The 243793-nt window shown below is 36.1% G+C and overlaps 1 protein-coding gene across 1 annotated transcript; it reads right to left on the bottom strand.

Moving 5' to 3' along the window:
- Window positions 1-378: 378 nt before the first annotated feature.
- Window positions 379-236032, bottom strand: LOC145669865 (sodium- and chloride-dependent glycine transporter 1-like). Its single transcript, XM_081738211.1, has 12 exons — window positions 235946-236032; window positions 233907-234108; window positions 71320-71598; window positions 58345-58498; window positions 52534-52666; window positions 46089-46223; window positions 38511-38614; window positions 26657-26894; window positions 20017-20145; window positions 11463-11672; window positions 8570-8740; window positions 379-1337 (listed from the first exon to the last, which is right to left on the bottom strand). The coding sequence occupies exons 1-12, from the start codon at window positions 236030-236032 to the stop codon at window positions 1170-1172; spliced, it is 2010 nt and encodes a 669-aa protein (XP_081594337.1). The 3' UTR covers window positions 379-1169.
- Window positions 236033-243793: the final 7761 nt, after the last annotated feature.

Here is a 243793-nt window from a genome sequence, read left to right as displayed (position 1 = left end):
CACATACAGAAAAGAATTTTCTACGATATGTCACAATTATTTAAAATTACATATACATTTTAGCTACTGAACTTTTCGACGTTACATTTTACGTTATAACTTGTCGATTTTTTTATTTGACCATGTTTGAATTATATGATCCTGCACAAAATATACCTAAACTTTCCAAGAAAATATATATTCTGCCCTAGCTCTATCTATTTCGGAATATGTTCATTCATTCATAAATATTTTCCCTATCATTTCTCTTATTTAACAATTTATTTACACAAAACTTAGTCTTCAAGTACCCAAGTTGCATTTTCATACCGATTTTACGCTGAAATGAATGCTTGAAATACATCATAATTTATTCTTTAGATTTCTTATCAGGCTGAAAGTTATATATATAGCATTATTTTCTTCTTAAGTATAATTTTTATGCATTCATATGTTACAGGTTGTACCTCAGGCTCTCAAACACTCAGATATATCATATTTCACTTGCTTGATGACACGTTGAGCATATAGTCTGGACGGTACGCAAAATGCTTTTGTCCGAGAAATTGGATCCTGTAAACTCTGATTTTTATAAAATAACTTTTCCCTGTTATTTCCATTCCAAAGCATAAATCAATATCCTTCTTATAAATTATTCAGTATGTTTTGCACATTATCATCATATTGGGTTATTTGTATGTTCTTAATTCATTTTACAATCGTAGAACGAAAGGAAATGTTTCAAGTTAACTTGAAAATAGTCTATCTGGAAGTTTTTAGTCTCATACAAAAAGTAATTGATAATACTGTTTACTGACTACACAGCCTAAAGGAAACACAATATTTTTTCTGTTTATCGTTTTGAAACCGAAACGTCATTTACTTCATTAAATATACTTGTTCATTAGTCACTGTGAATATATCTAGAATATGTCATTTTTCTTATTATATCTATTGCGTTTTATTCTCAGGAACCGTAGGAATGCCCTGAGTAATTATTTGAATAAAGACCTGTACGTATGTTATATGTATAGTTAATAGTTAAATGGAACGATACTGCTCTTTATAATTACCTTTACCTAATGGTTATAAAGAGAATCTTTTGTATTAATTCTCTTGCCACGGAAGATGAGCTAGTACCTAGAGCTGTTATGTCCTGGAGATATTTTCTTGGCTGGATTTACCCACTCTCAGAGAGTATTATCCTCTAATGACTCCGAATCAGCATGAGTTTCTTGAATTACAGGCAACCCGTTCATTAATACTATTGTATTTCGAATACTGTCATATGTTGGCAGAGTACTGCGTTTCATTACTGGTCCCCATTCAGGTGTTGGCTGCAGAAGATTTTGTATTCGCTGCAAGTAAACAATACATTATTAGCAATAATCGTTTATCAGGCTATAAACACTTCTTAACTAATTGACTTATTTTCATTGTCTTTCCCAAGACATACACAACTGTTGGAGGATTAAAATAACAGTAATTACGGTACGGGCAAGATGTGTTATGAGAAACGGTCATACACCCATATTGAAGGTGGTCCAACCTATTGATGTATACTACTGTCAGATGTTTTGATGAATGTTTGTAATGTAGGTTGCAAATGTTTTGATCGAAGTGGATCAATATTAGGATGTAACGTAGATTGGAAAATAGATACAGAGATATATTCATTATCCATGTCGGTCCCGACGTTCCCCACAATCGTCATATTTTATGTCCCCTGTGGGGAATGCCGGGACTGACATGGTTATATAGTGTTGTTGTGTAAATATAGTTCTTGCGTAAGCTATAATAAAGTAAGAAGGTGATGTATTATTGGTGTTATGCTTGTTAGAGTAGTTGCCCTTAAGTTATCTTATAGGTTAAAATTGTGTTTACACGTTTGTGTTGTCAGTACTCATATTAAGGCTACGATTACCAAACACCAGGAACCATTATTGAACAATTGTAGATTTTTTTACAGGAACTTCACAATACCTTTTCGATAGTTACCGCTGAATGCTTTGAATAAATTAGAGTACTGATTAAGAATAGTTCTTCATAAGAGTGGTAATTTTATGGTTAAAATGAGTAATACATATGAAAGAGGACTATATTAGATATTAATTTCCACCAGCGGAATATTTCTACACAGTGTAGTAAAGCTGTATTTTATGTGTATAAGAGTTGAGTTGATTTTGAGTTTATCGTCCCTTTCAGCAGCGAGGCTATATGAGACGTGGACCTACTGATTAACGTGGAATCCGAACCACATGAACTCCCGCCGGGTTTATGTGTATAAGAGTAACGTTACTAGTGTAGAACCATTAAAATCCTATAGAAACTCGATCACCATATTTGGTGCTTGTAAATACAATATAGAAGCACTAACTGAACCTAACCTACTCTTCTAACCTAACCTAATGTACTCTACTGACCTAAACTTACCTACTCTACTACTCTAACGTAATATAACTTTACTAATGTAAACGTACCTATCCAACTAAGCTAATCTAACCTTGCATAACCTACTCTACCAGTGGCGTCTCGTGACGTGGATGTTAGGGCGTTGGCAAGAAAGGAAAAATATATTAATCCTCACAACCATAGGCGAAAGTAGAGGGGACCCCCTCTCTCCAGGAGCAAACATGGACCCACCCACATTTTTTTACTGATCGAAAATAATGTGATAAGTTATCCTCAATTTACGCATAACTATTTTAGTAGCGTTTGCATTCGACATACGGTGACTATACTTTGTCCACACATCGATTTCTTGAATATAGTCTATACCTGGAACTTCTCGCAATTTTCGAAAGTAAAGGACCATGGCCATCCCCAGCAAAATGTTTTAATTACGCCAGTCTACAACCTATAAATAGCAATTTCCTTCTAACAGTTTACTCAGCAAATTATAAAGATGAATCAAGGAGGATGTCATTACGTAAGCAATACATTTAATGAGAATAATTATATAAGGAAAATATACCTTCAAAATATGAAACTGAAGATCAAAAACAAGCAAAATATGAATCTGAAAATCAAAATCAAAATCAGTTTACTTACAATTACTTGAATTCCAGCTCGAGTCGTCTTTTTTTACGTAGAAACCTTTGGATCACTGCATTATAGAATTTGGATTTATCTCCCTCTCGTAACTTGGATAACAGTTCTCTTTCGATGGAAATGAGGCTTAAATTCGTCATTCGGTGCTCGGTCTGAGTAGCGTGACAGAACGTGTGGATTATTTTCAATGACGAAAACGATCTCTCGACAGGTGATGTTGTGGAAGATACTGTTGCAACCAGCATAGCTAACTTATAAATCTCCGTGAATCCACTCACCAGATTCATATCCAGCAAATATTGAATGATCTCAATGGGCGTTTTATTTGATCCCTCATGGGAAGCGTACCACACATGTAGTTCATTTTGTAGTTTGGACAAATTAAAAACACCACCATCAACTACCTGCAGCTTTTTTAACAAATCGTGAGGAAAGTTTTCTCGTTTGTTGAAGAACTTCAGTTTAGATGGGTTTAGGAGATCAAAATACTGCAATTTTTGGAAAGACGCAAATTTAATTGTAACCTGATTACTGATGTTGTCAATGATTTCAAAGTACAGTCTCCGGCAATGATCCTTCTGTGGTTCATCATTTAATCTCCTTCTTTTTGTCTGAATCACTTCTTCGTCCCCTACATCTCTATCAACAGAAGACCAGACTATTTCAAAATTCTCTCTTTCCTTTTGAAGTTGGTTTTGAAATTCAATAATTTTTTACTGCAGTATAAAATATCAACATCCCTAGACTGGAGTATATTGAACAATATATCTGAGAAAGCAAGTAAATTGGGCAAAACCTTTATTTAAAATATATTTTCAAGATTCCTTAGGAAGCTAGCAAATCCTCTGCCTGTCATTGCAGTTAAATTGTCGAAGTCTCCACTTTCACTAACATGATCAAAAAACATAATCAATGATTCTCTGTTTTCACTGACCGTATGAATAAGTCTAGACGTAAAATTCCATCGAGTACAAGATAATGATGGTAGCTTTTTTGACATGAAAGCAGAAAGTTCGTGCAACCTCTTTGGCGAATGAGAAAAAAAGGCAGGCAGTGATTTAAGATCGCAAAAAAAATGTTTTAAGCTCTTTGTTGCATTCCAATGACTGTTGCAAAACTAAATTCATTACATGATCATAGCAATGCGTAAAGAGAGCTTTAGGATACTTTTCCAACACTTTGCTTTGAAGGCCATTGAGATGGCCGCTCATCACGGAAGACCCATCGTATGTCTGAGCAATTAATTTGTCCGCGCATTTATAGGTATTCATTATTTCATTAACATGACTGAAAAGCGCCGCTGCAGTTTTATCAGCACTGATATCAAGAAATCCAAAAAATCGCTCTACGATTTTTTTCTCTGTCGCCGAAAAATATCGTAAAACAGTTGATAATTGAGATTTATTGCTTACATCTGAAATTTCGTCAAGCATAATAGCTACAAACTTTGTGTTCTGAATTTCGCTGTAAATTTCGTCTCTCAGTACATCGGCAACAGAATTTATCAAATCATTCTGAATGCTTGCTGAAGTTCCACGGAAAACTATTCAAACTCTGCACTTGCAATAAGAAATTCCACATAATTTCCTTTGTTTAGAGACGTTGCTTGCTCGTTATGATACCTGAATGGTAGCTCCTGCTTTGCTAAATAGTAGACGGCATTAATCAACCTCTTTAATATTTCCCTATTCTTCTTTACTTTTTCATTGTGCAACTCAATGTCAGCCCTTCGTTGGGAATCCAAAAGAACGTCTATTCTTGTTGGAGTTGCAATGAAGGTATTAAATTTAAAAAAGCTAGAAAGATGCATTTCAGACTCACCATGTTTCTTCACTGCAGTATTAAGATGGTTCAAATCCTCGTACCCTTGATGATTCCACACATTTTTCTTAGTTGAAAATAGCAAACATGTCCAACAGTAAAATCTATTCATTACACTACACCCACAAAGCCAATCTGACATGTCGTACAACTCCATTCGAAAATGTCTCTCAAAACCAGCACCACTTTTGCCCTCCACAAAAGTTGACATCCTGAGATTAGGACACGGTCGACCACGGTCAATTATTTGTTTCTTCTCATTATAAGAAACTAATGAAAAAGGACTTTTTAATAGTTTTTGAATTACACTTTCACTAATCATCTTAAAAAGCTGAAACCACTACACTCGTAAACGCGAAAGACAAGGGGACAACCAGTATTGCCAAATTAGAAAATCAAAATATCTACAATCTACCGTACAATATATGTATAGCTCTGTAGTAAAAAAAAAATCTGTAATGATTCTCCTGAATCGAACTTTTCTCGGCTACCTACTAATTTCAATATAATAGGCCTATTTAATAAATAATCTCAAAATGTAGCAAGTGAGACAAATCCTTTTTGTAGCATTCAGAGACAATAGAAAAAGGGAAGAAACTTTTACCAAGCACTTGAAGACAGTAATAGGGGACCCGAAACCGTAAGTCTTGCGGATGAGTCACTAGCCAAAGTGAATGAAAATTAGGGATAGAAAAAGGCAGAATGGAAAACTGTTCTGTAGCTCAGCGTCCAGTTTTTTTTTTCATCAACTGACCCTTCGAACACAATTTTATTGGATCGAGAAAATAATGATGTTTCTTTTCACCGTGTTCCTTACACGTATTTTAGCAAGAAGTCGATTCTACCCTTAACTTATGAATTGAACGATATGTTTAACAATAAAAAAATAGTCCATAGATCACACACACAAAAAAAAAATAATTTCATTCTGTATTGCTATAAAAAAAAATCTGTACATCCACCGATAAATCTACAGACTTGGCAACGCTTTGAGACAAGCAGAAAACTCAAGGCGTTGAGTCCTTTAACAACGCCTTGGATCACAGAAGCATGATGTGGGAAACACGAAGTGCATGCGCAATATGAGTCTTCTTAAGCGGAGAAAATACAGACAAAGCGTGGCCAACGACTTACTCGCAGAGGTGCCTCCCCAAAAAATAACGGAGATCGTGTAGCTTTTCTCGGTTCTTTCGCACTTCAACAGTTGATTTTGTCCCGTTGAAAAATGAAAAAAAGTCCCGACTTCTCACGATCGTTTAATTAAATTAAAATACTCTTTTCTTAATTTTTGTTGGGCGTTAACACACGACTTGCACACTCAGAGAAGACGCTACTGTACTCTACTATCCTAAACTTATCTACGATACTAGCCTAATCTAACTTAACCCTATATTACTGACCTAACCTAATCTATCCTATTATTTTAACCTAACGTACTATATTAACCTAACCTAGTCTGCTGTTCCATACCATGGTGTGTGTTTTTTTGCATGAATAGTCATTTTCATGGCACATTCGTTTGCACGCATATTATTAATCTTACGCGAAACAGACCAGAATGTCTTAGGGAATCGTTTAAATTGAGAATAGTGGAAGATTCCTTAATTTACATACTATTCTTAATCTGCACCGAAATCAGAACATTATCCATCAATCACATACCGATTAAAGGTCTGAAAATGCCTGGTCATTGTTGGATGATAAGTATTTCAAGATTTGACACAAGCTCGTTTGGACTTATTAAAAAGAAAAAATAGAAATAATATGTATACAGTTTGTACTTTTAAAGTTTAGAGTAGATGAACATTCGATAGTATGTCTGTAGAAAATTAATGGAGAGTTCAACAGTGGCCGTTGCAGAGAGTGCATCGTGTTTTGTGGTTCTCTATGAGGAAGAGAGTTTAGTGGGCCTTTCTATACGCCTACGCTACACCGACACTTTTTTTTTTTACCATTACACGTACATACATTCCTTCTCTCTTCTATTTTATTTTCCTACATTTTACACTTCCTACTTTTCTCTTACTTTTGACCCGTCCACCTGGGCCTTCTAGCCTCACACTGTTTGAACTTCTCTCCCGATTTTGACCTATTCCTGACTTTGACATTCCTTTTCCTGATTTTGACTTTCTCTTTTGCCCGATTCTTACAAAAATCCTCCTTTGTGGGGTGTACACAAGACAATTTGATTATTACATTTATTCATTCGGAATCAGGCAATTCGGTTCGTCCGTGCCAACCTTTCGCAGTTTACTGCACATAATTAATCAATTTCTATTCGTAATCAACTTTTACACAAAACAATTTTAGTGATTTGGCCTACTTGATCCTATGTTGAGGCCTAAGTGTTTTTTTTTTTTATTCTTCGTGAGTCTTTTGTGAAGTGAAGTGAGTAGATGAAATATGGTTATGTTTCAAGTGATTTATGAGATTATTTACATCATTCAGATACCAAACAAAGTGTATATATGTATGTATACTAGTAAGCAAAGATAATATTTATGTATATGCAAATTCATTTATTATAATGGGACAGAGAGAGGGTAATTAAAAGTACAAGTGTTTCGTTCATCCAGGACAAACATCAAGTGATATTGGTGATATCACGTAAAAGAAAGCATGCCTCTTCATTGGGCCGGAATTGGTTGGATGCTATTGTATGTACCTTCGTGGAGGAACACAGTGACATTTCTGAAGGAGCATTCACTACGTAATGATTGTCAAGAGGTGTACGTTGCGAAAGACAGCGTGGAAACACAAATATATAATCGACAACAAGTTTGTTACAGCCTTGGTTAGGTATGCAGCCGTGTAAATACAAGCTTGTTCAAGCATACAGACTTGGCATTAAAGGTTTAGTAAGGCCATTAAAAGTCTGGAATTATATAAGGTAATAATACTAATATATCTCTTTTTGTTGTAACTTGTGACATTATGTAGCAGATAATTAAAGGATATGGGTTAAATTCCAAAATTGATCGTCCATTTCTAGCAAAATTTTGAAAATTTAAAGGTCAGAAGTGGATATTTTGCTCGTTTGTGTGCTTGGTAATATGTAAGGAGAGCGGAAGTTCTGTTTATTATTTTTATAAGAGTTATAAACCTGGAAGTATTTGGCAAGCGGAGGGAACTACTTTGCGCAAGATTGCCACATGTTTGAATTGTGGGAAAGTAACGAACATTTGTACTGTGAACATGGCTGCAGGTGTACAGAAACGCTCCAGTTGGTATCCTTACTCAGAGACGAGAAATTACACTTTACTAAGAAAATGAGTCCAAACTTCATTAATCCTAAGCTAGCTCAACCCTATCCTACCATACTTATCCCCACCTTACTCTATTCTACCCTAACCTTTTAAAGTGATCCTAAAAAGTTGGCGATTTTTAAATTTTCGTAGCTGATATTACGTTTTTTGTCGAAATCTAGGTGGACGACCAACTTCGGAATTCATGACTGGAAAACAATAGTAACTCTCATTTTATAAAAGAGTAACTTGAATACAGGAAACTCGTGTGGATTGATCTGTAGAAACAGTTTAAGTTACAAAAACAAAAGCATACTAGAGTATTTCAAACTCGAAATCTTTCGACAGTTCAGCTCAAACGAGTATTATCATGAGTGACAGTCCAGAAGTCACTTTTACTTAAAACAAGTGTCATCATTGTTTTCCTCATTTACTTCAACTATGCGAAAAGGTAAAAAGAAATCTTCACTTACCTCAGTTAGTGTTTCTTCTTCTGCTGTTGCTACTTTATAGATGGCAATAAGAATAATGACGCTAACAGGAAGCACTCCAATTACCCACCCTACGCCATCCGCCCATAGAGGATAGATGTATTCTCCATAAGAGGCTGGAGAATACTCTACCCAGTTGAAGAACAGGATAAACTATAACAAAAACATACATAATATTTAGTACATACAAATATTATGGAAGAAGTAATTTAAGTACATATTATTTTGCTTGGCAGAAGTTATCTTGCTTTTTACTACTGTTGCCCCGTACCTTCACAACGGGACGAAGACATACAAGTTTAGACCGTCACGTGCTACTTTTAAGCTAATGAGATCACTCTTGAAATAGGTTTCGTTTAAAATGAAACAAGTGCTTGTTTAATGTGTATTATTGTTACTGTTTTTAGTGTTGTTCAATTGTATTGTTGTCAGTATCATTACTTTGATTATTCATTAAACTCTACATGATTTTAATATTACGTAAAGGAGTTCTTCTTCATGTTTTACACAAATTTCTAGACTGAAATTGAGGAGACTTAATTGATTTGCGAAGTATTGAGAGCTCAGAGTAAAAAAAAGAAAAAAGAAAAACATTGGATATTTGTGTCAAAGCTGTCAATTGCAGCTTTAACTTAGAGTATATGTGCACTAGATATATTTTGTTGGCTTTACCGTTGTCACCAAGGATGTTATAAAACAGAGGATCTCTGCTCATATGTGTCTTGATCCTATTAACTCAATGAAGCCAAAAACAACTAAGCATCGGCACGTCTGATTGGCTACTCTCGTTTTCACCATCGTCTGATTGGCTACTTTCGTTTCTGTCATGAATTATGACCCAAAACATTGTGATCTTATTGGGCAGAGTGGGCAGAGTTGGGGGTGAGGAAATGTGACGTATGGCTTCAAGATTTTGTTGTATGGGCAGATCTTCTATTTTATAACATCCTTGATTATCACTGTAAATTTATTTTAAAATGCGTTTACGGGTAAATGGGTAATTGTTCAATATTTTAGTGGCAATGTTGTATATGTGAATAAAACACTTACAACTTGCTACTCGTCTAGCTTAAAGCGCTAAAAGAATGAAATCTCACAGTTCCATAATAGCATACGGTGGGGGACCCAAAAGAAACCGGATTGAAAGAGCGCTGCCGTTCCTAGGCGTAGTAGAGAGTTCTCCTGCTAGGTGGGTTTAGCAGAGACCTTCCCAGATCAGTTGGCCAAGCGGCGTCTGCGTAGCAGGTTAAAGTTTGATCGTATTATTGTTTTTCTCAACTGTTCTCGTTTCCCGCCTGCGAAATCGTTATGGCAGATTCAAAGGAACAAGGAGTGTGTTTGCTTCCTACTTGGAAATTCGGAAACGAAAACTTACCAAATGCTTCAACAGGCTTTCAAAAAGGATATTATGAACTGCACACAATTTTTTGAGTGGTTTGGATGCTTTAAGTGTGGTGAGATGAGTGTTGAAGATCATGCTCGTTCTGGGTGCTCTTCATCATTTCGAAATGACGAAAACATCGAACAAATCTGCCCCAAAATCAGTGAGGATCGTCGTTTCATGATCAATGATATTTCAAAACAGGCAGGAGTGAGTAGGAGCTCGTGCCAGCGTGAAGTTTTGCAAATGAGATATGTCGCTGCTAAGTTTGTTTCTCGCCTGCTCAGGATCAAACATTCGTCTGAATTTGAGCCAGGACTTGAAAAATCAGATTAAAAGTGATCCAAACTTTTTGACCAACATGATGACATTTTCTGAGAATTAAACAAAACCTAAAAGGAAAATGTTTTGATGGTGTAGAGGCTGTAAAAAGAACTTCGCAGAGCGCATTGGACGATATAAAAGTTCCAGAGTTCCAGAGGTGCTTCAGAAAGTGGGAAAGAAGATGGGAGAAATGAATCGCATTTAATGGAGAGTACTTTGAAGAAGACTGAAAGAATTTTGTAAAAAAAAAAAAAAGGAATAAATTATTGTTTTGGAACAAAAGTCCGGTTTCTTTTTGGTCCTCCCTCGTATGACCGTGTTCATATTATACATATAATGTTCGATATTTAAGTTGAAACTAGCAGAATATATCAATATATTATTACTTGATCATTATTGAAGAATATTGGTTACATCACCATCGGTATTCCAGTTGTAATCACAAGAACTCAATACAAAGGGCCTCATAAATAACCAAGCTATACCCATTACCACATTTCAAAAGGTTTCTTCCCCTTTTATCCAATTACTCTTGTGATTGCAACTGTGTCCATGCTCCTGCAACTGATTTTTTGAGAGGTTATGTAAAGATTTTAATGCGATACGAAATGTTAAATGAATATTCATGTAAAAAATAATAATAAAAGGTACGGATTACCACACTAAGCATTCTCACTTCAATTTCTTAAACTTAATCATGTTATGTTACAGTTATTAATGAACCATTTTCTTGTGAAATACGAACAAAATTCTAAAGAATTTTTAGAAAACTTCACCCAAAAGTAAACTACTTTTAAAGGATCAAAAGTAAATTTACTTTTAAGGGATCATCTTAAAGTTATCTTGTAATTACTGCAACTCCCTCTTTCCTTAAGACATAATATGAGCCAGAAATCCAAGACTGAACTCACACAAAAGTTGTGAGAAGGTAAGTTGTCTATGATATAAATGCAAAAACACTTATTGGAGACTCGAAAATAACTTTACAGAAAATCCATACATTTACTTTATGATAAATAGTGTAATCAAATATTACTAGACATGTAATTTGGGGAACAATTACCGGGTGTATACTCACTCTCGAATTTTCAATATGATATGTGATATTGCAACGATAAATATCAATATTAAGATACTCTGAACAGACGCTACTATAAAGTTTATACGTACCAGAAGAGCTGCCGGTGTAACGACTTTCCACATCCACCTCCAAAAGAACATCCAAGATCTTGATTGTGCGCCTATCATTTCTTGGATATCTGTGAGAAATCTGTCAGCTCCGTACACCCACGAAATGAGAATGCATTCGGATATGGCTATTAATAGCACCGACCAGTTGGCTGCATATTTGTCCACTAACTGAAGCCAGTACATTCCGCTCTGTCAAGAAATGAAGTGCATATTTACAACAAACTTCAGGAAAGAATTGTTTTCTAATTTTTACGATATACTTCCTCTCTGGAACAAGTAAAGGAACTAAAAGAAAAGTTAATCGTAAACAAATTCAATATTGACTGCTCATTAAACAAAACAGAAAATGTTTCTAATGCTTTTATTTTGTGTACTAGTATTTTTCGAGTTGCTACTTGTAAAGTAAATGTGAACCTTGTACACATACAATACATACTCGTATGATTTTTATCTCACTTTACAATGCATATCTACATTTCATATATCTTTGACACTTTAAAAGAGGGTTAAAAATAGCAATTTTAACAGAAAAAACAACACGTCATAAACCATGCAATATACTGTATTAACTTCCGTAGTTGTAAGGTTTCCATAAGGCTTTCTTTGATCACGCATACTTTATTTCCCTGATATCATGGAAACACATAGTTAAATATATTAGCTACAACAATGTTCGATTGTTTGTGGAGAAAAATTACAACATGATACACCACAACAATGAATATAGACATATTTCTCTTCTAGTAAGTAAAATGATTATTGTGATATTTAAATGCCATTATGGTACCTTGTACAGCCTCATTTAGAATAAAATAATTACCACTTAATTTTTGAATCCTATCTTTGCACAGTATAAGTGAGTTTATAAATCTATGAAAGTATTCTTATTTTCTCTGACACAAGTTTTAATACGTTCTCCTAAATGTACTTTATGTATTTTTATTTCATCTTACATTTTACAATGTAAACGTTCCCAAGCACGAGGCAATATATACATTATTAAAAAGAAAAACTAAAAAGAAATGAAAAGGCTGCATCAAGCCAATCGAGAGATTGCTCAGCGGAGGTGGAATGATTAAAAACAAAAATAATAATAAGAAAAATACAATCATACAACACTATTCTAAAGTTGATTCCCTTCCAGAAGACCTAATTATGATCTGTGTCCCTAATAATTAAATATACAGATGAATGGATCCTAAAATAAATTTCTACAATATTATTGGGGTGTAATAGAAGTTCGGTAATGTAAAATGAAATATAGTGTGAAGGACAAAAAAAATTTAATACACAACTATAAAGATAGATTAACTATAGAGAAAGCAACATGCAATCAGCACAGAAACAGGTAAACTTGACGTTTTGTATTGCTAGACAGAACAGGTAAGAGGGGAAAACGTGTATTGGTAAGCAAGCTTTTCCTTCATATCTATTCCTTCTATCAATACAAAACTTGGTACAGTCATTTCTTATCCCCTATAGTATTTTTCGAGATACATTTGGGTTGTATACTTTTATCCGGAGCCACTCCAGAGAGGTCCAAAGTTGATAGGAGGGATTCTTGGAGGGAATTTTCTCGGTATTCTCCCAATTTTCCCTGTTGAAGTACGTTATGTTTCCCACTACATAGCATCTCTGAAAAGCTTGTTTCATGCTGAAGAGAATGAATGATGAACCATGACTTTCCAATGACCAGTGCTGATGCAATAGCTATTTCACTCTGAGTCTACAATTTTCTTTATACTAACAGGGTTACTTGGCCCCGGGAACTTACTCCGTTGTCCATGGCACCTAATTTTTTTGTGCATTAATATATCTTTGATATGTTTATCGAATGGACTAGGATTGATTCGAACGTCCGGATGACAGGTTTATGTCCGTTCCTTCTCAGAACAGTAAGATTTTCAGATATCACGTTGATACAAAAGTTTAGAAGATTTTCAAGAATCATTATGAAAGTTGAGTATGGAACTGAATTAATATGAAACTTATAATAAAAAAGAGAAAAAAACAATCTTCAAATATGTCAGGGAGGAACTGAAGTAAGAAACTTTGTCGATGATAAGAAAATTCAATAAGTCGAAATATTAAATATTAGGAGAAAAACTGCTGGAATATCGTCAAATCTCTTTCCTTTCAAGGCATGGGAACAGGAAGAAGTCGGGAGGATTCGCATCTGGTGAGTATGGTCGATGGTCAAGTTTCACCACCCGCTTTTGGGCCAGGAATTGTCTGGCGATATTGGCTGTGTGAAGACGAGCATTGTCGTGAACCAGAAACCATAAACCTTGTTCTGAGTACTGGGTTCGTACCGTTTGTACACGTTTCATGAAACATGTCAAAATTTCAACGTACGTAGCAGCATTCAATGTTGTTCCCTCAGGTAGAAATTCCTTGTAGATTATGCCATTACTGTCAAAAAAGGTGATTAACATCGTTTGGATGCCTGATTTTAATGTTTTCATCTTTTTCTGACGAGGTGATGCAGGAGAACGCCATTCCATGCTTTGGCGTTTTGTTTCCGGATTGTACCTCACACACCAGGATTCATCCTCAGCAACAATATAGTTGAAGAAATTTGAATTTTCATCCGCCATAGCGATAAAATCCTGTGTGGCAAGAACACATGCGTGCTTCTGGTCATCAGTCAAGTAATGTGGCACGAGTCGACAATATGTTCAAGTTCTCAGAAACCATTTGCACAGTTAATCGGCGATCGTTCGTGATTAATGTCCTTACCTTTTCAATGTTTTCGTCTGTGCGAGAGCTGGACTGCTTTCCGCTACGGGGGTTATCAGAAACACTATCCCGCTCTTCTCGAAAACGGGCGAACCACTCGTAAACACACTTCAAAGACACTGCTTGATCTTCATAAACCTGTACCAGCATATCATGGGTTTCTTTCGGTGCCTTGCCAAGCTTAAAACAAAACTTCAATTGATCCTTTGTTCGTTCATTTTACTGTTATCAGTTTGGAACCGCACACACTAACACTCACTTAGTATAACGCGTCTCACACAGACAACAGTTGACTCACAACCAGTGTTGCCAGATCAATCAGTTGGAAAAGCAGGAGATTCGAAGATAAAAAACAGGAGAAAGCAGTAGACATATACAGTGGTGACGTTTGAATGTAAATCTGGGGAGGGCAATAAAATTTGCCATTCTTAAGGGGGCAGTAGTCAAAACAAGCAGTCCAGAATTCATTTCCGATAAACTACGTTGAGCAAATAAAAGGAAAAATCCCGATTTATATTAATATTATTTGATACACACGTGTGTGAAGTAAAACGTAGTGAAACAGCAAAGTGGAGTGGAAAAATGTCTTTTCATGCACGTAACGATAACGTAGCTATATGGTACAGTCAGACGTGATCGTGGCGTAAGACGATTTCTTGCTGACGATCGTGGAGAAATGATCTAAGCCACTCTTCCAACCCAAGTCCCAATCTAAACAACACTTACTTGTAAATCTTACAGAAAGTCAGAATATAGACGAATCTTATAGAAGATGACGTAGAGTTGTATTCTTTGCATTCATATATACAGTAAAGCTCTATAACTATATGCTCTACAGAGCTTTGTGTATTATAATAGAGAAATTTCATCTTTTTATGTGAGGAAACCTTGAAAATTCAATATTAATAATCTTCAACTTCTCGAAGTAAGGAAAAAAGGAGGAGATTGTTCACTTTTCGTTTTCTTTCGGAGTAGATCAGTAGAACGTAGAAAAAGCAGGAGATCTCCTGCAAAATCAGTAGATCTGGCAACACTGCTCACAACTGGACAACGATGGGTCCGCAATGGCAGCACCTGTCGCTATTCGTGTGCAGTGTTTCGTTGGGCCAATGTTGCCAGGTCGAATACAGCGACTTCATTCACCGAACTTTATTGTCAGAGTTTGTATAAAAAGTTAATCGTACCGTTAGTTTAGCTGTCTAATTACTAAACTAAGGAAAGAAATAGAAAAATTAAACGAACTTATAAGAAAAATAACCGACTTGAAGATCCCACTAAAAAGAGATAATATGTTTTTCTTAAGAAAACAATATTAAGCGACTTTAGCAAAAACATTAGAAAAACAGAAAATAATAATAATAAATTGCTTAAAAGCAGAAAGTACTCTAATTCATTATTATCTACGTTTTTTTAAAAATAAAATCTATTCGAAGTCAATCAAATGGGAGCCTAACATAAAATAAGTAATTTTATGAGGCATTAATTTGTTATTTTAACCCGAACTTTTAAATTTTTCATAGATAGTATTAATGAATTATATTCTGGTTTTAAACTTTTTATTATTGTGCTTTTGTTGAAATCGGTTAATCCATTTTAAGTACTTTATGTTCCTTCCAAGTGAAAGTTGGACATGGCATAGGATTTGTGACGTAAAGTTTCAATAAGGAAGGATTTTGGGAAATTCGACGGGAAGGGAAAATAATAGGGATGGCAATCATTATACAGGGTGAGGCATAAGTCGGTTAACACCAGTGTAGCACACGAATGGCTTGGTGTTTACACTTGGTTCATGGTATATGCTGTTCAGGTGGGTAATGGACCATATTGCACGACATGGTTGCCATGGTGGTCATCTTGGAAGCCGCTATCTTGGATCCAACTTTGGATTTTTAAATGGGAAGGCGGCATGTGCGGTATCATTTGACACGAATTCGATCTCAAGGAAACAGTGGTGCAGTTCATTTTCACCTACCGTTATTGGTTAAGTAGTTATTGCGTCACAAAGGGTAAAAATTTGGCATTAAACCATGTGTGCTATGTGCTGTTCTTCAAGAGCAAGACACACTGCAAAAAGTAAATATTAAAATGCCCTTATCTCTGAATTCCCGAAGGCTAGAGACGCCATTTGTTATATAAGTTTCCCATTTAAAATAATAAGAGAAAAAAATGTGCGTTTTTTGATATTTAACCTAGAAGGAGAGAACATGGATGACAAGTAAGAATGAGTGGGGATTACAATTACTATAATATGCCTATATCTCTGAATCTCATAAGGTTAGAGACATGGAATTTTGTATTTGGAATTTTCATTTAAAATAATAAATGAAAACATATTTTAGCGTTCTTAGAAACAGCATAGTCGGATAAGGGAGTAAGGGAGTAAGAAGTACTCTTATACCTACACGGATTGCTGTGATATTTATACCAAAGATACCTCATATCCAAAGTCAACTTTGCGCACAAAATCAACTTCAAATTCTTTCGAATTTCAAAGTTAGTGTTGCTTTTTTTTTTCATATCTCAGAAAGGACATGAGTTACGAAGGTGAAACAAAATACTGGCTCTACATGGCAATATAACTCTCATAATCGTACCCCTTCCAGAAACTGTATGAGAGGGCAAGTGCTACTCATTTTCAGGATACCAATATTTTAAATCGTGATTTAGAGAGAACAACATTCTGGACGAAGTACGGTTATGAGAGTTATATTGTCATGTAGAATCATTAATGACGAGTGAGAAACTCAAAATCAATCATCTTTGACTTGTGACAAACCTCAGCGTTCCCTTTTTAGACTTCCATAGTATGCTACGCATAAACTTCAGCTGTTTTATAGAATTGCTACGTCCCACTGTCGACAGAAATCAGGGGGAAAACAGTAAGAGATACCAGGACTTATTTTAATCGATTGAACGTCCCAAAAATAGGTTGTACTTCCTCCGTCAACGCTCGATTCAAACCTGAAGTGCCTGGCTTGAGTTCATATGGTTTGGATCTCATGTTAAACTGTAGCTTGACGTCTCAGATAGCCTCGCAGCTGAAACAGAACTTAAATTCAAATCAAATCGGATGTGGTGGAAATGAACAGTTTCCAGTTTCAACGTTCATAGCCGTAGAACAATAATAGTGATAGATAACGACAAGCGGTTAGTTTTGGAATCGATTTAATTTCAAGAAATGATTCCATCTTTATCCTTATCTATCTAATAAAACCGGAAGTAGTATCCATTGCCACTTCCGCTTACAATATATACTACTTCCGGTTGCCACTTCCGCTTCCGCCTACATATATAGAGCAAAAGCGATTAGATATGGAGACGGTTTTTTGCAATCGATTCAACGTCCTAAGAATAGCTTCCATTTTCTACCTTAACCCTATACGCGATAGATCATAAACGGTAATGAGTAGCGAGAAGCGGTTTTCTGCAATTGAAAAGTGCCCTAAAGGTATATACCATCATTACATTATGTCTACTAAAACGGGAAGTGGTAGAAATCAACAGTCTCGTTTTTAATATTAATTTTCATAGAGTGAAAACGATAAAAGCATTAATTAGCTTTTCGATGTAGCTTCAGTGTTTCAAGAATAAGTACTGTGCCCGATTGATTCCTCTATTACAACTTGAAATTATAAACCTATAGCTCCGGTTTCAATATAAAATTCGTGTAGTATGGAAATTTACTGTAGTTTCATAATCTGAAATGAAACACACTTATTCAATTATATACTTGTAAAATTTAATACATCCTTTAACTATTTCGTTATCATAAAGTTATCATATAGTAATTACCTCGTCGCGAACGTAGGCCAATGTGTGGTAAAATTAGTTACTGGCATAACGTGATTGTTTGTGGAGATGAATGAAGTTTGGTTTCTATCCAAACTACTTTGTCTTTTGAATATGTTTAATAGTGTTTCCTGAATTTATTCCTTTCGAATTTATTTCCTTCACACAAACAGGATTGTTGAGAACTACTAGTCTATAAGGTCATAAACGCCTTCAGATAAATCTTTCAGATATCAACTAAATTTAGATCGTTTTAAAATGATACTTGCGTTATCTTTTTACTGTCTCTTTCCTTTATATGGAACAACCGAAGAAAGAAATCACCATTTTAATCATTATATTCAGGGCCAGCGATTACGGGGGGCAAGAAGCTGCAGTTGGCCCCCACTTCTTTGGAGAGACTCCTTAATATATATAGTTTGATTTGGAAATGTAAAGTGTAAGGTTTTTGTATATATTACCATATAATACACAGTGCCATATAATATTTGCTGTCGCGAGAGTATATATTCGTTCTTTGTCTTCCTGTGGAGTTAAGAAAGTTACAGGAATTGCGTTTTAATTACAATTGCGTATTTCTTTAAACGTCGTAGTATATGCTTGTAGTATTTACTATCTTTTATTTTCTAAGAGTAATAAGATATATTTAATGGCATGTGTAAAATTAAAAAAAATATAAGTTGTTCATTAATCTCCAGTTTCAATATAATTTCTACAAAACAAGCCTCATTATTCATTAATATGATTAAGTAAGTTGACAAGAGCAACGCAAGTAGGTACTAGCCCTTTGTACTCTTAAACAACGAGAGTGTAAGAAGAGATTTGATTTGTTGCTCAGAACATTTTAATTATTCTATCTGGAAAATTGTGTGATCACATTATTAAATAACAAATTTTCAAAACAAATAAATAGAAAGGATAATATTAATAAAATACGAAATATAATATACGGTATTTAAACCGAAAGAGATAGTATCCCATTAGTTATACAACCTTTTGTCAAACAAAGTGTTAGAAACAACCAGAAAAACTAAGATTGACATACAAATATTCAGATCATATCCTGCATCCCACTTTTAACGTCCAATCGTCGCCATTGAGTATATTTATACTACTGTATTACTAGGTTTCGCCTAGCTGGAGTCTTCGCACCCAGTTCCTCGCATTTGCTGGACCTAAATCCTATCTCTACATATCATATCCCTAATATCTTAAGGGATTTCGAGGGATAACTATCTTATTTTAAGATTTTCTTCCGACCTTTCTTCTACTCTTTTAAGGGAACATCTGAAAACGCTGAAACAAGTCCTTAAATTAAAAGCCTAAATACAAACTTTCATGTTATTGTAACAACTGCAACTAGGATTCTATTTTTCTCCTCGTCTTTTTTCTTTCCTTGTAGAATATTTTCTTTTTAAAAAAGTTCAAGAACGTCTATAATTATTTTAAATGAAAAGACTACCAAAACAATTGCAACCCCCACTTTTTCTTCTACTTGCCTTTTTCTTTCGTCTTAGGGGAAGTATTAAGAAAACGCTGAAACCTGTCTATGATTATTTTAAATGAAAAATTTAAATACTAAGTTTCATGTCTCTATCGTTAAGAGATTACGAGATATGAACATGTGATTATAGTAAATGTAATTCCCACAACCTTTTTTTTTCCCTTCCAGACCAAATAAAAACAACGGAACATGTACCTAATTATTGTAAATGAGAAGTATATTAACAACATTTCATATCTATTAACATTCAGAGATTCCAAGATATGACCATTTTAAGACAATTTTCACGCCTCTTTCCGCACCTTTCCCGTAGAATATCCAATAATTCTCCCTTAGTGGGACTTTATTTCACAAATGCTATGCCCTGTCCAAATTTAAGGTTCTAGTTTAAGCGGTTTGGCCTCGGCGTTCACAATCTATCAGTTGGTCAGTGGTCTATTTTTTATATAAAGAGATAATAACTCACCAGTATTTTCAATTATTAGTACCTATAGTACTTACATCAGTTGTAAAAATTAATCCTCCAAAGTAACCAAAGATAGCAACAGAAAGAACAACTAGCATCTTGTTTTCTCGGAGGTTGGGAAATCTATCCAAAATGGCTGTCGTCACAGTTTCCATTAGAGCAAACTAGAAAAAAATATATAAAAAAGAAATAGTAAACAGAAATGATTACCTTTGGTAATACATGACCGCAAATTGATGATACCTACTTTTAGTGAATTGCTTACTAATTTTTTTGCGTTGTTATGTATACTACCTTAATTGTTATAGCATAAGCTATGGATTATAGTAGTTCAAAAGATATATCATTGTTGGTGAGTTTAGGTATGGAATTTTCCACCTAAACTCACCAACAATAAGATGAAACAAGAAATACCAATAAATTAATAAATAGATAAACTATTCTACTAGTAAATTTCACAATTAAGTTACAGTCTGTTTACATAAGCTAGTCTCCTGCAGTTTTAGAACATACCGTATATACTCGAATATAAGACACACTTTTTTCTGCCAAAATATTAGCTATAAAATGTGGGATGCGTCTTCGAATCGCATACAAAATCACTCTAGCAATGGATTGACTAAAGTGTGTGCCACAGCTGATTTCCCGGGATGTACACAGCATGCCTGTGTGGTCATGCATGTGACATTTACTTACTGACGTCACACTTGTAAGATAGTATGTTTGATTTCTTTTTAATTTTGACATTTAAATGTTTAAATGTGTACTGTCAAATTTTGAGTTGCTTCACTGAATATCCAAAATACGTCTTAGAATTGAATACAAGAAATTGGCACAATTTTTGAAGTTTAGATATGTGTGTGTTTGTCTTAAATTCAAGGACATCTTAGATTCGAGTATATACGGCGTCCAATGCGGCACTTTTAGATCGTCATTTGACCTAGATTAGCTAATTGTACACCACATTATAAAGTATTGAAAGCTAGATTGTTAATAAGAATTGAACCTAGACCATGCATCTCAAAGACGACTATCTAAGACATTTTCCTTGTATACCAACCCATAAACATTATTTAAAAATGCATATAGTATACGAGTTAGTTTTACTGCAGAAAGCGGAAGAAAGGTATGTTTGTATTACAATATATAAGTCTGGTCACTGGTGTGTAAAATTTAAGGATGAAAGTAAGATTCGCATAATGTATCACTTCCAAGCGGTATAGATTGGTGAAACTTGAACTACATATAGAACGTAGTTCCACAATATGATACAGGAAGCAACAGAAAGAGACACTTGATTAGAATAACAAAAATTACTTTTTTATACAGAGGCAATTTCTTACACTGAAAATGCTGAGACTCATGATAGCTCCTGATATTACAAAAGATGTTCTTAAAGATATGTGTGATCACTACGGACAGAGATGTATATTCTCCAATGTATTCTGATGTTGCTCACAAGTTGGTAACGAGTTGTTGTGATATATATATTTCCATTCCTGCATCAGTGTTGTTGACAACTGCTATACGGTCTTTGGTAAATTTCCCATAGCTTTCCAATTGTGCTCGATGGGATGGTAGGAGGAACAGGTAGGCCAATCCCATACGCCTTTCAAGAGCTCCGCTACCTGCGCTATTCGATGCGATCGTGCATTACCTACCTAATATAAATAAAATAAACTTTTTTTGTGTCTGTCTGTCCCTGTGTCTGTGTGTGGCTTGGGGACTAGACGAGTTGACCGAGAGTTACCAAATTTTGGTCACGAGTACCTTGGTCCAGGCCCCAGACCCAGACGAAGCGTTTTTTAAAAAAAATTCGAAACAAAGAGTCTGAGCGGAGTCGTTTACTGGGACATGTAAATGTAGTACAAAATGACCGATGTTAGTGTCAAATTCATAATTTTCGCGTTCGCTGATATCAATGGTGAAACTCTGATCGCATTAACTTCCAAATTCACCCCATTCGGCTGCGGGCCGGGGGCCACCGAGGTGGGATACGAGACATGTAAAAATAATCCAAAATGGCCGATGTTAGTGTCAAATCCATAGTTTTCGCGGTCGCTGAAATGAATGGTGATACAACCACAGGCATTGACTTCCAAATACAGCCTACATCCGCTGGTGTCCAGAGGCGTTTTTATATATATATATATAATTCGAGCCAGGGGGTCTCATCGGGCATTTGCCCGGATATGTAAAAGTAGTAGAAAATGACCGATATTTTTTCCTTTCGTTGTTGAGTTTGTTTGCATAGACATTTTATCTGACCCATGAGAAGAATGAGCATTTCAGCTAGTCATTCATTAAAAAAAAGAAAAGAAAAGAAATTCGGTCCAACTGCACCTCTGAAAAGATGCATATGGGAAAGGAGTACAGTATTACAATAACCGTGACCGATGAGTGTACCGCGTTTAAAATTGTGAGATCATCATACCCATGCGACTTATCCTTTGGACACAAGAACACCTGGAGCACCAAAGCGATAACGTTCGACAATGTTCCTGGGTTTACTGCTATTCCCAACCCTCACCAGATTAGTGTATTTCAGAATCACTATTCACACTGAATCTGTTTTCATCAGAGAAGAGAACGTTACTCGCTCCTTCTCGTTCAGTCCATATGTTCTTTGCATCACCACAATCAATGCCGCCGATGTGAATCAAATGATTAAAACTTACAAAAAGGTATGGTGTAAGACGTCCTTTAAACTACATTTCAGGTATTCGAATCTGAACTTCTTTCCAGAAGGTTGCAGTGATGTATCGAACAATCAATAGGAAGATTTCATAAAGACATAAGTAACATGGAGAAACGATATATGAAGGGAAGTTGATGCCCACAATATTAGTACAGTGTTGCTTGACTATAATTCGGAGTTGTCTATCCTTTGTAAATATTCCTTCAGAATAACTGCTAAAAACTGAATACGTATGTGATCACTATGTCAAATATTACCTTCCGTTACCCTCTAAATATTATCAACGTTTTCTTAAATTTCCGTCAGTATATCTATTACTATGAACAAAATGGCTTAAATTATATAAAAATGTTAAAAATAAATTAAAAATCTAATTATTAAAACTATCTCTGATGTTGAAAACCCAAACTCATATTTGCATTCAAATGTCTATAAGAATCACAACTTTCTTCTCCAGAAATAGGAAGTTTATTTTGTAGAACAATGTTACTTGTTCAGAAATAATCAAAACTCAAAAAAATTATAGGGGCGCTGTGGCGCTGTGGTAGATCGTTCACCTCCGGTGCTTGGGGTCCCTAATTCGACCCAGCTCGCGCCGTGTGAATTTTGTGGTGGACAAACACCGTGATCGTGGATTTTCTCGGGGTTCTCCCGTTTCCTCCCACTTTCTTCATTCCACCATTTCATTCATTTCTCATAATCACCGTCTCCTTTAACCTAACCGGCATAACTGTGGGACGTAAAACTTTCATTTATTTTTAAGATTTCTTAAAGATTTCATTTATTTTTGTCAAAAAGTTATATATACAAAATGCATTCCAAGAAAATTTTATATGGAGGGCAGAAAGTGTTGACGGAAGAAGCAATTTTATACAAATATAATGTCATTATCCCAGTCTGAGTGGCAAGGTTGACATCAATCTGAAAAGGCACAAATGCAGAGAAAATGGATCTTGCGCTTTAGACAGTGATTGGGAAATAATGATTTGTAGACAGTGTTTTTAATAAACTCGAGCAGTTATCCGATAAACTCGGAAGCAAGCACAGATAGCATGGCGTTGCTCGTAATCCGTCTAATCCGTGAATGTAAAAATCTTTCATTGTCATTGGCCTCTATCTGGTCGACGAAGTTGGGATTGTCATTTTCTGCTATAGTATGAGCACGTTGTCACCATATTCAGTAATGGTTTATCAGTTATAAAACTATCAGCAGAAAAGTACGGACCGTAAATTTTCACTTGAAACTATACACAAGATATTCGATTTCGGTTAAGCATGCACACTATCAACAACTTGGAAGGATTATCAGTTCCCCAAATATGAACAAGTTGCTTGTCTACTTTACCATTAGTTAAAAAAAAGTATAGTTTCATCATTGAATCGCAACTTTTGAAAAACACTATCTTCGCTGCACAACTCTACAAATGACTCACAAAACTGAAGACTGTGATATGGTCTTCTGACGAGTACACTCGATGTAAGTACCTTGTTTGATGGTTATGAACCACGCGCCACATACTTGTTTCGGAAAGTTGAAAATTTCCAGATAGTTGTTTGGGAAGATTGTAGTTTCCGAGTTGGTCTAACTGTCTACTAAGAAATATGCCTAAAAGATTCCCTAACTCTATCCGTTAATTAAGATGGTTAAGATGGTGTACACGAAACAGAGTGTAGTGATGAAATTTCTACTGAAGAAGGGCATAAAACCAACTGACATTTGCAGAAGATTTCAGCCACAATACACTGAAGAGGCACTCGTCTCAGTAAGACATTTGAATGGTGCAAGTATTTCAAGAGATATTATTAAACGCTTGCAGGGACATGGGTTTAGAAGTAAATGCAGAGAAAACTAAATACATGAAAGTACGTCGGGAACGTAATACGGCAAATTGTGGAGGCTTTAAAATATTAAATAATACTTTTGATAAAGTGGATACTTTCAAATATTTAGGATCAATATTAACAGACGAAAATCATATTCACGAAGAAATTAAATGTCGACTAAAAGCAGGGAATTCGTGTTACTATTCGGTTCAAAATCTCTTGTCGTCGCGAATTCTGTCGAGGAATTTGAAGCTTAAAATATATAAAACGATAATCATGCCTGTTGTTCTGTATGGTTGCGAAACATGGTCGCTTACTCTCAGGGAAGAACATAGACTGAAAGTATTTGAGAACAAGATTCTGAGAAGAATATTCGGACCCAAGAGGAACGAGAATGGGGAATGGCGGAAGCTTCATAACGAGGAACTACATAGTTTATACGGTTTACCCAACATTGTTAGGGTCGTCAAGTCTAGGAGGCTTAGGTGGGCAGGTCATGTAGCTAGAATGGAAGAAAGTAGAAACGCTTTCAAAGTCTTGACTGGTAGACCCATAGGAAAACGACCATTAGGAAGACCTAGGCGCAGATGGGAGGATAATATTAAGATGGATCTCGCAGAGATAGGAATACAAAGTAGAAACTGGATGCAATTAGCTAAGGATAGAAGTCAGTGGAGAGCTTTTGTGAACGCGGCACTGAACCTCCGGGTTCCATAGGCCATAGAGTTAGTTAGTTAGTTAAGTGTTTCAAGAATGGCTGTGCGTCTGTCACTGATGATTCTGGTCGTGGTGGATTCTAGTTCACAGCAGTTATTTAATTCCTGGGAACATTCAGCACCTTGAACAGCTTATCAATGACAATCGTCGCGTAATCTCCCGTGAAATTGTAAAAGTATCGTATGTAATCTTTCTTTAAGAATAGTAAATACGATAAACCATGACCATTTGCTCTTCAGAAAAGTAAATGAACACTAGGTTCCAAAACAGTTTCCCGCTTTTGTCGGGCGTAAAGTATTGGAAGTCTACACTGAATTGGGGGACCATTATGTCAAGGAAGGCCAGTGTTTCCCCCTGCTTGGATCTCTAAAAGAATTGCTCGAAAATGAACATATTCACGATTATGACAAAATGAAGTAGATTTTCCTAAAACGGTTCAGACTGTTCTAATAAATCTTTCGTAGTTGAAGCCTGCTAGCCTCGAAGCCTCGTAAAGACGCAAAGGCCCTAAGTTTACGTTAACTTGCTGAAACATTAAGGGCAGTATGTAGTATCAATAACTATGAGTATTGGAAATGCTGCTCCCTTCCTCCTGGACACACTGTGTGTGTGACCAATGCAGTGCGAGTTATTCTTTTTCGAAGTAACCTTAGTCATCCTCAACTGGAATTCAAATTCTCTTTATCTAACACATTAGTATTCAATTCTCTTTATCTAATATTAATATTCAATTCTCTTTATCTAACACATAAATGTGTATTCGTGACAGTGATATCTCTAACATTTAGGAATAGAGTTACTGTTTATAGAACTAAATATTTCCTCAAAATTAATTTTAACATACACTGACAACTTAGATTAAACTTAACATACATGTATATCATCTCAAATTCATTCGGTTCTCATATAAAATAAATAATTATTCCCTTTCTACTCAAGAAACGGGTGATGGTTTCGTAAAAACTACGCACTTTATTTTAGAGTAATGAATATTAAAAAGGTTCTAAAATATTTAAAATTTGAAACGAGATAACAGGCTGAGCAATTGAATTTAATGCATTTCTAAGCCTATTTTGAAAAGGGATGGATCCCGGCTTTCTTTTAGGTATATCAGTTGATTCTGAACTGAAATCGAAACTTTTCTGTAGAATGCTATAAGTATATTAGTTTTGTGTTGGTTTGGAAATTAGAAAATGTGTTTTGTTTAAATTAATTTTACTGTTTTTTTTTTTATCATAATCCCTTTGCTCTTCAATTACTTGTATTATTTTTCCATTAGCAAATGGTGTAGTGTTATCCAGAATTACGTATCAAAATGAAAATAAGTCCATCAAATCTTTTCCTTTACAAAATATCCTTCAGATGTATTGTAAATATTATGCCATTCGAATTGTCTTTCATTAAAAAATACCTTATTATTTAGTGCTAAAACTCACCTGTGAATCCAGACCTAGTGTAAGTAGCATAACGAAGAACAAAATGGCCCATAAAGGAGAAACGGGGAGACGAGTTACAACCTCTGGATAGACAATGAAAGCGAGTCCAGCGCCTTGGTCCACTACTTTCTTCACCTCCACCTGAAGCTCGTGGGCGAGGAAACCAATCACCGAGAAAATCACGAAGCCAGCGAAGAAGGAAGTCAGGATATTGGAGACTGCCACAATTAGAGAGTCTCTGTAAAGACAGAATCTCATTAATGTCACAAGAATAAAACCTTATACTTACTAAAGAAAGTTTGTGTTCTCAGGGGTTCTATCCAGAGTAGTGGTTGAGTTACAGTGTTTAAATATGTACTTTTTGTGTGTTGTTCATAACAAAGTAGAGCTATGAAAACTCAGCATACTTCATTACAGCACTGGAAGATCAAAATATTCTTATATTTTCATCGCTCGATCACCTGATTCATGTACACAACAATGTGTGCTTACTTTCATAGCAACGTGTTATTGTTAGAATATTCGATACTTCTGCACTACAAACTTTAGCAATATAGTACACGATATCTGGGACATACTCTGTTCAGTTGCATGAACTATACCAGACTCAATAATATTCGGAATGCATATTAATTCACAGTTACCACTAGAAAACGAGTAATTCTCTTATGGTGAATTATACTATAATTGAAATTTAGAATTAAATTTTCACTAAGTACATTTTAAAAACAAGTGGATAATCGCTTTTAACTCTGCCAGAAAGTTATTATAAGTAGTGTGCGCGTAAAGGAATGAATATACGTGTCAAAGTTAGCAAAACAATCTGGTAATAAATGTTATATTTTCCTAAATGTGCACTTTGCAAAAAAAAAAAAAAAAAAAAAAAAAATTATTCCAACAAAATAAAAAATGCCGATAATTATCGGCAACCAATGAGAGAACTTTTTTTTTAACTCAACGAGAGTTCATTTTCTGATTTTCTCGAAAACCAATCATGAGAATTTACGTAAGAGTACGGCATTTTGTTCAGCTTGATGTGATATATGATTTATATATATATATATATCTCTTTGGGCAATATTTTAGTCAGAAATTAACATTTAAGAGTTAATTATACTTTTAGCTATATCTCACTAACTATACTACTTGTTGTCGTCGTGTTAATCTCTTAATAAAGAGCTTAATTAGGATATATCTCAGCATCAGTTTTCTCTCAATAAGTGGCTTGGTTGCCATACAGCATCTTTTTTTTTTTTTTTTTTTTTTAGATTTAAAAGTAAATTATTTTCTCCATCTTCTCGACAACTTCACACGAGGTTTTATACTTATGCATATCAACTTGTTTATCTTAATAAGATATATCGATGACTTTTATCTAATCTTTCGATATTTTTTTTTCATTTTTGTTAAACGTCGATAGTATTATAGAATCATGGATGTCCCCAGAGGGGTCTGGACCTTCCGAAATCTTGACTTTTCTGTAAATTTAGTCGATCTTTAGTTTTTTTTTTTTTTTTTTTTTTTTTTTACAAATTTTAATATAATTTATTCTTACAGACAAATTGGATCACCGTGAACAATTTGGGACCTCCTTCGAAATAAATTCGTGCATTTATCCTTATGTAGAAATGTGCTCAATCTAAATAGGCGTTTGTTTGTGTGTGTTTTCGAGAAATGTCGAAAAATACTTGTATGTATTATTTTGATAATACAGACATTCAAATAATACAGGGTATCTGACTTAAACTTTTAACAATACGAAAGGGCATTAACAAACCTCGATATGAGCTCCCTCTAGTGGCATGGCAATTGTCCAACCAATATTACGATTCCGTCCAGGTATTTAGTAGCATTTGAGAGGTCAGATCATTTATCGCCTGACGAATTTTGTTACTCAGATCTTCCAAATTGCCGACAGGAGTATTGTAGACTTTGATAAATTCGCAGAAGAAAAATCTAGGGGAGAAAGATCTGACGAGCATGGAGATCAAACAATTGTTTCAGATCCTCTTCCTATCCATCTTCTATGAAAATGCTCTTTCAGAAATTCTCGTACAATGATAGCAAATGTAACGGGGACCCATTTTGTTTGCAAATGTTTTTTACACGCCCATGCGCGTGACATAAATTTGAAGTACTGTTGATTCTTGCAAGTGACCACAGTTGGCAATACCATACAAAGAATTTCACTTCAAATTGAACGCAACTAAACTTCTGTTTAATATTAAAGCTCTAAGCTTGACAGTATTCTCTGGCCTCTAATAACAGTTTCTTCCCTGAATTTTCTTTAAATTGGAGTGTTTTGATACTATATAATATCGCTGATTTGTCTCGCCTTCACAAAATATTTTGTTTTTTCTTATTTATCAAAGCTTTCAATTCTCTCTTCATCCAGAAGTGTTTGTACTTTGGTCTATTAACATACGACTTCTAGGTACAAAAGTAATACACTAATATTATTAATACACCAATATTATAATGAAGAAAGGTCCAAAGACGAGTCGATACCAATCGATAAATACTATTGAGCTGAACAAATGATGAAGTTGAATGTGAATCATCATGCGTAGTTTTCGAGGAAATCGATACAAACGAACGTTTTGAAGCTGAAGATTGATTGCGTGCGATAACCACGCCTCCTGTTAAGATGAAATTGTTACTGAAGTATATTGCCATAAAGCTTTATATTATAACACTAGCAAGATGACAATAGATAGTATGGTTAATGAATAACATGTAGCCTAAAATTATGATTACATCTACTCAGCAAGAAATGAGGTGTTGAAACAACACAAAATGACTACCACTTTAACGTGTTACTTGTGTGTCAATTCAACAAGTATTCTTTTTAAGGAGGGATTAGGTTTGTGAAATTTCTTTAATCATCTATACTGTTTATTCCATCATATTTGGTTTCATATTAAAACAAACTAACCCCAGCCATTAGAGGGTTACGCCCTCTCGTTGGCAAAGGTTTCCAAAACATGGTGGTGCTAATACATATACAATAGGTGGTCTAAGTGCAGTGCAAAAACAAGAAAAATTAAAAAAAAAACACGTAAAATTAGTCTGGATAAATAAACAATATATAATACAGTGCAAGGTATCATATTAATGGTGCAAATATACAAATATATATATAATTAAAGAACAAACGTAATTGGGTATATCATATATAAACAGGTATGATAATGATATGAAGTACATTGACGTCACAATCACATTTGGAACATTAGTTGAGACACATGAAAGTTATGTCTTCTGTCTCGGGGCGACTCGAGACTGATGTAAGACGTAATGATAGTCCAATGTTAGTGATGAGTGAAGAACATGTGCTAAAATGAAAGACTATGAGGTAGATGATCTCTGACGACGTAAATGCCAAATATTGCTCTCTCTGCGGCGTCCAAATTTGTTGTCTGAACATAAAGTGTGGTGAAAATGTTGAGCGGTGAGTGCTGATATCTAGATGGAGCATCTGTACGGGCATCAACTCTTAACGTATCAAGATAGAGCGGATGGGCATTTGTAACGCGGGATTGAATGTATCTTGTCCGGAGTGTAGCAAGATGCTCGAAAATAATTGGAAAGTCTATATGTTCGTAGGTCATGTAATTTGGATATGGTAGTCAAATCCGATATGCCAGGCGAATAACATGGTGTTCCATAATTGCTAACTTCTCGTAGAGTTTAGGTGAAGCATGAAACCAGGCAACGTGACCAAATGTAAGAAGAGGTCGAAGAAAAACTTTGCATGTCTTTAGTAAGACATCCGCACTTAGTCTCCAGGTCATGCCCGTAAGGCGGCGTAGATTTAATCAAGTTAATGCTTTTTGCTCCAGTTTTTTAAAGTGAGGTTTCCAGGTGAGTTTGGTATCGAATACCACACCAAGATATGTCGCAGAGGCGGTTGGTCGAAGAAAATGCCCGTCATCTGATACACAAAGATTAGTAGGATTTCGGCGTACTTTAGTTCTACGTTTAGGTGCAAGGAAAACAAGTGCTTGTGTTTTCTCCGAATTTACAGTTAATTTCCACTTCCTGCACCATATAAGAAAATTGTCGAGTGTCAATTGTAGGCTTCTGCTGATCTGAAGCATAGTTTTCCCAAGTGATAAAAATGCTGTGTCGTCAGCATATTGGAAAATATAGACATTAGGCGGTGGTCTAGGCATATCTGAGGCATATAAGATATATAATAATGGACTAAGTGCGGAGCCCTGAGGTACGCCTGTATGAGGAAAAATAGGTCTAGAGAGGGCACTTCCTACTGAAACATACGCTATTCGATTACATAGAAAGGAGTAAATGAGACGGATGTAACAAGTGGGTAGTTGGAGTGACTGTAGTTCGCGCAGAAAGCCATAGTGTCATACCTTATCAAAAGTTTTTTTCTAAATCCATAAGGACTAGACGTGATGGAAGAGCTTTATTGTACTGATTAGTAAGGACAGTAGTTAGGCGTAGTAATTGGCCATTAATAGAAAAGGTAGGCCTAAAATCTGCTTTATGTATTGGTAACAGATCGTGTTCATTAAGATAAACAAGTAGTCTGTTGACGAAAATCCTTTCAAATAATTTACTGAAGACAGAAGTTAACTGAATGGGCCTGTAGGAAGAAACATCATGAATAGGCTTGTTTGGTTTATGAAACATGCATACCTTTGAGACTTTCCAATGTAGTGGATAATAACCAGTGTTGAGTATGAAATTATAAATAGATACTAGCAAAGAAATAAATAGAGGTGGAGATTCTTTCAGCATCCTATACGAGACACTATCAATTCCTGGTGCTGTGTTACGTTTCCGTCGGAATTCGGGAGCAGTGATTGGTCTGATAAGAGGATGATTAATGTCTGTTTGATGTGATGTGGAAGATTGTAAAGAATGTATTCTTGAAATATCAATGCGTTCGCTCTGGCATGGAGACTCGGTTGGAGTGAAAACTGTTTGCAGTTGGTCTGCGAAAGCATTCGCTTTATCTGCATCTGAAAGAAGCGGAATATTATTGACATGGAGCGGATATGTTGTAACAGTGTTTTTTCCCGTTAATTGATGAAATTTCTTCCAGTAGCGGGTAGGATGTGCCTCGTCTCTCAGCTTATTGCACGCATTTATCCAGTGCCTCCGTTTATATGCAATGAGATAGTTTTTAACTGCCCATTGCCATTGTCTGTGACAATGAAGATGTACCTCGTTTCCAGTACGATGATACTCTCGGATATGCTGTCTTGCACGTTTTACAATGGCCAGATATTGAGGCGGTAACTTTGGTCTGTGTGGGTAGATTTTGTCCTCAGGAGTGGATATTTGAGCATTTGTAGTTAAGGTATCTGTAAGCCGTGAAATAGTGTGATACAATTCAGGTTCGGTAGTTGGTGTTGTGAGGGGTCTGATGTCTTTTTCAATGGTTGTTCTATATGTATTCCAATCAGCTTTATCATAACGTTTAACAGTTCGAAACACTGGAGTAGTGTGACAAAGATGGCCCTTGTTGAGTGTTAGTTTTATTGGGCAGTGATCACTACCGATTGTGTCAAGAACCTATATTGTACAGTCACCGACTAGATTAAGTGATGTAATTACAACATCAGGTGTTGTTTGACTACTTGGCCGAGTATGACTAGGTAAGTCATGGATATGCAAAAGTAAATGTTACGTAGTTCATAAATTGTTGTTTTTCCCGGTCGCTTCGACTATGGATATTGATATCAGCCATAATGACGACATTTCGAAAGTTTTGGGCAATATAATTGAAAAAATCTAATGGGATTGGATGTCTCGGCCGAATATAAATTGTAGCAACGTTTATGACGATGGAGGGAAAGTAAACGGAGAAAATAAGATGTTCTGGATGATTGATACAAGCCTGTAAGTGATATTGTCTGAATGGTAATTTTGGTGAGAAACCTATTGCAACTCCACCTCGAGCTCTGGCAGCAGGTTCTCTATAGTCATGTCGGTGAAGGAGATAACCTGTTAGGCGTGCTCTGATATCAGGTTTGAGTGAAGTTTCATTGAGAGCAAAAATATCAATTTGTTCCTCGAGTAAAAGATGCTCTAAGAGGAGTTTGTGTTGCTGGAAAGATCTTATATTAATTTAATTCATGACTACAAGCAATAACGACATAGATTTAAACAATAGTTTCAAGAGGCGCGATTTGAAAATGAGCATATTGTCTTGAATATGTACCATGAATATTGATGTTAAAGAACGATTTTGCAGTGGCAGTAATGGTGCGAAGTATATGATCGCGTTGAAATAGCATCACGTTCTGGAGCACTATGGTGAGATAGCGAAGAAAATCTTCGATACTGAACGGATGTAGAATAGATTGGGCTGGAGGTGTTTTATCGCTACTTCGAATAGGTGCAGTAAACTCCGGGCGAGTAGGTTCTGCTGAGGGCTTAGCCTTGCAACAGTAGCTGTAAGTGGGGTGCGCCTCTCCGCAAGTGAACACTTGGGAGGTTGTTGTTGATTTTGACACAACCTAGTTTCATGTTGGTTGCCACAATATCCGCATCGCGGTAGATTAGAACAGTTGTTGGTGAAATGAGAGTTGTAGGATTGACATCTCTCGCACCTAAGAGGTACTGGCCCAGGGCATCATGCGCCAGAAGGTAATCAATAGCCGGTTGGTTTTGTGATAAAACGCGAACCATATATGTCGGTCCGTTATTGTTTTTTATGCGTATGCATTTGTCAATGTTGATGCCCTCTTGAACAAGCTCTTCGCGCACTTCGTCGTCCGTGAACTCTGGGAGAACACCACGAATAACGACAGATAACATTGCCGATTTCTTAGGAGGTGGTGGTTGTTTCGGCCTAGAATCTGACATTTTTGTTAGTTTTGCGTTTTTTCCAAAGATTTCGTAAGATGCTTTATTAAGTAAATAGGTTCCGAAATTAGGATCTTTTGATTTTATAATGTATCCATTTCTAGTCTTGGACTATTTGTTCAACATTAGCGCGAGGTACGTATTTAATGATCTGGAGAAATATCATCTTAGGATGGGTGTATTTCGTGTCAAAATCGGTGAGGAGAAAATTGTAAACAGGTTCTGGAATTACAGAGGATGATTCTGAAGGTAGCGATCCAATGTCCATTGGTTGGACGTTAGAAGATTGAGATCCACCGATTGAGATCCAACCCAATCTTTGCAGATTGGGTTGAGTCAGTGGATGGACGTCTTTCTTTAGACGTACTCGCGACAGGTTGACTACCCCATGAAAAATGTCCAGTGCGACTAGTAGTACCAGTGGGTGCAGCTTGGGCACGCGAAGTGCCTATATTGGTCGGAAGAGAAACTGGTAGTCCTGTATGTCGACCGAGAACCGATTGTCCGTTAGCATTGCCAGAGTCCGCCATCACTATGGAATAGCCTGGGGCCGAAGCCCAAAAGAAGATGAAAATGAATGAAAAGATGATGATGATGAGGTTCAAAAAAGCAAGTTTACCCTTTGGAAGTGAAAATTTCCGTCCACCCTCTAAGTGCTGTATGTGTGCTTTGGCTCACAAATGCGTATTGCAACACTTGGTCTTAGCTAGCACACTAACTGACACAAGAGAAGTTAGGCTCCTTGATTTAGTATGCAACACCAAGTTTTTTTTATTTTTTTTATTAAGTGCTAGTCCTAGTGACTAGCTACCTATAAGAGGGTTACGCCCTCGTTGAGGTGCGTGGTGGGAAGGAAGAAAGGAGAGCTATGGGAAAGAGATTGGTGAGCTAAGAGATTTTATTTTATTGCATTATCTTATCGATTTCATAATCTTGTAATTGGTCGGACTTAAGGAACTTCGTTCCTTAACATGAGGTTTGGAAGGAAAGGAGAAGAAACATATATATATTTATGCATAGTGAACATATTACATAAAACATATTTATATTTATGAACAGTAAACAATGTAACACATTAATATAATAATACTCTCTAATAATAATAATAATAATAATAATAATAATAATAATAATAATAATAATAATAATAATAATAATATAACTTAATAACTAAAAAAACGAAATAACAAATGATGTTGGAACACGGAGAAAACGGCAGCCACTATGATGGGAGAGTTAAGGCATGGTAATTGTTAAAATGTAACATGTAAAATGGAGATGAGGTATGAAGCGAGGTGCATTACACAGGACAACACATAGGTTCTGTTAGTGAGACAAATGAAGTCATCTTCTGCCTAGGGGCAGCTCTAGGCGATAATGAGAGACGAAGGGAGCCCAAGTTAGACACAAAGGAAATTACTATGCAGGAAAAGATGGATGAATGAAAGGAAGATGTTCATGAACAATGTAATCTCCAATTACTAATAATAAGGGATCTCCGGGCGGTAAAGTATAATGGTATAGGGTGAACAGTAGCGATAATGGAGGATGAAGATGTCGGTGTGGTGTAGGGTGGAGTGCGAGATGATGCATTGCGTCTTGAAGTAAGGGATGCTGAGTGTGTAGGCGTTTATTGATATAGGTAAGGCGAAGTTTCTCGATGTGATATTGTAAAGTTGGGAATGAAATAAGGCGCTTTAAATTCTGGGTTGGGCTAGGTAATCGGATGCGGAAGGCTATGCGAAAAGCGTGGCGTTCAAGGATTAGCAGCTTACTATAGAATTTAGGTGAAGCGGCTACCCATGCGGTAAAGCCATATGTTAAGAGTGGACGGAGGAACACTTTATAAGTATTTAGAATGGTGTGCGGTCGAAGGCCCCAGGTAGTACCTGTCAAGCGCTTTAACAAATTCAGCCTATTGTATGCTTTAAGGGTGACATGTTCCAGGTGCTTAGTCCAAGTTAGGTGCCTGTCGTATGTTATACCTAGATAGGTAACTGTATGACGTGGTTGGATAGGAACGTGATCAACGTGTAAAGTGAGCAGTCGTTGATTTCGATGAACTCTAGAGTAGCGTCCACTTGGTAGAAACACTATGGCTTGGGTTTTGGCCGCATTAATTGTCTCCACCTAAAACACCAAGGTTTTTTTTTTTTTTTTTTTTTTTGAACTCAGACCAATGAATTGATGATTGATTCGGAATTCTGAGTGAGTATATTAACCTCAGTCTTTTTTTTATTATTTGCTAGCCGGAGGCTAGCACCCTGTTAGAGGGCTACACCCTCTTTGAGGGGGGAGAGTTAATGAAGAATACTGGATAAAGGATCAATAGGCAGATGGGCTAAGTGATTTTATTTATTTATTTATTTATCATCAAATATCTGGACATTATGACCTTGGCGATCATAATCATAAATTAAGGAGAGGCGAAACTACTTAACTATATAAGTATATATTGACGTTACACATTTTTATAAACACATAAACACAGAGAATAAGTGAAAAGTGAAATAACACTTATAATGAGTGAAAATATAAAGAAAGTGATCATAAACATATAAGGAAATTAATATGTAGGAAACATACGCATAAAGATTTAAACTCCAAACACAACTATATACCGGTATATGATTTGGTGATTGAGAAATTCTTATAGATTGAACTACTAACAATTTGAAGTTATATTACGGTGTAAAAGAGAATGAAGGTGAATAATGAGATGAGGTGCGATACACGGGACAAACACAAGGAAAATTAGTATGACAAATGAGGTTATCTTCTGCCTAGGGGCTGCTCTAGGCTGATGAAGACGTGGGGAGCCCTGTTAGAGACAGAAGGTCTTACTGTGCAGAAAATGATGGAAATATGTGCGGTAGATGGGCATGAATTTGATAGTCTTCGAGTAAGAGTAAATCCGGGTGATCAGGTGGCAGCGTATAGCAGTATAGAGTAAAGAGCAGACTATGTGGGGAATAGGCATAGCGGGGACGGACAGAATGAAGAGCATGATAGTGCATAGTATCAAGGAGTAATGACTGGTAAAAAAAAAAAAAGCACATCGCCTTCAGAGCATATAAAAACACCTCCTTACTGGCTGTGAGTATTTGCATTGTTTTTTGATTTGGTATGAGCAAAGCTTTGCAAAATATATTTCGCATTTATGGCAAGTAACTAATAACATTGTATGTTTTCTGTAATCTGGCACAATAATATTGCTGTAAACCTGTGAATAATCTTGCATCAATTACACAGATAGCAGTGCTTCCATCTATTTTGTTTATCTGTTATTCTTGTGTCTTAGCATGTATGAACAGAAGATAATAGAACTGTTGCCTATGTAACTGTTGTCAGACGATTCACAGGTTTACAACAATATTATTGTGATTGATTACAGAACATATAGAACATTATTCGTTACGTGGTATAAATGCCAAATATATTTCGCAAAGTTTTGGTCATATTAAACGATAAATACCAATGCAAATTCTCTCAGATAGAAACTAGTTATTTCTGATATGCTCGGAAGGCGATGTGCTTGGTGCTGAATTAACACACAAGTAAAACGCTAAAATGGTAGTCATTTTGTGTTGTTTCAACACCTCAATTTTTACAGTGTAAAACTTTATGTTTAAATTTAATATTGTGTTAAGAAAAAATACATATTAATCGATCAAGCCGAAAACGTGACATGCTTGAGGATAAATTCTCAGATGTAGTTTACAAGGAAATCAACAAAAACATCTACATACAGGATGTTTCAAAATGAAAATCCGGGTTTTAAGGTTTTACATCAAATGAAAAAGCAACTCAAATAGTTTTTGTTACAATTTTTCAATTCGACAAACGCCACGCATCGAGTCGATAGGCGAGAAAAGCCCATAAACTTTCCGCTGAGGCATTGCACAAAAGATATTCAATTTAGGGGAGTCTTGTTGCAACTCTAGCATGTCGTGGGGATTTACTGACTCCTAAATGCGAATAATATGAGTGTTCACATCGCCACTTATGTGAAATGTCGATTTATCACTGAAGACGACACGATCCAGAAAAATATTCATCGTCATGCAGTAACATTTCATTTGCAAAGTTGGCATATAAACCTTAGTCTGTAGGTTTATAGCATTGCAAACGATAAGGACATAGTTGTGTCTCCTTAAAATTCTCCACACAGATGGTTGCGCTGTAATTACAGATTCAGTCTTTGCAAAATGTAAAACACAAAAAAGCTTTCTGCTCACTATTCTCCATCTTTACTACTAGTGCTTTCTAATGGCAGGCAAAGGAATTAGCACACGCGCCTGCGTGGGAACAAAACTGTTTGAGTTTCTCTTTCATTTGATGTGTTGTTTATAATTGTAAGTTGATTGTAATAAATACTACAAAACCTTAAAAATCCCGATATTCATTTTGAAATACCCTGTATAATGCTAAAAGGCATGTTGTTAGTTGTCAATACTACTTGATAGTCTATTCTGCTACAACAATTATTATTTATTTATTAACGTAGGTGAAAAATACGCTGTTAACTAACAGCTTGTAACTATTGTTGAACTTGTTCTAAATGTGGCAAACATATAAGCGTACTTCCAGGGGTAAAAGTGAGGGGGAACGCGGGAGGACGCCATTACCCTACTTCCAAAAAATATCTCTGGCGTCCCTTCACTTCCTAAAAAGTTACAATGGGCAAAGATAGGCACAGGGGCGTCCTGCGTGACGTCATCCGTGCCTCTACCTTTTCAGATCCACTTTTGCCCCTCCCTACCTCTAACAGTGACGAACACACTCACTCACTAACACTGACGAACACCTGTCACTTGTAAAATCAAATATTAATTACATCAGTAACACTACTACTACGTATATAAGCTGTGTTGAGATTTTGAATTTTATAACATATACTTACTAATAATCATGTTAAGTTTCTGTAAACATTTATATATTTTCAGCCAATGGATTAAATAACCTATTATGTTAAGTTAGCACTTAATAAGTACGAGAACAACCGTTGACTTACTTGTAACAGTTGTTGGAGAACTTGTTATATGAAGCAAGAGTAATGAGACCACCCCAGGCAGGACTAAGAGCAAAGAATATTTGTACAGCAGCATCACCCCACACCTGAAATAAAACAGGAAGTAATACATTTTTAATTACTGTGACCTTGTCCCGTAGTAATCTGTTGAAACTAGTTTAGAGAAATCGGATCACTAACAGTATTTTCAATTGCCGTTTTAATGTCGATAACTATATTCCTTACAGGTATCTAGAGGTGATTAATTTTAGAAACAAACATCACCTTAATACATTTTTAATGTGAATTTTATATGCGTGTGTGCGCAGCGTAAACATTGATGAACAATAGTGTAATATTTTATAAGTAGGAATAACAATGATTTGTGCACACTTATTACAGATGAGAATCGTGTCATTTCGTTGTCAGTTCAATTCTTATATCTGATGGTTGTTGCACAGTTTCTTCAACAACAGTAGAGCGTTGATTTTACTAGTAGACTTCAGCATAGGCTAACTACTGGAGACTTGCAGGAAGCACTTTGAATGAACGACCAACTGGACAAATCATGTAAAATAAAGATAAATAAGAAGAAAACCAAAGTGATAAAGTGTAAAAGAGCAGGACAGGAAAGGGCAAACGTATGGCTAGATGGAAGACGTTAAGACTTTCTCCTATTTAGGAAGTTTAATATCCTCGGACAGAAGAAGTGAAAAAGACGAAAGTTCCAGAATAGCGCAGGCTAAACAAGCATTCAATAGGAAAAGAGAGCTGCTAACATCAAGAAATGTGTCCTTGGATGTTCGAAAATGGTTTACTAGGACCCTGATATGAAACATGGCGCTTTACGGATCAGAGACGTGAACTTTGAGAAAAGCTGAAATATCCAAGCTGGAAGCATTAGAAATACAGTGTTGGCGAAGAATGCTGCGTATATCATGGACTGAAAGGAAAAGGAATGAAGACGTACTAAAGGAAGCTAATGAAGAACGACAGATCATGAAGATAATAGGAAAAAGAAGAAGCAGCATGCTTGGCCCTCTTATTCGGCACTCCGATTGGATCACCGTGCTGATAGAGGGCAAGGCAGAAGGAAAACCAGGAAGAGGAAGATCAAGAATGGAATGTCTAGGTGAAGTTACGAAGAAGAGACCTTATCAAAGTATAAAACTGCTCTCCCAAGGGAAAGAAAAGTTTCAAAATTTCCATATTGCCCACCAATTTATGGTCGAGGTGAACAAGAAGAACTACTGGAGAACATTTGGAAAACTGACGTTTGTGAAACTTAAGTTTGGGGTCGAGTTTAAGTACTTTTAAGTCCAATTCTTTGTCGCTACACGTCTACTCTACTTCACTGTTTTCTCTTTGTTTTCGAATTTTGGCGAACAATTCAAAGCTCAGTTCTTAATCTCTGTTACAACTATTTAAACATAATTCTCACATGCAACATGATGCAAAAAAAATTTCAAGTTACGGAATCTTGATTTTTGAAAAGATTAAAAATGTCCACATGCACATTTATGTAAAGAAGTAATTTTAATACATAAAGTTGCAATATCTGCACCTGAAATCTCATCCACATACATTTATATAATTGTTGACATTTTACAGAACTAAATAACATTTGTTTTCCTGTTATACAAAAACAATAAATTGAAAATTGAATATAATCAAATATAAGGATCACATTACTTTGGACTATAATTAAACTAATAAGATTAATAGTTTTTCTTATGCATGTTCAGTTTGGTTCACTGAAAACTATTGTACAATTTGACTTATGCCTATATGTAGAGGTTACTGAAGAGGTACCGTAACACTCGGAAACTGTTACTTAGTAACACTGTCAAAGACCAGGGAATGGCAGAATGTATAGCACACTCATGATTATTCCATCTAATCACCGAATTAAGAGATAATCGAAAACATAGATAATACAAAACAATTTTTGTCGTAACGTGAGGTACGATTTGAATGGTGTAAAGACTTCCTAAATACGAAATATTTGTTATAAAATTACTAATAATTAATGACGAGTTAGCTACTTGCTTGTAGTTTTTTCTTAACAAAACGAAACTTGAGTGTTGTTGCGCGATATAATAACTGTATACACATTTAAAACATGTCTGTATGGATAAATCTGTCAGGACAGTCGTTTTGTCACTATCATCTATATGACGTACCTGTAGGATCTTATTTGATCAAGGATTACGGTGGCTCAGTAATAGATAGTTCACATCTACTGCGTGAAGTACCTGGTTTGTCCCCGGCTCGCGCCAAGTGGATTTTTGGAGATTCTTTTTCATTCAAACATTTTAATTCACTCTCATGATCACCCTCTCCTTTAGCCTACATGGCCTAATTGTGACACGTAAAAAACTGAAAAATTTAATTCCATTTAATTTGTATTTGACCAGTATTCAAACTGAAGAAAATAATAGGTTGTACATTTCTATAAAATTTTCTATAAGCATCCGTAATCGTATTAATTTTACATAGAATTGCCACCTTCCTTTGTAAAGAAAAAAGAATAAAACCATTTAAAAAAATATTCTAACCGACTTTACATACGTAGCTCACCTTTCTAAATATTACAAACAACAGAGACGGTATAATGTACTATAAAAGGGTTCCGAAACTTTGCAATACAGTACCTGTACTATTATGCAACCACAATCACAGCAAAGAATGTATGGTTGCCTATAAGCATGATATTGTGCCGTAATTAACCCAAGATCTGTTGAGGTGTTTCTTAGTCTAGCTTCAAAGATTACCATCACATCTTAAAGAAATTTATATGAGACCACCGGGAAGCTACGAATACTTTTTTCAAACAGAAAAATAAACATTAAAATTGGTGTACCTATATTGGTCGAAGTTATATTTATACCATGTTATGTATAAATGAGTTGAAATCAATCTTCTTCTTTTTCAAGTCAGTTAAAAACACGAAATACTTTGTTACAACCTTACGGCTATCATGAATGAATAAAAAAAACTGCTTACTCTTACAACATTTTATTTCTCAAAACAACTATAAAATGATAACAGAGTATAGTGGTTCTAATTTAAAACTTTATTTATTTGCATCTTTGGTAGCATCCGGAACTTTGCAATACACTTGCATTGACAGAACAAACAATGCAAAAGCAGCCAACCTCAACATTATTATACTGTATAACTGAATGCAAGAATTATGCAAACAATTTCTTTTAAAAATACACGGCAGATTTAAATAACACTTTGCTGTTATTGTATTAAAATACGGAGGATAAAAGTTCTCGGATTAAGTCAAATCTGAAGACGGGAGAAAGTTGTAAAATTGTGACAAATATGGCAAGTTCCCGTATAATACTTGAACATTCGCACTCCTTCCTTTACAGCGAGAGTATACATGTTCTAGCAAGACGAATACGATTTACCTTCGATCACTATCTTTTTTAGATCGACTTACATTCAAGAAGAAGGAGTGGTTCCAAAGTTTAACGTATTAGTTCTGCAAGCTAAGAGAAGAATTACTATTAGAGGAAGGTTAGTTGAGGGAAATTTTAAAAAAATCTAATAACAAAAGCAAGTAATGCACAATTATGGAACCTTGATAGAGTAGATGCACAAGCAGTGATCCGAGTCGGAACTGCAATAACGGCCCGAGTCGGAACGCTCTTAGTAAAGAAAGAAAGAAAGAAAAAGAAAAAAGAAAAGAAAAAAGTATAACTCATGCCAAATGTTCCTTCCGAAGAGATAAACACACTTTCAATACAACATTATGCCCATACACCATGCCTATAGGAAACACTATGCCTATAGGAAACTCTACAATGTATTCCCAAATATTACTATTTTAGTTTTGTACCCCTCTTTAAAGAATAAGTTCTTTATTACACAACTTGTGGGATGAGAAGGCATGTTAATTGGAAATCAATCGATCAGTCAATGAATATCAAGACGTATAATAAAATAATTATCCACAGACAAAGAAAAATATTTAAAATAAATTACACTGTCAGCTCAGTTCCCCTGTAACATATTGGGATCATAGAATATTTGGTTTTAACTCATTGCTTTTACATTCTATCGACTCAAAACAAACTACAATATTAATAAATTACCTCTGTTCGTAATAGAATAGATTTCGAAAATCAGTACTTGCGTCTTCGTATCGAATATTATTTAGAATATAAATTTATAATCTGCCAAAGACTTTCACTTGTAAATTCATTACAATTACATAACTAACGATACATATAATCCCATAGTGAGTTGCCATTTACCAGGCGCATGGAAACATGAATGAAATGGAATTTTCAAATATTGAACATCCTACATCAATCATACACCTAGAGAGTCCCAATGGGAGAACTTTTATACAGATCAAAGACAAGATTTATTGTAGCTTTGCCATATATCCTAAACACCTTAGAGGTTTCTACCGTCTTTGTTCATTTGGTACTCCAGCATTTGTAGTGCATCGTTATGTAATGCATCTTATTTTAGGATTATACCAAGTTGGATGATTCCAATATCATTTCCTAATCTTGTGGTTTAATCTACTGTACCAGTCTTCTTCCACATTTGGTGTTTATGGTGTTGTCTAGCAGTTTCACACATCTTTCACGATACCGTGTTCAGACCAACTGTCAAAATAAGCATTGCACTTCGACACTTGTTCTACAGTTAGTGGCGTTTCCATAATTTTCGGCCAACCGTCATCTAGAGCCAAGGCCGAAACCATCCGAATGTATTGCCAAACTATTTCATTGCCTTTATACAGAAACACAATGTTGAAGTCCTGTATTTTCACAGAGGAAAGTTTCTCTCTATGCATTCATTGATGTGAAAATCATGTAGAACACACAACAAAAAACGTCTGAAATTGCTGACTCGCCGATACTTCGAACTTCATTTTCATTATTTGTGATATTCACGTGGCAATAAGAGAAGAACAGCTGAACACATGAACCTCTACTTTTGTTGGTAAATGGACAATAAAGAGTTGGATTTAATAATTCCGTAACATCAGCATTGATTATATAAACTTGAGTGGTGTGTTTCAAATTTATCGTCGGGTGTGGTCAGATTAATGTTTATTAAACTCTCAATGCACACCTTGTTGGCAAATACGACAATTCTCTCGTGTGCAACGAAGGGTAGTTCTGGCACTTCGGACAAGTGAATTTGTCAAGAAGTAACATCTACTGTTTGTGAGGGAGTGGTTTAGCACGGAGCGTTATGGCATTTCAGCGATCCAGAGAGAGTGATTAAACCAAATGATGCTTTGCGTTTCATGGATTATAGATGGTCCATCCATTGAAAATTTGAATAATCGTATTATGGACTACCAATCCTATGCTGTTGTATGCCAACATCTTAAGCGCTGCTGGCTTTCTCTGACACCTGATAAAATCAATATAAATGGTTCTGCTTCAAGTGATTAATACACCGAGATGAGTGTCCACATGTCTACTAAAACAAATTCAAGAAACCAGTACCATTAGTAACAAATACCTGATCTTGCATTTGAATTACCAAATTTTATGATCTATAAACCAGTCGATGTTACCAGCTTTGTAAAAACAAATTTCTTGTTCGAAGTGCTGAGATTTTCCGATCACATACAGAATTGCCTGACAACTTAGATAGATATTTCTTCAGATTGTAACAGCAACGACACCTGTCCGCTTACCAAAACGCAAAAACATCACATGATGATTTTCTAATTTTATTTTCAAAAACTGCAATCCCATCCCATGTGTGAGAAAAGAAAGAGACAGCAGAACGAATAGATTTGTATTTACCCAGGGGTCATTTTGGAGCAGGGCTTTCTGGCATCAGTACTTCCCTCTTTCCTTTTGTCTTTTCCTATTTTGATTTAATTTATTTCTACCTTTGTGGTATTTAATGCCAATTGTTTAGATGGATGAAATTTTTTTAAACCTTTAGATGGCTTAGTGTGTATTCTTGTGTGCATGGAAAAGAGTGAGTGAAAGAACGAATGAAGAACGCGCTAGCAAAGTTGAGACTGTCAAAAACTCCCGTCTTCAGTCTATTTTAAGACTTTCAATCAGATAAGACTTTGTATCTTATAATACTAGTGGTCGGAACTCAAGTATAGGTCGTGTCTTACGTAAGCTATAAGTATCTCAGTTACCGCGTGTGAATAGTGTCAGGTTGTGTGGAAAACTTGTACGATCTTGCGCCCAGAAAAATAACATTATCTTCCTGATACTTAACGGTAAAATTGTCCACGTCTTGTAGGCTGGAATTCTATTTCGCACTCCACTGTACCCTCAAAAGAAAACTACCTATAAACGTTTTTAAACAGTCTTATTATTATTTCTCATACATTTACATGTAACTGAAAGAGTATTTGTTCGAAGCAATATTGTAACAATTCCGTCCAACAACACAAACAAATGTAGTACTCATCTTCATGTCACAGCCACACCTAAGCCAGAAGCGAAAGTACTAAAGAAAAAATTCCCGCATTTTCTTAGTGTTCAGAATTCCCTGTTTTCCGGAAACAGTGGTCGCAGTTCCTCAGCGGCAGGTAGTACAGTAACATGGATGTTTTGGAGGATATGGCTCGAGACTTCTGATGTCCACTACTGTTACCATAAACCTTAATGTATCAGTTTGAGTTAATGGGTATAGAACTACTGTATATTTATTATGAATTAATACAGGGTGATTCAAAGAAACGGGAAATTTTGAAAGTTGTGTTGATAAAACCGGACTTTTAGTAACACTGAATAACGTACGACAACCTGTCAACGACACCCTGCCATTTAGTTATCATGAATGCTTGAGTGGTGCGCAACATGCTTTCGCGATCAAAGCGTTTCAAACCAAATTTTAGATATTGGACACAAGACTATCCTATGGAGCTATACCAATGTCCATTGCATAGCAACAAAGTTACTGTGTGGTGTTCTATGTCATCATACGGTGTGATGGTCCCTTATTTTTTTTTTGAGAACGAGATGGCCATGCGACTTCAGTCACATTGAATTGTTACGTTGCCATGCTTAAACCTTTGTTGTGCAACAACCACTGAGATTTCCACATATTAACACAACCTTATTTCAACAAAATGGATCAACGTCGCACAGAGCACGAATATCGATGGCTACTGTACGCCTATTGTTTGGGAAACGCATAATTTCGAAAAATGGTGACATTCGATGGCCTCACAGATCCCCTGATTTGTAAGCTTGTGATTTCTTTTTGTGGGGTCATCTTAAAAGCAAAATGTTCTTTAGTCGACCTGCTACAATGGAAGAATTGAAAGCCAAAATTCGAGAAGCAATTGGCGAAATTCCAATTTAGATGTTACGTCAAGCCATGTACAATGTAGCGAAGAGACTGCAGGAATGTTTGTGTAGAGAAAGACCTTGTCTGCAAGATGTCATCTTCAAAAAATAAATTGTACAGTATGTATACTAAAATGGCATTATTTTTACTAGTAAATGAGATTAATATTTTCTTAAAAGAATTGTTTTCATGAAATTATTTAATTTTGAAATTACCGCTTTTTTAAAACCTCACCTTGTATTGATTCTTGTTGTATTGTAATTTATTTACCTGTGCGTTTCCTAGTCTCTTCCAGTCTGGAGTGAGGTAGAAGAGAATTCCTGTGGAAGCTCCAGGAAGAGTGACTCCACGGAAGAACAACATGATGAGCACCACATAAGGAAACAAAGCAGTAAAATACACAACCTGAAAAAGAAACATATCACTTACATGTAGTCAAATAAGTTAATTTCATACAAGTACTACAAAAGTTCCTTCTGGAAAACGAACATACGAAAATACAAATATTGCAATATATGTAATTTAAATGTAATTACCTTTCTAGATTTTTCTTGTTATAAGGAGGGGTATAAAGAAGTAAAAGAAGTCTTCACTAGATTTCTAAAAGGGGTTTCGCAATATTGTATATTTTGTTGTATATAGTTTTATAATATATAAATTATTAAAATGGTAGTAGATAAATCAAGTACCTGACATGGTGACTAGTAGTATGGAATCATTTTTGTATCACACCAATGATGATTATTTTCTGTACACTTACCAAACAACTACGTTCAGAAAAACGTTTTCTCTCTTTTTTGCCAGTTAGTCAAAAAAGTAGTGAGCCTTTTGCGCAAGATTGCATTAGTGTTCCAAATCTCAGGATATATGAATCGCAGCAGTACAGGCCTAACGCCAATCTACAGTAGACAATTGAAACTAGTAGGTATACAAAAATGTTACAATTCCTGTATCAGACTTACGGTATTGCACCGTTAGTTCAGTGAACTTTTCATAAAACTGTACTACACTGAGAAAAATTAGTTATCCGGACAGCGGTATATTGTACAAATATACGGAATCCTTATATTTACTAGAGAAATCAGTACGGAGCATACGTTATCCACATGGTACATTCATACTGTCACTTTTCACGCTTAGATGTTACACCATGCCGTTGCAGGATGTCTGACATATAACCATCTTCCATATATTACATATGTATACATATGTTATATACATCGGCTATATATTACATACGTCCATCTGTATGTGAGATCCTGACCGCCTATATATAGTTCTTTCATTCGAACGAAAAGTACGTTTATTTGTAACACTTATACGGAAAGTGTTCCGAATAAGTGTTCGGCCAATCATATCAAAAGCTGAATATACTCTTGTGTATTCTGCAAAAGCCGAGCAAACAGCGTGTAAGCAGTCATAACATCGTCATAACGGTCTCCTAAAGTTTCTCCTCATCTTTAGATTAGCAGCTCGACACTTACCAGTAGTAATGATGAAGGTACAAATATAGGAAAATATGAGTAGTAGATATATAATTTTGTTACTGCTTTAGTATGATATTACAGTTTAACTTGGCAAATGGTGATCAGTCTAATTGATGTTCAAATTTTCGGTGCCAAATTGGAACATTGTTGAAAATTTTTGAAAATAAACTAAAATAAAAGTAAATATTACTAACAAGGAACGGACATGAACCTATCATCCGGACATCCGAATCAAACCTACCATAGTCCATTTGATGTACATAACAAAGATATGTTCATGCAAAAAAAAAAAAAAAAAAAAAAAAATAGGTGCTATGGACAACAGAGTAAGTCCCTGGGGGCCATTAACCCTATTAGTATACAGAAAATTGTAGACTTGCAGTAAAATGCCTATTGTATCAATATTGTTCATTGGAAAGTCATGGTTTACATTCAATCTCTTCAACATGAAACAAGCTTTCCAGAGGTGCTATGTATTGTGGCCTATAGCGTACTTGAACAGGGAAATTGGGAGAATGCCGGGAAAATTCCTTCCAGAAATCCCTTCCATCAGCATCCCTATTCCTCTGGACTAGCCCCGGATAAAAGCATACAATCCAAATGCATCTCGAAAAAAATACTACAGGGGATAGCAAATGTGTGTACCAAGTTTTGTATTGATAGACGGAATAGATTTCATCGTAAAGTTGTATACCAATACACGCTTTCCTCTCATACTTATTCTGTCTAGCAGCACAAAACTTGGTAGGCCTACATACATTTCTGGTAAGGAGTAAGCATGGTAGTGCTGTGGAAAAAATATTATTCATACAAAACTTTGATTGTGTGTAAAGTTTTGAGCAGGGGTCCCTGACCTGCTTTCGATATTCTTCTTTTAAATTGCTTCTTGGTTTCTATTACATTATTTTCACTCTCTGGGAAATAATACTATTCGTACAGTTACCGCTGTCAAGGTAAACCTACACCCGACTCGGTTAGGCCAGAATTACTTTTAGTCGTCTTACTTCGTCCAATCGATACTCCTACCCATCCCAGTAACTCCTTAAACGATCCAGAGACACTCAAAGATTTCCTTCGCTTCATGACTATCAAGCTTCACTTCAAAACATAAATCCTTTCTACAAAGATTACATTCGTCGGTGCTATTCACGATAGTGACTCAGTGGTAGAGCGTTCACCCTGGTGCGTTGGGTCCCTGGCTCGGTCCCAGCTCGCGCCAAGTGAATTTTGTGGTGGACAAACGTCGTCTGCATGAGTTTTCTTCGTGTATCCAATATCCTCCCCTCTATTCATTCCACCATTTCATTCATTTCTCATCATCATCACTTCCTGTAGCCTAACTGGCATAAGCGTAGAACGTAAAACTGAAATATTTCATTTCATTTCATTCTTTCAAATTATCTTCTGCGCCAAAAGCATGTACAGCCTTAAGTTGCATGTACAACCTACAGTGACCCAAATGAATACTTTGAAGTCCATCCTATCCAGGCATTCTAAATGATGCAAAGACAGACGGCTCGTCAACTACAATCTCTCTCACCTTACAACTTCCTCTTCTTCAACATGAGACCTTTACCTACTCACCAAGTTATGTCTACACAGCTAATGTAGAAACACAACGTAACTGCCTTTACTAAATGAAACCTACTTGCTTCCTCAGATATCGTGCTACATACTAACATACAAAATAAATAGACGCGATGGTCCCCAGACGAGTAGAATCCATGTCGGAACAATTATTAGCATAAAAACTGAAGAGAAAGAAATAGTTTTTCACCAACATTAGAAGACAACATCGAAATATTATACATATATTAAACCACTGTGTTATTACAATAGGAGCTATTTATATTCGTGGTTGATTCCAGATTTGTACACTTTTCTTCACGCACATTAATAGGAAGAATCGACATAACATAATCCCGGCAGACATTAATTTTCACAGCAGAACCAGGCTATAAACAGGGCGGTCTTACCTTTATAAAACAACAAGTCAATGAAGAATTCCATGTACGAACAAAATCTACCAGACAAATAAGCAATACCAATGCTAACATAGGCCTAGTTACAAGTTCCTCAATGCTCTTCCAAGCTATAATCCTCGAGGTCCTGAATTCAATTCGCATGGACCAAGTTTCTAACAAACTTACCGTAGAATTCTCCAACCATCTTCCTCAGTAAATCTTAACAGAAAGATATACGCTTACCACCCCACTGGCTGGAATTCCTACCGCTAAAAAATAAATGCTTCCATAGACATCACAACACCTAGAAATTCCAAAGTACTTTCACAGATTGCCCACTCTATCACATAAATCCTACAAACAGAAATAGACCAACATATCCCAACCAAAAATATCACTCCGCCTAAACCTAAACAAATTCCAAAATTACTATCCCAAGCTACAGCCTTTCGACATATATGGAGAGAATATTTATTGACTCGAAATCTTGAAGCCCTTAGCCTTCACCGAACAGCCCTAGGAATACTCCACAACTACATCGTAGATTCCAAACGCAAACAACTTCACATGCAATCAATTCTCCGCAGAAGGTCACCCTACTTAATATTGAAAGCGCTTCAACCACCTTACAGTCATATGCGATCATTGTTAATAATCATGCTTTAACCACATATCAGAGAAGGCTAACCTATTCGCAGATCACCTACAAGAGATAATATATTGCGTTCCTTCCTGGATGCACATTACCTTTCCCGAATCATCAACCAAAGATAGGAACCAAACTCACATACACTAATACCGAACTCTCACGATATCGCAAATAAAAAAGATCCTCTCACAGCTCCTATATTATCAATTGAAACACATAGCATCATTACCCGAAAGAAAAACACCGCACCAGGACCTGACTCCATTATTTACCGACATATAAAAACTCACACCTTCCATGTACCTCTCGTATGAGCATTTTTCGTTGTATACTTTCGTGATGAAAACTGGCTAGTCTACAATCGAAAATCTCTAAAGTTATAGTAGTCATGAAACAAAAACTGCCTCTCCAAGACCCTAATTATATCAACCAACACAACTTGCATCAACCTCTGGCAAAACGCTGGAGTAGATTCTGATCCGACGCTTACATACCTATCTATTCATACACATTCTCTTTCCGTAGTCACTAACACTCTCGCTTTTAATGTGAGTGGTACCAGGTTCGATTCTTTCTTATACTCTTTCTCCACTGTGGAGTTCCACAAAGTTCTGCTCTATCTCCTCTCCTTTATCTACTGTATACTGTCGATCTTACAGAGTACCCAAATAATCTAAACTTTTCCCTTGAATTTGCGACTTTCTTGCCACAGCGAGTACAATTCAATACATAAACAAAGTACTACAGACTAACAGTGACACATTTGTCCGTTGGTGCTCCACTCGGTGCCTATGATAAGATAAATCATATAAAAAGACAAACCATAGTATTAATATTTCCTAGAAACGTAGTACGATCCGGAGAAATCTCTGATTCCTAGATGTCACCATCGACGATACACCAATCCCTCCAACGAACACGCTTACCTGTCTCGGAATCAAATACTACTCGAAATTAACTTGGGACCTTACAGCTAAAAACTATTACCTCAAAAGACCAAAACAGATAAACTTTAAAGACGATTATGTAGCACAACCTGGGAGCTCAATGCAAATATAGTCGCCAATATATGCAAAGCCTTTCTAAGATTTGTTCTTACCTCTGTCTACACTGCGTTGATCTCAGCAAACTATAAATCTACCAAAAACTGGCCATCATAATAAAGCTTGTGCTCCACCTCGCATACCGAAGAAACTTGCTCAGCCCAACGAGAGAGCTATAGATACGAATAGACTCCCCTCCCATCCTGCTACACCTAGAAGCCCTCTGCCAAAAGTACATCAACAATAGGAGAGAAACCGCCCGTCCCATAATCCAAACATTATCCAATATGATGTATACCACGGTGTGCCGCCAATTCATCATGAATCCCCATTCCAACATTACGTGACCCTATGCCATCTTCCTCAAGATACATCACCATTGATATTGAAATCACGAACATCTACAAACTCTAACAACTATCACCAAATATCTACCCGCCGTATACATGAATCAATACCAGTAAGCCAAGCACCCAAAAACACCACGCATCAAAAGGTCGAACAGGTTGATGCCTGCTTTAGTCGGCCAGCCAGACTAAAGTTTTCCAGTGTTTGCCTCAGTGAAACCAAGCAAATGCCTGGATGATACCAAACATAGATCATGGTCGAACAACCTTCTGTATACATTGCTCACAATCCGAAAATAAAAATTAAGAAAGATAACAATTGTTGAATAAAGAACTAATTGCTAAAGAAAACTACTCAAAACTCCTAAACTAATGAACGGTACCCCTCTTGATAATCCTATATTCCTCTAGCATTAAGAAAGAGTGTTAACCTTTAACTGCAACAACGACGAAAAATCCAGCTAAAATTACTGTATGGCTGTATCTACCTTATATACAAAATTTTGAGGCTGCTCTATAATGCATTTACCAAGTCATTGTTCTTAGCAAATTACAGCTTTATCCCAACATTAAGAATAATACAGTTATCAATGTAAGTACCTCAATATCTCGCTTTCACCAACTAAAAAGATAGAGAACTTATATATTGTAAGAACAACTTTGTAGTGCTCCCATTTGCGCGTTCCTATTTATCTATTTCTTTAACACCACTGCAGTCCTATTTTGAGCCCGCTCAACACGAGCTCTGTGTCAACCTGGTAACAATGGACCAGTGCTAACCATAATACTGGGGAGTGCGTATTGAAAATAACAAGGTAAAATGGTGATCATGATGGGACCATTGGCGTACGTTAAAATCTAGTTGTATTACCATAATCATTGTTTACAACTAAATATTTACTATACCTATTTAATCTTTAAAGATAAATTCCTCTGAAATATTATGTAACTTAATTATAAGTGTAGGAAGATGTTTCTCTTGAGGGTAGTGTCATCAGTAGAAGTCAAACGTTTACCACTACAAATTAAGAGAGGGAAACGGACATAATATTTTAACAAGAATTAAGACATTTAGGAAGCATTCTTCCCTTAATTTGCAGTGATAAAAGTTTTGTTTTTACCCATGTGGCGTCTCTCAAGAGCCCCCATTAAGCTCAGGTTTGGTTTATTGAAGTTTAGAATCAAAGGAACTGCAAGGAAGTTGCATTGGTAATAATTATATTACCTTTCCTGATGATTGGACACCTTTACTAAGACAAAGAAACACGATAATCCATGCAAGGAGTAGACACAGTGCCATTGAGAGTCGAATTTGACCAGTTTCTTCAATTCCTTTTGACAATCCCAAGACGTAATTTCTGCAAAGTAAGATAATTTTCTATTAGTACACATGTTATGTCATCATGCTTAAATATGGCATTTACGTGCGTATAGTATGAATAAGTATGGACTTCAACAAGCACAATCGTCTAGTTATAAAATTGCTATTAGGGTTCTCGTCATTATGTGGTTTTTGAAAGCATTTTTTTACTAAGCGTCGTTAATCAATGTTACCTATAATTCGTTCAACAGACCCAGCTTCGAACTCGTGGAAACGGTGTCCCTCAGATCTAACGATAAGGTGTAAGTGTATGTCTCATTTAGCTTGATGTTGAAAAACGACGTTAAATCAACGAACCAAGAAATGCGGATATATCTCTAACGTGTTGATAAAGGCAAAACCACACAAAATAGCAAAAAAGTGTAACCAAAGTGAATTCTGCAGGGATTGCTTGATATTTGAAAATTTAAGTGCAAAACCAGTGGATATCGTGATAATCCATGTATATATGACAACAACCGACATGAGGTAATGAAGTAGGAGAAATATATGACGAGATTACTGATATATTTCATCAGAAGGGAGAGAGTTAAAGTCAACGCCATAGTAACGGGAGACTTCAACAGCGTGCTGGGAAAAGAAGCTGTGACTAAGATGGTGGAATTATAGAACTAGGCACAAGTAAGGCACGGAGCCAGATACTTTGTCGATTTTCGTACGCGGTATGATATGATGGTGACGAATACATGGTTTGAAAAACGAAAATACAAACTGTACACGTGGAAAAGTCCAGGAGAATAAGAACGCTACCAAATCAATCATGTTCTTGTGAAACATTTCAGGAATACTGTGTGAGACCTAAAGACACTACCAGGAGCAGATATTGATTCATGCCACAACCTCTTAGGGTTAGTAGCGGAAGTCCAGCAAACCTAAGTGAATAAAGAAAAATAGGAGGAGAAATCGAAAATTGAATTGAGAGTGACTAAGAAGTATGGCCAGTGATGTGAAAGAAGAGATTGAAGAAATATTCTGTGCAATGGGCCATGTGGCAGGTAGTGTAGAAATAGTTGAGAAAAAGTTAAACAGTTTCTACTAGATTCAATCCACAACATCGAAAGGATGGAAAAAGCAGCAAGAAAACCATGGCTAAGTGCAGCTATGCTTAAGAAGGTTGAGGAACGCAGAAGGGCGAAAACCACGGATATCAAAGAATACAGAAGGCTGAGTAATTAATTGAGATGAGAGATTTACGAAGTCAAAGAAAGTACATGAAATAGATAAGTTAAGAATTAATGGACCTTCAACGACACGGCAGATATGATTTGACATAACACAAAGCAGAAGAATTAGGAGGGAAAGCTAACAAAGGTATGCGCACGTTTGTAATCGAAGTACAACCAGGTCATGTAGTCGCTGACCATCAAAGAATCCTTAGAATCTGGGTGGAATACATAAAGGAACTGTATGACCAGAAGATATTGTGATCGAAGCAGAGAAAGAGATGGATGATAGAGACAAAGGATCCACTGTATTGAAAAGTGAAATTGAACAAGGCATATGAAGTAAGAAGGCGACTGGAGACGACGACATAGACAATGCAGTGAAAGTACTGACTTTACATATTAACAAGATCTACCTGAGTCGAGAATGGCCAGAGGATTTTCTTGATATTACAATGGTTGCATTATCCAAGAAAAAGCAAGCAAAGAAGTGCAGCAATCACAGAACCATTAGCATTCTTTCCCACACTGGAAACATTATTGCTGCTATACTGAACAGGCAGTTGGAAAGTAAGATAGAATGTATGATGCAGGAAGATCAATTTGGATTCCAGAAAGGAAAAAGCACGAGAGATACTGTTGGGTTTGTAAGAATTGTACCAGAATGTGTTCTTGGTGTAAAGAAAGAGTAGTGTTTGCGCTTCATGGATTGACAAATAGCTTACGACCTAGTCAATTAGGCCAAACTTCTGAAAATATTTAAATAAATCAGTGTCAACTGGACAGATTGACGACTCATTCGTAACCTGTACGTAGGACAACAAGTGAAGTTGTCCTTGAATCAAGGAGAAATCAATAGTGTAGAGACTGGAAGAGGAGTCAGACAGGATACAGTTGTCATCCCAATTATTCAACATTTACAGTGAATGCTTAATGAAGGAAGCGTTAATGGGAAATGGAGATCTCGAGATTCGAGGGCAGATTATTTACAACCTCAGATATGCGGATCACACGGTTATTATAGCTAGAACAGAAGTATAGCTACAGAATATGATGGACAAAATAGTTAACACTGTGAAACAATATGGAATGGATATCAACGTTGAAAAATAGAAGGTCATGATAGTATCCCATGGAAACACGCTTTATGGGTCAGAGTGGAACAAAGAGATCTGGAGAAGGTCGATCATTTCAAATATCTGGGAAGTATTTTGACGAGAGACGCTTACTACACCAAAGAGATCAGATCAAGAATTGCTAGTCAAAGAGATACAGTATTCAATAAGAAAAGATCAGTCTTAAGTAGAAGCTTTAATATTGGACTATGAAAGAAAACTGGTCAAGTGCTACATATAGATTATTGAACTGTGTGGTTCAGAGACTAGACATTATGGAAGTTAGGGAAGAAATATTAAGATAGTTTTGAAATGTAAAAAAGTATTGTTGGAAGAAGAAGAAGAAGAAGAAGAAGAAGAAGAAGAAGATAAAATAGACTGAGAGAATAACAAACGAAGATGTTTTAAAACGTGTAGGAAAGAAGAGAATTCTTTCAGTCAGCATCTTTCTTAGGAAGGCCGATTGGATTGGACATATCTTGCGAAGAAATTGTCTTTTTCACACTACCATAGAGGGAAAGATGGAAGGGAAGCGAGAAGAGAAAGAAGAAGGAAAACACAACTGATTGATGATTTAAAAAATGAAGAAAATATTGAGAGTTAAAGAGAAAGCTGAAGGTTAAGAAGTGTGGAAGAAACATTTCCAGGTGTAAATATTAAAAGAAAATCATTAGTCCCAGGACCTCCCAACAGACAGGATACTTACTAAAAATAGTACGCCCTTGAAAGATGGTTGTAGGTTCGTCATTGAGGATCTCTATCACAGCGGTCCCAGTCCACAGCGGTCATTCCTGGGAACATTCAGCACGTTGAACAATGTATCATTGACAGTCACATACTTTTCATAAAATTGTAAATTTAATTTTTCATTAGGAACGTTAAACACAATAACTTCTGATCGTTTGCTGTTCGGAAAAGTTCGTGCACGCTGGGTTCCAAGACAATGTTTTGCCTTTGAGAGGTAATCGGAACAGTGTTATTACATTGCCATTATAGTCCGGATTTAGTTCCAACTGATTTCCATCTGATTGGAACCCTCGAAGATCGACATTTCCACAATGATGTCGAAGTTAAATAGGTTATACGAGAATAGTTTAGACGTAGCGATAAAATTTTGTATGTCGAAGTCTCCCAAGCATTAGTTAAATGCTGGGATAAATATGTAACTGTAGGGAAGGGGGGAGGGGGAGGGGTATGTGCAAATATAGATGCAGTTTTCACTCTTTAATTTTTTAAAACAAAATCTCAGATTGACTTGGACGCCTTTTGTATACTGTTAGAAAATTAAAAACAAAGAACGTCAGGAAAGAAATATCATAGCAACTTCGTATTTGTGTGGTATGCTGGTACAGAATAGAACATACGAGGATTAACATCTCAGCTGTATGGACTAAGTATGAAGTGAGTACTACCTGGAGGAAACTCCTATTTTTAGAAAGATCTTGTATTCTATCATTTTAATAGAAAGTAACTACATCAAACCAAGTTTCTTTTAAGTAAATAGTTATTTCGTTATATTTTGTTATTGGAGATTCTGTGCGTTTTTAAAATTCTTACTTATTTACCTATTCTCTTTCACTCTATTTAACAATTTTTGTAGGCTTATAACAATTACTTTGAATACCAACTAAAACTTTTTGATCGATCTCTTTTAAAATTTTGTTAACGAAATCTGAAACTTGTTACTTGATATTATTTATTAACCAATAATCAAAGACAACCTTTGGAAGGCATGTTAAAGACTACAACACCAATCATTTTTCGCCTAATTTAGCGTTTTTATTTATCATGATACATGCACATAATACACTATATAATTACATTTTCCAGATCATTTATTATACGTATTTATGTTAATACAGAGACCGCCAAGAACGGCATGCACATTATGAAATTTTATCTGTAGAGCTACACGAAAGAAACAAAAAATCTTCAAACAAAGCAAGTTCTAATTAATAATTGCGTAATAACTACAGAATAACTCAACTAAACTACAATTGACTTGATCAGACAGCACCTTCTGTACTGTTTCTAATGAAGCCAAGAGATGCAGTTATTTGAGTAAACTGTTACCAAATTGTTTTTAATTAAACTTGCTTTCTTCAGAGTTCTTTGTTTCTTTCTTGAATTTTCTAGACTAAACAAAGCTAACATGAACCAGAAAGTTATCTATAGCAGGGCGTGCCCCAATAAGATTCTTCCTCAGCTACAAAACGGGAATTTTCCTATCGGACTCAACCTGCGTTTCCCCTGGTGGGAGCAGATATGGTTCGGATTCCACGTTAATCAGTAGGTGTCGTCTCATATAGCCTCGCTGCTGAAAGGGACGTTAAACTTAAAATCAACTCAACTCAACTCAATTTGGGTTCCCAGTATTTTTACAGTACTAGTTTCACTCTCTATTTATTTAAAGTCCCCCTAAGGGAAAACTTTTGTAATCATCACTGATCTACAAAATTTTCTCAAAATTGGATCGCGGAGGTAGAGCGCTCTAGTGTGTGGGGTTCGTAGTTCGATCGAAACTTCCACTATGCGGGTTTTATGATTGACAAATATCGTGTGCGTGCGTATTCTCGGGGTTCTCCCGTTTTCTCCCACTTTCTTCATTCCACCATTTCATTCATTATAATCAGCACAATCTCCTCTAACCTCGGTGCATAATCGTGAGATGGATTCACTTTCCAAATTGAAGTGAAGGATTGTTGCAGTCATGCGCGCCGACTACGTGGGTGCTCCGGGTCACCAGCACCCACCCACAAGATTTTTTGTTTGGTCCCGTTTCTCATGTGTTTAACTCAGAAGTGTTAGAGACTGAGCTAGGGCAGACCCAACTTACTTATCCTTATATTACCGGTATATTTTACTTTATCACAGCATAGCCTTTATGCAGTGTTCATTTTAACTAAAATAAATCAATCAAACATTGAGACTTCCCTAAAAACATATAGGCTAACACGGCCACCATTGGTATGCACCCACATAAGTTTTGGAAATTCGGAGCCCTTGGTTGCAGTACGTAATATGGTTAACTCTCAAAAGATGTTATGTAAATGACTAAAATGAACATATGAGGTAAGACAGTGAATAAAAATGCCCAGCGCATGGTGGTTGTTTAAGAGCGTAAGGATAGATTGATGTGGTATTTCAAGTTTGAACGTTGCTTATATCATATGTTCATATTATAATTATGTAGCGGTAATTGTTGAATCATTATGTATTTCTACATTAATTCGATCTTATTTCCAGAAAAGTCGAGATATACTGTATAATGTCTGAAACTGTGTGTGTGTTCGTCGAAAACACACTTTTTGACGGTTTATATATATATATATATATATATATATATATATATAAAGTGTATAAAGTTGGTTACTTACGTGAAATACTCTTCAGCAGGAGGACGGCGTGTTGCGTTCTCTAAGAGATGGCTGATATTTTGGGCGCTTGCTTCACTTGCGTTATAACACGTGGAGTGGTAGAAGGTTCCGTTTTTCATTGCACATTCATCAGCTTCTTCGTACGAGTAACAATCTACGGAAGAGAAAGGCAAGTTTATATATAATACAATACATACTGTATGTATCTCAACTGGAAAGTAGCTACTTACTCCATTATTCAGAATGGAGTTACGTTCTCCATTATTAAGAATTTCCTTAATACTATTTAAACGACAAACGTCTCAGTGCATCATGCTAATTCCTAAGGCTGCCTTCACACTAGGAACTTGTGAGCAGCTCGCATGAGGCGCTCATGTGAACCTGTAGTGTGTAGACATCGAATACTTTTGAGCAACTCAAAAGATCGTGATATCAAAATGGCAGACATGCTAGAGCCAGAAGTAGCCGCAGCTTTAATCATAGCTATAAATTGAAAAAAAAAGAGTAAAAGAAAATATAGAACAATGTGGAGTTATCCTATAGATCGATCACGACTGGAATAATGTTCTTTTTACAGTCTGTGGCCTAAACTGAGAGAAGACGAAAGCCTACTCCAGGATGTCTATGTATTCATTCGACGAACTGTATAACAGCATAAAATGTGCATTTCATCAGAGTAACACCAAAATTAGAAAATTTTCAATATCAAATATCTGTATATTTTTCTCCTTTCCAACTGAGTTCATACTCACGCGAGAGTTCTATAAGACTGCGTGTTATTATCTTCCCCGCCAGCAGCCCGCTCGAGCCAACTACTGGCGGGCTGATGTTCATAACAGCTCAGAGCCGCGACTCATTTGCACCGAAGCGCATGTATGATAACGTATATTTAAGACAATGTAAAGATAGCAGCTGCAGCTCAAGCGAGCGGCTCCCAGGATCCAAGTGTGAAGGCTACCTAATAGTAAACAGTCATGCTAATAGATTTCGCTAGCTGCTCTATCACTTACTTCCATGTCGCTAATAGACGTGGCTAGCGTGAAGGCAATCTACCGACTTAAAACTATTGTAACGATTTAATTGCAACTTAAAAACCGTATTGTTTCAATTTAATTATTTCAAAATAGAACAAAAAGCAGTAACTCTATTTAGATTTGAGAATTAGTATTTGTGTAACGACGAGTTGATTGGTGAACAAACCCCAAACAACAATAACCCATCCCACTGGTCTGGTGGCTAGCGCGTACGGCTTTGGTGTACGGGGTTCCGGATTCATTTTCCAGTGGGAGAGCACGAACATTTAACTTCACAATGAGAAGGTGTTAGAAATTGTAGGGAAGAAAAGAACAAACTTAGATATTATTATAAGAGGAAGAGAAACTGGTTGGGATATTTACTAAAAAGGAACTATATCATGTGGGACGTGCTAGAGGGTATAGTGGCAGGAAAGCGAGGGAGGGGGTCGAAGGAGACTACAATTAATGGACGATATCGAAACAGAGAAATCATGCGTAAAGACGAAAAGGCTAGCGGAAGACCGTGGATCATGGAAGCTTCTCAGTTGCAACCAATAACGGCAGAATACCTATAATTATGATGATTCAATGGAATGTTGAAATTTTATGTGTATATTTATGTTCTTACGTAACAACGCAGTGAAGAGCACAATAGTACTGAAGCAAAGCATTTCCCTATAGTATGATGAGTTTTTCGTTCTACCTCAAGTCATGTGAACTAGTGGTGGATAACTCCGGGTTCTTTTATGTTACCTTGGGATTCTTCTAATTTGTTGTTCTTCCATTTCACCAATCATTTCATTATCATTCACTTTCATTTACACTATTCATCTATCGCCTACAATTTACAAAACATTGGAGACTTGTTTTCTTTGCCTATTTGGACTATTCGACCCCTTAGACTTCTAAATTAAGTTATGCATACGTATGGTAAACCTTATAGTACAGCAATGTCCGTCTGTCCGTTGGTCTGGCGGAAGACATCAGAACAAAAACGGTAAAAGATGGCGAAAATAGGATCTTTGGAATTGATTCAACCTTATAAGAATAAATTCCATCGATGTCTTTTCTTCTATACTAATTCCTCTATTCGTACCAATTCCAGTCCCATCTATACCAATTTCTCCCGAAAAGTCTACTTATTTCTCGAAATCATACATAATTTCAACCTGTCGTGATTGGAATGCTTTACCAACCTCGATGCATAAGTTAAGTTCTGTAGCGTCTTTGAAAAGAGTAGTTTACAATTTATTGTTATGGAAGCAGAATTGAATATACACAGAGAAAGAAAAGCCAATAGAGCAGCTCGTCAATTAGCTGTAAGAACATAGAGATATAACAACTTAAATTATATATTGCAATACATATGTATACATTATACTATGTAGATCATAGTGTAGCACTATAATATTTGTGTGTTTAATGTGTGTGTGTGTGAGAGAAAGTAAGTGAGTGTCTGTTTCTTTAAAACATATATATAATAATTTTACTTCCAATAATAATTTTATTTCTCACTTTCCAATTTTTCTTATTGTAAAATATTGTCTTAGAATTTTGTGTCATGTTTAGGAGGTAGATAAGGATTGTTATGGTCTTAACCTCGACGTGTAAAACAAGTCGCAATAAGTAAATAAATACTTTTATCAGGACACAAAATTTCAAAGTCAGACGCACTCGCCAATTCAAAAATGATAGTCGCCTGTATCTCTCTTGTACAAATCATGAGAGTTCTCCTTAAGCCCCTCCCCCCGGCCTTTGGTTTGACACATAAAAACTTCACATTCCTTGTTTTATCTCACTTAGTGACCATTAATTTCGTGAGAAACAGAAACTGCGCAGCCCTGTAAGTTTAGGCAGAAACCATTCCTACTGAACACTGTTCGCCAGCTCTAAATTTCTGGTCGCCAATGGCGACCTGGCGACCGGGAATTTTATATCTTTGCTCAAGCCAGATGTAGTAGAAATTTACTACTACTTACAATTTCAATAATAACCTTCATAGACCAAAAATGGTAACATAGGTAGATATGCATTTAGATATAGTACTCCAAGTACAAGTTCCATCTTGACTTTTACCTCTCTTTTCAAACCGGAAGTGACGGAAATCTACATTTTTCAGTTTCAACACTGATCACCGCGGTGGAAAAAAAAATGTGATGGACAGGGAGAAGTGTTTTAAAAATGGATTTAGTGCCTGGAGAATAGGTTTCGTTTTTCGCAGACGGAAATGATAGAAAATCTACTATCATTTTCAACTCCAACATTGGTTTCCATAGCGCTAAAACGATAAGAAATTGCAAAAAACTTTTTTTTAAAATAATCCAGTATCCCAAGAACATTTCAATATACCATCGTATTAACAAACAACACCATATGCTGAAGAACCAGCAAGCAGTCGACGATTGCTATCTCCGAGGAAACACGAAGAGATACGAAGAGGACCCCTTCAACCCTTCTACAGGCTCCGTCTCCGAAGACTGGCTATAAAAAAGGACGTATAGAGGTAGAAGATATCAGTCACCTAGTGATCACATCCTACCTAACTTCCCAAGTTAATCTGGCCGGAAAAGACTCCCTAACTTTACCAATCTTCGCGCTGCATTGGGCAGGAGATACTATACCACCTCTGCGCTGCATCGGGCAAGAGCTTCTTTCAGACCCAGCTGCATCGGGTAGGGTTCCTAACCAACTACCTTAAACCTCCGCGCGATTATGGACAAGAAGTTCAACTTATAGAGAAAAGATTATTAGAAACATTATTCATTTGTAATCCAGTTCATAAACTGTATAGAATCTTTTATCATGAAAAAGGTTAGGGAAAACCCGTGTACCGTCTCTCTGCCGTATATTACAGTCAGGGGCGGATCCAGGACGGACTTCTGGGAGGGCGGTGGGTTTTAATACTGCTACTAAGAGCTATTTTATGAGCTTTAAACTCTGGGATGGGTTTTATTTATTTATATATATATATATATATATATATATATATATATATATATATATATATATATATATATATATATAAAATAAGAAAGTTTCCTCTTCCCGGGGGGCGAAAGCCCCAATCACCCCCTCTGGATCCGCCACTGATTACTTATATTTCATTCCACATTTCATTCTGCTACTGAAACCGAGAGTAGTAATAACTATTACAACTTCTTGGTTTGTATATAGTAATACTTGTAACAAATAATGAAAAACTACATTATTGATATAGATTAATCATCCCATGAATAGGTTCCATCTGTGACCCTATCCCTGTAATGCAATCAGAAGTTATAGGTTTATTATGTCTGGTTTTAGTATTGAATTAGCATAGTTTGGGAATCTACTGCAGTTTCACAACTCACTTATATTGTTATAATCACCACTACATTTTTGGAACCTACAATTGATCTTCCTTAATCAAAGTTTTCTGTTAATATACACAGAATATTAAGTTTTTACAAAGTCATTTGGTTGACAATGATGGCGTGAGTTAAAGTGACATTTATCACGGGAATTAATCCATCTTTCACTATCTGTCAAATCGAGATTAATCTACAAAGTAATCAAGTGTTCAGTGATTGATGACAGACTCCGGCTTCATTGACAACTTAAAGTACGAACTGAGCGCAAGAAAAGCGAAAGAGATTGCTGGATACGTATATTTTGAACAAGACATGATAACAATTGAGATTTAAGAAATATATATTATAAAGTGTTCAACTAAGCAATAAAGATATTAGCGATACAAATTACCGGTGTATTTTTCCAATTATTGCAGATACCAATGCAATTCTTCAATGGAGTGAATATATTCATTTCTGAAAAACAATCGAATGAAAGATCTTATATATATATATATAATATTTAAAACATGGTGCGTCTGAACTATACACTCACGTTGCGACCTCAAACGTAGTAAAATTTTCAAAAACTGACCAACAAAAATGTATCAAAAATTGCATATTTTCTATATTATAATACTGGCTTGATAAATATTGAAAAAATCAAAAGCTGCTGAAGAAAATTCTTACAAACACATGTAATGTCTATGTAAATATGTGTTTCAAAGTGATGTCACGAATTTTATAAAGAAACTTTGAATACAGTAACACAGTTCAAAATGCTTATGAGGAAATAAAATGAAATCTTGAAGTTTTACGTCCCACGTTTATGCTGGCTAGGCTAAAGGAGACGGTGATGATGAAATAATGAATGAAATGATGAAACGAAGAAAGTGAGAGGAAACGGAAGAACCACGAGAAAATCCACGCACACGATGTTTGTCCATCACAAAGCTCACTTCGCGCAAGCTGGGATCGAACCAAGGACTCCATGCACTAGTCGTGAACGCTCTACCACTGAGCCATCGCAGCTGCAAAATACAGATGAGGAATATCTGTTTTATTTTCTGCATATTCTAGTCCACTCCTATTGAAGACGTAATAATGTGACTGAGAGTTGTTCGTACGGTAAGGGTTGATTTTATACTGCACTTCCGTCCTTTGCTCCGGATTCAGGTCTCTGTTGAGCTTTTCTAAACCCACGTTAATAAGAGATTATTTGCTTCATAAGCTTCGTATCGTATGAGGATGTAAAATAAAGACTCAAATACTAATTTTTATAGAAGGAAAAGCTGAATATCGTTTCATTGAGAAACTCTTGATTGCTGAATATACTAGAATCGTTTTTCACTTTCATATATTGGAAAGTATTTTCAAATGTTTTGCAGCCACATATAATATATTTTCTTTTACCTGAATAATATCTATCGATTGGTATTTATTTCTCTCATCTTTGGATATATTTTCATTATCCACAAATAACATTATAAAACTATTATTATTATTATTATTATTATTATTATTATTATTATTATTATTATTATTATTATTATTATTATTATTATTATTATTATTATTAATAATAATAATAATAATATTTCAAAAGCTTTCAATACTGTCAGTCACACGTGCCTCACTAGCAAGTTATCAAATATTGGTTTATTACCTTTGTACATTCGCCGGTATGAAAGCTATCTGTTAAACAGAACATACAAAGTTAAAATTAGACCTGTACATACAAAGTTAAAATTAGACCTGTAGGCTATGTAAGAAATGGAATACCACAAGGATCGCCCTTGGGGCTCCTCCTATTTTCATTATTTTTAAATGATCTCGAGAAAAGGTCAAATACTTCAACATTCTGCTATATGCTAACGATACTAAATTGTTCAGATTACTTAACAATGAGCTTGATAATTATTTACTACAAGACTTAAATGCAACAAGCACGTGGCGTACAATTTCCTAAAAATTAATAGTAAGAAAACAAAATGTATGACATACACCAATAAAACTCAATATTATGTCAGTAAATATGAGGTCAATGGTGTACAGAATAGAAAAAGTATGTATTATTAAAGATTTAGGAATTACATTTGACGGTCAGTTAAAGTTTTCTTAGCACATAAATTGTATTGTACAAAGTACCAGAAGGATAATAAGTTTTGTTTTTAAACAGTGGTCTGTATTTCAAAGAGATAAAACATATGTATATTTGTATAACCCTTAAAATGATAAGGTGAGTCCATTGGACACATCTCGGAAAATTAACAATTTTGTCTCTTATGTACATTTTTGTTTACTCTAATCGGAGAACTCAAGGTAATAAACACGAAGTCCTTGATGCATGTAGAAAGCTTATTTCGTAAAAATAGGCCTAAAACTCAAAATGGTACAGGAAAAATAAGTTGAGTCCAATGGACTCACCTCATCGTTTTGTGTTGCAAATTACTTGTAAGATCAAAATTAGAATTGGTAATTTGGAACAGCATTTCTAGAACTTTGACAAACAAGATAGACTCGGTGCAAAAATGTTTTATTCGACTGCTATGTTTTAAGATGAAAATGAGCTACTATTCACGTAGCCATGAATATTGGAATGATTATTGGGGTTTGGAGAGTTGTTGATTTAACATCTATCGACATTGTGTTTTATAGTAGTATTTATCATTATTACTGTTTTACTGTTTTCTGATTTATCATTATTATTATCACTAGTATTATTATTCCATCTCAATATAGTTTTCTGATATCATGTGCTGTTCGAGAAAAAGCCAAAAATCTGTTCGCGGCACTGAAATAAGGATTATTATTATTATTATTATTATTATTATTATTATTATTATTATTATTATTATTATTATTATTATTATTATTATTATTATTATTATTATTATACTGTACACTTTTCCTTTCTGTCGACATTCTTTCACTTTCCTTCATCCAATACATTACAACAGATAAATAAAAGAAACTTTTAAAACTTTTGCGTTGTAATTCATGTTTCGCTAACCCCGTCTCCCGCTGGTATAATGTGGCGTAAAGTTTGGAAGATAAATCCTGAACCCTTTATAATGGCTCGACGCTAATGAGCTACTCATCAACGCCATAAATAATCTGTTAATGACCATATGCATAATGCCTCTCTTTATCTTGATGCCTAAACGATGCGTCGTTGCGGATAATGGAATTGCTTTCCAATACTCTCCTTTCCTACTTGAAAAGCACTGAACACTCTCCTCACTACAAACCAAATGTTTTGCAGTACTTGACATCTTACAGCTTAATGGACAAGATAGGAGATTATATCGTATCACTTAACAATTTATGCGATTCACATTGTGAAATATGCATATATACGATAAGAACTGTATCTTATCTGGTCCCCACACGCCACTTCGTAGGTTAATCATTATTCAAATCTATAGTACTCGATATGAATGTGAACACTTTTAAAATTTATAGTGAATAATAAATTGTCCATAACAGAGTACAATATTCTATTCAACTATCTTGAACATCTGGAAACAGAAATGTGCTTCATTAAATATCAAATTCGCTAAAAGAGAGCAAAACTTCATTTATATTAATGATGAAGGTGATGCTACGGTTCATGCAACCTGTCGCAGCTATGAACTATGTCGTTGTGAAATTAGAGTTGATCTAAATTTTTGAATCAGATACTTGTATCTTTGATATTGAAAAGTTTAATACTAAGTCATGTATATGTAGTATGGATCAAATTATCCCAGATCTACCTTCAGCCTTATTGCGATCACTCATTGGAAAGAATATTAGTATACACAGTACATTATATAACATACACACACATCTACACCCCCCCACACATAAATATACGCTGGGACTGGGAACGAACCAAGGACCCCATGCACCAGAGGTGAACGCTCTACCACTGAGCCACCGCGCATCAATACTTTAATTTAAGCACGAAACAAAATGACTTTCAGGTAAGTTGTCATCTGCTATCGTGTTTTACACGCAAGTATATGTATTTGTAAAAATGAACTATACTGTACCCTGTATTCTCATTGTTATACATATAAGAATTGGTTTCATGAACTTTATATAACGTTCCAGACTGGTCTAGTGGCCCAGCGAGCGATATTGATGCATCCTGTCTCGCGTTCGATTCCCGGTGGAATATCTTTGAAATTTGAACGCATTACTATGATTCAGATTCCACCTTAAAAGTAGGTCCACGGCTTCATACAGCCTCGGCGTTGAAAGGGATGCTAAATTGAATCAAACCAACTAACCAACGATTTTTTATAATTTACTTTTTCGTGTTCGTTATTTATATGCAACCAAATGATGTTATTTTATATTTTTATATAGAGTTTAAAAGTACTTCACCAATATATTCGCTACATTGTCTCGGCTGCGCAATCCAGCAACTTTCCTGCGTAATCTAGTGCACTGATCACCCTGATGCACCCTTCCTTTTATACCCAACTGAAATTCAAATCGTTCTCACAATGCAACGAAAGTGATACCAGTAGTGCTGTAGTCCTAAAATGTTCAGAGGCTATACGCTGTTTTTCGAACATCTATGATTGTCATAAAAGAGATAGCAGGCATTTTTAATGAACAATGTAAAACGCATATATTAATTAATTCCATTAAAATATAAACGATAGATTACTGTTTTATAGTCTAAATGCATTTCATGCTATTTTCTTGATGACACTCTTTACCTAAAACACACCATTAATAACATAAATAGGTGTAGGCAGGCCCGTAGCCATCCCAAAAATGTAGGGGGCCCGTAGCCAGCCCAAAAATGTATCGGGGGGGGCCATCCAACCATACTATAGTTTATCATTATATTATAGTTCATTTGCAAGCCTACCGTGAAAATTTTAGGGGGCAAGCAAAAATTTAGGGGGGCGGCCCTCCTAGACCCCCCTGAATACGGGCCTGGGTGTAAGTATGGAGAAGGAACCAACTCACTCCGGGAAGGAACAGAAAAAAACCGCGCCCGATGTATCAAAAGTAAAAAAAAAAAATTGTGGCCAAATTTAACTCAATAAAATAATTGACATGAAAATGTTTTGTTTTTTTTAATTAATAGTTTCTGTATTGCTCAAATTACGTGTAAGATTAGCGTGATATTGAAAATATTCATACCTTAGTTTAAAAAGATTCCACAAGTTTGGTTCTCTTCACTAGAGAATAAAGTTTTAAGGAATTAAAATATCACATCCATCGACATTCAAAACGCTTGGATATCTTCTTACAAGGGAACCTTCCGAAAATGATAGTTGCAGTGAAAGATGGGACCTATGCCAATTGAAAGAGCTGTAACAGAGATGAGGATTAACAAAAAGTTAGCTGCCCATAGCAATAGGTTTAAGAAATATAAGGAGTGGAAGTTCGGGAAACAGCAAGGTTGGACAAGGGGGAAAAGTGCAAATTCCGCAAAAAAGAGGAGCACGGAAAAATACAATGCAGACAAGTGATGTATAGAAAGAGACTTGCCACAATAGGGAACAAATGAAGGACACCAGTGGAGTTAACAGTGTTGCCAATTGCAATGAAAAGTACATGTTTTGCAAAGAGCACTATATGAAGTGAGTGTAATATTCAGTGTCAACCTGTCATGTAGAACATAAGATATGACATGTATAATCAGTGGTACAATCTAACAAAAGGAAATAGAAAAAACAGAAGTACGAAAAATACGGAAAAGACGGAGTTGGCCATAATGCGCCACATTTGATCTCGAGCTGTACATATTAGAATGAACAAAACAAGATAGCACCAACTATGCAGGAAACAGACGTACCTAGAATCGAAAAGATAAACGAGTTCCAAAGTTGGCAACACTGGTTATGAAAAACCAGACAATTCTAATATAGTTAGGGCACTCGCTGCACAAAAAGAAAATTCCGGCAACATGCATTAGTCTTCGCATCATTTGTGCATGCTCGTCAACATTGTACGTGCAATTGTTCGATGAGACAATGGTCCAAACAGAAGATACATTTGCATTGAGCGCAGCGGAAAACTGCCAATCCGTCACACATGGTACAATGATCGCCTGTGAAAGTCCAAAGAAGTGTCGGAACCTTTGGTGGTCTTTCTATCACACATCCACACCTGCAGAAAGCAAACATAATCAAAGGCTTGAATAAACATGCCGTAAACTGGTAATGGGTTAAGGCTTGAAGTTTCAGAAAATTCTCGCGGGATCAAATGTTAAAGTGAGTATCTGATAACACAAGCTCTGTAACGTAGCTCACAAAGTTCTTGTATGATCTAAAAACATAAACATCAAGTGGTTATATCAGATCCGTACAACCAGGAGGGATCAGCTCAACTTTGAAATTCACTCCGGATGGTACATGCTCGTAGAGGAATTTGGTGTCTTTGTTCGCTGTCCAAGAATCAACAAGTAGCACAACATCAGTTAGGTTTCTTTCTGCCAAACTTGGCCAAAACACGTTGGCATAAAACTCGTTTAAATCACTCTTCCGCATGTTTGCGGTTGTATTTGGGAAGGCCTTAATATTCGGAAGAGTTGACAAAAAGTCAAAATGGCCGCCAAAATATCTGCTCGGTGACAAGAACATCGTGTATTTTGGCAGCCATTTGGAAACCCATGCTTCATATAGCAAATGTTTCTCATAGGCGGTGTTGCATCTATCCAAAGAAATATCATCCACCCCATGTTCCCATTTGAAATGTTGCGTTTGACCCCTCAAGCCTTATGATGGGGGCCCTTCGGGACTTGCTTCTTACAAAGTTTTCTTGGCCCTCGACATGAGTACATTCCTGTGCAATTGGATATGCAACATTTCTTTTCGCTTCGCAGCAATTTGAGATCACAATGTTCGATGCCATGTTAAGACACACCATATATTTGTGGCGGCCATTTTAAAAACCATGCTTCAATTTAGCAAATGTTTCTTATAGGTATTGTTGCACATTCCATGATCTATTGAAAGAGGTACCAGTCGGTCCCTGTTGCCATTTGAAAGTTTGAAGTTGGCTCCTGGGGCCTTATGATGGGGATCCTGTGGGCACTTGCTTCTTACAGACTTTTATCATCCCCTGACATTGGTACATCCCTGCACAACTGGACCCGTCAAATTTTTGTTCGTTTTGCAAATTTTTCAGGTCACAAAGTTTGGTGGGACACCCTGTATATTCCCACACACGACCCAACCATGACATAATGTTCACTACTTCTATTATCGGTTCTTGGCTCAACCCAACAATTTCATGTTCCCCGACTTGACATTGCCGCAACCACTTCAGCATTGATGCATTCCGAGTGAGGCCTGTTGTCGGAATTTTCTTTTTGTGAAGCGAGTGGCCTAACTATATTAGAATTGTCTGGATTTTCATGACCAGTGTTGCTAACTTTGAAACTCGTTTTTCTTTTCGATTCTGTGTACGTCGGTGTCCTGCATAGTTGGTGCTTTCTTGTTTTGTTCATTCTAATATGTACAGCTCGAGATCAAATGTGGCGCATTATGGCCAACTCTGTCGTTTCCGTATTTTTCGTACTTCTGTTTTTTCTATTTTCTTTTGTTAGATTGTACCACTGATTATACACGTCATATCTTATGTTCTACATGACAGGTTGACACTGAATATTACACTCACTTCATATAGTGCTCTTTACAAAACATGTACTTTTCCTTGCAGTTGGCAACACTTTTAACCCCACTGGTGGCCTTCATTTGTTCCCTATTGTGGCAAGTCTCTTTCTATACATCACTTGTCAGCATTGTATTTTTCCGTGCCCCTCTTTTTTGCGGAATTTACACTTTTCCCCCCTTGTCCAACCTTGCTGCTTCCCGAACTTCCACCCCTTATATTTCTTGAACCTATTGCTATGGGCAGCTAATTTTTTGTTAATGCTCATCTCTGTTACAGCTCTTTCAATTGTCATAGGTCCCATCTTTCACTGCAACTATCATTTTCGGAAGGTTCCCTTGTTAGAACAAAAATGCGCCATTTTACATCGATCTATCCCTTCATCCTAAAGTAATAATTTTGTGTTTGGTTCCTTAAATAAATATACACGGAACAAAAGTAAAGTACTATACGCTTTGAAGCAGAAGGTAAACTCTAATGTCCAAAATTAAGCAGAGGGTATACGGCGTGTACCGCCGTGTACCCTCGACTACAGCCCTGGATATCAGTGAACCTGCCGGCTAGAGTCATAACTAAGCGCATTGTCTGCTATTGGCAGTAGCTATTAATAGTTGTATCAAATCCACGAACTCTAAATGATTTCATTCGTTCTTGTTTTCAAAAAGTCCATGCTACTCGAACTGATTTGAGTGGTGGCGACACAATCTCAACTCACGTGATTTAGTTTCAGCGGGAAGAACAGCTGAAATCTCTTATACTACATCTCTACTGTATGATCTATTGATAGATTATAAGATTTCTGTTTCTTCTTTTCGGAATAGAAGATTCTGAATTACAATAAAAATCATTCAGTTTCTTACAGTACAACAAATAAGAGAAATTTCAAACATTTTGTTACATTTTCTAGTTTGGTAGCATATTTAAAGTATTTTTTTAAAACTTCACTTTCTTAATGACTTCTATCTGTTCTAACATGCATTTTAGATTGTAGTAAACCCACTTACATTGCGTGCTCCATTCAGGTTCACAGTTAGCCCATGGCAAATGTTTGTTGAAGGAGGCGAACATGTAGAAGAGGGTCCAAGCAATGATGAGGTTATAATACAGCATAACAATGGTTGAAACGAGGACCATTCCATAGCCGATGCCTTGGAACAAAGGACAGAATTTCTCGTAAATGGCGATAGGACCAAGGTTTGCGTACTGTCCGAACGAAAGCTCCATAAACATCAGAGGCAACCCCGCAATCACTAACATTATAGTAAAAGGAATTAGGAAGGCACCTGCAAAGAAAGAAAGCAGAAACAGGTTATACACTTTTAGCTTACCCCTAACACACATATCACGTTTAATTCAGCCTAGGTGTTTTAATCTAAATGAATAAAACAGTAATATATTGTTAAGTTCTGCTTAAACAGGTTTAAGATAGAGCAATTACTCCGGAATTGGTTTCTTCCAATACCAAGTTCTATTACAAAATCCTCTATAAACAATATGTTGCAAAATCACTATGACGTAAAGTCCTCTAATACTTGGGTAAAATATGGTATCTCAAGGCCCGAGCAGCCTAGAGAAGGATCTCCACAGAGTTCCGAGCAAACTAAGTGGATAGGATAGGAGACTTAGAGCTCCGCGAAAGCTAAAGGCTTTGGGTAAAGCTCCCAAAGCTCTAAGCAAGCTGAGTGAGTGGATTTAACCAACCAAAGACTGATGTCTGTCTCGGTTTTCTAGCTGCTCCAGTGAGGTGATGGCGCTGGTAGTTCGTCACGTGATTACTGTTGTGGCTGATGCTCCTGTCGTCTACCATTGTAGTACGTAGTTCGTAGTAGGACGCACATGATGTTGTTTGTAAATACAAGCATATGATGTTTGTTTGTAAACAGAGCCATATGCGGGTATTACAATATTGTCTCCTGAAGGATCGTCTTCATATGTTACACTGATGTTGCAGTTACTGAACATAGACGAATAATAAATGCTATGTTAAATTATTTAATTGTGTATGTCTCATTTGGATGATAGTATTCCAAAGTGGCTATATAGTTTGCGGACATGTTTTTAGGGCAGAAGACCTTAGTGTGATTCCCGATGGAAGTTTATGAGGTTCAGGTCCCATTTTAAGGTGTAGGTCCACGTCGTATATAACCTCGCTGCTGAAAGGAACGCTAAACTCTAATAATTTGAACAATACAGAATGAAAGCGAATTCACCTTATCTGGTCTCGAAAACGTTGATGTAACGGATGCTATCACATTCCATCAGTTCTCATCTCCCCGTTATACCAATATGATTCTATATGCATTCTTTAAAAGTGGATACCTAGCTGAACGTCCAGAACGGTTTGTAACTCCCAAGAAGTTCGCCTTTGATCTTGATGGTGCGAATGTTTGTGATCACTGTGGTGAGTCATTTTTCATTCGATGTCAATAGTGCAAGTTAATGGTTTGTTTTGAACATTTCGTGAATGTCGACGATGTCCATTTTGTGAAGTGTAATACATATATCCCATACAAGGTTGATCTCTGCACCTCTCGGACACGTATATTCTGTCTCCCTCCTGATGCACATGTTAAGTCATTGGCAGCTAATATTTTTGCTGTTATCATTGTTCACACTATACTTTCAAATGAGCCTTATTAGAGATTGCACTTGCGACCTCGCACTCAAGGGGTTCCTTGTCAGTGTTTTTACCCAGGAAAAAGTAATCACATTAAATTCGTATGGGTGGTTATGGTTCAAGTTCGATGCTATTCAATCACTTGGTTTCAAAAATGGATTCACCCACCATGCTACACATACTTTACTCCGATGATTACTACTACGTCCATAAGATAGAAGAAAAGATGTGTGATAAAAATTTTAAAAAAGCATTGATAATATCATCGATGCTTTGACAAGAAGGCTACAAGAAAATGAAAAAAAGGTAACTTTTATTCTGATGTAATTCGAAATGTTACAAAAGAGATCGTCTGTAATCCAGTTGTCTTTGACGGGAGAAAGTGTGCTAAGGCAGTGGTTCTCAACCGGTGTGTCGCGATACATTAATCTGTCACGCAGTCCCACAGAATGTGTCACGAAATATTAGAATTAAAAGTTATGATGCATTGAATAATTACTTACAATCAACTTTGAGACAGACTTATTAGTTAACGCCTCCAATCAACGCAGCAACAATTCTCATTGCATAGAGTCATCACTTAATAGAGAACTACAATCTTCAACTATTGTAATTTATATACTGTTAATAAAAAAAAATGAAGTAAGTGTGTCGTGATGTTGGGGCATTCAACATAGTGTCTCGTCAGTCACAAAAAGGTTGAGAACCACTGTGCTAAGGAATGGGTTACATTATGAGGGTTGACTGCTCCCGCCCGTGCTCTGAACCCACGATAATAGAAGGTCCAGTCCTTGAAAACCTCGGTGTTGTATAAGGACGCCAAAACAAAAGCTCAAAAGAGATCTTAGAGCTCTCTTATGGAAATATGATTAGGTACGCGTCTTCGGTGTGGGAGACCCGGGTTTAATTCCTGGCGGGATCTTATGTGGTTCGAATCGCAAGGAAAGCTGTAGGCTTACGTTTCACATAATCTCGCTGCTGAAAGGGGTGCTAAACTCTTAATTAGTCCCAGAAGCGACAGTCCTATTAGCGACAGGAACTGTTATCTGTCCTATGAGCGACCGATTCATTTACATTGAGATGATGGAAGATGATATGATTCCATCTCGTAAAATATGTTTGCCTCTGGCGTTATTAGCGCCCGAACAACCTTGGTATGAAATATGTACGTGCCAGTGATATTGTTCGTCAAATATATTTTCCTCTACTGTGAGTGCAAATAAAACTTATTTTAATTTTGAGTTAGATTTGACATAAAACATCAAATAACTTAATGAGACAACAGGAATATTTCCATGAAAAGTATTTTCGCCTATATAATTATTGAAAATCCAGTTGTAATACCCCCTTTCTTGAAAAGCTCTGTTTTCTGTACTTAATTTGATTCAAATCTAATTACTCACTAAGCTCAGTAATATATTTTAATTTGAAAAACTTAAACGTGAAACAATTTCGCCAACTATCTACTTTTTAGATTTCCAAAGACTCTATGAATAAAATGAAAAAAAAAATGTCAATAATAAAAGACAGCTTTCGAGATCCCTTAAATCTGATTGGCTATTCTCAACCAATTCCACCAATTACAATGCAGTTCACTCTAAACAATCCAAAAGGTAAACAAACTCTTTAAACTACCTTCCCCCTATTGTAAGCTACTAAAACGTAAACTAATTGCTTAATTTGCCTTCCTCCCTTGTTTTGACTCATACATAAAAGCTTGTCGTGTAGCAATCTGAAATAATCCCTTATAACTAGACGAACTGTTAAGTTCTGCGAGAGATTTGTAATTGTGTAATAATTTCTTCGAATACACTGTGTTTTTAGATTTTTTTGATATCCTCAAATGGTGAACACCTTTTTGCCATGGGCGCCCGATGAGAAGGCAGGGGTCACCCCCTGGCTCACAAAAGTGTATACGTAATATAGCAAGCCACGTATATTAAATACCAGATATACCAGACGTGATACAGCAACCATGGAGATGCCCCTCCCTAGAAAATTTTCTTCGGGCGCCCCTACCTCTTTCTGATTTCTTTCTTATGCCATAAACATATTCAATCTAAACTTATGCTCCGTGTCATTTTAACATGAAATTTTTAATTATATTAGAATCATAGACAAAGGCGGAGCTACCTAAATATTTAATTAGTTTTCCCCTTGATAAAGTCAATGTATTCATAGAAATTAATTCAAAAATATATTAGGAAAAACGTATAAAAGATTGTTAATGTAAGGAGAGCATTCTCACGTATTAAACTCAGGTAGAGCAAAATTTTTCATAGTACATTTTGTTAGGTTCTAAATCACATTAGCATAAAACAAGTTAAAGAAGAGAGAACCTTATCTTCTTCCATTATCTTAGTATGAACGAATCGGTGACTCACAGGACAATTAACAGATCGAATCAGTCGCTCATAGGACAGTTAACAGCTCCTGTCGCTAATAGGACTGTCGGAAGTGGGAAGATACCTAAACTCTAATCCAACCAATGAAAAGAGATCCAGAGTATAGCGTTCGGAGGGGACTATTCAAAGTGATGAACAAAAATACGAACCAATTTCTATAGCTTGAAATTTGTGAAGGCACAATCTTCTTTTACAGTTCATGTAAGGTGTACCAAAATGAAGAATCATCAAAGAAATCAAGGGATTATAAAACATGTATATTGTAACGTAAAGCTACAAAGTTATTTCAAAGTCCAGAACATTTTCCGTATCTATGATTCAATCATATTGATTATCATCTATAAATTGAAACTACTGTAGACTTCCAAACTATACGAATTCAATATTGAAACAATAATTTTTGGGCTGTAATAGAAGGATTGAAAGGGGCGAAATCTGTTAAGTAGTAAATAAGTACCACTTCCGGTCATAGTAAATAGGTATACGAGAAGATGGAATCCTTCTTTAAGACGCTGAGTTGATTGCAGAAAAGGATTTGTCAGTATCTGTTACCGTTCTTGATCTATACCGATGAAGGTTGAAACCGGAAGTGGGTGCTTTCTACCACTTCCTGTTTAAATAGAGGGCTAACGAAGGAGATAGAACATATCCTTTGGATGCTGAATCGATTGATAAAACGGTTGTCGATTAATTTTACTGTTTTTGATCTATATAAATCAATATTGAAACCGGAACTACTAGAAAATTTCAATCACATCTGGTTTTAGTAGAGTGTTATAGCTGAAGATGATATATTTTCTTGACACGCTGAATCGATTCCAGAATAACACTTGTCACTATCTTTTGAAATTTTTATTCTATAGCTATCAACGTTGAAACCGGACACGGTTCACTGCTACCCCAGAAACGGTTTGAATAGTGGGTTAAATAAGGAGATGAAACATATTCCTGAGATAGTACATCGATTTAAAAAAAACATTTCTTTATGCTGTTTTTGCTCTGCACTGAGAAAAATCCGTTATCCGGACAGCGGTATGTTGTACAAATATACGGAATCGGTAACTTTACTATGGAAATCTGTACGGAGCATACGTTATCCATATGCTACAAACGTACTGCCTTTTTCCCGTTTAGATGTTACATCACGCTGCTGTAAGATGTCCGACATTTAACAATCTTCCGTATATTACATACGTATACGTATGTTACATACGTCCATCTGAATGTGAGATCCTTATCGTCCTTATCGTCACAGTTCTTTTTTTGTACAGAAAGTACTTATAGATGGAACACTTATACTTAAAGTATTATAAAACATACATTTTCAGTTATACGTTTGCTGCAGGATATTCCTATAGTTGTGCATAAACTCCAAAAACTTCAGGATTTACGCATGTAACCTACGCTTTTACGCACGCCACATACGTTTTTCCCTATGTGTGATATCCATCGACAGACAGACAGACAGACGGATGGATATCACCACTCTATAAAACTTCTGACAAATATGATCTAATATTAACACTTTGGAAAAAATAAGACAACATTTTCACTTTTATCCCAACAACTTTGCTCCTACAAAAATTTTCACAGTACAAAGAGATAAATTGTTATATCTGCTTAATTTTAAAGCAGAAGATCTATGCTGAACGAATATTAAAATAATAAAAAGGCAAGCTGTTTACAAAATCAGCATCTAGACTAGATAGATTTTTTTTGTAAAAAAAAAAAAAAGAGAGAGAGAGAGAAAGGTAATTAATTTAGCTGCAAGACACAAAAAATAGTTTTCCACATAAATTAGCAAATGCCGTTCTCACTGTCACAAATAGTAATCATTTCAACGAAATTTCATTCAGACTAAAAATATGGTCGATTTTCCTCTTCCGGTTAATGTTTTCTCGATAACTCTACCCGTCGCGCAGCAGATCCTCGTGCGTGGGCGGAGAAAATCGAAACCCGAAACCTACACAGCAGTTTGGTTAGCTGAGCTGGAATATTAAGGGCTGGAGAGAAAAGATCTTTTCTTCTTTGTAAAATATTAATATTCATAGCCAATGGACGAGAGGACCAATAGAGGGCTCTGGTGTGTTTCCTAGATATGTTTATAACCGAAGTTGATACAAATTGAATTTTATCTCCTACACACCTCCTACAACGCATGAAGTTGGCTGAAGTTATTACACACATGACAAGATAAATCGTTTTTCTACTCCTATCGAACTTTAACCTTAATTAGGGATTGTTTTTGCATGAGGAAACGACTGATCGTGAATCTTTTAGTATAGCTTTTATTAATCTGGTACAGACAACAACAAAAATTCAGTCTAACTGTTGTGTAGTGGTACCCACGAGACGAGACGAAACTAGAAATAAGGTTTTCTTGTCTTGTCTCGCAATTCGTTGTCAAATTCTCGTCTAGTCTCGATTTTCAAATAATTAGTTCTCGTTTTGTCTCGATTCTCAGATATCTTTTTTCGCTTCTTCTCGCTCTATAAACCTAGGTACAAAATTTACAGGATCTGTATGAAAACTAATGATACTTTTTTTTTTTTTTGACGTAACTGTACGTCCCTGTTCGCTCACTTCAAGGCGGGTTCAATGGAGGGGAAAGTAAACTTTAAAATACCTAACGTCAGTCGCCTAGGAGTTTTTGTACGGTTCGTATTGTGGTTTACGTGTACCCCTGTCTATAAACTTGAATGAATCTTTAAGATACAACGTTCTATCGAGCAACACTACGCCATTAAATTCTGTGTGGGAGCCGGAAAATTCACTTTGGAGAAGTTGGCCATGATCCAGCAGGTGTTCAGGGGACAAAAACTACTAAAAGTTGTTTTCAGATGACACAAATGCTTCAAATACGGTCGAGAGATTGTGGACGACGAACAATGCGAAGAACGCCCGTTCACAAACCTAACCAAGGATAATGTGCAACGTGTACGTGATGTTGAATATAGACCGGCGGTTAGGTATTCGAACGATCGCAGTCCACATAGGAACTCATGAAATGATTGCACACACTATCATTACCGAGGATTTGCATATGAGAAAAATCTGTGTTAAGCTCGTTCCAAAAGTTTTAACAGACAACCAAAAGGTAAAACCGAGTGCTTGTTTACGCAGTAAATTCAAACAAACTTTGAGTTTTTGAGTAATGTGATAACCGACGACGAAACGTGGGTGTTTGAGTACTACCCAAAGACAAAACGATAAGTGCTCAATGGCACACACCAGCATCCCCATCGTTAAAAAGAGGGAAAATAAAGAAAGAAGACAGTTTCGAATGAGTAGTTCGAATGGCAAAGCCTTCCTCATTGTCCTCTCTGACGCCAAAGGTGTGGTCCACCAAGAATTTGTACCTGAGGGGACAGACGTTCACAGGTGCTTTCTACTTAAAAGTGCTTAAAAATTGAATAGAAGAGTCAATCGGGTGAGATCAGACATTGCCACCAATTGGAAACTGCATCATGACAACGCACGGAGCCACACTTGATTCATGGTCAACGACTACCTGGCCCAGAACGGCATTACAACGCTTCCTCAGCCCCTCGAGAGCCGCAATCTGGTCCCGACGGACTTTTTCGTGTTCCCCGAGTGAAGACGGCTTTCAAAGGACACCGCTATGGGACCGTAGCAAAGGTCAAAAAGCTTTTTTTTTAAAAAAAAAAAAACATTTAAATGCCCCGAGCTTCGTGAAAATTAAATTTTCTATCATATACTGCTAATATTGCTTACAAATTTAATTTAACTCTTATTGAATTTATTTACGTAGTACTAGCAGAACTACTCGGCTTCGTATGGGAAGTATAATGTTTATTCAAAATATTTGAAAATAATGAAATGAGAGAAATAAAAGAATAACAATCATCGAACAAGTTGACATATCAATTCTTCTTCTAACGTGAAAAATAGGGTTTATGTAAAACAATTTTTGAGCCCTCTCATTCCCCACATGTACTCCCATATTGAATTCGAATAACTTGGGCATACATTTTATCGAGACTATCACCAATCAATTTAGTGGCCCCTTTCATTATGGAAATTCTATTTTTCTCTTCTTTTCACTCCTATGCCAACGGGGCTAATCTTAGACATAAACTTCATAGGGATTATTATCGTTCATCTTAGTGGCCCCGAAAACTATGGGTTGAGCACTAATATCGGTCGTTTTCAAGTGTTTCTACATGTCACCAGTTGTCCCCTCCCCCTCTAGGCGTGTATGTAACCACAACTTTCTCAGCGCCAGCTAGGCTGCATACGCACTAGTGGTTGTTTTCTGTTTAAAATTATTGCTTTTGGCACGAAATTGGTTTCCGACTCTTCTTGGGATACAAAGTGTGTCTTACCCCTACAGTACTCTTTTTCAGGCTCTAAGTCATATGCTAGGAATTAGATTTCTGGACTGTCGGCATCTAGAACCATTTGACCCGTTACGTACACTCATGTAGAAAATTATTGTCGCATATCTATAACTGTCTTCTTATAAGAATATAATTTGATAATGATTTTCAGGGTACTTTTAATACTGATACTATGTGTAAACCTGAAAATGTATATTTGTGGTAAATTTCATAGAAAAAGAATTATAAATACGAAAATTATAATGAACTAACTAACTAATTAACTCTATGGTCTATGGAACCCGTAGGTTCAATGCCGCGTTCACAAAAGCTCTCCACTGACTTCTATCCTTAGCCAATTGGAGCCAGTTTCTACTTTGTATTCCTATCTCTGTGAGATTCATCTTAATATTGTCCTCTCATCTGCGCCTAGGTCTACCTAATGGTCGTTTTCCGATTGGTCTTCCAGTCAAGACTTTGAAAGCGTTTCTACTTTCTTCCATTCTAGCTACATGGCCTGCCCACTTAAGCCTCCTAGACCTGACAACCCTAACAGTGTTGGGTAAACCATATAAATTATGTAGTTCCTCGTTATGAAGTTTCCGCCATTTCCTATTCCCGTTCCTCTTGGGTCTGAATATTCGTCTTCGGATCTTCTTCTCAAATACTTTCAGTCTATGTTCTTCCCTCAGAGTAAGCGACCATGTTTCGCAGCCATATGGAACAATAGGCATGATTATCGTTTTATATATTTTAAGCTTCAAATTCCTCGACAGAATTCGCGACGACAAGAGATTTTGAACCGAATAGTAACACGAATTCCCTGCTTTTAGTCGACATTTAATTTCTTCGTGAATATGATTTTCGTCTGTTAATATTGATCCTAAATAGTTGAAAGTATCAACTTTATCAAAAGTATTATTTAATATTTTAACGCATCCATAATTTTCCGTATTAGGTCCCGACACACTGCCATGTATCTAGTTTCCTTTGCATTTACTTCTAAGCCCATGTCCCTGCAACCGTTTAATAAGATGTCTGCATTTCTTTCTATTGTTCTCCTATCATCCCCTATTAAATTTACATCATCAGCATATGCCATAACCTGGTGAATACCGTTCAACTCTAGGCCCTGGTTGCTATCTTTGATTTTTCTTATAGCGTATTCCAGCACAAAGTTAAATAATAATGGCGACAACGCATCTCCTTGTTTCAGGCCATTTTCGAAGTGAAAGCTAGTGTACAAAAATTTTCCTACCCGGACTTTACTTTGGGATTCATTTAAATATATCTTAATTAATCTAATTAGCTTTCTCGGTATTCCAAGTTCTGTAAGAACGTTGTATAATGTTTCTCTCCTAACCGAGTCGTACGCCTTTCTAAAATCAATAAATAGTTGATGTACCGGGGTATTATATTCCCACTTTTTTTCGGGTATTTGGCGAATGGTAAATATTTGGTCGATAGTTGATCGATTTCGTCTAAATCCGCACTGATAATCTCCAATAATTTCACCTGAGTATGGGGTCAATCTTGCTAATAGAATATTTGAAAGGATTTTATAGGATGTTGACACAAGAGAAATACCTCGATAATTATTACAGTCAGTTTTGTCGTCTTTCTTGTGAATTGGAACAATGATTGATTCTTTCCACTGTTGTGACAATTCTTCCTTGTTCCAGATAAGGAGAATGAGTTTGTCTATCTTGTTCCACAATTTTCTCAGCCGGAAAATTAACTCAGCCGGAAAATTAACTCAGCCGGAATTTCATCTACACCCGAAGATATGTGTTTCTTTAATTTCTTTATAGCGGTTTCAACTTCTATTTGGTTGGGTTCTGGAATATACGATTCTGCGGTGTGTTTCTCCTTTACTCCACGAAATTATAATGAGTAAAATAAAATATTGCTAAATTTACGAGAAAGTTTTATTTTCGTTTAATGGTTCTTATTTACTGTTCTTTTGACATGAAATTTGCCACATACACATAATAACATTATAAGAAATACCGGGTGAAAATTGCTATCAAATTATATGCCTAGAACAACATATTTATAGACATGCGACAATAATTTTGGCCATGAATGTACATGAGGGATGACCTCTCTCGGCGAGCACATTATCCGATGAAAGGGAAAGAAGAAACGATTGGGGAAGGAAGGTAGCGGCCTGCGATCATTATATTAGGTACCATTCCGGTATGATTTAGGGAAAACCAAGAAAAACCTCATTCAAGATGGCTGGCTTGAAAAAACTGTTAAACTCTTTCGACCGAGTGTCCCCACCTGGAATCGAACCAGGGACCCACCCAACACAAGTACATACTGGTCATGTGTAAAGAATGTTCCTCGAGGTACATTGGAATGTACATGATAGGTACGTGAATAGAGCAATCATGTGAAATACACATGTAAGGAATAAGGTTACTTCCGCCCAAAAATACGTGCATGACACATACCGAGGAATGTGTCTATTATGTGTATATCACGTACCGTGTATGTACTTGACGCATTTTCTTGGCATGTGCCAGGAATGTACTAGGAATGTCAGTAATGTTCCTTAGGGCAGTGCTATTCAACCGGGGGTACGCGTACCTCTGGGGATACGTAATCCGAAAATAAGCATATTTTGAAATTTCCCATGTTAATATTTTGGGAATGTGCACTTTATCCCCCTGTATATAGTATTTTGATTTGTATACTTATTGTCCGTTTGCAGGTTCTCTATTTGTCCCTCTTTTAATCAACACATGTCCTGCTTTGATTTCAAAATATGCTTATTTTCGGATTACGTATCCCCAGAGTTACGCGTACCTCCGAAGATTTAATAAGCACATTTCGATTTAATTTATCTACAGCTGGTACACAATTGGATGGTGAATTGTGTCCACGGGTACGTGAGAAAAAGAAGGTTGAACAGCACTGTCTTAGGGTAATGTGTGTGTGTGTGGTAAGAGTCAAACATAATATATACCAGGTAGGAAGTGGTGTACGAAAGGAAATGAAATCTTCCAGTTTTACGTCCCACGGTTATGCCGGTTAGGTTAAAGGAGACGGTGATGATGAGAAATTCTGGAATGAAGAGTGGGAGGAAACGGAAGAACTCCGAGAAAAACCAGAGCACAGTGTTTGTCCACCACAAAGCTTACACGGCGCAAGCTGGGATCGAACCAAGACCCCAAGCACCAAGGACGCTCTACCACTGAGCCGCCGCGCCCCCGTGGCTACGAAAGGGGATTTTGGAGGATCCGGACCTGCCGAAATTTCTACATTTATGTAAATTTAGTAAAATTTTAACTTTACATATTTTACGTATAGTTTAACTTCATATTGATCTACGCTTAAAACACTTCATACTCTTAATTTCAGTATCGATACACAACTTTAAAATAATTTTAGTTTTCATAAATGGGTAACTCTTTACTTTGAGCAGAGCAGTGCGAGGGTAAATCCTTTTCTAAAGTTCTCTTTAATAGATACTTCTAGAACACTGGTCCACATTATGAATGCAAGAACATAACTCTTTCTTTTTTCTTTTTTTTTTCTAATGTCTGGTCTTTATGCTTCTCTCTGATGTAACCGTCCCTATCCCCCTAGCCCAACTCGAATGAAACCAAATCGAAAAAATAAAATAAAATAAAATAAAAAATATTCTGTAGATTTAATCTCAAACAGCCAAGCCCGGGAGAGAAGATTTGTTTCGGAAAGCAACGTCACTCCAGCATATGGCTAAAAAAGCCACTATTGGCTCTTTGGAAATTTTGTGACTAACGACGTTCTCAAAATGGCCAGATCTACTCACAAAGTGGCTAAATTGGCAACCCTAGTCGCAATACGAAGCAACTTACGCGCAAACAGGCCATGGTACATGAGGTATGTGTCATTCACATTCCTCACATTCCAGTGAAGCATGTAAAAGTACCTTCTTTCAAGTGTCAGAAATTCCTCGAAAGGCACATACCTAGCGATACATGCTATGCATATGAAATGTACATTTCTCAAGTACCAGGTACGTAAACGATACATATGGAACTTAAATGGCACGTTCCTAGAATGTACCTGGTTGGGTGGGGACCGCTCGCACCAAAGGCGAGAGTGTTAGCGACTACGTGTAAGTTACATGTGTAGCAAGTTTGGTTGAAATTATTTCATGTGTTCCAGATTTATGCTTGAACATGCACACACACACACACACACACACATACATATATACATACATACATACATACACACACACACACAGAGAGAGAGAGAGAGAGAGAGAGAGAGAGAGAGAAAGAAAGATATTTTTTATAAACTGTAATATATACAGGGTTGTTATATTACTGATTTCATGTTGAAAACTGTGCCATACTATAAAACAGGAGATTCCACATTATTTGAATCACACTGAATTCTATCGTTTACAGCTGGAAACAGCACGCACGATGTAAACATGGCAGATGGCGGACCCTTATCTGTTTATGAGCGAGCTCAGATCGCAGCCCGAAAAAATTCAATACACCAGACAGCACATGCAAATGGATTATCAAAGTTGCATAAAGAATTCAAGTTTCGTCCATGTAGGAAGCACGGTTTCAAGAGGTTATTGCCAACATCACAACTGATTCCTTCAGGAAAAATATCTATTGTTTCTCTGGACATTTGAGAAGTTGTCTAGCAACACAGATAACTTTGTTGTTATTTAACATATCATTTGGTTTTCTTATCTAACAAAGGGCATGTATAGTTCTTCATAGAATTTATAATAGATTTTATATCTAGTTATTTTTCATTAACCCTGCAGACAATGCAAAAGGACTTTGACAAGCAACATACGTCTAGCTAGACTTGAAGATGAAACCAGTAAAATCAAACGATTAAATTTCACTTCATCTCAAAGAAAAGGGAGAATCTCTTCTCCATATAAATTAATAGGTTAATAGTAGAAGATGGACCAGTTACCCTTAAATTCTTCATCAGAGGAAGACGTCAATTGACCGGCTCCAGAAGGACTACATAAAATCTTGTAGTACCCTAATATTAAGGACCTCTTTACTTGCGTGCCACTGATCATCAGCTCTGTGCCAATCAGACGTTTTCGTAGCCATAGGTCGCTCCAAGGTCCTGGCTGTTGGCCATTATCTCCTGCTTCTTATTCTCGTATCTTCTTCTGAGCCAGATTCCACTTCCTTCACTTTACTACTCTCCTTACCTCTTTATTGATCTCAACCTTCGAGCGACCATCTCACACACATACTCAGTGTCTGCATAATATCTTTCTCTAGAAAGGTACCTTTGGGAAGTTACTCTAAAATTCTCATTTCGAAGGAAGTAGAAAAAAAGTAATCGAGCCATGGTGCTACTGGTTTTAAGTGTTGCTGAGACGAGATGAGACAAGAAATAAACTGTTCTTGTATCGTCTAGTAAAATTTCCAGAAGTTTTATCTTTAAAAGATATATTTATCTTTTATATATCTATATTAGTAGTAGTAGTAGTAGTAGTAGTAGATATCTATATCTATATTAGTTTTATCTTTAAAAGTTGATAAATGTACTTCATTGTATTAATTTTATCTTTAAACGTTGATAAATCTACTTCATTGTATTAGTTTTATCTTTGAACGTTGGTAAATGTTCTTCATTATATTTGTTTTATCTTTAAACGTTGATAAATGTTCTTCATTGTATTCGTTTTATCTTTAAACGTTGATAAAAGTACTTTATTGTATTAATTTTATCTTTAAAAGTTGATAAATATTCTTCATTATATCTGTTTTATCTTTTAAAATTGATAAATGTACTTCATTGTATTAATTTTATCTTTAAACGTTGATAAATGTTCTTCATTATATTCGTTTTATCTTAAAACGTTGATAAATATTCTTCATTATATTCGTTTTATCTTTAAACGTTGATAAATGTTTTTCATTATATTCGTTTTATCTTTAAACGTTGATAAATTTACTTCATTGTATTAATTTTATCTTTAAACGTTGATAAATGTTCTTCATTGTATTCGTTTTATCTTTAAACGTTGATAAATGTTCTTCATTATATTCGTTTTATCTTAAAACGTTGATAAATATTCTTCATTATATTCGTTTTATCTTTAAACGTTGATAAATGTACTTCATTGTTTTAGTTTTATCTTTAAATGTTGATAAATGTTTTCCATTATATTCGTTTTATCTTTAAACGTTGATAAATTTACTTCATTGTATTAATTTTATCTTTAAACGCTGATAAATGTTCTTCATTGTATTCGTTTTATCTTTAAACGTTGATAAATGTTCTTCATTATATTCGTTTTATCTTAAAACGTTGATAAATATTCTTCATTATATTTGTTTTATCTTTAAACGTTGATAAAAGTACTTTATTGTATTAATTTTATCTTTAAACGTTCATAAATGTTCTTCATTATATTCATTTAATGTTTAAACGTTGATAAATGTACTTCATTGTATTAATTTTATTTTTAAACGTTCATAAATGTTCTTCATTATATTCGTTTTATCCTTAAACGTTGATGTCAAGCAGTGGTACCAAGCAATATAATTTGTTCGTTTAAGCAAGAAAAAAGTAAAAATGAAATTGGAAAACTCCAAGTTTTACGTCGCACGGTTACGCCGACTAGGCTAAAGGGGATGGTAATAATGATAAATAAATGAAGTAGTGGAATTAAGAAAATGGGAGTAAACGGGAAAACCCCGAGAAAACTCACGTACACGGTGTTTGTCCACCACAAAGTTCACTTGGCGCGAGCTGGGATCGAACCAAGTACCCATGCACCAGTAGTGAACGCTCTGCCACTGAGCTACCGCGGCTTCTGGCAGAAAAAATGTGATAGAGCACTAAAATATACCTTTAAGAAGTAGTAGATTAAACTGCTTTCATGTTTCACTAATACGATTAAGAAAATAGAGTTAAAAATGTTTTCACACTCTATAGTGTATATACATTTCTTTTCTCTTTATTCATCCACTTTTCCTTGATTTTATTAAACGGGCCGAATTAAACCAAAAACTAGTACCATTCTCCGCTTATATCACTAGATTAAAGGAGGTAGATGATTTATGAAAGTTAACTATTTTAAAATAATTAGTGCAATGACAATGAGGGAGGATGCGGAAGAGCCTCCAGAAAGACCATGGGCACGATGTTGTCGCACAAACTCACATAGTCTAAAATCGAACCAGAGAGCTCTCGAACTGGAAGTGAACACTCTACCACTTAGTCACGCTACTCCCTCATCCATTTTTATGCAAAGCACAGCGCTCTTCCGTATTGTTAAAAAATGAAATGAAATCTTTAAGTCTAACGTCCCACCGTTATGCCGGTTAGGCTAAAGGAGACGGTGATAATGAGAAATGAGTGAAATGGTGGAATCAAGAAAGTGGGGGGAAACGGGAGAACCCCGAGAAAACCCACGCACACGGTGTTTGTCAACCAGAAAGTCCACATGGCGAGAGCTGGGATCGAACCAGGGACCCTAAGCACGGAGGTGAACTCTACCACTGAGCCACAGCGCCCCCTTCCGTATTGTTATTTGCCGTATTTTCCGGTACATAAAACGCACCGACGTATAAGTTACATCTCATTTTAACCGACTTTTTAAAAAAGGAGGAGGTTTTCAATTCGAATGTTGTTTCCATGTTCACGCTTCGGCATAGTTGCATCGATTTTAATATTCTTTCTCCTTTTTTTTCCATAGAGCATACTTCCACACAAATTTCATTAGAATATGATTACAATATTCGGGACTAGGCTATTTAACATCTCAACAGACGCAGTGAAGTCTGTTAAAGTATGTTCTTGATTATTTATATTCAATTCTAGGGGCAGATATTTTCACTCCATTTTAAGAAGATATTTCAAATATGAAGTGATATTTTTGTAAAGATCATACAGTGCGAGTATATATGGAGTTACCAATAATTAACTAAAGATACGTAGCTTGTATCTACCTCCAGAGAACACCATACATAGTACGACAACAAAATACCCCGTCATGAGTGGTTCAGAATAGATTTTAAAACTAATGTTAAACAGTAATTTTGTACACATTTTGCAATGTAGTATGTGACACCGTACTACAAAATCAAGATTTTTCAGAATTATTTAAATTTAATAGGATCTATCCGATCATGAACAAGGTGAGTACACTTTAACACTTAATTTACCCTCAAATTTAATAAATGCAAAAAGAAAAAACTGTACGGAGACATTTCACACGGTACGAAAACTCGTCTATTTCACTTTCAATCCTTGTCATGTACAAGGTGTCATCAAAAAATACGGTGAATGAATGTTTACCGTTAACTGCTGGCGCTACAACCATTTCATGTAATTTGTCCAATAGCGTGAACCGTTGAGACAGGCAACGTTAAGTGGGAACACGTTCTGACTTGTCAGTTGGCGTTCAGAGCCGCTAGAGTGAGGTTGTGTTTACCATGTCTGTCGCGCATCAACAACATATGAGCATTAAGTTCTGTTTCAAGTTGCAAAAAAATGTGGCAAAGATACTCTGAAATGTTGAAATTGGTGTATGGCAATAATGGTGTAACTCTGAAGACTGTTTGAAAGTGATATGAGTGATTTACAAGCAGAAATGAGTTTTAGAACACGAGCAATGTTCGGGAGGTTCATTAACCTCAGAAACAGAAGAGAACGTGCGAAAAGTGGCAAAAAGGGTTCATTCAAACAGGCGAATGACTATTCAAGAGCTTTCTATAGAACAAAACAATCGTACGGGTCCGTACAAAGCATTTTAACCACCGATTTGGAAATGAGAAGAGTGAGTGTGAAATTCGTTCTCTGACTTTTAACTGAGGAACAGGAGTTTTGGAGCGAAACAAATATTTCTACCTGTCCACATCCATCATACTTTCCAAATATAGCATGACGCGACTTCTGACTCTTTCCAGAAATTAAAACCGTGCTTAAAGGAAAAAGTTTGGCCACCGTTTCTGACATTGAGAAGGCCACGATAGAAGAGCAGAACGCCCTTCCAGAAATACTTTCAGTCATGGATTCAAAATTGGGATAAATGCATTGCTAGTCAAGGACAGTACTTGGAAGGAGATTAAATCAAATTCCGTGTAAGCTTATTATTTTGCTTCTAATAAAATTATTGAACGTATTTTTTGATCACATCTAGACTCAATAGAAATTATCATATTTTGTATATGATCACTTTTTTCTTGCCTTACTTTAGTTTACTGGAAATCTTTTTATTTATTTATTTTACTTATTGCAGAAAACTTTCTGACCAGAATAATACATTTATTTTTTAATTCTGAAATAATGTGAAAAGTTTCAACAACTTGTCTTCCGATTGAATATCTGAGTAATACAACGATAAGTTGTTGAACGATTCACATTATTTGAGATTTAATAAATAAATGTATTACTCTTGTTAAAAAGTTCCTTTTAATAATCAAATAAGTTCCAAAATCATAATGGATAGTGTTATATTTATTTTACACTAATGTTTACAATCCGAAGATTAATATAGCACTGTTTTTGCCTTGTATTTAGGCTCTCAGCTCGGGTTGTTTAGAAAATAAATGGCGATCTCATGGTAACGAGAAGGGTGTGGCGTCACACTATTTCAGTCCATATTGAAATTTGCATTTACAGCGTCAGTGAACTAATTACATGTAGTTGGGATGCTGTTTACATCGTAAAGAACACATCAAACAACACAGAATCGGGAAAACTTATTGAAAATGAAATAACCCAAATCTCTGTATTGATGTTCAAGACGCTTTTATTCCCTTTGAGAACATGTTGAAAATAAATTGGGTGCGCCTTCCACGCCGGCAAATATGATAGTTTCCTTCACATGACATTTAACTGATAATTATCATAAAAGTAACGACATTTCTTGGTACGGTATAATGATTTGAATACAGCCCTTAACACAGCACGAAATTTTCTAAAGGACTACCTCATGGAGAGGTTGCATACTCTAGAATAATTTGTGAACTTTGGACCCTACTAAATTTTCCTTGCTTCTCCCTCGACAACCGAATTCTGGATGAGCAACTGATAGTACCAGTCAAGGGCACCCATATTGTGGTTTCAAAGGGAGGGGGCAAGTATACGCGACATTTCAAATATAGGTTCAAATTTTGCTGTAACTAATGTAAAAATTCTATTGGGTTTTCGATATTTCGAAGTATAATTTCCCCTAGGGGGGGCGAGCGCTCCACCTTGCTTCCCCTGATGGGCGGCCTTGGTACCAGTTTATCCTGCGAAGAAAAGAAAGCAGTTCTGTTCGGAAGATGTAATGTGGTTTGTGTTCAGATTAACAGCCATATCAGGAGAGTAATATTCAAATTAAATATGGTGTTCAGATCATGACACCATTAAATAAGTGTTAATTACGATGTCGCTATGTATTAAAACCACAACTTTTCAGGAGAAGCAAAAAACATTACACTCTTGAAATTTTGCCAGATATACACGGAAAAACTTGAAAAATATAATAAAATTGGTTCTGCGTATATTATGTCCTGGATATTCTTGTAACTTGCTTCAACAGTATTATATTACTATTTTTGTGTTTACGTGGCACATGTCGATTTACCTTTTGCGTCTTTATAAACCCATAGAGGATTTGTATACATTATTCAATACGTACGTTATGAGAACCTAGAGCCTTTAATTTCCTATTATTTTTTCATTGTTGTGGTGAAACAATTGAATATTCACTTATCACAATTTAAGGTACTCTGCCTGACAGCTTTCAGATTTATTTGCACGGCATAACTCATTTTCGACAAAAATGTCACATAGCGGTTCTTCGAGGAGCAGCGACGATATACTTTGTATTTACATTTTGTAGCTTGGAGCTTTCTGATTTACGACATTTTTAACGGTTATGGAGTGAGTTTCGGAAGTAAACTAGCAATGTCAGTAGTATTCCTTATCTTTTGTGTATCTTTCATTTTTCTTTCTTTCCTTTTTTTTAACGAATTATTGCTGTATTCATCTCTTTTGTACAGATGCCAGAAATATGAAAATGTGTGTTTTGAATCGGTCTAATACTCAAATCAGCATTAACAATGCACTCACCGTCTTTGAGTTGTCTATGCCTTCAAACTACTGTATACTATATATAACAATAGGAGCTGTTTCAGTATGTCTTTTTTTCTGTCGGCAGGTATTAGAGTAAAATAGGTAAGCGGAAGAGAGAAATGATTTTTAAATATAGTGTCCCAAGATTGGAATCCCTTCCGATGCTTATCTTTCCACAGTGGAAAATCTATTATTTCTTTTTTCAAAACTGAATTCATGTAGACTTTAGAGAATCCCAACAAAATAGTAGTTACTATAACGGTATAGTTTATGTTTTGAGTATTATTTGATGTATTTAATCCTTTTATTTACCTCTTAATTGGTATATTTGAAGTGATGTTTGAGAAAAGTGATGTTTGTTCGAACGCAACTGTCTCAGTCCGTTGATAGATCAACCATTTCTCTTGTCAAATTTTCATAGTTATTAGTGTTGTGTCGGTATCTGATATTTGTATCTTGTTAGATCCAGAAGACCAACTTCTTATAATTAGTAATTGATAAAGTTAAGTGTGTAGACGTCTTCAGAACTTTAGGACTTGTAATTGAATAACTTCCTTCAGGTTTGACAGGGCTTAGGTCTTCATGAATTTATGAGATATGTGTATCTCTGAAGTGGCGGATACTATTTTTGCAGTATGGTTCTTTCTGGACTTGCTGGAGCAGTATTTTGAGAATGGTAGTGTGTGTTTTCATGCGCGATCAGCGTAAAGTGAAATCCGTTCTATCCCTTCATCAATATGTCCTTATGAATGATGGGGCCTGGTATTTACGTACGTGGGCTCCGAACCACTCCGAAATTTCAATCTGGTGCCGTTGATCGATACACAAACCTTGTCAAGATCTCATCGCACAGAACATGCTCGCTTCGACCACATTTTTTTCTTTGAGAGCTAAGTTAGAAGTCCACGTCAGTAGCTGGGGTGAAAACAAAAACAAACACTCTTTTTCATTTTTTTTAAAGTCACAGTCTTTAGAGTATTCTGTTCTCTGCAAAATACTTTTATTAGATATATGTTTACTTGGTTCATATTGAACAAAAGTGGGTGTAAGTAACAAAGATAGCTAACGGGGAAATGGGCACTGATCCTGTGAGTCTCAGGCTCCTGTGAAGTTGTTTGGACCTACGTATTTATATTAAAATTCTCAATGGAGTCTGCTTGGGTAATATCTCATAAACTTTAATGGGCAACTAATAGTTATATACAAATCGGTGCAATGGATAGTACTTTCTCTCCTATTATTTAAAAAAGAGAAAAATGGCTATTTAGCATATTTATTTGCCAAACTAGACGAACTATTGAGTTGTCTCCTTTGTTTCTCCTATAGATATATCTCTCCTATAGTATTTATCGCAGAGGAACTGTTATCGTTTCTTACAATAACTCCTCGCGCATTCAATTTGAATAATTCCTGTATACGTCAGAATATATGTGCTGGAGTTTGAGAATTTGATTTGAAGGTTTTTAAGTTCCGAAAGCAATTAATAGAAATATATGCACTGAGAAAAAGTTTAATCCTGACTGACTGACTGACTGGAGAAAAGTTATATACAAACGTAACCCAGAAAGCTCTGCCGCTTTTTCACCCACCACATTCGAACATCGATATGTCACCTAAGACGAAGTGGAAGATCAAAAATAGTCCCCATCGACGACCTTCTACCAACGTTATGGAAGGCCATGGGTTCCATCGCGGTAGAACTTGGTGAGCCGTGAAACGAAGAAGATATCAAGTGCATTTTGCACCTCTATTAGAGATCTGAACTTCTGAACTGTCCTCCAAGGGATGGAACAGGTGATAATCGGACGGTGCAATGTTCGGGGAGTATGGCAGATGCAATAGAATTTCCCATCTAAGGAGTAGAATGATGTCCCGGGTCATCCCAGAGACGAGGGGCTTAGCGTTGTCCTCCTGTAACATTGCGACAGAAGTGCTGGCTCCAGAGTTTTGAGTTTTTCTTGAACATGGCCAAATGCTGACAGTACACAGCTGCATTGGTGTTCTGACCAGCTGGTAACAGTTCCCGATGTACGATGCCGCAAGCAGTCCACCAAACACACAGCCTTCTTTTAGTGCAGTGCTGGTTTCGGCTGTTTTGGAACGGTTCATGGGATTTTAACCAATGATAGCGCCGTGGAGCTTTGTATAGGACCCACTTCTCATCACATGCCAACGCCTTGTCCAGAAGTGGCTCCTTCGTCAGACGATACAACAAGGAAACACGGGTAGCTGCTCTCGTCGCCTTCTGGCCTAGAGCCGAATCATGTGGGACACATCGCCCCAACTTGTGTTTCCCAAGTTGATGGAGGTGCTGCCGAATAGTTTCTCCACTCACACTGAATCGTAGTCCCAGTTTCTCAGATGTCTGGCCACTGTTTGTCTCATTGCTGCCTTAAGATCATTTTGACATGCGTTGGTATTCCGGCACGTGGTACGTCTTCGAGTGTTTCGTCCCCGTCCTTAAACTTGTTAAACCACAGTTGCACTGTCCGCTTACTCACGACACCATCATCAAAGACCTGGCATATCTTCCGCCCCGCTGCAGGGGTGTTTGACTCAGTTTGAAATCGTACATCATACACGCTCTTATGACGCTCTATAGAGGTCCCATGTTCACTCTGTCCTTACGCAAGTTCATGGTGTAGCTGAACTGCCACAACCAGGCAGTATGTTGGATATACCCGCACTAACAACTGACCTTCGCCTTATCTTCATTCGCATTCAACTCACGGTGTGAGGGCCAATTGAACACAGACCTCCACAGAAAGCGACAGAACTTTCTTGGTTACCTTTATAAAAACATCATAAGATTTCTTCTTAAACTGCGATGAATCATTCGTTGTTCAAATTCAATACCAGTTCGGGGAACCCTCACACTATGCAACCGCAATATATGTGAGCTGTTATCAGAAAAGGGCATTTAGAGGAGAATGCATTCGTACCACTATAACATACAAAAAATGAAATATGCAGACAGATTGACAAGGAAGACGAAAGCGTGATTGGACAGGAAAAATGCAGGAAACACTCGTACTTCACGTAACTCCCAGGTGCAATGTATTTGACGTCAGTAGGTTATAGAGAGTTGGCTCTGCTCCAACTCCTTCCTAATGGAACACACTCGTCTCCCAGTTATAATTGTGCGATACCCTTGATATGGGTCATCATTTGGTGTTTGTTATTGTGTGTTTATTTGCCGTACACAGTTCTGTAACAATGCTATATGCATAGCTAATACTCTTTCTAGTATTGTGTTACCTTACTGTATTCCTTAGCTTATCTCTCGACATAAACATGATGGTACCCTATAACTTCCCGCTTCTTTACTTCCCTCGTTGTGATCTTTAATGGCTCCATTGTAAAGCGCAAACCTCTGGAGCTTTGATGTCCTAATTCGTTCCCAGTTGCCACTAACATTTTTTTTTCTTATAGCTACCTAACGTCCTGATGTACGTACAGTTTATACGTGTGCAGAGTTCACACTTTCCATATGACAGTCTATTCCGTATAGTCGTGGGTACGTATGTGTCTAATATGACACACCACATTCGCTACACGGTCATTCGCTTGATCTGAAAGTTCTTAGATTAATGTAATTTACCACCAGATAATATACGGCAATTGCGAGAAGCGACAATTGCGATTACATGAAAAAGCATCACTATTGTGATGACTTTTGAAATTCACTTATAAAATATTAATTGCGACCACGTAGTTAATATTCTTATAAATTTGTATCATATCTAGGATATATCTATTTTATACCGAGGCTAAAATTGGCCGAAAACTATTAAGTGAGAATTACTCACATAAAGGTATATAACAAGTTACTACGATAACACAACATAAAATCGATGACTAAATGTGATTGGTGAAGCCAATATCTGCCCCTACTTCAAGTTGATCGCAATTGTCGCTAGTCTCTAAAGATTAAAATTTATTTCTTCCTTGTTTATCGTAATTGTCGCTAGTTTCTGCACATTGAGATGACAGTATTTTTTAACACTTGACTGGAAAACACAATGATTGCCGATACAATGCTATTTTACTCCCGGGATTGGCTATATATATATATATATATATATATATATATATATATATATATATATATATATATATATATATATATATATATATATATATGTGTGTGTGTGTGTGTGTGTGTGGTTTTAAAATGAAATATTAATGTATTTTCAACTTGCTTATTACAAGATATGCCATATCGTGTTGTGGAAATCAAATTCACAACGTTGTTTTCATATATTCTTGGTAGTGGAAAAGTCGAGGTATGCGGGCTTCATTTATTGTTTGTGATACTCATATTAATTTCTATAATGTTACAAGATAATTTCTTCTTGAGTCTATTATCTTTAAACTCAAAACACTTCACTATTATCAACAAAAGTACATCTTTGTCTTAATAATTAGACTCTTGTCGTGCTAACTTTATTTTAATTCATTCATTTATTATATTTATATAAAAAAAAGCATGTTTCATTGTTAGCAGAAGTTAAGCTATGATAACTACTGCTAATGAACGTTGCATAGTTCCCATATAAGTAAATAAATAATATTTTCGAGTACAATAAAGATTTGCAGAGAAGGATATAAATTTAACACCATGAAAGTTTGTTTATCTCGAAATCTTGAGAATTTACCCATTAGGATCTTACTTTGTTCACTTCGATGTGATCTGTCGACTGGTAGGGCTATGTCTTATTTTAAACACGCCAAAATAGTTGCGCATTATCTCAAAGTTCCGACTACTTTGCCAATCTCAAGCCTGTTAAACTCTGGGAGAAATCGGTAGTTTATTAATTATGTTGGTGTGATTATATAAAAATAATAATAATAATTTTCGTACGTTATGGAATCTGCATGACAAATACTTTGACACTTTCAGTTAATCGCAATTGTCGCTAGTCTCTCTAGATTAAGATCGACTGCTTCCTTGTTGATCGTAATCGTCGCTAGTCTCTAAAGATTAAAATTCATTACTTTCGTGTTGATGCAATTGCTGCTAGTCTCTAAAGATTAAAATTCATTACTTTCGTGTTGATGCAATTGTCGCTAGTCTCTAAAATTAAAACTGATTACTTCTGTATTGATCACAATTGTCGCTAGTCTCTCCAAATTAAGATCGACTGCTTCCATGTTGATCGCAATTGTCGCTAGCCTCTAAAGATTAGAATTGATTATTTCCTTGTTGATCACAATTGTCGCTAATCTCTCCAGATTAAGATAGACTGCTTTCTTTTTGATCGCAATTGTCGCTAGTCTCTAAAGATTAAAATTCATTACTTTCGTGTTGATGCAATTGTCGCTAGTCTCTAAAGATTAGAATGATTACTTTCGTATTGATGCAATTGTCGCTAGTCTCTAAAATTAAAACTGATTACTTCTGTATTGATCACAATTGTCGCTAGTCTCTCCAGATTAAGATCGACTGCTTCCATGTTGATCACAATTGTCGCTAGCCCCTAAAGATTAAAATTGATTACTTCCTTGTTGATCAGAATTGTCGCTAGTCTCTCCAGATTAAGATCGACTGCTTTCTTGTTGATCACAATTGTCGCTAATCTCTAAAGATTAGAATTGATTACTTTCGTGTAGATGCAATTGTCGCTAGTCTCTAAAATTGAAATTGATTACTTCCGTGTTGATCGCAATTGTCACTACCTCCCACCAAATTACAACAGGCGTTTTCTCTCCGTGTTGTTTTCAACAATGCACTATATGAATGGTAATGAGATAAACTAGCATTCAACAAATATTGAAATAAAAGAATAATCACAGGTGGTTGGTATTGGGAGTACAGATACAGATATTAGGATGATAGAAAATGTTTAATGAGGTAGAACTTTCTCAGGAACAGAAACGAATCGAGAATTTTTTGTTGGGGTGGAAGTGTGGGGTCAAGTTTCAAATTTACATTAACATATGTGTTCTAATATAATTCGCTACTAATACCTTAAATGAAGTAAATGGATTATAAGTAATAGAATAAAATATTACCTCATTATATTTGACAGAAAACATTATCAAAGTAGCTTTTTTAATTAAATGTGTTATAATTCTACTTCTGAAGACTGATATATTTACTTTTTTCTTTTAATGTTTCTAAAGGAAAATGTCAAGCCGTGCAACATTTGTATATTACCAAACTAATTTCTCATGAAAACAGAGTGCCAGAAAAAAATCCGATACAACAAAATGACCACATTGTTTTTATATTCCATTTGATTTGATCTTGAGTTCAGCTTCTCTTTCAACAGCTAGACTATATGAGACGTGGACCAATTTAGGATTTAAACCATGTGAGCTCTCGCCGGAAATCGAATCAGGATCTACCACATCAAAGGCGCATAAGCTATCTCCATAGCCACAAGGGAGCTCAAAATTGTTTTTTTATATGACGAGAAAGAGTACAGATGAACTGTAAGATCAACTATATACTTATCACAAATATAAGTTCATTGAGATAGTATGCAAATGTCTGACGAGTTTGATGTTTTGGGGCAGGTTGTTAAGTTAGTGAGGACACCCAAATTGAAAGAGTTCTAATGAGGAATAATAAAGTGTAGAAAATAACCTTCAATTTATCCTTTAGATATTCCTTCTATAAACCAATCGAGTATAGTAGTGATAACCTAAAATTAAAACTTCTTTGTAGCTACATTTAAGAAAATGCGAGTATCAATCTTTTATTGAAAAAGAGTAACTATTAATACCTAGTTAATTATCAAAACAGGATTTTCAGTATGAACTAGATTTTCGGTAATATTTGAAGGGTGTGAGGCAAGAACATGATAACCCACAATTTTATTGTTTTAAGAAATTAGAGGATTTCTGCTGCACAATTCATTTTCAAAGTCGGAAAGCTGTTTTTTTTTTTTTTTCTCATAAGACTATAGGCTACATAAAGGATTAAACGAACAAGGTTAAACGAAGCAGTATGCGTTACTCTCTATCGGGTGCTGCAAAACGCAACAATTGCAAAATTTTGGGTTACCATGTTCTTGCCTCACACCCTTCATTTCGAACTCTGTTTCATGTTTATTCCTTTTTTTTTCGATTGAAGTGCGAGTAATACATTAGTTTCTAGGGGCATTGCCCATATATATAGAATTGAGTTTTATTTTCAGCAATAAATTCTATAGGGTCATTCGCTCACAGTTTTGATATCCCCCCCCCCAAAAAAAAAAAAACATTTTTCTGTTGCTCCATCGCTCGCCTACACATTGACAATTTTACACTTTCCATTTAGGGCAGAGCTTCGGATCACACTCAGAGAGAGAAAGAGAAAGATAGGAAATGGTTGATTTAGAGAGAAGACAGGAGAGTTAATCATTCTTGTTAGTATTAGCTACATTGCTAGAATTACCAGAGCGATCCCTTGTTCTAGGTGTGTCTCTAACGAGTTTTCCCAAGTCCTGGGATTTGCACAGGTCACTGGGTCCATCTGGGCCTCTGGAAATATCATGTTGTTTCACGAATGTGGATATTGAGACATGAAACAGACGTCCAATGTTATGTAAATATTGAAACATTCATACATGTTCTAGGAAGAACAGCTGTTTAACATATTTTGTCGTCCATATTTTAAAGGCATCTTTTTCATAACGTGTAATTACGTTGTATTACCGGAAGGTAAAGTGAAGTGTGTTAAATCTAGTGAACGGAATACTTGTTATTTTAATGAGGTACTAAACTTGCACAAGAAACAAAAAACAAAACTGTGACACATATTTATTTAACTAAATCCCAGATATAGCTTGCATGATCAACCAACATTAATGCTTCAGTATTCCTCCCTGATCTAGTGAATAGCATGCACGCCTTGGGTACACGACGCCCCGGGTTCGATTTGGAGAGTATTGAAATTTAGGTCCAAGTCTCATACAGCAGAAAGGAAACACTAAACTTCAAAAAAGAAATACTATTAAAAAACTCTTCGCTAAGGTCACCTCCATGTTTACGATTTTTTTCGTCAATAACTCAAAGAATAAAGAACATGGATAATTTAGAAAGTGAGTCAGATACCAGGACAATTCGAAAAACAAAACGCCGTACAGTGGAGTATTTGACCCTAAAACCCGGGCAAAAGTCGAAAAAAATGAAATTTGTAAAATACATGAAATAAAGTTTATTTCTTGTTCTTCAATAACTGGCGGATCTTGTAAACAATATTTAAATATGAAATGAACGTAAATAATAATTGTTGAAGTCACTCAACTTTTCTGGCGAAGCGAATTTTAAATTAGAGTGGCCACGAGTATAGTTTTTGAGGTATTAATTTTAGTAATTGTATTAAGGTCATTATCAACAAAAACTGTATTGTTTTAAAGGGCGTTGATAGAAGTTTTAATTTTATGATATGTGAACATTTTAACTCTAAGTCTTGGTGGTTAAATATGTAATGAAATGCCATCAGCTTTTCGCAAGAGAAAAATATACAGTTTACAAGTTAAGTAGTGTTTTTGTTTATGCTCTGATTCTAGTTGATCAATGATTCCTTTTGCATTTAAAAGTTCAATCTTTTGTTAAGGGTCTTCACTACAGCGAAATTAAACTACCACTAATTTTAGAGTTTTCCTATAATATCTTCAAAAAATAACTAGGAATGCAATGGATATACCCGATTGCAATGAAATGAACTGAGCGAGCTTAAACTACGTAATCATGACTTTTTCCCCATGTTAAGTCTATGCAAGCGTTTTTCGGTGATTATTCCTCGATGGTACATCGGATCTTTGATTTCGACCTATGTTCTCACTCAGCACGACATACTCTATCAGCGTGCTAAGTTTGGTTGAGATCGGGCAAACGGTCTAGGAGGAAGCGTTTTTCGGTGATTATTCCTCGATGGTACATCGGATTTTTTATTTCGACCTATGTTGTCACTCAGCACGACATACTCTATCAGCGTGCTAAGTTTGGTTGAGATCGGCCAAACGGTCTAGGAGGAAGCGTTTTTCGGTGATTATTCCTCGATGGTACATCGGATTTTTTATTTCGACCTATGTTGTCACTCAGCACGACATACTCTATCAGCGTGCTAAGTTTGGTTGAGATCGCCCAAACGGTCTAGGAGGAGTTCACGGACAACCAAACGGCTAACCCGAGTATAAGAGCTTCGCTTCGCTCAGCTCAAAAATGCTCGAAAAGCAGAAACGTAGTGAACTAGACAATACGATTTTACATGTGATACCTCTACCACAATTCACCTATCTGCTTTTGGTATGCCGCTATTTACAAAACCCGCAAAAATTCCTAAATCTATCTACAGTTCTAAATCGAAAGCAGATAGATGAGTTATGATAACGGTATCACATGCAAAATCGTATTGTCTAGTTCACTACGTTTCTACTGTCCGAATATTTTTATTTGTGTCGAAGATATTACAGAAAAACTCTAAAATTAGCAGTAGTTTAATTTCGCTGTAGTGAAGACTCTTAACTTGGTCCAAGAATAACATTTTGCCCGAAATTGCCCCAAGAAAATAAAAACATATTTATAAATTATATATCATTTATTTTTACGTGAGTTTAGAAGGCCTTACAGCAGTTCCCTGACATAAACTTATGATTTTAATCTTTACTTGATTGAGTTTATATAGAAAAGAAGAATTAATTTAGTCAAGTAGGGTTTCATGCAATTATGTCTATAATAAATTACATTTACTGAAACTTTTAAATTCATAAACTGCACCATGAATAATGACGCATAAAATTTGTAGCCTGTCCTTGTTTGTATTGTCTGTAATTCATACAAGGATCAGGTTTTTCGAATCAATATTAAATTTATCCTACAAAATCCCTGGCAAGGGAAATCAGAAGAAGAGAAAATGATAGTTAAAGAGACGAAGAAAAGAAATTCAAACCAGTTTCAGAGAAGAGATGGATTTGTTAGTGGACATTCCTAAGCAAGGCCATGGTAATACGAACGATGAGAACACTTCAAGATTTTTTTTTTTTTTTTTTTTTTTTTTTTTTTTTGCTGACCACGAAACTGCTGCCCGAATAATTGGCGTGGATTTAAACTTGATAAAAATAAAATCAAGATTATTCTGTAGGCAATTTCAAGTGGCCATGAAATAGACGTAGAGAAATTTCAGAACTTCGCTACTGTCACTGCACATCTTTATGTGAACCTTTATAATTGGTGCCCAATGACTCCAGCTCTACTTTAAGTTCTAATTCATGGCCCAGCAATCATAAAACATGCTATTTTGCCTATTGAGCAACTCTGAGAGGAGGCAGCTGAGGCTAGAAACAAACATTTTCGACTTAGAGGACGCAGTTCAACAATAAAATAGCCGTCTTCAATGAGCGGCATCCTAGCCAAAAAGGATAATTTCGATTCTTTCCTGTCGAGTTAACATCCCATCCTACCTACAAGAAAAAATAGAGACAATGAAATTCTGTCCATCCAATGCTCCAGGTATAACAAAATTTAAGTCTGAATGATAACATAACCTATCCTAAATTCATTTTTAACTTGAAAACCGTTGTATATTTTGGAAAAATAACTTTACCATTAGATTTTTCTTCAAACGGGTATGATGTTTAACATGTTATATGACCATATTGCCATTTAAAGTAAACAAATTGATTCCAATATGCGGCTACCAAGATGGCGGACGACAACTTAACCACACCATGATGTTTCTCCCTACTACCAACATTGATCCCAATTGGCTTCGGATCGACTGCGTTTATAGTTTCTTAGCTATTTAGCCCGGTCTAGAATTTTGTCCACACTCTGTACAGTATATCTAAAAAAGTGTAGGCCTATTGCTGTTTCTATTATATGTTTATGTTACTTTCTTATCCATTATTTGATGTAGCAAATGTTAATTAATAGCAAAACTAAGAATATTTTTTCTTAAAATAGCTCAAAGTATTTACTATGGAGAGTTTAAAGCAATAAAAAAATAATTAATACACAAGATCATGTAATTTACCTGATTTTCTTGACTGTTCAAAACTGCAGACCCACGTTTTGGATATAATGTATCTTTAAAATTGTAGGTAAACACAAATTAATTTAATTTAATCTATTACTTTATGATACTAAATAGTAAATATTTTTGTCCGGGTTTCAAGACTAAATACTCCACTGTGTGCCGATTGGCTATCAATTATATACACTCGCAAGTACAGAACTGCTATTAGGTATATACATTAGAAAAGCAGAACATTATATCACTTTTCAACATATTCAACAGCCAAATTGAGGCACGTGTCATAACGTTTTACAAGGTTTGAAATTCCTTCTGAAAAAAAAAAACTCTTGCCTGAGAATGGAACCACCCGCTAACAGCATTATCATTGTCAAAGCGGAGCGACGCAAGCCACTGTTTCATGCATCTGAAGATAGAACAGAAAGTTCAGATATCGTGAGCCAACGGACTTTACGAACAGTGTTATCAATTTCCCGCACAAGTTCATTACTGATTACAGATGGGTGCATATCGTGCACGTCAGTTATTAATCCATCTTTAAACATGCAACACCATTCATGTACGAGACCTTCACGTTTGATCCGTAAATTCTACACAGTTCTTACTGAATAGCAGACTCCGAAAGCTTTCTTTTCGCATTCAGAAATCGTATTACCGCATGCACTTCACATTTGGTGGGGTTTTCTATTAGAGCATTCATTTTCAACTGTTACATCAGACGAGTGAACTGCAACACAACCTTCTCCTTACGCTGTTCACTGTCTACTAAACTACTGCACAGGACTGACATCATTCTTCCCGGCCATTTCTCGCACATGCGCATTCAAATTGCCCTCGTAGTATCTTCAAAACGCTATTACATGAACTAAAGCCTGTGACAATCATCTTGGCATTTCAGCTGAAAGAATAAAACGCAAGCTCTGGCGCGACGTTGCCAAGTGGTAAAGGGGTGTGGCTATGGCTAAGGAGACAAACTACAGCGCGATCAGGTGACAGGGGATAGACGTGGATGTGTACAAAATAAACGTGGCAATACCGCTGGCCTCTCATTTGCTAGCAGCATTTAAAGGGAACTTGGAGCACCGCCTTCAAATGCCAAGATGTTTGTCACGCCGTTTAATAATTGCTTTTTGGGTGCTCAACGATATGACGTCATAAACTGTTCACTCGAATTTCTGGTCTACAAGAAAGGATTCGGAAATCGGTTATTAGCTTATTTAAGAACGTTTCATAGATACTAGTTGTTTCACTTCCTATATTTTTAAAATCCTTCATTGTCTTTAAAACTAAAAGAAGTAGCGGTGAGCTTAGCTAAGAGGCATCAACATTCAACAACAACGACAAGAAAGAAGACGGAAGGCTGACAGATCTAAACCACATATCGTTTGGCAATTACCTAGAAAAACACCCATTCTATTCACACAGTCACTTGCCCTTAAATTGTTCACAATTCTGAATCTCTGAGATAGTAATGGGCAAACTTTTTCTTAGGTGAGGACCAAAAAACAAAGGAAAAACTTTAGGCGGGCCAATGTATTATATTAAGAATAGCGATGTTACGTTTTCTTGTAAAATAGTCCTAATTAATTATTGAAATTTCTCATAATCGAACTGGGATACACTAAGCCTCAGAAGTGAATTTAAATATTGATCTGTCAATCTCTTTGTAATACAATTCTTGGGGACACGATGGCTCAGTAATAGAGTGCTTACCTTTGGTGCGTAGGGGTCCCTGGTTTAATCCCAGCCAACTAAATTTGTGGTTGACAACAATATGTCCGTGGGTTTTCTCGGGGTTCTCCCGTTTCTTCCCACATTCTCATCCCTGCAATTCTTCCATCATCATTCACTTGCCTAAATCATTTGCCTGTCTTAGCCTAATGGGCATATTCGTGGGACGTTAAACTGAAAGACTTAGTTTCATTCCATTTTCTTCATTTCCATTCATTTCATATCATGTCATAGACTGGATAGAACATTTAAAGCCGCTGCATCCGGTCCCCAGATCATAGTTTACCCAACACTGGATTAGGATCTTGGATTAAGATATCAAACACTATATTAGGACAATTTGCCCTTGACATGAATTATTATTCGAGGGCGTTCCACATGACAATATTGTGCTTTGATTCTTTGGGTATGCTGAACACCTAGGTGATCTTCATTTCTTAGAAACTCGTTTAGAATATATCCTATACTATTACTCTCGTGTGCTTTTAATCTTCGCGAATTCTGTCAAAGAATTTGTACTCTAAATTATATATAAAACGATAATTATACCTGTTGTGCTGTATAGTTGCGAAACGTGGTAGCTGACGTTGAAGGGAAAACTGACGGAAAGTATGTGAAAATAAAATCCAGAGGCAAATATTCGGACCCATGAGGGATGAGAATGAGGTAATGGCGGAAACTTCATAACAAGGAACTCTATTATTCATACTTTTCCTTACATTTTAAGGGTCATTAAGTGTATGAGGCTCAGGTGGTCTGGTTATGTACCCAGAATGGAAGACAGTAGGAATGCTTTCAAAATTTTAACTAGTAATCGAATCGAAAGAAAGACTACTAGAAAGAAATAGGTGTAGATGGAAGGACAATGTTAAGATTGATCTCACAGAAATAGGAATACAAAGTAGAAATTAGATCCAGTTTGCTAAGTAGAGAAGTCAATGGAGAGCTTTTACTAATGCGGTATTAAACCTTCAGGATTCATAGGCCATAGAGTGAGTTAGTTGTTTGTTTCAGAACAGTAAACCAAAAGGAGAAATGTGAACAAAAATTTGCTCACTAAAAGTGATTTTCTTGGAAACTAAAGTACGTAGCTATAGTCCCCTTCATTGACATCTTTGTTGTCAGCGACTGTATTAGTGCCATTAAGACTTTCCATTCATGTCTACACAGTAAAAAAAAAGTTGTGTTAATTCAACTCAATTTTAACACAGAACAGTGGTTACAGCGTGACTGCCACTATGCGGTGTTAAATCAACACAGACCCCGCGGTATTAGCGTTTAACACAAGGGGTGTGTTACGTTTTTAACACACAACCGGGGTTGAGCAGTGTTAAATTCATGTCAGAGTCGGTAGTGTGGGAAAAAGTTCTGAGTGTTATTTTGGGCGATGTGGCACCAACACCAAGAATGTAACACAGTGTGTAGTGTGTTAATTATTTCGTGTTAATATTACATCATGTCAAGTATCAATATAACACAATTCCTGTGTTATTTCAAGACACCATCTGTGTCGTTATTCAAGATCAACGCCGTATAACTAACACCGTTTTGGTGTTAATTCAACACCCCCCGTGTTAAGATTCAAGGTCAGACCACCAAATTAACACCGTTTTTTGGTATTAGTTCGACTCCACTTCTGTGTTACTACGACATCTATTTCGGTGTTGAAATAACCCTGTGTGCAGTGTTGATGTAACCTTTTTTCTGTGTTGGAAAAGTTGTGCATGCTTATTCTTAAGGTGGTTCGCCATCTTTGAATACTAGCTAGTAAACATGACAATCAATTCATTGCGTTCGGAAATAAAGAAAGGAACGAACTTAACGAATAACAAAAAGAACTGCAACAGATTGATTCGTGAACATTGTCAATTTCATCAAATGTTTCCGAACGCGCCCTTTTTTGAAATGCCCTGTTAAAATGTTTACAGGGCGACGAAGAAGAAACATTCTAATTTTAAAATAAGAATAGTAAACTACAGAATACTTCATTTAGAAAATCTTCATATATATATATATATATATATAGTCATCCTCCCCATCATTTATTGTGATGCATTTCTTCATGGTGCGAAACACAATCTTCACAAGGATCATAAGAAACTCTTACCTATATCCTTGTAATATGATTGCTTCTTAATCATGTTTCTACTTGTTTTCCGCCATTTTTGAAACACAACACCCTGTGTTGACTGGTTTCTGCGACCGAAAGATAGACATATCAAATATTAGGTAAATGGTAATAATGTTTTCGTTGATGAATGTATTTTTGAAACGCTTAACTGAATGCAGAAGACAGCCTCTCGCTATATATTAGCAATTTTATTCTACAACGATCAACGTTAAAACTGGAAGTGGTTATTTCTATCACTTACGGTAGCTAAAGCAAACTTTTCGTTCTCTACATTATGACCAAGATTGACAGTTATCCATTCAGTACTTCTTGAGATATTTTTTGTCTCGCGGACGGACGGATACTCGGGTAGACATTGTAAATATATACAGGAGTTTTCATAAAGCGAACTCCTTAGAATATACCGAAGCACGGCTTTTTACGCCTATGAGTTAGTTTACTACAGTAGTCATTTTTAGCATTTAATTGACACATTATTTGTAGTTTTTTTTTACCTATTTTGGTCAATTGCCTTTATCAATATCAAGGCTGTATGAGATAAGGTCTAGTCTTAAAAATGGAATCCGAATCACTACTCAGTTTCGAATAGGCCTACGAGGAACACATCCCACGACATATCAAATCCAAGAGCCACACAATGGAAAAAGCACGCGCCTTTGACACGTGACCACGAAGGATGTTATTCAAAAAAAAAAAGTTTCGTAATATTTGTTTTGTTCCATCTACACATATCTTATTTGTATGATATCATGTTTCTTTCTATTATATATGTACGTACGAGATCTACATAAGGTAGTACAAGATGAGATGACCTTGGGTCATAGGTGGGTACGCTTCACCCTGGCTACGTGTATTGATTGCGTCTCTGTTCAGTAGCTACACATCGATCGCTCTGGCTCAACGCCAGGTGAATTACAATTCCAGCTACGGTGTTTTAGGTCAGGAATATCATAAATTTTCAGAACACACAAAAGCTATCTGCACATCTCCCGGAAGGATGAATTGAACACATTAAGATGTCGAAATAAGAGTAATGTTTTTTCTATTTCCTTTTTTCCCTTTTTATTTTTTTTTTTCGTCTTATGGTTGATTTTTTTTTAAATACGGGATGATTTTGTAAATAGTATTCCCTTTTCAGACTTCCAAACTATGATGTACCTAAAGATCGCTAGTCTTGTAGAACGAAAGCGTCCGTCTATCTGTCTGTCGACATGTATCAGAACAGTAACGGTTAAGAGAAATCGAGAAGCAACTTCTTGCAATCGATTCAACGTAATGAAAATAGTTTGAATCCTATACGTTAACCTTATATTTAAACCAGAAATGAAATGAAATCTTTGAGTTTTACGTCCCACGGTTATGCCGGTTAGGCTAAAGGAGACGGTGATTATGAGAAATGAATGAAATGGTGGAATGAAGAAAGTGGGAGGAAACGGGAGAACCCCGAGAAAACCCACGCACACGGTGTTTGTCCACCACAAAGTTCACTTGGCGGGGGCTGGGATCGAACCCGGGACCCCAAGCACCAGAGGTGAACGCTCTACCACTGAGCCACCGCGGCCCCCTATATTTAAACCAGAGTTAACCATTTGCTGTTTCAACGTTGATCACCATAGAACTAAAACGGTAACGTATATTCAGCAGCAAAAGGCCGTAGTGGCACAGTGGTGAAACGTTCACCTCTAATGCATGGGGTTTTTGGTTCGATTCCAGCGTGTGCCAAGTGAGCTTTGTTGTGGACAAACACCGTGTGCATGTGTTTTCTCGGGGTTCTCCTGTTTTCCCCACTTTCTTCATTCCCCTATTTCATTTATTTCTCATCATCATCGTTTCCTTTATCCTAGCCGGCATAATTGTGGGACGTAAAACTGAAATATTTCATTTCATTTCATATTAAGAAGCAATTTTCTTGAATCGATTCAGTGTCTGAAGAAAAGATATAATCTCCACTTGCATATCTCTCCTTAAACCGGAAGAAATTTACTACTACTTCCGGTATCAATACTGATGTCCAGAGAGAACAAATTGTAAGAAATAGTGACAAGCTGTTTCTTGGGATCGATTCAGCGTTCTAACAAATAGTTTCTATTTACTTATCTCACTCTATTATCAAATCGGAAGTGGTAGAAGTTAATCATTTCCGGTTTCAACAAAATCAGTAAGAAACAGCCAGATGCAAACTCCTGGCCAGATGCCGTTCGTACAGCTTCCGGGCGTTACACTTTCGTTCCTTTTTTTTTTGGCATCCTTGACAAGATGGCCGCGAGCTTTCATGACTTTTTCCAGCTTGAGTTGATGGTGTAATATCCGGCTCACAATACCCAAAGACACGTCAAGACGATTAGCCATACACCTTTGTGTTCGCGGATTTTCTTGCATTGCCATTTTGCGAAGTTTTCTCTACATGGTGGAGGTGGCCTTGGTGCATTCCCGCTTCTTAGGCAACTTCGTTGGTGATCTAAATGGTGGAGCTTCGTTGCCCTTATACTTTTTAATAACATTTTTTATTCCACTTAAGCTGATGTTGCAATTATTCTTCATGCACTGTTTTCTAATGACAGAAATACTAAAGTGGGCGTCATAAAGAGCCGCAACATATCCTTCCCAAAACCGGCTTAGTTTGGGCGCCATTTTGGTCACAGAGCGGAAACCCACACGCTTGGAAACAAATTTAACACAACACTCACAACAATGGTACTGCTTTGTGCGTTATTGTCATCCGCGCGGAAAAACATCTCCGTTCCCAGGAAGTCACTGCACAACACTACAGGACGCCAAGAGGCAGATCGGGTGAGTCCATTCGGCCCGGGAGGGAGAAGGAACGAAATCGGCCAAACGTTTCAACCTGGATGGCTGAACAACCTCTGTATATTATGAATTACAGTATTGGATGACACTTATTCCAGTGACTGTACTGTCCAATTGACTCCTATATACAAGTCCTCATATTTAGTCAAATTCACTTTTAAAAAATCATCAAGAGCTCCATTGTGACTAAGCGGTTAGCGTACGCGCCTTTGGCGTGGGAGACCCGGGTTCGATTCTCAGTGGGAGTTCATGTGGTTCGATTAATAAGTAGGTCCCATCTCATATAGTCTCGCTGCTGAAAGGGATGTTAAATTCAAAATCAACTCAATTCAAAAATCTTCAAATACATAGTGTTAATTCTATTTAGACAACCCGCCTGACATAAAAGTATTGTGGGTTGTATAACTACCAGTCAGCTGACTGTGGAAGCCGCAAACCAGATTGAGCAAATTTCAATTGAATTAACATATTGATTTGTAAGTTTAATTGCAGCTGACCATTAATCAATGAAAGTCAATTGTAATTAATCAATCAATTGAAAGTAATTGTTGTGCTAAATTCAATTATTCAATTGCAATTGAATGTAGTTTGCAATTAATTGAATTGCAATTCATTTCCACATCTATTACTTGCAATTAATTGGTGCTTTGCGATTGATTTTCACTGATTAGTGGCCAATATTGAAGATGAGTAGGAAAAAAGTTTGAGCATATTCACTCCCCCGATATTTTATTCGTAAATCGTGTGCATGACAAACGAATAGAGGGGTCCAACCTACTTCAATCCATAGAAAAATATATATCGCAATAACATTAGGCCATTGTTTTTCTTGGAAGCTGAATCGCTGGGTAGGAGAATTATAAAGTGGAAAAACGAACGCTAAAGATGACCTATAGGTTTGTGGATATGGTGACAACAAAATACGGATAGAGTGCACGGGATGATTACGCATAATGTACGGACGGACCATAAGCTAGACAGAATTTTAAGTAAATAGGGTTTAGCTGTAGTGATGACGTTATTGGTGTTACAGATAACTACTGCGATAACCTCGAGAAAAGCTGTAATACTGCAATCAAACCACCGCAGAAGAGCTGACAAGTCGAAAAATAGGTCAGATATTTGGTGTGAAATTTTGGAGAGTCCTTCTCCACACTTTAACCCTCGTATTGTTTTACTCTTTTTTTAAAACTAAACCCACTACAAAGAAAAAGCTTCATAAGCAAGGTTACCGGTGGATTTGTTGGGAATATCGTTTTCCGATAAAAGCGTTTCCTCAATATTCTGAATGATGTACAGTGGTTGTCTGTGTCGATGTTTAATCTTATTTTATGACAACGCCCTTGAACTATTTATTCTATCGTATCTACTAAATCCCACTGACACATTATTATAGATCGATATTCTCTGGTGTCTTGGAAGATACAGTATGTAAAACTGTACTACATATAAGCCGGAACGAAGAATTGTATTTGTGGGAAGGAATTGGAGCGAAAGCAAGAGTTTGTATCCCCATTCTTTTCAGAAAACCTGTGTTATTCATTAAAGGGATACCGAGAGCGATATTGGCGTTTATAAGCCAACAAGAGCCTGAGATTTCGCCTGTGAAATCTTGCACAAGACCTGACCGAAATCGAGTCATACTTTTGAAGTTGGAAACTTTCTGCACTGTATTGGTTGATTGATTGTTTGAAATTAGTAACGAGGCCCGTATGAGACATGATTTTAAGGTGGAATCCGAAACACCGAAAAGCATTCAGATTTAAAGGCTATCCAACAGAGAATCAAACTCGAGAGCCCTTGCATCTAAAGCATGTGGGTTAGCCATTACACTAGTGGGAAGAGCTGATTGTATCCTAGTCTCACTCTTATTTTCTATATTGATTTTTAAATACTGAAGCTAATGTTTTAAAATTTCTTTCTGTTGCTTAGAACAGTGATCGCCAGACCGTCGATCGCGAGCTACAAGTAGTTTGTTGGGACATTTTCGGTGGATCGCGTTAACGCTCCGGTTGGCTAACCTTGATTCCTCCACTGAGCTGAAGCTAACGACAGAGGGCTGTGACAACAACAACTGCTTGTTTTTCCCGCGCAATTGCCATTGTCAGCTTCATCTCATAGTTGATTGTATATCCGTGGGGTTGTACACGTTAAGTTTTTCGTGTGTATGTTAGACATTTGCTAACTTGGATAGTTTGATTTCATATTGTGTTTTTCGTGTGTATGTTAGACATTTGCTAACTTGAATAGTTAGATTTCATATTTACTTTAGTTTACATAAGTTTGAAGGCAATAAACAAATGTAAGATTTTATTTTCTTTTTTAAAAAAGTTCTTTTGATTGGTAGCTCACAGTAGGATTTAAAAACGGTACGGTAGCTGAGAAGCCTCATAAATTTGGCGACCACTGTTTTGGAAGGTCAATTTCAGCGTTGCCAGATCTAGCATAATTTGCATGTCTTGAGCATCTAGCATCTTGCTTTTAGCATCCTGCCCAAATCTAGCATAGTTTCAGCAAGTTTATCAAAAAGCCGCAAAACCTGGAGATGAGAAAGAAGCTGGTCGTGGGAAGAAAAAGAACGCCATAAATGTATCCTCTCGCATTGATTCATACAGTTGGTAAACCATACAGGCAGTCTCATTTTCCGAAGTAAGTTAGAAACGGCTTTGGGCTTTTTTTTGGGGGGGGGGTTCCACCCAGGGTTTTCTAATCCTCTAACTGCGAGGCATGGGCTGAGCTATGGGGCCATTCTCCCCCCAACTTTTTGACAACTTCACCATCTTTATTTCTGACTTCATGACCATCTTTATTCCTGAATGAAAGGTCCGAGACTGACCAAAAATCTGCCCCCCAGCAGACAATTCCCAACTCCGCTTATGCTGCGAGGTAATTTTCTTTCAAAATATGTAAACAAACACTTTGCATTCATTTATGCGATATATACTCCATTGAGTATAGCAACGACTGCACTACTTTAGTTGAGTTAAAGCTTTGGTGCGTGAAGTATTGAGTTCTATCCAGGCATTCTTGCGCTCTGCGTATTTTAAGTTACGTTATCGTATCTCAACTTCGTTTTGTTTTCTTTTAAAACTCCTGAATTAGTAATTATGAGGATCTAGCATAATTTGACCAAATCTAGCATAATTTCGATCAGGTTTTGGGTGAGTCTGGCAACGCTGGTCAATTTTCTAAGGAGTACGGCAGTTGTAGTAGTGCTGAACGGGAGTAAGGAAGACAAATCTTACCTATGATCACTAGATATATCAAAGTTTTTTTTTTTAAATGATCTATTTTAGTTTTACGACCTACTGTTATCATCCTCTGTAGGCGAAAAGAGCCCATATTGAAAATCATTGTTGAGTAGCATACTACTTATATATGCAATTCATTCCATCATTGCGATTCAAATTATACATCTTAGTCTTCCTAGTCATTTTATAATCTAAAGATGTATTGAGAAACATATCGTGAATTCCTAACATGATAGAACACTTCCCCCAGACAGTTAATTTTGAGTCCAAATATACTTGAATGCTTTCGAGGAAACTCATGCTCAGATAATTACTTGCAGAATACCCGTTCTTTGTACTGGGAAAATATATTTCACTTTTTGGATATAAAGGGTTGAATTTGGATTCAAACGACATCGAAATGTGTCACTATTCGTCTCAGCGACCACAAAAACTATGGATTTGGCACTAATATTGGTCATTTTCGATAATTTTTATATAATATATATCCCCCTACCCTAAGTTGTACCGTCAAAGTGAAATGATAAAAACTGGCGCAGGAGTTATTAATTCACAAACGTGGTCACTTTCATTTTTATATATGTAGATCACTCTATGGTACGTTTCTTATAAGCAATTGATGCTTTTTGAAACGGAGGAACTCGGTGAAAGCAGGAGTTTCAGTTTACGTTGGGAACGAACTGGCTTTGCGTTTGATGAGACCGTTTATTTGTCAAGTCTGGCAAGATAGTCCCCCGACTTTAGAAAATTGAAACAATGACTAGATCATTTGTTTGTACTACGGTTGTACCATTTGTAAGGAAAATATTTTCGTTTCTACTATTCTCCTTATAGCGTTACTTGAGAGGTCAACTGGGGGGGGGGTATCTTGGCGCCAAGATAGCTCCCCGTATCACAGCACGAAAAATTGAAATACACCATTTCAAAGCAAATCATTTCTACCGTTTGTACCGAAAAAAGTTTTGTTTGCACCCTGATAAATTTCGAAAAAGACGGAATGACATTTGGGGGGAGCTATCTTGACAGCAAGATAGGCCACGTAATGTGTACTTTTTCCATGCCCATTAATAAGTATTATGTGTTTATTCATACGAATTTATGTGTATTTAGAATTCTGGTTGTGCATATCCAAATATATATAAAAAAAGAACTTTTTGGAAATAATTCAACGTTAAAATTGAATCGGCGAGTGAGAAAACAGTGTGAGTCCAAAATAAGCCATTTTGAAGTAAAGGCAAAAGTAACACTAAAGATGTAGAACTACAAGTTGTAATGAAGAGCAGTACAATTTGCAAGACCTCACACGTTATAGCTAAATGCCATAATGCCGACTGTACATTTGTGGCATTAACAAAAGAAAGTTCTTTCTTCAAATATCTCAAAATGCGTTTTGTAGACTAGTAGTGTTTTTCCACTCACCGATTCAATTAAATTTTCTCCATTTCTGCCCTTTTCCGTAAGTAAATACCGTAAAAAGAATAACAAAGTGTGTACAAATTCAGAAAGAAACTGGATCGACAGAAATAATCTTAAACAAAGAAAAATAAAAAATGAAATGTTTACTCACCTAAACTGAATCCTTCCACGTTTCAGCTTTACACCAACTGAAGAAATCAACTATTTATATCTGTCACATTGGCGGCTCGAGAAGCTCGCCGCTTTCATAGACAAAAGCCGAAGGCAAGTAGGCCATTGTTAAATAATACGGTATTTACTTACAGAAAAGGACAGAAATAGAGAAAATTTAATTGAATCGGTGAGTGGAAAAACACTACTAGTCCACAAAATGCATTTGACATATTTGAAGAAAGAACTTTCTTTTGTTAATGCCATAAATGTACAGTCGACATTATAGTATTCTGCTATAACGTGGGAGGTCTTGCAAATTGTACTGCTCTTCATTACAACTTGTAGTTCTACATCTTTAGTGTTACTTTTGCCTTTACTTCAAAATGGCTTATTTTGGACTCACACTGTTTTCTCACTCGCCGATTCAATTTTAACGTTGAATTATTTCCAAAAAGTTCTTTTTTTATATTTGGATATGCACAACCAGAATTCTAAATACACATAAATTCACATGAATAAACACATAATACTTATTAATGGGCATAGAAAAAGTACACATTACGTGGTCTATCTTGCGGTCAAGATAGCCCCCCAAATGCCATCCCCTCTGCCTCCACAAAAAATGAAATGAAACCTTTAAGTTTAACGTCCCACGATTATGCCGGTTACGCTAAAGGAGACGGTGATAATGAGAAATGAATAAAGTAGGAGGAAACGGGAGAACCCCGAGGAAACACACGAGCACAGTGTTTGTCTACCACAAAGTCCACGCGGCGGGAGCAGGGATCAAACCAGGAACCCCAAGCACCGGAGGTGAACGCTCTACCACTGAGCCACCGCGTCCCGCCTCTTGCTCGAAAACTATCAGGGTACAAACAATACTTTATTTTAAGTACAAACGGTACAAACGATTTGCTTTCGAATGGTGTATTTCAATTTTTCATGCTGTGATACGGGGGGCTATCTTGGCGCCAAGATAACCTCCCCAGTTGACCTCTCAAGTAACCCTATAAAGAAAATAGTACAAACGAAAATCGTTTCTGTACAAACGGTACAAACATAGTACAAACGAATGACCTAGTCATTGTTTCAATTTTCTAAAGTCTATCTTGCTGGGGGTCTACGTTATTTGCCCCAACTAGTGATATTTTAGGGAGCAGATTAGCAGATAGGGCTCCATTGCTTATATCATACAATCCTAGAAAACAACAAAACACTGCTGCTATTGTTTAACTTATATATAAATCCGACATTTGAACTGGATCAGAGCGTGAAAAAAAAAGGAAAGAAAATAGTAAATAACTTCAGATCTATGAAAATATCCATAGTGTACATGAAAAACGTATAACAAACTTTTTTATATTGAAAAGCTCCTTTCAGAAAACAATAAACACGGTTAAGTGTGTCTTTTCTATTCGGACTGTACACTGATACGTAACCTATGTACGTCATCGAAATTAAGAGTTCTGTGTTCGAGATTTAGTAAGTCTTCTCAACAGAATAAAAAAAACTTCATAAATGACTTTACTTGCCTGCAGCTGTAACTTCAAACCAATATCTAGGAAAAATAGAGGCTGTAAGTTCACATTTTAGCCACCTTGTAGTTTCAAGACAAATTTAAATTATTATATGTTAAAATAGCAGTAATCATTGATTTCTAGCTCTCTTTCGCAAATTCCAGTATACAAGATTGGTTCACAATAAACAACATGCAGACCAACGGTAGGAGAAGACATCAACAGTGCAATCTTGGACAATCCAACGAACTAAATCTAGCACACGAACATTTCGTAGCATGGTACAGGGAATTTTGAGAGATGAAAACTTCCATGGTTATTAGATACTGAATCTTGACGACACGATTCAATTTCATAATCATGAAATTTGAAGAGCAGTCCATCTTTCTTGAAAAAAGGAATTGTCAATAAGCAACGGCACAAATCTGTCTTCAACATTGGGAGATGAACAAGTAAGACCGTTCCCTTTTCTTTATTTCTTTCTTTTTCTTTCTTTTCTTTTTCTTTTTCTTTTTTTGTTAAGCGATGCTCAAAATAATTGTGAAGTTGAAAAACAATCCTGTGGAGGATCAGGGAGCAGAGTTGTCTTCAACATTGGGAAGCGGACAGATTTGAGGCTTATTCTGGGGGGGGACATGAATTTCATCTCACTTTCCTTTGTGGCAATCAGACACGAAACATAATTTTTTCCCCAAAAAACACATTTCAAATCGGATTATTGGAGGGGGACATTCCCCCAGTTCCAAGATTGGAGGGGGCATGTCCCCCTCATCCCCCGGGATTTGCGCCAGTATGCATGAGGCGAACACTTATGTTACGATACTAGGGAGGTGAGCTAACAGAATTTTAGTCAGTGCTGAAACACGAACTCATATTGGTTCTGACTAGGTTTTCCTTAAGTTAACAGTGTCAATTGGTTTACATGACGTGCACGTTGTTGAATCACTTATTATTATTATTATTATTATTATTATTATTATTATTATTATTATTATTATTATTATTATTATTATTATTATTATTATTATTATTATTATTATTAACATCGACAATCTATGCAGAAAATAATTTTAATCTTGAATAATAGTATGGTATTAGCTCTAATGTAATAGGTGGCCGGGTTCTGAATGGTTTATGCAAGGCGGAATATATCTCATTATAGTGAAAACTTACGCCACTTGTTTACTTGTTTCCCAGTTGCTGAATAGAGATTTATTTATTAATTGAAATTTCAGGTCTGTTTTTAACATCGAGGCTAATGAAGACAAGGCACAATGTCTGACATGAAATCCAAATCAGTACTCACGTTGGTATCCGAAGCAGGACCTCTCACCAGATACCGACTCTAAAAATCAAATGCATATTGATTGCTAAATTAAAGAAAAGAGAGCCTGTAGAATACAAATGCTGATCATTAGAGCAACCCACATTATGCTTTATTTTTTGTTTAATTATGCTTTATTTTTTGTTTAATTATGCTTTATTGTTAATTTCAATCATTGCTTAACATAAATCGTGTATGATTTATAATATTTACCATACATGAAATATTCTAAATATCTTGATCTATTTAATAATATTTTATGCAACCAGTTTGTAACATATTTAATGAACTTTCTACTTAATGCACATGTAAAGAAATGTGCTTTACTCGAGTCAGTTTATTTATCACTTATGTGCACCTTAGAGGTGCATATATATAGAAAGGGAAAGTAAAAAGATGCTACCAAAAGTGCTTAAGTTCAAGAGGTACACATGTGGAGTTCCTGTGCACTTTTTGTACATTTCGAATCATCACACATAACTGCACAGTCACGCTTAGAATAAAACTATTGTTTACTCATTGTTGGAGGAAAATTTTCTTCTTCTTTTCCTTTATTCTTTTCTTCACTTCAAAGGATTACCCCGAAAAGTTTAGAGAAATAAAAACTAAGCTTTTCATTGTTGCATTATTATGTTCTCATAGGTTTTGCACTGTAAATATTAGTTTTAAAAAATATTAATACAGTATGTTAAACTTGCAGTTAAACAAAATTTTCCAAGAATTGTTCTAATAGAATTTGCCCAAGAATTGTGCTGTACATATTTTAAATTATGCTTTATACTTTATTTTCCAAAATTATGCTTTATTATGCTCTTAAAATTAGCTTCTTCTGGATCCTTAGACAACCACAACCATGTTAAAGGTTACCAATCATATATGTAAACTGTTGTTATGCTTTCTATGTTTTTAGGTTGCCCTGCTGATCATTTCCCATCCTAACAAACTGAAGTGTTGTTCACTTACGATATTTCATCCCGTTACTATCGATCATGGTCAATGTTGTAGCCACCGGTATGAACCATGGAGTTTTCACTGCAACAGACTTCGTTGCAGCTGGACCGAGGATACATTGTTGAACTCCTACCTGCTTATAGGCTTTCTACAATTATCGTACGGATTCGAGGTGATGCAAGATGCCATTTGAGAAGACCAAAAGATCACCAATCTATGGACTAACATCTGTAATCTTCAACGAAAAGATTTTCGAAAGGAGTAGCAAGAATACCAGTTCCAGCGCTTATGCGTCGATTGAAGGCCAACGATGTTTTGGCTGTGTGACTTAAAGCTTTGTTCTGGCGCAGTTCCATACGATGGATATTGTTACCATACAATACTGGAATTTTGTCTGTGTAAACGGGGTATAGGATAAGCTCTTGGTAATAAGTAGTATTAAATTTGTTTTTTTCTTCTTCTCTTTTCTTTGTGTAGTAAAACCCGATAACAACCTTTCAAGATACTTTCTATGCACTGATGCACAAAGTAATATCGAACATTTTCAAGAACAGTTTTCCAGGTGATGGCCCGAGTTTTTCCACAGTCACTTAGTTGGATCTATTTTTCTCCCACATTAGTTACGTGACACTCGTATAACCTTCTGCGCCTGCTCTTTCGCTTCACAATATGCCGTGCTTTGCGAAGAGTTTGCTACCTAAATTTGTGATGAATTGTACGATTCATCGTTGATTGGGACACATGCAATCGTTACACGCTGTGGTAGTGGTTTGTCACAGGCAACCATATCCAAGAACATTTTTTAGCACAGGTCTTGTGAGTTTCACTGACGCCCTCTTCGGATGAGGTTTAGATGGTTATGTAGGTCGTGGATAAAGCTCCTGTTCACAAAGTTTAATTATTGCGTTAACAGTGACCGACCTACCACATAGCCATCGTACCGAAACGTTTCTAGTATGCGAGAAATGCTAAAGTTTATATAGAAAAGAGATATAACGTATTCTTCTCAAAAGTGGCTTTTAGGTGGCATTTTACACTACAGCTTCACTCTACAGTACTACACAACAGTTGAAAAAATTATACAATTTTGTTGTTGTCTGAAATCCGGTCTAGCAGGTGTTGATGTCTACGAATTGTTTAAACAGAAACGGACCAACCGGTGTAGCTTTCATGGTAATAGAACTTTGGTCCGATTAACCATGTCATATTGGGCATTTCAAAACTTGATATATATCTGATAAAAAATCTGGAGTCTGAAGTGACTCCGAAAGAGGTCAACTATATTATAACAACTTACAAGTATTCCAATCTTTGCATGTTGAAGAAAACTCAAACAAATATGCTGACTTCTTATATAATACTATGCGTCCAGCAATGTAGAAGTAATTTCACGAAGTTTTAGCTACTTTCTGAAGTGGTTTGTCTTTTATGCAAACAAATCACGCAATATTCCGTGATGTTTGCAATTAGAAAATGACGTAATATTTCTTCTTGCTTTATAAACTCGGAAATTTTATGCACTTCAAACAGATGCATATTAAGAACTGAAAAAAGAAATGAATTAACTCAAGATGATTCGAGTAATGTAATTTTTAAAATTCAATTTAACACCTGTTGTATTTGGGAACAAATATAGGGTGAATGATATCGCAACTTTACTCTTATTTACGTTAGTTCATAGAACTCATTCGTGACTAAGCGGTTAGCGTGCGTGCCTTAGGCGTGGGAGGCCGGGGTTCGATTCCCGGCAGTAGCTCATGTGGTTTGGATTCTACGTTAATCAGTAGTCCGCGTCTCATATAGCCTCGCTGCTGAACGGGACGTTAAATTCAAAATCAACTCAACGTTAATGCATGTTATATGTTATGTATACTGCCTTGTGTGCTCAATTAGAGCATATGTTTCTATTCCAATAACCAATGATTGCGCAAAAGAAACCATTGTAAACACTTTTCAAAACTTTTTATTTTTTGGCTTTCTAAACGTTGAAAATATCGACAAAGTATAAATAACTACAAAGCATGTAAAACTCATTTTTTAAAATTTCTGACAGTGCATTGACCATCGATGCCTATATCTACCAATCAGAACTATTCGTAATATGTTGCCTCACCTTCTACATTTTTGTTTATACTAAGCAATATCTATTATAAATTGTCTTTTCTTGGTGTCTACTTTAGGAATTATAATTAGACATGTCATCTTTCAGAGCCCAGTCCAATTGTCAAATTTTATACTTTAGACACACGGCGGAAAAGTTCTCTGTCAAAATTATAGGTCCGCAATAGATGTTCATTCGAATCCAAGGAGGTAAAAAAAAGAGCAGGTATCGATAGTAGCATCATCTAGTTCAGTTTGTTATAAATGTCACCGAAGCAATATATATACATAGAAATGCCAATAATTGAAACTAAATGAGGTTTTTAGAAATATTTTATGGAAAAAGTATAAATTCTAGAAAAGCGGCTATAGACATGGCGTTATATATAGGCAGAAGAAAACGACTATATACGTGTTACAATATACATTAGTTATTTATTTACCATTTAATTACTACCAAATCACATCAAGGACCTCGAAAAAAATTTCTCGATATGAGTTTTAGCAATTCTTTATTGTAAGTACACCGCATTTACAGACTAATCAACACACGTATTTTTCGTAGATGTAAAGGTATACCATCTTACAACAGTTGCAGTTTCGTGGACAACTTTTACGAGCAATTGAAAGTTTGCCTCAGTGCTATAAGATTTGTCATCATTTAAGTCGTCTCATAAGTCTGAGGATAGCTATTCGATAGCCGGACTGATTCCTTGAATGACTGTCAACAATCTAGACTATTCCTGTCTTTTTTTTTTTTTTTTACGACTGTTGCATAGGATGACAACAGGTTTGTTCCATGTATTTACTTTTAATTTTTGCCCTAAATCGCAATTAATAATGTTTTTTTTTTAAAAAAAAAAAAAAGAGTCCTAATCTCAACTTTGAAGCTCAAAACTCAGGAACCCAAGGTCTGCATAGAAAAGTATCGGAGGTGTCTACATCCATGTCAAGTTTGGTGAAGATCAAATGAATTTTTGTGATTGTTTACTAGAAAATGCATAATATAAGATATAGTAGGACCTAGAGAAATCGAAGCTGAAGTGAATTCCTAAAAATTCGAGTTATCGAGTTTTTCGGTAATCAAGGTTCGATTTATCAAGGTGGTCACAACACAAATTCGAGATATCGAGGTTCTGTGTTCCTTATCAAAAGTGACTACATAACCTCTATAACTCGAAATTTTATTCATTAAACCGCTATAACTCGAAGTATTGAAAGTTCTTTAAGTTAAAGAAGATGATTAGTAAAATAGAACAGTAGACATGACGAAATCACAGTTACAGTACACATTAGCAACAATGACAATTAGGTAAAGGCATAGAGCTATAGCTTCGAGTTATCGAGGTCACATCAAGAAAAATTGATTTATAGAGGTAAACTTCGACTTGTATAGGTTCACAGATACGAAAGTTCGAGTTAGCGAGTTCTTTTTTTAAAAAAATATGATTATGAAATCCTTAAAATTCGACTTATCGAAGTTGTAATTTTTAAACATTCGACTTATAGAGGTTATTTTAACATTATTGAGTGTTATGGAGAGTTCAAGGGAATGTAAAAAATTCTAGTTATCGTTGTCCAACTGTGTAATATCATAATCATCATCATCATAAATATTCTACCCTTACTGGCAGGTCACTTGCAGCAGCTGAGAAGCTTCCATGCTCCACGGTCCTCCGCTAACCTCTTCGTCTTCACGTATGATCTTTCTGTTTTTATATCATCCATTAATTGTAGTCTCCTTCGCACCCTCCCTCTCTTTCCTGTCACCATACTCTCTAGGAGTCCTTCATGATACAATTTCTTCTTAGGCAACGTCCCAACCACTTTTTCTTCCTCTTCTTATCAATATACAAAAGTGTTGTTTTCTCCCCCATCATTTCTAACACCCTCTCATTCGTTTTCTTCTCGACCCAACTAATTCTTTCCATTCTTCTCCACACCCACATTTCGAACTGTATAATGTAAAGAAAATAAAAAAAAATATAAATGGAAAAAAGTACACATAATATTGGCCAGTATTAAATTTAACTGTACATATAATATTTCAAAAAGCACAAAATGAGCCTTAGATCCTCATATTTATAATCTGTTTTATTTGCTTCATATTGAGAAATATTTTTCTGCTTTCTTTCAAACGAAGAAGAATTTTGATCATGTGATTTTGCTGGTTTCTACTTCAAGCCTAATTGCATGCAGTGATGCCAACTCGTGGGAAAATTTTCATTTTGTGAGATTTTTGTCGGGGGATAAAGGGGATTTTTGTCGAAACTAGCACCATATGGGGTTTTTCATATATCGGGTGTTCTAAAAATGGTGTCCACAGAGCACTTATTCTACAAGTTAAAATAAAGCGAAAAATATATATATTTGTATACCTCTCGGGTCCTCGTGTAGAGACCCAAATTGCACTATGTAGCAACGTCGCAATTAAAGAACTATAGAGTAGATCTACCAATTCCTGGAATAGTTACATTGATTCTTTCGAGATGGCAGTTAAGTCGATAGATGTAAACAGTAGCACCACTTATTAGCGTAAGAATTGATGTAACTGCTTCATGGATTCGGAGAGCAATGCTAATGGTTTCAAGTTAATATGCGACGTTACCAGAAAGTGAAACATTTGATTCCCCATAGCTGCTGAAGGGGATCCCGGAGGTATACCATTATATAGCATTTTCGCTTTATCTTGACCTGAAGAATAGCGCTCTGTTGCCCGTGGGCGCCATTTTTAGAACACCATATATATATATATATATATATATATATTTAGGTTTATACCATATGCCATTGGCAGCAGTAAAATTCTCTATGGCGGCAAGGTAGATCAACATGTTCTCAACAATCTTGATATCTGTGGTAATTGTCAAATGTTCTTACCGGAAAATGCATGCATACTAGTGCAGAAAAAATAAAATAATTAATCGAAAAAAGATAGAATAGAAAACGAGAAACAACCATCTTGGAAAATGTTCCACACAAAATGATCAGACAATAAAGTTCTTATATTGACATTATGTTCATTAGAAGATGATGGCTCGAAGGCATAGTGCAAATACTAGAGATGGACACAAAGTTCCGGTTCCGGTGGAACCGGTTCTTGGAGATCCGATTTTCAGAACCAGTTCCAGACCTGGATCCGAAAAACCGGTTTCGGAACCGGATTTTCTAGAATCGGATCCATTCAGAGCCGAAAACCTGTTTCATTAGGAACCGATTCTGGCTATCCCCAGCAAATGCTAAATCCTGAGAACAAAATGTACTTGGTTTTGTTAATATTTGATAAATATTAAATATTAAGATTGAAATTTACAGATTATTCACTGATATAATATCGAAGAAAGTGAGAAAGTGGCATACATTGGTTTATGTATATATGTTTATGTAAAAAATTATCAGAGCTACAACAAAATGTAAGAGGTGAAACCATCTCCAAAACAGTGACGACGCCAGAGGGGGGGCAAGGGGGGCGAACGCCCCCCTGGTGGCTACATCTGCCCCCCTGACTGCCATCCAGACTGCCCCCCCAGACTCCTACAATCATAAAACATTCTACATATAGTATTTTATATCAGTATCATAACCAATCTCAATGTCAGATCGTACTATCTATATATTTACTGTGTAGAAGATTAGTCCTCAAGCTTTCTTCTTTGAGCGTCTGGGTATGCACGCATATTTCTGTTTTCTAATTTAGCGCCTTTTCCGGTAAATTTTAGTTACAGTTCTTTCTTATGAATTTTAATTACTGTGCCTAGCGAACAATAGTAGATTTGGTCGACTTGTTTTCTTCTCATTAGATCAACTTCGGTTAGAAACAAAAGAAAGGTAAAACCAATTACATAACTTGTTTGTATTTATCCAGTTTTGAAGTTTTCAGTTTCATATTTTGTTTTATTTAAAGGTTCTATACTTCTATTTCCTGAAACATTATTCTCGTCTTTCAATATTTGGAGGATGGGCTTATAACAGCTTAATTTGCGACTACCAGAGCTTAATTTTTTGAAGGGAAAAAAGTTGTGTTTTCCCTTCCTGCAAATGATAATAATACTAAATGTGTTGAATTAAATCGATTATTTATTTAGCTCCCAATAAAACGTATTGTCAGAGTGTTGATCTTTAGTTAGTAATTGGTATGCACTAGTGCTCCCTTACTTATTTTGTTTCAAAGTACTGACTTGACGTCTACCATATTGACTAGAAATGTACGTGGAGCTGCTGAAAAATTCGCAGCCCAACCTAAAGTGCACGTGGAATGGTGAAGTATTACTTCTTCTACACTTCCCCCGAAAGTCAATATACTACCTTCTACAGTGCTCCAGTTTTGCAGAAGTTAAAAAAATCTGGAGGCTTCCTCGCACCACTGTTCGTAACACTACCCTTATCAGATCTAAAGTTCAATCAGATCTAAGTTTGGGAAATAAATACAGGCAATAGTTAGACGGAGCTAAATCTGGGGAATAAGGATGATGATCTAGACATTGAAATCCTAGATTATGCAATGCTAATTGTGTTCGCAGGGGTTCGATGGACAGGTGTATTCTCTTAAAGGAACACAATTCCTTTCTTTTCATTTTCCGCGGTGTTGAACTTTGAATTTTTCTTTCAGTATTGTGAGTAATGTAGAGATTCTGAATTAAATATCTGACCGTTGCGGAGATAGTCTATGAGTACGACTCCATACTTATCCTACAAGAATGTTGCAAACAGTTTTTCAACCTACTTCTGTGTCTTGAACTTCTTGGAGCGAGGGAGAAATGGGTGCTACTACTCCATTGGCTGTTGTTTCGTTTCAGGATCATAGTGGTACAACCATATTTTGTTCATGGTTACTATTCGTGCTCGAAATGATCAGCATTACGTTCAAATTTGAAAAAAAGACTTCTCTTAATACCGCCACTCTTTTATTCTCCTGACAGATTTTTTTGGAACCCATTGTGTCAAGAACTTGCGCATACCCAAGCCATTCTGAATTATACTTCCGACGCGTTCCAAAGAAATGCCCACAATCTCTGACACAAGTTTTACTGAGACGGTAAAAACTGGGGAAGGGGGTTGCAGCCAGACCTCAGACTATAATAAGTATATCGTGAGTTTACTATACACTTTAAAAAGTGTATAAATAATAGCTTAAATTCTTTCTGTCAGTCAAAATCTGGGGTGGCGTAGGAACCCCGGCCCCAGTTTATATCTACCACTGGCTGAAATGCTGCAATTTTCAAGAATAATGTCACAAATTGCATCCATGATTTCGGGAACAGTCACTGGATGTAAAGCATAATTTGTTGAGAAACCGCCACATTTGAACTAAGCCATCACTTCTTCACCACTGTATACAATGGAGGAGAATCCCGTAGTGTTTCACTAATTTTCTCATTAATTTACTTTAGTGACTATCCTTGGTGGAACAAAAATGTTATAATAGTTGTGATCTGGATGTTCGTGAAATTCGCTGGTTGGGCACACATAATCACTTCAGAGGCCTGAGAAAGCAATAAGAATTTCATTATTAATATGTAAATTTGTTGAAACCATGTTTTTCAAAACTACAGTTTCATCTTTCTACCTAGTACCTACACTCCTTCTGGGTTGGATTACGAGATTTTCAGCAGCCGCTCGTAGCATATAGTACTAGACGAATTTGTTACTTGTAGCAAACGCGAAAGTAATTCAATTTAGGTTTCAAAAGTTGCATTGAAACATATTTAATGTGCAGACGTTACTTATTTGTTAGTTACAAATTTTACTTGAAATAAGTTTATCATATAGGCCTAATATAAAAACAACAACGAAATACACAATGTAAAGTAAGTCAAACATAATAAATGTCATTTCTGGTGTGGAAAATAACCGCCCCCCCGAAAATGTATCTGCCCCTCCTTTGCCCCCCTAGGAACTTACAGCTGGCGTCGTCACTGCTCCAAAATACGATAATTTTTTTTCAATCTAATGTGAAGAATTTTTTTTAAATCGAACGAGCCGTTTTGGCTCTACACTCTTTATGCGCCCATAGTTTAATAAAAATGCAACGTTGCCATTTACAAATAAGTGAATGAAGTTACAGTCTTTTACACTAACGTGTCGATGGCCATATCCCCTTTTTAAAAAATGTCCCCATTCACGATACTCTTACAAAATTTATTCATCTTCCGGTAAATTGCAACGTTCCATTTTTATTTAACTCTGGGCGCATAAAGAGTGCACAACCTAAACGGCTTGTCCGATTTTAAAAAAAAAAATCCTTCACTTGAGATTGAAAACATTATATTTGGAGACGGTTTCCCCTCTTACATTTCGTTGTAACTGATAAAAACAGAGTTACCCTATGTCAGGGGAGTTTTGAGACACCCTGTATATATATATATATATATATATATATATATATATATATATATATATATATATATATATATATATATATATATATATATATATATATATAGGGTAAAGGCACCGAATATGGAATACTTTTTGTTTCTTCTTCATTTCTCAGAAATGTGTATTCCAGAATAAAAATATTATACATTATAATACTTGCGGTACCTTTGCAAAATCAAATACAAGTATGAAAGTGTGTTCCACATTATTGATTTTTTACCATATTACAAAATTGAAAGAAACTCAATTTCCCATATTAGGCACACCCCGCTCCTAATATGGAACACTACCTGTTCTTAAAGTGGAATACTAGAACAAATGTGTGCGCCTGCCTACAATACGATATTTGGACAACTCGAACAAGGGCGATGCATTCGAACAATTTATTTGTTTATTTAAGGAATAAATTTACTTATTAGTTCAAGGAAAGAAGCATATGAAGTGTTCAAGCCTCGAACTCCGAAATCACATAGGCCCTTAATATAAGTCTACGAATTGGAAAGGACTCAGTCCTGGGCTCTAGAAAAGTACCATTCCTTCATACGCCTGATGGGATTGAGGAAAACAAGGAAAATCCTCCCTCAGAATGGGCGGTCTGAGCAGTGATCGTGCCCATGCTCGAATTATCCAAATGTTGCGTTGTAGGCATTGCGGCCTATAGGTCTATAAGACAAGTAAACAAAAATGACATAACATTCTTAAGATAATTAAAACATAAAACTGCAGAAATACCAGAATTCTACGTAGTACAAAGATAATTATCGAACTTGACTGGACTTATTCATTATTAGGTCTATGTTTGTGAAATGCTTGTAAAACGAAATATTCGGGGAAGCAAACTACGTGTGACAAATAAATTATACAAAAATGCCCTATATAAAGAAAAAGTTCGAACATACTGGATTAGTGTGTTTCAAGGCGTCCAAATTTTTATTTCCAGTTTTGCTTTGCAGACTCAGACTGCGTCACTCGAATTGGCGTATGGAGTCAACCAATAAGCTCGCAGTGCGCTGATTCCAAACCTTCAGTAAGAAATTTAATCTTTCGTAGTTGATTTTGTTCATATTTATGGTCATGTACGAATGATTAGAAACCTTACTGAAGGTTTGCCAACGGCGCACTGCAAGTTTATTGGTTGACGCCAGTAGTAAAAAATGGATCGATCTGGAACAGACCTGAGCCAGTTTTAGCCAACTCACAAGCCACTGAGAAAATGACCACCGTGCACCGTGAGCCCACGGTCTTTTACGACCTCCATTTTAGGGGTGAATTCGTTCCCTTTTATGACCACTTTTAAGGGGGTGTATTCGATCTCTTTTACGAGCACATTTTAAGGGGTGTACTCATTTCCTTTTATGAGCATATTTTCCAACCCATATGTTAATTACGAACACATAGAAGAACAGATAACACATAACACTACGTAACACACAGCAGAACAGATAACAGATAAGAATATGAAACATAGAAGGGGTGTACTCGTTCCCTTTTATGAGCATATTTTCCAACCCCTATTTTAACATAGGAGATAACACATACGATTACGAACACATAGCAAAGCAGATAACACTTAACACTACGTAACACACAGCAGAGCAGATAACACATAAGACTCGTACCCTTTTATGAACACTTTTTCAAGGGTGTAGTCATTCTCTTTTATGAGCATATTTTTCAACCCTTATTGTAACATAGGAGATAACACATACGATTACGAACACATAGAAGAGCTGATAACACATAGCACTATTTTAACATAGCAGAACATAAGACTACGTAACATAGCAAGGGTGTACTCGTTCCCTTTTATGAGCACTTTTTCAACCCTTATTTTAACATAGGAGATAACACATAAGATTACGAACACATAGAAGAGAAGATAACACATAAAACTACGCAACACACAACAGAACAGATAATACATAAGAATACGTAACATAACAAGGGTGTATTCATTCTCTTTTACGACCTCCATTTTAAGGGGAACTCGTTTTCAACCCCTATTTTAACATGGCAGATAACACATAAGATTACGAACACATAACATAGCAGGGGTGAACTCGTTCTCTTTTATGAGCATATTTTCAACCCTTATTTTAACATAACGAGCAAGGATTACAATCGAACACCCACGGTCTACAGATAATCATTTTAGATGGTGTATTCATTCATTCTCTTTGATGACCATTTTTCCACCCCTAATGAAATTACATAGGAGAGCAGATAATACATAAGATTCGTTCTCTTTTACGACCTCTATTTTAAGGGTGAACTCGTTCCCTTTTATGATTACTTTTTCAACCCCTATTTTGAACATTTGAACATAGCAGAAATGACATAAGCATGTCCTCAAACTACTGGCCATCGTGAACAAAAGGTCAAACTCGAAAACGAAACAACATATTGAGGTGCTGTTTCCAAATCTAGTAACTGGTCATCAACTACTACAAGTTCCAAAAATAGTGGTCATCGAGGTCAAAGGTCACAGTACTTAAAACCTAATTACTCGAAAATGGAGCCACATACTCAGGTGCTGTTTCCACATTTAGTAATCGGTCACCAACTACTACATGTCCCAAAATTAGTGGTCATCGAGGTCAAAGGTCACAGTACTTAAAACCTAATTACTCGAAAATGGAGCCACATATTGAGATGCTCTTTCCACATTTAGCAATTGGTCATCAGGTACTACAAGTTCCAAAATAATGATCATCGAGGTCAAACGTCAAACTCGAAAACGGATCCACATATTGAGATGCTGTTTCCAAATCCAGTAATACGCCATCAACTACTACAAGTTCCAAAAATAGTGGTCATCCAGGTCAAAGGTCAAAATACTTAAAACCTAATAACTCAGAAACGGAGCCACATATTGAGATGCTCTTTCCACATTTAGCAATTGGTCATCAGGTACTACAAGTTCCAAAATAATGATCATCGAGGTCAAACGTCAAACTCGAAAACGGATCCACATATTGAGATGCTGTTTCCAAATCTAGTAATACGCCATCAACTACTACAAGTTCCAAAAATAGTGGTCATCGAGGTCAAAGGTCAAAATACTTAAAACCTAATAACTCAGAAACGGAGCCACATATTGAGATGCTCTTTCCACATTTAGCAATTGGTCATCAGGTACTACAAGTTCCAAAATAATGATCATCGAGGTCAAACGTCAAACTCGAAAACGGATCCACATATTGAGATGCTGTTTCCAAATCTAGTAATTGGTCATCAACTACTACAAGTTCTAAAATAATAACCTTCCAGGTCAAAGGTCAAATATTTAAACGCAAATAACTCTTAAATGGATCCACGTATTGAGGTGCTGTTTCCAAATCTAGTAACTGGTCATCAACTACTACAAGTTACAAAATAATGACCATCGAGGTCAAAGGTCAAACTCGACAACTGAGACACATATTGAGGTGTTATTTCCAAATCTAGTAACTGGTCATCAACTGCTACAAGTTCTAAAATAATGACCATCGAGAGCTTGTAAACGGAGCAACGGATAAATTTTGTACAAAGCAGAAAAAGTGAAAGAGGAATAAATTTGAGTGGTCTATTGAATTTTGTACCAACGAGAAATGTCATTTTTTCTAGACCATGTTCTAATATTTAAACAAACGAAGGGTGAATTTGAGGGACCTATTCAATTTTGCATCAACGAGAAATAATTGCGTATTTTAAACAAACAATCGGATAAATGTAACCGGCTCAGAAGCTCAATACTATTTTGTACTCTTGAGTGAGCTTTCCAATTTTGTAGCAAGAAGGACCATTTTTAAAAAAAACTAACTCAGAATTTCATTTCATTTTTGTAATACTCAAATTTGGATGAAGTGTTTAGTTTTGTACGAACCAGAAAAACTTGATTGGATTATTTCCTTAGGTACCAACTGGAAAAAGTGAAGGACCATTATTCAAATAAACGAAGGAATAGAGTATTTAGTTTTTGTACCAACTAGAAAAAAAGAAGTGAAGTATGAATAAAATTTAGGTGGACTATTTTCTTTTGTATCAATGAGAAAAAAAAACGAAGAGCCATTTTAACAACTTCATAATTTCGATGTTCTACTTTTTATACCAACGAGAAAAAATGAACTAGCTGAATATACGAAAGAATAAATTTAAGTGACCTATTCAATTTTGTACCCATGAGAAATGGCTCAGCAAAAGGCGAAGAAGGGCTATTTTAAACAATGAAGTATTTAGTTTTGCACCATTTTGGAGTATTCAAATAAACAAAGGAATTATAATTTGTGTCAACTCTAAAATCAATTAAACGAAGTAATGCATTTGAAAAACCGAAGTTGAGTATTTTATACCATTTTGTATTATTTCAACAAACAAAGGATTAAGCAAAATAAAGGATCATTTTATATCATTTTAAACTAGTCTATTTAATTTTGTAGCAACCAAAGGATTTTCACGGAAGAACAAAATTGTACTAATCAGAAAAACCGAAGAAGACCCATTTTAACTAACTGAGAATTTCTGTACCTTTTTGTACTATTTAAACAAACGATGGGATTAATTTGAGTGACCTGTTTTTTGTACTAACCAGAAAAATCGAAGAAGGTACCTTTATACTAGCTCAATGAACGAAAGAACAAATTTGAGTGTTCTACTTTTTATACCAAACAAAGAAGAACCATTTTGTACTAATCAAATAAACGAAAGAAAAAAGTGAAAAAAAGACCAATTTAACTAGCTCAGAATTTATATACGTTTTGTACCAGCGTGAAATGTCTTTTTAACCAGCTCAGTAGTATTCAAATAAACAACTAGTTCAGAATTTCTGTACTTTTGTGTCATTCAAACAAATGAAAAAACCAAGCAGGAAAAGAAAAGAATTTGTACTGACCAGAAAAGGCGAAGAAGGATTTAAAGAAACGAAGGAATAAATTTGAGTGATCTATTCAATTTTATACCAATCAGAAGAAAAGCAAAGAAGGGCCATTTTAATTAGTTGAGTATTTTTGTGCTACACAAATCAACAAATGAATAAATTTGAGTGACCTATTCAATTTGGTATCAACAAGAAATACCATTTTAAATAACTCAGCATTTTATATCTTTTTGTGCTATTTAAATAAACGAAGAAAGCGAAAGAGATCCAATATAGCTAATCAAATAAACGAAGGAATAAATTTTTGTAACCTATTCAGTTTTGAAAAACAAGCAGGAAAAGGAAAGAATTAACATTTTGTACTAATCAAATAAACGAAAGAATAAATTTTGAGTGGCTTAAGCAAAGAAGGTCAATTTGTACCTTTTGTGCTATTAAAACTGAGTGACCTATTCAATTTTGTTTGCAATTAAAAAAAACGGAGAAGGTCTATTTTATGTACATTTTGTACTACTCAAATACCATATTCTGCTACTCAAACAAACGACGGAATAAGCTCAGAATTTCTATACCTTTTTGTGTTATTCAAATAAACGAAGAAATAAATTTGTGTGACTTATACCAACCAGGAAGGTCCATTATACCATTTTTGTAACAATCAGAAGAAAACAGCTCAGAATTTTATACCTTTGTGGTGTTACATTTGGTATATGTCTGTGCCATCCAGAGAACAATTTAAATTGACTCTCACTGACAATTCAGTTGCCACAGTCCAATGTTTGTAATATTACAGTACTACAAATTGATCCAGTTAACAGTTCAAGTTCTTCTATTCATTCACAAACAAATGCATATGCTACAGTGGGCTCAGTGTTCATTTACAGAATTAAATAATTGTTTATCTTTCTCTAAAAACATTTCTACTATTTTGTTGATATAATAATCACACTCTGTAATGTATTCATATACCAGATTAAATTTTTTCTCCAAAGTATAAGTGTTCTTAATATTACAACTTTTAAAATGCTTCTTTAAATAAAGTTTATAGATTTTCTGGCTCAGAATTTGAGTTGTCTATTTAGTTTTGTACCAACCTAAGAACAAGGGCGAAGAAGGACTATTTTATAATTTTACTACTCAAATAAGCAATGGAGTATTTAGTTTTGCACCATTTTGGAGTATTCAAATTAACAAAGAACTTATAATTTGTGTCAACTCTAAAAACGGCCATTTTGTATTATTTCAACAAACAAAAGAAAAAGCAAAAAGGACCATTTTAAACTATTTAAATAAACGAAGGCATAAACATGAGTGAGACCAGAGAAAAACCGAAGAAGGTCCATTTTAACTAACTGAGAATTTCTGTACCTTTTTGTACTATTTAAACCAACGAAGGGATAAATTTGAGTGACCTGTTTTTTTGTACTAACCAGAAAAATCGAAGAAGGTACCTTTATACTAGCTCAATGAACGAAAGAACAAATTTGGGTGTTCTACTTTTCCATTTTAACTTGCTGAGTATTTTATACCATTTTGTACTACTTAAATAAACGAAAGAAAAAGCGAAAAAAGACCTTTTTAACTAGCGCAGAATTTCTGTAACGCAAAAAATAAGTTGGATGGAGTAACAAGAAAGAAAGCAAATATATGCCATATTAACTATTTAAATAAACGAAGGGATAAATATAAGTGATCTATTCCATTTTGTACCAAGGAGAAATGTCATTTTTATCTAACTTAGAATTTCTAGTGCATGTTGTATTATTTAAACAAAACGAAGGGCTAAATTTGAGAAAGCGAACGTGAACCATTTTACTCAAAATTTGGATGGAGTATTTAGCTTTGTATGAACCAGAAAAAAATGTAAAGAAGAACCATTTTAACTAACTCAGATCTTTATACCATTCTGTACTATTTTTTGTACCAATCAGAAGAAAATCAAAGAAGGGTTATTTTAACTAGCCAAGCAGAAAAAAGGAAAGAATTAACACTTTGTACTAACCAGAAAAGGAGAAGAAGGATCAGCATTCTATACTTTTTATGCCATTTATTCGGGTGTCCTATATCTTTTTTACCAACGAGAACCATTTTTAATTGACTTAGAATTTTATACCTTTTTGAAAAATTTGTATCAAATCGAAAAAAGCAAGGAAATACCATTTTAAATAGCTCAGCATGTTATAGCTTTTTGTTTTTTTGGTCTACCCAATTTAAACAAACAAAAGAATAAATTTGTCTGACGAAAGAAAAATTTGAGTGGCTTAAGCAAAGAAGGTCAATGGTAACTAGCCTATTGAAGAATGAATAAATTTTGTTTGCAATTAAAAAAGCGGAGAAGGTCTACTTTCTATACCAAGCATAGAAAAACAAATTTGTTTGAGCTATTCACTTTTATAGCAAGCAGAAAAAGCATGAAAAAAAAGGGAAGAAGTTTCATTATAACAAGCTAGGTATTTTTGCACCATTTTGTATTACGGGTGGTCTATTTCATTTTTGTAACAATCAGAAGAAAACAGCTCAGAATGTTATACCTTTGTGATGTTATATTTTTGTGTCATCCAGAGAACAATTTAAATTGCCTCTCCCTGACAATTCAGTTGCCAGAGTCCAATGTTAGTTATCTATTAAATTCTTAATACTACAGTACTACAAATTGATCCAGTTAACAGTTCAAGTTCTTTTATTCTTACACAATCAAATGCATATGCTACAGTGAGCTCAGTGTTCATTTACAGAATTAAATAATTGTTTATCTTTCTTTAAAAACATTTCTACTATTTTGTTGATATAATAATCACAGTCTGTAATGTATTCATATACCAGATTAAATTTTTTCTCCAAAGTATAAGTGTTCTTAATATTACAACCTTTAAAATGCTTCTTTATATAAAGTTTATAGATTTTCTCTCTCATTTCACGTTTAATCAAGATTGTCCACACCTTTTGCAATAATTCGTAATCATACTGCAGCAAACAGTTGTGATCTTTTTCATTCTCATTATGTTTAGAACATGCTTCACATAATAATACTGAATTTGGTGTATACTCATTAAATAATTGTATAACACATGTATCACTAATAGTTTCACTAGTACAGTCGCACTCATTAGCTTCCAGTTCAAAACAGGTAATATTTGAAACACTGTCATCATCACTTTCCGGGAGTATTTCATCATTATATCTATTATAGCGTCTAAAATAATGCACTTCTTCTATTTCTTGTGTTGGATATATTATTCTCACTTTATCACGTAATTCATCTGGCAAATCGGGGTCAGACGGCTCGATTAACAGTATGGGTTTCTCGTTTTCACGCTGAATTTCTTTTTCTCTAGGTGAAACATAAACAATCTCCTTGCTAGTCACTTTTTCTGCTCTTCAGCAAAAACAAATCAAGTGTGATACATCTATTTATATACCTAGAAAAAAGTATTCTATGCATTCTCCGTGTTTAATAATATGTTTCAAAACAATACAACATCGTGATGTATGTTCTATTATTTCCAAATATACTCCATAAACTTATATTCCATTATAATAAAATACATAAATGCAAAAATATATATTTGTCTTTTTTGACTTAGACGAGGAAAGAAAGTCTATAAATAATTGAATCGTTGAGCAATAGGCAATACACCTGTTAGGTAACGCATTCATAACGTTGTTTAAATATCTGCTTTTCTTACTTTGATATAATCTCTTCTTCTGCTGTGATCAAAAATGGCCATGCATGATGTTACGGAAATAACTATGGAGTCTGTTCTACACAATTATGACTCAACTCTGGTTTGTTAAATCTCACGTTCAATATTTTATGAGCCTTTCTTAGTGAAGGGAGAGGCAATTTAAATTGTTCTCTGGATGACACAAAAATATAACATCACAAAGGTATAACATTCTGAGCTGTTTTCTTCTGATTGTTACAAAAATGAAATAGACCACCCGTAATACAAAATGGTACAAAAATACCTAGCTTGTTATAATGAAACTTCTTCCCTTTTTTTTCATGCTTTTTCTGCTTGCTATAAAAGTGAATAGCTCAAACAAATTTGTTTTTCTATGCTTGGTATAGAAAGTAGACCTTCTCCGCTTTTTTAATTGCAAACAAAATTTATTCATTCTTCAATAGGCTAGTTACCATTGACCTTCTTTGCTTAAGCCACTCAAATTTTTCTTTCCTTTTTCTGCTTGCTATAAAAGTGAATAGGTCAGACAAATTTATTCTTTTGTTTGTTTAAATTGGGTAGACCCAAAAAACAAAAAGCTATAACATGCGGAGCTATTTAAAATGGTATTTCCTTGCTTTTTTCGATTTGATACAAATTTTTCAAAAAGGTATAAAATTCTAAGTCAATTAAAAATGGTTCTCGTTGGTAAAAAAGATATAGGACACCCGAATAAATGGCATAAAAAGTATAGAATGCTGATCCTTCATCTCCTTTTCTGGTTAGTACAAAGTGTTAATTCCTTCCTTTTTTCTGCTTGGCTAGTTAAAATAACCCTTCTTTGATTTTCTTCTGATTGGTACAAAAAATAGTACAGAATGGTATAAAGATCTGAGTTAGTTAAAATGGTTCTTCTTTACATTTTTTTCTGGTTCATACAAAGCTAAATACTCCATCCAAATTTTGAGTAAAATGGTTCACGTTCGCTTTCTCAAATTTAGCCCTTCGTTTTGTTTAAATAATACAACATGCACTAGAAATTCTAAGTTAGATAAAAATGACATTTCTCCTTGGTACAAAATGGAATAGATCACTTATATTTATCCCTTCGTTTATTTAAATAGTTAATATGGCATATATTTGCTTTCTTTCTTGTTACTCCATCCAACTTATTTTTTGCGTTACAGAAATTCTGCGCTAGTTAAAAAGGTCTTTTTTCGCTTTTTCTTTCTTTAGAGTTGACACAAATTATAAGTTCTTTGTTAATTTGAATACTCCAAAATGGTGCAAAACTAAATACTCCATTGCTTATTTGAGTAGTAAAATTATAAAATAGTCCTTCTTCGCCCTTGTTCTTAGGTTGGTACAAAACTAAATAGACAACTCAAATTCTGAGCCAGAAAATCTATAAACTTTATATAAAGAAGCATTTTAAAGGTTGTAATATTAAGAACACTTATACTTTGGAGAAAAAATTTAATCTGGTATATGAATACATTACAGAGTGTGATTATTATATCAACAAAATAGTAGAAATGTTTTTAGAGAAAGATAAACAATTATTTAATTCTGTAAATGAACACTGAGCTCACTGTAGCATATGCATTTGATTGTGTAAGAATAAAAGAACTTGAACTGTTAACTGGATCAATTTGTAGTACTGTAATATTACAAACATTGGACTGTGGCAACTGAATTGTCAGTGAGAGTCAATTTAAATTGTTCTCTGGATGGCACAGACATATACCAAATGTAACACCACAAAGGTATAAAATTCTGAGCTGTTTTCTTCTGATTGTTACAAAAATGGTATAATGGACCTTCCTGGTTGGTATAAGTCACACAAATTTATTTCTTCGTTTATTTGAATAACACAAAAAGGTATAGAAATTCTGAGCTTATTCCGTCGTTTGTTTGAGTAGCAGAATATGGTATTTGAGTAGTACAAAATGTACATAAAATAGACCTTCTCCGTTTTTTTTTAATTGCAAACAAAATTGAATAGGTCACTCAGTTTTAATAGCACAAAAGGTACAAATTGACCTTCTTTGCTTAAGCCACTCAAAATTTATTCTTTCGTTTATTTGATTAGTACAAAATGTTAATTCTTTCCTTTTCCTGCTTGTTTTTCAAAACTGAATAGGTTACAAAAATTTATTCCTTCGTTTATTTGATTAGCTATATTGGATCTCTTTCGCTTTCTTCGTTTATTTAAATAGCACAAAAAGATATAAAATGCTGAGTTATTTAAAATGGTATTTCTTGTTGATACCAAATTGAATAGGTCACTCAAATTTATTCATTTGTTGATTTGTGTAGCACAAAAATACTCAACTAATTAAAATGGCCCTTCTTTGCTTTTCTTCTGATTGGTATAAAATTGAATAGATCACTCAAATTTATTCCTTCGTTTCTTTAAATCCTTCTTCGCCTTTTCTGGTCAGTACAAATTCTTTTCTTTTCCTGCTTGTTTTTTTCATTTGTTTGAATGACACAAAAGTACAGAAATTCTGAACTAGTTGTTTATTTGAATACTACTGAGCTGGTTAAAAAGACATTTCACGCTGGTACAAAACGTATATAAATTCTGAGCTAGTTAAATTGGTCTTTTTTTTCACTTTTTTCTTTCGTTTATTTGATTAGTACAAAATGGTTCTTCTTTGTTTGGTATAAAAAGTAGAACACTCAAATTTGTTCTTTCGTTCATTGAGCTAGTATAAAGGTACCTTCTTCGATTTTTCTAGTTAGTACAAAAAACAGGTCACTCAAATTAATCCCATCGTTTGTTTAAATAGTACAAAAAGGTACAGAAATTCTCAGTTAGTTAAAATGGGTCTTCTTCGGTTTTTCTGATTAGTACAATTTTGTTCTTCCGTGAAAATCCTTTGGTTGCTACAAAATTAAATAGACTAGTTTAAAATGATATAAAATGATCCTTTATTTTGCTTAATCCTTTGTTTGTTGAAATAATACAAAATGGTATAAAATACTCAACTTCGGTTTTTCAAATGCATTACTTCGTTTAATTGATTTTAGAGTTGACACAAATTATAATTCCTTTGTTTATTTGAATACTCCAAAATGGTGCAAAACTAAATACTTCATTGTTTAAAATAGCCCTTCTTCGCCTTTTGCTGAGCCATTTCTCATGGGTACAAAATTGAATAGGTCACTTAAATTTATTCTTTCGTATATTCAGCTAGTTCATTTTTTCTCGTTGGTATAAAAAGTAGAACATCGAAATTATGAAGTTGTTAAAATGGCTCTTCTTCGTTTTTTTTTCTCATTGATACAAAAGAAAATAGTCCACCTAAATTTTATTCATACTTCACTTCTTTTTTTCTAGTTGGTACAAAAACTAAATACTCTATTCCTTCGTTTATTTGAATAATGGTCCTTCACTTTTTCCAGTTGGTACCTAAGGAAATAATCAAATCAAGTTTTTCTGGTTCGTACAAAACTAAACACTTCATCCAAATTTGAGTATTACAAAAATGAAATGAAATTCTGAGTTAGTTTTTTTTAAAAAATGGTCCTTCTTGCTACAAAATTGGAAAGCTCACTCAAGAGTACAAAATAGTATTGAGCTTCTGAGCCGGTTACATTTATCCGATTGTTTGTTTAAAATACGCAATTATTTCTCGTTGATGCAAAATTGAATAGGTCCCTCAAATTCACCCTTCGTTTGTTTAAATATTAGAACATGGTCTAGAAAAAATGACATTTCTCGTTGGTACAAAATTCAATAGACCACTCAAATTTATTCCTCTTTCACTTTTTCTGCTTTGTACAAAATTTATCCGTTGCTCCGTTTACAAGCTCTCGATGGTCATTATTTTAGAACTTGTAGCAGTTGATGACCAGTTACTAGATTTGGAAATAACACCTCAATATGTGTCTCAGTTGTCGAGTTTGACCTTTGACCTCGATGGTCATTATTTTGTAACTTGTAGTAGTTGATGACCAGTTACTAGATTTGGAAACAGCACCTCAATACGTGGATCCATTTAAGAGTTATTTGCGTTTAAATATTTGACCTTTGACCTGGAAGGTTATTATTTTAGAACTTGTAGTAGTTGATGACCAATTACTAGATTTGGAAACAGCATCTCAATATGTGGATCCGTTTTCGAGTTTGACGTTTGACCTCGATGATCATTATTTTGGAACTTGTAGTACCTGATGACCAATTGCTAAATGTGGAAAGAGCATCTCAATATGTGGCTCCGTTTCTGAGTTATTAGGTTTTAAGTATTTTGACCTTTGACCTGGATGACCACTATTTTTGGAACTTGTAGTAGTTGATGGCGTATTACTGGATTTGGAAACAGCATCTCAATATGTGGATCCGTTTTCGAGTTTGACGTTTGACCTCGATGATCATTATTTTGGAACTTGTAGTACCTGATGACCAATTGCTAAATGTGGAAAGAGCATCTCAATATGTGGCTCCATTTTCGAGTAATTAGGTTTTAAGTACTGTGACCTTTGACCTCGATGACCACTAATTTTGGGACATGTAGTAGTTGGTGACCGATTACTAAATGTGGAAACAGCACCTGAGTATGTGGCTCCATTTTCGAGTAATTAGGTTTTAAGTACTGTGACCTTTGACCTCGATGACCACTATTTTTGGAACTTGTAGTAGTTGATGACCAGTTACTAGATTTGGAAACAGCACCTCAATATGTTGTTTCGTTTTCGAGTTTGACCTTTTGTTCACGATGGCCAGTAGTTTGAGGACATGCTTATGTCATTTCTGCTATGTTCAAATGTTCAAAATAGGGGTTGAAAAAGTAATCATAAAAGGGAACGAGTTCACCCTTAAAATAGAGGTCGTAAAAGAGAACGAATCTTATGTATTATCTGCTCTCCTATGTAATTTCATTAGGGGTGGAAAAATGGTCATCAAAGAGAATGAATGAATACACCATCTAAAATGATTATCTGTAGACCGTGGGTGTTCGATTGTAATCCTTGCTCGTTATGTTAAAATAAGGGTTGAAAATATGCTCATAAAAGAGAACGAGTTCACCCCTGCTATGTTATGTGTTCGTAATCTTATGTGTTATCTGCCATGTTAAAATAGGGGTTGAAAACGAGTTCCCCTTAAAATGGAGGTCGTAAAAGAGAATGAATACACCCTTGTTATGTTACGTATTCTTATGTATTATCTGTTCTGTTGTGTGTTGCGTAGTTTTATGTGTTATCTTCTCTTCTATGTGTTCGTAATCTTATGTGTTATCTCCTATGTTAAAATAAGGGTTGAAAAAGTGCTCATAAAAGGGAACGAGTACACCCTTGCTATGTTACGTAGTCTTATGTTCTGCTATGTTAAAATAGTGCTATGTGTTATCAGCTCTTCTATGTGTTCGTAATCGTATGTGTTATCTCCTATGTTACAATAAGGGTTGAAAAATATGCTCATAAAAGAGAATGACTACACCCTTGAAAAAGTGTTCATAAAAGGGTACGAGTCTTATGTGTTATCTGCTCTGCTGTGTGTTACGTAGTGTTAAGTGTTATCTGCTTTGCTATGTGTTCGTAATCGTATGTGTTATCTCCTATGTTAAAATAGGGGTTGGAAAATATGCTCATAAAAGGGAACGAGTACACCCCTTCTATGTTTCATATTCTTATCTGTTATCTGTTCTGCTGTGTGTTACGTAGTGTTATGTGTTATCTGTTCTTCTATGTGTTCGTAATTAACATATGGGTTGGAAAATATGCTCATAAAAGGAAATGAGTACACCCCTTAAAATGTGCTCGTAAAAGAGAACGAATACACCCCCTTAAAAGTGGTCATAAAAGGGAACGAATTCACCCCTAAAATGGAGGTCGTAAAAGACCGTGGGCTCACGGTGCACGGTGGTCATTTTCTCAGTGGCTTGTGAGTTGGCTAAAACTGGCTCAGGTCTGTTCCAGATCGATCCATTTTTTACTACTGACGCCATACGCCAATTCGAGTGACGCGGATAATATAACTTACAATTCAGTCATTCTTCTTCACTTCTAGTTCACATACGTATGAACCTATTTAGGAATATTCCATATTAGGATCCTGCTAGTATTCCATATTAGGAAAATCGCTATTTTGGATAGTTCTCTTCCTGCACACGCTTACGTGATTCTCGGTGTACTGAATCTTTATGCCCTTATGGTACACTATATATGTAATCTAAACATCACAAACGCAAAGATAATACATGCCTTTTTGCGTACATTCAACAGCTTGGAAGGGTACGTGCGGAAAACCCAAGTTCTTCAGAAAAATATTCTGCAACAAAAGAAAATGTTTTGTTATCGTTCGGTAGCAAACCACTCATGCGCAGACTGAGGGTGTCACTGTGTATAAGTTAACGTAAAGTCTTCTCGGTGGCAGCACATAGTAGACGAAATAGTCTGGTATTTCAAATTAGGAACGTATTCCATATATAGCGCACCCAATCTATCTATCTATCTATCTATCTATCTATCTATCTATCTATATATATATATATATATATATATATATATATATATATATATATATATATATATTACAATCAGTATAACGTGGAAATCTCTGTCTCTCGAGATGGGATTTTGCAATATTTTAGGTTGGCATCACTGGATGTTCTTTTTTTTAAAAAAAAATGAATTTACTTTAATAATATAGCGTAGTTAAATTAAATTTAATTACCAAGTATTAAAATTACATAAAACACAATTTAATTTTCATGAAGTAAGGGAAATTTAAACACATTTGAAGAAGAAATCTGTAAAATTAAACCATTACAATTCAAGTTCATTTAAAACAAACCAGAAAAATAATTTATCATGTAAATCAATGACCTTAATAGAATAAAGATGTCGCGAATATCCAAACCGTTAATACTGCTTATGAAAGTAAAAATGAAGATATTAAGTGAAAGAAAACAGAGAGCAAAATTCCTCGGCGAAACACAGAATACCACATTCCAGGATCGAATGTGGTTCAAACACGCGATTGGATGTCTTTTCCAGGTGCTTTCCAAATCGCCCACTAGGGGGGCGGAGGGGAACTCTAATAAAATTAGGATTCTGAAATTGAAGTCAGCCTGTGGGAAAAGTTTCAATGCAATAGCATACCGTGCCTTAATATAGAAGCAAGGTTGTGCTTAAAATGAAAGAATATAAATATGTACGGACATAACTATCTTTTGCAAAATTTTGAGTTACTGCCTGGTGGGACAGAAGCAGATGATACTATAATAGAATATTGTTTTTTATGAGAGAATTTTTTTTTATTATTTTAACAATAGAGTATGCCAAGAGACAAAGCTGATTTACAAAGGGCACTAGGAAAGTTTTTCAATAGAACAAAACGGATATCACAGGAGTTTGCAACTTAGTACGTGTTTAGACATGTCAAAACTTGCATTCTAGAAGCTCTAGTCATTGTCTCAGTGTCCGTTGATTTTCAACTGTTAGTGAAATGAGGTGGAGATGTCGTCGTGGTCAAAAACTGAATACCGGGCAATTTTGCGCTACAATTTTGCACGTGGTTTAAGCGTTGACCAGAGTTTAGAGGAAACGACTCTTGTGCTTGGAGATGATTGTCCTCGTCGTACAACATTTAGGTTATACGGAGAGTTTCTAAAAGGAAATTTCAGCCTTGAGGACGCTCCAAGATCAAGTTGGACATCTTCATCTGGAACTCAACAAACATTGCTGCAGTAAGGAAAATGTTTGAGACAGATAAACGGGTTACATACCATGAATAGCGGTATGCTTAGGCATTAATGCACCAGCAGTTCGTGTTATTCTCCGCGATCAGCTTCAAGTTAGAAAGCTTTGTGCCCTTGGGGAACCACATGACTTTACCGACGAGCAGATGGCACATTGTGTTTCATGATGCCGTAAAATGTTGAAAAAATTTAAAAAATGGAAAATCTTCCTCTGTAAATAGTATTGTGATAGGTGACGAAACTTGACTCTATTACTATGACGTCCCGACTAAGGCTCAAAACAAAGCGTGGGTGTTCGAAGATGAGGAGACTTCCGTGGCTGTTCAAAAGTCCACATCAGTGAAGAAGAGATGGTGGTGGTATTTTTTAGCGTGCGAGGAATTGTCGAGCGAGTTGTCTTATAAATACAGAAGACAGTCACAGGGAAGTGGTATACCGAGGAATGTCTACCTAAAGTTCTTTCAGCTCTCAACAGTTGCGCCCAAACTCAAGGGTCAGCACATGGTTTCCTCACCACGATAACGTTCCAGCGCAACGTTCAAAAGTGTATTCCGAGTATTTGTCCAGCACTGGACTATAACTATTAGAGCACCCTCCGTACAGTCCAGATCTCTCTCCCTGTAACTTCGCGCTGTTCTCCTATGTGAAGACCAGACTGAAAGGAAGGTGTTTTACAAGCGATGACGCCCTACTAAGGGCTTCGGGCGATGAGTGTGCCCAGATCTCTGCTGAAAGATGGCAGTGTTTCTTCGACGACTGGTTTCGAAGAACAGAAAAGTGTGTAATGTGTGGTGGAAAGTACTTTGAAAAAATATAAGAAATAAGATCGTATTATAAAACTTTCCTAGTGCCCTTTGTGGTTTAATGTTGCACGTCTATGCCCTGTTAGAGCTAACAAGAGAAGTTCGGGAAGAAGCACTTGCCTCCAGAGGAACGAAGCATGCCATTTGAAGGATCAATTCATGCTGAATACAACAAGCTAATAACATTTCTGTACGGTCGAGAACTGTTCGAGAGATTCCACTTGGAAGTTTATATGAAGAAATGAGTACATGAGCATTTAAGCGCGTTAAATACATTATTAGCAACGAATATTGGCATACGAATTGAAATCTACGAGGTGACAGAAAAAAATCTGTTTTGCAATAATTAATGGTTTGTTAGTTAAAATTAGTCATTATACTGTTCACAATAATGATAGGTTAGAGATAAAAATGATCACTGTCGTTCTTCTGTTCTATGAAAAATTGACGCAGACAAAACACTTCCTTGCACCATGAACAATTTATATGTGCAATTGCATTGCATCCATCAAGGTAACAGTTCGCATAATCAAAGCGAAAAGCAAATTCAACGTGTGATACAAAAGAAGTATAATTTGTTCGGTAACCTGCCTTGTGAAACGCAAACTGAAACAATCTAATGTATCGCGGTGATAGGAATTGATTCGTAGGACACGAACTTTATTTGATTGTTTCGTTGGAACATCGAAACGTCAGGATGAAGAAGTTTCATATTATGTACAAATCTCCTGCTATAATCTTTAATTGGTCGGAATCCAAACGCACCAAATGGTTGTACAAATCGTGTGTAATTTTGGTATATTCTCAATCATTACGTCTTTGGCATCCGTCATCCCACTTGCAATGGGCAATTTGTCTGTGCATGGACCCCAGTGATCAAGCAATAGCAAGTTCAAACTATCATGTCAATATTCGTTGCTAATAATGTTGTGTTCAACGCGTTTAAATGCGCATATACTCATTTTTTCACATAAACTTCCAAGTTGAATCTCCCAAAGTTCTCAACCGTACATGAATTTTATTAGCTTGTTGTAATCAGCATGAATTGGTCCTTCAAATGGCATGCTTAGTTTCTCTGCAGGAGAATGCTTTCTCCCGAACTTCCCTTGTAAAAGTATTTGGATAATTTGTTAGTATTAACGCAAGGATTCGTAGAGAGTGCGGGATGAAATGAAGGAATGCGCACAAAGAATCCACATACACAATGTTACACATCACAAACTGGCTTAGGCTGAAGTGAATCAGCTATGTGAGGTTTCTTGTTGTTATGGCATTAGTGTCCACGTATTTGCCGCGGTAGACCCTAATTCAATTCCCGGTGAGAGCTAATGTTCGAATCCCATGTTAAGAAGTATCTCTACATCTCATATAGCCCCTCTTCTGAACTGGACGCTAAACTCAAATTAACTAACTTAGTAGAGAAGGAGTAATGTAAAAAATAACAAAGGGTTTCCTCACCACAGCCCATCCCATGTTGAGCCCCTGTGCCTCCACGGATTATCACAAGAGAACATGTAATCGGGCAAGTCTTTGAATTATTAAGGCAAAAAGAATAATTCTTTTGCATTACACTCTAAATAATCAATAATTTAATAATTGACAAATATTCTAAGTTAATAATTAACATTTTAAAGCTATATAGGGTGTGTTCAAGAGCAGTAGCGTACGCAGGAATTTATTTCTGAGGGGTCCAAACTCAATATGAGGGTATTTTATATTAAAATTCCTATAGGCCTAATTGCCCCTAAAATTTGGCTAAATTTACACAAAGTCGAAATTTCGGGGGGGTCCAGACCCCCAGGACCTACCCCCTGCTTACGTCTTTGTTCAACAGCTTTAACCCCCCTTGACCAAGATATTTTGCTAGAATTAAGACTTGTCATATTAAAATATGTATAGAACACCTGCAATTACATGAACTTGAGAGTTTGGACCCCGTTGACGAACAGTCTTCTGTGCACGCCACTGAGTATATATGTGTGTTGTACATCACGAAACAAATTCGATCAAGATAAATCGACCAACAGCAATATTTAATAGGGATGAAAAAACAAGTTCTACACAGCTAACTGCCTAACTCTATGGCCTATGGAACCCGTAAATTCAATGACGCATTTACCAAAGCTCTCGATTGATTTCTGTCCTTAGTCAACTGGATCCAGTTTCTACTTTGTATTCCTATTTCTGCGAGATCCGCCTTAATATTGTTCTCCCATCTGCGCCTAGGTCTTCCTAATGGCCATTTTCTAATTCGATTTCCAGTTAAAAATTTAAAAGTGCTTCTACTTTCTTTCATTCTAGCTACATGACCTGCAAATTTGAACCTCTTAGACTTGATGACCTTAACAATCTTTCGTAAACAGTATATAAATTATGCAGTTCTTCGTTATGAAGTTTCTGCCATTCTCCATTCCCATTCCTCTTGGATTTGCCTCAGAATTTTATTCTCAAATACTTTCGGTCTGCGTTCTTCCCTCAGAGTAAGCGACCATGTTTCATAACCACACAGTACAAGAAGCATAATTATCTTTGTTGTACCTATATATCTTTAAATTCAAATTCCTACACAGGATTCGCGTAGACAAAAGATTTTGAACTGAACAGTAACATGAAATTCCTTCTTTCAGTTGGCATTTAATTTCTTCGTGCATATGGTTTTGACAAGTTATATACATAGCTACTTTAAAATAAAAAGATACATTATCACAGAAACAACATGGAACAGTTGTTACGGAGCAAACACATATTGATCCATCTTTCATTCTCACGGCTCCGTGTCTGTAAATAGAGTTAGGATTTTCTTTTTAATCAAAGTAGAACTCTTTGAAAGTATTCAAACATGTTGCTTCCAGGTGGAAATAGAGATAATTTTCCAGCATCGTTATCTCCTTCTTGTGACCTTTGTTCTTTTATCCTTTTTATCTGATTCTAATTCCCTTTTCCCTTCTTTTCGCAGCTATTTCCCAAAAGTTTATTCCAATAATTTTAGAGCTCCTTCGTGGTTAAGCGGTTAGCGTACGAGCCTTTGGCGTGGGAGACCCGGATTCGATTCCCGGCGGGAGCTCATGTGGTTCGGATTCCACGTTAATCAGTAGATCCCGTCTCATATAGTCTTGCTTCTGAAAGGGGCGTTAAAGTTAAATTCAACTCCAATAATTTTAAACGAAAGTAATATTTTACTTTCAATTTATCTATTTTGTCTTATTCTAGCTGTATAACACAATAACAGGAACAGTAAACTTCTTACGGAATGTGTTGTTACTTTCAGTTTCAATTTATTTACAGTATATTAAATATATTGATTCTTAGATTAAGAGTCTTCATCCCGGCGAAATTAAAATACGCTAATTTTACAGTAATTATGTGATATCTTCAAATAGATAAAAGATAATCAAAATGTGGAACAAGAGCGCCCTAGACAATATTATTTTACATGAGAAACCATTATCACGACTCACTTATCTGCTTTCGATTTCTAGCCATTTTGTAAATCGGCATTTATTTCCGCGTTTCTAAACGGCTGAAAACGGAAAGCTATTAGGTGACTTGTGGTAACGGTACCCCATGCAAAATAATATTGTCTAGGGCGCTCTTGTTCAATATTTCAATTATTTTTTTTTATCTATTTGAAGATATCACATAATTACTGTAAAATTAGCGGTATTTTAATTTCGCCGAAATGAAGACTCTTAAGGTAAATTCTTTCTTTACTTTTTAAAAACTGTAATGTAGTTTGTATTCACCTAGTATTAGTATACGTAAATTTGCAACTTTGCATTTTTAAAATTTTTTTTTAGATATTTTATCTGAAAATAATCAGAGGCTTACATTTAACAATCTAGAACTGCTTAATATTATCAAGTGCAATATTTTTATATATTTTTGTTCCTGTGACAACAACTAATATAGGTGTTTTTATCAACTATGTAAAATTATAGAGATGTATGTAGTTTCTATTGTTTTCAGTTAAGTAAAAGAGAAGTTGTCCAAATAATAGAGAAAAAAGTAAGTTCTTTGTCCTTTTCTATCTTACTTTAGGGCTTTCTTTTTCTTCCTCTTTTTCCTAAGATAACTGCCTCGAAGAATCCTAACCCTAGTTATACCAAAAAGTAATTTCAACATTGTTATAATTCGTGCCTGGCTTTGTGCGCAAAGAACAACACTTCTTACATTCCTTCAATGTAATCGCCTCCCATTTCTATGTCCTTCTGCCACAGACCACAAGTATGGAAGGCGTCGTACACCGTAGGCGTGACGATATTTGTCGATGTCTCGCAGGGACCATCATATGTAATGGATGGGTTTCTTTTGTGTCGAAGTGCTTCCTGCGAAGTAGTTCATTAATTTTGACTAAAGTGTTGCCAAAATGTCTTGAGCCGTGGCAAAAATGAGAACTAAAACTCACCCTCGACACACCCACGCGTTAAGCCAATAAGGGTTTAGCTGTTGCTAAGCGAGAGACCCTCAGCGAAAGGGAGTGGAATTCCTTCAGCCGATAGCAGCGCTCGGAACGGAAGGCTAGGTGTCAAGTCAATGTGGTACATTTATAGAAAGTCGTCACCAAGTTCCCTGCAAACCGAAGTCACAAATGTACACACTTTGGTACATATAGTATTTCACGCAAAACAATTATTATTCACGCATATTCCACAATTTTATTAATCAACAGTAAATATATTAAACGCTGAAAGGGGTGAATAAGTAAATCTGATATGGCTTGACATGCATTTCGAAGGAACGTACCTCTTTCGAAAATCCAGAAGACAGCAATTGCCTCTGTTGGACCCCAAAGTCGGCGCCTATGTGTCTCAACTTAATAGATAGTGTGTTTCTGAACTTCTTTGCGTTGCCCAACACCATAAAATTAGTTTATGATTATTAAAAAAAAAAAAATCAGGAACACTACGCCTGAGTATTTTACTCTGAAGAAAATCATTTTGTTCACCTTGATTACAATTATCGATTGATCTCATCTTCAGAGAATTTTGATTTATATTATTCGTTAATATTATTGCAGAATTTTAAGGTATTATGGTTCCTCAGTGGTAAGGTGTTTACCTGTGGTGCGAAGGATCTCTGATTCGATATCAGGACATGTGAGTTTATGGCGGACAATATCGTGCCCATGGATTTTCTCAAGATTCTTCCGTTTTTTTCCTTCTTTTTCATTCTACAATTTCTTTTTGTATAATTAATCATTCACTTTCAGTACATTAAATCTTTGACTTTAACGTCCAACAATTATGTCTTTTAGGCTAAAAGAGACCTGATGATTAGCGCAAGTGAATGATGATGGAATAATTGGTAGAATGAGAAAGTGGGAGGAAACGGAAGTATCCGAGAAAAACCGATGGACACAATGTTCTCCACTACAAACTTACTTGCTCGGGCATCGAACCAGGAATCTCACACACCAGAAGTTATCCCTCTACCACTGAGCCACCATGCCTCCCACTTTCATGAATCATTCAACGCCTTTAGTTTAGATCAGTGGTTCTCAACCGATGTGCTGGGAGATACTGGTGTGTCACAAAGTCCCCTAAGGTGTGCCGCGAAATTTTAGAATTTAAAAATCATGAAGAATTTAATAATAATTAGTTACAAATCGAGACAGAAAATAAACCTCCAGCTGTAGCGATAATGCTCAGTGCTATCATTATAAAAACTATGACTATTTTTAGAGTCATTATAAAAACTAATTGGTTTCACTATTATAGCAGATGCTATATCATTAATAATAATAATAATAATAATAATAATAATAATAATAATAATAATAATAATAATAATAATAATAATAATAATAATAATAATAATAATAATAATAATAAAATAATTTTATAATAAAAATATCAAACTACTGTTTCGTGATGTTCCGGACGTTCAGTAAAGTGTGTCGTGAGGCAGAAAAGGTTGAGAACCCACTGGTTTAGATGGCATAATCATGGGACGTAACATAAACTAATTATCTTTTTATTAAAACTTTGAAAAGTTTACAAGAAAAAATAAATAAGAAAATTAGATATGAAATTATGTTAATATTAGGTGAAATTGTCAAAAAACGATTGTAATTTATTCAAAACTTTGTCAAAGTGAAGATGATTATAAACGTTGTTCGTACAGATTATCATATAAACTCATTGAACGAGATACGCTCACTTAGCCAGCTCTCCACACCATATAGATAGATGTCACTCAAAAACAAAATGTCTACTCTGCTTTTGTATTCATGAATTCGCCAATGTCCACACGAGCTTTCCTCTCGAAAGCTCTTACTGTTATACATACACATCCAAAACACCGTTCTAACTTCTTCTGTGGCATGTTTTCATTTTTTTCTTTCTGCATATTTTCAAATTCCTGTAAACAATATCAATTGTTACCTTTCTTTTCTCTCGTTATGCATGAAATGTTTAATTTTAGTTACAATCGGAAGCTTTTTTAGGTAAAAAAAATAAATCTCTCTCCGTGTGATTTTTGATAGCTATTAAAGCCACTGATCACGTATTAATATTTACTTTATGATTAAAGCAATCACTCGCAGAATGTGGAAAATGTGGTTGTAATACGAGGAAGTGGTCAGAAAGTAAGATTACGAAGTCTATAGTGAAACGTACATAGTTTATTTCATACAACCAATACAACCAATCTGGTACATACGTTAGGTTATTTTTCGACATGGTCTTCCTGTCGATTGAGACACTTGTCGCATCGTGGAATGAATTTGAAGATTCCCTCCTGATAAAAATCCTGCCCTTGCGTGCTCAGCCACGTTGTCACGCGGTCCCCTCGTTTCATCCTCCTCGTCTGAAGCAAAGCGACGGCTTCCTAGGTGCATCTTCAAGTGCGGGAACAGATGAAAGTCGCTAGGAGTTGTCCTGAATCATCTCTTCTACGCGAGCTGTGTTCAAATCTACTGAGCAGTGCTGGGTCAGTCACTTCGCTGCTCATCGGTGACGTTTTCTCTACAGTAACAAAAAACCGTTATCCAGACAGCGGTATATTGTACAAATATACGGAATCCTTACGATTACCACGGAAGTCAGTACGAAGCATACATTATCCATATGCTACATACTTTTCCCGCTTAAATGTTACATCTTGCCGTTGCATGATGTATGACATCTAACATACTTCTGTATGTTACATACGTCAGCTATATGTTACATACGTCCATCTGTATAGGAAAGGAGGGCAAAGCGGATCACTTAACTTCAAGGGCCTCACATGGCAACTAAAATTAGGACTAGGAAACCAAAGTTTTGAGGAAATATTTTATGATTATTAAAATTTCAAATAACAATACAATAGTAACAAGAATTGCATGTACATAAATATTGCTTAATTACTGAACTACTGCAATTTATTCACTTTGCCTCACCAGTCAAGCAAAGCGGATCATGATAGTGGGGCAAAGTGAATAAGCAAAAACTCATACATTAAAAGTCAGGGTTTAATACAGATATGCAAAATAGAAATTGTATAGAAGAACAATATATGTGTACACAGTCTAAGATAATAAAAGAATAACACCTAAATGAACTGCTTTACCTACCAGAAGATTAAAATGTTTAATATTTTGTGAGTATTAGCCTAACACATTTAAATATAGAATTAACTCTAGACAAAGCTTGCATACACATGATCCCTAAATATGTTTAAAAAGCTCAAGTCCATAGAAGTTTTTTTTTCTTATCAAGTAGGCATCTAGTATCTAGTTTCTTTTAATCTATAGTAACCCTAATTAGTACAATCTACGTAGTAGCAAACAGATTTAAAAAAACAATAATAAGGCTTAGGACTGAAAATAATATCACATCACACGCTTGGTTTACACAGATCACAAATGTAAATGTTTCGTCCCTTATAATAATCGGTACAGTTTTCGTGAAACCATGACAGACAAATAGAACACTGAATCCAGTCTTCATTAAGTGGATCTAAATAATATCCATGACAGAACTTGCATTGGTAACTACCGTCTCCTTCTGGTGATTTTGAATGTTTTTCTTTGTAATTCCAGATGTACTTGGGAGAGCCATAGCCGCAGCAAAACATTTCTTCTTGCAGGAGAACCTTGAATGATAGATTTCCTTCTTTTCTCTGGTACTTCCTTTACGGAAGTTGCACCAGTACTTGGTTCGGTAAACATAGTAGACTTGCTATACTTCTTCGCACTCTTCTGTTTTAAACATTCCTTGATAGCGGTACTCGTTAGTTCCTCTGCACGTAGAGACCTCAAGCTTCCCCCCTCCCCGAACAAAATTTCACCGTACACCACTGTTGTCATTAGTACTGAACATGTATGGAACATTTTACGTAAATTGATTCGAGACAAAAAGTAGAGAAACGAAGAAACAAAAAAGAACTGAAGTTAATTAAAATCATTTTAAAAGATGTAAAATCAAACTAAGAGTTTCTTAACAGCGGTATAGAATTACATAGTTTAATATAGGATAAGTTGCGTTAATAGCCGCTGCGATTATTTAACTGAACTCCTATCCTAACCCAACTTACTACTACAACAACTACTGATGTTACTCTACTACGACTACCATCAATACTACTACTATTACTACTGCTATGTTTTTGTTCGGCGAGCGTTAACGGAACAAATTCAATATGAATTTCAATATTCAAATTAACTGTGTTGCAACGTATACGTACCGTCAATACCACATTTAGTGCCAAACAGATGTTCTAAAACAGTACTGCATTATGCTTGGGGCAAAGTGGATCGCTATTCGCTTTGCACCTTCTAAAATTATTCTCTTTGTTCCACTCTACCACATGGGACAAAAGACTGTCTACAGCATATGAACGACGTATTTACGATAATTCTCAAACATGATAACAAAGGTAAGATCTCACTCTGTCCATGCATAGTGTGTTCGCAAACATTCTACGGAATAGTAAGAAAATATTTCAAAATCCTTAACTCTTGAATTTTTTTTAGTACAATGCGTATTTTCTTTTTTTTTCTCCTCTCTCGTCTAAACAACAACACGTACATACAAAACAAATAACGTCCTTCTCTTCTTTCACTAGTGACGTCATAAACTGGGGCAAACATTTCATGCTCTCTGTTTTCAGTTGACTGTAAATTGCGTTATTCGCTTTGCCTCATATATCCACTTTGCCCTCCTTTCCTCTATGTGAGATCCTGACCACCTACATACAGGTCTTTCGTTCGTGCGGAAAGTGCGTTTATTCGGAACACTTATACGGAAAGAATGTATAAAATATACTTTTTTTCAATTATGGGCTACGTATGTTGTTCGTTAAGTCAAAAACCTACAGAATTTACACATGTAACTTACGTTTTTACTTACGCTACATACTTTTTTTCCCCCTCAGTGTACAATCCACAACTTTTGATACTATTCTGCGACTTTCTGACAGTCTCTACGTAAACCTCTACCAGCTGCCGGTTAATTTCAGCCGCAGTTACATGTTTCGCCCACAAAAAAAAAAGCTAATAACTAAGCGGATTTCTTTGCGAGACTAGTTTTCCCAATGAGTAACCATTTGCGTTTACGTATTACTAGCACCGTAGCTGGCGGTTGGGTGAAATTCTGCACAGCTGCAAACTCAACGTAGTAAAATTACAGCTCGCATTCCTCATTCTTCAATAACAGACGAAACTCAAAAAAATATCGGCGCTGTAACCTTAGTTTCTCATCCTCCCTCGTATGAAAAATGAATTGTATTCAAAGACGATTTCAAACAGATATATAGAATCAGTTCTAACTGAATGTCACAACAGTAAGGGTTATTCTTGAAGCGTTTCAGTGTAAATAACACATAGTAAAAAAAAAACAAAAAAAAAACAACTCTGTCTTAAATTTAATCAAAAGGGAAAAATCTTTAACATCTCAGGCTTATACTTTTTAGACTAAAGGAGACAGACGATTAAGGAAAGTGAATGACAATGAAAAATGTGGGGTGGAACGAGAATGTGGGATAAAACAGAACCTCACATGCCTGGGATCGAACCAGGGATTTCTCACACCAGAAATAAGTACTCTATCACTGAGCTACTATGACCTTGACGTTATATGCGGAAGTTATATCAAGATAAGAAGAAGTAGTATTTAAGCGCATTTTATACTTTATTATGATATAAAAGAATCATTAAATCACAAGTATTTCTTTCAAAGAATTTCCAAAAACCATTTAGCGACATTAACGCCTTCCACACCAGTGAAGCACGTGCGTACGTCATCATAACACTTGCGCCAGGCATTACCAGTACCTCTGTACGTCATGAATTCCCTCCAAGAATTCAATTTTTTGTTACTTGTGTTTGCAAGGCGAGTGTGTCTCTGAGGAGCTGCTGTTACTGGACATCTTTGTAATGAGCCGGTCATTCCATGACCTCATTACAGAACATTATTATTCATATACCTTCTCCGCAAAAGCTCTGATTTTTACGAATGGAAAATCAAATGGCGCTAATGAAATAAATTTGCACATCAAAAAAGAAGAGGAAGTTTTGATATAAAATAAAACAAATGAATAGATATACCATAAATAACGTATGGAAAAAGAATCTGAATAATTTAATTAGTGTATAAAATCTTAATATCGTCGATTGCATCATAGTGAAGACTTTAAACTACCTGTGGGTATTATTACTTTTCCTATATATATATTTCAATTTAGATTTTGAACGATGATGGCTTTTAAAATGAAAGTTCACTAGAAGAGAAGGTTCGGAGGGTGGAAAACCTTTCCCCTCATAATTCATTAGCCACTCAAAATGAAAATCAATAGTTAAAATATTTAATTATCAACAAAATTCTCAGTATAAGTTCAATCTGGTATTAACTGTGACAATCAACGTTTTGGCAATTGGTTCATATACAAAGAAATTAATATCATAACGGAACTGAAGAAGTTTATGGCATACTTTATTAAAGTACGTATTATGATCTATGTGGCATCATGCGTGTATATAATTTATAGAATAGCAGCAATTATAGTATGCAATATTTGTGATTTCATCTGTAGACACACTACATGTGATTTCCTCTGTTTTGTCATCTTAGGATCTGATAATCTGCAAAAGATATACTCAGTATATAATCAGTAATCTCGTGCTGCAACAATATATGTAAGCATGCGTAAGCGTTATGTAAAATAGAGGAAAAAATATATAAATATGACGAAAGTTATAAAGTATAAAAATAAGCAGTAATGATGAATATAGTAAATGAATTATTGAAAGAATAATGAAAAGAAACTACGTAAATAATAATAATGATAAAATTAATATATAATAGTGATAGCAATGCTTATGTATAAATAATTGCACGATTGATCGAGTCTATCGCCAGGAACTAAATGAAGAAACGAGTGAATAAAATGCGTTCGTAGAGTAAACAAGAATTACAAATAGCAATATGTACTATGAACTATTTAATATTGTTATTATATCCCATAAACATCTCAATTTTCTTATCAGGCTAATAATGTGATTGTTCACCATTGTGTATGCCACTGTGACGTTATTATCTAATTTGCAAGTACTACAAACATTGATGAATGTTGTGATGCTATTGTCAAATGCTATTTACTTACCAAAATTTATTAAAAGACGTTATGTTTTAACCTATTGATTTCCTTTGTTCCATGTTAGATGTACAATTTTGTCATATGATTTTAATCTATTGATAATATAATATCACATGGAAGTTTGTTGTTAATGTCGTTTCGAAATTATTAATTTTGTGTTTAGAGTGTAATATTGCTTTCGCAGAATGTGCCAACGATAACATATAAGTATGTATGGTCTAATCGGAAAATCGAATTCACGTGAGGCATTTACCCCCGCAACAACGAATTTGGATTGCTTTAACATCTTTTCTGCGGCGATTACTGCGGTGGCGACCTAACAACTGGGCTACTTAATTTCAGTTTCTCCCCGGAAATCCAGGCGATGGAAGGACAGAACTGAGTGAACAGAATACAACAAATTCAACGTTGCGCGAACAACATAAAAATTAGTTTTAGTACATCTTGATATGACACTTTGTCAATAAATTGTAGCACTTTACTTACATCTGGCTAAATATGTAAGATAGCTTTCATGTTCAGAGTCAGAAAGTAAATGTGTGATTGTTTTGTTTTAGGCATAAAAATTGTTGGATATGGACAGTGGTCACTGTCCCTGGACATGTCAATAATCTTATCTATTCCACAAACATCAATATGCAGGGTAAATTTAAATTAAAAATTTTGTTCTGATGTTGAAAATCTGGTATTTGGGACCAGAGTAGTCAATTACAGTCTGGAGTGAATGCAGTTAATTACTAATTACCACTTTATCAAGGAAGTTTTATTTCAAGTTTTGAACCATTGCACCTAAAGAGCGTTGGTGAACCAAAGCTCATGTGATTGGCTTAACTTTGTGGAAAGGATCACAGAATTAAGTAGCCAAAACCCTACAGGTAAATTCTTACAGATACAATTAATAAGGTAGTTCTTATAGATTTTTGGGTTGAAAATTAAAGCGAGAGACACAGTCAATGGCATGTGGGCTAGGCGAATGAAACAAAGGCTGTGATGCAACGTTGTCGTGTGGGCAAAGGCTGTGGCTAAACAGAGACACCACAGTTCGAACAGGTGGGAAGGTAACAGATACATTTCATTCTCCGCTTTAACGATGCAGGCAAGAAGTGGCAACATCGCATCCCTTTCAACGTTTAAGGGCAACCGAAGCGTCGCCTTCAAATGCCATAAGCATTGGCCCTTAGCATTGTAAAACTGGTGAACTATGTTTTGTGTAGGTGACAATGAAGTGCGGAAGGCGCTTTTCTTCCTTCAAGTTTACCTTTTCTTTCTTTCGAAATACCTTTAGCCTAATTAATAATAGCTACTCTGTAGATATTACCTGTCAGCTGAACAGAATGCAACATTACATTAAGAAACTTCTTTCCGAGGAACGTGTTTCCATGTGGGTGGCTAATACGTAACACTAAAACAAACGCAAACAACACTTCCTTTTTAAATAAAAAAGAAGACTGAAAAGTTATTTTTCGTGGAAAAAGCAAACATCAAACAAATTAAAATAACCAAAGACTCAAACTTTCTTACGTAGCAAGAACACTCTATTACAAGCTCTTATTCATACTTCTTGAAAGAAACACAATACCGCTTGTGGGTGTTACGTGGGCATTATTTTAGATGGTTATTACATTATGATGTGAACAAAACTTTCTCACTTTATTACTTGCATGCGAAAAGATCACCTTAATTTTTTCCTATATGATTTATATGTATCAGTTCGTTATTTGATATAATTTTTCCCTCACTAAGTGTGTTTAGGATATGATTAGCATTCTTACTACGCTATCAAGTTTTTTCCCGAGTTCCACCAAATAAATGCTCATGCCCTCCCCTCTTGCATAATAGCTTATCAGCTACTAATTTTCTCCTAGATAAGAATTCCCCTCATTTTAGGTGAGAAGGGAATTCAGATCTGACCTAATCTGATCTTGCCTAAAAGGTTTTTAAGAGAATATCTATACTAGAATGGGAATTTCTGTACTAGATTACTAATAATCAACACCACAAAATTGTTAAATCATAAAGCGAAGTCATAATCATCTTATGTCCTTTCGTTGAGATATTGCATATATATATATATATATAGACCATAAATAAATGCACCAAATAAAGGGCATAACCCTTTAGGGTAGCGTTTCTCAACCGCTGTGTCGTGACACAAACAAGTGATAATAAACGACACAAATTGTGACTTATAAGAAGGTAAATAGAACTTCAAACTACGGAAACCAATGACAAATGTATTAAAAATAAAGAAGGAAGACCTATGACTGAAACTAAAGATAAATTGAAAACATATGTAGATAGATGGAAGAAGTATTTAGAAAGGCACTGTGGAAACGACAAGCAATTAGAAGAATTAGAAAATATGGAGGAAGTAGAAGAAGAGGCTAGAAGGGACTTCATACTCAAATCTGAATTCGACAAAGCATTACAAGACATAAAATATGGAAAAGCTCCTGATCTAGATGAGATACCAGCAGAAATCATACAAAGTTCGGGACAAAAAATTCAAGAAAAATTGTATAAATTAATTAATTACATTTATAAAGAAAAGCAAGTGCCTCAAGATTCCGAGACAAACAAAATAGTATCAATACCAAAAATAGGTTTTGAGAATTGCGACAATCACTGAACGATAAGCTTGTATACGAATTGTTTTTAAAATGTTAACATAAATAATCTTTAGAAGATTGGATTCCAAGAGACAAAGTAGATAGGGGTCACTTGGGGGAGTTTTTTTCCTACTGCGCATGCGCAAACCCTCGACGCTGATTGGCTGGCGCAGGTCACGTGACCCCGCCACGCCCCTTGACGCTGATTGGCTGGCCACGCCCCTTGACGCTGATTGGTCGGTGCAGGCCACGCCCCCGGCCACGCCCCTTGACGCTGATTTGTCACGCTCTTTTACGACCTCCTATCTACTGCGCTGACTGGCTGGCACCATACCCCGCCCCGTTCACGCCGATTGGCTGGCGCGGGACCCCCGCCGATTGGCTTGCGTCGGACCTCGCCCCCTTAACGCTGATTGGCCGGCCACGCGCACGGTCTGCGCTGATCGGCCGGCACCGGATCACCCTCCACGCACTCGTTCCCTTTTATGACCACTTTTAACATAGCAGATATTACACAGAGACTACGAACACATAACGCAGCACATATTACATAAGACTCGTTCCCTTTTATGAGCACTCTTTTAAACAGCAAAGACTCGTTCCCTTTTATGAACACTTTACAATCACATAGCAGAGCTAATAAAAGAGTATGGCATATTTTCCAACCCCAATTTAAACATAGCAGAATTAATAAAAGAGTATGGCTTATTTTCCAGCCCCCTATAATAAGGGAGTGTATTCATTCAACATGAGAACAGAAAGTGGTGGAACCCTTGAAAACTTGTTCTTTAAGCCGTGTCAAAAATTGCGATTTTCGAAAAAAGTTGAAAGTTGGGTGATGTTTACCAAACGTGGGCGGATGATACATTTGATGATCCTAAATCGAATGCCGTTAAAATTTTATTTCTATCTCTCACCGTTTTCCAGATATAACGATTCGAATTTTTCAAAATTTCGACCCATTTGGTTTCTGAGTTTTTGAAACTCTGTATATGTGCACTCCACTGGAAAGACCGGTCAAAAATGTGGCTCTATCTCTTACCGCTTTCGAGATATGACGGTCTAGAGGCAAAAAATTTCGATTTTCGAAAAAGTTGAAAGTTGGGCGAAGTTTGTTTACCAAACTTGGGTAGATTATACATTTGATGATCCTAAATCGAATGCCGTTAAAATTTTATTTCTATCTCTCACCGTTCTCGAGATATGACGATCCGAAGTTTTTTTGGCAACTTGGCCCACCCTTGTCGTACAGGTTTAAAACATGGTTCCATGGGTTCTTCATGTGTAAAATCGGCAAGGGGATTTATAAAGGGGAGATTTTTTCGATTATTTTTTTGATATTTTTGACCGTTTTCGAGATATGGGCCATTTTATGATTTTTGGACACCCAAAAATGGACTTAGACGACTTGTCTGGAGTATTTCTAGCAATGACGCCATGAAAGCTGAGAAACAGCGCTTCAATGTGTTATGTTTGCTCTATCTCTTACAGTTTTCAAGAGAAGTTTTTTTCGGGCCACCGTGGCCCCCCACCCTTGTCGTACAAGATTGAAACATGGTTCCATGGGTTCTTCATGTCTAAAAACGGCAAGGGGTGAGGTACGGGGAGATTTTTTCGATTATTTTTTTGATATTTTTGACCGTTTTCGAGATATGGTCCATTTTATGAATTTTGGATACCCAAAATGAACTTAGACGACTTGTCTGGAGTATTTCTAGCAATGACGCCATGAAAGCTGAGAAACAGCGCTTCAATGTGTTATGTTTGCTCTATCTCTTACAGTTTTCAAGAGAAGTCTTTTTCGGGCCACCGTGGCCCCCCACCCTTGTCGTACAAGATTGAAACATGGTTCCATGGGTTCTTCATGTCTAAAAACGGCAAGGGGTGAGGTACGGGGAGATTTTTTCGATTATTTTTTTGATATTTTTGACCGTTTTCGAGATATGGTCCATTTTATGAATTTTGGATACCCAAAATGAACTTAGAAAATTTTTACCATGAAAGACGAGAAACAGCACTTCAATGTGCTATGGCTGCTCTATCTCTTACAGTTTTCAAGAGAAGTTTTTTTCGGGCCACCGTGGCCCCCCACACTTGTCGTACAAGATTGAAACATGGTTCCATGGGTTCTTCATGTCTAAAAACGGCAAGGGGTGAGGTACGGGGGGATTTTTTCGATTATTTTTTTGATATTTTTGACCGTTTTCGAGATATGGGCCATTTTACGAATTTTGGATACCCAAAAATGAACTTAGAAAATATTAGCACATATCTTAGGCGTTTTTGTTTGGAGCCAATAGTAAATAGTTTTATTTTAGCCAATGAGATACTTGACTTGTAGATTTTGCTCCAATGAAAAAAGTTTTATTTTAGCCAATCAGAGGAAAGCAGAACACTATATAAGGGGTGAGGTTCGAAGCAGTTCTCAGTCAGTTATTCGTCGGATTGCAAAAAGATAACATCGTGTGCAGTGTGTGAGAACAGTGAAGTGAATTTTGTGTGAATTAATGGTAAGCATTTTTTGAACTTTGTCAAAATTTTCGGAGCGGATTTTAAGTGTTCCTCATAACCTCACCCAGGACCAATTATTTTTTTGAAGAATACGTTGTGTTGAATACGATCGAGAAAACCACGCGTCACAGCGGCCAAAAATAAGCCGAATATGGATTTTTTAAAAATAAGCATTTTTTGAACTGTCAAAATTTTCGGAGCAGATTTTAAGTGTTCCTCATAACCTCACCCAGGACCAATTATTTTTTGAAGAATACGTTGTGTTGAATACGATCGTGAAAACCACGCGTCACAGCGGCCAAAAATAAGCCGAATATAGATTTTTTTTAAAATAAGCATTTTTTGAACTTTGTCAAAATTTTCGGTGCAGATTTTTAAGTGTTCCTCATAACCTCACCCAAAACCAATTATTTTTTTAAATATACGTTGTGTTGAATACGATCGTGAAAACCCGGTGTCACCATGAAAGACGAGAAACAGCGCTTCAACGTGTTATGTTTTTTTGGACCCGCCGTGGCTCCCCACTCTTGTCGTACAAGATTGAAACACGGTTCCATGGGTTCTTCATGTCTAAAAACGGCAAGGGGTGAGGTACGGGGGATTTTTTCGATTATTTTTTCGATATTTTTGACCGTTTTCGAGATATGGGCCATTTTATGAATTTTGGCTACCCAAAATGAACTTAGAAAATATTTACCATGAAAGACGAGAAACAGCGCTTCAACGTGTTATGTTCTCTTTCAGTTTTCAAGAGAAGTTTTTGTCGTACAAGATTGAAACATGGTTCCATGGGTTCTTAATGTCTAAAAACGGCAAGGGTGAGGTACGGGGAGATTTTTTCGTTATTTTTGACCGTTTTCGAGATATGAGCCATTTTATGATTTTTGGACAGCAAAAATGAACTTAGAAAATATTTAGCACATATCTTAGTCGTTTTTTCTTTGGAGCCAATAGTAAATAGTTTTATTTTAGCCAATGAGATACTTGACTTGTAGATTTTGCTCCAATGAAAAAGAGTTTTATTTTAGCCAATCAGAGGAAAGCAGAACAACTATATAACGGGTGAGGTTCGAAGCAATTCTCGGTCAGTTATTCGTCGGATTGCAAAAAAATAACATCGTGTGCAGTGTGTGAGAACATTGAAGTGAATTTTAAGTGTGAATTAATGATAAGTATTTTTGAACTTTGTCAAAATTTTCGGTGCGGATTTTTAAGTGTTCCTCATAATCCCACCCAAGACCGATTATTTTTGAAATATACGTTGTGTTGAATAAGATCGTGAAAACCCGGTGTCACAGCGGTCAAAAATAAGCCGAATATAGATTTTTTTAAAAATAAGCATTTTTTAACTTTGTCAAAATTTTCGGTGGTAGTTTTGCAAAGTAAAATTCCGTTTTTTTCTATTTACAGGTTTAGAAAGAATACGTTATTGGGAAAAACACTAATTGGTGTTCTATAGTTGGAACAGTCCCAATTACTTTTTTCTTGCAAACACCTGATTTTTCCGAGAATAATTTTGCAAAAAAAAATATTTAAGCATTGCTTTCAATATAGCGTTACAGTGAATAATTGTCGAACGTTAAGAATAATAGGCTATTAGAAAAAACACTAATCGGTGTTCTATAGTTGGAAGACTACAATTAAGATAAAACAGCAAGCATTAACGATTTTACAATATTCTAAAAGTTAGATAAACAGCAAAAAAATGGAGCGGTTTAATATAATATCCGAATCTCAGCAATATTATAGACAGTTTAAAGATAATGGGAATTTACTGACAATTGAATTAACTCCTCCCCCAGAGGGAGAAAACCCCCTTGAATGGGTAGAAAACGGTATTAATGATTTGGTACGGTATGTAATGAGAGGTGTGCTCCCTCATCATCGTGTAGGGTTGACTTTTATAAACCAAAATCACCCAGATAAACCATTCTATTTGTCGTTTCGAACTGCTAATAATATGACTGCTGAAAATGTGTGGGGTGCGTTAGAAAAAGTAATTCAATCCAATACTTCATTCTTATATCAAGATCGCTTTATTCTCTATTTTCACCACGTCGAATTACCTATTGGTATGGGACGAGTGAAAAAGAATTTTTCTGACATAAACGAGTACATAAAACATAACAGAGGTATTATAGTCATTAAAAACCCTGAATACTATTGTTTGGGTCAAGCTCTGGTGGTGGCTATAGGGCTTATTGAACATAAAAATGATAAAAAAGAAAGAGATAGATATCGAAATCAATGCCCAAAAAATATGTTTCAAAAGGTATCCGAGTTAAGTGAAAAGGCTGGTGTTAGCCTAGAGAATGGCGGGGGGATACCGAAATTAAAAAAATTTCAGGCATATTTAACGGATTATAAAATCACAGTGTATGATGGGTTATCGGGAGAAAAAATATTTTTTGAGGGTCACGGTCATGGCAAACAGACTAATTTGTTATATATTAACAACCATTATAACGTGATCACTAGCCTGACAGCAGCCTTTTCATGTGTTTACTATTGCGAAGAATGCCACAAAAAATTTCAGACTAAAGACAGGCACGTGGGGAAGTGTAAAGCTTTATGCAATAAATGCCAGAACAGACCACCATGCACAATTACGAAAAGTGTAGTATACTGCCGGGAATGCAATAGATGTTTTTATGGGCCTCAGTGTCTCAAAAACCATAAGGCTTCATTGTGCGATATTCTGAAAGTGTGTCCTCAATGTCGTAAAGCCTACGCCGTGAAAAAAGGGCGGAATCCACATGTCTGTGGGGAGGTATTCTGCACAGGGTGTAATAATATGATGCCGTCAGGGCATTTATGTTATATACAACCATGCCGAACGCGTACCCCACAGAAATGGCTATTAGTGTTTTACGATATTGAGTGCCGCCAAGATAAAGAAGTAGCCGGTGGTATTTTTGACCATGAGCCCAACCTGTTAGTTAGCCAACAGGTGTGCTACCGTTGTAAAAACAGTGAGACTGAACGGTGTGGTGTATGCGGCGATAGAACACATGTATTTTACGGGGACAAATGCATTGGCGAATTTTTAGACTATTTAGCACAAAGGCGTTCTGAAATAAATAAAATAGTCGTTGTAGCTCATAACGCAAAGGGCTACGACGCCCATTTTATTTTACGCGCAATGATGCTTCATAAAGAGTGGACGCCGCGAATAATTATGCGGGGGTGCAAAATTTTATCGATGGAGTATTTATATTTAAAATTTATTGATAGTCTAAATTTCTTACCGATGCCTTTGGCCAAATTAGGCGACGCGTTCGATTTGCCCGTCTCGAAGGGTCATTTCCCTCATTTATTCAACACAAAAGCTAATCAGGAGTATAGGGGCGCTTTACCCGGTATCGAGTATTACGATGTGGGGGGTTTGAAAAAGAAACAGAAAGAGAAGTTTTTGCGTTGGTATAATGAGGAAAAGTAAACACTTGGAGAGACGGGTTTCATTTTAAAAGAACAACTTATAAAATACTGTGTGAACGATGTAAACGTGCTGCGCAATGCTTGCGTAAAATTTCTGAACGAGTTTGAGGCTATATCCGGCGTCAACCCGTTCCTAGAGAGTATAAGCATTGCCAGCGCGTGCAACTTAATGTATCGAAAAAAGTTCCTGCGACCAGACACCATTGGTATTATCCCACATAGTGGGTACAGTTGGCGTGATAACCAATCTGTCGGCACCGTTCAGTGGCTCGTGTAAGAGGCCGACAGATTGGAAACACGAATCCAGCATTCTGGTAACGGACGAGAGGTTGTGGTGAGAGGAGGGTATAAAGTGGATGGATATGCGCACTATAACGGAGCAGAACACGTTTGGGAGTACCAAGGGTGTCTATTCCATGGGTGCCGGGAGTGTTACCCCACAGTCCGTGACAACCCCATATATAATGACGCGTACACTACTTTTGATATGCGTTATGAAAGTAGTGTAAACAAAATTAATCGTTTAAAAGAGCTGGGGTATATAGTTCATGAAATGTGGGAATGCCGGTGGCGCGAGTTTTTAAAAGAACACCCACCGGTGAGTATATTTGTAAAAAACCACATCATGGCTAAAAAAGCCCCAATTCACCCGCGGGATGCCCTGTATGGTGGTAGAGTCGACAACGTGAAACTCTACAGAAAGGCGAAAGAGGGAGAACGTATCATGTATACCGATATAATCTCCCTCTATCCTCACTGTTGTAAGGTGAAAAAATATCCTGTGGGTCATCCGAAAGTTTATGTGGGTGATGACGAGTGTCCCGATATTTCAGCGTTTGAGGGAATAATAAAGTGTTCGGTTTTACCACCGGCCGAACTCTACCACCCGGTGCTGCCCTATCGGAGTGGTGGAAAATTATTATTCCCCTTATGCCGAACGTGCGCCGACACTCTGAATGAAGAAGAAGAATGCACGCATTCGGAAGGGGAAAGAGCTTTGACTGGAGTGTGGGTTGTAGACGAAGTGCGGGTAGCTGTCGAGAAAGGATATAGAGTGCTAGAAAAACACGAGGTATGGAGCTATGAGGTTCTAATGTATGACACTGAAAAGAAAGAGGGCGGTCTTTTCACGGAATACATTAACCTGTTTATGAAGATCAAGACTGAGTGTAACGGTTGGCCTGCAGGATGCGTCACCGAACAACAAAAAGACCAGTTCATACAAGAGTATTATGAGAAAGAGGGTATCCGATTAGACCGGGAAAAGATTATGCGCAACAAACCTAAGAAACGAATTTCAAAGCTAGGAGTAAACAGCCTGTGGGGTAAGTTCGCACAAAGAGAAAACATGGAGCAAATCGCTATCATTAAAACTCCCGAGGAGTATTTCGATAAATTAACAAATCCGAATATTGAGGTTAATTCGTGTATTCCAATCGGCGACAAATTCCGTGTGCTCAACTGGAGTGTTAATGAGAGCGTTATTGCTCCTGCTAAAAACATTAACGTGATAATCGCAGCATACACCACGACACACGCGCGCCTCGAGTTATTTCGTTATTTGGATTTACTTGGCGAGCGTGTGTTATATTATGATACCGATAGTATTATTTACACTCAATTGCCTGGTGAGCCGCAGTTAAAAATAGGAGTGCATTTAGGGGAATGGAAGAATGAGTTGGCAGAATATGGTCCGGATGCATATATCGAAGAATTTTGTGCTGGTGGTCCCAAATGTTACGGCTATTCCATTGTTAACACTCTTAATGGTAAAACAAAGACAATATGTAAAATCAAGGGAATCACTCTGAATAGTAAAACATTAAAATATATTAACTTTGAACAAATGAAAGATATGATTTTAAATAATTCATCTTCTATTAGCGTTCCTCTCGGTCGACAAATTGTACGTACTAAAGATTATAAATTGATTACTAAGCCGGAGGCGCATAAAATCTATCAGGTTACTGCTAGTAAAAGGAAACGAATAGAAAATTTTGATACACTTCCCTACGGGTATAAAAGAAAACGAATAGGTTAATTAAGTAGAGAGAGAGAGAGAGAGTAAAAAAAATGGATAATCAAATTTTAAATCGATGTGTTGGTCTAGCATAAGATGATGAGGGAGGTATATTATAAAATATCATTGTCAGATGATGATAGTAATGGTCAGGTAAATTTCTGTCTGTACATGGCGAAAACTCCAGCTTCATTTGCCGTGCATTCAAGTATTCACATTTTGAATCGTAATATGCTATTATATTCATAATTATTTGTGGTGTATTAGAATATGGAGTTTCAACATCCATTTACTTGTATTATAGCTGGCCCCACTGGGTGTGGTAAATCATATTTTGTAAAAGAGTTTTTAAAACATTATGCCGAAAAATGGAAAAATATAGTATGGTGTTATGGTGAGTGGCAACCTCTGTATGAAACTCTATCCTCGGGTTGTACATTTAAAGAAGGGCTCCCCAAAATAGATGATTTTCCAGCACAAGCTGGCCCACATCTGGTAATTATTGACGATTTAATGCGAGAATGTGATACACGAATTGTTGACTTTTTTACTAAAGGTAGCCACCACCGAGATTTAAGTGTTATTTTTATAACACAAAATATGTTTCATCAAGCTAAAGGTATGCGAGACATATCATTAAATTGCCATTATATAATATGTTTTAAAAACCCCAGAGACCAGGCTCAAATTAATTATCTAGCACGCCAGTTATATCCTGGTAACACAAAATTTGTACAGGAGGCCTATCAGGACGCAACACGAGATCCTCATAGTTATTTGGTTTTTGATTTAAAACAGGACACTCCCGACGAACATCGTGTTCGAACAAAAATTTTCCCCTCAGATTCTTACAATTATGTTTATGTACCAGTAAAAAATAATCTCAATAACTGATATGTTTTAATACTCAATTTTAATATAATAGCTACAAAAAAATGATTAGCAGAGAGAGTGCACATTTACTAAAACTTTTAGCAAAGGCAAAACCAAAAGTACGCCAAGCAATTTTACAAAATGCTGATCCCGAATTAATTCTCTCTATTTGTGAATGTTCCTATAACGTATTACAAGGAAATGTTCCGTTAAATAAAAAAGAGAAGAATAGATTAAAAAGATATAGAAAGGAATTGAGGTATTTAGCGAAAAAAGGTCCATCATTAAAACAAAAGAAAAAACGAATAATTGTACAAAAAGGTGGGTTTCTTACCGCTTTGCTTGCACCTATTATTGGAGGTATACTATCTACTTTAATTAAATAATTATGCAGCATGCACAAAAGCTTGTTTTAATTGCACCAGAAAAATTGCACCAATATCAAACTATATCTAATTTAGATGATGAGATGAAAAATATTTTAAAAAATAAAAATATGAGTGTTGAAGAAAAATGGATACGCTATAAAGAGGTGTTACAAAAATATTTACACATTGTGCAAAAACCTACTGCAACAACATCAACTAGTGTTGGTACTAAGAAGGGGGAGGAGGATGAGGACGGGGAGGACGATGAAATACTATCTACTCTTCCCGAAAATTGTCTGCGTAAAGCAAGACCTTTATTACGTAAATTAAAACAAAATTCCAACATTCATTGGGATGACAATGGTAATGTTAATATTTATAATAAATTAATTCCTGGAGCTAATATAGTAGATCTAATAGCAGATTTTGTCAGGTATCGCAAGAAAAATATTCCCCCTACAGGTTGGGAACCCTTTGCTGTACTGTTAGCAAAATCCAATATACCTTTAGAGTATAAAGGCAACCCATAGCGTATAGAATATATTCGTAAGCTGACATCATCATCATCATCTGCCGCTGCCGCTCATCCAAAACAGGAAGAAGAAGAGGAGGAGGAGCCACCACGTAAACGTAAAGTTGTCAACAGATGGTGTGATTATAAAATATGAAGAAGCTGGCCGATATTTATTATAACCCTTCACACCCTGCCTCGTTTTCAACTGCTACGTCATTATGGAGAGCTGTGAAGAAATCTATTCCTTTACACAAAGTGCAACAGTGGGTAAAAGAACAGTCGACTTATACTCTGCATAAGCCAGTACGTAAAAAGTTTCCACGTAATCCCTATTTAGTGTTCAATATTGACGATCAGTGGCAAGCTGATTTAAACGATATGCACAGTCTGCAAAAGTATAATGATGGTAATAGGTATATTTTAACAGTGATTGATTTGTTTAGTCGTTATGCCTGGGCTGTGCCTGTACGTACAAAAACTGGTGAAAACATTATAAAAGCATTTAAGCAAATATTTGCATCTACACGCCGTAGACCCTTACGTCTACAAACAGATAAAGGTACAGAGTTTGTTAATAGACCATTTCAGTTATACTTAAAAAAGCAAAATATTAAATTCTTCACAACCCAAAACTCCGATATTAAGGCAAGTGTGGTGGAACGTTTTAATCGAATTCTTAAAGAACGAATGTGGAAATATTTTACAGCCAAGAAGACTTACCGATACATAGATGTGCTATCGAAACTTGTTCAGGCATATAATTCTAGACCACATAGAACTCATCAATTACCACCCGCCAGTGTGAACCAGGACACTTTTCAACAAGTTTGGAATAAATTAATAAAACCAATGCCACATACTAACATTGCAAAATATAAAAAAGGTGATACTGTGCGCATTACTAAAGCAAAACGGCATTTTGAAAAAGGGTACAAAGAAAAGTGGACTGTAGAAATATTTAAAATAAAACAGGTGATACATAAGGAAAAGAAAGTGGTTTATGTGTTGGAGGACTTAAATGGTGAAGTAATTGATGGTACATTTTACGAAGAGGAATTACAAGGAGTGCCTCTGCCTAAAGTTTATGAAATAGATGAAATTTTAGAAGTTAAAGGTAAACGTGTACTTGTTCGTTGGAGGGGATACCCCCCTTCCTTTAATTCATGGATTCCTGTGTCACATTTAAAAAACATTTAGCCACAATACAATATTATAAACAACTGTTATATTTGTGTATATAGGAAAAAATAATAATAATGAATGATCCATACTTTAAATACTATACTCACCAAGCAGGAGGTGGTTATAACGTGTATAGAGGTGCAGCATATCAAGAAGGTTATGGTATTGGAAGTTTTTAGGTGGTTTATTTCGAAGTGTATTTCCGTTAATTAAACAAGGAGCAAAAACTGTTGGTAAAGAATTGTTACGTACAGGAATTAATGTAGCTGGAGATGTATTAGGTGATAATAGACCTATTGACGAAGCTTTAACATCACGTTGGCAAGAAGCTAAAAATAATTTAAAAACTAAAGCTCAAAATAAAATAAATCAAGTGTTGGAAGGATCTGGAAGAAGAAGAAAACGGAGAAAAGTTCATTTTGCAAAGACTGGTGGTAAAAAGAAAAGGAAGAGTGATATTTTTGATTAATATGGAACAGACTAGCTTTTATCTTACACTACCGAGTAACAGTTCTATGGAGTATTTTCCACAAAATACTTTGTCATGTTATACTACCAAATTATATCATCCATTGGTGCTAGAGAAAGGTGAGTGGGAGAGGGCAGTTGTTGAAGTACATTATACAAATTCATTTCAGAATGTTTCCAAATATACTAATAATATTTATTACCGTCTCATGAATACAAAAAGCTGGAACATAACTAAAATCCTACCAGGACACTATTATAATGTTGATGATATTCTATCTCAAATTAATCATAAAAGTGATATATTAAATTTACAATTAAAAGTTAAAGCAACAGTAAAACGAATCGAAGTCAGTAGAGTAATAAAAGATCAAGAGAGGCGTATAGAAGTACGTCTATCTCCTGAACTAGCCAGAATACTAGGCTTTGATCACATACAACAAGAAGATATTGCAGTTGTGCATCATGCTCGTTATCCACCTGATTTACAAAAATCGCTACCTACACTTATGTATATTTACAGTGATATTGTAGAACCACAAATGGTGGGTGACACCGTAGCTCCGTTGTTACGTATTATAAATACAAATATTACAGAGTATGGTATTAATAATGTACATATTTTTGACAATCCTCACTATGTCCCCGTGCAACGTAAACAATTTGATCAAATTATTATTGATTTAAGAGATAGTACAGGTAATCCACTTCCTTTCCAACATGGCAGTGTATGTGTAAAATTACATTTTCGCAAACGTAATACGGTATTATAAATTTTACCATGTGTGAATATTAATAGTGAGAAAAATGCAGTGTGAGTGTATGAAATCAGAATTAGATTTATTTGCTGGTTTACCCACTCAAACCAGTATTATAGGTAATAAAATAGTTCCATATAAGCCTGTGGCTTCGATAGCTGATAATGCACCAATAGAATTTGTTGTCCCCGGTCATGGGGATGACTATATTGACTTACCGCACACAATGTTTTATATTAAAGGTAAAATTACTAAATCAGATGGTTCTAATTTAACTTCTGCCGATAAGAAAATCGGCCCTGTAAATGATTTTCTCAACGCAATGTTCAGTGAATTGCAATTATATTTAAATAATCAACTTATTTCCTACTCTTCACATACATATCCATATCGATCGTATATTGAAAAACTACTAAATTATAATGCTGAAGCTAAATCAACGCATCTTCAAACATCAATGTGGTTTAAAGATACTGCAGGGCATATGGACAGTGTGGCCGATAGTAATGTAGAATTTAAACAACGTTTTCTTCTCACTACTTTAAGTCAGTCATTTGAATTATTGGGTTATATTCATGCTGATATATTTAATCAGGAGAAATTTTTACTGAATGGTGTACAACTGCGCATTAAACTAATTCCAGCTAAACCTACATTTTGTCTAATGGGTGACGCAGATGCTGATGGAAAAGTTGTAATTACAGATGCAACATTGCTTGTGAAAAAGGTTGATGTGTCACCGGCCGTTAAAATAGCACAAAATAAAGTATTACAGAATCCTAAATTTAGAGTAAAATATCCTATAACAAAAGTGCAAGTGAAGACTGAAACGCTGCCACAAGGAATTATGGATAGTACACTTCCAGATCTATTTTCAGGCCTAGTGCCTAAACGTATTATTATTGGTTTTGTTAGTAATACTGCTTTTAATGGTACTTATCAGACAAATCCGTTCAATTTTCAGCATTTTAATATGTCATTTTTTACACTGTATGTTGATGGAACGCCTGTGCCATCCAAACCACTACAACCTGATTTTGATAATACGCTATATATACAAGCATATTCCACGTTATTTACAGGTTCAGGTATTTATTATTCTAATCAAGGTAATAATATTTCACTCGCCGAATATCCTAATGGTTATACTCTACTGGTGTTTGATTTAACTCCCGATTCTAGTGCTAGTGCTGGATTTCATACTAGTCCACAACGGCAAGGAAGTGTACGCCTAGAGGTTCATTTTAAAGAAGCACTGCCATCTCCTGTAACAACAATTATTTATGGTGAATTCTCTTCAGAATTAGAAATTGATTTCCAGAGAAAAATATATATTAATTAAAAAAATGTTAAATACAATTGAACTTTATGAAGCATTACAACAAAATTTGCCTAAAGATCATTTTATTGGTGTGTATGTCGCAGATGAGTTACCTCTGTTTATTCATACATTTCCAGCAGCCATAATTATAAACACTGATTCTAGTGATAAGCCTGGTGAACATTGGGTTGCTGTTTATATATCTAATATGTGTGTGGGAGAGTATTTCGATAGCTATGGTATACCTCCCTATATACAACATCATATAAGGTTTTTAAAACGAAACTGTCTGTATTATACATGGAATAATAGACGTATTCAAGGTGATTTATCTCAATTTTGTGGGCATTACTGTTTTCTATATCTAGCATGTCGTGCATCTGGTTATTCACTGCACGATTTCTTAAACAAATTCTCACTCACCACTATTGATGCTAATGATATTATGCTTTATTCATTTATGAGAGTATGATGGTATTATTTTTTTAAACTCCGCCATTGCCGGTCCCAAGCCCTGGATGAGAAAGGAGGAGGGTTGAGGGTGTTGCTACCCCCGTAAAAGAAAATAAGCCATACTCTGCTATGTACTATGTTAAATAGGTGGATGAAGAATGTGATATATGCTCTGCTATGTGGTTGTAAAGTGCTCATAAAAGGGAACGAGTCTTTGCTATGTTTAAAAGAGTGCTCATAAAAGGGAACGAGTCTCTGTGTAATATGTGCTGCGTTAAATAGGCGAATGAAGAATGTGATATCTGCTCTGCTATGTGTTCGTAAAGTGCTCATAAAAGGGAACGAATCTTATGTATTATCCTCTATGCTATGTGTTCGTATTCTCTACTGCAATGTGGCATGTGCGCGGTACGTGAGTCCAGTGGGTGGGGCCCGGCGCCGACCAATCGGCGCGGTACTCCTAAAAGAGCGTGACCAATCGCCGTTAAGGGGGCGGGGTCCGGTGCCAGCCAATCGGCGGGGGTCCTGCGCCAGGCAGTCAGCGCAGTAGATATGAGGTCGTAAAAGAGCGTGACCAATCAGCGTCAAGGGGCGTGGCCGGGGGCGTGGCCTGCACCGACCAATCAGCGTCAAGGGCGTGGCCAGCCAATCAGCGTCAAGGGGCGTGGCGGGGTCACGTGACCTGCGCCAGCCAATCAGCGTCGAGGGTTTGCGCATGCGCAGTAGGAAAAAACTCCCCCAAGTGACCCCTATCTACTGACAAGAAGCACTAGCAGATGACTAATTTGGATTCAAGAAAACGGAACGAGGGAAGAATACTTGATTAAAAACATTGGTAGAAGAAAAAAGTTGAATGGGAAGAGCAACTTGGTAGTATTTATGGGCCTGTCAAGATTTAGAATAAGGTAAGAATAAACTATAAGGAGTGAAGAAGTATTTAACCTGTAAAACAATCAGATGGAGATGTGCCCTAACGGGTCAGAGTCGAACAAAGAGAACTTGAAGAGGTCGATCATTTAAAAATTCTGGGAAGTATTTTAACGAAAGACGCGTACTGCACCAAAGAGACTGAGTTAAGAATTGTCATAGCCAAAGAAGCATTCAACAAGAAAAGGTCACTCTTAACTAGCAGCCTTCATATTGGACTATTGAAAAAATTGGTGAAGTGGAGTATTGGACTTTATATGGAATATTGGACTTTATAGTTCAGAGATTTGAACATTACGGAAGTTAGAGAAGAAATATTTAGAGTGTTTCGAAATGTGGCGTTGGAGGAAGATGGAAAAGGTAAAATGGACATGGACAGTAACAAACGAAGGTGTTTTAAAATGGATAGGAGAGAAGAGGACGCTTCTAGCCACCATCCTTCGGTAGAAAGGCCAATTGGATTGGGCACGTCTTGCGAACAAATTGTCTTCTTCATATCACCATAGAAGGAAAGATGGAAGGAAAGCGAGGAATAGGAAGAAGAGCAGAAGTGATCGATGATTTGAAAAATAGAAGAAAATATTGGGAGTTAAAAGAGGAAGCTGAAAAGCCAGAAATATTGAATAAAGATTTTCAGGCCCTAACTGAAAATTAGGCAATAATAGGCAGAATAGTCAAAAGCAGAATAATCAATAATAATAATAATAATAATAATAATAATAATAATAATAATAATAATAATAATAATAATAATAATATAATACGAACAGAAGGCAACAATTGAGGCAGAAAGAGATACGAGAAGCAGCAATGCAGAAAGAGTTGGATAAAAAATGTTCGTTGTCAATTTTGTTAATCTCTACATTGAAGAAGCATTTAAAAAATCAAAAACATTTACAGAATACGTAATAATAGTTCATGGACAGAAAGTACACATACTCAAATTTGCAAACGATATCGTAATGTTAGCAAACAGTGAGAAGAAGTTAATCTAAACAGTGTGTAATGTGTACTTAGCAGCAAATTCAACATAAAGATTAACAAAGCAAAACAAAAGTTATGGGATGCATTAGAGAACAAACAACAAGGAAAATGGAGATCAAAATAGAATACTACCTGGTGGAAAAAAGTGCAGGAATTATGTTACCCAGGGAGTAAAATAACGAACGATAACAGGTGCAAACGAGATGTAAGATTCAGAACAGCTGAAACGAAGAAGATATTTGAAGAAAAATAGAAGCTTCTAACAACCGGAAGCACTGGCATAGAACTGAAGAAAAGGATAATGAAAGATGAGTGTGGCATTGCATCAGGGACGTCATTTAGGGGGGCATTTCCCCCCCCCCTGAGTTTGAGATGTATATAGATTTTATCAATAGAATAGTAGTAAATCAGTGAAAAACGCGAAATTTTACTAATACCAAGGGGTCTTGCCCCTCCCCCAAGCAAAATCTGAAATGACGCTCCTGCATTGCATGGATGCGAGACATGGACACTAACATAAGAGAAGAGGAAAAGCGAAAAATGTAAACCTTTGAAATGTGAGGCTATAGAAGAATGATGAAAATCGGATGGACGAACAAAATATCAAATGCGAGAGTATTTGAAACGGAAGAGAAAAAGGAGTATATTGAAGAATATTTCCAAAAGACGAAATAGGATGGTTGAACACGTTATGAGACATGGAGGAATTTTGTTAGTAGCTATGGAAGAAATTGCAGAAGGAAAGCTCCTAGAGGAAGGCTATGATTGAAATACACGGACCAAATAATACAAGATATAGAGAAGAAAGAAAACTACAAAGAAATGAAAAGTCTGGCCCAAAATAGGGAAGGATGGAAAACTGCATCAAACCAATCGAGAGACTACCGACTTGAGAGAGAGAGTAATCCTAATAATAAACAGTCACGCTAATAGGTATCGCTAGCTGCACAATCTGGAGTTACACTGTGAAGGCAATTTGCCGATTTGGAACTTGAGACATCCATAGTTTACTATTAGAATTATGAATATTTAATTCCAACTTAATTATTGCATTATTTTAACCGTTTACTGTGACAAATAAATTACAGGGAGAAAATTCTTGAATACATTGGCGTCTACTTGCCAATGTGAAGTCTACTGTTCACTCATGGACAAATTTATATTATGTTATCTTAAGTTAAATCTCGAGACAATAGTAAAATATGTTGTCCATGAAATGGTTTACATCAACACAGAATAAAATTCTTTAAGACGAGATGTCATCAAAAAATACGGTGAATATCATTTTTTAAGGAATAAAGGAACAAGCTTACATGGAATTTGATTTAATCTCCTTCAAAGTACTGTCTTTAGCTAGCAATGCACTTATCCCAACGTTAAATCCATGACTGGAAACATTTCTGGAAGGTTTCCTTAGGATGGGTGTTCAGCTGCTCTGTCATGGCCCTCTGAATGTCAGCAATGGTGTCAAAATGTTTTTTTCCTTTAAGCACTGTTTTAATTTCTGGATAGCATGGCTCTAAAGCTGCTGAGTAAGGCGGATATGAATAGACAGGAACACTTCTTCCGTTCAAAAACTCCTGTTCCTCAGTCAAAAGCTAGGCAACGAATTTTGCACTCACTCTTCTCATTTGCAAATCGGCCGTTAAAATCTTTACACGGACCCGTACGAGATATTTGATTCTTTGGTAAGCTCTCGAATAGTGATTTGTTTGTTTGAATGAACAATTTTCCCCACTTTTTGTATGTTTTCTTCTCTTTTTGAGGTTAATGGCTGTCCCAAACGTTGCTTGTTTTCTACTGACTCATTTCCGCTTTTAAGCAATCTTCAGAGTTACAGCATTATCGCTATACACTGAATATCAATACTTCGTGAGTTTCAATGGTGCTTTTTTGCAACTTGACACATAACTTAATTGGTGATATGCATAAAAGTGAGATCTTACTCTTTGGTCAAGATTTTGAGATTAATCTCAAGGTTGTATGCATAAAAAGCGAGACAACGTTACGTCATTTGAGTTTAATCTCAGGTACCTGACTAAATGCTCGGAACTGATGAATCAAACTGTGATTTTTCACTTTTCGTATGCATAAAGTTGAGTATAATCTCAACTAGCAGAGATTAATCTAAAAATTTTGTGAACCACCTCAGTACTTAGTTCACTTGTCTCACAGAGTGTTAGAGTGGATACAAATGGCTGAATTTATGGATATGTAGCCAAGAAGAAAAGTGTGCAAAGTTCGAAGAGACTCTGATGTACATAACTACAAAAGTCTATATAGATTTGAAAAACAAAATGCACAATGGAATACACAGCGTTTGCTTGGGAATTTACTGGAAAACCAGAGGTGGGGCTCTGAATAATGAGAAGAAGAGAGGTTTTAGCTCTCACGTTGCACTCTTAATGATAAAAAAATATAATAAATAAACAAAAAAATATGTTAAAATATTGGCAACGCTTAGCGTAGCCGCTAACGCTCTCGCCTTTGGTGCGAACGGTCCCGGGTTCGATTCCCGGTGGAGGCACTCGTTGGTAAAAGTGGAACACCTTTTTCAGGCCAGCCATCCTGAATGAGGTTTTCCTGTGTTTCTTCATTCACACCAAGAAAATGCCGGAGTGCTACCTAACTTATAGGTCCCAGGCCGCTTCCTTCCTTCCCTTTCCGGGGATAGTGTGCTCGCCGTGGGACGTCATCTCTCATATACGTGACGGGCTAAATGGCCTTCGATTCCGTAGGCTCAAAAATCTAACATCCTAAATCCTAAAATCCTCAATGTTAATAAATAAATATGGTGATGTACGGAGAAAAGACTTCTCATTTATTAATTCATAGTGGACTCCATTTTAGGGTCACTGGTGCCCCGTGCACTTCCGATTTCAACATATGCGCTCTAATACTCGCTATGTGTGATTACATGTAACCTTTTATGAGGAACAAGATTGCACTTGATCATTTTTTTCTATTTCTTATAATTTGCGAGGTAATTAATTTTTTCTGCTTATTTTAAAACTTTGATTCCCGTTCCTTAACCTCTTCTCGAAGTTTTCGGGAAACTGAGATTGCCATTTCTTTTTCAAAATCCGCGGAAACCCCAAACACCGTTGCATGAGATAGGGGGCACAGTGTCTCAGTGGTGCCCTCCCCGCTGGTCTAGTAGCTAGCACTTGCGCCTTTGATGTACGGGTCCCGGGTTTGATTACCGGCGAGAGAGACTTTGAAATTCTAACTGTCCTCGATGTTTCTGTGTTCGTGTCCCTGTCGTTAAGGAAGTTACTGGAAAAACTGTAGACTGTACAGTGAAGTAAAAATATAGTAAAATAAGGAAATTAAGTTACTGCTACTTATTCGGTGAATCAGTTCTTTTTTAAAAAGTGATAAGCGCTAACCACGAGTGCGTGGGGTCCTTGGTTCGGTCACCGGTCAAGTGAGGTTGTGGTGGACAACATCGTGTCCGTAGATTTTATCGGGGTATTCCCATTTCCTTCCACTTTCTCATTCCACTATTTTTTCCATAATATTTAATTTGCTTTAATCATCGTCTCCCTTAATCGTCGGCATAATAGTGACACGGTAAACTGTAAAATTACATTTCATTTTTGTAATGCTGCATGAGTTAGCACTTCCGTTTTGTTTTCCTATCACAAATGCAAAAGTGTTCCCAAATTGGTTCCCCAAAAGTGAAACAAGAGTTGTGGCCGTATATTGCAAAGAACTTGGTCGTCGCTGTTTTATATTCTGGAATATACGAAAGTAGCCGTACGTTAATCAATCTAATCCAGTAGTTCTCAAATTGGGGTCCGCGGACCCCTGGGTATTCGTGGAACCGAGCCAGGAGGTCCGCGAAGCCTAAAACGTGAAATGTGTTTTAATAAAATAGAATTCCCAGCTGTTATGCAAGAAGTTTTTCTTCATTTACTAAAACAAAAGCAATTAGAAATTATACCTACGTTTGTAGATTTAAATGTTCTCCTACTTTACTAAATATCTGCCCTGAAGCTGGTCAACCGTTATACAGGACTCTTCATGTGAGAGAAGATCCTTCTTTGTTAGGGCATTTTTTCAAAAGCAGTTGCACATTAACTCCACGACACCTTGGAATTTCATGGATTTCATCTTCAAGTTGCAGAAAGCTCCCACCATACCACGAATTTCAGATTTTTTAAAAAGAAGTAAATGTTAGTCATTCCTATGCTTATAAACATCAAGCCTACCCCTAATTCTGGGATTTCTAAAAAAGAAGAAAAAAGATGAGAAACCTCTCCCAAAATATGTTCCTAGATCCGCCACTGTGAGTAACGTTTAACTCAAATTGGTTTGCGTGTGCACTGTGAGTATGAAGAATTGTCTATAAAGGCATTGCAACATTTAATGACTTTCCTACTTACTTACTTACTTACTGATGTTAGCAGACCTTTTCTGTTTTTTTGTCGTATTGAAACTTGAAAGCGAAATCGTCTTCATGTGGAATCGGACCTAAGATTGGTGGTGAGAAAAATTATCTCCGAGTTCAATGCAATTATGGAAAAACACAAAGAATTTCATTCATCACATTAGTGACCCCCTATTTGAAAACGTTGTTTCTTAAGTGCATTTCCTTTATATATATATATATATACATATATATATAAAAGATTCAAATTCGGTCAAAAATAAAAAAGATTCTTGAAAGTTACTTTTTTTTAAATTGCAATTTCGTTCACTAGGAAACAATTATGTATCTTTAGAATAAATTACATATTGCACGATATTTCTTGATCTTTTTCTTGTCGGAGGTAATTCTAATTAGTACATTTTTAATATAGTGTGAAATTTCATTTCAGGGAGCCCGCAGATCACTTCCCAAATGAACAGGGTTCCGCGCTGTCGGAAAGTTTGAGAACCACTATTGATCTAATCCAACAGAGGAAAAAGTCGTGCTTTTGTGGTGGATAAATAACGCTACTGATTTTAATTTTACTGACATGCTTTCACTTGCTGCACACCTGTGAATTCCTGATTTTAAAAAGGGAAGGAAATAAACATCGCATTCATTACGTCATTTCTGTATGAAAATGTCATTATAGCCAAGTTCACATGAGACGGAACTACCTGTCACACTGAGAACAATTTCACTCGTTCTTTTTATGCATATGAATTAGGACTAAGAACTCACTTGAAGATTAATCTCGTTCAAGAGGTGAGATTATACTCACTAGTACTTAGTCATTTTTGTGCATATCACCCAATGCTTACACGTTATTCGGAATCCATTGTGCGCGATAAACACGGCAAACACAATCTCACTCAAGCAACTCTGAACGCTGACTGACAAGTCAGAACATGTTCCAATTTAACGTTGCCTGTCTCAACGGTTCAGGCTATCGGACAAATTACATCAAATGGTTGTGGCGTCAGAAGTTGCTGTTAAAAAAAATATATATTATTTTAATTCGCCGTATTTTTTGATCGTGCCTTGTAATTGCATAAATATGCTGTGAAATTTGGAGTAATTGGTGGACAAACTCAAAACAAAAACAAAAAAGAAGCTAAATGTAATCAACTAAATCTTTTAATTAAGCACGATTTTTAACCTACAGTGTACACCGGGAGGAAGGCTAGGGAAGAACAATTATTATTAATAATAGCCAGGAATCATAGAAACTAAATACGTAATATGACTTAATTCAGTAATCAATATTTGTTCCCATCAAAAATTAAAAAAAAAAAATATTTGGGTGAAACCAAAGCAAATCATCAAACGCACGGCACTACGTCGCCTTTACGGTAATTCAACTATCACACCTCCCATTTTTAATTTCAACATTATAAAGCAAGCACCATATCACTATACCATATACACCATTTTATAAAGTACAATTTTTCTCATGGAGACAGATGGAACGAGAAATAGTTTTCAATCTAGAAATTAAAGTTTTTTTTTTTTTTTTTTTTTTTTTTTTTTTTTTTTTTTTTTTTTTTTTTACTGATTGCACTTCGCTAATTTATCACCACCTTTTGTTTTGACAATAGTTTACCTCTTTCACTTCCATCTCACAACTTTAACATCATCTATTTGTTAAAACAATCTCAAAATAATGTGCATCACCTTGAAACACAGGAAACAGTTCATATTTACTTCTGTTCTTCTTCTTCTCTGAAAGAAATATTGTCGCCGAATAGCAATATATTTCATCGTCCGTATTTTAACGTTTAAAAAAAATGAATGAAATTGTACTTAAGAAGATTAATATTCCGCCGTCCCTGAGTAATATCCAACAAGCGTCTCTCTGTAGATGAGTGCTTTTCTATTCATAACTGTAATGGGTTCTCGTTTATGCGGAGGAGTTGGACAATTTCTGTCGCTTTCTGTTTGTCTATTCTTGCATAACATTTTCTCAAAGAGGAGCTCAAAAACATAAAACAAAAATTACGGTGGATGAATTTAGCGTTTTGGAAATGTTACTTTCGTAATCCCAAAAGAATTTTTATTTACTCGTTGACTTTCTAGGTATTAGACATTCTTGGAAAGGTCATACGCTCACGCTTTAAATGATCGTCACTACTTCTATGCATAGCAGAACAATAACATTATAAAACTTCAAGACGTGATTAATTATTTGAAACTGGTCTATTGGCTAGTACATGTATCTATCTTTGGTGCACGAGTTCCCGGGTTCGAATCCCGGTGGGAGAGCACTGAAACTGAATACCTACGTCTCGTACACCCTTGATTAAAAGGGACGCTAAACTTCAACAATCGATCTTAGATGAAACCCAAAAAGAATAGGGCTCAAATTAATATATGTCAAAGATTGTCTCCTTTCAATGCCTTAACCTGACGGAAGTTAGAAAAATCAGGTTTGGAAGTACCGTAACTTTAAAAGTATAGAATCTAGTTGAAGCTGTTGGAAAAAATTGTTCAGGAGAACTATCAGTAATTCTATCTAAACAATTCATGTTTGTGAACTATAATACACCTACAGCACATATTTTTGAAGGTAAGGCCTGATATCAAAATGATTTAACGATAGTTACTCACTTAATTTTCATAAATCCTTTGCGAAAGTATGGCATGGTTCTGAAACATGAAGATTTAGAAAAAAAATCACTACATAGCCAAGTGACTAACGCGCACGCTTTATTTTCCTTTGGTCCTTGGTTCGATGCACTTACCTCTGGTATAAACCCGAGTAATAAACAGTAGATCCCGTCTCAAAAAACTCAATTAATCAAGATTAGTGCTTACTCTCAGCTATACGATTTCTATGTACACGCCATCTCCACATAAGACCTTGTTTAATTCGTGGTTAGATAAAAATTTTCCAGGAAGGCAATATACGTACAATGACGTGCAGGATTATAATGAGTTCGTCATACCACAGATCGAGAAGACAGAGTTGTTGTGTGCGTGGTAACAATTACATTCCGAACACTGGTGAAGTAATTAGAAACTGTTGTGCAGCAAACTGTGTCCCTACTAACAGCTCATCATCGTCTAAGAAAAATCTCACGGTGTCCATTATTGCAATAGTCCCCCTCCCCCGATGGACTGCAATAGCAAACAATTGAGGCCACTTTGGCCCGGGGGCAATGACTAGGGGTACATAGGATTGCCGTGCCTAAAATTTGGCAGGGGTATGTTGACCCACCGCCTCAAATTTTAGGAAGGGTGCATAGGGCCACTTTTTAAATTTTAAAACTTTTCAAAACTAAAAGTTTTGAGTGGTAGTATAGGAACGGAGTATGAACCTCAGGAAATTTGGGTGGCCTCCTCATTCCCTTCTACGGGTAAAAAACTGCAAAAAAAAAAAAAAAAAAAAAATCAAATCTTGGAGATTTCTGAACATTCACTCTGATGATGCTTCATCACATAATATGGTTATATGAGTGAGTACAGAGCCAGGCCAGTATCCAGGGGGGTCTAGGGAGCCGCCCCCCTAAATTTTTACTGGCACCCTAAATTTTTCATGGTAGGCTTGCAAATGAACTATAATGTGGTGATGAACTATAAGATGGTTGGATCAGGACTTCCCCCCTAAATTCTACCGGTCCCCCTACATTTTGGGGCTGGCTACCGGCCTGTAAAGAGCGCCATTAATTTCCATAAAACACATGTACACTTATGTCCAAAATGATTATCACATATCTATAACTGTCTTCTTGTAAGAATATAATTTGATAATGACTTTGCAGGATACTTTTAATACTGATACTATGTATATAATCGGGAAATGTATATTTGTGGTAAATTTCATAGGAAGGGACTTATAAATACGAAAATTAGAATGAGTAAAACAAAATGTTGCTAAATGGACAATAAATTTTATTTTCGTTTTATTGTTCTTATTTACTGCTCTTTTGACATAAAATTTGACACATACATATCTTTGCCGATTATACACATACTAACACTATAAGAAATACCGGGCGAATTCGTTATCAAATTATATTCCTACAACAACATACTTATAGACACGCGACAATTATTTTGGACATGAGTGTACGTTGATGTACTCCTCATAAATTTTCGGAGGGAAGCATTGGTCAATTACTTTAATATGGAAAATGTCATGAAATAAAATTTTCTCTAGGACTCGAATATATATATACTTCTGCAACTTTTATGTAAATATGGTTGGTCCTGCTTGTCCCATTTTAAGAGTAAAAATTGACAAAGGTATACGTATTCAGTATAAGCATTTGCCGTCTCCTCTCCATGTGTTGGCTATTGTCCTAATTTATCTTATTTGAAGAAGCTTCATTGTATTGTATGGTCTTATGGATAGATATACGAGGGCGAGGTGAAAAGTTCTCGGGCTGACAATGAAAGACTGCGAATTTCAGTTCAAAAATGATTCTGTTTTTCGACATAATCTCCCTTAACTTCAACACACTTGGTCCAGCGTTTCTCCATCAGTATTATTGGAAGTGACAGTCTGGAATGTTATGAAAATAGTCATCCACGACCCTCTCAACTTCTTCATTCGATGTGAAGCGCTTCCCAGAAAGAAATTTCTTCAAGTTTGGGAACAGATAGAAGTCTAATGGTGCCAAATCAGGAGAATATGGGGATGGCCGAGCAAATCGTACCCAAATTCCGCAGTTTTACCATCGCCAACGCACCCTTGTGCACAGGTGCGTTGTCCTTGTGAAAGATAATTTTCTTCTTCTTCAAACCAGCCCTCTTCATTCGAATTTTGGCATCCAGCTGTCAAGAAGGTTGGAGTAATATTCGTCTGTAATTGTTCTCCCTTTTGCAAGGTAATCTATGAACAGCATCATTTCGCATCCCAAAACATACTGGCCATGAGCTTTCGGGCCGATACGATAGTTTTTGCTATCTTCGGCGCTACACTACCGGCTCCCATCCACTGCTTGGACTGCTGTTTCATTTTTGGCGTGTAGTGGTGAACCCATGTCTCATCTATTGTCACAAATCGCCGCACAAAATCGGTTGGATCTTTTTTGAATCGGTCCAAAGATTGCTGCGAAAATCGTTTCGCATTTGCTTTTGGTCGGCTGTCAGCAAATGCGGCACCCATCTTGCACAAAGCTTTCGCATCTCTAGTTCTTTGTGCAAGATGTTTCGCACCCATTCCTCCGATATCCCTACACTCTCAGCTATCTCACTCACCTTCACTCGCCGTCGTCCAACACGATGTCATGCACTTTTTCGATTGTTTCCGGTGTGGTTGCGGTTTTCGGCCTTCCTTCACGTGGGTCATCTTCGACAGGGGGTAAAAGTGCGAGGGAACGCGGGTGATGCCGTACCCTCACTTCTCGAAAATATCTGTGGCGTCCTCTCACTTTGTAAAAAAAAATACAATGGGCAAAGATAGGCACGGATGACGGCGTGACGTCATGCGTCTCACTGCCTTTTCAGATCCACTTTTACCCCTGACTTCGAGGGATGTGCGGCCACGTTTAAATTCAGCTGCCCACTTTTTAACGGTTGACATGGAAGGAGCAGAGTCCCCGTAAACTTTTGTCTCTTCGCATGAATTTTCTTAGGGGTTAATCCATCCAAAACGAAAAATTTGATTACCGCATGATATTCAAGTTTATAAATTTTCACAACTAACACGCAAGACGTCTAACTGCAACAATGCTTGCACATAAACTACTTGAGAGAACAAGTTGACACTTGTTATACGAACAACTGAAAAGCGCCCCTAGGCAAGAACAATAAAATTTTGCTGAATGGAGTGCCATCTCTGGGTCAGGCTGAGAACTTTTCACCCCATCCTCGTATTGGTCAATTCTCTTTCATAAAACACTGGTACTTTGATGCATCCATCTTAATTTCGGTAGAGACATGTGTTAGCGCAGCTTAAATTTGGTAGTTGTCAAAAAGTAAACATTGTATTTATGTTCTCTAGGACATAAACAGATATTTTTTGTAAATTTGGTTGATTCACTTTGTGTCCTTCTATTGACATACGCACGAGCATTGCAATCGCGAATGTAATATCGCATGCAAAGAATAGTAGCCATTTTTTGTAATCTCTTTAACATCATAAAAAGTTAAATGCAATGTATACTGAATTAAAATGTCTTTTCCCATGTCTTCATTTGAAATAAAAGACGACAGCACCAGCGTAGGATTATACAAATGAAATATAGGAAAATTCACATCGTCTAACCTATTTGTCTTCTAATATATATTATGATAACATGTTTATATGAACGAATAAAGGGTCTCGTTTTGTTTCGTTGGAAATAAGCACCTGAAACAGTCTTGTCAAATTTCAAGAGAAGTATATTTGGCCCACTCTTAAATTTAAGGAACTGTGAGAAAATAAAAATGTGTAATTGTTTTTTAGGACTTTTGTATACTTTTGTAAAATTGGGTAGTCCGTTCATGGATAAAAATGTCCAAAAATAAAATTTAACTGATTTTCACATCATCTAAATAAGATGAAACTATTTTATCATATGATCATATAAGTGAACATGAACACAGAACGTTATTTTCTTTCATAAGGTCTCTTGATGCACCTCGTCTTAAAACTTCACAGGGATATAATGATCCAATCTTAAATTTGAAGATTGTCAAAAATAAAAATTGATACATTTTCTCTATGGCTCGTGTATATACCTTTGTAAATGTGGATGATTAAATTTATGAACAGTTTTGATATATTTTTTGTAACCAGATTCATGTGTTCTGACGTCACATCAGATATTTTATGTCTTCAAAGATAAACTTATTAATTTAGAAACTGAAACCTGAGAGATAATAATTAAAAACAATTGATATCCAACAACAACCCACACTTTGAACCTTAGTATTTGCAGACACGATCATAGTCTAAAGTCATTGTTAGACAGTTATTTTGGTAAAATTCGACTATTCCATCTCTATTCTCACTCTGAGCATTAGGATTAGTAATCACGACTCATAGAACAAGGTTATTTATAGAAAGCTTTCTTGGAACAATCTGATTGACTAGTCACTTTGAACATTTTTCAAGTTTTCAAAAATTCTATTTAATTTTTTTAATTTGAAAATTTTCGATCATTGAAAATTTTTGTTTTAAAATTTTTATTTCAAATTTTATTTCAGAAGCTTTGGTTAAATGTTTAGTTTTGCGTTTTATTTTATTTTTTTAGTTTGAAATTTTTTTCGATCACTGAAAAGCTTTGTTTTAAAATTTTTATTTAAAATGTTTTATTTTAAAATATTTTATTTTAAAATTTTTAGTTTATTTTTTCTATTACTGAAAATTTTTGTTTAAAAAGTTTTTATTTGATATTTTGCTTATAATGGATTCCTGTTTGAAAACTACCTATCCAGTGAATACATTGTAAACGAAACGTGTAGTTGCTGGTATAAGTTCTACCTCCCATGATCCGGTGGATCCGATTTGGCAAACAGAACAATTTAATGCGCAATTGGACATTGAAGAGTAGAAAACATTACTTACTCTAGTCAACGACATTAATGATTATTTTAGTGTAAACTGAATATGACAATTGTAATATCATTAGGTACAAACAATGAAGCCGTGCTGCGTACAATGCTTGGTGAGAAAATAGTGTTTTTACGAAAGAAAAGTACAATACATGTGCTTCGTAATATTGTGTACCTGTCACAAACTGAGTGGAACAAATTTAAAACTGTATTACAGTGTGAGAAATATTTTGTGTTGTGTGTTACACAAGACAACCATATTTCTGAAAAAGTGCCTTTTTAAAAATGTGTACTGTGAATCGATTGTGGATACATACCTATATTCCTAGAGAGTTTGTGATAATATTGAATATTATTGTTATTTTTTTTACATGTAGATATTGCCAATCTTGAGAAGATTCCAGTTCCAATTAAAATTATGAAATAAAGAAAAATTGGTACAACTAGTGCAATACCGTATAAACTTTATAAACAATATCCAAATCCTTTATCTAACATAGATGAATGCAGTTAACAGCATCAATGAGCAATTAGCGTTTATTTATATAAGTAGGAATAAAAATATTATTTTAGTTATATTTCTGTTTTTTCAAGTGTACGAACATTACAACCTAAAGTATCGGAAACTAACAATAAACACTATTTTTTTTTGTAAAGCAAAATTTAGCTATAGCTAGAAAAATTACACTTATCAATTAAAAAGAATTCTGTTTGCTCAAAATTTTCTAGTTTATTTTCTGTTTCAGTTCGAAAAAAATTTTCATTTTCATTTTTTTCCTCGTCAGTAAGGTTTCTTAACTTAAAAATGTTTCGCAAAACAAATATTGCCAAATAAGAAGGTTGAAACTAAAAAAAAAATCAAACAAATATTTAAAACAAACTTTCCCGGAATTTTGAAACTAAATATTTTAAAATAGAACTTTTCAAACTAGAATATTCAAATTAAATTTTAAAACAAAAATTATCGAACTACATATTTGCAGTAAGTGCAAATATTTTGATACAAATTTTTTCAAACTAAAATTCAATGAGGGTAAAACTTATCAAATATTTCCTTTTTAAATTTTAATTATCAGCCAAGTGCTAAATTATTATATTTACCATATTTCTTTTCTAAATTTTGGTCATTTAATCAGATTTCACTAAAGATAATTTTACATCAATGATAGTAGGTCGATAGGCTTAAAAGGGGAATATGTAGTTTAAAATGTATGTAAAAAAATGGGAATCTCACGAATTCCTCATATTAGTTAGGAAGATGGAATTGAGTATGTAAACTAAGTTTTTTTTAAAAAAGAAAAAGCTGAACATACACATACAACTTACAATCTAAAAAATGCTATGGGGATAAGATATCCCTAGGAGGTGAGAAGGAGTGACATATAATAAGAATTTTAAAAAAACGACCGGTATTAGTGTCGAATCCATAGTTTTCGGGATCGCTGAGATGAAAATTGACACTCGACGATGCCGTACCAATCCCAATTCAGCCCCATTGTCATGCGGTGGGGGCGAGAAAGGGTAAAAATTGAAATGTCCAAAATGACTGAAATTAGTGTCAATTCCACGGTTTTCTGGGTCGCTAAACTCATTGGTATCAGTCCTAATGACATTTATGCCCAAGTTTAGTCAAGAACGTGCTTGTCAGTTGGTCAGAAAATTGACAGGGGCAACGCTGAGTGCGTTACTCGTGGTTATTTATTTTACTTAGTTTTCTTTTCTTTTTCTTCGTCGGGCAATGCCAAAAGTTTTTTTGCATGTCAGGTGGACCAGCGATCCTCTTCGTTATTTAGTGTAAGTCATATATCGTGCTTAAACATTGCTCTTACCGTGCAAAGCCGCGTACTACTGCAAATACGCAAATAACACATTACCACGTTTCCATCTCCAAAGTTTCATTCCTCTTACAAGGATAGGATTATGTACACCTTGTCTCAAAAAGGTTGAGCGCATTCTTTATTGGTGTTTTGAGGCAAAAATTTTCAAAGTCCAGCTTCGGGTATCTTCGGGAAAAAGTAAGCCAGGTTCGAACCTCCAAGCCAGCCTTTGCAAAAGGGAAAAAGTTTGCAGATGTGTTTTTCTTCTTTTAAATATAATAAGACTTGTTGCCAAGTGTTTAAAAAAGCAACATTGATTGAAATACTAAATGATACAATATTTCGAAACGTTTTTATTAATGTGAGCACATGCTTGTTTGTCATTTAGCTCTCTATACGTAATGGAACATTTAAATACGTTAAAGAATCTTTCCATATGTAAAAGAATGCTCAAAATTAAGAAATAGAACATAATTATCGCCTGAGTACTAAAATAAAAGTCAAAGTAGAACAGAAACTGCGTTTGTAATGGATATGAATGTCATAATCATCTTGAGATCCGTTATACGTTGCTAGAAGCTTAGTTCTAGAAGTCCTTGTGTTAGCTCATTGGTAAGCTGTCGGATTTCAAATCATATGGTTGAGAGTTCGATTCTCGTCTGGGCCAATACTTTTTTTAAAATTACATTTTCCGCAATGCATGAAAAATTATATAAAATAATTACATTAAAATACATAAGTTGTTTATATATAACATAATAATTGCAGAACATAGTAATTATTATGTTTAAAATATAACATCTGAGATAATTTTCACAGTAGGTCGGTATTATATATGAGGATGTAAATACAAGTTAAGAAACTCGTTCAATAGCAATAAATAAATCATGTAGTGTATTTATTTGCAGCTATTTGTCATATAGAGAGTAATTCTCAACATTCATAATACAGAATGTCATTTATGTTCTTGAAAAGTTATTCGATGCATAAACAGAGGGTATAAACAGAGAATCCAAAGTCGGAACGCTCGCAAAAAAATTCATGAACCCCAATGGTCACGTGAGCAGACTGAAATTGTGCTTATGAAGCATGCCACAGCAGAAAGTTTTTACATAGATTTTCAATTCAATTCCTGATATATGCTTTTGCAATGTGGAAGTGGTGATGCCTTGAGTCGCCCTCTCTCGCTCGCTCGCTCGCTCACTCTCTATTTATACAGAATATAAAAGTGGATTTATGTGTGTGTTTCAACATAATTCTAATATATCTAGAGCAATTTTAACTATATTTCTTACAGTCTGGAAAAAGAGTACTGTCGGGATACATATCAAAAATGCTAGAAACGGGTCGATATTAGTATCGAATCCATAGTTTCGTGGTCGCTTAGGTGAATAGCTCTACTTTCAATTCAAGTCCAATTAAGCTCCCATTAGCACCCAGGGTGGTTACGTAGCGACATAAAGATATCGAAATCAACCGATATTAGAATCGAATCGTAAGTTTTCAGCGCCGCTAACAGTGTAGCATTTCCCATTAGTCCACATTAGTCCCATTGCCTAGAGGGTAACATATTTGCAGAGTGCAAATTTTAAAACTTGAATAATATTTTAATTTTTTCCGTATGAAAAAGTTAAAAATCATGGGCAAATATACTATTTCACGAACAATCCTCTTTTACTATTCTAATATGTTTAATAATTGCGTAAGAAATGTAATAGTAATTCAGAACATGTTTCACAGTTGTTATTTTTTGTTACATAGTTGTAGCTATAGCATGTAGTGAGTGGAATTTAACTGTAATAAATTCAGTAATTAACCATATTCGAATTAAGTTTTATTTTTAAGTTCGGAATGAAGGGGCGGAGAAATATGTAGTTATTGGCGGCACCGAGCTTTTCTACATTTTACTTTCAAGATCTCCATTTTTCTTTTGTCATTTGTTCCTAATAAAAAAAGTTCAGTCACTTTTGGATTGTCATAGGATAGTAGGAGTTGGATTTTGGGATGCAGCCTGTGAGATTCTAGAGGAGCTAACTGCTTGAAAAAATATTTTTGAATCATCTGTAACATATGAAATAAGGATATGTATCATAAAAAATTGAAAGTAACTATGTCTGCGTAATCATCACGGTCAAATTGCAAAGTCAAATGAATTGACGTTTGGTATATAATCAGGCTCCAATCCCAACTGGGAAGTTATCATACGCGTGTCACTTTCATTATAATACATATCCTTAGGGGGAGTAGAAGTCCGAATTTTTGCGAAAAATTTAGTATCTCACAAGCCGTTCAACTGAGAGCTGAAATTCAGCATACAACTCTTTATTAAAAATAAAGAGAATATGCCCTGGCATTTTTTAAAATTGTCTTTTATGAGCGGGGGGACGGGAGGTGTCTTTTCTATATAGTGGAAATTAATAGTGGGTTGATTGGTAAAAATAATCGAAAACGATTGATATTAGTTGAGAAAAAAAATTGAGTAATGCAAACTAAAGTTCTTTTTGAATTTTATACCCACTGCTTTCTATTTATAATTGCTGAAGCTGGTGTTTAATATATGGAGCGTTCCGAGCATAAGGCAATCAAGCCATAAAGTTAGAGAAAATGGCCATAAAATTTGTATTCTAAACGTAATTACATGGGCATTTTCAATTTTTTTTTTTTTTTTTTTTTTTTTTTTTACGTTGGTCTATTTTTCCTTGATTCGAAACTTTTAAATTTCACCCTATTTTCTACTGAATGTGTCTGTAAGGCAACAAAGAAATAATTACATATGATAAATTTAAATTCATTTTAATTCAGAAAATGAGAAACACTTTGCCATTATATATCGTAAAGGTCAGACCCACCAGTATTGTAACAAAGAGGTGCTTGAGCCAATGACGGTAGAAATTCAAACTCCGATAAGTGATAATTTCACAGTCTTGTTTTATTACAAGTGTAATCTCTTTAGTCAATGGAGAGGAGGACGTGGGTCATCGGTCAGAGTTGATGTCGATGGGTTTTGGTGGGTCGGAGTTGGTCGCAATGGTTCAGAGTGGTTCATAGTTGGTGGTGGGTCAGAGTGGATCACGATGGTTGATGGGTCAGAGTGGGCCAATGGGTCATTTGGGTGGTGGGTGATAGTGGGTCATGGTGGGTCGTGGATCAAATTTTCATTGACCCACACCATCTCTGGTAAAAATTGTACTAAAGATAAGAGGCACCGAAGATACATGTCGGCTATTATGCTCAAATTTTGCGCATGGATAGTACTCCACCAGAAAGCAATAAATCTGAAACGGTTCACGGTATCACCTCCTAGAACTCGAGATGTAGGGGTTTGTCTGATTGGCTAAATTAAGACGTCAATGATTTATCCTTCAACAACCAAGCTTTTTATGATCGTTTCCGTGGGGAAGTCAGAAGAACACGTGCCTAGTAATCGTAATATTGATAGTTCGCGTCCACCCCGGCGTATTTGTTTTGTGTTTTTTTGATTCACCTAAATATAAACAAATCACACATACAGGCATTTTAACATATTTTGGGAGAGTAATTTTTGTGGTTCGTTGGCGTTTCATCGCGTCTCTGCCGCTGGTAGTAAAGTTTTCAAAATTGAACTTGGGCCATCACGGATCGTCGCTGCGGGGCCACCAATTTCTGGCGAGAGGTTAATAGTTGACCATCTGTAGTCCACCGACGCTTACAGCTTAGGGTAATGAATGATGTCCTTGCCTTGTAGACTTCATGACTACCGACGTCGGCAGTCAACTAGCTTTTAGTATTCCTTTATTAACCATCTATCGTTCATGTTTGTACACGGTGTTGTCATAATAATAATAATAATAATAATAATAATAATAATAATAATAATAATAATAATAATAATAATAATAATAATAATAGTTATTATTATTATTATTATTTGTAGTAACAGTAGTATAATTGATGATAGAATAATTATTGTCTATGTATTGTCTAGGTAGGACTACACACAGGATTTGGGTCGTTTTGGTTCGACTTGACTCTAATCCGAGTCGAGTTGGAAGATATTTTTCGCGCCGAGTCCAAGAGTAGACCTCAAAGATGTCTGTTTCGAGTCGAGTCGAGTTTCAAAGAAAAGTCGTTCGTGCCCATCCCTACTAATGAGAGCTTAATCGGAGTTAAGCGAAATTGAAAGTCTCACTATTTATCTAAGCGACCCCGAAAACTATGAATCTAATATCGATCATTTTCTAGCAATCTTTTATATGTATCCCCCTCCCATTCACCATAGGTAACCCGACAGCACTCTTTTTGAAACTATAAGAAATGTGGTTAAAATTACTCTACGCCAGTGGTTCTCAATCTAATTCCTATCACGATCCCCTTTTATCACACGCTCTTGCCAGCGACCCTTTTATAATTTGTTTTATAATAAGCTTGTGTGGGATTTTTAACATACCTATTTCTATAATAGTAGAATCCATTTTTTTGTTTATAGTGAACAGTGCCATGGAAAATCATTGCCCGGGGCGAGAGTATAGTACGATGTCACCGTATATATGAGTGACGTCGACAGACTAGCTACGAAGCGCCACCATGGTTGGCACGAAGCTCAATAACATTTTCAAAATAAACCCTACCTTTCCTTAATTTTGAGCACATTTTATTACGTTTTCCTTCTATTTTACACATGTGCACATGCACTTTCCTAACATGAGTAACACACCTCCTCCGAAATATGTGGCCCCTTTTTTAGGCGTCCGGCACTGACAGTGGATACAGTAACTGTAATATCTATATTCCCAACGACGAAGGTGCTGGTTCAAGATGGATGTTAAACTCCTTCATTGAAGAGGCCATTAACGTATCCGATCTAAGCCCACAACTTCTTGACCAAATAATAGAATGATCATGCGACAAGTCTTTGCAACTGGTTTTCTGTAACGAAGACTTGGACAAGTTCTGCCTGATGAGGAGAGAAGAATATCCTGGTCTGGTGATTGCTGCTTTAAAAGTAATAATTCCATTTGCTATATCGTACTTGTGCGAAAGTGTGTTTTTTTTTATGGTAAACATTAAAACAAAGATAAGAAATCGCTTATCAGTTGAAAATGGCTTGATAATGTTCGTCATGAAGATTGAACCGGGCATTGCTGCACTAGTGAAATTACACCATGCTTAGGTATCTCATTAGGTTTTAATTTTAATTGTATTTCAATGTGCAGGTTTTGTTTCATGTGTATTTTTCTAGTATTTCTATATACAGTTCTCATTAGTTTTATATCATACCTCTTTGATTTAAATTCATTTTTAAACAACTCTACTAACTAACTAACTCTATGGCCTATGGAACCCGGAGGTTCAATGCCGCGTTCACAAAAGCTCTACACTGACTTCTATCCTTAGCCAATTGGATCCAGTTTCTAATTTGTATTCTTATCTCAGCGAGATCCATCTTAATATTCTACTCCCATCTGCGCCTAGGTCTTCCTAATGGCCGTTTTCCGTTTGGTCTTCCTGTCAAGACTTTGAAAGCGTTTCTACTTTCTTCCATTCTAGCTACATGACCTGCCCACCTAAGCCTCCTAGACTTGACGACCCTAACAATGTTGGGTAACCGTATAAATTATGTAGTTCCTCGTTATGAAGTTTCCGCCATTCCCCATTCCCGTTCCTCTTGGGTCCGAATATTCGTCTAAGGATCTTGTTCTCAAATACTTTCAGTCTATGTTCTTCCCTCAGAGTAAGTGACCATGTTTCGCAACCATACAGAACAACAGGCATGATTATCGTATTGTATATTTTAAGCTTCAAATTTCTCGACAGAATTCGCGACGACAAGAGACTTTGAACCGAATAGTAACACGAATTCTACACCCTTTGAAAATGTTCAGTAGACTTATTTTTTATTGTTCTTTACAGTGTGTATAACAAATAAAAGTATGCCTATCAGAACAAAATTAAAAATAATATTTAAAAATAATTTCTGGTATTAGATTCTAACTATATTTATCTCTTCCGCCTATCTTCGCGATCCCCTAGGGGCCGCGACTCCCAGGTTGAGAAACCCTGCTCTAGGCACACATGAGTTATGATGGAACATACATACATACACTTTTATATGTATAAATGCAGATAAGAGAGAGTTGAGAGAGAGCGATTAAGGAATTACCGCCCTCAATCTCTTCACTTTACTTTTGCGATTCGTGAAAATCTTACGTGACAGTTTGGGGCTAGCTAGTTTTTTTGTCTTGAACCACGATCCGATTTTCGATATGCTCGACCTAAATGCTGTAATGCGAATATTGAGAAGTTATCTGCGATGAAAGTAGCTGCAAATAAATACATTACATAACTTATTTATTGCTATTACAGGATTTTTTAAATTTGTATTCAATATTCACACATAACACACCGACGTTCTGTGAATACCTCAGATGTTATATTTTAAAGATAAGAATTACTTATGTCGTGAAATGATATGAATATATATATTCAACTCATATATACAACGGATGGTATGAAAATATATATACAACTGATGAATTGTAATGTAACTATTTTACATAATTTTCATGCATTGAGGAAAGTAGAATATCATAAAAGAATCTCACCTGAACGGGTATCGAACTCACGATTTAAACACTCGGTGGTGTACCACTGAGCTAACATGACCGCTTTTCGGAATCTGCTTCTGAAATATAACTGAGCTCATACGTAAATGCTCTTTTCCGTATGGAAATCACAATGACGAAACGAGAGTGTGAATACATAGTCTCGAAATATTGTATCATTAAGTATTTCAATCAATGTTACTTTTTTCTACTCTTAATACCATTTCAACATGTCTTATTATATTTAACAGAAGGAAAAACATATCTGTACATCTTTTCCCGATTACTAAGGTTGGCTTTGGAGGTTCGAACCAGCAGCTTTAGTTTACTGTTTTCCGAAGATACCCGAAGTTGGACTTCGAAAGTGTTCGTCTCAAAACAGCTATCATCATATCGCTCAATCTGTTTGGTATATGGTATATGTTTTTATACGTGTAAAGTCAGTATAACAATTCATTCTTTAAACAGCTTTTCGTATGTATTAATATTTCTTTATAAAAACTGTTTTTAATGTTATTATTACGGCGCACCATTTTCAGATTTCTTTCGCGAGTCGTTGATCAAGTCGTTCGCCACCAGCGTTGCCAAACTCACAGCTCAGAATTATTCCAAAACCTGATCGAACTTATGCTAGATTCGGTCAAATTATGCTAGATCCTCATAATTACTAATTCAGGAGTTTTAAAGAAAGGAAGTTGAGATACGATAACGTAACTTAAAATACACAGAGAGCAAGAATGCATGGATAGAACTCAATACTTCACGCACCAAAATTTTAACTCAACTAAATTACTGCAGTCGTTGTCAGACTCAATGGCGTATATATCGTATAAATGAATGCAAAGTTTTTGTTTACATATTTTGAAAGAAAATTACTTCGCAGCATAAGCGGAGTTGGGAATCGTCTGCTGGGGGGGGGGGGGCAGATTTTTGGTCGGTCTCGGAGCTGTCATTTCAGGAATAAATATGATCATGAAGTCAGAAATAAAGATGGTGAAGTTGCCAAAAAGTTGGGGGGAGAATGGCCCCCATAGCTCCGCCCATGCCTCGGAGTTAAAGGATTAGAAAACCCTGGGTGGAGCCACAAAAAAAAAGCCCAAAGCCGTTCCGAACTTACTTCGGAAAATAAGACTGCCTGTATGGTTTACCGAGTGTATGAATCAATGGAAGAGGATACATTTCTGCCGTTCTTTTTCTTCCCACGACCAACTTCTTTCTCATCTCCAGGTTTTACGGCTTTTTGATAACTTGCTGAAATTGTGCTAGATTTGGGCAGGATGCTAAAAGCAAGATGCTAGATGCTAGAGACATGCAAATTATGCTAGATCTAGCATCATTATGCTAGATCTGGCAACGCTGTTCCCCACAATAGGCGTGTCGTGCAAGTAACCAATCACACGCCAGGTACTAGCTTTTACCTATTGCTTCCTTCTCACAGCTCAGAACATTGGTAACTATGGATAGACGTACAGCAGTAATTACTTTATGGGAGTTGGAAGGTTATTCTGCAACTGCAGCTAGCAGGCGAGTAGGTGTCCCGGCCTCTACAGGAAGGCGATGGATTCGGAAATATGGTGCTACAGGTCAGACTGGTAATTTACGATCTCCTGGTCGTCCGCATGTGTCAACCGAAGCCCAAGATGCGAGATTAGTAAACGAAGCCCGGTTAGACCCACTAAGGACGTCTGGACAGCTAAGGGAAGCTTCTCTCTTTCCTGGTAATAAGCATACAGCTCTGCGAAGGCTTCGTCATGCTGGGTTACGTGGCCGTGTTGCTGCCGTGAAGGAAAAACTCTCAGACGACCACAAAATTTACCGTCTCGCGTTTGCACAGGCGAATGTGGGTCTCAATTGGGAAAACGTAGTTTTCTCAGATGAATCCATATTCACAACATCAAAGGAGGGACGCCGTTTTGTGTATCGTCCGAGAGGTACCCGATATGACCATGGATATGTGGCTGCTTGCAATCGCAGTGGCCATGTATCTATTTTATGTTGGGGTTGGATTTCCAGTCGCGGAGCAGGACAGCTTCATAGAATTGAAGGACATCTGGACAATGCTCAGTACTTAGACATTATCAGTAATATCATGGTGCCATCTGTACGAGTATTTCAGCCTGATGGTGTAATTCAGTTCCAGCAATACCAGTCGCCAATACATACTTCCCGTGTGGTTCATGAATGGTTCGCAGGGCACCCTGAGATTGATTTAATCGACTGGCCGCCTCGTGGAGCAGACCTCAATCTCATGGAAAATATGTGGGCAGAAGTGAAGCGTACTCTAAGAGAACGTTGGCCTGAGGCAGATCCACCAAGAACTCAGGATGACCTGTGGCATCTTGTTTCCGAAGCATGGCTGGAGGTAGGGGAAGGAGATAGATTTGTCACCCATGTAATAGATTCCATGCCCAGAAGAATGGAGCGTGTAATAAATTCAGAAGGGTCTTGGACACAATATTAATGTCCCCGCCTTAACTCCCGAAAAAAGCCCTTTTCAGGGCTACCTAAACGCCTCTGAAAATATTTCTAGAAGTAAACCACTTCTTGTATCCGATTTCTGTGCAATCCTACTAACAAAAGAATGATAATTAGCTGTAGGCTTTGAACTCAAGACCTCTTCAGTGGCAAGTCCGTACTCTACCAGTGAACTAACATGAACACGCAAACCCAACCTGAAGAAACACGACTTTCAATTTCTGGTATTCGATGACAACGATGCTCATATACTTTGCAAATGTTGTATTCAACTTGGGATATTCCGCAACACACACACACACATAAACAAAGCGAAAGAGAGAGAGAGAGAGAGAGATGAATACACAAAAGCATATTCAACGTATTCGAATGAGACTCTAAGTAACGACATTCCGTTCTAAAGAGAATTTGTGTTTCTTCCCGTGACGTTAAGGGGATCGGGAAAAGTTATGTGTCTTGAAGCAGGATACGACTTTGGATACTCTGTTTATACACTTTCTATATCCGTAGAAATATACTGTATTTCACGAATATAAATAACATACTGTAATGAGAATATTGAGAAGTTAAATCTGTATGACAAATAGCTGCAAATAAATACACTACATAACTTATTTATTGCTATTAAACGATTTTCCTAACTTGTATTTAACATTCTCATATATAATACCGACCTACTGTGAAAATTATCTCAGATGTTATATTTTAAACATAATACTTACTATGTTCTGCAATTATTATGTTATATATAAACAACTTATGTATTTTAATGTAATTATTTTATATAATTTTTCATGCATTGCGGAAAATATAATTTTAAAAAAAAGTATTGGCCCAGACGAGAATCGAACTCTCAACCATATGATTTGAAATCCGACAGCTTACCAATGAGCTAACACAAGGACTTCTAGAACTAAGCTTCTAGCGATGTATAACGGATCTCATGATAATTATGACATTCATATCCATTACAAACGCAGTTTCTGTTCTACTTTGACTTTTATTTTAGTACTCAGGCGATAATTATGTTCTATTTCTTAATTTTGAGCATTCTTTTACATATGGAAAGATTCTTTAACGTATTTAAATGTTCCATTACGTATAGAGAGCTAAATGACAAACAAGCATGTGCTCACATTAATAAAAACGTTTCGAAATATTGTATCATTTAGTATTTAAATCAATGTTGCTTTTTTAAACACTTGGTAACAAGTCTTATTATATTTAAAAGAAGAAAAACACATCTGCAAACTTTTACCCTTTTGCAAAGGCTGGCTTGGAGGTTCGAACCTGGCTTACTTTTTCCCGAAGATACCCGAAGCTGGACTTTGAAAATTTTTGCCTCAAAACACCAATAAAGAATGCGCTCAACCTTTTTGAGACAAGGTGTACGTCACCGTTAAGTATATGTGTGTCACCGTCACGAGCCAAATAACGATAGGTACAATCAACTTGTTAACAGTGTATAGTTTTACATACACAATAACTAACTAAATAAATAAGCAATGTATCCCAACGGAACAAAAATTATAAATTCTTACACGATCCTTATTGACAACCAGTGATGAAAATTTTCCAGAAAATTTTTCGATTCATAAAAACATACTCCACTTATTCCTACATCGTTGTTTAGCAGTGATGTAAGTTGGACAATTTTCTTCTATATTTTTCCGGAAAATTTTCCGTTCTAAACAAATATCAGTGATCAAGTAACAATTCCTCAGTAAGCATAAAATTGATTGAAGTCATGTATAGAAATGTTAAAAAGTGAAAAATCGTTTAAAGAATCTGAAAATTTTCATGGCTCAGACAATTTTCAGTACTATGTAGGAAAAGTGAAACAATTTTTCATGAATCGAAAAATTGTCTGTCCTGTATGGAAAAATTGAAAAACTTTTTATGAGTCGGAAAATTTTCATCATTTTGAAGGAAAAAGTAAAACAACTTTTTGTGAATCAGGAAGTTTTATTGTTCTGCAGAAATAAGTGAAAGGAATATTGATGGATCGGAAAATTTTCATTATGATGTAGAAACAAGTGGAAAATCTTTTCATAAGCCGGACAATTTTGGATATTATGTATAGTGATGTTAGGTGGAAAATTTTCCACTATATTTAACTGCACATTGATCAACAAAATTAAATTCCTGAAGAAGAAAGTTAATCAGCAACAAATTATAATTTTCCAATTAGCTTTCGGGAACCGGAAAATTTTTTAATATTGATTACTGATTTTTTAGAACGGAAAATTTTCCGAAAAAATATAGAGGAAAATTTTCCGCGGAAAATTTTCCACCTCACATTACTATTGACAACAAACTATATATCTTAGAGCGACATTTTTATTTTTCATAAACTACGCATGAGGATTTACAATCTACGAGGGTAAGTCAAAAAAATTATCCGCAATGTAGCTATAACTTTTCTTACATTGTTCATACTGACCTATGTCCTTGTTTATTTTATTCTTATGCTCGTGTGGTCATACTATGAAAGTTTGAACCTAATTCTTCCATTTGTCTTCCTTTTGTTGCAAATAGATCATGGCTGCTCCATTAGAAGTTTTGTACCAAAGAGGAACAATGAGCAGTGATCCGGTTTTGGTGGTCGGAAGGTGTATCAGGGACCGCAATCCATCAAAGCCACAATACGGAAACAGTGTCTTGCCGCAACGGAGTATCTACGAATGGATTGAAAAAAAAAAATGGTCGCACAAGTGTTACGCACGAGGAAGGAGCTGGACGACCATCTACGGCCACAATTTTTTTAGTTCATTCGTAGATATTCCGTTGCGACAAGTCACTGTTTCCGTATTGTACCGAAAGTCCTTGATGAATTGTGGCTTCCGATACATCTTTCGACCACAAAAATTGGATCACTGCTCGATGTTCCTCTTTGCTGCAAACTTCTAATGGGGTGGCTACAATCTATCTGCAACAAAAGAAAGACAAATGGAGGAATTAGGATCAAACTTTCATAGCATGAGCACAACAGCATAGCAATAAAATAAACGAGGGCAGAGGTCAGTATAAACAATGTAAAAAAGTTATAGCTACATTTCGGATAATTTTTGACATACCCTCGTATCTATATAATTTTATTCAACCCAATGAGCTCTCGATCGGTATTACAAATCTCAATTTTGGACAATTTTCACCCGTTAAACGGCAATGACATTGTACAATTAGCAAAGCAGATTTTTTTTCTTTAAATTCCGTAACTAAATAATTTTGTTGAGGTCGCGAAGACATTTACTCTGTGAATCCTTCTTTATCGTGTGTAGGAAGCTTGTACTATATCGATATGTGTGAGCTCTATATATAACTTAATACTCTTAGACGGGCACATCAATCAACCCGTCAGGGCGTTATGACATTACCACACGACAGCTGACGCACTAGAGTCAACGTTGCCAATTTATAGACGCATGAGTTCGCAGACACCTTTTTTTCTTTTCTAAAAGAGATAGATCTCTTTAGCTATCCTAAAGGTGACGTCATGAAATGGCTGCCTCAACTTATCCATTCCTTGCTTCCATCAAACTTTTTATATAGTTATTTTATAGCATCCTTCCAGATCACTAATTTTGAGATTGATTTTCTCACGTTTATTCTGCCCTCGGTTCTGGACAGCGAAAATACAGGTATTACTTATTTATTGGTAGAATAGATATACCGTACTTATTTATCTATAATATCAGCAATTTTTACAATATTTGTAGCATGTAACGAAAACACAATACGTTCAAACATGAGACACTGTCAATCCTTATTTTACATCACTGACCTAAAAATGAAATGAAATCTTTAAATTTTACGTCCCACGATTATTCCATGTAGGCTAAAGAAGATAATAATGATAGATGAATGAAATGGTGGTATGAAGGAAGTTGGAGGAAATGGCATAACACCGAGAAAACACACACATACAATGTTTGTCTACCACAAAGATTAATTGGCGCGAACTGGAATCAAACCAGTGACCCCACACACCAGAGCAGAGGTAAACACTCTACCACTTTTTTTAAAAAAAAATTAACTGATTTACCGAGCATTCTCATATAGGTAACAGGTAACTTATATGTCTAATTTACTACGTACATTTTTTACTCGTTCTTTCAGTAACCAATAACGACAGGGACACAAACACAAAATATCGAGGACAGTTAAAATTCCAAAGGCTCTCTCATAGGAAATCGAACCGGGATACCGTACACCAAAGGCGCGCACGTGTTAGCCACTAAATAAGCGGGAAGGGACTTTAATGAAATCTTATGTCTTAGTCCCACGATTTTGTCGTGTAGTCTAAATGAGACAGTGATAACGAGAAATGAAGAAAGTGGGAGGAAACGAGGTAGCTCCGAGAAACTCACGCACACGATGTTTCTCTACTACAAAGCCCACTGATTGTGAGCTGGGATCGAATCTGTGACCCCCACGTACCAGAAGTGAGCGCTCTATCACTGTACTACCGTGGTTTCCAACCAAAGAGTCACCGCGGCCCCCTCTTTGGACTGAAAAAAATTAAAATCCTCATGGATATTTTTTTGAGAAAATCGACAGAAACAAGCTTTCTTGAAAACTTAAAATTTGTATCTTGTACGATAATCACGTCACGTGTTAAGAAAAAAATCCGATACTGAAATAGACCCTTACCATGGTTTTAATCACAGCACTAGCAACATGGTACCTTGCATAGTCGAAAATTATGATTAACCCTTAGATTTTGATTTTGTTTAATTATAATATGGCTCAAAGATGAGACATGCATAGACTGTTATATGGCAACGTGGTCAACAAATGAGTAAATTTTCATGCATTGTTTTTGAGAAAATCGAGGGAAAAAAATTCTGACATCAAAAAGTATGGCGGTCGTAGCTAATAGTAATTCATAATTTTGTATTCTTCTGAAACGGATGAACTACTACTATTATTATTATTATTATTATTATTTATGTACTACTAGCGTCAATTACCAGCTTCGCTAGATTAAAATAAGAAAAATTAGTAAAATGTTCTTTAGTCAGTCATTTTTTACTATTACTGAAGCGCACTCTGACAAACGAATTTTTGTCTTAAAAATTAAATATACTATTACTATTGTGAGCTAAATTTTGATTTAAACGGAATTAGAAGTGTCACTGTTCATCTCAGCGACCCCGAAAACTATGGATTTGGCACTAATGTCGGTCATTTTCGATCAATTTTATATATATCTCCCGTCTTCCCCCCTTCCCTATATGCACCGTCAAAGTGAAATAATAAAAACCATCAATAGCTTGAACCTCATCTATGTTGAAAGTTTAATCGAAATTGATTGACTGGTTCAAGAGTTAATAAGTCACAAACATAGTCACTTTCATTTTTATTTATGTAGGTAGATCAAGGATGTTATAAAATAGAGAATCTGCCTATATGTATCTTCATCCTGTTAAATTAATGAAGCCAAAAAACAACGGAGCATCGGCAAGTCTGATTGGCTACTCTCGTTTTCGCCATCGTCTGATTGGTTAATTTCGTTTCCGCCGTGATTGTTGACTCAAAACATTGCGATCTTATTGGGTGGAGTGGGCAGAATAGGGGTGGTGAAACTGCGACGTATAGCTTCAAGTTTTTTGTTGTAAGGGCACATTGTCTATTTTATAAGATTCTTGAGGTAGATAGATTTATGCAAAACGTGTATACTATTAAGTATTAAATTGTGTTCACACTTTACATTTAACAAGAAACAATACCCCCTCACAATAATCACATATCCGTAAGTTTGACGCACACGTACTTGTAATAAGTACACTGAGAAAAATACGTTCTCCGGACAGCCGTATATTGTACAAATATACGGAATCCTCTTGCTTACTACAGAAATCAGTATGGAGCATACGTTATCCATATGCTGCATAGGCACTGCCCTTAGATGTTACATCATGCCGTTGCAGGATGTCTGATATCTAACAGTCTTCCTTATATTACATACATATATGTATGTTACCTTCGTCAGCTATATGTTAATATACGTCCATTTGTATGTGAGATCCTGACCGCCTATATTGTTTCATACGAAAAGTATGTACAGATGGAACACGTACACAGAAAGTATTATAAAACATGCGCTTTCAGTTATACGTTTGCTGTACGTTAAGTCCAAAAACTACAGCATTTACAAATGTAACATACGATTTTACGTACACCACATACATTTTTTCTCAGTATAAGCAAAGGGGTTTAAGTTGTTTTTTTTTTTCGAGAATAGTGTATCTCACTAAGCCCGAAAGTTAGGAAGACGAAAACATATAAAATAACTTAATCTATCGCTTATGGAACCCGGAGGTTCAATGCCGCGTTCACAAAAGCTCTCCACTAACTTCTATCCTTAGCCAATTGGATCCAGTTTCTACTTTGTATTCCAATCTCTGCGAGATCCATCTTAATATTGTCCTCCCATCTGCGCCTAGGTCTTCCTAATGGCCGTTTTCTGATTGGTCTTCCAGTCAAGATTTTGAAAGCGTTTCTACTTTCTTCCATTCTAGCTACATGACCTCCCCACCTGAGCCTCCTAGATATGACGACCCTAACAATATTGGGTAAATCGTATAAATTATGTAGTTCCTCGTTATGAAGTTTCCGCCATTCCCCATTCCCGTTCCTCTTGGGTCCAAATATTCGTCTCAGGATTTTGTTCTCAAACACTTTCAGTCTATGTTCTTCCCTCAGAGTAAGCGACCAAGTTTCGCAACCATATAGAACATCAGGCATGATTACAGTGACGACGCCAGAGGGGGGGCAAGGGGGGCGAACGCCCCCCTGGTGGCTACATCTGCCCCCCTGACTGCCATCCAGACTGCCCCCCCAGACTCCTACAATCATAAAACATTCTACATATAGTATTTTATATCAGTATCATAACCAATCTCAATGTCAGATCGTACTATCTATATATTTACTGTGTAGAAGATTAGTCCTCAAGCTTTCTTCTTTGAGCGTCTGGGTATGCACGCATATTTCTGTTTTCTAATTTAGCGCCTTTTCCGGTAAATTTTAGTTACAGTTCTTTCTTATGAATTTTAATTACTGTGCCTAGCGAACAATAGTAGATTTGGTCGACTTGTTTTCTTCTCATTAGATCAACTTCGGTTAGAAACAAAAGAAAGGTAAAACCAATTACATAACTTGTTTGTATTTATCCAGTTTTGAAGTTTTCAGTTTCATATTTTGTTTTATTTAAAGGTTCTATACTTCTATTTCCTGAAACATTATTCTCGTCTTTCAATATTTGGAGGATGGGCTTATAACAGCTTAATTTGCGACTACCAGAGCTTAATTTTTTGAAGGGAAAAAAGTTGTGTTTTCCCTTCCTGCAAATGATAATAATACTAAATGTGTTGAATTAAATCGATTATTTATTTAGCTCCCAATAAAACGTATTGTCAGAGTGTTGATCTTTAGTTAGTAATTGGTATGCACTAGTGCTCCCTTACTTATTTTGTTTCAAAGTACTGACTTGACGTCTACCATATTGACTAGAAATGTACGTGGAGCTGCTGAAAAATTCGCAGCCCAACCTAAAGTGCACGTGGAATGGTGAAGTATTACTTCTTCTACACTTCCCCCGAAAGTCAATATACTACCTTCTACAGTGCTCCAGTTTTGCAGAAGTTAAAAAAATCTGGAGGCTTCCTCGCACCACTGTTCGTAACACTACCCTTATCAGATCTAAAGTTCAATCAGATCTAAGTTTGGGAAATAAATACAGGCAATAGTTAGACGGAGCTAAATCTGGGGAATAAGGATGATGATCTAGACATTGAAATCCTAGATTATGCAATGCTAATTGTGTTCGCAGGGGTTCGATGGACAGGTGTATTCTCTTAAAGGAACACAATTCCTTTCTTTTCATTTTCCGCGGTGTTGAACTTTGAATTTTTCTTTCAGTATTGTGAGTAATGTAGAGATTCTGAATTAAATATCTGACCGTTGCGGAGATAGTCTATGAGTACGACTCCATACTTATCCTACAAGAATGTTGCAAACAGTTTTTCAACCTACTTCTGTGTCTTGAACTTCTTGGAGCGAGGGAGAAATGGGTGCTACTACTCCATTGGCTGTTGTTTCGTTTCAGGATCATAGTGGTACAACCATATTTTGTTCATGGTTACTATTCGTGCTCGAAATGATCAGCATTACGTTCAAATTTGAAAAAAAGACTTCTCTTAATACCGCCACTCTTTTATTCTCCTGACAGATTTTTTTGGAACCCATTGTGTCAAGAACTTGCGCATACCCAAGCCATTCTGAATTATACTTCCGACGCGTTCCAAAGAAATGCCCACAATCTCTGACACAAGTTTTACTGAGACGGTAAAAACTGGGGAAGGGGGTTGCAGCCAGACCTCAGACTATAATAAGTATATCGTGAGTTTACTATACACTTTAAAAAGTGTATAAATAATAGCTTAAATTCTTTCTGTCAGTCAAAATCTGGGGTGGCGTAGGAACCCCGGCCCCAGTTTATATCTACCACTGGCTGAAATGCTGCAATTTTCAAGAATAATGTCACAAATTGCATCCATGATTTCGGGAACAGTCACTGGATGTAAAGCATAATTTGTTGAGAAACCGCCACATTTGAACTAAGCCATCACTTCTTCACCACTGTATACAATGGAGGAGAATCCCGTAGTGTTTCACTAATTTTCTCATTAATTTACTTTAGTGACTATCCTTGGTGGAACAAAAATGTTATAATAGTTGTGATCTGGATGTTCGTGAAATTCGCTGGTTGGGCACACATAATCACTTCAGAGGCCTGAGAAAGCAATAAGAATTTCATTATTAATATGTAAATTTGTTGAAACCATGTTTTTCAAAACTACAGTTTCATCTTTCTACCTAGTACCTACACTCCTTCTGGGTTGGATTACGAGATTTTCAGCAGCCGCTCGTAGCATATAGTACTAGACGAATTTGTTACTTGTAGCAAACGCGAAAGTAATTCAATTTAGGTTTCAAAAGTTGCATTGAAACATATTTAATGTGCAGACGTTACTTATTTGTTAGTTACAAATTTTACTTGAAATAAGTTTATCATATAGGCCTAATATAAAAACAACAACGAAATACACAATGTAAAGTAAGTCAAACATAATAAATGTCATTTCTGGTGTGGAAAATAACCGCCCCCCCGAAAATGTATCTGCCCCTCCTTTGCCCCCCTAGGAACTTACAGCTGGCGTCGTCACTGCATGATTATCGTTTTATATATTTTAAGCTTCAAATTCCTCGACAGAATTCGCAACGACAAGAGATTTTGAACTGAATAATAATACGAATTCCCTGCTTTTAATCGACATTTAATTTCTTCGTGAATATGATTTTCGTCTGTTAATATTGATCCTAGATATTTGAAACTATCCGCTTTATCGAAAGTATTATTTAATATTTTAACGCATCCATAATTTGCCGTATTACGGTCCCAACGACTTCCATGTATTTAGTTTTCTCTGCATTTACTTCTAAACCCATGTCCCTGCAAGCGTTCAAAATGATCTCTACATTTCTTTCCATTGTTCACCTGTCATCCCCTATTAAATTTACGTCATCAGTATATGCCCTAACCTGGTGAATACCGTTCAACTCTAGGCCCTGGTTGGTATCTTTGATTTTCCTTATAGCGTAGAAAGCATACAAACCTCCCATAAATATAAGTAAACAGTTGCTTTTAGCTTTTTTTTTTTTTTTTTTTTTTTTTTTTTGAAAATTTCGCACCTAAAGGAGAAAAGGAAACAATTTCTATAATATTAAAACTTTCCATTTTTTCTTCAGGAAATACCCGAAGTGAGGATTTGCTTAAGTTGGAAGTGTGAAATTCAGCATGTAAGTTCTAATTAATCTGAGCAGAGATCTTCCCTGGACGTCGGTTCCAGCTTATTGGGAAGTTAATGTGGTGGCTCATTTTTCCAATGGACATTCTATGGAAATTCAATGTCCGTTTATGTTTCGGAAATGTTCCTTCCCTGGGTATTTCTGTGAAGCATTGCTGGGTTTTTGTGGGATAATCAAAGGACGATGTTTCGTAATGTAAACATTATTTCTTAACAGGAAAATCTCATTGAAATCCAAGGGAAATTCCGTGATCATTTCCATTATCATTAAAGTTTCTACTGCGAAGCCTGAACGTTCCGGGACAGTTATGGGACCTCCAGGATGTCCAAAAGACAAACTGTGGACATTTTGTGCTTAGTAAATAGTCTTCATTTAAAAATTTCTACAAAGAGAAAAAAAAATCAACTTTTCCTGACTATGAAATATACTTGCTTTCCAAAGAGTTTGGTTTACTTCTCCTGTTTGTTTGTTTGTGTATCCGTCCGTCCGTCCGTCCGTGAGTCAACAAACTACTTGATGAATCACCATCAATTTTGGCCAGGCGAAACGAGTTCGTTTATGGTTATTCCTCCAGTTGATCCGAACATTTTATGGCCCGTATTCGTTCCGATAGGGGGTTGTTATAGGTGAATATACAATTTGTAGTATGCAACCCAACTGTATCTACAATTCATATTGGTTACATACCATATAGTTCCTTTCAATATTCTAATCAAACTCGTTCATAAGGTGAACACGTGATCCTACTACTTGTTCAATTTAACTGCACCAACTGGGAGGATAATTATTACTAATTTCATTCATATTTTTCTCTATAAAGAGTAAAGTGAATCTACATTTACACTGGTGTGCCAAAAGTAAAAATAAAATTAAGTTTCGCATGTTGTGTCATAGATTGGCGAAACTTGAATAATATAGAAAGTAGTGCTAGAGTATGATTCTGGAAACAACAGGAAGAAAGACATAATTAGAATAACAAGAAGAACCCTTTATACAGAGACAATAACTTGCACTAAAAGCACTGTGACAAGTCATGATGACCCCTTCCTGACATTACGAAAGAAGTGAAATAGTCTTTAAAAGTTCCAATGATGCGTACAAAGTTCATTATGATCCTTGATGCATCTAAACGTACTGCAAGATATTTCCACATAATATCCCAAACTGCTCAATGGAATGCAAGTCAAGAATACAGGCAGACCAGTTCATTCGCCGAACATCTCATTCGAAGAGCACAGAAACCTGCGTTGTTCGATTAGGTAGCGCGAAGACGAAGAGGGCCTGACTGTGCCTCTGAAAAGATGCACATAGAGAAGGAGTATAGTATCACAATAACGTTGACCGGTTTGATAACGTTCCTGAGTTCGTTCCGTATTCCGACTCCTTCCCAAACGAGTGTACGTCAAACTCACTACGTAGATTGAATCTACTTTCATCTGAGAAGAGAACGCGACCTCATTCCTCATCGGTTCCGTCCTGATGTTCTTGGCACCATCACAAATGGTGCCACCGATGTGTGGGTGTCAACGGAATACAACGTAATGGTCATCGAACAAAGACAGTGTCTTTTCTTGCAGTCCTCTTAGATGTATTTGTAATTGCACCTGGTCTTCGACGTCGGTCCCTTTTTGCCTCTTTCACAACATAGCGGTAGTTCTCTGCTGTAGTTGACCACCACCTTTCATTCGCACACTATTGTATGTGGTTAGAAATACTCCTCTTGCACGTGAAACAATGCTGAGGGCAATACCAAACTCCTGGGTCCACTCATCACACTTCTTGCAGTTTCTCAACGATTCTTTCCTGTGTAAACTCATCAAAATACTGGCTCCGGACAATGTTGTTGTGAGTAACACCATACAATGTACCTTAACGGCTCTCTGAGTGACACACACCGTCTCATCCCTTTTTCTTCAACTGATTAGTGTTGAGAAAGCAGACCTATTCGGCGCTACGGTTACACTGACGTCACACTATGCAATATCTTGCTTAATTTGCACGTGTGGGAGATCTTTGGCACCATAATGGTGGACTTTTATTCATTTCCGTCAACTCAACATTTTGTGTTACTTTATCTATCTAGTTCTTAAGTTCGGCTCGCTAGTGTATTTTAAACAACAAATATGAATATGGAGCAACAAATACTATTTCATCCACGGTAAAAATGTAAAACTATTTATTATATGCAGTGTAGTTCTATCTCCCTCTTTCTGAGAATATCAATCAGTCTTTGTAAGGTAAGTACAGCAAGAACGGATGGAAAATTCCGAGCAGCGCTGGAATCGATTAATCAGTAAAAAAGGCTTCCATGAACTCCACAAACTACGTTTGAAGCCTGCGCTTCTACTCGAATATACTGTGCATACTTGTTCGTTGCAAATGGAGATGGACTCTAATTATGTAGATACAACATGAAAAAAAAAGAAGGAACTTTCTAGAAACTCGCCTCTGCAAAGCAAGAAGGCCGTTCCTCATCACATTATTTAACCTTCAAGAGAGGGAGAGATTACAGGACCATGTTACGGGCGCCAGTTCATTTCTTGTGAGATAATATATTCTTATATAGTTCTGATTGATAATTAAAGCTTTTCTTTACCTAACAAAAACTCAAACAATCTTGTAATGATTGAAGTGTTTCATTGTAATACATGTCAGTTTCCATAAAAGATTGGTAGTGAAAGTGGTCATTAGGCGGAAAATCCAATTTTATAACAAGAGAACAGTTATAATACTAATAAACCAGAAAGCTGCTGTTTTGGTACTCCTAATATCATGGAAATAACATTACGAGATCCGTCGCATAACATGTTATATCAGATGTAAATATTGATGTGGATTATCGAGTTTGTCATCAGAGGACAGTGTTCGATAGGTAAACGATTTTAAGTATAAAGGAATACTAACTCATTTCTTTCGTCTTCTGAAAACTAATCTTGAAAAATTATTTATACATAAAAAATATTAAAATATAAGCGAATGCATGCACGTGTCACACACAGGTGGTCAATATTTTGAAAGGCTTTCTTCCCTGTATCTCGTTTCGTTTACGTTATCCATGTTGAATTCGTGTACGCGAGTCGAATATTCGTGTTATCTGAAGTTACGTAATCACCAGTGCAATCCAGATTAGATTTTATTTCTTGATAACTATGCTTTATCTTTTTGCAGATTATGCGTTATTGTACTTTATTTTAAATTTGTCTTTAACATAATGGAACGCAAGTGTTATTCCAATTGCCCTATTTTCTAAATACCTAACGAAGTGGCATCCTCCGTGTTAAATATTCCGCTTACTCCGTGTTGCCTCGTGTAGCGTAGTCGCTAATGTTCTCCCCTTCCGTGCGAGTTGTCACGGGTTCGATTCCCGGTCGAAAATGTTCGGTGGGGATACTCGGTCGAAAATGTGTAAAAAGCTTTTTCAGGCCAGCATTCCTGAATGAGGTTTTCCTGGGTTTTTCTCAATCACACCAGGTCGGGGTGATACGTCATATATAGGTCCCAGGGCGCTTCCCCAATCCTTTCTTGCTTCCCTTTCCCGGAATAGTGTGCTAGCATAGGGACATCATCTCTCATACGTGACGAGCTAACCTGGCCATTGATACCAAAAGCCCAGAACTCTAAATTCTAAATTCCGCATTACCTCTTGGGCCAAATTGACTTTTATAATCACGATCAATCACGGGATATACACGCACTTGCTGTTTGAGTTGTGGAAATATTGCACGACTTGTGACTTATCCTTCTATCTTGCCTTTAAGAATAAGGGACGTGACTGTAGGAATTAGTTACAGAATTTAGGAAGTTTCCATCTATATTGAAGCTGTACAGATAATTGATTTTTAGTTTTTCAGTTTGAAAACTTTTTCATCTCTCTCTGGAAAATTCTATTTTTAAGTTCATATTTATAAAACTTCCATTGTAATTGTTTAGTGATATCCAGTACATGTTCATATATTTAGAACACACACAGTTTATTTAAAAAGCACAGACTTAATTATGGTTTTGTTATTTTTCAATTACAGCGTGTTGTTTAACAATAACCTGATATATAGTTCAAATAAACAGAGTTTGTTTATTTATTAGCGTCTATAAATATTACTTGCATTTTACAGCTGAGGTCGAAGACATCCTGGTTCAAAGAACTTTTAAGTTTATCATACATACATCACATTAAGTATGAATAAAGGAGGCACTCGGGAGGAGTCATATTGTTAAGAAAAAAAGTTGAAATTTTATCGCCACAATTTAAGATAACGGAAACATGTACTAATTCTTGTGTAAAAGTTTTCTTAGATTAGTTTATAATAAGAAAATTTCAACTTTTTACCAAAGTGACTTCCTGCAAGAGCCACCACTGCTATGAATAAATGTTCTAAATAAATAATTCCATGAGCTCTTCTTCATTTCAACTAAGCTGTCTCGTCTCGGAAGATATCGCGAAGATGATATTTTGTCTCGGAAAGGGTATCAGTTTCTATTGGAAGAACCCTGTCTCCTCTCGTTCCTCGTCGTGAAAATGCTGTCTCGTCTCGTCTCGTAGCTAACCCTAATTTCAATTTTTTTTAAAAAAAAAAAGTAACAACAGATTTGCGTGTTTAATATAATTCTATAAAAATCTTGAGGTTTTATCGCCACAGAAACAAAGGTTTATCAAAAGCTTTTGCGAAATCAACCAAGCTCTTACTGCTATTACTCACCTTTCTAAGATCTATCTTTATCTATCATATCATCCTAGGTTATCTTCTTCTACCCTGTTCTTACATGTTAGTCTACCAAAAGGTCTCTTTCCAAGGAAATTTCTACCTAAAATTCTACACATGTAGCCAATATTTTCTTACGAATAATGGCATGCTTATTGCAAAGTCGCGAGCTTAGCTTTCGGAATGAATCGGCCTCGACCTCAATAATTGAACACGAGCGCTATAAGTAGATACCGAGCCAAACCGGGCGCTACAGCTATATTACTGGGGCGCTACAGTGCCTTCTGCAATCAAACTACCAATAAAACAGCACTTTTGTTTGAAATATTTTTATTTCAAAATCATGTCTAACGCTATAGTTAAAATCACCCCCTCTGCCATCAATTGGTGTTTAGCTCTCTCTGTATAATATATGTATCAAAGTCCTCATTAAGCTAGAATACCCCTTAGTTCCGACTATTGTTTCTGACTTTAAAAATTCAATGTGGCACTCTACTTCACGACTCTCTTGTGGACACCTCTGAATTACGTAGTCAACTATTATTCTGTTAGATTATTATTTTATGAAGTAACTGGCAACCCTGCTTCCTCTTGAAACAGTAGGTCACGATCGCTAATTAGTTTTGAGGGAAAACAAGACGAGAAGAACACGACATATTTCATGTCAATGGCGCACTTTGTTGATATCATGCCCTTGAACCCCGTTCTAGCGGTCATCAAGTAATAAGCTTCTTACTACTCTTCAGTAGACCACTTTCAGTAATTTTCGTGAGGTGTCAATTTGTACAATCAAGAGAAAACTACGAATTGTACACACACACACACACACACATACACACAAAATGGCGGGGTTGCCAAACGTTTTCTTTATCATTCCTGGAAAATGCATCCAGATGGTTTTAGAATATATAATAATATATCGGGGTTCAAATATAAATCAGAACATGATTATTTATTATAAGTAATCTCTTGAATGAGGTTGTGCTTGTACCGAACAGAATCAGCCGTATGTTTTCAGACGACTAATGGTGTTGTTGTACTTTGAGGTTGATACTTTGCTGACGACGTTATATAGCTTCACTTGTATTGTCTTCCAGTTCCGAATTGCTGGTATTGAGTTCAGCGTTGAGATGTTGAGGGATAACAGTGTAGGGATTTTCCTCGTGGAGAAGGGTTTAATAAATAAAGAACCAGTATTTCCAAACATCGTTGATTTTCCATGGTTTAACCTCCTTAAAGAAGCAGTAGGACTTACTTTTGTATCTTCATCCACCATTGTTAGAATCATTCATAATATGAAATAAACAGGATAAATAAAGTGGGCCTATTAAAGAAAATTAGATCAATTGAAAATTAGATCAGCAAGAAAATCAAAGGATAAGGAGCAAAGAAGCAAAAGGGTTAATCCATGCAAAGTGATCGAGAAAAAAGAAAAATTGCCGCTCGACCATTTCCAAAAATCTAATTTTTTCATGAATGTTTAACCTATATCAGGGTACTTCAAAAACACATTTAATTATTTTTTACAACATCGCATTGTGACGCAACGGCTGACGCCATTTTGCGTTTTTTTGATCTTAGGCGTTTACGTTGTTTTGAATATCTTAGCATGTATTTAACCTACCACATTGAAAATTGCTGGACGTTTTGCAGAGCTAAAACGTTGATCTTTTAACATTTTTGCCTAAAACCACTTGAAGGGGGTGAAACCAGGGAGTACAGTAGCAACATTTTTGAACATTGAGAACATGTTTGGTAAGAGGAAACAACTGATGTAGAGGTCTGAATTTGTGCGTGCATGTAGTCCGGGGTCATAAGTTAATACACAAAAATCTACAGACTTATAGCTGCTCCCAAAGGCCTGAAAAAAAATCGTAAAGTTGGGAAATTATGCCAATTTAGCATGTTTCACTGTCCAATATCTCCAATGGGCCTGGATTAAAATTGAGAATTTTGAGAATAGTTAGTCCTTTAGTATACCATAATACACAACAAAGCGCGTTTTGTGTTTTTGAGCAGAAGGTGGTCAAAGTATTAAGTAATGACGTCATACTCTAGGGGTGTTTTGTTCATAAATTCAACTAGAAATTTTCTGTTGTGAAGTAAAATAAAGTAGAATGAATGATTAGTCCAGTCAAGGTTCTCAAGCTCGTTTCTTTCCTAATTGTAAAACTGTCTTATCACACTGCTGTCTTACCAGCACTGGTGAAGAATGCTGCTATCAGCAGAAGGCGAGGAAAGTAAAATGTTGACTTAACAAAAAAAAAAAAAAAAGTCTGTAAGTACTCCTTGCTCTTGCTGCTTGCTATATCAATGATATTCAATCATGTTTATTCTTGTTTCAACTGTCAACTCATGCAGGAGACAGTTGTCCTTTCGTTTGATCTACATTTCGCACAGTGATGCCAGATCTACTGATTTTGCAGGAGATTTCCTGTTTTCTCTCCGTTCTACTGATCTACTGCGAGAGAAAATGAAAAGTGAACAATCTCCTGCTTTTTTCTTACTTCGAGAAGTTGAAAAAATATATTATTATTAATATTGAATTTTCAATGTTTCCTCACATAAAAAGATGAAGTTACTCTGTTATAATATACAAAGCTCTGTAGTGTATATAGATATAGAGCTTTACTGTATATAATATGAATCCAAAGAAAACAACTGTACGTCATCTTTTATATGCATTATTGTTAGCGTTTTTACGACTTTCTGTAAGATTTACAAGTAAGTGTTGTTTAGATTGGGACTTGGGTTGGAAGAGTGGCTTAGATCGTTTCTCCACGATCGTCAGCAAGAAATCGCCTTATGCCACGGTCACGTGTGACTGCACCATATAGCTACGTTATCGCTACGTGCATGAAAAGACATTTTCCCACTCCACGTTGCTCTTTCACCACGTTTTACTTCACACATGTGTGTATCAAATAATATTAATATAAATCCGGACTTTTCCCTTTCATTTGCTCAACGTAGTTCATCGGAAATGAATTTTGGACTGCTTGTTTTGACTACTGCCCGCTTAATAATGGCAGATTTTATTGCCCCGCCCCCGGATTCACATTCAAACGCCACCACTGTATGTGTCTACTGCTTTCTCCTGTTTTTTACCTTCGAATCTCCTGCTTTTCTAAGTGACACGTCTGGCAACACTGATTTCGCAGTTAGTGCTCAAAGCAAGTAAGTGTTCACCAAAATTGATAGTGATGCACCAAGTAGTTGTTGAGACTTTTTTGTCTCCCATTCGCATGGACAGAGTATAAATATGACAATGGAGTTTTCGTAAATCTAAGTACTTGAAGAACATTAGAAGCTTCCCCGTGTTTATATGGTTAGCGTTGCAAGAGACCTGGGTTAAATTCCCGTTGAATACTAATGTTCTTTAGATCCCACGTTAAGTTGTAGGTTCACACCTCAAATAGTCTCGGTGCTGAGAGGGACGCCAACCAAAAATTCATGATTAAGAGAATGACTTACTAAAAATAATACAAAATTTACTATTTTTCTTTTGCTTGTTTTTCATAACTGAAAAGAGATACTGAAATGAAACTTACCACAATCATAGATAATGTTATTCCACAACAGAAAACATTAACCTGGAAGAATTTTCAGTGTTGCCATTCATAGAAATTACAGTGTTGCCAAAAAAAACAACTCTTCCAAAATCTAAGTTACGGCAGCGACTGTAGGAATGAACTTAACTGCATTTGATTAGGTATCATGTTGTTTCGGAATCCTGTGAACTTCTTTTTAAATGATATTATTATTTAATTGTAATAACTGTATGTTAAAACTATTTTGTTTATTACAAACTAAATACAACTATTATTTAAAATATAGTTCACAGGATGCCAAGACAACATGATAAGTAATCAAGTTATTCTGGCAACACTGAAATTTCTATGCATGGTAACACTGAAAATTCTTCAGATTCATATTTCTGTTGTAGAATAACATTATCTATGATTGTGATAAGTTACATTTCATTACCTCTTTTAAGTTATGAAAAACAAGCAAAAGAAAAATGTTAAATTTTGTGTTATTTTTAATAAGTCAGGCTCTTAAGGTTTCCTTCTACCGTTTGCAGTTCTACTAGGAAAACTCAATCTGTAGATTAATTTGCAGTATTCGTATTATTCTTGATTATAAGACAAATTATACAACACAAATTAGATATGCATAATTTCATTTGATTGGGTTTAATCATATTTTAGTAGCTACGTATGATAATGAATTCTAGTTACCTCCATTAACGGTTGCGAAATTTATCTTTACGAAATTCATTGCGTCTTGAGTATCACAGTGGGCTTAATGCAGCAACGTCGCCTTATGACCTTTCAGTGTTACGTGTGTTAATTAACCCATGTTCTCCTCACCTCTACTACTAAGTAACACCAAGTAGAAATCTCATGGGTTTCTCCTTTTCTTGTCGTGAACTATATGCGGGGTATCAGAATAAGACTTCCCACACGGACAATTTATCAAAATGTAAATCTTAGCAAATGTAGAACACGAAAATGGTTTCAGCGTTTCTCAACTGCCGTGTCGCGAATACATTTCAGGTGTGTCGCGAGATTAGTCATATAAAATCTTCCGCAAAGAAATTATCTTTAGAAGAATATATATATATATATATATATATATATATATATATATATATATATATATATATATATATATATATCGTCAATCGACCTGATTTCACACTTCTTTTCCAAGTTTAAAGCCCGAATGTTTGGTTTTAATACTGTTTCATTTTTCTTTGGAAAGGAACACTGAACATGAGGGTGTGTCTGCCAAGAATTCGTCCACGCATAGGGCCGCGATGGCTCAGTGGTAGAGCGTTCACCTCTGGTGCTTGGGTTCCCGGGTTCGATCCCAGCCCCCACCAAGTGAATTTTGTGGTGCACAAACATCGTGTGCGTGGGTTTTTTCGGGGTTCTCCCGTTTCCTCCCACATTCTTTATTCCACCATTTCATTCATCACTCATCATCACCGTCTCCTTTAGCCTAACCGGCATAACGTGGGACGTAAAACTCAAAGATTTTTTTTTTCGTCCACGCATAGATGTGCTTTGTAAAAATCACCAGAAACAAATATTTCACTAGTTTTATGTTTGACGTCTTCTTATATTTCTGATGGTAATATTCGTTTCTCATATTCTTAAGAGTTATAAGTGTCTTTTGTGTTAATATGCTTCTATTCAAGAGTTTTACGTAATTTGCTTGTAAGATTTGTATGTCATAGTCGTTCCATAATTATATATATATATATATATATATATATATATATATATATATATTGCATGTATTTTTATGTGTTTTCTTTTTGATCTAGGTAAAAAAAAAATCACACGCAGGAATGTCGCGAAAGTTTGAAACGTACTTTAGTGTGCCCGAAAGGGGAAAAGGTTAAGAAACGCTGCGCTAACTCATAGGAATTATTTGTAAATACACCCCTGCCTGCTTGTAGGATGAGGCAACATGTACCCTCCGAGAGATTTTAGTAGATGGTTCAGTTCAGTGAAAACGCCAACTGTAATTTGTTTGGGGAAAAGAAAGAGAGATTGATTGATTTTGAGTTTTACGTCCCGTTCAGCAGCGAGGCTATATGAGACGAGGACCTACTGATTAACGTGGAATCCGAACCACAGGAACTCCCGTCGGGAATCGAACCCGGGTCTCCCGCGCCAAACACGCATACGCTAACCGCTTAGCCACGGAGAAGCTCAAAAGGAAGAGAGAGATAAATTCTATGCAGCAGATATTTTTTAAATGATTTTGGTTTTAGCAAAACACTTTTATATTTTTACTCTGTCAGTGTATCTGTCCCCACATCTACTCGGGAGACAAAACGTCTCAAGACTTACTTCATCTACTTCTGATTTTGTCCAAATTGAAGAGGGTCAAAAGATAGAAATCGAATTCCTAATCCCAGATAATCCATTCCTCGGAAGTTGTAGAAATCAACCATTTCAGGCTTTAACGTTGACCATTACCACGGAAAAAAATGGTAACATATGGGAAGAAACGATTTCCTACAATAGATTAGGCGTCCCAAGAATACATTGCATTTCCATCCGTAAGTGTCTACTAAAATCAGAAGGGATAGAAATACAGCACAACTTCCGGTTTCAATAATGACGTAGATAGAACAAAAATGATTAAGTAATGAGAAACAGACCTTTTGGAATAGATTTAGCCTTCCAAGAATAGTTATTGTCTTCTCTCTAAACTCTTTATTGTACCCGGAAGTGGCATAAATCTACCACTTCCGGTTTTAATCCCATAAAACAAAAATAATTAAGTAACGAGAAGCGGACTTTTTGGAATAGATTTAGCCTTCCAAGAATAGTTATTGTCTTCTCTCTTAACTCTTTATTGTGCCCGGAAATGGCATAAATCAACCACTTCCGGTTTTAATCCGATAAAACAAAAATAATTAAGTAACGAGAAGCGGACTTTTTGGAATAGATTTAGCCTTCCAAGAATAGTTATTGTCTTCTCTCTTAACTCTTTATTGTACCCGGAAGTGGCATAAATCCACCACTTCCGGTTTTAATCCGATAAAACAAAAATAATTAAGTAACGAGAAGCGGACTTTTTGGAATAGATTTAGCCTTCCAAGAATAGTTATTGTCTTCTCTCTTAACTCTTTATTGTACCCGGAAGTGTCATAAATCAACCACTTCCGGTTTTAATCCGATAAAACAAAAAATAGTTAAGTAACGAGAAGCGGACTTTTTGGAATAGATTTAGCCTTCCAAGAATAGTTATTGTCTTCTCTCTTAACTCTTTATTGTACACGGAAGTGGCATAAATCAACCACTTCCGGTTTTAATCCTGATCGCTGTAGACTAAAAACGGTAATAGATATCGAGAAGTGGTTTACTGTTATCAATTAACTGTCCCAAAAATATATTAAGTCTCTACTCTAATCTCTCTACTAAAACCAAAATTGATATAAACTTACTGACACTTCCGGTCTCAATATAATCGAGAAAGTTTCAAGCCATGCACGCCAATGTCCTTCACATGCTATACATGTGACACAGCTACTTGTTCATGCATAGAAAAAGGTGGTTTTAAATTACTAAATTTACATAATAATACAATGCCGGTATATATTGGGTCAATCGGGAATGCAGACGTAGCCATCGGAGTGTGTTCATCCCTTTACTCCTCCATTAGAGTTGTTACTGGTCTAACTGTTATTTTATAGGTTAATAGGAGTTTAGCGTTCCATTCAGCACTGAGGTTGTGTGAGACGTGGACCTATAGCTTAACGTGGCATCCGAACTATATAGCTTCTAGTCGTCATCGAACCCTGGTCACCCAGGCCGAAGTCTCGTACACTAATCATAATAGACACGAGGAAGTTCAAAAACGCTTGTTAAAACGTATAAAATTTTCTTACTTACACACTACAGTATTTACTGTGTTTATACGAACTACTGTAGTATGTGTATTTACTGCAGTTAATACGTTTACTCATAGATGCCTCCGGCCATAAATTGTCTAGGGCCGCAAAATGCATTAATCTGTCACTTGATATGAGCTACCGCGGTGACGCGATTTACCAGACTGGTTGCCTAAATGGCACCGTTTGGACAGATTTCGAATTTATTTGTCATTTCATATTTCTCACTACAACAAAATGTCTTCGCCAACAAAGTTAACAAATCGCTACACATATTACAACAAATAACATTTACTTTACATTCTCTGTTTCCAAACTTCATTTTTCCACAAAACCAGTCCGATTAGGATTAGAAATTATATTCCTGGGCATTCAGCGTCTATGACCTGTCAATCCCGTCATGTATGAAGGATGAAATCCCTCAGTCATTACACTTTCCGGAAAAGTGGGGAAGGAGCAAATGGATTGGAAACTTTCTGTTAAGTACCATGCCGGCATTTGTCTGGTGTGAATGAGAAAAACTCAGGAAAAACCTCACTCCGAATGACTGGATTTAAAAGGTTTTTACATCTTTTTCATCAAGTTTTTCTGCTGTGAATCGAACCCAGGACCGCTCGTACCAAAGGCAAGGTTAGCGACTACGATACGCGGGACCACAAAATCAATACGACTTAGGCAACTCTTCCTTTGTATTTATAATGTGTTTCTATTAAAGGCATTGCGTACCAGCGCCATTTTCATTTTCATCTCACTCATTCAATTATACAAGTATGCTTATGTTTTTCTTTTCCTTTCAAATGAATTTATGATTTTATTTTATTGATTTCTTTTTCACGTGTAGTTAAATGTCTCTGGTAGTGTCAAAATGAATTTTCATTATAAATATAATAGCAAAAGCATGTCAGTCTACATTAATTTGCAATAATAAATAGTCACCCTAATAGGTGTCACTAGTGCGCTATTTTCCTGCCTTATGCCAATAGATGTCGGTAGCGTACAAGCAATTTATAGATTTAAAATAGATCAATTTAACGGCAACTTAAAAACTGCATTAGACCCTATTTCAATTTAATTATTACAAAATAGGGCAACCAAAGGTATTAGTATAATATAGTATATTCAAGTTTTAGTAAAAACAAAAATATAAGCAACCAGGATTAAATTTCATTTGTAAATGTTACACTCATATGCAGCACAACATTTGATTTTCACAACGTAATGGACACTTAAATTGATTTCAAAAAGTACAGAAAAGTCTAGATGGAACAGGTATTCTACACATTTATCGTTATTAATTTAGAGAAGATTGATTTTTTTCTTTCTTTTTGTACTTGTTTCCTGCGACATGGAACGAAATTTCTCTCTAAAAGTTTTTTTTTTTTTTTTTTTTTCTAAATTTTGTCGTCCATTATACCATACTAATCAGAATCAATAACCTAGATGATATATTGCACATTTCAAAAGTCAGCATAAAAAGTTGAATTTATTGCCTAACAATAAGATATAATTGTCTAATAATTTGGAAGAAATTGATGCGAAAACCATATTGATCGGATTAATTACCTGATGTGCGTCACCCATAAATAAATGACATTATCTAATGTTATTGCTATGGTTAATCAATGGAGGTATTGTTATTCAGTTTTGCTGGAATATAAAAGAGATATCCAGAAGTTCAAACCGTCATCGTTCAAATACGCATCACTACTACAGGGGCGGACTTCTGGGGAGGGGCCTTGGGTTGTAGTACTGTTACTTAGAGCTACTTTTAAGAGCTCCAAACTCTGGGATGGATCACACACACACACACACACACACACACACACACACACACACACACACACACACACATATATATATATATATATATATATATATATATACATAAGAAACTTTCCTCTTCTGGGGACGATCACCCCGATTGTCCTCCTGGATCCGCCCCTACACTACTATATTGCTAATGAGATATACTTCCTATCATCCAGGTCTATAAGACATGAATGTTTAAACATCATCACTGCTACTCATATATTAATAGCTAGCTGAAATGGTCGCCCCTCGCGAGGGGAAATAGAATGGTTCATTAGGATTGTAGTGTGAAGTAACTGAAGTAACTATGTATTGGATATAAAGAAACATGAACTTTTGAAAACTTTGAAAGAAAACTTTGATTAGAAGTGTACATTCTCAGACGGCTTTTGTAAATGCATATTTGTTAAATAAACTCGACTAGCTTCCTTCTTTCCTTTCCGCATAACTTGAAGCACAGCCTGATACTTCCCAATTAGGTCATCATTCTTGAATTGATCAAAACCACGAGGAAGAGAACAACAAGGGGTATTCAACACACGATTGGGACAGGTGCAGGATCATCAGAGAGAAGCGGATCCCACTGTTGGAGGACCACCGACTCCACAAGTCAAAGAGTACCATTCTGTTGGTTTATCACCGCAGACTCAACAGGCTCCAACAATCTAGTAGGATGAAGATGTAGAAGGACATTATCGTAAGACGCTTTATCGACGCCCCTTGCAGATCAACAGGATTAAGATCCAGATGTTGACTGTCTCCAGCTAATCGAGACTTCTCCAGAGAAAGATATTCATCATTCCAGATGACCAGGACGACGCCAGCCTCGTTGGATCTGTCAGGCTAGTGCTCATTCCTATTCCTTAATTACAACCTTTCTCTCTCACACCCTTTCCCTACTAGTCATTTTCTAGATTAGAAACATTTGAATTTTATTTAAATTCAACCACAATTTTACAGTTAAGTACCGTGTTGTGCATCAGTTCCATCCCCATTTGGTTGCATTTATTTATTACGTATTCTGAGCTACAACTGATGGCACAGCAGCTGCACAGTAGTACCTTGTTCAGCAGCGAGGCTATATGAAACGTGAACCTACAGCTTAATCTGGGATTCGAATCACATGAGTTTCGAAGAGGAATTGAACCCGGGTCTTCTGCTCCAAAGACGCGTATCTTAACAATCAAGCCATGGGAGAGCTCTAATTGTCTATGGAAAGTATTTGAATCCCGTTTTTTCTCTTTGGAAGTACATAATTCAATGAAAGTTTAATGATTTAAAAAAATAACAATATCTCATTTTAGAAATAAATTTTGAGCTCATCTGTTTCCTTACTATGCGACCTTTAGTCAAACTAAGATGGTAAAATCCTAACTTGAGGTAAATACTACGTTCCATTATACATACATTTCAACGATTCAACCTTTCCTTGTGATGCGACTACAAAGAACAGTCAACTCTGGTTTCAATGTACCAAAACGTTATAGGCTCTGTCCCCTTTTCCAAAACGCTGAAACAGATGTTTCGTTATTTTTAATGAGAAGTTTAGCCTATATACCGAGATCACGCATAAATTTCGATGTCCTTCTACGTTTAATCAAAGTATAATGTTAAAATCTTAAGTTGAGGTAGATACTGACTATATGCCAAAAATTAATTATTTTTAAATTGTTCAACCATTTTCCCAAGATGGGATCGCAAACAACACGCAGCGTCGATTTCAATAGAAAGGAAGAAATTTAGAGAATGCCTCATTCCCTTCATTAAAACAGAAATTTACGAAAACGCTGAGACACATTTTATTTTTTTATTGAGGAATTTATATGGCGAGCTTCATCTTCTTAACTTGACGGGTTCGTGAAATATGGCATAAATCTTGCCCTCATAGGATATGGCTTTTAACCAAAATTATATGATAAAAGTTTAGGTTGAGGTAGTTGATACCTATGAAAAAAATAAATTTGAAACGGTTCAGGAGCAGTTTTCTAGTGATATGATCAAACACAACATGAAATTTTCTTTTGTATATTAAATGTAGTCTTATATAGAGGTTGATTCATTTATACTGAGCCGAAGTCAATGTGCAACTGTACCGCGCATACACAACCCATCGCAGTGAGATTGCCAGGAGGCAAGCAACAGTGTCTCGTAAGCCACGCAGCAGAGCATAATCTGATATCGCCGAAACTGATCAGATTATAGAAGGACTTCATTATGACCTTTCGAAAGATAAGTTAATGGCGTCGCGCATTATACAAATGTGTCAAGTATAGTGTTGTAAAGGCCTGAAAAAACCGGAAATTTTGGGTAAAAATCAGTTTTTTACCGTTTTTTACCGAGCTTGAAAAAAAACCGGAAAAATTGAAATTTTCGAATATTTTACTACATTATGCTTTTAAAATTAAAACTATTTTATATTTACTAGTTTACAGTTAAGATCAGTGAGTAGTTATGTTTCTTGTATTAGAATAGGGAAATTTTGTGGCAACAAATATATTTGCACCACTCTTTTAAAGTTAGTACAGGTTGGAGTTATGGCTACAAAAGATCCTATATAATCCTAGTTAGATTAATTAATATAGACGTAATTAATATTATCTTAAGTAATCTTACCGTTTTAAGGCAGGGAAGTGTTAAAATAAGAGAGCCAGAATAATGTTAGTTAATACCAGTGTGTTAAAATCAAATATATATATATACTTTATGGAGATACGTATCTTTCTTGTGCTGTGTAAACTTTCCGGAAATTTTGAACCCATTACAAAGAATCTTTTGTTCGGAAATATTGGCAAAACCCGGAAAATATAATTAAAAACTATTTCTTCGCCTGATACTAATCATTTGCTGTAACGTGTCTGCAGCATATATGTGTACAACGTATTTCACTAGCAGGAAAAATACTTAAGGCAACAGCTTTTAATTTTACTTTTTAGTTTTCTGATTTCTGATTAAAATCCCTCTTTATTATTGGTAATTATATTTTTCGAACAACTCAAAAAGAGAGATTATCTTATTTACATATACACACACATGCACCACGCAAGTGCGTAAATTTGAGCAGCGACAATATATTAAAGAATTTAACATGTGAAATTTCCGTTTTTTATTATTAGACCCCCTAAGGACTAACAGAATATCCGTTCTTCGCACGGAGAGAATACGTTTCATTTTGGATATAAGGGACACCAAAACTGTCACCAATGAACTTAAGGAAAACAAAAACTATGATTTCGACACTAGTATCGGTAATTTTTAATTACTTTTACATGTCACTTTGCCCCTTTAGAAGTAACTAATGGGGGCTGAATTTGGATTTAAACGGCATTGGAAGTGTTACTCTTCATCTTAGCCACCCCGAAAACTATGGATTCGATACTAATATCGGTCATTTTGATCATTTTTATATATCCACCCCTTGTCCCTCCCCCAAGTTGCGGCGCTGAATTTGGAATTAAACATCGGAAGAGTTAATGTTCATCTCAGGACCCCAAAACCCATGATTTCGACACAATATCAGTCATTTTTGATCATTCATATATATATATATATATATATATATATATATATATATATATATATATATATATATATATATATATATATATATATATACACCTTCTCCCCCTCCTCCAAGTAACGAGGATGAATTTTGATTTAAACGGCATCGGAAGTGTTACTATTCATTTCAGCGACCCCAAAAACTATGGATTCGACACAAATATCGGTCATTTTCGATCATATTTATATATCTCCCCGCCCCCAAGTTGCGTAGATGAATTTGGATTTAAACAACATCGGAAATGTCACTGCTCATCTCAGCGACCCCGGAAACTATGAATTTGACACTAATATCGGCCATTTTCAGTAATTTTTATATATCTCTTCCTACCCAAGTTGCGGGCCTGATTTTGAATTTAAACAGCATCGGAAGTGTTACTGTTCATCACATCAACCCCAAAAACTATGGACTCCACTAATATTGGTCATTTTCGATCATTCGTATATGTCCTCCGCCCCCAGGTCACGGCGCTGAATTTGCATTTAAATGGCGTTAGGAGTGTCACTGTTCATCTCAGCAGCCCTGGAAACTATGGATTCACACTAATATCGATCATTTTGCATCATTTTTATATATCTCCCTCCTCCCCCAGTTTGCAGGAATATATTTGGATTTAAACGGCATCGAAAGTGACACTGTTCACCTCAGCGTCCCCGAAAACTATGGATTCGATACTAATATAGGCTATTTTCAGCCATTTTTATATATCTCCCTTCCCCCTCCCCTAAGTTGCGGCCTGAATTTTTGTTTAAACAGCATCGGAAATGTTACTGTTCATCTCAGCAACCACGAAAACTATGGATTTGACACAAATATCGGTCATTTTTGATCATTTTATGTATCTCCTTCCCCTTCCCCCAAGTTGCAGTGCTGAATTGAATTTAAGTTTAATCGGAAATGTCACTGTTCATCTCAGCAGCTCCGAAAACTATGAGTTCGACACTAAGATCGGTAATTTTCAATATATATCCACACTTCCTTCCTCCAAGTTGCACTTTCAAAGTGAAATGGTAAAATCCATCCCAGGCCTGAACCTTATCTATGTTAAAATTTTTGATCGAGATCAGTCTGGTGGTTCAAGAGTTGTTAAGTTACAAATATAGTCATTTTTATTTTATATACGTAGACTAGACTTTGGCTAGCTAGGGGCTCCGTCCCCAAACCCCCGAGTTTGCTCGGCCTACGGTCTCGCATTTCTTATCTATCGGTTTTTGAATCAACAGTGAATTTCGTGAACTTGTTCTTCACATTTCCTAAATTTGCCCATCCGACCCCCACACAGTGTCTTTGCTCGCCCTACGGTCTCGCACCTCTTGAACCCACAATTCTATTGTTTCTTTTCCTATTTCAACTGTCTAAAAGATAAGGATTTTGTATCACAAGAAAATGCCCATTTAAATAGCATGGAATTTCTTCATCCACCTTTAGACTCCTAAAAACTTAAAAATATTCACTTTTGGAAATTTTCCTGTCGGTTAGTCCTGGAAGGCTACAATCATGCTAAATTTCATCATTCTAATCTTGCCGGAAGTGCCTAAACATTTTGGGGTATAGAAGACGTCCCATATAAATAACATTGGAAAGATTTTTCAGTTCCCCATGAAACCACTTTACGTTTAGAAATTTTCATTTATGATGATTCACTTAGGTAAAGCTAACGAAAACGTACAAGCATACCGAATTTGAAGTTTTTATTCCAATTCTAAGTATCTAAAACATGAGATTATAGGTCCAGAAAAAGGCCCATTTAAATAACATGGAGAAATTCTTCATCAATTCTTTAGACCCTCTAAAAATTAAAAATATTTATTTTTGGCAATTTTCCTGTCGGTTAGTTCAAGAAAGTACAATCATGCCAAATTTAATCATTGTAGCCTTACAGGAAGTGCTCAATAATTTAAGTCAGTTCATGTAGTTTTATATACTATGTGATCAAAAGTATCCGGACATCCCCAAAACATACGTTTTTCATATTAGGTTCATTGTGCTGACACCTACTGCCAGGTACTCATTATCAGCGACCTCAGAAGTCATTATATTAGACATCGTGAGAAAGCAGAATGGGGCGCTCCGCGGAACTCACGGACTTCGAACGTGGTCAGGTGATTGGGCATCACTTGTGTCAGAAATCTATACATGAGATTTCCACACTCCTAAACATCCCTGGGTCCACTGTGTCTGATGTCATAGTGAAGTGGAAACGTGAAGGGACACGTACAGCACAAAAGCGTACAGGCCGACCTCGTCTGTTGATTGGCAGAGACCGTCGACAGTTGAAGAGGGTCGTAAAGTGTAATAAGCAGACATCTATTCAGACCATCACACAGGAATTCCAAACTGCATCAGGATCCACTCCAAGTAGTATGACAGTTAGGCGCGAGATGAGAAAACTTGGATTTCATGGTCGAGGGGCTGCTTATTAGCCACACATCACGCAGGTAAATGCCAAACGACGCCTTGCTTGGTGTAAGGAGCGTAAACATTGGACGATTGAACAGTGAAAAAACGTTGTGTGGAGTGACGAATCACGGTACACAACGTGGCGATCCGATGGCAGGGTGTAGGTATGGTGAATGCCCGGTGAACGTCATCTGTCAGCGTATGCAATGCCAACAGTAAAATTCGGAGGTGGTGGTGTTATGGTGTGGTCGTGTTTTTCTTGGAGGGGGCTTGCACCCCTTGTTGTTTTGCGTGGCACTCTCACAGCGCAGCCCTACGTTGATGTTTTAAGCACCTTTTTGCTTCCCACTGTTGAAGAGCAATTCGGGGATAGCGATTGCATCTTTCAACACGATCGAGCACCTGTTCATACTGCACTTCCTGTGGCGGAGTAGTTACACGACCATAACATCCCTGTAATGGACTGGGCTGCGCAGAGTTCTACTTGAATCCTATAGAACACCTTTGGGATGTTTTGGAACGCCGACTTCGTGCCAAGCCTCACCGACCTACATCGATACCTCTGATCAGTTGAGCACTCCGTGAAGAATGGGCTGGCATTCCCCAAGAAACCTTTCAGCACCCGATTTAAAGGATGCCTGCGAGAGTGGAAGCTGTCATCAAGGCTAAAGGTGGACCAACACCATATTGAATTCCAGCAGTACCGATTGAGCGCGCCACGAACTTGTAAGTCATTTTCAGCCAGGTGTACGGATACTTTGATCACATAGTGTATATAGTTAAGATAATTTGTCGCATTAGAAAACAGGTATTTTTTTGCATACAAAATTTTGTACATAAAGTTTATATTAAAGTCTGTATTTGAATTTTAAATAATAGTAATTATATGTCTTAGTGCATGAGTATTAGTGAAATTTGCCTACTGCTCTTTCTTTTAAGAAGTAATTTGGTTAAAATTAACAAAATTTCACTAGATCAAAGAGCACATTTAAGAACTCAGTTTTATTCAAGAGCCCTATTTGTTGCAACAGAAACCCTTCGTGATGGTAGATGTGTATGCAATTATAAAATTTCTGTAATTAATGCACAACCAGGAGTAGGCCTAAAGGACTAAAAGGCCCATAAAGGAAATGAGTGCAGACTATTGATTTTCAAGAATATTTACCACAGTTTTATTTTCGAATGCTTCTTTTTTAAATATTCACAATATTGAAATTTCTTAATTTGCATTTTTCACGCGTTCGAAAAAAAAAACTGTCCCATTACTAGTAAAACTAACGTAATACAAAGATTTTTGTTATTTTCCCAATTTTTCCGTAAAGAAACCGGAAAAAACGTTATTTTTACCAGCCGGTTCAAAATTTCCGGAAATTTTACAACACTAGTCAAGTACGTAATTTTCGTGTAGATCGTGCCATTGTGAATCGTGTTATGAAATTGGCCTCTCGTGAAGAGCACCCCGCCGCTATTGCGTATGGTTCGGCGTATGGCGACCTCCGAAAATCTCCACACAGAGCGTGCAATGGCCAGCAAATGCCGCGGGCGATAATCAAACACAACATTCATAGGAACTTACGCCACACGGTCGTTCGCAAGGACAGTGATGGCAGGTTCGCCACATGTACACAGGTCCTGCTGTGAATGTCGATTCATCGCATCAAATAACATCCCCTCCTGTGTTCCTTGCACCACCAGAGTCGATTATTAACATTTGAGGCTGTCACCAGGGTTTTAGCTATAGCAGCCCTGATATGAATATCCATTTCATGGGGTTCCCTGCTTACTGTTTTCGTGGAAATGCGATCTCTCAGTGACAATTGGTCTCGAAAGTAATTTTACTGGCAACTGTCTTCTTACTACTTGCCACAATTCGTTTTAATCCCTTTTGTCCCTATCTGAAAGCGTTGTCTTTTGATCATGTTCAATAAACGTTGTTTTTCCTACTAACTGAGATGACATTGGAGACAAGACTGATTCTCGATACCCCTACAACACTTACCACTTTTGTGACAGACGCTTCCACTCACAAGGATCAAGAATTTGCCCTTGTTAAGAGTTTGTAAGGTCTGCAATGTGAACAAGCCACTGTCACACTACCATACTCAAAAATAAACCAAATACAATAAACAGGAATATGGTGCCATAGCAGAGTTAAATGGGTATATAAGGTATCCAATAGATTACGTGTTATTTGCCACGGTGTTGCTTGCCACGACTCGATTTTTGTGTTGTTTGCCACTGTATTGTTCTCTCTGATTTATCTTATATCATAATTGAGAAGATTTATAGAAAATCAACTTATAAACTGAGGGTTGCCAGAAGACTATTATAACAATCAGATGTATTATATTTATAAACAGAATACATATAATACAAACGGTCTCAAACACGTTTACTGCTTCTATTCCGTAACTATAGTTTTGAGTCTTCATTAGACATTTCTCTCGAAAGGTATTTTAGGAGTGTTTTAGTTTATTCTCAAAATATAAATTATATCTGAATGTTCCATTTCGTATCCTCTGACTTTGTTCGCTAGCTATTTTAGTGGATTTATGTTTTTGCTCGTTTGACATTAGACAGGACTCCATCGCTTATTAATTTATGTTTTAACGAGTTTGTATAGGCTAATTCTATTGAGATATACGCGGTGACTCAGTAGTAGAGAGTTTACCTCTGATACGGTGAGGCCCTGGTTCGATCCCACCTCGATCCAAATGGACTTCATGATGGACAAACACCGTGTGCGTAGCTTTTTCAGGGTTCTTCAGTTTCCTCCCACTTTATTCATTCAACCATTGCATTCTTTTTTTCATCATCACCACCTCCTTTAGAATAGCCGGCATAACTGTTGGACGTAAAACTGAAAGATACATTTAATTTTCTAATGAGAAATACGCAAAGCCCACTTCACGCGAACTGGAATCTAACCGGAGACTCAAGCACCAGAGGTGAATGCTTTACCACTAAGCCACGATACAAACTGTCAACTGTAACACGTCTTTTTCCCCTCAACTGTAGGTTGGTGGGCAACATGGAAATTTTAAAACTTTTCTCTCCCTTGGGAGAGCTGTTTTATACTTTGATAGGGTCTTTTCTTCGTAACTGTTATGAAACTCGAAGTTGATGTTATATAGCTCTTCTGATATTTCTAACCCGTTTTTAATATCCCGTACCAATGTTTTTGTAGAGTCAATATACTATAGAGAATTTATGCACCCAGAAGCATCAAATAAAGTGATGATTATAACTTCACATCATATTTCGTCTCATGAGAACCAGAGGAACGTAACTCCAAAAAGGCGGTTTTCGTTTTCTTCATGTTTGGACATAATTTTGATGCCTCACTTTGTGTAAATGGAGCGTGACACCATCTGTTCCCCTTGTCGATCATCTGTTGTAATGTAGCTCAATTACCATCTTATTAAAGACACACCTTTCTAAGATAATAATATTTCTGTCCTCTCGCACGTAAACCTACGAAAATGGAGTTACGTTTCTCTGGTTCTCATGCGACGATTTGGTTTTTAGTCCTAGGCGGCTTCTATAAGAATGCATAATGCTTTGTAGTGGACAAACGCCGTGTGCATGAGTTTTCTCTGGGTTCTTCGGTTTCCCCACACTTTCTTCAGTACACAATTTTTAATTTGTTCTCATCATCATCATATCCTTTAGCGTACACGACATAATCGTGGGACGTAAAACTGAAATATTTTATTTATTTTTCTTAAATATATAAATATCCAGTTCCATAGTCGCGTAGCATAACGAAAAACAGAACATTATGTAACAGGAGGTGATATAAGGAACTCCAATCATATCAATTATATCAACGAGAAAATGCAATTACATCAATTTACTTAAGTTATTGTGATATTAATGATGTTTTGTGTTCATTTGTTTGCAGCTTAATGTTCTCTTTCAACCTATCTCGTCCCTAAAGCGAGAATACTTACCACTTGATCCTGGGAATCATAAACAGAGATGCCTGGCAACCCTTCCTTTTTATCCAGGTGTATGTGAATTTTCACGATAATGAGATCTGATAAGATCGGAATGCAAATACTGTGGCAAACTACACCAAAATCGAGTGGTGGCAAACTACACCGTGGCAAACAACACGCCACCATCCAACAAACGAGTATTGGGATCGTAAGAGAGAAAAGGACCATACTGAAGGATATTTCGAAAACAAGAAATAGGGTGATTACACACATTATGATCCATGAGAGAATCACTCTGTTACCTGTACAGTAAATAGCACAAGGAAAAATATCTAAAGAAAGTCTGCGATTGATATATACAGATCAAATAATACAAAACGGAAAGCAGAAAAGACACATGAAAATGAAAAATCTGGCGAAGGATAGGAAAGAGTAGAAAAGTGCGTTAATCCAATCGAGCTAGGAAGAAGAATAAAATTGATACTGAGGATTTAGTTTTACCACACAACGCTTTTTTGGATTGGAATAGAACATTGTATCAAATATTGAATGCAATCCCAAAATTCCGTACAACTCACAATCATACACACTTAATCTTTTTAATTTGTTACAATCTTTCGCTTCAATATTGGATGAAAAATATGATCGTGTGTAAACGGCATAATGGAAATAAAACTACCCTGGAATTCCGTTAAACACATATTTTACTGTGTTTTCTCTAGAAACTAGGTCATGTAGCATTATTCTGTCCTTCGTTGACAGATCTTACTAAGAGTAAATGTAGTTAAGTACATTTGGAAAGGGGAAAAAGATGTTTTCTTCGTTCTGTAAAAGCCCACAACTAACTCCACTTTGAAAAGCGAGTTGCCGTTCCGTACAAACATGCAAAACAGAAAAGCGTTTTCAGCTGTGTGGCAAAAGGTAGACAAGACATCAATACAGCTACTTCGTGTGAAACGGAGCACAGAATACATTACAGAAGAGAGGAAAACAGAACATGTTAGTCAGTCTGCCATTTTATTTTTATCATTCCTCTTTCTCTTTTCTTCACTACCTTCCATTAAAAAAAAAAGAAAAAAAAACAGTAGAAGGCAAACATTATCCTCTACCAAAATAAACGTTGTGTATTGCTTAGTTAAATTTGTTTAAATCTTAAGGCGATAAATAAACTGAATGGGAAAGCTTTTTGTGGTTTTAATATCGATTCTCCCCCTTTCTGAACACAATACAATCAGATTGCGTTCAGAAATTGTTTTTATCATGATTGACTAGAGGGACAAATATTGAAATTCAAAATCGTATTTGGTTTCTTGTAACTGTTAAAACAAGCATTCAATTAATTCCGTTAAAATTGGATATATTGTTTATGCTGCAACCGAAGTAACCTCAAGCAATTCAAAAACGTTTTTGTTCATAAAATAACATAATCATTGAAATAGCTGCAGATGTTCTGCAAACATTATCATCAGAGATATTTTGTAGAATGTTATACATCCTGTAAGCAACTTCCTGATTTTCTCAAAGCACAGTATAAAACAAAGCATTTGCATACAATCAGTGGCGTATTTAGGGGGCTATCGGGCTCAAGCTCCCTTTCAAAATAAATTTGTTCGCATTCCACGTACGACAATAATCCTTCTTACCATTTCTAAGAATTTCATTGACTTTCCATTTTCGTATACTCTTTGTTCAGAAATAATATTGTATTTGTCAAATTTTATTCCATGTTATAACTGAGTTCTTTTTTCTTTCTTTCGTCTGTTACTTTTTTCTTAGTTGTTACTTTTTTTTTCGTTTGTTCTGTTATACTTTCGACCGTTGTTAGTTGTGATTCAAGTCGACCGTCGACAGTAACATCAAAATTAAGAGGAGCTGGTTGATAAGGGAAATTGGTGTTCCACACCAACTAAAACTGAAATCAGTATATTTCAGTTTCAACTTGTCTCAACATTTTCTTTTAGGTAAAAACGTACACAGATATAAAACTTAATATTTTCATTTTTTTTTCTAAACTGAAATCAGTTAAGTTGAAATGAGAACGTGTGTTTGCATGAGTGTCATTTCAGATTTACCTCAGGGGTGAGATCCTGCACCGGCATATGAGTTTCACGTTTTTTCCTAGTATATTAGTACACAAACGATTAAATTACATTTAATTCTCAAACTCAGGTGGACAATTGCCCCCACGCTTCCTCTTCTTATGCACAGCTCCACCCCGAAACAAAATCCTAAATACTGCATACAATGTTGCATACAATCCCACTGCATACAATGATGCTGGACGTGATTCTATTGTTTGATTTCCGGAGGAAGCTAAGCATTGTGAAACAACTAAGAGGTTGTAATGAAATGAAGTGAAATTTTTAGTTTTACGTCCCACACTTATATCTTTAGGCTAAAAGGAGACGAATGGTTCATGGAAATGAATTATTATCAACGAATAGGCGGTAGGAAATAGGATAATCCAGAGGTAGCCCACGGGCACTATGTTGTCCACCATAAAATAAACTGTCCTGGAATCTAACCAAAGACCTCTCGCACCAATGGTGAGCGCTCTACCACTGGCCTACTTGTTCTTCAACTAATGAAGCTATTTATGAGTCTACCCATGAGACAAAAGTTGTAGCTGTATCAACTCGAATAATTGTCTTAAAAGTAATGTCTCCTCTCTGAAAGTGTATGTATTTCTATTGGAAGAGTTCTGTCTCGTCTCAGAATCTGTATCTACTTCTATTGAAAGAGTTCTGTCTCGTCTCGCAAAGTGTTTCTATTTCTATTGGAAGAGTTCTGTCTCGTCTCAGAAAGTGTATGTATTTCTATTGGAAGAGTTCTGACTCGTCTCAGAAAGTGTATGTATTTCTATTGAAAGAGTTTTGTCTCATCTCGGAAAGTGTATCTATTTCTATTGAAAGAGTTCTGTCTCGTCTCGGAAAGTGTATCTATTTCTATTGGAAGAGTTCTGTCCCGTCTCGAAAAGTGTATCTATTTCTATTGGAAGATTTCTGTCTCGTCTCGGAAAGTGTATCTATTTCTATTGGAAGATGTCTGTCTCGTCTCGGAAAGTGTATCTATTTCTATTGGAAGAGTTCTGTCTCGTCTCGGAAAGTGTATCTATTTCTATTGGAAGAGTTCTGTCTCGTCTCGGAAAGTGTATCTATTTCTATTGGAAGAGTTCTGTCTCGTCTCGAATCTCACCACATAAATTGTCTATTTTCGTCTCATGGGCAGCACTAGACCTGAATTAAGAGATAGCAATTCAGGACATTGATCACACCTAGACTTCAAAATGATCTTATCTAGTATTTATTCAATCCTCAGCTTTCCAATACAAATTATAAGAGAGAAAAATCAATCAGACAATGTAGAATTCCTCTTATAGTATAATTCCAACTATTCAAATTCTAGTCATCGGAATCGGCTAAGTTCCAGACAGATATCAGGAAACAAAAAAAAATCAATTGAAAAACGTAATTGAAACTCGAACTGTCGTAAAAATTAAATTTTCTTGAAACTCCTACTTAAACCAATTACGGAGTTAAAATTTAACTTCAACTTGAAATTTGTAAGTCTACATTTGGATACTTCTAAGTAGCTACTTCATCAATTTTGTGTTCTCATATTCTATGACCTTTTTATAGTGCTTGTCCCAATTATCAGGCTATCTGCATATCAGGAATTCATTAGTTCGGATAAATGGAGCTCCTTTACAGGGTTTGCATAGGATTTGCCCGAAAAGTAATGTGTCTGAACACCATACGGCAGTCCAGTCATCAACAGCGTGGGATTGGTTATGGTGGGTCTTACAAAGAGAACCAACGCTACCCGGATCAGTCGCCTTCGAGCTCTGATAGAGTAAAAGTTGCTTATCGTGCGAACTGTGTTTAAAAATGATTTCGAGATTTTTGGAAGCTCAAAATGTAGTGTTCTCTTGAACAGGGATACGCCATTATATTTTGCTTTAAACTTGGAAAAAACGATTCAGAGACGATGGCCATGATTAAGCTCCCGGTTTCCGTTATGCTGTCCTTATCTCCTTCAGTTCATAAATACAGTACTTTCCAATTGATAAATGTACTAATATGTATTTCCAAAACTTTTCAGTCTGACACTGAAAAATTGTCATTGATAATAAGTCGTTCGTGGCATATAGTATCTATGCTAGAGATAATGTAGTAGTTTCAACTGTCTAGTTGCTTTCAATTCATCGATCGGAGGCAGTCATTTGAATCACTCAGTAGTAAAATCAGAAGTGAAAGGGAGTGCTGAATCTTTTCGAAGCTGCAGTCTTTCCGTGCAGCCTTGGCAATAACACCTGTGTGGACTGAAGCACTGAAGTATGCAAGCTCAACGCAACTGATTCAAACGACTGCCTCCAATGAATTGAAAGCAGCTAGACAGTTGGAACTGGCACATTATTTCTACCATAGATGGCACTATATTCCATGAACGGCTTACAGCCAATGATGGGATATTTCAATGTAGGACGTAAGCTTTTGGAAGTTTCCTTGTATAATGAACGAACGTGCATTTACGAATGGGGGAAGAATAGTGAGAAATATGTTGAGCAAAACAGGAGAGGGAACAACGTATGTAATTGATTAAAATCAAGTACTGACGTGCAGTATAATCATCGATCGTCGAGTACTGTATCTGCAAAACCATGGATAACGTCATCTATGTTGTTTTTAACTTATCAACACTGTCGTCCATGAACGCCTTACCGCTGCTCCTTGTTTTCCCCGTATTTGTTTACCAAGTACGAGAGCAGCGAAGTATGAAGACATAGAACATCCAACTTTAAACATACTTCAATTTCAGTTATTTGTGTATGAAGTGAAGTTACAAACAAGATTCAATGCAGTTGAGAATCCAATTAACAAACATTTTGCTTACAAAATCATATAAAGCCAAAATGTATGGTCGTACTTACCACCGCCGTTGTTGTAACAAAGATATGGGAACCTCCAGACGTTGCCTAGACCAACGCTGTAACCTAGAAGCGACAGCAGGAAGTCGAATCTTCCTGTCCAGTTGCCACGCTCAGGCTCCGAAAGCCCTGATGCTTGACTGGTCGTGTCATCTGCCGGGTTCAGTGGTACTTGCGAGTTTGCCACTGAACATTTGTCATCGTTCTGAAAGCAAAAAGAATGCAAATGTGTGATTATTTTCTTATCGAAATCTAATCTAGTAGTTTTTGGTATAATAGTGCAGGAATTTCAGGTCTAAATTCGAGGTTTATACAAAAAAAAAATCGTACAAGCAAGGAACTTTGCACAGTTGTGGTACTTGACCTTCTCATCAACATACTAAAGTCCCCTAAGATTGACCTTGAGCTTCGGCCGCCATATTGGAAAATGACCGCCGATTTTCAGTTTTTCGCCGATAACTTTAAAACGAGCGTAAACTATAAACGGTAATGATATGTAGAGAATGAAAAAACACACGTTTTGGTGTATAATGCATCTCTCTAGCTTTATTCGTTTATAAGATATGAAATTTTAAGTTATGGGAACTTCGTTATTTTGCGCAGATAGTACTGTTTCTGTGGCAGAATTCTTATCAGCACAGATCGGATCCTGTCTGTCAGTGGCTTGTAAATCACACAGTAATAACACTTGTAAATCAAGTGTCGATCCGTAAAGTTTACAATAAATATAATTAGCACACTTAAACGTCTATTAAGCATAGTTTATTTTTCTTAATAAAGCTCTAACTTTGACTTAATATTTCTGAAGTGTTTATATTATTTTCAAAGGAGCCACTACATTTTTATATCTACGGATGCTAAAATACATTAGAACGCAAGAAATTATATTGAAAGTTATTATTAAAGATATGTTCTAAAGTTTGTTCTTTTGTCTATGTAATTTAAATATTAAATACATATAATTCATTCTCATTTTGTTGCGAAGTAGGAACATCCGGATAGCTATTACACAAAACACCCTGGCAATAACCGCACATGGACGAATAAGGCAACCCAGCGTTGAAACAAACACAATTGTACCGTGTCATGCGAAAACGAACTAAGCGCCACTTTCATACTTTTGAGAAAATTACGTTTAAAGGTTGATGTCCAGCATTAGTGTAGCCGTAATCAAAAGTGAAATTATGTTTCTTTTTTTGGAAAGGTGTTGGTTTCTCTCTCTTTTCGATTGTGCAAAACGTTCTAATGCTTATCAGGAACCAATCGTTGCATTTACGTGGATTTTCAAAATTTGGCGCTTAGTTCACTTTTGCATAACACGGTACAATTATTCATACAAATATCTTTACACCCACAAGATATTATGTGCAAAAACTCAGAAGGAGCAGGTTCTAGGTCTGAGCAAACCGGCATCAATTTGTTGTTAAGTTGTGTCATCCCCAGTTTGTAGACTGTAATGAATTGCTCTTCCACTTGATCATGTACACTCATGTCCAAAATGATTGTCGCATATCTATAACTGTCTTCTTGTAAGAATATAATTTGATAATGATTTTACAGGATACTTTTAATACGGATACTATGTGTATAACCGGAAAATGTATATTTGTGGTAAATTTCATAGGAAAAGAATTATAAATACGAAAATTAGAATGAGTAAAACAAAGTGTTGCTAAATGGACAAGAAAGTTTTTATTTTCGTTTTATTGTTCTTATTAACTGCTCTTTTGACATGAAATTTGCTACATACATGTCTTTGTCGATTATACACATACTAACATTGTAAGAAATACCGGGCGAATTCGTTATGAAATTATATTCCTACAACAATATATTTATAGACATGCGACAATAATTTTGGACATGAGTGTACATGGAAAAATGTTGCTTTGCGACTGCACTTGTTAGGGTAGCATTGCGAGATCAAATCTGGAGCTTAATGTTTGCTTACCGATGAGAAAATTGTACCTTTAATAAAGATCCTCGTCAAGGCTCTGTTTTTTCTTGGCACCATAGAGTTGAAGCGGAAATCTTTCACCAACCTCGGCTATTGTTTCTTTGGTAGACAATGGATCATTGAACACTAAAACTGATGTCCTCAATTCTCTATTTTTCTGGAGAAGAAGCATGACTTTAAGTTTACCCTTTCAATATATAGCCGAGGTTGTATCACAACTTGTTGATGCATGAAAGAACAACAGTACATCGCATATTTCTTCCCCAAATAATAACTGTTACTGCTAAATATTACAGTTTTCTGTTTCTTAGTCCCAGAAGCTGGCCTTGGAAACCACAAATCACACTTTTCCTTTGATAATGCTGTTAACGAAATCAAGAGATCAGTGTTCTGACCGACAACAACAACAGGCACAGGACATTTTTCATTTTTCAAGACTACATTAACGATTGAAATTAGTTGAGTTGATTTTAAGTTTAACGTTTCTTTCAGCAGCCAGGCCATATAAGATGGGACCTACTGATTAACGTGGAATCCAAACCACATAAACTCCTGCCGGAAATCAAACCCGGATCTCCCACGTCAAAGGCGCGGAGACTAACTGCTTAGCCACGAAGGAGCTCATTAACAATTGAAATATCAGCATTAGTTTCTACTGGCAAACCTACATATAGGACTTCAAATAACGAGCAACCAAGGCATTAGTTAAGGCAACCTTACTATTGCGATTACCTAAAAATTCAGCTTGAGTACAGGTCGTAACAGATTTCTTGAAAGTGAATTCTTGCCGACATTACAGTGCTGTTCTCTGTTCCTCGATTCTTCTAGTCGTTGGCTGTTCAGGATATCCATCAAAAAGAACGATGCAATTTTCACCGTAGGATACTTTATACGAAATGTAGCAGTCAAGAATATCACTGTATGTCGCTGGTCTTGGCCATACAACAGAATGCAGAATGTGTCCTCCATCTAAAACATGAACAGCATTCTTTGGGATTTTGAAGTTGCTTTCTTCACATTTAAAAGCTAGATGACTTAATGCCTTTCTCATCGAGATTTTATCAAATAATGAAGACGCTTTGGGAAAAACTCATTTCGGAAGCAATCTTTCAAGTGATCAGTTCCTTTTACGACACAGATAATTTTATGGTATAATTCTTGGTTATTAACAACTACATTATTGTCTCGGATCTTTATTCCTGCATTCATTGAAGCCAGAAGGGTAACTTTGTTATTTCATTTCAGTTTAAGAGTACTGAAATTATTTGAATGCATAGTCTGAGTGAGTGTGCAATATATAGTGATCGAATTCTGCCACAGAAACCGTACTATCTGCACAAAATAAAGTTTCTATAACTTAAAACTTCATATCTCGTAAACAAATAAATCTAGAGAGATATATTCTACACCAAAATGTGTGTTTTTTCATTCTCTACATATCATTACTCTTCATAATTTACGCTATCTCGGCTCATTTTGGAGTTATCGGCGAACGGGCGAGGGGAGTATGTTGATAAGGAGGTCAAGTACTACAACTGTACAAACTTCCTTGTATGATTTTTTTACGAAATTTCTGCACTACAAAGAGAAATAGATTTATCGTAACCACAGGGTGTTTCTAAATTATTGTCAGGGTTTTAATGTCTAAATTATTATCAATGATTTAATTAAAGAGAGTGTCAGGATAGATTGAGTTTAAGTCAGTAGTGTGAGAAAAAAGTGGTATAATATGAGACACATTTAAAAAAAAGACATAAGAAAACAACAAAATTAGAAGAGATCTATTATGATTGGTATACAAGTACATGTTTGACATCTTTTATGTAGTTACCGTAAACCTCTCCGTATATCCTCTGTGTTAAAAAAAATAATAAAAAAAATCTGTCGCTTGAGAGTGCAATCAGTCCAGAACTGATGTCTTGAGTATTTCATTATCGTCGAAACGCTTCGATGGAAGCCACTTTCTTTCAGGGAGAAGGAAAAGAAAGAAATCCCTGGGTGCAAGGTTGGGGATGCTTTAATACTTCTCATCAAAATCTTTGAATTGTCTCAACAGTATGAGGTTGTGTATAGACGGGAGTTGTCATGAATCAGAAGAATTCCAAAGTGGCATTCCTCTCTGCCGATTTTGAGTGGCACGCCACGGTCTGGTTTCAAGAATTCCACAAGAACCACACCCTTTTGGTCCTAAAACACGGTTGGCATGATCTTGTGAACTGATGGTGTTTGTTTGAGTTTCTTCGATTTAGGAGAACCAGAGTGTGGCCATTGCATTGATATGCTGCTTCGACTTCCCAGTGGCATACGATATTTAGGTTTCTTCCCTCGTCACTATGCGAGAAAAAAAAATCTTCCCTATTTTCCCCGAAGTCACGTGGAGCTATTCTTTGCTTTTTATGAGCGTCTTTTTTTTTCACCAACCTCATACACAGCTTGTGAAAACCTAGCTTGTCGATCACAATTCGATGCACTGTTTTCGGAGACACTTCTGGAAACCTTTTGGCGAGTTCAGTTATTGTAAACCGGCGATTGAAACACATATTCTTGTTAATGTGTTCCACTACATTGTCCATATGAACACTTGGCATTCCGCTACGCTCATCATCATGAACATTTGAATTCCCTTCCCGAAACTCTCTTGACCATTGCCTGACCTTCCCTTCACTCATTACTACCGGTCCATAAATAGCACACAATTCCCGATGGCTGTCAGGTGCATTTTGTCCTTTGTAGTTCTGAAATCACATGACATATCTCATTTCGCATTTAGAGGGATTTTGTGTTATAGCAGCTATTTCACCTTACTGCTACACACAAGTAGGCAACTTTACTCGGATGATTTATCTCTGTCGCAAGCACAGAATATTAGTGTTGCCAACTTCGCGTGAACATTGTACTTTTTTCTAAACATGAGTCTCGTAGTTGGTATATGCTTGTAGAGTGGCAAGGGTAGTTATTCTGTGCAAACTGATGCCATGTTTAGTTGTATTTCATGTGTGAATATAGTTGAAGGGGACTGTAATCGAGTGGATGCCTGAGAATAGAATAACAACAGAATGCTGTACTGTTAAGTCCTATGTCCCTAACAGCACAATTACATAGCAGACCTATCATGTTCCCTCAGATACATGGGAATGTGTCCAGTATGTGCCTTATGTACCTCTGAGAGAGAAATCACATGAATGGCAAGTGATAGTCACAGTCTATGTCCGCCCCTAAGCATATGCCTGACATGTACCTGGGGAACGTGCCTAGTATGTTCTAACTATGTTCCTCATGCCGGAGGTGTCAATGAATCAAAAATTACTCCTCAAAAATATGTTAAATCGCCCATATGCGTAATGTGTTTACATTAAGGTCAGTGTAAAAAACACTTTAAACAAATAAAAATATGTACCCCGCAGTGGGCACGAAAAACCAACATTTGGATTACTAACCGTGTGCCCTTCAGACCTGGCCACGGAGGCGATGAAGAGAACGTCGCTTGTAGAGGGATAAATTGTTGAGGTTTTTTGAATTTGGCTAATCAGAGTGCTCCTTTAACCGCGTATATTCGACGATAACCGTTTGAGATCAGATAAAATCTTCTCGACATGTAATTTTATAACAAAATAATGAGTGTCTATTTACTTTCTTCCATATTCAATTTCAAATGATCGGCGACAGTTGCCATCTAATAAAGTTGATGCGTTTGTTGCTTCTAGTACACAATCGCTTAAAAAAGAGGCAACAAATGTATCGAATGTGGGAGATCAATTTAGAACACCTAAATGGAGCATGATTAGCACATCTTGTGCTGTTAAGGTATCTGAAACAGTGTGTACCTAAACAGTGTGTATCAGAACATGACAGATATATGTCCCAAGTGACGACATAAAAACAAATGACTGTTAGAGTTCGAAACTGAGCCAGGTAGATAAATGCTAAATTTGGAGTACATAGTTGCAAATATCAATTAGGTATAACAAGTACCTAAAACTTTAGGCAGCTGAAATACATACTTTGCACATGAATAAAAAGTAGCTGGGACACCTAAATGGCACATGCCTAGCACATCTTGTGCTGTTAGGTGTGGAATTTGTAAGAAGTAAACAAATGAAATAAAGGAACGGTTTGACCAGGTATTGTGAGAGGTGTACGCTTGTTTGTCTTAGATGCAATAGATTTAGTAGATAACAAAGCAAATTTTGTAGAAGTGTCGTCTCTTCTCTATTCTTGAAGAAGTGTTTCTTGTCTCGTCTCGATTCTCGAGAAAGTTTCCTTGCCTCGTTTTGTAAACTCATGTACAAAATTTTTAGCTCCATTTTTTTCTCGTATTTCATCTAGAACTTCCCAGAATCCTTAAGCGTCAGGAGAGGTTCACGAAATGTATGATACAACAACATTTACAAACCATATTTATAATTAGAGTATATTGTGCACTGACTAGCGTATGTATAAATGTTGATAAATGGTCTATATTGTGTTCGTACAATCATTTTATCGATTTATGGTTTTTATACTATCCATTATGTAACACTAAAATAGTGTTTGAGCACTAAGACTTGGGCGAGTTAGTATTGCTCACGTGACTCGTGAAATGTCTTGTCTCGTCTCGTTACTTCTCCTCTGGACTCTTATTTCGTGGGAACACTACCAGGTCCACCACCGAGCCATCGAGCTCCACCCTCCATTGAAATAAATTGTGCAGAAAAAATGATTTTCTTCATAGTTAGATTAGAAATCTGTTTAAGGTGGATCACCACCCGGAAGTCAGTACATATTTTAGCTCATTCCCTTAACTGCTGCACAATGAAACGTTACATATTATAAATATTGTACTATAAGATAAAGTTATGTTTCAGCTACAGCACAAGACACTGATTCATTTGGTTGTGTCTTCTGATATCGAAAAAGGAAACAAATAAAAGAATATATTTGATTCGTTTCACAATGAGCACACAAGATGGCACTTGCTGTTAGATCTTACTAGAAGTGCTCAATTTTATGAAATGTTTATTTGTATGTGTAAAGTATTTTAAAGTAACGAACTTATTACGAAATGGATATATTGTTTGACTGTTTTTCGTGTTATGTTTCACATTTTATTTAAATATTAATTTGCATTTAAGGAAATAGATTTTGAGAAGAAACTTGCGCAGAACGCCATAATGTGTTGTTGCCAAATTTGTACGTTTAATTTATGGATTCTAGGGTTGCAGTTCGAGAAGCGGAACTTAGCTGTGAATTGCGGTGAGGGTCGGAAACTAATTTCTCTAGTAAGTATCCAAGCAGAATTCCATGATTACTTCTTTTATTATCTGGCACCAGTAAGCACTCGACACTACCTGGCAACGCAGCACTATTCAAGCAGCGTTTAGCATAGCACCGAGAACACCTAGTGATCCACCTTAAGTAGAATCTAATTCGGAAATTTTTCAGAAGTTTACAACATTATTGTAATATATTCCGCAGGCATTATAGAAGATTTGATCTTCTTTAAAGTTCTTTCGACTTTTCGGCTTACGTATCGAACTGCATTATTAAACGTGGCTACTAATCAAATGAGACTCAAGAATAATGCTCTGCTTTAATTGACATGCAAAAATTTCCCCAAGAGAAAAAAAAAGTCGATGCATAAAACATTTATTTAATAGAGGACTACTAATGAGTTTCCCGATTACGAAAGGAAAATTCATCCGTTATTGATTTTAGCAAATGTTTATGATACGAGGGTGAGTCAAAAAATTATCTACACTTCTGCGATAACACCAACCCCCAATATTATCACACAGCCTTCTGCGTATGCGTGCTTAATTATTACAGTTAGTATGACTGCAGTAATGTGTGCAGAAATTGATCTCGATAGTTTCTACTAGAGTGTAAACAAGTCCGCTTCGTTAACGGTTTGCATCAGGGAAGGACAAAGAGCAGTGACCTGATTTCTCCGGTCGGAGCATGTGAAAGGGGCTGAAATATATTGTAGACTTTATCTCAATCCGGGAGCAGTACATTATCACTTAAAAGTGTTTTATTGTAGGTTAAGTTCACATGGTGCATGATAATGATCGAGTCTATATGGCAGTTGTTGCCAAGCCTGCAGTCCTAAAACTGGGCTGTCGGACGGATGCTAAATCTTCTGGAACCCACCGTCTTTCACTGTGAAAATTGCTATGTGGACTGGAGTATTATGCAGTAATGAAAGCTCAACACACAGTGACTTATTCAGAGAACTGTTTCAAACGAACTGGTGCAACTAGACAGTTAAAACTGATACATTATTTCTCCCATAGATGGCACTATATAATATGAACGGCTTATTACGAGTGGCGCGATATTTCAGTGTCAGACCGAAAAATTTTGGAAATACCCTCGTATGTGTTTCAATTTTAAATCTCATAAAATGTAATGTCTTTTAGTAAGTTTACATATCGGGGAAGAAAATTCGCCCTTCTTTGATGATTTTAGCAAATCTATATTATGAGTATCACTACATTTACAACATTAACTAATCATGTGTTTCATCATTTAGTTTCTTATCCGAAGTAGCACAGATGTTGGTCCAATTTTTGTCCAACGATTTGCCAATGAATTCACTGTTTCCCACTGCTGGGCCAAAAGTACTGACTGGAACAAAACTTAGAACATAAAGAATGGTTTGTGGGTTAAGGTTTATTTAAAAAAAAAATGTGTTCCAGGGAACTTTAGAACAGGGATGCAAATAACCACTTGCCCGGGACGAATGGTCATCGGTGCGGGCGAGTATTTAATATCATTCCGAAGGTAAGTAAATCGTTTCTATTCTGGGATGTGTGCTAGTAGCTTTTTTCTTGGCCTAGTAAAATTGTGTAGCTTATTTGCATCCCTGCTTTAGAATATAAAATATTATTAAAATGCAATGAGATTAAGTTAAAATAAATTAGGATAAAAATCCTGATATTAATCTTAGAAGAAAAAAATGATGATCATGTACCGGGACAAGATGGTGTTAAAATGTACCGGGGCCAAGTATAGAATACAATTGGTGGTGCCGAAGAACAATTTTGCACAAGCAATGAAATCACAAATGGTTTTACAGTAAAAAGCATTAAAGCAAGATTTAGAACATAAATTGAGATTTAAAAAAAAACACTGGGATTTAAAACAAAACAAATAATTAAGGAAATTTAGCATAAATAAAATGAAAAAAACACTGTGACAAATAAATACTATGACCACATTTGCAAGTAGAATAATGTATCAAAATATTTATCTTTGTCCTGAAGCCTAATAACATGCTTATTAAATATGTAATAATTTATGCAAATAAAGTATGTAACATTCCAAACAAAAGTAAACACAAATAACATTATATCATAACATGTCAAGGTTCAATCGAACATAATAATAATATAAATAATGAAACACTATTCAACTATAACTGTAAAGTTACATATTGCACACAAACTAATAGTTCATAGTAACATCTATGAAGGTATTATTTAAAGACGAGGAAATAGTTCCATATCAACTACACATATAAGTAATTGTATTAAACAACGCTGTCTTTACGGCGGAAGATGTTTTCCTTACTGAATTATTAGTATTACGTTAATAATTATTAAGTATTCTGCTTGTTGGCATGTACTGGGACTAATGAGAAGTTGTGTGTGTGTGTGTGTGTGTGTGTGTGTGTGTGTGTGTGTGTGTGTGTGTGTGTGTGTGTGTGTGTGTGTGTGTTCTGTCTTAGGTCCGGCCCTGGAAATGTTTCTTCCACGTTTCTCGATCTTCAGATTCCCCTTTTAACTCCCAATATTTTCTTCTATTTTTCAATTCATCAATCAGTTGTGTTCTTCTTTGATCAATTGTATTCTTCTTCCTACTCCTTGTTTCCCTTCCATCTTTCCCTCTATGTCGTTGTAAAGAAGACAATTTTCTTCGCAAGATGTGGTCAATGCAATTGGCTTTCCTATGA

This window comes from Thermobia domestica, chromosome 14, assembly GCF_964235325.1.
Source record: "Thermobia domestica chromosome 14, izTheDome1.hap1.1, whole genome shotgun sequence".
NCBI classification, from domain to species: Eukaryota; Metazoa; Arthropoda; class Insecta; order Zygentoma; family Lepismatidae; genus Thermobia; species Thermobia domestica.
The sequence above is the reverse complement of the archived record's forward strand: the minus strand, read 5'-3'. Positions and strand labels throughout refer to the sequence as shown.

Excerpts from the sequence above, each read along its gene's own strand:
- LOC145669865 (XM_081738211.1), bottom strand. The coding sequence starts at position 236,032 with ATGCTTCTTCTCCAGAAAAATAGAGAATTGAGGACATCAGTTTTAGTG. Across the intron at positions 52,667-58,344 it reads CCTGCTGAAGAGTATTTCAC|AAATTACGTCTTGGGATTGT; the intron begins GTAAGTAACCAA and ends CTTACTTTGCAG. Across the intron at positions 11,673-20,016 it reads GATTAATTTTTACAACTGAT|AGCGGAATGTACTGGCTTCA; the intron begins GTAAGTACTATA and ends ATTTCTTGACAG.